Raw genomic sequence first — 281,550 nt, forward strand, 5'->3', positions numbered from 1 at the left:
ACTACCGGACCATGCTAAACCATACTTACATACAAACCGTAACAAGGAAGTGTCCCTAAACTGAAACTGTTATGTTTAACTTTGATCTCTCCTTGTCTTGTTTTTTCTATTTCTAGTCAAGACAAAACATGTGTCTGAGGCAGCTTTAGAGTTTTTGAGAGGCAAATTGTTTTACTTTTGATGACGCTAGGCTAGCAGTTTCCCCCTGCTTCCAGTCTTAACCATACTAAACATGTCTGGCACCTAAGAACTCACAGAAATATAAATAATATTTATATTTCTATATTTCCCACCCCTCTTGAGTGTGCCCCCTATCCCTGACATCTCTCTCTGTCTATTCACATGATAATAAAAAGGAGGTGGAGCCTTCCCGCACTGAGGAGCAAAGTGCGGGAAGGTGTCAAACACCTCAACTCACGCTGTTGACTCAGCACAGAGCAACGTCCTACAATTCACAAATCCATGACAACCGTTACTGCTGGACATATTTACAGAATGTATGAGAGGCACAATGTGAGTCAAGGTCACTGTTGGAGTCATAATAACAACATAACGCAGGAAAGTTGTAAAAATCATATAACAGACAGCGCTGAGATCCCATTGTTGTCTCTTGATTCAAATCTTTCTTGTTGTTGTTGAATCTTGTTTTCATCATCCACAGCCAGTTCCTTCTGGGAAGTCCAACATGCAGATTAAAGCAGCTTTACTGCTTCCCAGCTCTCTTGTCAGCTGCTGCCAGCTGGGTGATCCAGGTCTTTAGTTGTCGAGTTGCTTGGTGCCAGTCACCAAGTTTCTAAAGAATGCGGCACTGTCGTCGGCAAGCCTGGCTGACTACATTACACTTTGAGCTGCTTCATGTTTAATTCCAACTGATGAAAACAGTATGTGCTCTGCAGCTGACAAACAAAAAGGATCACAAAGCCACACATGAAGGATTCACCATGTTGGGGTACACATAGGCTATGTGATTTTATAGAAAAAGTGCAAAATATCAAATCTACTGTGAATATTGTGACTATAGGAGCTACTTTTTAAAATAAAAAAAATGATATTTAATTATTTATGCATATCACATGTCATTTTTCCTCATCTTTGTCCATAGCACAGTCCATATTTCCTTTGTACAGTCAATATTTCATTTCAAGTTTTATATCCCATTTCAAAACTATGATTATTCCATTCTGTAAATAGATTTTAAAATTTAAATTTTATTTTATTACTTTTATTACTTTATTACTATAACTTATTTCATTATTATTATTATTACCTTACTTTTTTTCTGTTTTTATTCTTCTGTGTTGTGTTTTTTGGGAGCAAACACCAAGACACATTCTTTGTATGCTTGCATTGGCTAATAAAACAGATTCTGATTGAATGGGCTATGTCATGTGATAAAATCACAAAGCCAAGAATCATAAAGATACAAATAGTCTCCAGGGTTGTGTAAATAGTTGCCCATGCATGAATGAGAACAGGTTGGTCTTTTCAGCCCTAACCCAAACCCGAAACCAAACACTTCAAGCATTCCTCCATGCCTGTAGTAATGCCCAAGATTGTCAGCAGTATTGTAATCTCTGAAGGTGACTCATTTTGGTCACTATTTCCACTAAAAAAGAAAAAACCAACAAAGAATCAAACGAAAAGCTCCATTTTATATATTGGGCATTCAAAGTGCTCTCTGAAACTAGGCCTGGGCTGACTTGTGTCCATGAAATGAGAAAATTAAAACTTTGTCGTAGAGCTAAGCTATCATGTGAGCTGAGGTCAAGAGCCACTCAACAACTGGGGGTGCTGTCAAATATAGGTAAAATATGGTTAAAATTCATTTTCAACCATTTAACAATTAGATTTTTAAAATTTGATTAAACGGTAAATGGACTGTACTTGTATAGCGCCTTTCTAGTCTTCCGACCACTGAAAGCGCTTTTTACACTACGAATCACATTCACCCATTCACACGCTGAATGGGTACAGGGGCTACCATGCAAGGTCCCAACCTGCCCATCAAAGGAAGCTAACCATTCACACACATTCATACACTGATGGCACAGCCATCAGGAGCAATTAGGGGTTAAGTGTCTTGCCCAAGGACACATCGGCATGTGGACTGGAGGAGCCGGGAATCCGCCGATCTTCCGATTAGTGGACGACTCACTCTACCTCCTGAGCCACAGCCACCCCATCCCCATCCCAACTCCTCAGTGTACTCTCAATTCAATATTTATAACTTCTAATTCTAGGAAGAACACTCATATTTTTTAAAAACCACAACCAACACAGTCAGTAGTTACACTGAAACGGGTGTTTTGGGTTAACCAGTCACCGTGGTAACTGGAAACTTTCAGCTGAATGTGCTGTGGTTACTCGTAGTGACAGCAGCTGGCTCCTAAAAGCCTTATCTCAGGATAGAAATGTTTCATCATAGGATAAAGGTGATGACTCAAAACAACTTTGTATTGATTTGCAGTGATCCTTCCCTCTAAGGGGACACGTGGACCCAAACCATGCCAGCAAAATGCCCCCCAAAGCATACCAGAGCCACCAGACCCCCTCACTGTAGGGGTCCAGCACTCAGACCTGGACCAGTTTTTCCTTTAATTTGTCATCTGTCTGTATATGATGTTTTTGAAGGAAGGACACTTACACTGTTTTGTCATGTGGTCCTATTTAAGTGCACATTTGCGCATGTGTTGTTTAAATGGCTCCTCCAAATGTAGGACGCTCTGTAAAAGATCGTGCCTTGAGAAAAATACACCATGGAAAATGGCCTCTATAAGAGCTTGAGGAGATGAATGTAATGTGTCTTCCCTGGGGAACTGACTTTGATTTGACATCCTCTTTTGTTATTTTACTTCATGTTAGCTCAGGAGAGGAGGGGCTGGGCTGGGAGGAATTACACCAAAAAGAGAAAACCGAGAAAAAGTCAAGTCTGGAAACCAACAAGAATGAGACAGTTCTGAAACTATCTCAATATGAGACATGAGATTCCAGGACCATGCTGACCACTTCCAGAGAAGCATGATGTAGGTATCTGGACTATTTCTCCATCTGGTTTCTCACCACACTAGTCAAATGACCCCTTCACAGCCAAAAAAAAAGGATCACATTTCTCAACTTCTCCTCCATGTGAACTCTGTTGTCTCAGCTCGGTAAGAATCAAACATCTGGAACAACAGACCCTGCTTTGATAACTATGCCCGATTACAGGAAATGCTAAATGGAGCTCTCTCAGGGAATGGGGCTGCTGTGAAGTTCATAGTATCCTGTTGATATGCTGTTGAGACTGTCTGCAAATATTTTAAGATTGTTTAGTGATTCTAGCAGTCTAGCAGTCCGTGTATAAGAGGCAGTGAGTGCTAATAAACATCAAGAATTTAAGAGTTCTCTTGTGCAATATAAGTGTTGTAGTCAGATCCTTTGAGTACATGGATGAAATGTTCCTACAGACGGGGGTTGAAAATGATCAAAACATACTTCTCAATTCAAAGTGCTATTAGCTAAAAACAGAAAGAAAAGTAGCTAAAACATGAAAATAAATGTTTGGAAAAATACGACATTGTAGCTTACACTGTCATTTATTTAGGTCATTTAAATGATGTACATGGGTAAAATAAAAGCTGATTACTGTCCTGTCTTTAGTTGATTAAGTTGGGAACCTCTGTAGCTGAATGTTAAAGCACTTCCTCAGCTCCAAGAAAACTTTTTCTATAGCTCTTCATCAGCAGATAGAGTTTGCTCAGGTGTCTTGGAGATGGATCTGATGACTGTACTGTATGAGGATTTCATTCATAGCATGTTTAGGAATTTTAGTCTATGTTGGCTTAAAAGTTTAACATCAAAGTTTATTCTACACCTTAGAAAAAGTAGTCTCCAGAGCTTTTATGGTTACATCTTGCAAATATTATATTATAGATATACTCATCTCTAGTCTTTATTCTGTTTTTATTTATTTTCATATTTAAGTTAGTCTATGTAGTTATCGCATATAATTTATTATTTAATTGTAATTTGTTTCTTTTACCTACCTAATTGTTTTTGTATTTTGATTTATGTGAAGTGGCTGCTGTGACACTTTCATTTCTATCTCTTTATCTATTTATCAATCTGTCTATTTTATTATTTTTTTTAATTAATTTTAATATGTGCACTCGAGATAATATTAGTCAAACTGCAGTTGGGTTGTTTTGATTAAGTAAAAATTACTCAACAAAATACAGATAACTTACAATATTAAACTTTATTGAAAAATCTTGTTTGTTTGTTTTTTCAAATTTAAAGTTTGTTTTTTGGCAAAAGTAGATAACTCCACATTTTATGTTTCAGAGTTAAACAAAGTCATGGAATGGATATAAATTTCTTTTAAGTGCAATATTCCAAGTGCAACATTCCTCAACATTAAACAAGTAGGTAGTGCTGAAAATTGCAACAAAAACAGCCCAATACTTAAGGCAATATTACACATTTACAAGATCATACCTTAGACAATCCCAGCCAGATTACAAAACCCCTGAGCATGAAAGTGAGTGAGAGTGTCATTACAGACCACAGCTGTCCTGTTTTTAAAGAACAACCACAGCAGAACTGACTCACTGAGCCTAAAGTCTGGAACAGTTTTTTGATTACAATAAGTTCCTTGGAAACTGCACTAACCTGGAAAAACTATTTCACGTTATACTGGTCTAGGTGAATACTCTTTTCTGATTGGCCAGCAGGTATACGTCAAACCCATTTGATGCACATGTAGTTTGGCTCAAGTTTAATCATTATTCGAAATTCATCCGTTACCCAACTTGTAACCATAGCAACATTAAAGACACAGCTGTCAGAGCTTACTCAATATGAAGTTCTGAAGAATGGGACACAGCAGAGGAAAAATAAACAGAATAAAAGAAACAAGCCAAGCAAAAAACAGCACAAGGGGAATATAAATAGAGGAAAAGAAGGATGAGATTAATACAAAAAAGGCAACAAAATGGGCAGTTAATATACTGAGAGACTTTCTCTACCAAAAACAAAGGAACACTGATTTGGAGCGAACTCTGCAGTTATGCTTAATAACACCTTACATGAATTTTATGTGTTGGTTCAAGCTGGCAGTGAGTACAGTGTGGCAAGTTGTCATGACAGCGGTAAGCTCTTGCTTCATAACCTTTCAATTTTGAGTGAAAAATTTTCATTAAAATTTTTAAATGCTTTTATTTTATATTGTTGGCAAATGACCATGGTATAAGCGAGATAATCAACTTGTAGGTGTGTGTTAAGTAAGGGATAATGTACAGCCAGCGGGTCTTTATTGTGAAATGAACCCCGACAGGATGATGCAGGACCCCGACACGAAGCGGAGAGAATCCTTGAATCCTCGAATCCCTGTGTCAAATCACAACCAAGCAGCAACCTCTGGGGCTGAAAGATGAAGCCAATGCCTAAGTACCAAAAACTGCAGGTCCTCGAATGGCCACTTGAGACTGGCTCCAAAAGCAAGTCAATCCCCATAGACCCTGTTGTTAAAATGCCCAACTTTACAGCAGAAAAAAACATGTTTACAGCCTGGTACAAAAAAAGGTTTTGGTCTCTATAGCTAGTTTCCCCGTTCACTGACAACTGTACGGGGGGGTGAATTTTTAGATAACTCACCTGTTTCAATTTCATTGATGCTTAAAGTTATGTATAATTAAGGGCTTGGTTGCTCTGAGTGACAGGTGGATGCCATCGCAGGCAAGCAGCTACCATGGTGATAACATTGGTTTGGTAAGGTAACCACAGAATAACCCCACATTTACAGAGTATAGGCATAGGCGTCTCTATTTCAATGTGTTTTCAGTTCATGAAAGTTAACTGTAACATTCTGGTCACTTAAAAGCTTTTTCTGCATTTGGTTGTATTTAAAGACCCTAAGGAGTCGGATGTTCAGTTTTTTCCAATAAGTACATTTGTTTTAATGGTTTTAAGGCTGTTTTTAACTAGCAAAAATTAGCATTAGCATTAGCATTATCACACTTGACCATAGACTGTAAATGCACCATACTAACCAAGCTAGCAGCTAGCGTTAGGGTCAGCTCCACCTTTTCATCCAAATATGGTCACATCTGGCTCCAAAAATCCAAGATGGCGACAGTCAAAATGCAAACCTGAGGCTTCAAAATGGGAGTCCACAAACAAATGGGTGACATCACAATGGCATTGTCCATTATTTTTTACAGTCTATGATCACAACACTACAGTGACTACATTTACAAACACAAAATATTCAATTTTTTGCCTTTATTTCAAAAAAGACAATATTCGTACTAAGCTGTTTACATGGCTAATGAAAATATTTCTTGGCTAATATTCCTGTTCACATGCAGCCAGGCATACTTAGTTTATCATGTCAAAATATGGAATGGATTGATATAAATCAAATAACATCTCACTCACATGACACACACAGCACCTGGCTGGAGTCAAAAAGGACAAACAAAGGGAGGAAGGCAACATATATAGCCTTATGTGTGAATTGATTGATTTCAGCTGAGAGGCGGTGTTCCCTCCATGCAGGTGCGTTTGATTTCTCCTCTGCCTCGGAAGTGGTCAGGTGACTCCTTGGTGGGGACTTTTGACAGCTTCCCATTTTCATTCATTCAGCAACATTCTTAAAAAGGTCGGCGCTGTAATATTTGCGCATATCCAAAAACCTTCTTTCAAAATGTTTTAAGTCAAGATGAAATGAAAAATGCCTCTTTAATCCCTTTAGATCACACCCCTAGTCATATTGTGCATCTATTTAACAATATATACCAAAACAAAATCAATTTCTTTGTATTCTTATATCAGATTCCAATTATGTTTCCTTCCTGTAAAACAAAATATGACATGAGCTTATGTAGGCTTGAACCAACCAGTTTCAACCAATAATATCATGACATCCACCCATCAATCAATCTTCAACTTTTAGCGGCACAGAGCTAAGATTCATTATGACATGCCCACAAAGTTCAAATCAAGTTCCTCCCAATGTTATGTCCGGTCTGTCTATTCTGTTTAAATACGTCACAATGCAGAAGCTGTACTTTCGAAATGCCTTTTCATCTGAACTTTAAAAGGTGTGTTTTTCTCTCTAACCAGAAATGTGGACTTTTCTTTTGGGCATTGTTGGGACAGGTAGGAATGTTTTTGGTTATTAGTAATAATTGAATGAATTAACAAATATGGGGCACCACCCGGAAAACTGGACCAATAACCAAACAAAGTAGTCTCATAAAAGAGTTAACCTTGAATGTTAATATCTGAAAAATATCAACATTCATGGATGAACAAAGAATTTGAGCTCTGACTCCTTCAATCAGCCACTTTTCACAATATATTAAACACGAAAAATGACAAAAGAACTTCTCTTTACAGATATAACAGTGTTTATTAAACTTAGCAGAATTAACAAAGTTAACAAATGCTTCATTCAATAAACAACTATTCTGAAATCTAATTCTGCCAAACAAAACACAAACAGCTATGTACAGGGTTGAACACATGCAGGTGAATATATGTGTGTGTGTGTGTGTGACAAGATGGCGGCGTGATCTGGCATGATGACGTTGAGGGTTTGGGGCGCGGACGTGACTATGGGAGGAAGTCGCGTCACGCAAGAACCAAATGGTGGAAATATTGCATTGTCTTGATTAGACAATAGCAAGATGGGGCTGCCTGGTAATTGGTGTCTTGCAGTCACCCAATTCCATGAAAAACACACATCTTATCTGCCACGTGATGGCAGATGAGGAAGTATTAGTTGTTTTTAGTACATACATTTCTGCTGCTGCTACAGTACAACAGAACCCAAACACAATTTAGAAAATGTTGCATCTCATTCTCGCAGGCCCTACATAAAGCCTTTTTTCAGAAACTGTTCAAGCATTTGGCATGAATGTTGAAAGTTGAAAATTTAGACTTGTGGTCTCCTGATCATTTTTTTTCCGGATGATTTTATAGGTGACTTTGTTAGTGATGTTGAGGGGTGAAAAAAGAAAGTCTGACTTTTTCAGAGAAGTGATTCAGGGGCTTATTCAAAGATGAGACCATCATGTAAAATTGCCAACACATTTGAAAAGTAAAGTGCATGTCTCAGAGAGGCTTTACAGTAGTTGCAGCAATGTGACAATACTGCGTTACTTCCATCTTTACACACAAGAGAGGTCAGGAGGAGTATGATTTATCATTCATGGTAATGGCACATTCTTTCAGAGCCCTTTCTTTTTACTGCTATATGGCTATCAGCTATTTATAGAGTGGACAGTGTTTCAATGTTTGAGCCCTTACAGCGAGCAGTGAATCAGTACTCACAGCTGGGCTGAGATCTCTGCCATCCTCTGTAGTCCTAGAGGAGCTAGAGATAACAAACACAGGGCTTTATTAAGACTTGAGCAACATTCTTCTCATCCCAGATGAGTAGGCTCTGGCAGACAGATAGTGGGAGTTCTCATTTGGAGTGATTGATTTGACACTCGGAATAAATAAAGGCTAGATCTTTATAGCTTTAACTAAAACATGCTTTTTATTTTTGATCTCTTAATTTCTATTTTTTTCTTTCAACTGCATGAGACAGATTTTGAGGTGACAAAAAAGGAAAGGAATTTAATCTGTCCACCTGGTGAACCAGCTAAGTGGGGGCCGGGCAGATTTAGTTATTACTGAACAGTAATACTCTTTGTTCTTCTCAGTGGTGGACTCAGGCTAATACAAATCCTCTAACACGTAACACATAACACATAATGTCTGCATGTATACAGGTGAGATCCTGGCATTTCAGAAAAAATACCTTTTTAGCATACAGTACCAGTCACACACACACACACACACACCTCATTCACTTGAATGAGAAAGTGTGTTCAAACTTTTGACTGGTACTGTGTGTACTTGTGAGAGTGTGTGTGCCTGTGTTCACATACTTCACAACTATTGTATGCAAAGACTATATGTATGTATTACTGAAACAAAGACACTTTCTCCAAACCTCATTATCACTACCATGCAACTGTCATGGCTAAGTGCGACCTTGAACTTATGTTGTTACGGTACTATTACTGATAGCTCAAGTCTTCATCACTTGGTGGTCCCAGTAAGCTATCATTAGCTTGGGTCCAAGGTAGCAGGGCATGTTTCCAGAGCATGAAAGATGGCACCCCACGCTCCGCATTTGGAAGGTACTGGCTCCAAATGGAAAAGATGGCACCAACCATAAACTGCAGCCATAAATGGCTCCAATGAAACCAACAGGTAATGTCACACCTCACTACGTCCATCTTTATATACAGGCTATGGGATATATAGGCCTACATGACTTCCTTCAATGTTTTGATGATCTCTATAATCACTTCATAACATAAATTAATTATTTTATGTCAATGTAATAACCTGGGTGCATTTATGTTTTTAGTCATTGCTATTATTTATTTGAACATAAGACGAAAATAAAGAGAGTGATCAATCAAAAACAAAGCAAAGCAGCATTTAGGTAGAGCAATGAGTGTAAAAGACTGCACTGACATTAAAACTAAATATCCAACAACAGAGCTCCCATGTCTCAAATCACCACATTAACAAACCAAGGAGGCTGCATGCAACACATTTTCCTTCCCTGCCTGCAGCAGTAATAACCTCAGGTCAACTTTAGAAAGATGGTCAGGCATTCCCATTTAGACATATTAAAACATTTAACATTTAAGTGGAACTGTTGTTACCATATTGTCAGAGACCAAGCTGTGAGGCTCAAGAACACCAGGTGTGTAAAGCAAAGCAAAACAAAACAATTATTTACAGCTTAATTTAAACTTAACAAATTATTTCTTCAAAATACAAAAATAGGGAAACTAGAGAAAAGTAATTTCAAAACTAGGGCCCTTCAGCTCAAATTGAGGTCAGCTAAACAAACAGCAACCTAAACTGACCTGCCAAATGACGCAAAGGGAGGGTTTAATATATAAACACAATATAAAATAAACACAAAGGCAACTCTTTATGACAAATTAACCTTAATATCAACAAATTTCAATCAAGAAATGATTTACAATCAAACTAACTGTCCAACCAAGAAAAAACAAAATTTTAAGTCCCAAAATAATTAAAGCTAACTAGTTCCCAAAAGGCAGACTTCCCTCTGGCATGCCCGGTTGACCTCTTCCACTTCCTGCCTGCCACAGTATAAGAGGCCCTCTTTACTGGAGCCACGTCTTTTGGCCAGGGGAGGACTTTCTGGATCCATGAAAAAAGAAAAGGTAGAGCATAATTTAATGCAAGCAAGAAATGTTAATGACAGAATGTTAACCAAAATGTGTTGTGACGGCCCCTCTGCTTTGTGCTGGTTGCTGCTGTGCTCTTTGTTTGCAGGGGCAGGTTCCTGAGCATGCTAATTATCAGGATGGGACACAGAAGCGGCCAGTTCAGATCTCCCTTCTCTCCTCCACACATTCCTGTGTTGCTTTTGGTTCTGTTTCTCTTGTTTCATCATACAACACCCACACAGCATACATTCACTCATCCACTCCCTACACGACTGATTTTACAGACTAACCCTACCTAGTATCTTTTGTTTGTTTTGAGTACTTTGTGTTAAATAAGTTTACTTTTGTATTATTGCTACCTGTGTGACTTCCCCTTTTTGCCACAGTCTAGAACCGGGCTGTGACAGTGTACACTCAAATTAACAAACTGTCAATAATCAAGTGTGTGCTATATGAAAACAAAGGCTATGTGTGCTGTCATTACTTTAAATGTTTTCAAGTTTAGATGTGTGAAACATACTTTTATTTTTTTCGGATTTAAAAAAAAAAAGGCTTCATTACATCATCTACAATGGCCTACTGAATATAATAAAACACATTTTTATAATTTTTCTTTTTTTTAATGCCTATTAAAAAAAAGTTACATCATCATTATGGGTCAAATTTGACCTGGTAGTAATTATGGGTTGTGTATGTAGAGAAATAGATAGTAAATGTTGCTAAACCACCATGAATACCACAAATTACAACAAAAGAAAAATAGCAGTCATAAAATCCCATACAAATAGTATAATAATATTGTGTAATAATAGTAAAACTATGCCAAGAAAGCGTATTGACTTGACACACACACACATCTCCTGCCCCTCAGCTCTATAGCAGTATATGGGCTGTGGCTTTGTCGCACTTTCTTTCTGTCATCTGTCATCACCACACACACATTGACACGGTTTTTGTCCCCAATTGGACAAGATATCCCCAATTAACTGTTTTTTAGTCTGAAATAGTAGCCTATGACAGACACACTCACACACACACACACACTCACGCACACAGACACAGACACACATACACATCTCCTGTTCCCCAGCTGTATAGTCGTACCCTTATGGACAGATCTTTGGATTAAAAGTGGGTTATTAAAGACCAGTCCTCTGGGTCCAGAAAAAAACACACATCCCTCCTTCGGCTCTCATGTCAACATAAAAAAACTGAAACGTTGGAATCACAGGAGAATGGACGCAATACTACAAATGGGTCATCTTCCTCTTTAACATCATTGCATCACCCTCGCTAATTTTAGATTTTTTTTCTCAATGTAAGGATTTCAGTAGAAATACTGAATTCACAAGAAGTCAAAGAATTTATAGTCTGTCATTGTACGTCACTGTCTGGACATGTAAAGCAACCACAAGATCCCTAAGAGAGCCTCTGTTCTGTGCTACTCTGACCTCCATGAAACATTTCATGTCTGGAGCTTCAGTAGTTAGTTCAATTACTTTTACAGAGTTTTACAGTGCTGGCGGTATATAAAGAAAAGAGTGTTACTTCATCAGCTCTTAGAGGTGGCGAATAAAGAAGAAGAATAAGTAAGAAGACTAGGAAAAACTTGGATGAAACTTCAAGGAAAGCTGTACAAATGAAAAACCATTGACATGTTACCAGAAAACCCAGTTACTCTGACAAAAGGGAACCTCAGAAAATAAGACTACTTAATGTGTGTAGACCATCAAACAAGCCGGAGATTATATTAGCAGGTCATAATAGTTTTTTCACCTGTATTCTGCACCACTGCCAGTGATCCCTCTGTGTCAGTGATCCCTCTGTGTCAGTCTCTACTCACCAACCATTTTCTTAGTCACATCCGCTGTGGGTTGATAATGAGTTCACAGTGGTGCAAAGCACAAGTAGTTTTACAGCAACTCACAATGTAATGCTCAAAAAAGATAACATACAAAGAGAAGCTAAAGCAAATATGACGCACTCACCTTTTTTATGTGTCTGTATCTGCGCCCTCATTGTCAGTCAACCATCACAGTGCAGGTGTGTCTGCTTTCACTTCCAGACTTTGATTTGTACTTTGATATGGACTCATACGATATGGGGCCAGACAAAACTAACACTCAGAGTCTGGAGAAGGATTTTTCTGTCTCTATAGAGACTAAAAAGGAACATGTGCTCATCTTACACACTAAATAGTCATTTAGCCAGGTCAAAGTTCAAACATAGTAACCTCTCTATCAATAAGAATATAAGTTTAGGATCAGTGTTGATATGTGAGAACTGAGACATTTACAAGCTGTAACACAGATGGGAGGACAATAATGTCACCGATCATCAGTGATTCATGTTGTGTGGGTTTCAGCTAGTTTCCATCAGCATGTTGTGGATGATTTGGCAGAGTGATTCTGCTACTGGGATACTCCCCACCATGATGACTGTGCTGACCTGAAATGAGGAGGAGGTCTAAGCAAATGTAGACTATGGCTGCACTGGAAACCACCTACTATACTAGCAATATGTACTGATTTGGCCAAAATGTAGCATGTAGTATGCAGTATGCAAACAAACAGAGGCGGTTCTAGGCAGTCTTAACTGGGGTGGCCCAGAGGTGGCAAAGGGATGTCTAGAGGTGGCCACAGTGTGCTAATGTGCATGCTCAGCACACATAATTTTTTTATATGCATTAATATTCTACTAATAATAGGCTAAAATATAAATGTATAGGCTGCATGCATACATGTAACTGATGATGGTCAGTCTCCTATTTTGCAGAATCTCTATAGTCAAGTAGGCTAACATTGACAATGACAAATAAATAGGACCTTTTTTTGAGCTCATTTGCAAAATGTAAGGCTATTAACTGGTCAAATGTTCTAAGCAATCCACCAAACAAAAATGCATTATGCAAACTCTGGGTACTGTCTTATGTCTGGCATATACTAATATAATAAAACAATTAGCCTGGATATTTTTGGATAAAGAATAAAGAACAGATTCTGGCCATTCTGGTTTAATGTTGTTAAAGTCATGGACTTTGCTCTGCAGAACAAACTGCAAGGTGTTAGGCAATCCCTGCCATAGTACATCAACATAACACCTATTTACAGGCTGGTTTTTATCTGAGGAGACTAGCATGACTGGATAAGTAAAATGCATCGTTACAGAGTTAGTGTGAATGTGACTTTTGGACAAGGCAACAATGTGTTTTACCATCTTCAGGTTCCTTTATTATAATAAATAATGCTTTGATCTGTAACTAAACCTGTGCAAGTATTTGTGGTCATGGATCTATAACAAGCCATTCAGAGAGCTGATGAAGCCTTTTACCATAAGGTAAGCTACGTTGAAATAATAATAATAATAATAATAATACTAAGCTGACTTCATGAAAGCTGTTCATCTGCTATAAATAAATAAGCTTACAAGACAAGTTTGCTACACATTATTGTTCAGATTAAATAAGAACAGCAAAAATAATTATGATTATTATCATAAGCCAATGTATGTTATGATTTGGGGATGATATCAAGGCCTGTGACTGATGCAGTAAGAAAACAATGCCTTGTTGATGTGCAATGAGAGATTGCAGAAACTTAGATGAGAGAACAGTGCAGTGTCAACAATGGCACAAGCAGCACTTAATGTGGAAGTAATAGGCATCTGATTAACAAGTGCAAATATTGTACAGTATTTGTATTTATCTCTTATCTGGATGAAACAAGTGGCATGTTCATATCACCAGCACCTGTGATAATCATTATCCAGACTTTACAGACTGTGAGAGTAATATTAACATTTTTATTTTGACACATTTATATTAACAGCAAAAAACCAAATGTAATAAACTCCTTACTCACAATAAAAACACATAGTTTAACAACTTAAAAGTATAAAGTAAAAAAGTATACAAATATATGAAATATATTAAAAATTATATAAATAACAAATGCAAATGAATTTAAAACTAACTCTTTAAAAAGTTCTTTCTCTTTGGGAACAAACCTCATTATGAGATCAGTGCTCATCAACATCTAGCTTAAACATTTTTCACACTAAGGTGAGCAGAAAAAAACAAATGTAATAATCTTTTCTGAATTCTTAAAGTGACTGACTACTAAATAAACTCCTTAGTTACGCATGGTGTAGTTGCTGTTGTTAAAGTGCTGAAAATGGCAGGAATTGATGGACCTGATAAGAAAAAACAACAGGGAACACATTGTCATTACGATTTTTAGAGGACATGGCACATGTCATCAGTACTATTAGGATGCAGTGAACTCACATTCACACTCACATCACTTTCAGGACCTGGGGGGGGGGGGCTTGTTCTCTTTTTTTGTTGAAAGGAACTTCCCCAATGTTCCATTGGAGTGATAGGAAATAGCTACTCTATGATACTAAACAGCAATAGCATATTCACAAAGCATATTCAGGCCTTATTCATTTATATTATCCTATCATCTTTTTTATTATTTATTCATTTGATTTTCTTAACTTCAATCAGTTTCACAGGCTGGTTTCACAAACCTTACCAAAGTTTACATTAGGTTTTAATCAGTCTCATATAATCTCACGGTAAATAGCTAGTAAGCTAAATTATGTTAGCTTACTAGATAATGTCAGCATTAGTTAAGTTCTTGCATTTTTTTATCTTTATTGAATTTTGAATTTGAATTGAATTTCACAATAAAGTTTACAAATGCCAACGTTAGCTAGGCTACATGTTACATGACATCATGTGTTTTTGCCAACTTTTTGTCTTACCATTTACTATCATCAATAATCATTTATCATCATTTGACATAATCTGCTCCATTTACCTCTGTCCTGCTTTCTTTCTTCCTCTTCTTTCTTTCTCTTCCTTTTTTCACATTTTTTAACAATGGTCACAGAGACAGCAATGAGATGGGGCCCCTTGGGTGGGGTGGTGTTTCCTAGTACTGGTTGTCGCTGCACCTTTTGAGACAGTGTGAGTCAGCCTTCAGGGGATTCCTCATTCCTCTGTCAACCATACAGCCACAGTGCTTTGGTAAGACCAAATGTACTGGCCGAACACTCACCTCACAGCAGGGTGGAAGCCAATGACGTGGCAGAGATGTGGCCAATCAATCACTGGCCACCCCAGCCACCCCTTTAAAACCGTGCATGCAAACAAAAGCAAAATCTGCAGTATGCCAAAAATACCTGGATGTCATAATGATTCAGAAAACATCTCCAGTATGCATCCAACCAGTCTACCATCGCTTCAAGCCCCATTACACAGAGGAGCCCAAACACACACATCAGCTTCTTCTCTATTAATTTAAGAGGTATCAATCATCAAACAGCCCTGCATTTGTTGCATGTATAGTATTGCTGCAAATTTGTCATCCCTGAGTCATGTTTTCTACCTCTGTCACCAGTCACATTATGTGAGGATTCATCTTTACTCAGTCAGTAGGGATTGGCTGCAGCGTTCTTGCCCGACTGCATTGGATCTTTGCTGAGCTGCAATTGAAAAGGGTAAGGCTCAGGACTGCGTGTTTTTGCATAAGGTTCCCAAATCATTCATCTGCCAGCAAGTAGGTTCCACTCAATACAGCAGGAGCAGCAACACGATGTTCACTGTGAATCTATCTCAAGAATTTGAGGTTTGCACATTGACTTTCAAGGCGTACTGAAATTAAACCAGTGGCTGAATGAAACATAGTAAAACTACATTTAAAAATCCAGATGTGTACATTTAAATGCATTTACTCAAGTACAGTATTTTTACATTTCATTTACAATTATCTTTACATTTTCTGCTACTTGATACTTCAACTCCACAACACTTCAGAGGGAAATATAGTACTTGTTTATAAGAGCTATAGTTACTTTGCTGAGTAAAATATATGATCAGTTTATAAGTTATGATGTGTCGTTATGTATTAAACTACACAGCAATATATAAAATCATACCATGATTTTTACAATCAAAAAATCTGATAACAATATATCAGCTGATATTCATTTTAATATAAACACATGACACAACACATAAAAATAGATTTTACAGTGTAAAAAATACACTTATTAATTTTACAGTGTAAAAAATACACTATGTCATAGAGTCACAGTTTGTAAGTGATCTAAATGTGTGCAACATGATGAAAAAAGATCCAAGTTGTTATAAACTGGAATTTTTCTTTCAACATGTTTTTTCACTGCAGTTGTTGAGCATCTTTACATTAACTACTTTTACTATTTTTTATTTATTGTTTCTTCTTTTTTGTGTTTTGCTGATATTAGCATTTGCTGCTTCACTGGCTAAGGGATCCTCAGTGCTTCATTTCATGTTAACACTGTATAATCTAACTAGTGTGTTTCTAACATGTACCTCGATGTTGTTCTGTGCCATTGCTACTGCTGTATCCTTTTACTGTTTGCTACTAAAACAACCTTACTGTTTATCAGCTGAGGTCATCTCAGCTCAGACTGGCATGTTCTTTATCAGATAATCCCCCAGGTTTCATGGTACAGTATGTCCTAACCTGCTTCACCACCATCCCGTAATTCTTCAACAGGAATCCGGGTCTGCAGGAGTCATGCTAACAGACAAACCTATCTCTCTATGTGATTCCATTTCTGCTTTCATGCTCGGCTTTGGAAACGAGGTGCAGATAGTCATGTTCAAACAGATGATTATCCCACCTCTGCTCCCCCAACATCCAGCATGCCAACACACCAAACAAGCACCTTTGTCTACATTCCTGGGCAAGCTGAGGCATTGTGCATCATCCCAGTCTGTGAGAGTGGAAATTCACTGCTCCCACACCTTTGGCGCTGCAGTATTTGACATTGCACTGTGTGTTTACCTGGACTTCAGCAGAGCTAGGAATACATAAGGATGGTGTACACAAGGCCATTCATCTAATCTAAACTATTGTTTTCTTATGTATATTCCAAGCATGCCAGCCTTTGACCTTAGAACAGAACATACTGTACATGCAAAATGTAGTCACCCAGTAGAAATGACTCTTCCAGCAATGTGTACATAGCATTTTATGAGTACAATTGCTGGCTAATTTAATTGGCAGCAGAACGGGACAGGATGGTTTTCAAAGTGTGTTTTGAGTACAATGTGTTATTACAGGAAGGGCCGTCTGCACAAAACTGCTGTTACTGGATTAGTGCCACCCTAATGCTACAACCACTGTACAGCACATACTGAATAGCAGTGGTAGTACTGGCAGATGTAGTGGATTATAATGAATGATCACTTTTCATTTGAGACATCTTGAGACAATATCAGTTTGTCAAATAACAGTTTCTCTGGTCAGCAATGAACTTTAATGTTCAGCTACTTAAAGTTAGAGGAAGGTCACCGTCATGATTTAAAGAAACCAATGATGTGATTGAAGTTGGTGAAGAGGTTTTCAAGCTCAGTGGGACTTATCTTGATAATCCTCCTGATGTCTTCATACTCTGTATACTGCCTCACCCTTACCACAGCCCTTTTACAAAGTTTCAGTTGGATCAGGACTAGACTTAATCCCCTGATGACTGGCTGGATTAATCTATTTGGGATACAATATATACTGTCCTTTTTGTCTCCAAGTTCCCATCAAGAGCAGTGCACAGTGTAGATTGCAGCTTTATTTTATACCAGTATTCCAATACTCCTGTACTGGAATACTAGCTGCCCCAGGTTTATTGTGTGTCAGTTAGTGTGTGCTAATTAAATTAAACATAACTTTGCTCAGAAAACAGTACCATGTGAACGCAATATAAAGATGTAAAAAAGCAAAAAAACAAAAACAGATTTTGACATATGACACAAGACCCAGTTGATAATTTAATGGTGCAAATCCCCCAGGAAAACTGGCACAAAGTGAACCAGTTGTCTGCTTTTCCTGAAAGCCTTGCTGCTCACCTTTCACATGTGCTGCAGAGACTTCACTCATGGCATCAGCAAAGACACACTGGTGAACAGACATGCAGCACCTTTATAACATTATAGCCTTGCCCCCAAACTTCCCTGTGAGAAAACAAGGTTCTCCTGCAAGAATTTGTTTTTGTCTAAAACTGAGTCTGATGTGATGTCGGGCTGATACGGCACTTGCACATGATAGGTGTTTGGTTTTGTAGTTGCTATAAACCCTGTCTTAACACTTCAATTAATGTGTAAATCATTTTATAAATGCTGGGTCGGTAATGAAGCCTGATGATGTACTTTTCTAAAATATAAAAAGGTCAGCGATTGACTTTTCCTAATGGTGATGTCAGCTAAGGTCAAAATTTAATGCTGAAAAAAACCCTTAAGACCCTTAAGCCAACAGGAGGGTTAAATTAAGAGGTTTGATTAAAAAAATGTGCCTCTATCTCTGATTAGGAATGCTCTGATGTCAGTGTTATTCCGTGTGCTGCCTCAGGTCAGAGAGAACAATTTTCTCTCTGCCTTCCTGTGATTTCAGCCTCAACTCAAACACCTAAACGCAAGGTGGGTGGAGGCTGAATTCACACAGAGGAAATGTCTGGCCTGTAAACACACAGCAGAAAGCCCAGCCAGATCAAAATCCCAGTGACTTGAAAGCCCTCAGTCTGACCCTCGGCTCTCTTTTGTTTACTTTGTACATTTGTTGTGCTCTGTGAGAGTCATTTACGTCAACCGCAGAGGGTACCAGGCCTTTACTAGAAGCAGACTTATATTAGAGAGAGGCTTTTATTCCTAATTCCCTCTGTTTGATAAGTATATTTGCTCATATTTTAGTACGAAGCCTCTGATCTGCTTCCGTTTGCTCTGTTAAATTTTTGGTACTGCATTATGCTATTAATAAAATTAAAAGCCTTCATTTCCTGACTCTTATTGTGAAACATTACACATACATTTCAATATAACTTGTGTGAAGTATGACTGGTCAAGTACCGGAGGGGAAATATGGCCAGTGTTAGTTAAAAATAAAACAAATCTGAGGTAATGTTACACTGGATATAAACATTAACAGCCAGTTAACAGCACAGTCAAATATCAAATATCAATCAGCTGTCTCTCTAGCTCCAAGCTAACTTTCTTCCTCCCACCTCCAGCTAGCCGTGTTCCCCTCTTGTCAGCTAACAGCAGCTCACGCTTGATGAGAAGTTGATTGGTGGAATTTCTTGTCTTTTTGATGTGTTAGAAATCATCAGTTGTGTTGTGCTGAGGTAATGTTGGTATACAGCAAATAGCCCTATTCCACTACTGTAGTAATCCATATTATGGCAAGAACCACTCAACTAAGTAAAGAGAAACAACAGACCGTCATTACTTGAGACATGAAGGTCAGTCAATCTGGAAAATTTCAGAAAAGTGCTGTCACAAAAGCCATCAAACTCTCAGTTTAGACTGGCTCTCATGAGGACTGCTCCAGGAAAGGAAGACCAAGAGTTCTCTCTGCTGCAGAGGAGAAGTTCATTAGAGTTACAAGCCTCAGAAATCCCTGAGGAACTCCTTCAAGACTGTTGGAAAAGCATTCCAGGTGATGACATTATGAAGCCCGTTGAGAGAATGCCAATGTTGTGCAAAGCTGTCATCAAAGCAAAAGGTGGCTACTTTGAGGAATCTAAAATATGAAACATATTTTGTTTTTTGTTTTTTTTTGTTTTTTTCAGTTTGTTTACTACATAATTCCATGTGTTAATTATAGTTTTTATGTCTTCAGTATTGTTCTACAATGTAGAAAATAGTAAAAATCTAAGAAAACCCCTTGAGTGAGAAGTGTGTCCAAACTTTTGACTGGTACTGTAGTCCTAATCCTAGACAGGGACATTGCTCCTGGAAAGAGATAGCAGTTGAAATTTTAATTAAATTTTGTTTCTCCATGCTGTGAACAACACAAACTTAATTTCATTTACATCAATTGTATCAGGGTGGAGGCAGGAATCCTAGAGACTGATATGAAAACCTGGATAAATGGACAGATACCACTACAAAGGGGACATAATATGGTTTGTAATTTGGATGAACTGACCTTTTCCCTGTGTTATCCAATAATTTGAATATACTGTAATACATAACATAAAAATAAAACATGATTTATTCCTTTGTCATGACTTCATATAAATGATGTTTTACTAAAATAGAAATTGTCTTGGAAACAATACATGAATCCTCAAAACTGGATAAATTAATTCAAGCGTGGGAGATGTCTGACTGTACATGAGGCCTCCCACACAGTTCCTATCTCTGGTGACCTCTCTGCTGCTAAACTACAGCCGGTGGCTGCTTTTCATTTAGCCATTATCTCTGTGCAGGGAATGTAACACCTCAGCACTTCCAGCCTCACTGGAACATGGCTGGCTTTTGTTTAGCATAGTCTGTAGCCACTCCCTGTGGCTTAGAAGCTGTAGAGCTGCTCACTGTTGCACCACCAGACCTCCCTGTGATCTGTGGAAGTGAATTATTAAGCTGAATTATTTACCATGATTGCCCTTCTCTATTCAAACAGATGAATAAATATTAAGTATAAGCATTGGTTCAGACTGACTGCTGGCTTTCAGCTGTCATCTTCTCTCCTTTTACCCATAAAACCTTATGTTTTGGAGTTGTTTTGTGTAGTTGGATCAAATTATATTAACATTAAATACAGTCACCATTCCCTCCCTATCACTCCTGAAACACTGTCCATTCTTGCTCTCTCCTACAGTATATCACAGAGAAAGAGCATTCAGATCACGCAGAACACTTTGTCCTCAAAGGTATGTTAGATCTCCATATTTCATACATCAAGAAATTCTTAAATTACCTATTCAAAGAGGTATTTTGATCCATTTTCAGTATAGTAGCCTTTTCAATTACCTCTGTTAAAAAATATACATACAAACATATACATATACAGTACTGTGCAAAAGTTTGAGGCACTAAAAGTACAGTGAGGATGTTTTCAAATATAATGCCATGAATAGTTTTTATTCATCAATTAACTTCATACAAAGTTGAGTAAAGAGAAGAAACTTAGATGAAATCTAACTGTGTGCATCACCTGCACACAGTTTCTCGGGTATTTGGAAGGTTGTTCCCGCGTCTTGGAGAAGTTGCCACACTTTTTCTGTGGAATAAGACGTCTCAGCTGCTTCTGTTTCTTCATGCAATGCCAGACTGACTGCGTAATATTGAAATCAGGGCTCTGGGCCAAACCATCTGTTGCAGCACTCCTTGTTCCTCTTTTTGCTTTATGACTCTGGCTGATGTTTGGGCTTGTTGTCATGCTGCAGAATAAATTTGAGACCAATCAGATGCCTCCCTAATGGCATTATGGATAAGAATCTAAACATATAAAGTGCCCAAAACTTTTGCATAGTACTGTATATATGACATGACAGATGTCCCCACCAGTCAATGTGTTGACATTCTTCCATCTGCTGTAACAGAGAATGGTGAACTCAGTGAGTGCAAGGTTTGCAGTGTAGATGTCTCTGCTAGATGTGTGTTACTAAAGATCAGGAGATCACTGAATCTTTCCCCATCTTGCTTCATGTTGTCTTCACTATCAATAATCAGAAACTTGTAGGAGAGAACACAAGCAGCCCGTGCTGACCAGTCGCAGTTCTTGTGGTCCATGTGTTGCCATCTGTAGCCACTGTAACCCCGATGGGTAGTTACATTTCTGAGAAGGTGCATGTCAGCTGTGGCATAGCTTGCTGTACAGGGACTATGTGCCTGGGCTCCATAGCTACACTTTAACCCCTTAATGCAGAACTACAATCCAGCTTTCAAGAAAAACTGTAGTTATGCCCAATAAAGGACAGTTTAGATATGGTTAATGTTAGGCTATTAAAACACTTTGATTGTCTTATTGCAGCATTTTCCTACATATGTGTTGTCAAAAAGATGGAGATTCATTTTTTGCAGTCTTGAGACACAGTGCATTGAATCTCTCAGCCGTCACACTTTATATGACAAAAACACAAATCAGATCAACCTGTAAATCCCCCAACAATAAGAACACCTCAATCACTGTACACTTGGTTTATAAGTCTGGTGGCATCCACATTTCCCAGGTGATTCATTAAAGCTGTAGAGAAAATATAGCCTCTGAAGATGACTATAATAAGTAATTGTACTGTATGAATGCCTATTTGTGTCCAAGCATCTCCCATCACAGGAATGTAAACCCAGCGTTCAGTTCTTATCAGTCATCTGAGCTTTATTATAAGCCACCTGGCTGTAGACACTCTCTGTGGCTGTTGACTGATTAGGCCTTGGATTAGACATTATTATTATTATTATTATTATTATTATTATTATTATTATTATTATTATTATTAGTCACTATATAGGCTAATAAGTCTACATTGTGTGTTTCTGAGATTTAGTGGAAATCTGAATTTGGAGGGAAAAGCCATTTAGAGAAGCACGATGTGGGATAGAAAGTATTTTTAAAGACACACTTCCCCTTGTTGGAAGTCACCAAAGGAAGAAGTGTTTATGTAATGAATTCCACATAATTTCCCACATTCCTCTGTTTCACAATACACACCAAACCTTAATGACATTCTGTTTTATGAGATCTCTGATTTATACAGCTACCTGAGTCAAACTCATTCAACTTGTTGCTTAACTCTCAAAGTGACGTACAGATTCAGCTACATTCATTGCTCAGATGTTTACACACTCTGGTAGGGGGCAGACTAAGGCTATCAGTAAATATGCTACAACAAACCAGCAAGCAAAACAGGAAGTTTTGGAGCACACCCAGCTTTGGAGGCCTTTGTCTTTAAGACATTTCCCCCCCAAGAATCAAGGAAACAATTTCCTTTTCCGTCAACCTTTAAATAAACATTAGAAGTGAAGATGGTACACTGTTAGAAAAGGCTGAGTCCCACTTTGAGCTCTGAAGAAAACACCAATTCTTGACTGTGAGACCTGACGTAATGTGTTATACGCCTTGAGTTTTTGTCAGTGAGTAATGACATATTGTTTTATGATTCAGGGAAGATGTGGATCTTTTAACCCTGATCATTGTTACCTTCTCACTAAGTGCTGAAGAAACACATCCAGGAGTCATTAACACGTAAATACATAAATACCTCAACAACATTCCTCCTAAAAACCAAGATGACCTCTGAATACAGAAAGGAGAAAAATAAACAACATAAAAGCGACTCCGATCCAAATATAAATCATGTTCTTGCACGCTGTAATCCCTGCCAAGTACACAAGTTCTTCTCTTTTTTCAGTGACCACCAGACTTAATGGAAACAGATGCACATGGAATACTTTTACCGAAAATCAAAGACTTTGATACATTTCTTCAGAAAATGGGTAAATGCCGGATCCCATGAATCATTTTAATCTCAGGAACAAAAGCTAGAGTCTGCTGATAATCTGGTCTGCATTAAACACCATCTGCCGGGGAGAGATGCATTTCAAATACGTCTGATGGCTAAAAGAGATTCTCCAGACTCTTTGCCAGTTATAACCTGAGTTTGAAGATTGGATATCTGGGTTCCAATCTGAGTCTATTGCCTTGTAAGAAGCTACATGTGAGCAAAAAGGAATAAATATGTAAGATGATAATTTGCGAATCAGACTTCAAGAAGATAATGAAGAATGAGCCCATGAGTTGCAGTGAGATCTGAATTACTGTAAGGACTAAAACCTGAGAGTAATTAGAATAGTGGTCCATGAACCCATTCATAAGAAATCTTGCTGTTCAGTAAAAGAAGATAAAGCTCAGATTGATTTTGATGCAACTATGACTAATGCAGAAGCGTTGTGCTGTCTGAACTAGTGCCCACATCATGCCTTTCATTGGCTGCTGATGCCTTGATTACAACAGTTAACAGTTAAGTGTTAGCAGCCAAGGCTCTCTGTACAGCTGCTCCCCTCCTTCCTTCTGGGAATGAGACTGAGAAAGTATTTAAGGCAGAAATCCGGCAGGCAGAGCTGATTATCCCTGACTAGAGCATGGTCTCATAAAATAGACAGAGAGGCCCAGTGATGTCATGCCATTGTATATTCCTATAATGCAATAGAGCACAGAGCCACGTGAAAGCAGCTCAGTGTGGTAGATCACTTTGTTGGAAGGCTATTGCTAGGAAACAACTCAAGATGATGTGAAGTATTAATGTTAGGGTGTTTGTAGATGTTTTGTGTTTAGTATATAAAGCTAATGGAGAGTCACTTGATCTCTGAGAACATGTTGGTTTAATATCATCCATCCATCAACATAGAGCACTGCACTCTGACTAGTTGCTGCATTATCCTGTCAGTAGAATTTATCATGGAAAAATGGACTCCATAAAAGGTCTGAAAACAAGGAATGTGATTTGAGTTTTTTCTCTGATCTTGAATTTAGTCTTAATTGTCACTGTTTTAAAATCAGTTTTACCACTCAGGTGAATTTACTGTCATTCCATTCTTAATGTCAAAGAGTCATATTCCAAAGCGTTGTGTTTTATTTGATATAGTTTTTCATCTAAGTCGTTGACTGTTGTCTGGACTGTACTCAGTACTCTGAACTCTGTACTGTGTGTGTGTGTGTGTGTGTGTGTGTGTGTGTGTGTGTACTGGGCTTGTATTCATATGGAAAGAATTGGGGAAATCTTGCATTTTGCATTCAGTCTTTCCCGTCAGAGGATTGCTTGGTATTCAAAGCCACGGTGGACTGTGCTACTGCCGGGCCCCTCACTGCCAGGGACGGTGGGGGATGAAGAATGAGGGCAGGGGGACAAGGTCTGGCACAATGCCAAACAGATATTCTCAACCAGCTCCAAACTAAGCAAAACAAAAGCCACATTAAAGGACCATACCACATTGAACACCCAGTCTTTTTCAATTAGTTTAGTTTTAATTTACGGTTTCTTTTTTATTGTTATCATACTTATTAAATGATATTTCTTTTTTAAACTGTTTTGCTGATGGAAGAGTCTGTTTTGATGTGTCTGTTTTTTCAATTCCTGTAAGCCAGATTTCCCATGAGGGAAAATAAGAATGGAGCTGAACTGAGCCTCCTACTTTCCAGACAGCCGCTGGTTTCAGTTCATCAGAAAATCATCTTGCAGAGACTTTTATTGTTGTTACATTGTTGTACAGGTTATGATATATAGCATAGTAATGCAGTTGTGAGTGCAGACTGAGGTCAGTAACTTTGAAAAAGGTTTCAGATTTCAGATGAAGCTTTCTAAAACACTTCACAACAACTGAGTCTATAAAAAGACCTCCAGTTCACCCACTCAAGCTGTCTGATGAGTGCACGTCCTGACTCATGCACTGCGTTGCAGTTTCTGTCAGATCCATAATGATGCTGTCACAGTTGAAAAATCCAACCAAGCTTCTGTGGGGTAGACAGTATTTCTCTCCACTGTTACGTAATGCAGTAGTAAATGTGGCTGTTTGGTCAGCATACCACTGAAAAGCATGTCATCCATTCTATGACTACACTGATTACTATACAGGTCTGACTGAAGAATGAGAGAAACGAGTCATGAGCCATAGAAAGTTATCTCAGGGCACTTTTCACATAGAGTAGGTCTAGACTGTACTCTTTAATTTATAGAGACCGATTTACAAGACCAATAGGACAGAAGATAAATATAATTATGGTAAAAAAAAAAAACAAACAAAAAAAAACAACACTGCTTGAAGTTATCTTTCATATGTTCTCATTCTCTGGTCATTTCTGTCTCTGGGTGTCTGATCATAACGGTATGTTTCATCATTCTGAATAGTTTCCACTGTTCTTTTTAAGTCCTTTACCATCTTAAAGATTTGCTCTAAACTGCACTGCACTATATGTGAGGGAATTTCTCACTAACTGAAAGAGATGTTGCACCATTCCAAGCTGTTCATGTAGAAATAAAGTGGTCAGGTGTTGGTACACTGCAGCTGGGAAATGTTTTAGTGAGGCCCAGAAGCATGTGCCACAAAGCAGATTTAACTCTAGGTGTATTGGGGTACATCGCCATGGTAACTTGTGATGATTTTACAATCTGATTCCATCACTGCAGCTCAGAATAACATGAGACAACTGTGTGATTATAACTGGAAATAAAAACCAAAGATTGTCTTTTATTAGAAAAATAATCTGCACTGTTAATTGGCTCCTGTGATTATAAAGCAACATTTGGGTCAGTTAGACCTCATCACTCATTAACTACTATTCCGCTCTTTGCTTCAGTAGCAGAAACAGTCTGACGTTACTATTTTATGTGACATGTTCAGATGGTTTCTTCATCATCCAACTAAATAACAAAAAACACTTGCTCTATACCTAAGTCATATATAATAATACCTACATGTATTTTAAGCCTTATTAGTCTACTGTTAATATGTGGAAATTATTTCTAGTGTTTCTTGATCTTCTTTTTCTGTTGTATGATTACAGGCTCATTTATATTTCATTTCGTTAAATATGACTTTTTGTTGTCCCTAAAACAGAAGTTTTCCGCAGGTACTTGGTATCACTGTTTCCTCTCATATCATATGAAGTTCATTCATGGTTCTGATGATGTCGCTCATAATTACCAACCCTTGCCTCTCTAACATGAACGTGTTTATAGTTGGATTGAAAAACCCAGAGGTGACTGAACTAGTTGATAGCAGCTTCATAGTACTGGTTATCTGGCTCAGTGAAACCAGATAATGAACAGATATCCTGGGTATGTTGAACTTGCTTCATAGTACAGGGCCCAGTGAGCTGTTGTTCAAGGGAACCTTTATCTCAGGCCTAGTGTGTACAGGTAAGTCTTTTGTTAGAAGTATACATTGTAATATCAGTCACTTTGTTGCAGAAAAAAGACTTCAGACATGAGTGTCACTCAGTGTATCAATGGCATTACAGAAAAACATGACCTAATGAGAGCTACTCCCACCTTTGCTAAGTTCTATAGAGCAACAGAGGGGTTTATATTGAGCAGCAGTTACAGCAGCAACAGTCCTATTCATGTTTCCCATATACAGTGTAAGCTGATTGGCCACTGGGACATTGTGGAGCACAAGGATAGACATGGATAGACTCCCAGGTGAGTCATTACTACAAACAGTGAGACACTGATTGGAAAACTTTAGGAGAGAAGTCATATATTAACTCCAAGGAGTAGTACACTTCAAATCCTGCTGCAGCAGCAGGGTGAATGAGAATCAGGTAGCAAATTCATCTGTAGCTATTCATTTACGACTGGATTTTAGATCAGTTTTGTTCAATGGAGTTCTCTTGTTCATGATTAATTAATAGAGTATTCTGGATATGTAGAGCTGATTTCATGGCTCATGGGGATTGTAGTGTTTTGAGTCATTCGACATAAGAAACGGGGGAAAAACACGATGTGTAAGAACGGAAAGTGAACATTTTCCGACTCATAATGTTCCATTCTTCAACTTTTTGATTGCATAATCAAAAAGTTGACTGAATTAACAGATTACAATTGAATTCATCAATACATTAAGCAAGATACTGATCAAAAGAAATGTATTATTATCCTTGTTATTATTAAAGTACATTTAGAAAGCGCATTTTCTCTCTCCAGACATGAGGCGTAATTCACTACTGAGTTTACAGCAGAATGTTAGATGGTGCTTTGCAGTTAAAAGTCACATGGTTGAGTTTTGAGAGTGGCGGTAACCCAGCAGAATACCTTACAGCTCTAACCGCCCATGAGCTCAGCTGCATAGGCACGTACAATAGCTGTCACAAGCTGGTGACGCCGCAGCCGGACGCTCCTTATATGGTGAAGCCTCGCGCAGTTAAATTGCTATACCCAGACGTTAGAGGCGTCAGACCAACACGGAGGGAAAGATTCACAGAAGACACACGATCAACCGCCACGTTACTTCTACGAAGGACTGAAGAGAGAGACAGCAGAATCCTCTTCACTGGACTACATTACCTTTAATTTAAGCTGACATGGAGACAATAAGACTACCCGCAGCCTCTCTGGCTCTCTTTATTCTCTTCTTTCTCTTCACAAACTCAGCTTCAGGTGAGTCCCACCAGCCATATTCATACCACCTTAGCAGGGACTGTAACAGTATTTGAAAGCTATTTTCATTAAAAGTATATGTTGATTAGTCTACAATATAAGATATTAGAAATGCAGCGCGCCTGAAATATGAAAACAAAAAAGTAGAATTGAGTAGGCCTATGAAAAAGAAGAAAACATAGTGAAATGTAGATAGTGGTTTATATATTATTTAGAAAAAGAAAAAAAACGCTTGAATTTATAGAAAATGTAAAGATTATTTTTATATATTTATTTGCATGGCAAAAGAAAGCAGCAGAAACACAGCAACAAGAGAGAAGAAGCAAATTGTGCAGGTGAGATTTAGAAAAGGAATCTCACCTCATTACGCATTACAAGCAAAAACAAATGTCCACAAAAATAATCAAACAAGTAGCCATAAGATCAAAAAGCAACATAAAGTATGCAGCATCAACCAAGTAAAGACATAAAATAAATACATAAAATGAATAAAATAATTTAATGATAATGTGTGTTTTGGCGTATATGTGAGCGTGCAGGCGCACTGAAGTCAACTCCTTACGAGAGAGAGAGAGAGAGAGAAAAGACAATTATAGTCAGATATGACACGTTTGAGGTATGGATTAATGAGGTAATAATAAAGAGTTAATAAACACCAAACTTTTTCATTTTCAAATGATGCCAATAGATTTGGACGTTTTATTGTAAACAAAACGAATATGACTTCCAGTTTAGAGTTTCATCAATCAGGACTCCAAGGTCACTTGTAGTTGCATTAAATACAACTAGTGCATCTACAGAGGTCCTTCATCAGGTCACACTCTGCCTTCACTTTTTTTCCTCCCATTTATATTCATATTTTACACACATATATAATTATTTTGCGTTGCCTTTGCTGAAAGTCTACTTTGGGGTACTTACAACAATTGTTTTCATGTTAAGCGTTTTTTCCTTCACCACAATTTTGTTTAATTTATTTTAAATGGTTAATCAACAGGTCACTTCACACTCTGCAAACTGGATTTTTGAGCACAAATGAACATGCTTATAAATATCTATATATCTTTAAGAAGAGGCTGCCCATACTGTACAAAATATATCATTTATTTAAAATGCAATACATTATTAGTATGTAAATTGCTTACTGTGTGCTTTGTGTGTAACCTCACCATTTTAAATTAAGATTACTTGCAAAACTTTAGTGTTCAGGCTGCTGCTACACCTAAACTAACATGCACATTACTGATTCTTACAGCTAGGAAAGTTTCTTTCTGCTCTTTGTGGAACCACCCAGGCCCCTCAATCTGTCATCCATTCGTCTTCATTTTCAATCATCCTACTTTTTAATGCAAAGTTACTAAATTGTCACAAGTGAGGACCTCCCAAAGTGATTACATAACTGGCATCAGTGTGTGTGTTTGTTTGCCCACTCTGTCCAGAGGAAGCACTGGCAACATCTTATCTTTATCATTATTGCAGAGAAAGTATTTTGTTATCAAAGCAGTTTTTTTTGTCTTCTACATTCTTCTGTAGTTGGAAAAATAAACCACAAGTGTCTGTGGCAGAGAGCAGACAGTCAGTACATGAAGTTGATGACCGGAGATCTTTTATAACACTGATAAGAGCAAGGGGTATCACTCAGCACTTTGATGAGATCACTTCATGAACCTGATGAAATGTTGCGTGTGAACGCTTGATCTTATGTTCATCTTGTAGATACCATGATGTTGTTCTGCAGCGGTGCGTCCAAATATTTATCAAGGTTTATGTAATAACACAGTAATAAGTTAGTGTGATCCAAAATAAGATTAATATAAAATAAATGATTACAGTTTTAATACATAAAAAGTGCAGCATTTACCGTTTAAAAAGAATCTTTGGGGCAATCTCCTCTTGTGTTTGAGTTAGGCACCGTGTGTGACTGTGTCTCCTCTACAGCTCAGCTTTTGGAATGCCACATAGACTACATGTATAAGGAAATGTATCTACAGATATAAGATACCTATATAGGGGTTTTACAACGTTTTCAAATAGTATTTTACACAGCTTTATTTTCATTTTTCAGGTTCCTATCCCAGAGCACAGAATGTCACTTGGAAATCCACTAACTTTAAAACCATACTGACCTGGGGTCCAGAACCATCAGTGGATTACTCCTACTCTGTGCAGTTCTCTGCGTAAGTAGTTGCATCCAAACCCTAACCAGAAATTACATTTAATTGCAGTCTTCATTCCTGGCAAAAGTACATTCAGGTTGTTAGTGTGTAGACTGAAGTACATTCCTCTCTAACATCCTGGCTGAGTAGTCTTGAAGGAAAGTTAAATGGCAGCAGTGCATGATAAGAAGCCATTATTGATCCACTAAAAGCTTTTACAGGGAATCTTGATTTTATGCCAGTCATCTTTAAACAACAAAGATTATGAAAAGAAACATGGACTTTCATGAAAGACGAATGGATATTAAATAAAAAACAAACAAAACAAAAACTGTGGGTGTATTATGAAATATTAGTGACAGATTACAAGTGTAACTGAGGCAAAGGCAACTTTTTCTTGCAATTTCATTCATTCATTTCATTAAATTATCGAATTGTCAAACATTTTTTGTTTGTGGGGGTTGTGACTGTAATTATTGCATTCTTGCAGTGTACTTGCAGGAATACAGTAATTACTGGAATCCTGGAATCTTTTATCTTGTGCCTGACGTTGCTGTTATTTGAATTCTCTTCTAATATGTTAGATTTATATCAGCCAGTCATGTCTGTGTATAATAAGGAGATTGTCTTGTCAAACTGTTGCAGGGTTGGTCAGGACAAAAAGAACGACCCTAACTGCTTCCGGAGATCGGCAACAGTGTGTGATCTGTCCAGCTCTCTGAAAGATCCGAAGGCCTGCTACACAGCTGACGTCCAGTCTGAACCACCGCGGGGGGAGACCTCTGATGTCATTGAGCCCCCCTACACCAGCTCACCACGATTCTGCCCCTACAAAGACAGTATGTTCTTTTTATCAACATAATGTGTTGGAAAAAATGTCATTTTGAAGCACGCAGTCAAGTGAGAATAATATACAGACTGTTTAGAAGCATGACACACGAACACACCATACAGCCAAACAGCTTACACACATAGTGACTTTATGGTTTTCTCCTCAACAAACATGTTTTAAAGGATAATTCCAGTTTATGACAATGTGTATTTTATTTTCATAGCTTTTGTCATCATTCTCCTCAGTAATAATAAGTCAAAACAAGAGGAGTCAGATGATTTAAGAGGAGATGAGCAGTAGAATTATTACCATCCTTCAACTTTAACCTACTGTACTCAAGGTGGATTAATAGGTCTGAGTTAAGGGGTTAGAACTGTGATTGGTCAGTTCAATTCATTAAAGTTAAAGGTTATCATGTTGTCATGATCAGACTGGTCATTATACACACAGTTAGATGCAGAGATAGACCTGTGAACTCTCTGTCTGCCTGTAAAACACATCTGATCCTCTGTCCCTCCACCACAGCTGATATAGGCAGACTTGACTTCAAGCTGGAGGTGAGCGCAAACAAAAAGACCACGCTGTATGTGACTGACCCACTCACTGCCGTGTTTAAAGATGGTCGCCAGCTGAACATCAGGGATATCTTCGCAGATGACCTGGCATATAAAGTCACCTATCGTAGAAATAAGAGCACTGGCAAGGTGAGCTGCAGCACACACCACAACATCAGCCTCAAACACACCAATGACAAAGAAGACATGCAGTAAGCCTGATGTTATCCCTCTGTATTGTCAGAAAGTGCACGTCTCCAAGACCAATGTGATAGAGCTGCCTGATCTGGACCGAGGTGAGAGCTACTGTTTCAACGTCCAGGCCTACATCTCCAGCCGCAGCCCCGATAAAAAGCTGGGAGAGCTGAGCCAGACCAAGTGCTCCGAAGACAAAGACCTGTCCATCTTTGAAGGTGAGGAGGAAAGGATTTTAAAGAGGATTTTAAAAGAGACAGACAAGAGGTGGCAAGCAGAAAAAATGTGTACAGGTGTTCTTCTGAGTGAACGTCCAGATCTCACTCTAGTTATTTCCTGCAGAAGCAGAACATAGATGCATGTTAATGGTCAGCGTGTTCATGGTCAATGTTCAGTTTTTTCAAGTGCAACTTTTGACTGAAGACCTCTTACAACAAAGACTCTTACATAAGCAAAGTAATGAGTTGATGATGGAGAGCGCTGACAGATTGTCCCTTTGCTATCACAGCTAACACTCATGCTGATTTAGCAGCCATCTGACAAAGAGACGCACATGGCTCTGTCCTCTGTTATAAACTACAGTGTAAAGTAAACATAGAGAGATAATCAGTATATCAACAAAAGCACTGCTTAAACAAAACAAGTTATGCTCAAGTTATTGCACAGAGATCCTCTACCACTGAAGGAGCTGTCTGTGTGAAAAAAAATAATGTTATCCAATCCCAGCTAAGGACCTATATCACAGTGTTTCCAGGTACAAGTGCTGTACAACAGAGACACACAGCAGCCTTCAGCCCCTTTAGTATCCTTTTAGTTACTTGTTTGGCTTCTAGACATGAAGCCTGATCTGATGCTAACTATCCAGCCTTGAACTGCAACTAGTTCTCATTTTCTCAATTTTAGGATAACAGGTTTAGGATATAAGACAAGGCTCTGCTGGACATAAATGGATCGTTGGTGCCAATCCTCTCATCACATATCAGTTGCAGTAGTCAATATGTATGAAAGTACACTTTGCAGGTGTCAGACTGACATGGAATGTACAAACCAGGCTGATTGGAATTTAGGTTTCAAACTTTGATTCAGACAGAAGCATCAATGAGGAATTCTTCTTCTTTGCCCTCTGCACCCATACAGATGATAAAGCAACTAAAAATGTCTTTTCCCACAAACCTCAATCTTTATGTGTGGTGGTTGTTTAGTTGGAGGTCAACACATCTCTCAGAAGATGATGGGATGTTGGGAGGAAGGATTACTCATGTCTCTTTGTTTGAACTGTAACAAAATGCAGTTCAGCTACACTCCCTATGGGCTGTGTCTTTACATGTGACCAACTCCTACATGTATTTACTGTAAATGCTAGAGAAGCTTCTCCGTGCGAAATGTTTGTGTTATTAGCTATGATGAAGCCCTTTGGGGGAATAGGGAGTATTTTCACATCTAGGGTCATATTTGTGTGCAAGATTGTGGGAAAAGTGCAGCTCTGTCCCTATACTCACACAAGCCTCGCTAAAATCACGCAAACTTCTTTTTTCATGTTTTGCTCGTCTGTTTCATTTATTTTCATTCTACGCTGACAGAAAAACAACAACAACAACAACAACAACAACAAAAAAACATGTTAATTCGATTAATACCAGCAAGACAGATTAAGATTGAGTGAATCTTTCTAAAATCTTCCACACCAAAAGTGCTGCTTCAGTGCACTGGGCACAGCCCACCCAGTTAATGAAGTATAACCCCTAGTGGTGTGTATTTTTTATTTTATTTTAGACTCTACTTTGTGTCTGTTTTTTTTAAAAAATCTTTATTCATACCACATCCAATTACTGCAAAAATTATCTTTTTTTCACATCAATCACTAACGTCTCATTTTTAAAGTAATGGTGTCTTGTTTTGTCTTCCACAGAGTACTCAGTGGGTGTGATCGCTGGTGCCATCTTAGTCATCTTGCTGCTGATCGCTATCATCATCGCTGTCACAGTGATCTGCTGCAACCGCAGGAAGAACGCTGAAGGACGAAGAAGTGGAAAAGAAGGAGTTCCACTCCAGAATGTATAGAATGTGTATTCCATCACATCACTGTGGGACCATGCGGTACAGCTGGCCTGGATGGATCAGGATCTAGTATAACATTCCACTGTCAAACACCGGAATCAATCCTTCCTTAGTTTCTGTGAAACTGCCTCTGATCCTGTCAGGCATATTTTATTCTTTCTATATCATTTCATGCTGCAGATGAAGAGACTTTTGGAAAACACTGTTTGAACACTGCTGTACACGAATCATATTGCTGAAGCTGTAATATTTTATTCATTGTCTTTTGGTGAGCGGTACTTCTGATGACTTTAGATAAACACTACCAACTGTTCCTATTTATTTCACTTTACTGTGAACTTTCTAACTTTAAATGCTTTTTGGGGAGAAATCTACACTTCATGGGATCAAGACCTAGTATATTTTATTTTTGTATCAAATGCTTAATTTATTGTGTTCAATGGGAATTAACATATTTGTAAATATTGATATTTTTAGCTGTTTTATACTTCTGATTGTTATAGATCATTTTATGTCATTTAATGTTGAAAAAGTAATAAACATTTTACAGAACAAGAATCAACCACTGTCATTTGGTTAAATTTTGAAAAAAACAGTGTAGTCGTGGCATTCAGATGAAGAGACGTCCGTAAATCAGGTAGATTCAAGCCTCAGACACAAACACAGCTGGGATGGACCAGAAAATGTGATGCATCATCACACGTACTAACCAGTGCTCATATACCAGTGTGACACGATCGTCTGATACAAACACTTTCATAATGCTGTATGAACCGAATGTTTGTGAGCTGTAGAAGTCAGGCTACCAGTGAAGTCTGCCTCCAAAATGTCCTCTCAGTTCAGTGTCGATGTTTTGGAACTTAACTGACCTCTGTTGACCTTCAAAACACTGACTGTGTTGTGAGAGACAGACAGGCATTTAGGGAGTTTGCAGGCACTATTAGTAATTCTGAGTCTGATCAGGTGCTGGCACTTACATAAACAGTATTGATTAAACTTCAGTGGGATTTATTGAAAGGAAACAAGGAAAGAAATTATGTGCCACATTTTGTGATATAAATACATTCATGATACAGTGATGGGACTAAAACATTAAACCCAGTTTAACACTCTGGTAACATTAAAATTCCTAAATTTGATGTGTAGTCTGTCTGGACAAACTCATTTTGAACTAAGGATTAATAAAGACAGGTTAAAGAACGATGTCAAACTGGTATTAAAGGCAGCATGCAGGCAGGCAGACAGGCTTTTACTGTGCAAGTACTGTGCAAAAGTTGTAAGTACTAAAAGTAAAGTGAGGATGCTTTAAAAAAAAAAAAAAAGGAATGCCGTGAATAGTTTTTAATCAAATAAATCAATATCTGCTGTGAGCAGCGTTGCCTTTAAAGCAGCAGCAGTTCTCCTCGGTACACCTGCACACAGTTTTTCAGGTGATTGGCAGGTGAGTTGTTCCTGCATCTTGAAGAAGTTGCCATACTTCTTCTGTGGATTTAGGCGTCTCAGCTTCTTCTGTCTCTTCGTGGAATCCCAGACTGACTCCATGATGTTGAGATCAGGGCTCTGCGGTGGCCAAACCATCTGTTGCAGGACTCCTTGTTCTTCTTGTTGCTTAAGATAGTTCTTTATGACTCTGGCTGATGTTTGGACTCGTTGTTATGCTGCAGAATACGTTAGAGACACCCAGATGCCTCCCTGTTGGTATTGCATTATGGCTAAAAATCTAAACATGTAAAGTGCCTAATACTTTTGCACAGTACTGTATAGATCAACTGCCCCTCTGAAATGTATGTTTACCAAATATAGTGCCATCTGATCAGAGTTTTGAGTCACTGAGTTATGTAGTTTTGATGTAAAATATAGTCTGTTTAACATAACTTTGTACAGTTTTTAGCAGCTGTCTTTCTGCAGCTCACTGCTGCCCTCTATTGAAAAAAACTGGCTCCAGTTCATGAAATCATGGGCCAAGAAGCTTTAAAGAGGACCTTAAATGTCTAACGCTGCATTCAAAGAACAGGACAGAAAATATGCAAATATTTTGAAAATTATAAACACAATGAAACAGGCACAGTGTGCCATTTAGTTTTTGAATTTTCAAGCTAGCCTGAAATAATATATGGTAATAAGTAAGTGTAAAGTAACTGTGATGAAGTGTAAAGTGTAAAGAGAGACAGGAGAAGTGAAACATTCAATACAGTTCTATTCACCTGTTTTTATTCACATTTCAATGCTTAAAAAGGTAGACATGGAGAAGTTGGCATAGCAAAAAAGAGACAATGTGAAATCTTCTTTTTTGCCTCCACACTGGTCCTCAGGCTTTTTGACATTTCTCAAATTTAGGTGGCCACCATTCCTTACAATCAGTGAATATTGCATAGTGAGAATACCTTGTATTGTAACTACTAATAGTTCAAAATACTCAAAATATTTGCAACGATTCCGCAAAAGGGGTTTGGGTAGCAATTGTCTTAAAGGACAAGTTCACAATTTCTCAAGTGTGTCTAAAAACAACAGGTGTCCATATGAACAGTGAAAGAGGTTTTCCTCACTGTAATCATTCCTCCTGTTCATACTGGCTATTAAAAGATCCTTCAAATGTGCTTTCAATGTAAGTGATGGAGGCCAAAATCTACAGTGTGTCCACACAGTCGTTTAAAAGTTGCTTATATTCATATATTATTGAAGCTTATATTCAGCTTCAGCAGTCTGAGTTAGTCATATCAAGTGAATATCTGACACATTTACAGTCTTTTTAGCATCAAATTCCCTCTTTGTGTTTCCTCGGACAGTGTTTCCCTGTTGAGCTGCGGTGGAAGTATAGTAACAAAAAGAGGGACTTTGACACTAAAAAGACTGTAACATTGAAAGATATCTACTTGATTTGATTCATTTGGATGCTGAAGCTTCATATTAGCTTCAGATAAACTTTTAAATACATTTTGGCCCAGAGGGAGGACATTATGAAGGGATCTTCTAATGGTCAGTTTGAACAGGAGGAATGATTACAGCAAGAAAAAAACATGTTTCAATGTTCATTTTGGCTCCTGACTGTTGTTTTAAGAAAGACTTGAAAATTTGTGAACTTGTCGTTTAATACCAGTGCTGATGCAATAAATGAATTTTGGTACTGACACTAAATCAATACTTTTTTGATACCTTTGAGGAAATTCATCTTTGAGGAAAATGAACCTGTTTATCTACAAAGCTCAATTTTATGTCACAAAAGGAGGAGTTCTCAAATTTTAAATTGTCTAAACACAAGCAGCTGTACAAGAATTTTGCACAACATTTTGATTTACATCGGGAACTATCTGATCAAACACTGACACTGATGTCAACATTCAGTCATTGACCGTTTTTGATCATCAAGACTAAATGCCAAAACTACATTATTGTACATAGCCAGACTTTCAATACATACATAACATAAAATATAGTATAGTAAATACAGTATAAATTATTTCATCATGTAATTAGATGTTAATTGACTCAAAAACAGAATACATCACCCAAAACCGTCAGCATCACCTTCAGCATTACACCAATGTTACTGGCCTTTCCAAAGCCAGTGAGCCACGTTAATGGTAACAGTATTAAAATAGGACAACAGCATTAAAATGATGTACTGCCAGTGAAGTAGCAGTATATACATGGGATTATGAAAGAGAATAAACAATGTCTAAACAATACATGTATGGCACCTGTTCTAACTGTGACTGCAGCAAAACATGTCTGATGGAGACTGATGAAACGCCTCAAACTCTGCGTGTCGGCAGCTCTGCCTGGTAAACACACTTCCCATCTGTCTGCATGAAACCGACTGTCATGTGATGCTCAGTGACCTGGAAGTAAACCACACCACCTGCTGTGTGATTGACAGGACTGGAGTAGAGCTGCCAGGACAGAGGAATGCTTTCCCTGTGACTGGTGGCGGGGTCACTGACAGCCCCACTCCCACTGACCACATACGAGCTCCCATCATCCTCTCTGATAAACTGTTTGAAGTGTAGAAACAAACAAACAGACAGTGTAAAAGGCATCTAAATTGTCAGTCTCAGCTGTACTGTATTTACAACAACTTCACTAGATTAAAAAAATATATATATCAGACCCTCTTGTTGTCATATATAGATGGTGTTGCATTTCTAAAACTGATATGTTCATGAAGCGATGTAACTAAACATACATTCTATGTAACTCCACTGGCACCTAATTATGTGTTGAAAATGAAAAATGAAAATACAACAGAATACCATAAATATTACTGTGACAACTTGGCCTGTCTCTAATGTCTTCATTTGGGAACATTTTGGACTTGGAATGTTGTTTTGGTCTTGAAACTCAAAATGTGACTACAGGCCTATAAAGGCTTAGCAGACCTGCTCAAGAATGATGCAAACCAGCTGTGGACCAAGATGCAACAAGTAAACATTCACTGTAGCACCTGCCAGCATGTGTCTTTGACCAATATGTGCCTGAAAGGTGCAATGAAATGCACCTTTCTCCTCACAAGATCATGTAAATAATGGACAGAAGGACAGACGCCTGGACTGATCAATTGGTGGACAAACACATACATTTATTTGACTGAATCTGTGGACACATGGTAATATTTATGTGACTGAGCATTAGGATGATGTGATGTGATGATGGCAATATTCCAATTTGTTGATGTCAACAAAAAGCATGGGTGAAAGTGAAAGTAGCATTGCAATCAGCTCCACAGTGGAGGAGTTAAAAAGGGGAGCAACTTCAGTAGTTAAGAGGTGGTTTGGTTACAAAAGATCTGATGCACAACAAACCAGGATAGTATGTAAGAAGTGCAAGAAGACTGTAAAAACAAAAGGCAGCAATACAACAAACGCATTACACCACGTCAAGCAGAAGCATCTGGTTGAATACAAGGAGAGCCAAAATTCCCGCCAGGAGTATTTTGTCATATCATCAAGAATATCATTACCCCAGAAATAACCTTAAATATTGTGATATTATTTTAGGGCCATACTGCCCACCCCTACTGAGCATACAGTACATACCTGCAGGTTGTGATCATGGCCACACAGGTACACAGAGACTCTGTACTTCTTCAGCAGTGGCCTCAGTCTGTTGACCAAACAGGATGTTGGTCCATGATGGCCCATGGACCACACAGGATAATGACCAGCCACCACAACATAGTCTGACCTGGGGCGAGTCATACAACCAGTCTCATCAGTGGGCTGGCAACACGAGCACAGTCAACTGCTTCACATTCAAGCTCATATTCATTTGTCCTCTAAATCTGGAAGACTTTGTAACTTAAAGTCCAGTGCGTTGGAGCACGCAGCAACAGAAATGTCACTCTCTAAATCCTATTAAACACACTGGCTCACCTGCTACTGGCCAGTTTAGACTTGATCCACTCCCATTGATGGTCTGCTGCTCTGCGATTATCAGGTCCTGAAGGCTGGGTTTGGTCATAGGTGTTTCCACATAACACCACTGTGTCAATCATCAGGATGCTCACTGACACATTTGTGTGTGGAACAGTGAATAGAAGGTCATAGTAGAGGCTGGGGTAGTTCCTAAAGAGACAAAACAGACCTGTTGATATACTGATACAGTCATAGGCAGCAGGGAGATGTAAAAAGATCATGAAATCAGAAGTCTGACGTCACTGCATGTAAAACTGATAACAAAATAGTTAGACTAAAATGTTGTAGGAGAGTTTGGTGTGTGCTGCATCTGTGCCTGCAAATGTTTCTTCTGACTGTGTGTATGTGTTGTTTGATGTTTACCAGCGATGTGACATGTCAGAGTAAGCTATCTGAGCTGTGATGTTGCCCCTGTGGTCATGGTTTCCAGCGATGAGGTACCATGGGATATCCAGCACTGAGGGCTGGGAGAAGACCCTTTCAAATGTGTACTGTGGACAGGAAACAGATAATTATTGCGTCATATTTGTTCTGCTTAGCACATTTAACATGGTATTTAATTTTTAAAATGGAATTGCTCTGCTGTTAAGGATATGCTGCTTTTAACCAATAAATAAATATAACTGAACACATCTGAAGTCAACCACAAACCTAAAATCCAGCCAGTAGTTTCATCCTTTCATGTTATTTTAACCTCTTAAATCTTTAATTCTCACTTAAAAATGACCTTCAATGTTTTGTTTTTTTTATTTAGTAAAAAACCCGGAATAATATAACTGTATGTACTGAACGTTCATGTTCCAACCAAAGCTACATAATGAAAAAAATCAAACCCAAGGAACCATGTTCTATCATATTACACATATTTAGCCAAATTCCTGATTTTATTTTATAATCTTGGAATCTCACAAACTGTGTGATGATGATGACTCCCCATATCTCTGATAGAGAGTCTGCTTGGATCCACTTATGTTTAAGATGTATTGACACACAGACCTGAGACTTGCAGCAATATAACAAGACCCTTCCAGACCTTATTAGATTGAATATCATTTGGACTCTGGGTGCTGGGTTCATTCTTGGTTATTAGAAAGGAGAGGGCCTCTAGACCAAACCCTGATGTTTGAGGTGGTCACCCCGGCACTACATCATCTTGATCTCCATTAGCAGGAGTCTCTCTCATATACACTAAGTGCATTGCCAGGGTTGGTCTTGCTCAAACCTGCAACAATTCTGGAGAGTTCTGTTCGACCATCTACCTCGATTTACACAACATTCAACTGAACCTGCACGGTTTGGTGTACCACCTGTAGCTTTACATCTGTGAGCAGAACCAAACGTCCTCCCACTCTGGCATGTTAGACTACTTTGTTAAAGTGGAGGGAAGCAGCCCTACCTCCACGTATTCTAATTGGTTGAATGACTTCATGTCATGTCTTAGTCTACTGAAGATTTGTTGTTCCATCTGGGTATCATTTCATTTGTTTTATAAAATTTGTGATAGCCTCTTTGAATATATCACTATAGCTAGTGGGTCAGTGTCTATAATGAAATTTAGATTATTTTATTCAACTACTAATCCTTAGGTTAACAATTAATGTTCACACTCACATTATACTATGTTTGTATGTGTGTGTATATATATACTATGTGTATTTATAATGCACTACTGTAATGTTCCTTTGTATTAGTGAATACATACAGTACCAGTCAAAAAATTGGACACACCTTCCCATTCCCTTGAATGAGAAAGTGTCTCCAAAAAGAGAGGTCTGCTGTGTTTGATCTGGAGCTATATGATGTGGCATATGTGGAATGAGTAACGTTTTGTCCTTTTTGTGTTACAAAACATTCTGGCTATTATTCACTTATTTTTTTGATAATGATAATGGTAACAGTATAGTGATTATTTATGAATGAATGTTTATCCCATGCATTCCGCATCTGTCTGAGCAGCCAGGTGGAGGCATGTGTTGATAAGGAGACATTGGGTGGGGACAGATGTGGGGATAAGAGGGATATGTCATGTATATAATTTCTATTTGGGACTTATTATTTTAACATTAACTTTAAGGAAAAAGATCTTAAAGGAAGAAAGCATTTTTGACATTTTATGACATTTATCCATAAAAACAAACGTGGTTACTTTGTATGAGACCATTACAAAACAAACATTTACCAGATATGAACTTCATAAATCCATGGTGTGTCCCACCCTCTCAGAGTGTTTGCTTTGTGTGCTGACCTTGAAGCGGGGGTCATCCACACTTTTGATTCCATTGAAGTAGAAGTGGTCTCCCAGGCTGAGGACAAAGTCCAACCCCTCAGTGCGGGCCAACCTGTCCACCTCTGCAGCAACAGCCTCCTCATGAGGAGTGTAGTACGGAGGCACTGGAACACCGCCCCAGTCAGCCAACACAATGAAACGCAGAGCAGCTGTGGAAAATCACAACACTCCTCTGTCACTTCCTCTCTCTCACAGGTTTCATTTTCTGGGCAGTTAGTGAGGTTTCAACAGATTGTGACAGACTTCCTTGCTGAAAAATAACATCTTACTTCACACTTCCTGAAACACTATTGACATGTTGTTTAAGATTACAAAAAAGAAAATGAAACGTATAAGTAGGGAAACATCAAATCAATCTCATTCCTAACTATTAGCCTTTGTGTCTTGCCACTCTTATGAGAACAATATTTTATAGTGAATTTAGTTTATATGAAAAAATCGTCACAATGTGTGGACTGACTCATAGCATATCCACAAACACTTGACCAGAATTAAATACTACTATAAAGCTGGACTATTGAAATGCTGCTTAGACTAGATTTCTCAGCACATGGCTACTTTGTCACATTGAGTCATACCAAATACTGTAAATGATCACATGGCACATAAGGTGGTTGCTGGTCTAGATACACAGGGTGACACACAGTTCCGGTTAACCCTGTCTGCTGCGTTGTGTGCACACTGCAGTACAGTACCTTGTTCCAGAGTTTGAAGCAGCTGCCAGCAGGTCTGGAAGGAGAGTATCAACAGCACAAACTTCGTTCTGTCCATGACTCTTTACCAGTCAGTTTGTCTGTTTCTGCTTTGTTTAAATGTGAAAGTAACTTCTCTGCTGTTGCAGTATGACTTCCTGTGTCAGACTAGGCTAGAAAAACAGAATATCAGCTGATCAGCAGGTCAATGCGAGTTACTCATTTATTGCACTTGTCTTTACTCGTCACGTGTTTCATCACATTTGGCTGTTTTATCACAGTGAGAGCTGGGAGAATGTAAAGGTGTGAGCTGCACAAATCATTGGATGTTCTTTCACACAGCTTGCATGTCCAGTGTCTTAATACATTCACAACCTGTGAAACTGTGAAGCACTAAACAAAGGTTTGGACATCAAGATACATTTGTGTCTTTTATTATATTTTATCATATCACTAGAGGTTTGGCTTGATTAAATTTTAGCCTGTAAGAAGGACATTTAATTCACAAGTGATTTTTTTCTTTCTCAACTTGATTTTTTGATCAAAAAATAAAATCAAGTTGAAATACTGAATATTTTGATTCAGTACACTAACTAAAGCCAAAGCTGTGCATTCATTAAACTTTATAATGTACAACATTTTGAAACTATCCTTTTTCCTCTGCATGAGTAGTCAGCAGAATTATGTTTAAGAACATATTCTAAAATTGGAGACAAAAAGTAATGTTTGTTTTTTCATATTTCAATAGAACACCAAACACTGAAGTTGTCGGACAGTTTTTATAGAACTGTACAGAAAAACAGAGATCTAAAGATGCCATACTGAATATAAATAACAAAATTTATTACAGAATGAAACAATGTCCCAAAGTGTGTTAACTAATGTCTGCCTGACCAAACATTTTACTATAGTTGTAATGGTGACAGCAGCTGCAGTGGGGACCTGTAGTACTAGTATTACTAACAGTAGTAGCAGTAATAGAAATAGTGACAGTACCTTTTTCAGTTAAAGGACAGGTTCACAATTTTTTAAGTCTTTCTAAAAACAACAGTCAGGAGCCCAAGTGAACATTGAAACCTGTTTTTCTTGCTGTAATCATTCCTCCTGTTCATACTGACCATTAGAAGATTCCTTCATAATGCACTTACAATGGAAGTGATGGGGGACAAAATCCACAGTCCTCCTTCTGTGCAAAAATGTATTTAAAAGTTGATCTGAAGCTAATATGAAGCTTCAGCGTCCAAATGAGTCAAATCAAGTAGATATCTTTCAACACCAAAGTCCCTCTTTTTGTTACTATACTTCTACCGCAGCTCAACAGGGAAACACTGTCCGAGGAAACACAAAGAGGGATTTGATGCTAAAATGCTAAATGTGTCAGATATCCACTTGATATGACTAACTCAGACTGCTGAAGCTGAATATAAGCTCCAGATCAACTTTTAAATGACTGTGTGGACACACTGTAGATTTTGGCCTCTATCACTTACATTGAAAGCACATTTGAAGGATCTTTTAATATCCAGTATGAACAGGAGGAATGATTACAGTGAGGAAAAACTCTTTCACTGTTCATATGGACACCTGAATGTTTTTGAGACACACTGGAAAATTGTGAACCTGTCCTTTAAATCTTTGCAACAGAGGGAGTAGTTTCTGTTCAATTTGATGTGTTTCATATTGATTATTACCAGGGTCAGAGTATCTTAATTTGTTTCTTTTAACAGACTGATGTCATTAGTTAGCAGAAATGCATCAGTGCAACATATGAATCCTTATTCCTCACACCTCTGGTCACCATGGTTTGTTTGTTTTAGCTCAGCTACAATAACAGATATCATATCATTTATATCATAAGAAGCACTGCTATATTTCCATGCAATCAGCAGCAGATTCTAATGGTCACCAGAGGTTTAAAGACCATGCACATCCACACATGTGTTTTCAGATATTTTAGCTGATTAAACCTATCCTCAGGTTGAAAGTAGGCAGAGCTGAACTGGGAATTACGTGATGTGACCGGTGTCCATGTAAAAATAACTATGTTAACACCATGTCAGGTGCAACAAAGCTAACAGAAGAGCGAGTTAGATGTCAACCAAAAAAAGTCATTCATTGAAACTTGCAGAGCACATTAGTTCACTTTCTCTCTCTCACACACATACACAACCCACTGACATTTGTCAAAGACAAAAGACGACCTCTTTCTGAAAATTAATTACTCCTATAGTTTATTTTTGAATGCAGAGTGAGATCATAACAGTATTATTATCAATATAAAACCATGAGTAGAGGTGAGGCTTCTTTACATTTTCCAAAAAAAGTGACAATACATCAGATTGACAGAAGAGAAAGGTGTTGAACAGACAGGCTGGGGAAATCTGCATGTTCATGTACCTGTGATCAACTGAGAGAAGCCATCACTGCACTTTAGATCCAGTCCCCAGCTTCATAGATCAAGATAATTATCCAAAATTTAGGAAGAACTCTTCATACCACCACCCAGGAAACATAACATTTTTAACAGAATTTAATTAACGGAAAAAGTCCATAATGAGTTTATAATAAGAAGAAAACATGTTTAATAATAATTATTATTTACTGTTCAATCAATATGAATCCCATGTTCCAGGTAACATGATAAACAAGCCAGAGGAGAAGTAGTCAAATGCAGCTGAGCAACTAGGGAATATCAGATTTCATTGTGTTCTGTTTCCTTACTGACAGCCTTATGTTTCATGAATTACAGCTCAACCTGGCAAGAACAGAATGGAGTTGACACTAACCACTACAATCTGACAACTTTCATTTAAAACACAACAGGGGAGAAGAAAGCATCTTAAAAATGTATGTTTGAAGAACGAATTAATTGTTGGAACTAAAAATAAACTCAGAAGGGGGCCCTCTTTATTAGAGCCTTCTACCTGGCTGTGTTTATTCAGTTACATCACTAATTAAAATGTTTAATCATCAGCCAGTCCCTCACTTTGTAGCTGTGGCACTGTGACAATAGAAAAGGTGGTGCTGGGAGCTTGGTGAGATCGTGTCTACTTGTGAGGGTCGCTAGCTCAATTGCTAGCCATGTGAAAAATGAACAGAGTTCATTTAAGAGAGCTTATTGAATCAACTGCTGTCTTTTGACAGCAGATAATGCTGTATCACAACTGTGGAGCAGGGCTTCATGAACTGGATGAAGCAACATGATTTCTTTCTTTCTGGTATGGCACTGCTATGATTGTTAGCAGTTGGTCAACTTTGCCAATTCACATGTTCATTAAAGTTGAACTCTTTGTTAGTGAATCACACTGATTCCATTGATGTGAACAGATTTTGGTCCAAAAATTGCTGTTTCAATGCTGTGAACAGCACACTGGCAGCTACACCTGATGCAGCATCATCATACTACATATCAGGGTCCTGGATGGCCATCACACACGTTAACGTTTTACGTATTCAGGCATTCATAAAATGCATTACAGGAAGATCACTGGAGTGGAGCACTTCCACAAGTGGCAGAGGTCTGCCTTGCAACAGTCAATGCTTCTACGCCAGTATTGTTGTAAAATATCTTCAACACCAGTGGCAGCACTGAGGGCAATGCTGATAGGCAGCAATCCAGTTTTTAAGTGAGGAGGAAATCTCGCACCATCTTTGATTTAATGTGAGCTGTTCTGACATCATTGGAAATATGCACATGTGCATCAGGCTAAGTCATTTTTTGGTCAAGATTTTTTTCCCCTTCTCTCTGGTGAGTTCATATTTTCAACAATGTTCTGAATGACTGAAGTGTTCCTGTTCTGTCTAGCTATACAAGACAGTGATGGTTATGGAGTGGGGTTACCTTGCAGCACACTCAGAGAAAAGAGGGCGACTCATTCACCAGATTGCTCATACTAGAGGCTTGCTGCCATGTTACACTGTAAACATTTCAAAAACCTTCATGTCGGCCAGCTCAGTCTGGAGTTGGCTTTGAACAAGTTCACTGAGTTCCAGTGATCAGTTTATCCAGTAGTTACAGTGCAGCTATTTTTAGGCCCTATGTCATGTGATCACAGCTCAGTTTCAGTTTAAAGCCTCTTTTCCTAAGATATTGATTCCAAGGATTTCTGGAGATATTATACTTGTTTTCTGGTGACAATGATGTCCATGTCTCATTATGTTAGGATAAGTTTTCCTTACTTCATGGATAATCCAATGGCTTTTCTCATTATCTGGCCTTGAGAAAAAAAAGGCATGAATGAATGGATTGATAATTTAAGTTTTCTTCCTTTCGCAAAGAAAAAAAAAAAAAGTTAATTTGGTATTTTAAGAAATTGATGTGAACAGACCTGAAAATGATTAGCACCCTCAGCTGCTCAGCATGTGTCTGCTGTGGAAAGTTAATGAGAACTTACAAGGCCGCCAGGAGCATCACTTGTGTGAGTGCTTATCTAAGAAGCATCATGTTGTGTGTGCATCATTATTTTTCTGTGCAGGACACAGTTTAGTATGGGACAATATGCCTCAACAACCACTGTTATATCTAGCTTAATTCTACGGGCTAACCTCTGTTACTATAACCACATGTGCAGAGATGGTTAAAATAGTACACTACACTTCCACCTTCTCTTACAGATCTCTTGCATGTGTAAAACACAACCTAGAAGTTGGCAATATAAATTACAAGTTTTTTTACAATCACACTCAACAAATGCATGATTAGACAGGACTAAAGTGATGCTTTAAATAACAGAAAACATACAGGAAACAAAGCTGAGAGTTACAAATGATTAAAAACATTTCTAGTTTTAGATATACCTTCTGTCTTGAGTGCAAAGAATTAATGGACTGGTTTTATTAGAGCAGTGCATTTGCAACTAGAACCAGGAGTCAGTTACGAGCCAAACTCCACAGTCTCCTCTGTGATGGGCTTGAACTCGTAGTTTCCTCTCCCGTCCATGTGGAGGTAATACTGAAATGACAGATGAAATGACAGATGAAATATAATGTCAGTAAGAAAGTAAGGAGCAGCAGCCGGGAGGAGGCTATGAGTAATGACACTCTGGATTGATGCCTTTTGTTTGGCTAACAAAGACACAAGACAGGGTTTGTACAACCGTGTTCTGTGTATAATGAGGTAGCAGAAAAAAGTGAGGTTGGAACTGGAGTTTTCTCAACTAATGCTTTTAAAAATAGACATTTAGAGGCAGCCCTGTTGTAATCTAACGTAGAGTATTGTCTAAACTGATAACAAATAAAAGCTGTGAAACTGTTAAACACCTGGGTGGAAATAGAAGAGAGGGAGATTAGTGGAAAAATATGAATCAGAATTGCATTGGCTTATTTTGCATGATTTTCTTTAAAAATTGGAGGTTGTGTTTATAATGGGAAGAAGCTTAGATGAAAATAACTTTGGTTTGATGTGTCAATGAAAAAAAAATTACAAAACAGTACGCACTTCACAAAAATCCAAGAGGCCTCCTCGGCTTATTTGCATCAACCTTTAAGATGGTCTCTGACTTCATCTCCTCAGTTTTTCATCTACTGTACAGTCACACACGGTGCCAGGCTTCACTATTGAATCATCATGAGGTAAGAATAACTCATGTGGAACATCAGTTAAGCTTTCTCTAGCACTGAACCACTAAAGGTGAAAACTGACGGGGAGATATTCAGAATGAAACTTGCTGAGTATTGAACTTAAAACTATCTACACCTCTGATCAATAGCCTGTTGGTTTATATTCTGTCATATCTGCATCATGAACAGTCCTGCTGCTTTGAACGCTGGTGGTTCCTGTTCGCACTGTACACACAACAATGACTTGGACTACTTCTGATAATCAAGAAGTTGTCTGAATCTGATGATTATAAGCCAAGATCTGTGAGGTGTGTGTGTGTGTGTATTTCTGCTGAGCTATGAGTCTGAGAAGTGGTGGTGTGGTAAATTGTGTTAATCAGTGTTAGCTCGGGGGAGGGGCGAATATTACTGCAAAAATCTTGATGTTTGTCGGATCTGTTCAGAATGCATCATCTGTCCAAAAAAAATGTTTTCATAGTTGTTTACACGCAAAAACTACACTTTAAACTAAAAGAAAAATCTGCTCAAAGCAGGAAACTTTTGTGGCAACAACAATAACAGCCTGTAGAGAGAGAGCAGGAAATGTGGCTGTGTGAATGTGAGGACTTTCTTTGAAGTCATGGATGACATTCAGTCCTTACCTCGTGGTGCTTCCACAGAGACTTTCTGTGGGACACGGTGAACAAGGTGATACCCACCTGTGGATCAAAGACAACACAATTACTACTGAGCTCTATACCAACAAGACAGAAACCTTTCAAAAACTATTCATATCTAATGGATGTAGACACAGAGTCAATTTAATGATCATAAACAGAGACTCTTATAAACTGTGGCAGCCTCAACTGGGCTCTACATGACTTTGTGTGCTGGGTTCTACTGTGCGTGTGTTAGGTTTGTTTCATTGTGTTGACTGCAGCTGCCAGAAGCATCTTGCTTTTGTTTGTCTGTTGGTTTCACTGAACAACAACAGACAGAGAGCCAGTCCTCATGCAAAAGCAGAGAAGAAGTAAAAACAACAATGGGTGATAGTTAACCTGCCGAGTGGAAATAAAAACGTTGGTGTGATCTGTACACCAGTCACTGATCCTGTCAAAGAGTGACTGCAGATGTGAGGCTGAGACTAACTAAGATGGTGTTTCTCAGAGATGTACAGTATGAGCCTGTATGATGTGTGGTTGGGTCATACCGTCCTGCAGTGGCTGTAGATATAATCCTCCACATCCACACTCACGGCACTGGTGCACTCATCCAGAATGGCAAACTGGGGCTTGTGGTAGAACAGTCTGGCCATCTATATAGAAACAGACACATCTTCATCATTTGCTGACACCAGAAACATTACAAAGCGAAATGGGCTAAGGACTTAAGAATAAAGTATGGTCCACAGTGTTCTTTAACATGTTCAAACCTGCCTAGTTTGACTATAAAAATAACCAATAGCAGACTGTTATTGTGACATGATTAACAGAAAAAGAACAGGCCACAGTTTACCAGAACAATGGATCAATGATCTCATTATGATTCATCAACCCACTGCTCCATTAAAAAAAATGTAATTAAACAACAATAATAAAAAAAAGATTTTTAGAATCACTGCTCTAAGAGGCTTTTTGTTTTGGATTTGAGGCTTGTTTCCAATATACAAACACACTGTAAATAGTACAATAAATAGTGTTGGGACTCAGTTAGGAGCAGGTTTGGTTATTAGCAATAAGTAATAATTATCAAAAATAATTAGTAATTATTAAAAATCAATCCAATTATTACTATGAATTAATAGTTACGGGGCAGCACCCTGAGGTCAGGGACCAATAACCACAAAGGGGGTTTTCACTTTAAAAATGTCAATCAATCAATTTACAATCAATAGCACTTCAGTCAACAAACATCTATCATCCAACACAAGCAGGTATAAACAACAAGCAAGCATATGGCACATGTAGATATGTATGTGTGTGCAAGAGAGGAGGGGGAGGAGCAATATGGCAGATGTGACCCATGTGGAGGGAATACATCATGCAAGAGTTGGGGTCAGAGGAGGTGACCGTGAGATTTGAACGGAGACAAAGGCTGATGGCGTCTGCCAGCTTAACACGTGTCTCTAACAATAAAATCACTAAGGCCTGCTACTCACACCCTGGCAAGAAGTGCTCCCAGCAGTTTAGTGTGATAAACACAAGCAAACAAGCAGCAAACAACAATAATACTTTCACAGTATTCTCAGCAACAACAACAACCGGACTCACCGGTCCGTTAACTTCACAACAACAACAACAGCAACAAAGCTAAAAATAACACACACTTTAGTATCCTATCTCTGCCCAGACATAAGCCTCTTACTTTGATCTCTTACGGAAGCGAGTAAGGTGTGTTTCAGTCCATCTTTCGGGGTGGGCTCGGTGATGACAGGGCCGTCCTCTCGCTCTGTCTGTGGTTTTCATGGCAGCTGATCCTTTGCGGAGTTGTGAATGGAACAGCGGAGTCGACTCACTTAAAGGGGGAGTGGGACACAGAGTTTATCCTTTGCCTTCTTCTGCAGGAGAAGTGGGAGAGTGCTGGGTTGCACAGCGGTCTTCTTTGGATCTGGTAACATGCTTGGTTGAACACAGAGAAAATCTCTACTTGTCCAGCGAAGTTGAGATTGTGCAGCCTAGTTCCAGCTACGTGCGTACGGGTGTTACTTCCTTACGTTAGCCGGGCAAACAGCTGGAAGCACAGTTTGGGGGCTACCTCTGGTGTTTCTACTCTCAGTGACATCAAGGCCGTGGAGGGGAAATCCCCGTGGTTTCCGGCGGGTCTTATCCAGCGGGAGCCGAGTTTGACTCTAGTGGATTAGAAGTGTGAATTGAGCAAAGCATGATGGGAGTTGAAGCCTGTTTGGACTCCTTTTGTCTGACTTGGCGCTTGTCTTTGTTATCAGGCTTTGTGACTGCGTGCAGGCCTGCTTTTGTCTCATGCATGTGGTATGAGGCCCAACAATAGTATTATCTGTTACAGGTCACTATTGTGGAGGGCACAACAGGGACTGGGGTTAGCACTGACACCTCACAGAGAGAAGGTCTTGGTTTTAAATCTACCCTGTCTTTCTGCATGGAGACAGGATTGAATCACTCTGGATAATGATCAAAGTAAATATAATTTCATACTCTGTCTCAATGATTGAGAGGTAAATAGTAATGACACTATTCTTGTTACAAAGCATTAAACATATGAAGGCTTTGCTTGATGACACTGAGTTACAGCAAATGCTGAGCTACTGAAAACTTTTATAATGAATGCCCCTGAGATTGAATTTTTATTTATTTTTGTGCAGGAGCTGAATGAATGAGAGGGCTGCATTTTATGAAGCAGAGCTAATGTCGGTCTGAACACAGCCTGAGTTGAAATTTATGTGTGCCCTGTGACAGTTATCAATGCACATTATGAAATGTGCAGGAAGTTGGGTGAACATTCCTTTCAAAGGCCAATATTCTTGTTAAATGATGTTTTGACCTGTCTTTAGGCCCTGCAGTGGGTATCAGGCTGTGCCTTCATTAATCTAACCCTGACCTAACGCACTGTGAGCTGCCTTTGAATTCTATTTTCACCCAAAGCAAAGAGCAGACATTCAGTGGTCTTATATCTACATTGTACCTGCTCATGCTAAACTACAGTGGCTGGTTCCACTGGCTTGATAGACAGTTTCATCTGAATGCCATGACTTGATCAGTGGTTCAGCCACCGTCACTGTTTGTATGATCAACTGATGACCTGTCCAAGGTATAGCCTGACCCTCGTCAATGTGTGCTGGGACAATGCCTTGCCACCTTGCACAGGACAATCAGTTTAGAAAATGGATAGATGGGGCGTGCCCCAGTATCCTATTGGTTAACACGCATGCCACATAATCGCAACATCCGCTGTTCGAATCCAGCAGGTGACCTTTGTTTTATCTTGCCCCCTCCCCATCTCTCTTCCCCTTGATCTCTCCACTGTCACTAGGCAGAAAATGCCCAAGAAAATGGATGGATGTTTGTTTTTTGTCGGGATGGATTAAACAAAAAAAAGAAACAGAAAAAAAAGTAATTGCTATTCTTATTTGAATGATCCAATATCAATTCTTGAAATCCAGAGATCAAACTTTGCATTTGTGCCTTTACCCAGCAAAACTGTGCATCCTGTAAACGATGGTGTCAATAGTTACAGTCTGTGGACCCACAACAGTTTACGGAACTGTGACAGTCCGTAAATTCCCTAATGGGGAGCTAACGCTAGCTAGCAGATGTTTGAAGATATCAGACTGACGTCTTGTCAACACAAATGCAAAAACAAACAGTGCTGATGAATCAGTGAGCAGACTTTCAGTTTCTGCTGTCTGTACTCATACTGATCATGAAGTTGAAACAGCAGGTACGGTGTGGCTGTATGGGATAGCTTTTTTTTTTTTTAAATATGCATAATGATGAAACCCTTGCAAGAGGTGCAGGTATTTTAGCATTCTCGTTCAACTGTAACAAATATAATCATAGACTAAACCACATATCATGTTTTAGTCTTTTTGCATTTGCTCAAGAAAAAAATCCTTGGTCCATAGTTTTATAACCAGGAAATGTGTTTACAGTTCAGCCTGTAATGTTAAGTCATTTAAGTTCCCATGAATAATTGATAAGTGCTTTATGAAATGTTAGTATTTATCTGAAGTAACTGGGATGAGAATCGAATTAAATCAATTCTGGACTATGTGAATTGAAATTGAATCAAATTGGGAGATCAGTGGCGAAATCAAGCCCTTGATTGTGTGATGTAAATGACTTTGTAGCAAATACTGGGTCAACTGTGTCATGTTTCCAGTAAAGCCTAGTGACAGGGAATGAGTGAGTCCTTACAGCCATCCTCTGCTTCTCCCCTCCACTGAGCACATCCATCCAGTCCTGGACCGCGTCCCAGCTGCCCTCCCTGTCCAGGATGTGACCCAGCTGAACATTGTCCAGGTACTCCTTCAACACCTGGGTACACACACACACACACACACAAAGAGGATAAGGCACGTAATCAGAGACACACACAGAGAATGCAAGTGAAAGAGAGGTTGGATTTGTGTGTGTGAGAGTGTGTTGTGTCCTACCTGATCAGAGATACCTTTCCTCCTCTGTTCTTCAAGAGTGTCAGGGTAAATGACTTGGTCCCTCAGAGAACCCAAAGTCATGTAGGGTCTCTGGACAAACACACAGTCCAATCAAACTCAAACTGCATATCTCAGAATATGGACACTTTAATTATTTAAATTCTTACATTGTAGCTATGTTCAATTTTTTTTTAATTTTCTTTGAGTTGTTGAATTGAGCATGTTTGAACAGAACTGTGACAGACATTACTCCTAAACATCCAGCACAAGTATGCTACCATAAACCTTGTGGTTTTATTCTTGCCAGCAGTGTCTGATTGTTGCAATATTTAATTTGTATGTTAGTGGACTTCCACCTATATTCATTCAGTGAGTATATATTGTGTTTTTTCTAAAATAATCAACATAAATGTTGGATAATATGCAAAAAGAAATTGTAGTACATTAATCTGTAAGTGGCTGTAATTCTATTCTTTATTTTTCATAATGAAATGATATATTGTGTTTGTGTTTTTATGTGTAATATAATAATATTGTATCATTTATAAAAACGGTAATAGTGGTATAACCTCCAGTGAGGTTCACTGTTACTATGATCTTGAGTTATAATCAGTAAATGTCCTGTCTCAGTACATATTATATCTGTCACAATTATCAACCAGTATATTGTTATCAAAGTGAAATATTTATTGTCGTTACAAATCCAGGATCAATCATTCACCAGGAAACTGGATAACAATTTGCTTTGTCAAGTTCAATTTTCCTGATTGCAGCCAGTTGCTGCTAAAAGCTGGAACATAGCTGGTACTGGGGAGGTTTTCAGTCATTAGTGGTGGAACAGAAAACAAGGCCTACAGAGGAGAGCGTTGAGATGCTTTTTTTTTTACCTGTGGAACATAGAAGAGCTTCCCTCTCTCTGGTTTTGTCAGCTGTCCTCCAAACAGCGGCCACAGCTTAAAAAAAAACATGCATCATTTTTTACCAGTACCAAAGAAAAAAACGTTATCAATGTATGTACATCACTTAACAGAGTTTCTCACCTCTCCGAGCACTCTGAACAGTGAGCTCTTGCCACATCCGTTTGGTCCACACACTAGAACATTGGTGCCAGAACTCACCTTCATAGAACAAGGACACAATGACATGTTGGAGTCCACTACTACAGAGATACACTTGTCTCACTCAATTTATCTCATCAAATCATGCAAAATAATGCATGTATGATAAAAACAAGTTCAAACAAATTGCTCGTTTATTTGTTCATTCAAATCATTCATTTATTCAGTTAGCCTAATACTGTATGGCAATGAAAGGTCAAAGCTTTACCTCAAATGTGAGGTCTCTGATCAGGATGTCTCCATTCGGTGTTGCTAGTGGGGTACTGTCAAATCTACAAATTAAAAAAATGTTCATTAAAAGCTGAGCACATGAAAATAACTGAGGTAAAAAAAAACAAGACAATGTATATTCCATTCAAGAATGAGAGACCTACTTGATGATGTTATCTCTGTTGATAATTTGACCACTTCCTGGTACCAGAGCAAGTTTCTCTGCAGTATCAGATTCTAAAAGGTAAAAGAAATGAACCAAAACTCAATGAATGTAAGTCATTGCTCAGCTCTGAGATGAGAACTCATTTCTATGACATATTTCTTTGCAGTCATGCATACCCTTCTCCTGGTGAGAGACCATGGTGCGCTCATATTTGCCAGAGTTCAGCTCCTTCAGGACTTTCATCAGTTCAGTGATACGAGCTGTGAATCTGTGGGGGGACATACGCAAGAATCAAAAGATCTGATCAGACACTTTTGAAATAATCAGAGGAGATCCTAGCTCTGTCTCATCTGGAAGGTGAGATCATTTTCTTTGTTCCCTTGCTACCTTGCTGCATCTGCTGCTGTTTTGGGCTGGACCGGCCAGGGACCAGCCCTATAACCATGGCTGTCCTTGAGTGAGTGCCTGAGTGAGTGATGGAGTTACATCACCGGTCAGCCAGCAAAGTGTTGGAATTCCTCCGTTAGCTGCTGCTCTTTCAAAATGAATCTGTGTGAGATGATGGAAGTGGAGGACAGCAGCACGAACTTTGATGCTCTCAGCTCCAGTGTTAAATGTAGCAAAGTCGGCTGAACTCCTGTTTATAAAGACATGTGCCAGCGTCTCTACCGTCCAGTATGATCGACTCTCCAGCTGACAGCGCTGACAGCAGCCGGCAGGGATTTTATAACTGAACTAATACTAGGACGCAAGGCTTTTATTTCCCTGACGTTCTCACATCACAAACGATGAACAACAGCATTAAAACAGCATTAATACTTGGTTTTGACCTTGTTTTTTTTTTTTTGTTTTTTCCAAAGCCCTTTTCAGACTGACACCACTTTACATTAATGTGGAAATGTAGCATTTTGGGCTCATGTCTGCGTAAGCACCGTCGTCACTTTTACATAGAAGTCAGGACAGCAATCTTACTAGGTCAGACCTAGTAACATTACAGCATCCCTTTCATCACAGCACAAGACTTCAGCTGCAAAATAAGTCCTAAATCGAAAAACGAAAATGACTACAAATCAATCAATCAATCTGAGGCCTGATGTAGAAGCAGCAGGTCAGTCTGATTCTATCAGACAGTTTGTCTCTGCCTGTCAATGCCTTTCATTTACCCCAGTCAAATGTTTAGTTTCTCATTATCTGAGTTATTAAACTGTTGATGTTTAAGAATGAATTTTGGGAAGAACTGTTTCCAGACAGAGTTCAATTTTGGGAAGTGTGAGGAACTGCAGCTCTCAGGTTTTGACAGTATTCTGGGTTGGATCTGCGGTTGTGTATCAATGTAGCAGATTTTTCTTTTCATTTATTTCTAATCTACTGTGAAGGGAATGACCTGCAAAAGTATTACAAAAACTTCTGAGGAGAAATAAAATAAAAGATTTTTTTATCCCATTGAACTGGCTACTCCTGAATATCATCAGCACGTTCCAACTCTGGACTAACGCATCTATGGAGCTAAGACTAATATCACCTATATGATTTCATGATTTTTTTATGTATTTTTATGTTAACCTTTTTGTACTATTCTATAACACTCACCCTGAGAGTCGGGTCATCTCTCGGCCAGCCAGTACAATCCTGCCCAGGGCCTGGGACATCCGCAGGAGCATTCTCCCACTCTGGTAGTAGTCCTAACAGGTCCAATCACATCAATACAACCTCACAGTCTCAAAACATTACTGCAAAACTGCCTTACTGCTGTGTACTATGAAAATCAACCTGTAGATACTTAAGGGATACACTGCACTGCTTTCCACAAAAGATCTATTTTTAAGTTTCACGTTTTAATCGCCACCAATAACCACAGAAATATTAGAATTAGAATTTTGACAAAGCAGGTATTTTTAAATGATGTTACTTCAGGGTTCTGCATGTGTTTGTGTGTGCTTTCTCTGACCTCTAGCAGCTCAGAGTGTGTGCTTTGCAGGTGTCGGGGGTGGGACAGGTTTAGGAACGGCCGGCTAACCACCAGATAGCCCACCACAGTAGCCAGGTCTGCAGAGGAACAGTATGTGGACACATAAGAGCAAGAGAATGAACACACAGAACAACTCATGTTTTTGACTGGAGATTTGAGGCTATGAGAAAATGAATATAGAGACAAGGATGTTGTCTCTCACCAGTTTTATTTGCAATCAATATGGAACCCCTTGCTATCGTAACACGTAAAATGCTGTTTTATACCAGTTATGGTACTGGCTTCTTTATTCCATATAAAAAACATTCTGTAATTTAAGGAAAACCTGAGGTTGTGTAGAAAAAAACACTATTATACTACTATCTTTGTGTATTGTCTTTTTTTTCATTTATTAAAGTGTTTTGTGTGTCTTCATTGGTATATTTATTTTTATGCTTTTGTTTGCTCATTTTTTTTTGTCCCAACATTATTGTAAAAGTGGAGTGATTTGGTTTTTCTTTCTGCTTACATTTGGTACAAGACAAATTAATAAATGTCTGGGAGATGACCTAAATATTGTCACTCAAAATAAAAAAATAAAAATCTACTTACACTTGGCAATTATGCTGTCCACAAATCCCATGGAGAACCGAAAGAAGATGAAGTTATGCAAGTGGTCCACCTGGAAGAAGAAATAAAAATGTTTACATTCTGGAGGTTCACGTGTGTAGAATGAATTTGAGCAACCCTGCCAAAGATATCTGACACTTTTAAAAAATATCTGTTCCTTTCAAAAGAGTAAAATGTACCTGATGTGTCTTTTCTCATGTAGCTGGTGTACACAGAGCTGTTGTTGTACATTTATATCTCTATCAGGCAACATTTCAAACTGCTTTCAAAGTCCATAAAAGCATCAAATGTAGCCGTAACTGTAGCTGGTCATTCTACTGAAAATACTGATGTAGTGCCTTTGTGGACTCAATCAACACACATTATGTCAAACTGTTACACACCAGTTTCTTGAATGTGGTGTGAATGGTCTGTTTTTCCCTCATGTTCCCATTGTAGAATGCAATCTCCTCACTAAAGAGAAAGAAAAAAATATCAATGTAGTGTTGTACTAAACAGCTGTGCAATGAAAGAATTACATCAGAGCAGTTGTTGGGTGTGTTTACCTGTTGGTGATGAGACGAGAGTTGATGTAGCGGTACTCTCCCTCGTAGCGCTGCTCCATGACTGTCATCTTGCCTATGGGCCTCCTCAGTCTGGTCAGGAAGAGACCCGAGATCAGCAGGTAGGACATCATGATTGCTGGCCCCTAGGTAGGGAAAGGGACGTAGACAAAATGAGAGCTCTGTTTAGCATGGGCCCTGTTTACACCTGGTATTGACATGCGTCTCGGGTGAGTCAATCACAAGTGGACAGCTTTAAATACAGGTGTAAACGCACCCAAGACGCATTGAGGAAGGATTGAGATGCCATCACTCAGAGCACATTCGGAGGTGGTCTGGGCCGCATGTGGCCACATTCATTTAGTAGAGTAAACGCAATGAGTCCTGGACCACATTGAAGGACCACTTACTCAACTGACGTCCTCTATTTTCTATAACTACAGGTTTTAGTTTTCGCTGCGCTGCTCAACATAATGAGCTCAGGATTTATCAGGAGGATGGCTGCTTTACTCCAGACCGTATATATATATATATATATATATATATATATACACACACACATATATATTTATATACTTTAGTAAAACTTTACTTTTAACGTTATCAAACAGAGAAATGTCCTCCCCTCCTCCTAGTAACGTCTTTGTACTCCCTCATGGTAGAGTTTACAGCTCTGATCAGTCTGATCTAAAAAGTACACATGCAGAAGGTAACCTGCTTACCTGAGCACCGATGGCACTTGTCAGCTTGAAGATGTACAGACCAATATCCAACAGAGGCTGCAGGACAGAAAGAGGACAGACAGATTTCCAAATACTCTTAGATTTTCTGAAAAATAATTGAGGACGGAACTGTACAAACTCACAGTTTAGTATATATTGCTTATAATATCAATTATGTGACAATAATGAGGAGCACTTTGAAATCTAGATCTACAGGAAGGGGAAAAACATCAGGTACCACTGTTCCTGGGCCAGCAAAATCTGCTGGGCTAGGTAGCCTACCAGTTTTTTGCTTTACCCTCCACTCTTACTGCTTGGCAGCACTGCTTATTTCCAAGGCAGCAGGAGACATGAGTGGTCATATCCTCATGATGTTGGGGCTGTATAGTCTATTGTTCCTGGGCATCAAAATCTGGGTTGCAGATTTTGGGCTGCTGGGCAGATCTGGTACAATGCACCAGCAGCTGGAAGGTGTAGGCAAAGACCCCATGTAACCTCTCAATCTTATATGTCGAAATAGAACACACCTCATCTACACAGTGAGAGTGAAATTTGTCGTTAATCTGCCTGGCAGAGAGCTTGAGTGGTGATACCACTGAAGCTTGTTTCTTTCTATGACAAACCTGCAAAGCACTTCAATCTATTAATCCAACAAAGCCAACGAAGTTTGGTACCTTGCTGAGGTTGGAGTAGAGTTCCACCATGCTGTTGCAGAATTTCTCCACGTCCTGTGTCAGAAGCTGGTCTGCATTGGCTATCCGGTTGTCCAAGTTACCCATTTTGTAGTAGGTGAAACCTCTGAAGAACCAGAACACAGAGTGAAGACTCAAAGAAGCTACGTTAGCCACCAACAGCACCCCTGTCTCCGACTGAACTGTTGGCAAGTTGCATTGTGGGTAATGTTTTGACAAGGAAGGTGCATCGTTGGCTTCTCTTGGAGGACTGCTTGCTTCTTTTCTCTCAATTTGCACCAGTTGAAGAGTTGATTATTTTTAATCGTTTGATCAAAATTGTTTAAAATGTCCATCAAAACTGAGGAAAGCAGCAAATCATCACATTTGAAAAGCTGGAACCAGAGAATGTTAGGTTTTGTTTGTTTAAAAGATTAAATGGTTAACAGAGGATCTCCTATGATGTGAAAGCAGCTTTAATACTGCTGAAGTACTTACTGCAGGTACTGGTCATACAGGTGCTTTGTGAGCCTCTCACGGAACCGCAGCTTCAGCTCATTCAGGCCCAACTTCAAGAAGTTGTTCACCAAGGCTATCTGGAATGTCACACATCACATACTTGTATCCATCTCTCACTATGGGCTCTTTGCTTCAGTATAGCTGTACAAGTGACAGGGTTTTAGAATTCAGAGCATTCATGCTGATTTTTTCCCACAATTACAAGCATAGGATATAGAATGAAGAAAACATGCAAAAGCAGAGTAGTATGATTTTACAAGTGCAGTGCAAATTCACAATTTAAAGAATTAGGCTGGTGATAATCTGTGTTTTTCTTAATGTAAAAAACAAACAAATATGAATTGATCCCAATATCAAGTATTGTGTGTGTATCTTATTCTTCCGTGTCATATCACACGTCAGTGAGCCACACTGCTGCACCGTCCTGCTGCCACAAATACTCACTTGAGCACCAAATGTGGATTAATCTGCCACTGAAAATAGTCCAACAAATGTAATCATTCCTACATTTTTAAAGATTTACATTTTCAGTAGGAACCAGTGGTCTTTAAGGTGAGAAGCACAGACTGGAGAAGCCAGAAAGTATTGTACTGAGAGGCAGAAAAACTTTTTTGTCTTTTTTGTCTTTGTTTTGGTCTTTTCATGGGATTTGTTGATATATATACATATAGAATATCACAGGCCTTACCCTTTAACATTGAGGCATACAACAGTACATATGCAGAACAGTGACAGACTGCTCATGTTAGCAAAAGAATATTCATGCTAAATGATAGTGGGGGTTTTTATAAGTGCATGAAATGATACGATGAGTACAATCAGCTATCACCAGGAAATTAGCAATTACACAGTAGAAGACAGAAATGTTAGTGTTTTGATATCAGGTCTCCTCTGTTTACTTTTAAGAAAATGAACTGACACTGAACTACTCATGTGTTAAAGAATAATATATGTATAGTACATCTGGAGATGTAAGATCACACTTGAGTGTGACAAAAATAAAAATTAACAAAAAACACACTTACAAGTGGCATGAATTTGATAAAGCTGAACAAGAAGGTCTTGAAATCTTTTGTTGAGCGACCGATAATTGCACTGCAAACCACAACATGCACAGAGATGAGCAAACATTGCCAAGAGGGTCAGTGGGACAAATACTGAGGCCTGATAAACTGAATTTCCTTGTCTTGTGGAGCCAATGCAGCTTTGCTTGAACTTGTAATAGAGTGTGAATTGTTTTACTGATACGTAACAGACAGTACAGTGGAGTCCTGACAGAGATGAACACATGAATAACATTCAATTTATGCGTTTCCATGTTATTATAAGGGTCCATACTTTTGTTATCTATGCTGATTATATACAAACATACTCTTCTGTGACACTCACTGAAACAAGCCTGCCATTTTTCAGAAAACTGATCACAGACATAAGATCCTTAATCCTTCAGTTATTAGATACCAATTGTACCCATTAGTACTACTCCAAAGGACTGAGTGAAGGGTCTTTGTATTCATGCTCATGCATATACATTTCAGTTTTCTATGCGTCATAATCTCATTTATAAATTGATAAATATAATTAATACATTTAAATGTACTTCAGCAGAACCAGTTCATAGTTATTAAAGCCAATATAGCATCTGTTTTAGTGGTCTAACACTGCCTTTACTCACTACTTACATGTATTCAGTGCTTCTGACTACTGATATACAGCAGTCTTACATCTGCACATTAAGGTCATTGAGACTGGTTCAAACTAGACTCTCATATCTGTGAGGCCGCTGTTTGTGATCAGGACCTGTAACCTTTGGAATAACATGGTTGAGAAATTTTCAGTTAACAGCAAACTTTAGGCTGTCTTATGCATATTCTATTAAATACACTGTTATACAACTGTATTGAATGTTTAAGCTTTCAAACTGATAAGTTATGTCACTTTGTTTTTTTTCTGCTATATAGGCCAATGTAAGGGACATAAGGTTGTATCCAAATTTAGTTTCATGATTTAATTGGACAGAGGACCTATCTCATTCCTGAGATAGGTTGTTCACTAATGTAGCAGACACATAAATTGAATGGAATTCCATGTGGAAAATGTCCAGTAAATGTATGCCGTAATATTAATTTTACCACCTGATAAAACCCACAGGTCAGTGTTATGGCTTGGAGGGAAATGTGGACCTCAGACAGTAGGTGATGAAAAAGCACAACACAACACTATTACAAAGCAAGATGTTAAAACCACAGTGTTAGTGGTTTGAAGCTGGGTTTCACTTCTATGAGAACCGTGTGATGGACAGTTACCCCTGGTATGACTGATATGTAGGAATAAAAGTGCTTCTTGAATAGACTGATGTCTCTGCTTATAATACCGCTGTGGAGAGTCAAAACAAAGTCATCAGTTCCTGCAAATGAATCAAACAGCAATGCATGGTGGGACCCCACCCATTTTCATTACAATCTTACATCAGAAAAAAAGCAAAAACATAACATGTCTGTTTCAGCTGCATTGGCTTCAACATCTAACATTTCAAACATTTTGACTGACTAAAAACCTGTATGATCAGGTTATTGAAAGCCAATTACAGATGCTACTTACAAAGAGAAAAAATTATATGGGTGAACAATGAGCTGAACAATGAATCTGCTAGCTTTCTGAAACCAATATCATAAATTATGGCCAATATGTTGCAAAAACAGTAATAAAATTTGGTTTGATCACCCTGGGACATGAACCCAGGACCTTTGTAATCTGAGGTGGGGAGACTTTCACTGTGAGCCACTGAGGACATGGTTTGTCATGTGCCTTCTCACATTTTGAGGGGACAGAATGACACAGGCCAAACATGAGCATTTTTGTCAGTTTAAACTTAAAAAAAAAACACTACAATTGACTGTTGGGGATACAATTCTGAAAAAAAAAAAAAAAAAAAAAAATCACACACACCAACCTGCTTTTCTGAGGTGTATCAAAAATTGGAGGAAACAGAAAATGTGCTTACAGTACAAATTACAATAAGACAATATCAATGCAGACTCTGACACATCTGAACACCAATTTGAAACATGTGGTGTCTAGTATCTAAAGAATGTCTGTCTCGATTTTGGTAGCATTTGAATGAAGACTTGTGGAGATATAGATTAGCTTATATAGGTTAACTGATGTTGCATATTTTGAAAAAATTCTGAATTGACCATAGGTTGCAGTGAGGAAAACTTCTGTCAGACATCTATGGATGTGCTGAAAAAATTTCGCCAATCATGAGCAAACTTATACAACATGACCATAGAACGTGGAAAAAATTTAACTCAAATCTGGGTGGATAATTATAAACTTTTGACATTTGTGGCACCTCCTAGTGGTTTATTGGTATGAAACTTGGGGACCATCCATAGAATGTCATAAAGACCTAACATGTTAAGTTTGGTGAAAATTACGCAATACGTTGGCGAAATACAAGGCATCTACTGTACTTACCTATTTTGATAAAAACTGATTGGCTTGTATAATAGAAATGGACTGACCTATCAAAATTTCCTCAACAACTGAAGATCAGTGAATTCTGTGGATGATCCTGACAAAGTTTCGGGACAATTGGCCCAGTGGTTTCTGACAATATGTCGAAAATAGGATTTTGAGAAAAAGTCACAAAATTTTTAGAGCAGAAGACCACTGGAGCAAAGATGCAGATGAATTAAGAGATTAAAATGAGTGAAGAATTTTGACTCTAGGCCAAGCCATTTTTGAGATAATTGAAAAGGTAAACGTGTGCATGAGCAGTGAATGGAATTTGCCACTCACCAGCCAATTTTTTTTTGTTCCTAGGTCTTTAAGCAGAGAGACAAAAATAATAATAATAATAATAATAATAACAATAATAATAATAATAAAAAGAAGAATGAGAAAAAAAAAACAATGGGTTTCCACCAGTTTCGCTGCTTTGACTCTTAAATGCAAATTGGGATCAATGTTTATGATGGCCAATAAGTAACAAGAAATTTAAAAAAAAGCCAAATATGTGGGTTTGAGCTATTTTATCACCTCAACAGCACAGCAGTTGAGTGGTGTAAAGCCTGTTGAAAAATTTGGTTTTATGTTTAATTATGAAACAGTCCGACAGTTCTAGCGAGTAAATGAACAGCGTCCCTATTGTTCCCTCTCTTATCAGTATAAGGCTGGAAGACACTATAGAACATATGCTTACAGTTTATCTGTTTATAATTAGTTCCCAGGTTAGCCACGATGCCAGCTAATGAAATGGTAGTAGATTGAAGACAGCTTATGAGTTGTTAACGTGTAGCGTTATACTCATTCTGCCAACAGTACAGTTACAGTCGGTGCAGTGGAAACACACATCTAATTTTCACCATATAAATTATACCAGTAGTTTATCTCAAAAGTTTTAAACTCAGACACAGCGCCTTTTCAGAGTTACTAATCTCCTCAGCTAATGTCTGATTATCACATAACAAAACATCTGGCCAGAACTGGTATTAACAAAGGGATTATTAGGCTGAAAAACACTAGAAATAAAAGTCTGCACACTGAGAGAAGTAAATGACAGCGAGAAATGATTCAGACAACATCCGCGCCCCCCTCCTTCCCTCAGTCACTGTATCAGTTTAATGCATTGTTAAAGATGGGGTTTAAACTGTATTTTGAATCTGTTGACATGAGCAGTGGTTGGAAAATGCTCTTGTGTAGCTTGCACTGTATAGATAGAAATACAATTAAGTACTGGTAAATGGATAAACAGGATAAATGAATACATGAAAAGGAAATAGTCCTTGGGCATCAAAAATCTATTTAGCCCAATACCCATTGTCTTATTTGTTTCTATCTATAAGAACGTACTTGCCTACTAGCAAATTATAATTTATAATTAATTGGTTAGAACTCAATAACTAAATGTAAGGGATCCTCATCATAAATGTTTACTTCTGTTAAAAAAATTAATATATTGTTACTGGATTGTTTAAATCCGCAAATATCAAAACCTTTATCTTTGTTAAAAATCCTGTGTTGGTAGGACTCTTAATACCTCTAGTAAAGTCCTAATAAGAAAGAACACATCTGATCATATTTCTTAGGTCTTTGCTTTGGATTCTGTTACTTCTTTTCCTCTCTGACCTTCTTAGCCAATATGAACCTGTCAGAGCTCTAAGCTCATCGGGCTCCAGCCTTTTGGATGTTGAAAAGGGTTACATTTAAGCCCCTTTACAAAAAAACCCACCAACACCCACTAACATCTGACTCTTGTCTAAAGTGGGAAAGGGTCAAATCGGCATTCATACCCGTTTCAAATGACTCTGCAGTAGTCTTGGATATTTATCATCTCCAGCTCTGATCGGCAGTGATGTAAACATCCTGGCTAGACAGGAAAATTTTCACCCCTTTTCCGGCTGCTCTTTCATCTGTTTCTATCTGCGCATGTCTGTAAACATATGGTTTCATCCATATGTTTATGCAAGTAATACATGCTTTGTTATTACAGAGAAACCATACGTAAACATAAGGTCTTATTCATATGTTTATGTAGTATTAGCATGCTAGGCTAACAGTTGGTCAGCTGTGACACCTTTCAGGGCACACAAACACCATAAACACACCTGTCACCTGTCTGTCACCTCATTTTAATACAGTCTATGGGCTCCACACATCACAGCATGGATATGCTAATGATGCTAGCCATCATCACTAACTGCTAGCTGTGATGCTGAATATGACACATCAGAAAAAAAACAACAGAGAGACAAACTCGTCTACTGGCGATATGAAAAGAGTCGATATCCTATTTTTAGCAGGTTGACCTGCGTTTAAAAAATCTGCATATACGCACTAATATTGGTGTAAAAAGGGTATTAGAGTTAGTGAAGTGGCTTTTATTGTTTAGGGTCCTGGAATACCTTGACAGATGGCAACAGATGTGCTCCAACATTAAAACTGCAAGCGTGGACAAAAAGGACTGAGAGGGGTGTCATGACTGCTACATGGTGACAATATAAAACCCACAACATACTCCTAAGGTCATGAATTTGAAAATATGTCTCTTAAACTTTAAATATAAATCCAAGCATAAAAGGCAGGGTCTGACCTTTCGATCATGGTGCCATTCTGGATCATCCATACATCACAGTAGGTCCTTGCCACCAACATGACAGCAATAAGGATGAGACAGCCAGTCTGTGGTCAAGAGAATAGTTAATAGAACATGTAAAAACACTGCAGATCATCAAGTCCATCATCGTCCTGTCCTTGATTCTGCTCATATCTCCTGGACTGATCAGATAAGGCTGAATTGAACCAGAGGAGCCATGTGACTGTGACCTTGGCTTTTGGAACTGATATATCTGTGTCAAAGGGCTCTGCTGTCTTTACAGCTAGTTTATGACATTTTGAATAATATTTTCCCAAATTTCTAACTCACGGTTACCAAATTCATTTTTTTTAACCAACACAATATAAAATATTTTATGATCCATCTTCTAAAGTAGACTTTTAAAGCAGACCTTCTGACCGCCACTGCTAAACCAGATGGAATTATAACATTATTCACAATGCAAGAAAACCTTCAGCTGAAAAGTAAATATCCGAAGATCTATCTTGTCATAATCTAGGCTTGCTCACACACTCTACTTAATTCAATGTTCAATTTTAAAAATATTTTAGGATTAATCTTTACATAGTTGGGTATTATTTATATTCTAGCTGTATTTGTTGTTGCTTACTTATTTTTTATACTAATTTCAGAAGTTTAAGAAGTTTTTGACATCTTTCTTTAATAACCAAATATAAAGGATCTTTAGTTTAACTACCTTGTTCAAAATTCTTAAAAACAAAATGTACTCCTTACTCTGGATTTTTAAATTATTGTTCATTGAAAAATCCAGAATTTATGAACATGTAAACATTGTTCATTTTAAAAGTTTGATGTCTCCTAATTCACTGAAGACTCTGTTCTCAGTCTACCTTTCCTGCACTGATAAGCTTTAACATCTGGACTACCACAGACATAAAACACACAGTAAAGACCAACAGTCCAACAGCAGTTTGATGTCATACCTCCATGCAGAAAAAGCGAGGTACCATGATTCGCACAATCCGGAGGATTCGGAGGAAGAAAACCTTGTCCACTGCTGCACGGTCTTTTCTGCCATCTTTCTATATGAAGAGACATAACAAAGACGAGTTGTAATACAACTACAGCTAACTATTCATGACATATTTTATGGAAACTTTATACACTTTGGACACTCTAACATGAATATAAGACATACCTCAGTGTTCAGTACAAGATCTGGGCCTCCTTTTCTACTGCAAAGAAGGAACAATATTTAAATCAGACGGGTTATACCGCTGAATTAAAGACATTAGACTTCTATCATGGAAGTGTGAGCGACACATAAATAATCAAAAATGTCAGCACTAGCATATCCATTTGTAAATGGATAGCTAGGAGTCACTTTTGCATTTCTATAGCCATGGTGTAAGTTGGGCTGGGTGGTATCATACTGCCATCAAATGATTTAAACGTGTTTATTATGCTACATAGGCTTGGGCAACGTGACTTAAACCTTCATCTTCAGGATAGAGGATCTGATCCATATTGTCCACACCTAATGTTATACAATAAAATTATGCTAAAATGCTTTCCCACCCTAAAACAATATGAGGTATGTGCATGTCACATCAACACATCAGAAACACAGCGCTCATGTTATAAAGTAATCCACCAGGAATGTGGGCCTGCATGTATGTGATTGGCCAGTGCAGTGCCTTTCCCCGTTTTTTCACACAAAGCTAATGTCGGTCCGAACACCACCTAAGCATCACCAGCCAGACAACAACTATGATAATTACAGTTGTATAATTTTTTATCAAAATAGTTTCCATTATGAAATTCTACCATTTTGAAAATCAGTGTACAACATGTCATTGCTGGTGCTCGCGCCTATGGTTCTGTTTCAACTTCTCCCTGTGTGCTGATTCAACCTTTTCTCCCTACACTGTTTCTTCACATTCAACTATCGTCTAGCAACATATCAGACTAAATATTCATGTTAAACATTTCTGAAAATGTTCACAGCCGACCTATTTGCAGATACATTCACACTGAATATATGATCAACATCTAACAGATACTCTGTGGAGTGTTGAGCGCTTCGGGGCAATGTTAATACTTGTGTGTCCCGTTTTGCTTGTTCTCTTGCATGTTGACAAGAGTAAGTGGAATAACAGTAATGAAGTTGAATGAAGTGAATATACTTATCAAAGGGAATTAGAAATAAAGGCCTCACTCTAATATACATATTTTATATATACATGCTTCAATAAAGCCCTGGTACCCTCTGAAGTTGAGGTAAATAAAAGCCCCTGTCACTATTAGAGGAAATAATATATCTGTATTTTTAGTGCGTGTATTTCACTGCCAGGAAATGTATTCTGGGTTCAAATATACCAAAGAGTACAAACATATTCTGTAATAACAAATGTATGAGGTTATGCAACCATTAATCTACTTGGGGATCCAGTTGGATACATGATGTCACTTACATTTAATATGATTCCGAAACAATCAGCGGGCATTAGAGAATAACGAACCTAACTAATTTGGAAATGACTGGACGGACAAATGCCAGAGAATAACCCTGTGCTCCTTCATGAAGACTAAAAACACACTGGATATGAAGTCCTCTCATCATCGTGATGGAAGTCAGTATTGACAATGAGGTTTAACAAATATGTTAAATGCAACAGGTTCAGGAACAGTGAGCAGTAAGCTTCTCTTTTCTCTCTTGAATTCCACTTTTAATGTGATCTTAAACTAAAGCTTATAGCATTTACTTAGCATTCGATATCATTATACCGGATTTAGTGCTTGATAAAAATTTGGAAAAGTGCTATTTTATCAGATTTGGCTGATAAGATCCACTTCAACTGGCCATTATCAGAGATTGGGTTTGGCTTATCAATTGCTCTTTTTTAGAGAGCAATGTGAGATATTTAAATAACTATGACAACCATCGACGTCTCAATACAAAGACATGACAACTAGTTAAGTTTGCTGAAACTACACAAATCGGCTGCTTATGTGTGCATGCAGCACATGAGTCACTCTATCAACGTGAGTTTTCGGAGCACAAAGACATTCGTTGTTTGGTCATTATAGTGGGATTAGAGCTGGTCGGTATCAGTTAGCAAGGAGGCCGAAAAGCGCAGAATATGCAGCCGCCTCCTCAAAAAGATGGGGGTGATTTCAGGAGTGTCAGCGGGTCGCTGTCACCTGTCAGAATGGGGCGCTAACTTAGCAGGTGCTAGTTAGCATCCTGACAGCTGTGTTTGTTCCGCTTCAAAGCAAACCTTAACAATCCATACTGCTGCCTCACTTACCCGTCCTGCCTGGGCGTCCGTCTTCTTCTTCTCAGCAGGTATAAAACCAGCAAAATACCGCCTGCTATGGAGGAGTTTTTCGCAGTCACATACTTACTAAAGGCCGCCATGTTTCTGACACAACGACCGGTTTGGTGTGTTCCTCGGGTCGCTACAGTTCAACCACGGCATTCTGGGAGCTCATACCATTTCTTCTTCTACTTTTTCCCCCTAAGAACAGACCACATCACCCCCTGGTGGACCAGATGTGTTCTCCAGTTTGAAATGGATATATATATATATATATATATATATATATATATATATATATATATATATATATATATGTGTGTGTGTGTGTGTGTGTGTGTGTGTGTGTGTGTGTGTGTGTGTGTGTATATATATATACACATATCTTATGCATGTCGCAACAATGTAATTGGACTGCAATTATTATTTTTACAGTATCAATTAATCTTTCACACTTCTGACTGACAGTGGATGAAAGAAGTACTCAGATCCTTTACTTGAGTATATATGTCAATACCACAATGATGACAATGATGATGATCAAAATGTTCAATTTCAAGTAAAAGTCTTGCATTCAAAATCTTAAGTAAAAGTACATACAGACAGTAACAATTTAAAGGAAAAACTGGTACAGGTCTGAATGCTTGACCCCCACAGTGAGGGGATCCAGTGGCTCTGTTATGCTGTGGGGGGCATTTTGCTGGCATGGTTTGGGTCCACTTGTCCCCTTAGAGGGAAGGATCACTGCAAATCAATACAATGTTGTTCTGAGTCATCATCTTCATCCTATGATGAAACATTTCTATCCTGATAGGAGTGGTTTCTTCCAGGATGACAATGCGCCAATTCACATGAGGGGTCACTGAATGGTTTGATGAGTATGAAAATGATGTGAATCATATGCTATGACCTTCACAGTCACCAGATCTCAACCCAATTGAACACAGGAGATTTAGGACTGACGTTTTAGACAGCACTCTCCACCACCATCATCAAAACACCAAATGAGGGAATATCTTTTTGAAGAATGGTGTTCATCCCTCCAGAAGAGTTCCAGATACAGTAGAATCAATGCCAAGGCTGAGGGACACCATTCTTCAAAAAAACAGGTCATAGCTGTTTTGGTGGCACAACGGGGACCCACACAATATTAGGCAGGTGGTTTTAATGTTATGCCTTATCGGTGTACACCTACTTATGTATCTACACATACAGATTGCATATTCTTACATTAATATACACATACCCATACAATTACATAGCCTATATTTACACATATTGAATATACATATATGTATGTAGCACACATTTTATTCTCCAGTCCTTTAGAAATAAAAAGGCCAGACCAAAAAATATATGACAAATTCTAAATATGTTGCACAGCTGTAGGACCACACTACTGTGAAAAATCTTTAATATTTGTTCATGAGAAGGAAGTGTTAGTAATAAATGAAATCAATTTACTTTTATTGTTTATCGATAGTTTTGGCAGTTTTGATCCTCCATAAGGAGCACTGTGCAGAGCAGAGCTGTCTCATGTTACCATGCTATGTCAGAGCTGTCTCTCTTTCCCTCCATGTGGAAGGCAGCCTAAATAGAGCAGGACTGCATGTTAGAGATCAGCTGATAGAGCAGGGGCCTGCTGCTCAGTGACATGGAGAAACTGGAGCGATCTCTGTTCCGTCTGGAACAAGGTAGGACTCTGAACTTTAACCACTGCATGTTAATAACACTGCACAGTCAGGACACAACTACTGCACACACTACACTGCAATAACTCCCCTACACTGTCACCTACAATTCAATGCAACTCTACTGCAGTCACCTACAGCAGAATGATGCAATGCAATAAACACCATGTCTTACATGTTTAACCTTTAAAACTTTGGTCCTAAAGCATGGTCAGGGGCTTGGTCACAGTTTTCCGTCTCGTCTGTTCAATGTACCCAGAATACCACTTGAATATGTCACAAAGTTACTTATTTAACCTTTTATTGAATCAGAAAGTTTAACTGAAACAGCCTCTCTATTTCAGAAGCAAATGTCCTGTTCACACTCACACAGTCTGCCGGTCTGCAGATCATATTAGCTCCCTTCCACTCACCAGCCCACAACATCATGAAGACTAATCTGAGTAGTAATGAGTGTCTGTTCTAACACTGATTTTATTAACCTTTATTTCTGCAGGGAGGGGCCATTGAGAGCATGCTCTCTTTCCCAAGGCCGTCCTGACTACAGAACATACAGAAAAATAAAAAGTTTACAGTGTACAAATTTGAAGTATCAAACAACAAGATTTACAGCAAGCATACAAACAGAGACAACATTCAAAGACATTCAATTAGAGACAACAACATTCATCCATTCATCAACATAATTCATAGAAAGCATGCACATTCACACTCTACCAATTCTGCCAGCAGATGTTTGAAATGAGTATAAGGGATCAGCTCTTCCATTTTAGCATGCTTTTGCCAGTTGTTCCACTTGTGTGGAGCAAAATATTTTAAAGCCACTGTTCCAATTTCAGTACTAACCTTCAAGAATCAAATAGTCATGGGATCTAGTGTGGTGAGAAAGTGATCTGTAGTTTAGATGACAAGAGATATATGTTGGAAGTTTGCTCAGTAGTGCTTTGTAAATAAATAGAATACACTGTTGTTCCCTTCTCACGGCCAATGATTGCCACCCAACTTTCTGATATAATATACAATGATGTGTTCTAAAGCTATCTCCAGTTATGAGTTATGAGTTGAATGATATACTGAATCAAGAAGTGTGCACTGTATTGCCATAGACCAAAACAGATAAAAAAGTTGACTGAACAATTTGTTTTTTGCAGTTCTGGGTAAAACATGTCTTATTTCTGTAAAAGAATGCTAGTTTTGCTTTTAGTGAGTTTGTTAGCTCATTAATGTGCTTTTTGAAGCACAGTTTATAATCACAGCATACATTTAGTTTTATCTGAATTCAATAGTAATTTAAGATGATAATGAAACTAGACTGAAAAAAAAACAGTATTTGTGTTCAAATTGTTTGTATGTACATTCACACTCACAGTATTTACTGAACACAACATCATATGACACATAATTAGTCTTAAAACCCACAAACATAAAAACCAGGCGCATGCACATGATAAGAGTGCACAGAACAGAATCCACAAGCGGAAAACTATCCTGGCATGGGAGCATTTCTGTTCCGCATGCACAAATGCAGAGCATTTGATCGGGACCTGGTCTAATGTGGTCTGGCTTGAGAAATATCTGTGAAATCACCCTTTTTTCTGTTTTCATAAGCAAAATTAAGGTCTCAAAAATCTGAGAATGGTTTTAAAAAGGCTTTTGCTATGATGTCTAACACTTTTTCATACATGTAAGTGGTAAAAAAACAAAACAAACAAACAAAAACAAAAAACAGAATCAGTCACTAAATATCATCATTCATGTTTCCCTTTGTTCTCTCAGGCAAGTGACCAATCAAAGAAGGGGACTGTCTATTCCATCCCCGCCTCCATAGTCTCAAAAGTCAACTTTATGAACAAGCAAGTGTTGAGCAGTTGTGAGGGCATAGGGAGGGTAGAGCTTGTACTTGTCACAGCCCCATGCTCATAGGACAACATTTGTGCATGTGGAGCAGAAATGCTCCCTCGTGAGGAGACTTTCCTGCTTTTCTGTGCACTCGTATCACGTGCAGGCACCTGGTTTTTATGTGTGTGGGTTTTGAGACTAATTAAATGCCATAACATCAATCATCAACTCAATTCACAGTGTGTAGTATGAACCAAGTGATCCAATTAAAAACCAGTCTCAGATCAGAGAGGCCCCTAAATATGATAAAACAAAACAGAAAGCAGGAAAAATTGGAAATAGTACAAAGTACAAATTATTGCTGCTGTCTTCAGGCTTTGAGCTGCAATTCCGTCTGGGCCCAACCCTCCAGGGTAAGGAAGTCCAGGTCTACACCAACTACCCTGCGAAAGACCACAAGTTTGATCGCCTAAAGTTTCATTCTTTGGACTGGGTCTATCCAAATGGCCAGGAGGATGACTGTGATAAGTACTGCAGACTGGATTTAATAGTGGCTGGATCTTACCAGTACTACTTCTCCTGTGGGTAGGTTGCTTTGTCACCACTGCTGCATGTGTGTCACACATGTGACTAACCTAACCTAACCTAACCTAACCTAACCTAACCTAACCTAACCTAACCTAACCTAACCTAACCTAACAGATGTGCTATGGCAGCATGGTGGCTCAGTGGTTAGCACTGTTGCCTCACAGCAAGTAGGTCCTGGGTTTGAACCCTAGCCGTCCTTTCTGTGTGGGGTTTGCATGTTCTCCCCGTGTTTGCGTGGGTTTCCGCCAGGTGCTCTGGTTTCCTCCCACAATCGACATGTATGTTAGGAGTTAATACTCCTGTCACTGCCCCTGACCAAGCCCTGGCAAAAAGAGCTGGGGTTGCCCACTGCTCCTAGGGTGTGTAGGATGGGTCAAAAGCAGAGGATAAATTTCATTTCAATGTATGTGAGTGCTGAGAAATGACAATAAAGAAACCTAATCTTAATCACAGTGGATATAGCATGATATCCACTGTATTGAATGTCTAGAGAGGGATCGATCCTTGACCAATAAGTCATAAAGATGTCGATGTTGGTCAATTAGTCCACCCATGCAACACTTCACTGCTCCAATATACCTTTCTAACTCTGGTAAAACGTGGTACATGTATGTACTGTATTTGTTGTCTCAACAGGATGATTTTTCTTTCATTTGGTTAACTCCTGACCTTTTGTCTGGTGCCACCATCACATCAAAATTTACCATTGTGAATATTAATGCTTCCCAGACAATGAATTGTATTGTTTTTGGTAACTTTATGGATTTTTCTGTAGCACCTCTCTCAGGTAGAACTTTCTACTCATACTGAAGGATTAATCCTTCTGAGAGGATGAATCCTTTCCATTTTAGACCATCCTTGGACATTTTTGCACCACACCCTGGCCTAAAGTGATACTCCACCCAAAATGTATCCATATAATAATAATAATAATAATAATAATAAGCTTATTTAGTATAGCACCTTTCACAGAAATGAAATTCACAAAGTGCCTCACAGGAACAAGAGTTGAAAATAAGACCATAAAAACATACATAGTGTAAAAACATGTGCCACAAGTTAGAATAAAATAAAATAATAATAAAATAAATAAATAAATAAATATGAATGTAGTTTTGGCCTTCACAGATGAAATTAGAATCCATTGTTACCTGCATGAATTAAAGCTGACCATAGCCACCATCCATGGTTGAGAACCAAAAAGAAGGAGAAATTAAAGCTGCAAGCATACAAAGCAAGAACAGTGACAGTTAAATTTTGGCACTGACAATAAAATGTGGCATCGAAAACAAAATGTGAACTGAAAAAGGAAACACTGGCATTGAAACACTTATATGACAAAATTTAACGGTTGCTGTTTTGTCCTCATACAAGCAGCGATGACTGGGTCCTCACCCCTTCGTGCATGTCGGGGCATGCTGCAGTCCAAGTGCTGCTATTGCAGAGCAACACACTGAAGCAATCATTTATCAGAGGGCAATTGACATGAATATACACATTTTCATGAATACTGAACATTGCATATAGGAGATAAACATCACTTCCTGTGTCCACTATGTGGCACTAGAGAATACTCACTAATTGCAAGTCATGTTTCTGTATATCATGTGTAGGCCATACCATGTAAATTTCATGTAAATCAGATGATGTTTATCACATAAGGCTGACTTCCTGTTGCTAGAAGGTAGTGCTACACAAGTGAGTCATTAATGCAGCAGTACATTTAATGGAGGTTGCCTGACATGCATATGCATTTTTATCAATATCGGGCATTGCACGAAGGAGTTAAATTTCACTTTGTGTGTCCACTAACACCCACTAATTATACATCATGTTGCTGTATGTCATGTGTAGAGCACACCATGTAAATTTCATGTAAATTGGATGATTTGTCATATAAGGCTGACTTCCTGTTGTCAGTAGGTGGCGCTATGACCATGACTCAATATTGACATGTAGACGTGTTGAGGCCTGAATTTCAATCAAACATGTGAAATTTGGGGCAGAGTGGACAAAGTCCAGTCAAGTTACAACAACTTCCTGTTTCATGGTGAAACATGCAAATTGACCAGCACACCATGTCAAGGGTGTTTCCGTGAAAACTCAAGATTTTGATGTCCCACTGTGATCCTGTGCCCACTGTGTGGTGCTAGAGAACACCCACTAATTATATGCCATGTTGCTATATATCATGTGTAGATCACACCATGTAAATTTCATGTAAATTGGATGATGTTTCCAGGCATTGACTTCAATCAAGCATGTGAAGTTTGGGGTAGATTGGACAAGGTCCTGTGGAGTTTCTGTTTCATGGCGAAATATGCAAATTGACCAGCACGCCACATCAAGGGCGTTCCATAAAAACTCAAAATTTTGATAACTTTGCATTGCAAAGGTCTTTAGATGACACCCAACAAATTTGAAGTTGCTCTGGTTAATTCTCTAGGAATTTGTTAAAGTACAGTGCCTGCAAATAGCAAAAATTCAGAATGGCTGACTTCCTGTTGGTCTTAGGGTATTGCTTGAAGAGTTTTTTTTTTTTTTTAAGTCTGAAGATGTTACATCTGCCAATCAAATTTTGTACATCCAAGTGAAACCCACTTTGAGGGCTGCTCCATTCAAATTTTTAGGGGGTACTATCGAGCCCCCTTGCCATACCCTAAGCCAAATACCCATATCAGACATCAAAATTTACCCCTTCTGACACGTGTGCCAAGTTTCTTTTCAAGCATCCCTAGCCCCTCAAAAACAGCTTCCTGTTTCATGGTGAATAATGTGTCACCTTGGCAACAGTTCTTGATGAAAACTCAAAAGCTTCACTATTTAACATCATCAAGGTCGTTAGCTACAGTTTAGCTGACCGAATTTTAGTTGGATCTGGTTAACCTGCTAGGAGTAGTTAGTAAAAGTACGGGGCCTATAACTTCCTGTTGTCAGTAGGTGACTATGACTATGATTCAATATTGGCCTGTACATGTCTTCAGACAGGGACTCTCATCAAACGTGAAATTTGGGAAAAATCTGACTAAACAAAGCACAAAAAGTAAGGAAATTTTTGTTTAGAAGATTATTTCTTTGTTGTAACAATGCTTCTTGGCAATAAATACTGTTGGAAAGCCTGTTTATTTCCCTTTTAAATGGTGCCACATTTGTAAGGAACATGCATTTGTGGAATGAGCAGCAGAGCTGAGTATGTGGCTTGCGCCCATGAAAAATTTGCCAAATCTTCTCTGCCAATGCCAAACAGCTTATTCTGCCATTGACATTTTTTGGTGTCTGGTGGATTGGATGATTGAAGTTTGAAGAAACAAAACATATTGGCAATTTAACAATTTATTCATTTAACATACAGGATCCTCAGTGGCGTGTGGAAGAACCATACACAGCCACAACAGCCTGGTACCTCCTCCTCATGCTGGTCACCAGCCTGGTCACACACTGCTGTGGGATGGCATCCCATTCTTCAACCAGCATTTGTCGCAAGTCAGCCAACGTGGTTGTGTTGGTCACTCTGGCACGAACAGCACACCCAAGCTGATCCCACAAGTGTTCAATGGGGTTGAGGTCAGGACTGCTGGCAGGCCATTCCATCCTCTCCACTCCCAAATTCTGGAGGTAGTCTCTGATAAACCCCGCTCTGTGGGGGCGAGCTTTGTCATCTTGGAGGACAGAGTTTGGTTCCAGACTGTGGAGATATGGGATTGCCACTGATTGCAGAATCTCATCTCAATATCTCTCTGCATTGAGATTGCCTCCAATGATGACAAGCCTCATTTTTCCAGTGAGGGAGATGCCGCCCTACACCATCACACTGCCTCCACCAAAAGATGTTACTCTATTGGTGCAGCAATCAGCAAAGCGTTCTCCGCGTCTTCCCCACACTTTGACCCTATGATCCAACTGCCATAGGCAGTATCTGGACTCATCGCTGAACATAATGTTCCTCCACATGTTCAGGTTCCAGTGCACGTGTTGCGGACACCAGCACAAAACGGGCCTGATGGTGAAGGTCAGTCATGGCAGGCCTCCTGGCAGCCCTATGCTGCCAATCAGGTGCCAAATGTGGCAAAAGAAATGACATTGTATTTTATTGTATTTATTGGGACAATGCACAGTTTTAAACATAAATGTTAACATTTGATGTATTGCACCAGAGTTAGCTTTAAAGCTAATTTTCATCTGCTGTCCCTTACAAATAAAACATATAACAGTACAATAACAAACAGTACAAAGCAAAAAACACACAGGACACATTATACAAAATACAAAGCTACACACAATAGCACATCACATACACCCACAATGTCAACTAGAAATTAATAATGTAAACTTGTCAAATGAAAAGCAATATTATTTGACATTATTTGAGAAGACCATGAGATGAAATTTAGATTCAGTGGTTACAGAGCTGACTAGTTTTTTGGTTTTGAACACACCGATGGCACCGTAGCTCTTCATATCATCAGGTAGGGCATTCCACTGAGTTGTGGCTATCACAAAGAAAGCTGACTGCCCAAATGCAGTGCGATGAAATGGTATGGTACAATCTTGTATAGAGGATATTCTGGAGGATCTAATAGAACTTACTGACCGAGTGTATACAAAGTCATATAGTGGAGGAGGGGCCAAACCATTTAAAATTTTATAAAGTAGGCAAAATTTGAGAATAATCTAAAATTTTCAAAGCTCAGTAAATTGTATTTCTCCAGTATCCTTCAGTGACAGACTCAAGAGGTTTTATGGCTGTTTCTCCAGCCTGCCCAAAACATGTGATGCAATAAGACATATAAGAAAAAATCATAGCATGCATAAATATCTTGGCTGCATCCAAAGAGACACAGTTTCCAATATGTTTAAAATTTGCTAAGTTGTACTTTATGGTTTGAACCATTTTTTAAAACATGTTTCTTAAAGTTCAAATTTGGATCCAAGATATCACACCAAGATATTTAAAATCAGTCACTATGTCAATCCTTTCACCTTTGATGAGAATATCAACATTAGGAGGTTATACCATGGCTTTAGAGAAGAACATACCCTTTGTCTTGTTTACATTTAGACTCAGACATGATTGATCAAGCCGATGTGTGATACTTTCCAATGCAACTGTTAGCTTAGCAACAGCTAACTCAGCTGCACGCATTTGCAGTTCTATATCATGAATCTGTTGAGGGAGATCATTAATATATAGGATAAATAATAGGGGACCTAACACTGACTCTTGTGGAACACCCATTGTACACTTCATGTTACTGGACAGTGCATCACAAACTTTGACAAATTGTATCCTTTTAGATAAATATGAAGACATCCATGCCAGTGCTCTAGATGAGAAGTTAAATTTGGACAGACAGTTTCGATATTAAAACATCATGATTGACTGTGTTGAATGCTTATATATAATATATATATAAATATAGTACCAACTACTCCTCCTTTATCAAGTCTTGATTTAATTTGCTCTATTAAGTGTAAGATAGCAGTTTTGGTGGAATCATTTGCTCAAAAGCCAAATAGCATACAATGTAGACCAAAATTGCTTGCATTAAGAAATGTTGTCAGTTGTTTAATGACAAGTTTCTCAGCAACCTCTGAGAGTACTGGCAGTATACTTATTGGTCTGTAGTTACTAGCGTCAAGGTGGTCTCCAGATTTAAAAATAGGCGTGACAATGGCACATTTCCAGTCATCAGGGTAAGAAAGCATCTCTACTTTTGGAGTTTTTTAGGGAGCTGATGATTTTGTTTACTTGTAACTCATTAGTCTGTACCAGCTCAAAAACCCTGACCTGTAGTATCTATAGGAACAATATCCAGTTTCCTTTTCGTAAATTTTTTTCCTAACTCATATACAGACTCAAGGAAAAACATATTAAAGACAGAAGCAACAGTAGGATGATATTCAATTAACTTTCTTTGTACTTTGAGTTTAAAATAAAAAAAAATTTGGGTCCCTCCTTGTGAGATTATCGATGTTTTTCCAGATCAATTTTACTGTTGCCTTTTGCCTCATTCAAAATATTGAGATAAAAACGAGATTTCAATTGCTTTCCTTAGTGCAGCATCTCTAGATTTCATTAGTTTCCACAAATGTTCATTAAACCACGGTAAATTGTTTTTATTTTTAGATTTTATCTGTATCCTCACATTATATCTTTCCCCCACAGAGTTGATTCTGTAAAAGTGTCACAGCCATAGTCCAGATCATCAGAGGACAGTACATCATCCCAGTTCAAGCTGTTAATTTCCCTGAAAAATTCCTCTTGCTTCAGCTTCAGCTACAATTAGGCATTGGGATAATTAATCTAACCCATTACATGTGCTGATGAATAATGGTAAAAGAAAGAACTCATTATATATGTCAATATTTGAAAGGCCAGTCTGCCAGAAGCCACAAAAATTTGCAATTGTACTTGTTTTTTTTGTTGTTGTTGTTTGAGCAAGTTTCATATCAAATTTGCATTGTGCCACCTGATCTGCATCAACACAAACTCAGTCAACTGTGTCTCACCTGCGGGTAAGCTTGGAGCTTGGAAATTAACAAACGAGTGCAAGCACAAAAATGTACTACTGCCTGGCAAATTGACATCAACCATTGAATTGCAGCTACAAATAAATACTATTTAATGCATGTATGTACATGTGTATCCATCTTGTTTTGTGCATTTACTGATATGTGTTTGATTGTTAGCATTATTTTTTCACTTTTACAGGGATAAAGAGAAAGTGAGTGGTGGTTACATTGTGGTCGATCCAGTGCTGAGGGTGGGAGCCAACAATGACATCCTCCCACTGGACTGCATCAGCAGTCAAACATACTTGGCCAAGTGCCTCGGCCCTCTGGACAAATGGCTTGACAGGGTCAGGGTCGCAAAGGAGACTGGTCAGTGACAAACTAATGAAGTGATGAAAGATGCAATATTTCTGTTTTACTGTGCAATATATATATATATATGTGCAATATATATATGTGCAATATATATGTGTGAAAGGGAAGAGATGAATCCATCATGTGATGAATTCATCAGTGTCTTTAAAGTCATTGTTGTCTTTGTTGTCAATGCTTACTGGCCTTATTGTATGTGTCAGTCTGGCTGCTCTCATCAGGCTTGCAGCAGCAGCAGTCTGTCATATATTAGGTCTGGTGGGTGTCTACATCCATCATTTCAGATTCAACAACAACAATAATAAATTCTCTTTATCTGAGGTTTCAAGCTACACTTTGCTCTGTTCTGTCTAGGCTACAACATGATCCACTTCACCCCACTGCAGAAGCTTGGTGTGTCCTCCTGCTACTCCTTGGCTGATCAATTGGAGCTGAACCCCAACTTCTCACTTGAGGGGAAGCATTATACGTGGAGAGACGTTGGTAATCTGGTGGAGACGGTGAGGAAAGACTGGAACATGCTTTGCATCACTGATGTAGTCTATAACCAAACAGGTACAGTCATTACTATTGATGGTACTGATTGAATTGTCCCTCTGGAAATATTTATCTTGCTAGGACACTTTGTCTGTTTGTCTGAGAGGTGCACAGTGTGCACAACTCACTAAAAAGAGTTAGTCTCACCCTACTAGCCTTGTTCATGTTAAGTAGAAGGTTAGAAGTGTTTTGCTGACATTGTTGAGGTCATGTGTTAAGGAGTAGACACTGCCCAAGAAGACAACATTTGGGCAAAATGTTCACTAAACACATACAATGTTTCTTGAGGCAGAGGTTTGTTGTGTTTGACCTAGGCTTATATAATAATGTAAGTGATACTGACGGAGATTTAAAAAAAAAAAAAAGATTTAAAAAAGCATTATACATATTAGAGTTGCAATGAATACTGTATATAAGAAAAAACAGGAAGAGGAGGAAATGAATCATCATATACTATTTTAAGTTTAAGTTTTAAATTTAAGTAGAGTAATCTTTCTCTCAAAGAGAAGGCTGATTTTGTTGCATCTGAATGGGACATGAATTTAAGTTCAATTTTCAATTCAGTTTTATTTATATAGCGCCAAATCATAACTCACAACTCAAATTGGGATCTAAAGCAACCCCAGAATACTTAAAATTATAAATGACTTTCAGTTTTTCCCCCATAACACAACTTGTTGACTAGTCAGTCCTGGAAAAATAGAGTTTTACATTGAGGAGACCGTCAACAATTCAAAGATATATGACAGAACATCAATTCATTTCTTAGCTACTTCCTGTTTCCTAGTTGTATGAACATACAGAACAGTATCATCTGCATACATTTTTGTTTGCACCAGAGGACCCCCAAAAGGTGTGTCATTTATATAGATTCTAAACAGTACAGGGTTTAATATGGAACCTTGAAGGAGCCCAATGTACTAGAGTCAGAAAAAAAAAATTTGAATGAAAAAAATTTGGTTACTGAAATAAGACTTCATCCTTGAAAGTGTGTTAAGGCTAGGCTAGTGAACCCAAGTGAAGCACACAGAGACAGGAGGCAGTAAATCAAGTTGCAAGGCAGTTTGTTGCTGGGCAGGTAGCATGGAGAACGAAGCAAGGGCTTTGGCAGGTAGCTGGAAACCTGGGGCAGAGGTTTGGGCATGAAGCTGGGGCCAAGCAGGGCAGGGGAATACTGAAGGAGCCAGGCAGAGTAGGTTCCAGAAAGTAGGGAACCGAGCTGAACCGTCGAGGGAGACAGGTGAGGCAGGAGGACTGAAGACAGGGGCTGGAGTCAGGCTGAAGTTTTCTACAGGCACAGAGAAAGAAGAATTAGGCAAATGCTGGATACTGACAGAACAGCAACAAGTTAGGCTGGAAGCATGACTGACTGTGTGAACAGAGTCTACAATTTGGCGACGAGGTACTTATGCAGGACTAATAATGTCAGCTGATTACCTGACTCCTGCACACCTTACTCCACTTCTGTAATTAGACAAACAGACACACAAGGATGGGGAGAGGGAGAGAGTGGCTGCAGGCTAGGTGGAGGAGGAGGCACAAGTGGAGGGTGTGACAAAGTGTGCGATTTGAAATATTTAAGGTAAAGCTTAGACAGTAAAAATTAATTGTTGATTGTTAATTGTTGATCCAACTTTCTCAAAAGACATTGCTAAGGATAGAAGAAATGAAACAGAATCAGATAAACAGCAAGATAGTCAGCTTCCTATCTGTCAGCAATCTCAGAGGACACATGAAGGATGCTTATGTGCCAATAATTTGCTACCTTAGTTGGGTCATGGGATTAAGCATTGCACTGCCAACGCTTGTGTGTGCAAGATTGTGATATTATGTTACTATTGTATTTGTATTTGCTGTGTGCTATTTATATGTACTGCTGCAGTGACTCAGTACCACAGAGGGATGAGTGAAAACATATCTTGTCTTATTTTTAACAAGGATAGTGGCAGGGCCGTGGTGGAAATAAACCACAGCTGTTGGCCTTTCCTTCAGGCAGCTGTGACTGTTGCATCACCTTCTCAGTTTCCTCTTTGACATTTAGTCTCTATTCATGCTGAAGGTCGTATACGTAGATAGACTGGTAATGGCAAAAGGGAGCACTTTGTCAACACATGACAGCTAGACTTCAGATAGAAAATCCCTCCCTCTCCCCTTCCCTTCCCTTGTAGCCTGAAACTACATTTCAGACTCAGAATCAGAATCAGTTTATTAGGCAACTATGCAAGCATACAAAGAATGTTTCTTTCCATATATACTGCATTTGAACATCTGTATTTATATCTTAAAACAATAATAATAATAAACTTTATTTATATAGTACTTTTCAAAACAATGTGCTTCACATACATAAAAACAGAAAATACACAGTGCAATTACAAATTAGAACAGTTTTAATGTAATCAATAAATAGAAACATAGATAAAACACAATAAAAGCTTAAAACATAAAGGAAAACCCTAATTAAAAGCCATTTTTATTAAAAAAAATAGTTTTTAAGAGTTTTAAAAGAGGACACTGAGGTTGTTTGTCTAATTCCAAATTGAAGGTTATTCCACAGTTGCAGAGCCTTTACAGCAAATGCCCCACTACCCTCTGTCTCCAGCCTTGTCCTGGGGACCGACTGCATCAGCTGGTCTGCAGATCTGAGAGTACGAGCTGGGGTGTAAGGGGTGAGAAGGTCAATAAAGTAAGATGGGGCAAGGTGCTCAGTGATTTAAAAACAAGTAGTAAAATTTTAAATTCAATCCTGAACAGCAGGGGTAACCAGTACAATGAGGCAGTTCTGCAGTCTAAGTTACCTTGTTACTGAGCGGGGAATCCTATAAGCCACAGTAATGGAACAGAACTTTAAATTAGCAAGACTAATCAAATTAAGCCAGGCTTTTCCTTTATCCACCTTGATGGAATACCCCCCCATTGATCTCGCTTTGTGTTACAGGCCCCTAGTGATCTACCCACAACATCACAGGCAGAACTGAAAAAAACATACACAAAGTAGGGCTGACCCTTTTTAACAGATCATAATCCTGTAAACAAAAGTATCACTACACATAAACAATTTATAATGCATTTCTGATATAATGTAACAGATTAATTAAGAGATTAACAGAAACATTTGACTGAAATAAATGATTCAACACACAACACGCTCAACACACTCCTCTCCTCTCAGCCGCTGACAGTGAGTGGATTGACCTCCATCCTGAGTGTGGTTACAACCTGGTCAACTCTCCTTATCTAAAACCAGCGTGGCTCCTAGACAGAGCCCTGTGGCACCTGAGCTGTGAAGTTGCTGATGGGAAATATGCTGAGCAAGGATTACCAGCACTCATCCAACACGAGCAGCATTTAAATGTGAGTCTACATATTCTTATTTGTGTATTCTTGTTTTTGTTAACTCCTTGAATATTAAATCTGCACAGTGTACTAACAGTGTAATCTGAGAGCGTTGCTTGTAGTGTTTAACCCACAAGAAACTGACACTCAACTCTGCAGCTTTAGTGTCTTTTAGCTCATCTGCTCTACTCTGCAGTTTCACACAGACTGTGAGGTGAGTCTCACAGCTCTCATCATCTCCCATATGTTACTGTGCAGCTAAGATTCAAAGTAAATAAGTGGCTAGTGATGAAACTTTTTATTTAAAGTGCAGAATCACCATGCAGCATTGTCCCAAACAGTGTTGTAGTCGAGTCACTAAGTCTCGAGTCTGAGTCAAGTCTCGAGTCCCCAGTGTTTGAGTTCGAGTCCGAGTCATCAAGGTTGAGTCTGAGTCAAGTTCCAAGATGGGCTCTAGTGCTCCACTCTGGCATGGTCAAAGAGCTGACATACAAATAACAAAGGTCTACATAAAACAAAAACGACACAGCTGTGATTTCGTATTAATATTAATGATGCACCGATTGTGATTTTCTTGGCCAATTCTGGTTTCCAATTTTTTAAGTCTGACCCACTGATTCTGATTTTTGGTGATTCTGATTTTCTTTGTAAGAATTAAATATGATTTTATTTTGGATTTTTGGACTTAAAGGTATAACAAATTGTGAGCTTTGTGTCTTCTTCACTCAAACTAAAGAACTTCTATACCAACAATGTGTGTGTGTGGTTGTAGTGTCTTTGTGCTGTGTGTGTGACTGCATGTTGTGTATGTGTGGCTGTTACTGTGGCTTTCTGTGTGTTGTGTGTGCAACGTGCATTTTGTGTGTGTGTGTGTGTGGCTTTCTGTGCACTGTATACACAACGTGCATGTTGTGTGTGTGTGGCCAAACTGTCTGTGCCGCATCTGCTGCTGTGTGCATGACGTGAACCATATTGTGGCTATGTGCAGAAAATTTGAAAAAATCAGATATAAATGACCTTTTTATCAATCAAGTTCGAGTCCTCGTGTTCAACTTCCAAGTCCGAATGCAGTCAATGTTCGAGTCCAAGTCCGAGTCCGAGTCATCAGTGCTCATGTCCGAGTTGAGTCACGAGTCCTGAAAATCAGGACTCGAGTCCGAGCCCTGGACTTGAGTGCTACAACACTGGTCCCAATACACTTTAATTTTAAATGTATCAGGTGAAGACTATGGACTGTAAACAATATGGATGTAACCACCGTGACGTCACCCACTAATTTCTGAAGAGCGGTTTTGAAGCTCAAAGTGGGTGGTTCCAGCGTTGCCATCTTGGCAGTGCCTGATTCCACCATGGATGTATTATAAGAGCTGGATACCAGACTAAAAATGGCGCCCATTCAGTCCTATAGGAATTGCTCGCCTGGCGCATACACCAAAAAAAGTATCTAGCTTCCGGGTTTGCTTCTGTGTTGTGTGGCCCACTGAATATGCGCAGTAGTGTTTCCCCCGCTGGCCCTGCCCGCGAGCTCCCGCACGGCCCATCGACTTTACATTGTGATGACATCACAGATTTTTAAATAGCTTTTCTCGGCTCAAGGAAAGTTTTACAAACATGAAACCTCCATGGATCAAAAGTTCATAATAGAAAGAGTCATAATTGACGTTGTTTGCAGTTCGAGGGGTCCTGTCAACAGTTTTACAGGCGTCTCTTTTACAATGGTGGTCTCTGGGGAAAATCCTTTTTGGGCCGCAGAGGATTTTCGGTGCAATTCCGCGAGTGGCCACTGGGAAATATTGGCTGCAGGGCAGAGTGGCGGCGCCCTATCCATCTCTTATTATACATCCATGGATTCCACCTAACTCCTGGCTAATCCAAAATGGGCAAGGAGGTTGAGCTGAGGCAGGCTGAATGAAGCCTTGTTGCTGAAACCAGCCACCTAGTGGTTAGCGACTTGTCACTCAAAGCAGCCACGTCCTTAATTATGCATAACTTTATGGCATAATAAACTTTAAATGGGTGAGTTATAAAAAAAATTAACCCCCATACAGTTGTCATGAAAGGGGACATTAGCTATCGAGACCAAAACCATTTTTTGTAACAGGCTGTAAACATATTTATTTCTGCTGTAAAGTTGGGCATTTTAACATGGGATCTATGGAGATTGACTCACTTTTGGAACCAGCCTCAAGTGGCCATTCGAGGAACTGCAGTTTTTGGCACTTCCACATTGGCTTCATCAGGGTGTGACCTATGCCATGGCTTTCAGGGGAGCTCACTTTTTTTTTTTTTTTGTGAAATTGCAAGTAAGCTTCCTTGTTTTCTTTTTGACATATCTGTATGCTGACTACAAAACAGAGAAATGCGTAATGTGATTTAGAGAAATGCGGAGTCATCTGAAGATTGAGTGGGACTAAGAAAGTTGTTTTTTTCTGATCTTTGAGTTAAAGTGAGTGAAGTTTATAATATTACGCCCCACACTTCGATGGTGATGGCAAGAATAGCGTGCATGCTGATTTCTTTATTAAAGTAAATTAGTGATGAATCACCCTCATGCATGAATCATACATCAATAATAGCCTAATTTTGCACATGATCCATGATGATGAAGATTAAAAAAATAGAAATGTATGGCAAAAATAGCATATTTTCAATATTTTAGAGACCCCCCAAAATTTCACAGGTCATGTTTTCAGGGGAGCTCATGTCCTATTAAGGGGAGCTGAGCTCCCCATGGCTTCCCTATAGTCCGCACCCTGGGCTTCATTTTTCAGCCTCAGAGGTACCACTTGGTGAAGACCCTGATATTGAACTTCACTGGTCAGGTGGCCTGAAAAACAACTTCAGTGGGATGCATTTGCTCTATTTATGAACACATTAGCCATAATAACATGATAAGATGATAGTATGTCAGGGCTGTGTCTTTGTCAGCTTGCGTTCCCTCTCAGGCTACATGGACCCAAATCAAATCAAATTCTGGTGACTAACACCATGCCATGCAAAATTAAACTTTATGTGCCTATTTATCTTTATTATTTATTAGCTTGATGTACAGTATATATGATGTATATCATTATACTTTGATCTTTATAAGTATAAACATATTTCCCATCATGTTTTCCATGTAAATAATTGTCCTTACACACATTGGGAGATCACTTTCTTGACAGTTCCCACAATCAGCAGAGGGAAGCATTGAGAGTGCATTGAGTGGTAAAATAAATATATTAACTTACGAATTTACATGATCAGCAATTTTCTGCCAGCATTCCTCTCTCACCTTATTTGCAACAACAGTGCTTTTTGCTGTGATAATGTATTTATACTCTTCATAGCTCTCTGTTATAATGACCTGTTCCTCCTGACTAGGAAGTAGTCAGCAGTAGGTGGCACACAATCTGTCCATTTTGTATGGAAGAAGAGTCAAATGACGTGCCAAACACTGCCTTTTATGGGAACATGCACAGAGCCTGAAGCAGAAAGCCTAGGTTAACAAAGAAAGTAAATAAGCACTGTTGTGATACCACTTATCTCTGACTGCGAGTTTAGGGTTTGTTGAGCCAGCTGACACACAGAAAGCCTGGGTATGTTGAACTTGCTTTGTAGTACACCCCTCAGATGTATTTAATTGTAGTTTATATTTTGAATTCATGATAAAATCACATATTTACACGAAACCCTCCGGTGTGTGTGTGTGTGTGTGTGTGTGTGTGTGTGTGTGTGTCTCAGGCCCTGCAAGGCATCCTGTGGCAGCAGGTCTTTTCCAAGCTCAGTCTGTGGGAGTTCCTGCAGGTCAGCGTGGATGAAGCTGTGGAGCAGTTCAGACAGCTACTGCAAGCTGGTGAGACAGCACTAATACAGACAGTCATACAACTCACAATCAGTTTTGATAATTAACTTGAGAAATGTTTCAACACACATATAGATGAGAAATAATTAAATAATATAAAAAAATATTATTACTTATAATTCACAGAATTATTTCAATAACAATATGTTACAATATTTGGTATAATATTCAGGTTAGTATTTAAACCTACATAGTTAAAACTCATGTTTATCATTCATTTCATATTCATTAATTTAGTTTCAAAAAATATTTAAAATCTCACACTGTGAGCACTTATTAGTAAAATGTAGACTACTATCATTCATAAAATATGTAAACTGTGGACCACATTGCCTCACTAGATAATTGTCATGTCACAATTACAATATACGGAGAAATAATGATAATATTAATTATTATCTGCCATCACTACACTCTTAGAAATAAAGGTGCTGACTAGAACCATATAGGGTTCTTCGGCTTGTCCCCATAAAAGAACCTTTTTTGGTTCCCGGTAAAACCTTTTATAAAGATCAGTCAGGTGAAAGTATTTAGGAAAACACAGTACTGGACAGCAGTAGGAATTTGACCATTGCATTTGAACTAAACTCACATTTATCACAAAATTAAAATAAAAAAGCCACTCATCCTGCAATATAGTCTAGTCTACTTACTACTATCCACACTGTTGTACAGTCTCTTCACTGACATTTGTCGGTAGGTAGTGGACTCCAAAAACAAAATAGAGTGACAGTAATGCACTCAATTTTTGTAGCTCTGTGATCACAGAAGCTGCAAGGAGGAACAAAAAGTATAAGCTACAAATACTTGATTATCATAAATGTAATAATACACATAAAATCAAATATATGTTGTGTTTCAACTTCTTAGACCCCAAGCAATTCAAAACCTCAAATTAATTGGTGTACAATTGTATTTGCAATTGTTTTTCCGAGAAACTGAAAAAAATGGTGATTCTTAAAAATGGATCCATCATGAAAGTTGTTTAGAATGCATCCTTTAGACACCCTAGTATCCCCTAAAACATGATTCCTAGATCTCTTAATATTTGTTTTCACCTCTGCTAGTTTCTCTAAAAAAAAAGGGAGCAGTCTCTATGTGGGGCGTAACAACCTGCTTCAATGTTTCTCTGAACTGAGTTTTGCTGTTGGATTGTGGTGCTGTGCTTCCGGATTAGGTGTTTTCAGAGTGATAATATTTTTGTATATTTACTGGAGCATCCATTTTGGCCACATTCAACAATAAAGTTGATTTCACTTTGATGATACAATTCAATATGTTTTATATATCTTTTTCTTTTATGTTCTGGTTTTAATAGGATAATGCAGACATTGATAATTCATTATAACAACTCACCAGAAAAGGTGTAATTACCCAAACTCTCTTGTTCAAGCCACTGGCACGTCATTTTTTGTCCAGGCTGTAAAAAAGAAAGAAATGCTAGCATTAAAATAGTCCACCTTTCACCATAAGCTAGAGTCAAGCTTGCTAAAATAAGATATTAGATTCAGCTTACCTTGATTCTCTGAAGTTTCTGATCATCTGTCACTTTAATCCAGCTTCTAGTATCAATTCATACACAGGTGTTCACACAATGTGTGAACAGTAATCACTATTGATATGTCACACCTGTTTTGTTGAGAGGAGCAGACCATGTGTTGCAATCCACAGGGATACCAGCTCTCAGCTTCCACATACTAACCCCAACATGCCAGCCAGCTCCCAGGCCCCACACACTAAACCCTAACCTTTCCCCTGGGAGACTGGGGTTCATCTCCTGGCTCCAACACCCTATTGTATGGCATGAAATGATGGTAAAGAAAGACTATGGCAGAACACAAGTAAAATTAATTGATTAAGGGGATTCCAGATACATCTACATTTAAAAATACTATTTGAAACATGGGTAAATATTTGAGGATGAGGATCTTCTAATACCCGTGCTTTCAACAATCCTTGAAGAACTCTTTCTTCCAAAAAGGGTTCTTCAAGGGTTCTTTGTAAGACTAAGGTTTCCAGTAAGAACCCTTTCGATCCAAAGAACCCTTGAAGAACCCTTTCCTCAAAAAAGGGTTTTTCAGAGGCAAATGGTTCAGGGTGGAACCTCAGCCCTTCAAGAAGAACCCTTTTGGAACCCTTACTTCTAAGGATGTACAATCAAAAATGGTGTAGTTTTGTGTTTAGATGGACAAAAAGGCAAGACACAAAAAACAAAAATGGGGAGGGAGAATGGGTGAACACCTGTATAATACATTGCAATTCATTGTTATCAACATACTACCCAACATATAGACAAAATACTAGAAACACCTTACAATTCAATTGCATTCTAATGAAGAGGTTAATGTTCAGAGTGCTGCTGAGTTATGTGTATGACCCTCTGTCCATCCAGGCAGTTTGGGTGTCACATCCAGGTCGAGTACAGACTGTAGACAACAGCTGAAGATGGTTCAGGACCCTCAGCACCGACGCTTTGGAAACACAGTGGACATGGAGTCTGCCCTAGACACCTTTGCACCTCACAGGTGACTTCTCTCTATGTGCTTCATATACTTGCCTTTAATCCCCATCGGATGTGGTTGGGTATCGGGAGGTGACTCATCAAGTTCTGTGACCTTAGCATTTCCCCGTACATGAACCCAACCTTAGCTGTAACCCCAGCCACTCATCTCTGTGACACCTAACCTCCAGAGGATCTTATCATCACAGAAATTTCTAGACAGCTTACCGGTGTGTCTGCTCCCATTTCCTGGAAAAATACCAGTGGGAACCTGTGATTTTTAGTTTGTGTGTGTGTGTGTGTGTTACCATGCTGAACACTGTTGTATGTACTGAACTTTAACTTTAGCACACACCTGTACACACACAGCTTAAGATGAACTTTTCAGCTGCAGCAATTTCTTCCAGCTTTGTTTTTATACTAAAATGGCAGCTAACAGTTCAGCTGTGTGGCAAAATATTTTCAGAATATGTTTCAGTAAAATGGAGCACAAAATGTGGAAGAACAAATGATGATGATTAATTTAATCAGCCCTGCAGGCCTCCATTCCCATATCAGAGATCACGGAAGTGTTCAGCGGGTGGAGCAGAGGATAACTCTGGATGGACAATCAGTTTCATGACAATCAGTCATGAAACTGACCTGTCCATTGACAGGTCAGAGAGATATGAGATATGGATATGTGAAGTTGCCATGAAAAAACTATATAATAAAACTTGAATTGGTCTTCAGATATGTAACAATATCATGCATATATACCTGCATCAAGTGTTGATGTCATTGTCTCTTTCTCCCTTTCTCTGGTAACAGTAGGAGCCCATCAGACATCCAGGAGTGTTGTAACTGTTTCAGGAGGAGACTGGAAGAGCTCAACTTGGAACTGTACAAGGAGATGAACTGCCATGCAGAGCAGGTGTGTGTGTGTGTGTGTGTTTGTGTGTGAATGATTTGCTCAGGATAAAAGTGATTACTATTGAACTTTCAAATTCTTTTCTGTCAGACTTTGTTTTGAAACCTCACTACTGTTTTCTCTCCTCAGGCAACTAACTGCATTGTGGGAAATGTAGTTTATGAGCGTCTTGCTGAACAGGGACCTAAGCTGGGCCCAGTCACGAGGAAGTACCCTCTCTGTCCCAGGTAGCCTGTCCAGTCCTCTGATCTGTCAAAACCACCTTGAGTAGGATTTGGAAATATATGAAGTGGGGACCCCCTCGATTAATTATCTCAATATCGTGAGATATCTATTACCAACTGGGGCTTATAATAGAAAAATTATGCGTTGACCTGATATGACTGTACAAATAAACATGACATGAAAAAGTACGCAAGGAGGATTTTATGGAAAAAAAACAACTATAGAAATGTTAGAAATATATGAGTCTGTAAATATATGTTTTGCATCTCATAATATTTGTGTGTCTCCAATCTCCAATTTATTATCTCAGAGTCTGTGACTATGACTGTGTCTTCTCCAGGTATTTTACCTTCCCATTTGAAGAGATGACCTTTGAAGAGGAAATGCACTTAATGGAGCAGAAAGACAAGGCGTGTCACTTCCTGGCCCATGATGGCTCCGTGACAGGAAATAACCCACTCAGAAACTTAACCGAATCAGGTTAGCAAAATTATCAGGGGCAACAGTCACTGATGCATTGCTCTACTTTTTGTTGCCTCATTTAGTTATTTGTAGTATATTATTGTTATAATAATAATAATAATAATAATAATAATAATAATAATAATAATAATAATAATAATAATAATATATTATTATTATTATTATTATTATTATTATTATGCTGTTGTTGTTGTTGTAAATAGCAGTGGTATTTGCATCATTATTATTAGTAGTAGTAATATTAGTGTTAGTTTTCCTGTTTGACTGATGAACTATGCAGCACATCAGTTTTTCTACAGTGTCAATTGCTGTATTTGCTATTTTCTGAGGACAATGCTAGCTTGGCAGGAAGGTGAGCTCAGGGCCTGTATTGATCAAACTTCTCAGAATCACTTCTAGGACTAAAAATACTCCTTCTCAGATACTACTTCAGAGTAGGACATGAAACTCATTTATGAAGCATTCTACTCCAACTTTGAGTTAGGAGGAGGACTCCTAAGTGAGAGTGTGATGTCTCTATTTAATGATACTCAGAACCAAAAAGTAGAAACTATGATGACGTGTTGTAGTTCTCTTACATAGACTGTAAACAAAGCTTCTGACATGGGTTAAAAAATAAATGTAGCCTGTTAAAATTGCCTGTTTAAATTAAAATACTAGGTAGACCTAATGTGACCCAGGTGTGTGATATCAGTCCCATTCAACTACATATACACATATAGCACAAACACATGTTGCACCACTGTATGGCATCTTCTCTTCCACTGTCCAATTCACCTTTAACTACAGAATAACAGCCTATCTATAGCCTAAATAAATAATAAGGTTTAAGACCTTATCAAAATATTGTACCTGTTGTAATGAAGCCAGGGGGGACATGATTGTGTTCATATGTTTTAGTCTGCTTTCACATGATGCACAATATCTATATTCATACAGGTAATCAAAGTTTGATTAATCACTGTTGCAAAGCTGCATGTTTCTTGTTACAACTTTTTTTATTTATATTTTGGGGGTGCTAAAACGATCAATATGCTTATTCTCACCAAGCTTTTACAAAACAGCTCTCACAGAATATCTCTGCCTTAACGGCGTCTCCTGGAAAGTCCTAACAGGTCAGGACATCTCTGGAGCTCTTAAATTTTGGCAATGAAAGGAGTCATTTCCTAAGTAAGATAAAATGCTTTTACTCTATGTTCTGAAAGTAGGACCAAGAGCAGAGGACAAACAGCATTTTTGTCCAGTTAGAAGTGATTTCTTACTCTGAGAAGACTGATAAATACAGCCCCAGGTTAAGAACACTCCTTGTGGAGTGATGCAACGCCCATATTGGGGAGTAGGGCCTCTTGATCAAGGCACCTAATCTCCAGCTGCTACAATGGAACTGTGATTGTACTGGGCAGCTTCCAGGTGAGAACGTATGAAATTGAGTGTGAACAGAGCCTTCCTGAAAAAAGTGAATTGCTCTCAACAAAGTTCCCCTGTCTAAATAAAGATTAAATGCAATAAAATACAAAAGAAGAAACAGTCTTTGCATACCTGTAAAGACAGATGCGTATAAGAAAAAGCAATAGTTCAAAACAAAAAACTGACCCCCACAAACTGTCGACACTAATGGCAGATTTACGGTTCGGTCAAGCGACTTTCATCAGGCATTCACACAGCAAATGACAACAAGTCTGTTTAATACATACACACATGCACTCAATAGTAAATGCAATAGTAAAATCAGCCTACCCTAAGGACCAAGCAATCAACAAATAGGAAATGCACACCTGGGGAGCGGGGAAAGAGACAATAAATTGTTGAGGCCCAATGGGCTAGTTTCCCACATATTCATCAATACTGAATAAAATCAATTGTTTGGTGAAGATAACAAAAACAGGGATTAATTCATCTCGTATCGTGCATAACTTTAGTGGATCATAACATATCAGGTATGGAATTAATCTGCAGATGCTCCGGTTCAAGATGAGACCAAACTTCTATGGATGTCAGTTTTTGAGCCACAACAAAGGCCAAAATGTGGCCCGCAACAGACTAGGTAAGCCTTGTTTTTAGCCTAGCCAATTGCCGGAAATGCCCTTTGCTATGTCATAACGCATATTGAAAAATGGCGAGGACTGCTGAAAAGACAAAAGTCTAAACTTTACAATCAATTACAGCTTAAAATTAATCTTATCAATATTTGTTTGATTTAACAACACATTCTGCTCTCAACGTACTGAAATTTGGCACTGATTGATCTAACACGGCAACAAGGCATGATTGGTTGTCCCTAGCGGAAACAAGATTCCAAACTGAAGCAGTTGTTAATCACTTATGGCCCCTACCAGCCGGTTAAGAGGAGTGAAGAGTCAGCAGTCAGTGGCGTTATAAAAATGTTTTTTTCAGAAATTGTGAATCAACACAACCATGAGCGGTTCTTGTGGCATACAGTCATAAAAAAAAAATATTATGCTGATGGGCCACGTAGTAGGTGAGATTAACTGCAGACAGATACACACACGGACACACACACACACACGGCCAAACACATGTTCCCCTCCAGGCTTACACCTGGTGGAGATAAAAAGGCTATACTCAAGGGTACAAAGCAATTAAATATTCTGCTGAACAGTATAATAATTACTGGCATGAATATATCTTAATGGGAATATGTAGGATTCTCAGGTTAGGATTCACATAATAATCCTAACAGAGTGTCTATTTGCACCTGGGTGAGAATAGTCACACAGTCAAATTTCTCAAGTCTTTCAAAGACTTGAGATGTTTGAAAAGTCTCTATGAGACTCAAACCATTTAGGCTAAAACCAGCCTACAATTACATTATTCTGACTCACATAACCAAACATAGCTGTTGGCCTGACATGGCTTGTGCACAGCTCTCTTTTGTGTATTCCAGTATGTGTGGCACAGTGTGGAGCTTTATGGAGTTCCTGGTTTAATGGACTTTGTTTATAAATGAGACATTTAGCAGCACTTTAAAACTGTCTGTCATTTTGGAAGCTCATTACTGGCAACTAAACACATATTTCAGGATCAAATTGTAATTGTTGGGGAGGGAACATCAGGTCTGTTCATCCTACTGTGTCAGAAATTGTTGACCACTGCTTTGATTTATATTGTCTGTTAATGTTGTGGCAGAAAGAGGTGGACGACAGAGGAATCAGATGGTCGACACACAGGTGTCAGATGGGGAATCTCTTTTATTTTACAACGGCTCACCAACAATGTAGACAGAGAAAATTCCAACATTACAGAACGTGACATGCCTTTTTATACTGGAGACAGGCTATGTGTGTGTATGTGTTTGTGTTGCGTGACAAGTCTCATCCTGTTTTGCCAGACTCTTTGGCACCCTCAAATTCACCAAAAAAATGGTGGGACATTTCTCAATTTCACTTAACTTTGGACTTTTACCAAATTTGAGGGGGCGTCTCTGCACTAAGTGTGTGTGTGTGGTATTCTGCCTCTTTCCTAATATCTCCAGATGTCTCCTGTTTTTGGTTTGGTGGACTGACATGTTTGGCATCGGTACAGGTCACCGCTACCTAGCACTCATTCCAGGTCACAGTTACCTGACCCTCATTCCCCTACATTAATTTCCATGTTTAAGTTTACACAAAGTTTAAATTTAAACTGCAAGAACTGGTTATTAAACATAAAAAAACAACTAGAATGTTAATATGTTAAAATGTGAATTGTGTTGATGCTAACTAATTATTCAAAGTATATTTGACATCATATTTAAAAAAGAAGAGTTGGTTAAAATGTTTGATTTAATTCATATGTTGACTTTAATGAAGTTGGTTGAACTAATTTTCCTCTTTCACTTAGGCTTGACTCAGCTTACTTGTTTACACTTTAGATTAGGGGTTGCACTTGTAAATGATTTATAAATGATTTAGTCACACATTTACACATCATTTATAACTGATGAGGATGATGAAAGCAGCTGGGGATGGCATAGAGCTAACACATGGGGCCACCAGCCCCTGTTTACCTGCATGAGGAGCTATATTGGCAGGTCACAATGTGCATAGATTCACATTATCCCACTCCCATAAACTACTAATGGTTTATTCATGAATATTTCATAATTAACTAATCATTCATAGATGACTTACAAGATATTTGTTAGATGTTAACATAGCGTTAATTGGTCATTTACAAAGGTATATTATTGTTTTTTTCATTAGTTCATCATTAACTAATGTCTTATAAATGACTTACTACTGAATGTTATTATAAATTGTTACCAAATACACATACAGTACATATATACATACAGTATTTAATGTGTGCCTGGGTGCAAATAGAATTGTTGGCTACGGACACCTGGGTGCTTGTCTCTGCCATGCTATATACACCCAGGTGTAAATAGCCACATTGGCTATTCCACCCCGGGTGTAAATAGCGTTGTTGGCTACTGACACCTGGGTACTAATAGCAATCCTAAATAAGTCAAAATCCATACACACAGCAGTAACAGATATATTATACTTGCACCCCCAGGATCTATACAAGAAACAGTTATTCTCACACTGATCATAAGTAGGTCAAGACTAGAAACACCAGACTAGAAAAAACAGAGAAATAGGAAAATAGGAAACATCTCTAAATAACTATACTGACCACAGATTCCACTTAAAGCTTACTTATTTAGGAGATTGCTAGTAATGCATGTTTCAGGTATTGACCCCACTGGAATAGAAAGAGGCTATCCAAATGGACAAAGATAATGATTTAAAGCATAACTTGTAATTCCTGAGCTTCATTAGTCCTCCAGCAGTGATGGTTTAAAGTTTCATAAAGCCTCCCTTCTTCACAACCAATTAAGGTCACCACCAGGTGGCATTGCAACCTCATTAAAATGAACTGATAGAGGGTAATCTTTAATCTTTAAAGGAATAATTCCTGTGGATTGTTTTTTTGTGTTCACTTATCTGTTGTTTCAGTAGTATTCTTACCAACTCAGGCAAACCCACAGGGACAGCCTATCAGATAGATAACATCTATGGAGATACAATAAGCACACTCTTATTGTGAAATGTTTTTCCAGTCAGAGTGATAAAATATAGAAGTTTTGATGGTATTATCACACTGTGCAGTCCAGGTGATAGCTGTTTGGTGTCCTTGAGTGGTATTTGTTGGTACAAGGTTTAAGGACAAAAAATAACCCATGAAGCTTCGACAGTGTGCAGGAATCAATTGTTTGCTTTAAATAAATTCAAATAAAACTCATTTTTACAGTAAGTGTATTCAAACAAGAGCAAGATGTTTTCAGAATGTGTGCATCCCTCTCAAACAAATTTCAAAGTGTGTTCCCAGTACCAGTGCTTAGTTTTTGGATTCGGGTTTGGGCTTCAAGGGGTGTGGGAGTGTTTCTTTGTGTTTTAGTTAATTATTAGCATGCAAACATGCTAAACTAAGATGGTGAACATGGTTACCATACCCTGCTAAATATCAACATGTCAAAAGGCATAGCTGAGGCTAAAAACAAACATTCTGAGGAATTAACCTTTCCACTTGTTTGTTCTGTAAAAAAAGGTGCACATGTTTTAATGTTTCCTCATGATAGTTGTTCTGTAGAACTCCAGTAGCATAAAGTGCCCATTTCACTGTATCTTTATGACATGAACTTCATGATATCTATTGTGGTTGTTTATCAATTTGCTGTTTTGCAGCATTATATTCCTGAAAGGTCATGCAAAAATGAAAAGATAAAGAAATCAAATCATAAATTGGCATGAGGTGCACATGGCCCAATACAGGAAGGCTCTGCAGTGGGTGATTAAAACCACCCAGAGCATCATCAGTACCTGAGCATCAGTGATATCAGTGAGGTGAAGTGCCTGCACAGAGCCCAAAGGATACTAAAAGACAATACCCATACAGAAGTATCCGCTGTCGTACCACCAGATACAGAGCAGCTTCTTTCCTCAGGCTGTGAGATTCCTCAATTCATCCTCCACACTCCAATATAAAAAAATAATTTTATTTTTATGACTTATAATTTATTAATCCATTTATACAATTTCTGATTTTGTAAGTAGCATAAAGGAACTAAAAACCCTGTGTTGTAAAATGATCATAATAAATGAATCTTTAATCTTAAAAGAAAGATATTAACACTAATGATCTTTTTCAAATTTGATGTTCCTTCCTCTGATGTTGTCTGCAGGCTCAGAGGTCTACCTGCGGAGAGAACTCGTCTGTGAGAGTGACACTATCAAGCTCCGTTATGGAGAGAGACCAGAGGACTGTCCTTACCTGTGGGCTCATATGAATAAATACACTGAGATTACAGCCAAGCTCTTCTGTGGTGTACGCCTAGTCAACTGCCACTCTACCCCTGTGCATGTGGCTGAGGTATTCTCTAACCACTCATCTTTCTTCATTTTACATGATCATCTTACTCAGTGTATACACTCTTAAAGGGCAGGTTCACAATTTCACAATTCAGTCTGTTGTAAAACAACAGTCAGGGGCCCAAATGAACATTGAAACATGTTTTTCTTGCTGTTATCATTCCTCCTGTTCATACTGACCATTAGCCAAAGTCCCTCTTTTTGTTACTATACTTCCACCACAGCTCAACAGGGAAACACTGTCCGAGGAAACACAAAGAGGGAATTTGATGCTAAAAAGACAGCAAACGTAGCAAATATCCACTTGATGTGACTAACTCAGACTGCTGAAGCCTCATATAAGCTTCATAACTTTTAAATGCATTTTTGCACTTAATGATTGTGTGGACACACTGTGAATTTTGGCCTCCATCATTTACGCTGAAAACATAATACTTTCCATTAAGAAGTGACAGGTCCCAATCAGATCGTGCCACATCACTGGAGGTTCCGCCATCCTGCTGAACTATAGTAACCCCAATGTCACCTAATCAGATTGCACCATGTCATTGAAAGTCCCGCCCCATCCTCAACCAATGAGAGAGGAGAGGGTGGTTAAAACAAAACTATCTGTAGAAAACCTGATCCAATGATGTAGAGAGCATGGAAAATGAATGATTCCAGGGTACACCTATGACAAGCTTTCAAAAATTATCATCAATGCAGCGCCCAAGAAACATATCTTGTATTTGTGCTGGATCCAGATGCCGCCAGCTGACTCACTTCAACAGGAATGGACTTTAGAAGCGGGAGACGTCTGGGGGTATGTGTTCAACTATAGTGCAAATGACCTATGTTTTTATCAGTTGGAGAAAGGGAAACTTTCGGACCCCACTCTGTAAAAGCAACACTCACCTCACCGGACTAGGTCGTGTTAATTCTGGTGGCTTTAAACGATCTCAGAGTAACCACCGTACATGTGGTAGAGAAGAACGAAGAAGCAACAAAAGAAAAACAGCAGCAAACAACCGTACAGCTGAAAGAGAGCAGCCATACCCCTGTGGGAGAGGAAAAGTGCTGCCTCCAGTGGATGGTACTACTGCTCAAGCCATCTGGTGTCCATGTGAAAGGAACCCTCAATCAAATTTGTAGTATTTCAATTCTGAATGTGGGGTATTTCATACATCATTACATATACCTGTCACAGCTGATAAAAGAGCGGCAAGGTTTAAAGCTCTCTTCCTCAACAGTCAGACATCAAGGGACGTGGTTCTGGTGAAAAAAATCTTTACCAGAAGATTTGGCAAATTTTTCATCGATGCAAGCCACATACTCAGCTCTACTGCTCATCCCACAAATGCATGTTACTCACAAATGTGGCACCATTTAAAAGGGAAATAAACAGGCTTTCCGACGATATAAGATTTATTGCCAAGAAGCATTGTTACAACAAAGAAATAATCTACGAAACACAAATTTCCTTACTTTTTGTGCTATGTTTATTTAGATTCCTACTAGCTGCAATCCCATGGCACAGCTATGGGCAGTGCTTTTGCCCAATCCTATGCCTGTCTTGTTATGGGTCTATGGGAAGAGAAATTTATTCATAACTCACTCCAAAACACATTTTTGTCCAAAATTGCTTTGTGCAAAAGATACATTGATGATACTGTGGTAATATGGAGAGGTGATAGAAAAGAGCTGTTTGATTTTCTAAAATATATAAATTCTACTACTATCTTTCTTTCACTATGGAACAGCATGATACCTTTGTCCACTTCCTAGATCTAACACTTTACAAGGGAAACAACAGTACTATTGAGACCACAATCTACCATAAACCCCTCAGCAGAAACACACTTTTAAAGGCTGAGAGTAACCATCCAAAACAACTCATTTGGAATATCCAAATATTCCTATTGGTCAGTTTTTGACCAATTGATTGCGCATAAACTGCAGTACTGTTACAGATTTCCAGTCTAAAGCTGTTGAAATGAAAGAGCGTTTCCAACAGAGGGGTTACCTTACATCATACATCTCCGCTGCCTATCAGAGGGCCTTACATACAGAGAGGGAATCCCTGTTAGAAAATTAGAGCTACCAATACTTCCCCACAGATCACTTTCTCTACTGAGTATTCTCCTCTGGCAGGCAGGGTCAAAAATATTATCCTTAAACATTGGAATGTCCTTAAAAGTGACCCATCTCTATATACTATCAGCTCTGTGCCTCTCGTTCAAATGTTGCCACAATCTGAGAGACAGACTGGTTCATTCTGATACTGAAAAACCATCTAACACTGTCTCCTGGCTGCCTAATCAACCCACAGGATTTTTTCGCTGTGGACACTGTGCACAATGTTCTAACTCATCAGACACCAAGTACTTCACACATCCACATACTAGTAAAAAATACTTCATAAATCTTTCATCAATTGCAGTAGCACACATGTTGTGTATATGCTGAAGGATCCCTGTGGCTTGGTTTATGTTGGACAAACAAAAAGAACTTTAAAAACTTGCATATCTGAACATAAGACTGTAATATGTACACAAAACATGGACTATGCTATGGCTCGTCATTACGCACAGCCCAATCATGGCTCTACAGCATCATTAAAGTTGTGGGGAATAGAAAAAATTTCACCCTCTCCTAGAGGTGGTGACATCATCAACTCACTGCTTCGTAGAGGGGCATTTTGGATTCAGACTCTGAACACAGTGGAGCCCTTTGGCATAAATGAAGAACTCAATTGGTCATGGTTCCATTGACTTGTCCTACTTCATGAATGTTTGTATCTGTATTTTAGGTACTATTATTTCTGTAATTCTTTAGTAGAGTTTTTTGTTTCTGACATGGTGTTGTTCCTTTGGCATTGATGAAGAACTAAGTATGTCATGTTTTTTCTAGTTTGTCATTTTTGATGGATATTTGTATTTGTATTTGATGTATTTTATTAACTGTGAGTGGTTTGTGCTCTTTTGTTCTGACATGTGTTGGGAGTGTGGGACGTTAATCTTTTTATTCTTCTTTTGCGGCTCAGAATACATTGGTTTAAGCGAAGTGTAGATCCATACAATGTTATCAGGTAGTACATCCATTACATATTCAGTTTTCTAAAGCATTTTTCACAAAATACGTTTTTCCCGACCCACTCGGTCCCATAATCTGACATTAAAAAGGTACTCAGAGTCTAGGATCAAAGTCAATTTTCGCATTAACACCAAGGTGTGAATTTTCAATAACCAAAAGACAAGGTTTGGCCAGTGGATAGCAACCGTCTCTTATCAAATACCACTCAAAACTTTTTCTGCAGTGACAAGTTTTTAAGAAAAAAACCCTTTTTATCACGCACAATGCTGTGCTGATGCCCTCCTTAGAGTTTGACATGTAATGGAAGACGAACTGTTTCGTACCAAGCATCAAATTCTCACTTTTTCTCCTCTGTCATTCTAAGACTGCAGCAGTGGGTAGGGGTCTATGTAGTTCAAATGATTCTCTGAGCTAAACCCATGCGGGAAATATCCCTTGATTTTATCAACAAAAATGCTTTAGGCATGGCTGCTAGAAGAAAGGAAAGGCTATGAGATTTTTAGTGCTGTAGTAGTGGTTTTGAATAGAAACAAAAACAGCATTTTACGTCTTCTCAGGGAATCAGTTTGGAATTTAGAGAGGGTTTGAACACCTTCACCTCTATAAAACACTACAATTTTACAATCCAAAGTCCATTCAGATTTGGTGGTTATTGTTAAAGGTCACCACTGTCAGTCCCACCGTATTCGGAATCTCTCTACCGCACACAGTGGCTTCTCTATCAGTGAAATTGGGATAAAGCAGATGAGCCACACTGATGGCAAAACACAGTTAGTTATCAGGGTTCTCTACAACATACAGAAACCCTTTCTTTTTCTTAATAATTTCGCTGTTTAACGTTTTTTCCAACATTCTTATACTGCCACCTTGTGGGTTACGGATCACTTGTGCAACCAATTCTAGGGTACTCTATGTCATAACAGACATGTTGGATTGTATGGCATGGTCCAAGAGAGCCTGGAAAGCAGACAGATCCATGTCAGCATCACCCCTTAAGTTGACAGACACGTTACTACGCAGACTCTCGCCTCTCAACTCCAGCTATATCATGTCTTGGCATCTTGCATATGAAAGGCCCTCTCTGAAAACTTGTGTACTTCCATCACACCCCCATAAAATGACTCCTAATCAGGAATGCCATCAGGAGGACGGAAGTTCATTAACTGCCTTATTTTGTGTCACTATCCTTGACTGGGTTGAATCATTGTTATTATTCACATTTCTCACTTGCTGTTGTATTGATTGAGCCATGCCATTCATCTGTTGTTATAGTTTTACTTTTGTTGACCTTTCACCTTTCAGTACCTTAAATCTTCCCACCCTATATTGTATGTTTTCCCAATTACCTCTTACTCACAGCATGAAATCAACCTCTTTGTATGTGTGTGTGTATGTGTGTGTGTCGCAGAGACAGACTGTGAAAAATGCAGACAGACCTAGACTAATCCAAGAATGAGACTGACTATCCTGTGTTTATATAGAGCATCTGTAGATGTGTGTGAACCAGAATTGGAAGTGAAGCCTGTGATTTCAGCTTTTTGCGCCTTTTTGGATGACTATTGTGTCAAGCAAGGCTCCTCAGTCTCAGGGCTCTAATTTGCATGGGTTTTTTTCCTTCTCTCCTCTTGAGGTTTTTGACTCAGTGATACAGATAACAGTAGTTATATGTACATACATTCATAATCAGTGTCTTCCAGTCAGTGGTATATTATACTGCATGTTTTGAGACATTTCATTCACTTTCATAGCCGGCAAGCAGACCCTCTTCTACAGCAAGTAGTTCCTTCCTGACCCAGCTCCATGGGGCACTCCCTTGATGGCTCTATTGTCAGGAAAGACTGGCCAGATCCACCACCAAATGTCTTATTGCTAACACAACTGCTACTGTTTACTAAACTTTGTTGTAGCCCAGGAACGCCTGGCTAGGCCAACACTAGCATGTCTGTTGTATCATTAAAACTGTACTCACTTGCCTGGACCAAGGCTCCAGCCTCCTCTCAGCAACTGTAGAATTTGGCCCGTAGACACCAGTGTTGGCTTAGCTCCATGACTAGTGTCAAGTGGGTATTCAATTCCTCCCCTCGACTGGTGTCTTCATGGCCTTGCAAACACCCTCCTCCCACCTGCAGCTCCTACTTCCTGGTAGCTGCATGGTTCCTCGGTGTCCTGTCCCCGACTGAGGGTTGGCTATTCCAGCTGTCAGTCCTATTGCTCAATCAGGTTAATTATCCAATCTATTGCACTTTTCGTCCAGTAGGCAGTACACTATGGCAGAAAACATAAACAACACAACAAAACTATACAATCCAAAGACACTTCAAAAGAATCCCAAAACCAATTAAACCAATTACAGTTAAAGCCAAACCATCTAAAATAATTCAAGCACAGCAACTAAAGAATCATGAATATTCTGCTGGGTGTGTGTGTGTGTGTGTGTAGTATGTGTATGCTTTATCCCTAAAAATGGTGTGCATTTGTAAGCTTTATTATAAATTAGAATGTCTTTAAAATGTTAAAATAATTTAAACATGAAGAGGAACTGTCTCTGGACCTTCCCACAGATCACCTCCATGGCTATCCTGCTTTCTGTTAATTCTGGTTAACCTTTCACCTTTCACTACCTTTGTCTATTGTTTTGTCTATTGTGTATTGTTTTTTTCCCCAATGCTATAATTGGACCTTTTCCCCAACTAATTCTACTAACATTTCAGTAGATTAAGTCTATTGATTTAGGTTTTCCCACATTTACTCTGCATTCATTGTCAAAGATTCAATGGACTACTTTGCATTACATCATGAATGTTCACTGTTGGACATCCTTCTCCCCCAAACATCATTTAAATGGTTCAAGTTAACACCTCCAGACTGTCTGATTGGTTAGGTAAAATGAATGGTAAATGGACTGCACTTCTATAGCGCCTTTCTTGTCTTCTGACCACTCAAAGCGCTTTTACACTACAAGCTACATTCACCCTTTCACTCACACACACTCACAAACCGATGGCGGCTACCACACAGGGTGCTGACGCAGCCATCGGGAGCAATATGGGGTTCAGTATCTTGCCCAAGGGCACTTCCATATATTGACTGAAGGAGCTGGGAATTGAAATGCCGATCCTCCAATTAGTAGACGACTTGCTCTACCTCCTGAGCCACAGCTACCCAAGGTTAACACCAGCAACGTCATCTTATTGGTCAGGAGTGGGGGTACGACTTCTGATGTGGTGCGATCTGATTGGGAACTGTCACTTTTGATGGAAAGTATTGTATATCTCTCTCTCTCATATTTGAAGGGGATCTTTTAATAGCCAATATGAACAGGAGGAATGATTACAGGGAGGGAAACCTCTTTCAGTGTTCATATGACCTGACCAATGTTTTCAGACTGGGAAATTGTGAACCTGTCCTTTAAAGGTTCTACATGGAGCATGTCTTGTTTTATTAAATTATATTAATTATAATACGCTTCTTTTATCCTTGAGCCAAGAATGACTGCTAATCCTGCCACATCATGAGCAGCCAGTTCAGTTCAGTGTGAGCATAGGAGACGTATGCTTTGGCTGTGCAGCCAGGTTGGTTGAAATGTTTAGTGTTAGTTAACAGCAGCACAAGATTAATAAAAATGATGAGTGCCTGATCCGCCTTAGAGGATAATTTACTACTGATGCTAAACAGTCAATAAGTCCATATTCTCCAACTGAGGTGTACACAAAAACATACAAAGGGTTTAGTTTCATGGCAGTAAAATGGCAGAGACTGATGATCATGTTGTGGCGGTGTGTGCTCATATGGTCCTGACGGGTGTTGATGTGGAGATCCTGATATGAATGTGTTATGAATATTTTACCTAGTCTTCTTAGTTGTCTGGGAGCCTCTGGACAGGACACACAGACACATACACAGTCTCTATAATATTATAATGAATTAAAACTACATGAAGAAAAGTGAGGTGAAATATAAAAGAATAAATCTCATAACTCTAACTCAGTAAAATATTATATAGTGTCGCTAGATATTACATAAAAAAATGTAAGGTTCTGTATGTCCCCTACCAGATTTTTTTCAAAAAATCTCATCTCAATGTCCATTTGATAGCTGTTGTAGCGAAAATTTCATGGGGCTCGAAAGGGTAAACTAAGTGAACTAGTGCCACAGAGTTTAGTTAATGATTCAGCACATGTTGATAGTACATTCTGCTTACATTTTAATGCTTGTCTGCTGAATCACCTTGTGCCTTTAAAATGCTCCACACAGGTATTGCCTGGATCAGGCAGGATGGAAGGAGAGAATCAAATATTATACAAATTGTCGCTGAAAGTGATTCATCATGGCTAACCACAGTGGCACAGTGTGTCTGGAATTTAGCACCTTGGAGATGCAGATGTACAGTTTTGGAGCACAGTTGAAAAATGTTTATCTGGGCCTAAAGAGAGACAACATGGGCCCTTCTTATCATCAATTAATGAGCTGAAGCAGCAAAGATTACTGCAGCAAATGAAAATAGTGTTAAGTCCTATGTAATCATGGGCTTGTATCATGGGTTTGGGTTAAACACTTTATTGACACGTTTAGCTCTGGTGGACTTAATCCAGGTTAACTGTTGTGTATTTTATGTGTTGGTCCCTGTAGGCGATGCTGGCAGCAGCCAGAGCCATCAGGCCTGACCTCTATGTGATAGCTGATCTCTGTACCGGCAGTCAGCTTACTGACAATGTCTTTGTAAACCGTCTGGGAATCACCAGTTTGGTGCGAGGTACTGAGACCGACCTGCTGGCTCGCTCCACTCTGCTCAATGCTCTGCTTGAAAATGCACAATGTAGACAAAACACTGCAAAGTCTACTGGTATGTGAAGAACTGATCGATCTCTAAGGACTGGGAATGACACTAAATCGCATCTTCTTCTTCTCCTCTTCTTTTTTGTGCTTCCTTCTGCTTTTTAACATAATTGCATCTAACATGAACATGCATGTTTCATATTGTCGCACTTTTTTTTTTTGTCATTTCAAATATGTGTTTTTAATACAAATCTGTTTCAACTATATAATTATATGTCCATGTTTGTGCTATTATGTCCACTTGATTCCCTAATCCTATCAACCTGATCCATGTTACATCATCATGCTGCATGTTTAATACTTTATCTCCCTCTATGTTTGCACATCTGTCCTGTCCATCTACACATCTTCATCATCCTCCCATCCTTCCTCTCCCTCGTGTTGTTTCTTTTCCTTCTTCAGTTCGTCTGTTTCTGGTCACATGTCCACTTTTGCATGGTGTTGGGGTGATCCTGTTGGTTATGTTTGGTGTGGTGTGGTTTGGCCTGGCTCGGCTCTGCAGTACATGCTTGACCAGGCTCGTTCTCTGAGGTCAGACCTATATGTGTTGGCTGAGCTATTCATTAGCAGTGAGGAGCTGCAAAATGTCTGTGTGACTAGGCTGGGCATTACCTCACTCAGCAGAGGTAAGCAATCACACCAGCATTGTGTGTGTAGTTTGGAAGAAGGGATGCACCGATCTGACTTTTTCAGTCCCAATACTGATACCGATACTTGGGGTTTGGGTATCGGCCAATACTGAGTATCGATCTGATTCCAGTGTTTAATTAATAAGCTGTATGCCTCACTGTGTGGAAGAGACTGGGATCATTCTTTTATGTGTAAGGCAACATCAGACTTGACTTAAACATTGATTTCCTAACTTTGTAAAACAAAATATAACAAATAAATACATAAATATAAACTTACTGCATTGTTATTTATTAAAATGATGGTATCTGATACCAGATCAGCCCATTGTCACTGATACCCGATCCAGCTATTTGAGTCAGTATTGGACTGATATCCAATATCAGTATCGGTAGCGGTGCATCTCTACAATTGGAACACTGCATTTTGACATGACGTATATGCCCCTCTGACTGTTATTGTTATTCTCTGACTGTTATGCATCTATGTGAATAATAATGAAACACTAAAAACTGCTGTGTCCAAATAACGAGAACAACTTTTACAAATCGCTAATTTCAGTCCTACAGCCAGTCACAAAAGTTTACTATGCATCAAAGTTAACAGTTGAATTATCTCCTTTTCTTTCCTCATATCTAAATGTATAACAACTAGATAGAGCAACTAAATGTGCAACAAATGTGGGAACTTAATGAACAGGAATCAAAAACTACTGGACCTCACAAAGCCTGAATGATAGAAAAGAATAATTTATGTGGAAATCCATCTCTCTCTCTCTCTCTCTCATTCTCAGTCAAGTTGCCTTCCTGGTAATTATAAGAGCGTCACAATAAAAAAGGTGGGAGTTAGTTAGTGGTAAAATTATATCATTATGTCATATGTTACTTACACTGAATTAAATCACAGATTGATAATTGATGTCAGAAAAATCAAATACTATAATGCACTGACTATTAGCCAATCAGAGCAGAGTACAAATCTGTGAGAGTCCTATTTGATTGCTGGCATATATACACTTAAATTGACAAATGTTCGCCTACACAGCAAATTAAGGTCACATGAAAAGGTATTATTATTTCCTTGATGTAGTATGTACCCATTGACACAGGTGTATGAGAGGTTAATCCAATGTATAAAGTAATGGGATATTAGTTACATATAGAAGGATAGTTTAATAGGATGAGTAGAAAGGTAGGATTGCTGAAAACTGCATGATGACTTCTTTGTTTGGACTTCTCAGTCACACAATCTTTTCAGTGGCACCATTAAGTGACCACTGTTTTCCTTGAAGTAGCGGTCTTTCAAATTCAGGTTCAAGTTTCAGGTAACACAGCTGTTAACTGACAGTAATGGAATAAGGTTATTCAGCTGGAAACAGTTCTAGTTGGGTGGAATGAGGTAAGTCAAGCCTCCACAGAAGTGTTGTGGAATTAATGGCGACAGTCAGATCAGCAGGTCACAGCCTGGGATCCATTTGCCATACCTTTCCATTACAATAAATAAAATAAAAATTGACTCTAAAAACATTTGAAAAAAAACTTTATTGTTTAAAAATTGAATTAGTTTCAATATACATTTAAAGCCAGCGAGGACTTCCTTTATGGAGATGATTACCCACTAGCAACCACATCCACACTGGAATTAAATAGGGTCATTCATTTAACAGCATTTTAATGAGTTGGAATCTTGCAGCCATACTTTGTGATTTTAACTTGCATGTCTTCAAATCAATGTTGTCATCATTATTGACCTGACTGATGTGATGTGCAGCAGCTCTTCTCCTCTGTCAGATGCTAGGAGTGCTACAGGCAGTCAGGAGGAGGGAGGATGGCTGTCTTGGTTTGGCAAGGAGCCTGTAGGTGCCTTCTTCCAGCCCAGCCTTCGGCCTCTGATACCAGCTGTCACTCACACCATGTTCATGGACGGGACCCTCAACGATCACAGTCCTATCCAGGTACGCTTGAATCTAGAGTGCCCACTTCTGCTGCTGCTACCACTAAATCTACTGCTAATGATACTATTATTATTGCTAGCATGTCTCTATGTCTCCTTCTAGTGCTATGAGTAGCTTTTTAGATTATGTAACTCTCTGCCTCCTGAACCTTGTGATTATCTATTACAACCCTTCCAGAAACTCTAGAACATTTTTAGGAACTCAAGAAACCACTGTATTTTCTGTTAACTTTTCATGGTACATGTAAAGTCACAGCATGACTTTGCAATTGCTTGGCCTATATTGTTGCAGTACATCAAGATGTGAATGACTGCTTCAAAGTGGTTAGTGTTGAAACACTGGTGCTGTGCCAGGTGTGAGCAACCACAATCAGGTTTTGTGATGCGTATGTGTAGCTTTTCACCCAACAGAAGTGCCAGTGAAAGGTTTTCTTTACCATGATGACGTGTTGTAAAAATTACAGCCTGACATCAAGATGGCACTAGTGTGTATGGCAAGCAGTCTGTCAAGTCTGCTCGGCTTATTGCTTGCTGCTGCTTTGTTTTTCTGTGTATGTTGTTGAGATGTTTCTGCTTTACTTGTTTGATCGCCAAGCACTTCTTAACATCCAAGCTTCTCAAGAGATGTTGTCAAAGCATGATTTGGACAACCAGACTACAAGCCTTCCTCTCTTCTTATCAGATATACATTTTAGAAGACTGGGAATGGCACAAGGTAGAGAAGGGACCGTTGGTCCCTGGCACTGAAAGTGCAAGGAACCTATTGAGTCATAGTTATGGCACCACCTACTGACAACAGGAAGTCATCCTCATGTGACAAACATCATCCGATTTACATTAAATTTACATGCTGTGGTCTACACATGATATACAGCAATATGACATATAATTAGTGGGTGTTCTCTGGTGCAACATTGTGGACACAGGAAGTAATATTTTTCTGTTATATGCAATGTCCAATATTCATGAAAATGTGTATCAATGTCAGTTGCCCCCTGGAAAATGTATTGCTGTATTAATAATTCACTATATAGTATTGCCTATGTGACAGGTACTGTCTGTTGTGGATATTTTGAGTGATGGTCAGCACCTCAGTGGAGAAAAGCGGACAGGAGCCTTTGATGTTTTAAAGCTGAAAATGTTTATTGAAGCACTTGATCAAGGAGAACTGAAATAGCGAACATCGAAGTCATCTACAACTCGGATGCTGTCTCTTTCCGTTCTGCCCTCTGAAATTCTGACCCTTAGTCTTTAACCTAAGCAGGTCACCCTACAATATGAAAAATTAGTCTAATTGGTTCACTAGTTTCTAAACACGGAACTGCATTTTACCTGTGTTGGTTCAGGTCATGTTGCATGGAACTTCAGGTCACTGTCGGCACATTCTGGTTTGAATGTCTGATTGTGTCAATAGAATCTACTCTTTCATCTATCCGCGTTGTCTAGGAAAGCCTCCTCCGACCTTGGTAACCATAGCAATGCTGATTTACCCTTTATCAGAGAGGTTTCTGATTTCCCCAAAACAGACACAGAGGGTTCTGAAGTCTCAAGGAGAGGAGAGAATGTCTCCTTCCTGCTTAAGAATTAGTGTGACCTCAAGGCCCAGGCTTGACCCAATGTAACCCAACTTGTAACCCCTAAAGATGGAAAATTCCACTCTGATACAAAAATCAGCAACACAGTCACCATCAACAGTGTGTCATGCAACTGCAAGCAGATCTCAAGCTTGGAAGTATTTTTCTTTTTTGATTTTTACAAAAAAATATATAAAAAACACATCTTCACATTACAGTGCTATTATAGTCTTTTTTCCCCTACACATTCTGATGTAAAACAAACATGTGGTTGTACAGTGGTAATGTATGATTACCTATAGAGCACCTAAACGAGAGAGTAAGAACAATTTTCTTTTACATCCACAATAAAAATTCTAAAACACTCTAAATAAACATTGTATCCATAGACAATAAATGAAACATCATTTTGTGTCCTATATAATGCAACTTGTCATTGGTGTTGTACAAAAACCTCACATCAACATTGTGGGAACACAGAAAAATAAGTTTACTTTTATACTGTTGACCACATACTTCTAAAATCAACAAATCAACAATGGGCTATAAATGGGATATGGAATACTATTAGCCCATGAAAAACTACAAAAGCCTTCATTTCACACAAAACATGATAAATCACAAAGCTGGACTTACAAGGTTTTCATGTAACAACTATATATGAAACCCACATTTAACAAAAGCCTACCTGGTAAAAAAAAAAAAATCACCAACACACAGTCACCAGTGTGTCATGTAACTACAAGTATTTAGATCTGTGTAACAAAAAGTGAAAAATTACTATCTAAAATAATTACGAGAAAACATTACAGCCGGGAGCAGGCCAGCAAGTGCATGGCTAGCTAACTAGCATTAGCTCAACATGCTAATAAGAGGGCCACTCATAGATAAAGTTACTATTCCTGCACATAAATGTCTATAACATTCTGACTACATGCTACTAGTGCCTACAGTCAAAATGCGTGCTACTGACTGTTGCAAAAACTAATTTTAAAGCATTAAACATAGAAACATTGGTTGCAGCATTGTTCACGTATACCAACCTCCAGCTTGGAAGTATTTTTCTTTGATGAGGCATGTACGGTGCAAGGAGAGGAACCCTATCTATGCAGTTGCACTATTAATCCACCGGGTGGCTCTAAAATTATGTATATGTAAGTCAAGCATATCTATTTTGTAGAAATTCATAATAGAGGTCATTTCTAACTCTGTTACACTCACAGGCAACAGGAAGTGAAGCCTAATTGACACATAGTTTATCAAATGTATAGACAAATTCCAATATGTCATCTCCAGCGCCACACACAGTGTCTGATAATCCTGAAAATTCAGAGATGTGTCAACCAACATCCAGTGGCGATACCATGCGCGCAAGGTGCGAGGGTCCATTCATCGCTGCTTGCAGCTTTAATTATGTTTACTGTTTTATTTTATTCTTATTTGTTACTTACTTTTATATTCATTTATTTTGACATTTTAAGCCTGTTCAGCACTTTGGTCAACTCTGGTTGTTTTAAATGTGCTATACAAATAAATTTTGACTTGACTAGATTTGACTTGATGTCTGCAGCTTTTCACACAACCTGCTCATTATGATAGCAATTGACATTAACCTCTGTGACAAATACAATGCATTTTCCTGTGAATTGCCAGTGGAAAGGTGTATTGTGAAACAACAGCAAAAGGAAGTGATCACTCTGAATTAGCATTTACAGCACATACAAGACCAATAAATTATGAGAAAGCATTCAATTCTGAACAGTGAAAATGAATAAATAACCTTTCCTCAATCTATTTTCAAACACAAGCTGGGGTCCGGGTTGCAGTGGCAGTAGGCTAAGCAAGGCAGCCCATGCATCCTTCTCCCCAGCCATGTACTCCAGCTCCTGCTGGGAGAACCTGAGGGATTCCCAGAATGGTGATATCTGGCCTAGGAACACCTTAATAACAAGAAAATAATTGTAAAACTGTAAGCTCTATATCAGTATAGGCTGTTGAAGAGCTGGGTGATGATTGAATATTAGCTTAGCATTATTTGCTCAGTGGTTTACCTTGTTGCCTCACAACAACACGTAACAAGGCTTGTGTTTAAATCCATTAGCTGTGGCATTATTAAATTGTTGATTTTAACCATTAAGCTCAGTCTTGTTGTTTTGTTTCAGCGTTCAGTGTATGACTTCCTGCCCAGCTCTGCTCTGGTTTCTATGGCCTGCTGTGCTACAGGCAGCACCAGAGGATATGACGAGCTGCTTCCTAATCAGGTAAGAACAAATACACATAAAGTACCACAGTGTGGCCCTCTCTGCTGACGGTATATCAGATTGAAGCTCAGATGTTATTCACAGATTAAGTAAACAAACAAAGTGCAAAACAATAGAAAAAATTCCTTGTACAGTATCTGCCACCTGTCCAACTGAGGTGTTACGCCTGGGACACACTGGATGCGTGAACCTCAGCAGTGCGTGTGCGTCGCTGAACTGCTGCGTCTCGCACGCTTGCAGCATCCACACAGGAGGCGTGTCTCCTGTGGCGCTTCTGTCACTAGCAGCCCTATCTTTCTATCGTGTTCCCTGTCTATTTCTGCTGAGAACCGCACGCATCATGCAGAGAAAATAGGTGAGACCTTGAATCTCTAGATGACGCAACGCAGCAGCCTCGCATGAGTCACGCGTCTCATGCGGGCTGTGTGGTAACTCTAACATAGCGCCGAAATGAAAAGCAATGTGACGCACACGCGCTGCTCACGCATCCAGTGTGTCCCAGGTGTTAGTGGGTGAGAACACAACTATCTTTGCCACTGGTCATCATCTGGGAACGCAGGGGGCACTAGAGAGATTATTTCCCACGTAGGAGGGGACGTTCTGGGGACCTTGTGTAACGTTCCCTAAAAGTTCTCTAAAGGTCACGAATGTCCCAAACCTTTACAGAACATTGGAGACGTTCCTAAAACGTCCTCTTTTGGTCATGAAAGTACTGCAATTCAAAGTTCCCTATACGACTTTAGGGAACGTTAAACTCACATGGTCACATAGCAGCATTATAAAGAGAACATCTGGGTTGTCAACAGAACTTTCCCATGTAGTCTCCTGTTGCTCATATGAGAACATTTTGTTGAGAACTTAATCAGAACGTTCGCATGAGGGTCCAAGTTGGCCATATAATGATGTTCCCTATATGACTTTAGGGTGATGTTCCATTTTATGGTCACATTGCAACATTACAAAGAAGGCATTTCAGACTTTAAGAGAACGTTCCCATATGGTTCCCTATTAGTCACATGGGGACGTTTCATTCTGGACTGCATCTAAGTTGGTATACGGTACATTCTCTACATGACTTTAGATGTTTGCTCTGTTTTTGTTCTTTTATGGTAACACAGCATCACAAAGGGGACTTCTGGAATGTAAAGAAAACATTCCCATATGGTTCTCTGTAGGTCATTTGAGAACTTTCCCTTAAGGACTTTTTAAGAGGAAAAAGTTTCCTTGATAACCATTGGGGAACGTCCGCAAACAGAACTTCCATCACTTAAAAGGGATATTCCCATTTCGTGCCCAGCTGGTCACATTACAACATTCTGTTTGGTTCCCAGCTGGTCACATTACAACATTCTGTTAGAATATAGAATACATTATGTCTGCCTAGTTCCCATTTCATAACATTACAGCAACATAACAGTAACATTACAGGCACATAACAGTGTCAGGTATAGCAGAGCAGGTGGACCCAAATTTAGAGAACAGAGAAGGAGGGCTGAAGAAAACCTTCTTTATTGCTGAGACTTACAGGCAAAAACAAAAGCAGGCTGGGCTGTGTAGAACTGAATACAGGAAACGACTGAGCAGGCAACAAACACAACAGAACAGACTTACTGGGCATGACAAAACAGAGGATCCAACAAAGAGTGACTGCAAACCAAGACTTATATACTATCTGAACTAATAGACAACAGGGAACAGGTGGAAAGACACAAGGGCAGGCTGGGAGTGATTGGCTGGGGAAGACACTAGGAGCAGGGCAGGACTGATGAGGCTGATACAGGACAGGTGCGGGAAAAATACAGTGCAGGGCAGGGCTAACAAGAGTAATGTGGGGCAGGTGAGCGGAGGAGCACATGAACACAGGAGTGAAGAACACACAAGGGAAACAGAGCAAACCAAAACCCAGAAAACACCACTCAACAACCCAGCATAAACCAAAACGTCTCTGAATGAATGAACCTAGGAACACAGAACTACAAGCTAACCAATAGTCTAATAGTCTTTCCAAGAAAAAACTCAAATATTAAAGAGCATGATCAAATGACCAAAAGTACTGAACAGAAGTGCAACACAGAAAACCAAAAGAACAAACACAAAGAGTCCCAAAACCATGAGTCCATGACAAACAGAAACATTATAGTAACATTACAGTAAAATTACAGGGACATTAGAGTAGCATTACAGTGGAACTTGCAAAACAACATTAGAGAAAATGAACAGGACTCAACACAGAGCAATTAGATAAGCTACAGGGGCTACGGAGACCCCCAGGTGCATCACTGGTGGAAGCAGAGAAGGTCCTGCTCAATTTAAGATATGTCAAGTTGTCAGTTTATTGGATCAGATTACAAGGGAGTGTGGGTAGCCATCCAACAAAGTCAGCTACATAAGTGTTGGGACTACTCCATGAACACAAAAGGATTTGAGTGGAACATAGATCAGCAGATCAGTTCAGGCTTACTTCCTTACTTCCAGCCCCCAAAGTAAACATAGTGATACTAGAAAAAGAAACAGTTCAATGATCAATAAAGTTTTGTGAGTTACAGCAAAATGTTTATCAAAATGTTACAGAATCAGTAGGCTAATTATCTATCAGTCTATTCAGTAGAGATGCCTGGGATTATAATGGCTTCAAGATGGATGGAAGAAATCAGAGCCCTAGCAACAGTCATATGCATTGATTCCATGGCAGTACTCTAGAGTTTTATACAGTATATGGTCAGTTGGTTGGAGACAATTTAATTCTAGAGATGAGGACTATTCTTTTGAATATTGAGAGGTTAGGTATTTCAGTTCAGATGATGAAATAGCCAAAGTCAAAGTGCCCTGGCATTTTCATGCATAACTGTTTCTAAAGCATGAGAATATTGTGAAAACCAAAAAATCGTCCAGTAAGCAGCAGTTCTGTGGGGCAGAAGCATGAGAGGTATAGAGGAGAGTGGCCAGGCTGGTTCAAGCTGACAGGAAGGTGACAACAATTCAAATAGTCACACAGTGATATGCACAAAAGCATCCCGGAACACAAAACACATCAAATGTTGAGGATGATCGACTACAGCAGCAAAATGTCTTTATGCCACTGGAATAGTTATAGACCTTTTAAATTATAGACTTTTACAGTAATAATTGTATTTCCTTACTCCTTAAAAGATTTAATACAGAAGAAATAATATAAATAAATTAAATAAAAAGTTTTATTAATAAGAATAAGAAAATCTATTTTTAAAAATAAAAATAAACATTTTACCTTTATTAAAATAAGTATTATTAATATTTTTTATTTTTCAAGGAATAAAAAGGAAACAGATCTTTACTTTAAATTTAATCATCTTTTTTAAAACATACTTTGAGAAGATCGAATTTTCCCTTTTCCCCTGTCGATTTTATTATTATCTATATTATTATTATTACTACTATTATTATTATTTCTTTATTTTAGTTTGTGGGGATTTTTCCCCTCAACTGACTGATTTCATGATGTCCTATGGACCTGTTTTACTTTTATTTTTAATTTTTATTTTTTATATTTAAAGAATGAATCACATTAAAATTTTAATGAATCAATTCATATTAGCAATTAATTAATGTAATGAAACAATGGAACTGTGGAACTGTGTTTTTGTTTGACAAATGTTTAATGTTATTAAACAATACATAATTCCAGGTTCGAACGTAGAACCTGGGCAAAATAAGGGATGAGCTTGGTTTCACTGATAAGACTCGTTTGAATCTTGTCAAAAAAAGACATTACCTTGCCTGGCAATGTGTGTTCATTTGTTTCATCAAAGTATAATTAAAAGAGAATGCGTCAAATTACAGTTTGTGTCTGGTACTCACATTGTTTGATTAACATAGTTCTGATTGACTCTTTTTCAATTAGTTCTGATAAAAAATACAGTACAACAAGCTTGGGTTTGGACAGAAACTACTGTACATTCAGTGCTATGCAAGAAGGGTGTTTTACTACCAAGGCTAAGACTCAATTTTGTATGAAAATAAGGGTGCACTTTGTAAGGTGCATCATGGAGGGTGACATCTTTTTTGTTACCGGTTCCTTTAAAGGTTTCTGTCATGTCACTAGAGGTTCTGAAAACATTACGAGAATGTAGTGTAGAGACTTAGTGGGAACATCCTATAGTAATGGTCCCCTAAATGTTCCCAGAACGTCCTGAATGTTTCCTGACAGTCCACCAAATAACGTCCCCCTACCCTTTAAAGAACTCAACATCGTGACCATCCAGGAATGTTCTGGGAACGTTACAAGGCAATGACCTGTACACCAGTGAAGTTCTCAGTTCTCAGAACGTTATGGGAATGTACAATTTCTAGCTGTGTTCTGGCTGGTGCAAGTTATAGTTAATTACTGGTGGGGCTATGGAGTTTGTAGTAAATACAGTATATGAATAAACAAGGCTAGGCGCAGATGTGAAGCATTTAAAAGTCAATTTCAAGTATCAGTATCTCTCTGCTTGCACTTTGTCAGTTTCATTAGTTTCTAATTTTACAAGGTCATTCTTTTTATTTGATTATGAAATGCAGTATGCAGTAGGTTATGTAGAAGTGGAGATCTTAGCCTGTAGGTGGCAGTAAAGAAAGGGTCAGAGGGTAACCACTAACAGTAGAATTTACCATCAGGGCAGCTTGAACATCCACAACAAACATCACTACCGTGTAGTCATCAGAACATTTGGATGGGCTGACCTTCCACCAAACACAATGATACTTTGGTCCTGTCCATCTACCACATCTGTTTTAGCAGCTGTTCAGTGATTAACATTCAGTGTGTTGTTCAGATCTCGTTGGTGAAGGAGGATCATCTGTACAGCTGCTGGAACCCTGAGGTCCAAAAATGTGACCAGGTCAACCTTAAGACTGGGATCATGGCAGGGAAGATGGCATTAAACAAGTTGCACCAGGAACTGGCTGCTGAAGGCTTTACTCAGGTCAGTCCTCTACCTTCACTCAGTGATGCAACAGACTTTTCTGTTGTCTAATACTGATTATTTGTGTTATATTATATTCCTGGAGCTTTACTTTTTGCAGTCAGCTGGATCTTTGGATTTTATGTTCTTCTATCAATTGATTGGTATGACATCTCTACAGTTTTAATTTCTTTAGTAACAAAGACAAGTCTTTTGATATCTATTACTCTGACAAAATTAAAACAGCTATCAGTAAACCCCATCGGTTAGTTATCACATACAGAAGTCAAACAGTCAGTGAGTATTCAAAAGGTAGAACCAGAGGAAATCAGGCAATACCTTCAGTAATTGTAAAAAGACTTCATGTCTTAAGAGAGTGTAATGAAAGCACTTGGCCTGTGTTTCTGGAATTCTTGGAAGTACAGTATTACTCAGAGCTGTTGTTAGGATTTTAGAAATAAAGGCCATAAGTCAAAATTCTCCCAGCTTAACCACACCCCATCTAAGAATCTGTTCTTCACATGCATTTTTTTTCTTCTTACAAATTTCTATAAATGTTATAACTACATGATTGTCTAATTACTATTTACGGCAAAAGCCCTCATCACTTTGCCAGGAATATAATTCTAATGGAGGGATACTAAACCTGTTTATTTTAATTTCCAGAAACAGCCAAAGTTAAAGATATTGTTTTCTGTTTTCTGGTGCTTATTGCACGCCACGGTGGGCTGGGTGTGATCCTGATGTAGATGTGTTATTCCCTGTTATCTGGAGAGACTGTGGATAGGACACATAGATGCACAGTCCTTATATATAGAGTATGTAGGCATATACCTTGCTGGCCACATTGATCTTATATACCATCAACACTGATTATTTATTAGTCATCTAAACCTTACATTTTCATGGTACTATCTATTATTTTAGTTTACCTTTTTTATGCATTTGCTTTTCCTTTTCTTCTTCTCCCCCAACACTTGTTCTTGCCATGAAAAAGTGTGCCGTAACTTTGTACTGTTGCTTTTTTATGAAATACAATGAACATTTGTTAAGAAAAAATATTGTATTTATAGTTAAATTAAGTTATAGTTAGTTATTTGCATCTTTACATTGCATCCTATATAAAAAGGTGTGATGGTGACCCATTATATGTTATTTATCTATAAGGCTCTAATGCAAATACTGCGTAATTACCTCTGCTCTCTGGTCACTAAATATAGTACTTACACTGTCAGGTCACAGGACACATTAGCTGTACCTCATGTTCACACTGAGACCGGAAAAACTGGTTTCAAAGTACTAACCTCTGTACAGATGAACTATTTGCATTTCCAATTGTAATTGCTTTTCTTACTTAAAATATTGTCAAAATGTGTGTGTGTGAAATTTCTGTGTCTGTCTATGCTTAAACTGAATTCTTTTGGCCAAGAGTTTATAAATGTTAATGACCTTGTTATGGTCAATTGGAATGTACTTCTCAATGGACTACAGCAGAAGATCTGGTGGCTTCTCTTCTCCACATCTATTTCTAAGCTGGGTCTTGATCAGCTTCAGTTTGTAGAATGATTGTGCAACTGATGCAGTTGTCACTGGCAATGTATCATATATTTTGAGGAGTTTTGTCAGCTTTGGGAAGAGTGTTTCCATATTGTTTTCTTGAAGGCACATAAGCCTAGCTTGGATATTGGCAGTAGGAAGAGCACAGGAAGAGTGGAACACCTTAAATTCAGTGACAATACTGTTTTCCTTCATGTCATAGAAGTGGCAGACATCTTTGACAGATCGGGCAGCTTTGTCATTTGCCATGCCTCTCTAGTTACTTGGGGTGGTAAGGCACTGACATAGAGCACTAGAACTGCACTAGCCCTCTTTCCTTTGTCATGTATGTTTTTACCACTACCAAGGAACTTGTTTTTTTCTCCTCTCTGTTTATTAAGAGTTTAAGAGTTTCATGACAGAATAGGATACATTTTTAAACGTTTTAACATACCTAGGCACAGGTTTAAGATCTGCTAGGCATCCCTGTCATTGCTAACGGCTAATGCGAACATATCTTTATCTCTCTCTTCTCCTCCCTTGCTGCCTCTAGCTGCATTTTGTAGACGCCTTTGAATTGTCTTCAATTTTCTGTTTCTTCTTGGGATTCTGTAATCACAGGGTAACCCAATGCTAATCTCCCTCTATACAAGTGCAAGTTAATCCAAGCTAAAGGGTTGTCAACACATTTTGAATAAAGAATACTCAATTATTGAAGATTTTACTACATCACAAGGTTGATTTCCAATCTATACCAAATATTTAGTATTAAGATGGCTAAGTATGTTCAGTTCAATACAAAATCCTATATAAGCTTGATATTTATATGCACACAAAATTGAAATTGGTTATATAAGTCACTTAATGAGATAAGATACTAAGACAGTGCACTGGACACATTTCCTTATTCTTAGCTGATGGTCCTCAGATTTCTGTCAGCAGCTAGAGATAAATATTAGTTTGTCTGGAAGCTGATAGATCTAAGTGATGAACTGAAATTTTGTGTAGAATGTAATCTCCTCCTTAAGCCAGCAAAACCCCCACACACAATAGTGAAGAAAAAATGGGAGCTAGATATTATAGAACATTCTGGTTTTTTATCCTGTTGTAAATGTAGTCTTTCTGCTATAATTTACTGCTTGGGTTCACAGGTCTATGTGGAGCAGCTGGATGAGGATGTAGTTACAGTGACCAGACACTGTCCCAGCAGCCATCAGTCTGTCCTAGCTGTGCTGCGAAGGGCAGTCAAGAACCCAGAAGGACACCATCATAAAGATAATGTTCCACCTTTATTCATACCAGGTGATAATCCTACAACCAGAACCTGATTTTAAACTAATTTCACCCCTAACCCAACCCTAACCCTTAATCCTAATCATCAGTGGTATGCTGCCTCCACTTCCAGCGATTCCAGCTAACATGGACTCTTTGTTTGTCCTCACAGGTCAGATAGAAGAGGTGGTGTTGGAGGCTAGGACCATTGTGAGGGACATAAACTCTGACAGAAGAAGTGACATCAACATCAACAGCCTGCCAGAGTACACTGCAGAGATCCAAGAACACATCCAGGTATCTTCAGTGGTGTGGGATTCTGGATACATCGAAATATTTTCCAGTGTTGAAATCAGATTGAATGCTTGAATGCTTGAACCTGAATGCTCGACCCCTACAGTGAGGGGTGTTTATCCCTCTAGACGAGTTCCAGAGACTTTTAGAATCAATGCCAAGGCTGAGGAACACCATTCTTCCAAAAGATATTCCCTCATTTGGTGTTTTGATGATGGTGGTGGAGAGCACTGTCTAACACGTCAGTCCAAAATCTCCCATAGGTGTTCAGTTGGGTTGAGATGTGGTGACTATGAAGGTCATAGCACATGATTCACATCTTTTCATACTCATCAAACCATTCAGTGACTCCTCGTGCCCTGTGAATTGGGCATTGTAATCCTGGAGGAGACCACTCCCATCAGGATTGAAATGTTTCATCATAGGATAAAGGTGATCACTCAGAACAACTTTGTATTGATTTGCAGTGATCCTTCCCTCTAAGGGGACAAGTGAACCCAAACCATACCAGCAAAATGCCCCCCACGGCATAAAAGATCCACCAGATCCCCTCACTGTAGGGGTCAAGCATTCAGACCTGTACCAGTTTTTCCTTTAATTTGATACCTGTCTGTATGTCCAAAACACTCCTCTGTAGTGTTGTGACTATTATTACCCCTGCCAAAGAGTAGTAGTCTATGATCTAAAACAGACAAACTCTGCTATGGTACATACAGTCCACTTGAACTAACTTTATGCTTTGACATTTAAAGTCTTTTAAAATGTCTTCCAGCTGAAGGACAGTAAGGTGGTGAAAAAGGCAGCTATGGTTTCAAAACACAGTGGTGTTGGCCAGGAGATTTTGTTTAAGAAGTTCAAACCCGGCTGCATTATCATTTTCAGGTGGGTCAACCTTTGTTTGACAGTATATGTATTGGTTTTGTGACTTAGGACAGTTTTACAGTTTTTCAAGTGTGTCTTAATACAACAGTTAGGTGTCCATACGAACAGTGAAGGAGGTTTTCCTCACTGTAATCATTCCTCCTATTCATACTGACTATTAAAAGATCCCCTTTAAATGTGCTTTCATTGTAAGTGATGGGGGCCAAAATCTTCACAGGTCAGATAGAGGAGGGGGTATTGGAGGCTAGAACCATTGTGTGTCCACACAGTCATTTTGTGCTAAAATGCATTTAAAAGTTGATCTGAAGCTTATATGAGGCTTTAGCAGTCTGAGTTAGTCATATCAAGTGGACATCTGTGACATTTACAGTCTTTTTAGCATCAAATTCCTTCCTTGTGTTTCCTCGGACAGTGTTTCCCTGTTGAGCTTCGGTGAAATTATAGTAACAAAAAAAAGAGGTACTTTGGCATTAAAGATTGAAATATCTTTCAGCGTTACAGATATTTGACTTGACTCATTTGGATGCTGAAGCTTCATATTAGCTTCAGATAAACTGGAGGACTGTGGATTTTGTCCCTCATCACTTACATTGTAAGTGCATTATGTAGGGATTATTTCATGGTCAGTATAAACAGAAGGAATGATCACAACAAGAAAAAACAATTTCAATTTCAATTTGGGCACCTGACTGTTATTTTAAGATAGACTTGAAAAATTCTGACCCTGTCCTTTAAACCACAGTTTGAAGAAATCCCAGTACACAATAGGAACAATAGAATTTGGAGGCAATCACAAGATCAATAGAGATATAGTCTAAGCTAAATTCAGCACAAAGGACCAAAGTTTGTTTCACACATTGTTTTGTCTCTCTTTCATTTTTTGCAGTACTTACACACACATACACACACACATGCATGTTTGTCTTTATATCCTTGTGAGGACACCCATTGACATAATGCATACCCTAGCCCCGTACCCTAACCCTAACCATCACAACTAAATGCCTAAACCTAACCCTTACCCTAAACTGAACCGAAACCCAAATCTAACTTTAACCTTAAAACCAAGTCTTAACCCTCAAATTGCCCTTTGAAGTTGTGAGGACTGGCCAAAATGTCCTCACAACACAGAAATGTCCTCACAATTCTGGTTTTCAAATGAAATTGGTTCTCTGAAACACACACACACACACACACACACACACACACACACACACACACACACACACACACACACACACACACACACACAGTTACTGGCTTACAGTACACAAAGTGCTGAGTGTGTGTTTGACCTTGTTTGTGTCTACTTGCAACCACTTGAAGCAGTTGTCTAAGTTGTTGTATGTTCCTCTCCAGGGTAACTCTGGAGTCCAGGTCCCGGGAGCAGCTAGGGGCTCTAAGACGCCACCTGATCCAGTTTAGTCCTCAGTACCAGACTGGCAGCCTGGCTGAACATAGCACTCCTGCTGTTCTCACCAAGCCACTGATGACGTGAGTATGCCAATTAAAGTGATAATGATATTAATAGTAATCATGACTGTAAAATTATTAGTATTGGTGCAAAAATCTGAAATTTATCATGTTGATTTGTTGATTTTGTTGTGAGTTAGGAGCTGAGAGAATGAATATGATAAAGTTTGGAATACATTTTGTGAATGACTGCAGGACTCTGAAAAAGAGAACACATGCAGTCTTAACAGATATCAGAATGACTTTGCAACCTAAGGCTTCTTGGTAACAGGGAAAATGCAGCTGTACAATAGTGCTGATTCTGTGACAACCAACAGTCCTAAATCAAACTTTGATCGCTATTAACAGTTCTCATTAAGAAGGTCATTGAAAAACAAGATGCATTTATATAAACCTTAGTTCATTTTTTAATTTAAAATTTACAATAATGGCACTATTTGACAGATACAATATGTTTATACTGTTTTTATTTATTTATTGATTGATTGGGACCATGTACAATGACATAAATGTTACTATTTGATGTACTGTACTAGAGTTAGCTTATAGCTAATTTTCATCTGCATTCCCTTCAGCAGGTCATAGTTAAAAAATAGAACAGCACAATGACGAACAGTACAAAGCAAAAAACACACAAGACACATAATACAAAATACAAAGGTACACACAATAGCACATCACATACACCCACAATGTCAACTAGAAATGAGTAATGTAAGCTTGTCAAATTTAAAGCAAGATTATTTGCGTTCATGAGAAGACCATGAGATAAAATGTAGAGTCAGTGCTTACAGAGCTGAGTAGCTTTTAGCAGACTTTAATTTGGTTTTAAACGTACTGATAGAACTACAGTTCTTCATATCATCAGGTAGGACATTCCACTGAGTTGTGGCTTTCACAGAGAAAGTTGACTGCCCAAATGCAGTGCAAGAAAATGGTATGGTACATTCTTGTATAGAGGATAATCTAATCTGGAGGATCTAATAGGATTTACTGAGTGAGTGTACACGAAGTCACATAGTGGAGGAGGGGCCAAACCATTTAAAATTTTATAAACCAGGCACAAATTTGTTGCTGTGTTTAACAATATATGCAAGATGCAGCACTATTGTAGATAAGGTAAAATGATTTGGTTGCATAGGGCTGAGTCAAATCCCTGCTCATATATAAATCAGTGTATACTTATAGCCTTTGCAAATTGCTATATAGAGATCAATATCATTATGAGATATGAGGTATTTATCAATTTAGTCATCATATTTTGGCATATATAACCAGGGTAACTTACAAGTTGTGTGTATACACATAAAGCCTACTCATGAAAAAGGTATTTTCTGCATTCAATACTTTTTATATTATCTAATACTTCAAACTGCAACACTCATAAAACTACAACTTGTATTTATCATATATAGTTTGTGGCAATGAATGTAGTAAAACAGCAACATCTCACTCTCTCCCAGGATTTGTCCTCTTGCTGAAACACTGCATTTCAATAATCATCAATAATCATTGGCCATTCCCTCCTTCACTTCCCCATGGCATGATATATTGTAGCAACATATTTCCTGCAAGTGGCCACGGGGCAGGCAGGGTCCGAGGGGAGTGAAAGATTAAAAATGGAACACACTCACACACATCTTCAGTCTTCACAAGTATTAGTCAATGATGAATCATCAAACAGCCTTTTGCCAACTGTCTGTGTATTGCAGCTACTTCATCTCATGAACCAGTTAATGTAAATGAAGAGACAGCAGTTTCAGTGAATGACTACAATATGTGATCATTATATAGTTTTCAGAGTACTGAAATGTCACTTTAAATGGCAATAGGACTCTGTTGAGGTGAAGTGAGCAAAGTGAAGAAGGACGTGTTAAACACTGCTATTGAAACGCACCCATCATCAGTGTGGGAAGCTTCACAATTCTCAGTCCTCCTCTGTGGCTGGAGTGTGCAGTAGGTTAACTTTCAGCAAGATCCCTGTCAGGGATTTTGGGATGCTTGATAAATATTGTCCCTGATGAATATGTATGTTGTATACAGAGAGAATTTGAAGTTTTCTGACAGTCTCAGCATTTCATGAGACTTTATCAGTACATACATGTATTTGTGTTATTCATCCCACCAGTGAAATGCTCTTCCTCCACAGCATCATGTCCAGACTGACGCTGGCTGACATGAACATGCTGCTGTATCGCTGTGATGCTGAGGAGAGGGAGGATGGGGGAGGATGCTATGACATTCCTTCATGGTTATCTCTCCACTATGGAGGCTTGCAAGGTACTAAAAGCACACTGAATAAATGCAACACAAACAGGTGATCATGTACCTGTATAAACATCACCATCATGATCATCATTATCACTTATTCCGGAGTTTATGCAGTACCAGTATTTAGACTGTGGTTCAACACCTCCTTAGGGCTGATGTCAGTGTTGGCAGAGATTCGTCCTAAAAATGAGCTTGGTCATTCACTTTGTGACAACCTGAGGGGAGGAGACTGGATGATGGACTTCATCTCCAACAGACTGCTGGCAAAGGGTGGTGCTGTGGGAGAGGTATGCCACAAACAGGTTTGTTATCAGGGCTGTATTGTATTTTGCCACATGTCATTTACATCTAATGAGGAAAACTACAGCTGGATCCTGCTCTTTACACGTACCAGGTGTAACGGTAAAGTCAACATCAGGTCAGCCATTCAGCAGGTAACACATGGAGCTTCATCCTTGACCTTGGAAACAATAGTGTGGCAAAGTACTCTATATATCATAACATAAATAATTGCAACAATACACAGTTCAGTTGTTTACCATATGGCACTGAACTATTGGGATTCATTTATCTTTCTGTTTTGTCATTTCGGTGTGGACAGCAGGCTTTTAGAAAATCTGAACAGTTGTCTGCATCAGTATAGACGTGGAGCAGTAGTATAGATGTGGAGCAGAGAATCTTTTTGGTGTCATGACCAACAAGTCCTCCAAATTAAATGAGCCATGAAGCATTCCACAACCATGGATGCGTGACACACACATACACACACACATGCACATACATATATATATGCATTTGGAAACAGGAAAAGAACCACGGTCTCTTGTGGCAAAGTCCACTGTCTCACACAGGCTGTGCGGCTGCCCTAACCTCTTAACATGGGTGCCGAAATGAAAAGCAAGAGGTTCCGCGACGCACACACGCTGCTCACGCAGGCTGTGTGTCCCAGGCGTAACCACTACATTTTTCTCGGGAAGACAGTCTTGTTGTGACTGATGTTGACCTTTGACCTACAGGTAGGCCACTGGTTCCAGGCAATGTTCAGCTACCTGAAGCACATGCCCCGCTACCTGGTACCTTGTTACTTTGATGCCATCATCCAGGGAGCCTATACTACTGCTCTGGAGGCTGTTTTCAAACAGATGTCAAGGTTTAGTCTTTTTTTTCTTCATTTCCACTTTCTAATGTTTTCAGATAGAGGAATTACTAATATGGGTTCTTAAGACAAATGCATACTAATATTTCTTGGTGATGATTTGAACTTGTATTAGTCTTTACAGAGTATCTGTTTTGTATGCCTAATAGTTAGATTCTATTATGGGTCAACTAGACTGATTTCACTTTCCACTTTCAAGTTCCTTCCTTCATTCATTCGATTACTCATCTATTCATTTACTTGACTTTAAATGTGAAATTCTCTGCTCAACTCTCACTGTTTGAATAGTGACATCTATGTGTCCCTTTCCATTGTGTCTCGGCTTCCTTAGCTTCATTCAGAATGGTTCCAGTCTGGTTAAACAGCTGGCCCTGGGTTCGGTGCAGATGTACGGTGTGGGTCACTGTTTGATGCTGCCCACCATCTCTCCTCACCTTAAAGATGTCCCGCACTGCCTCAGTGAAATCACCTGCCAGGATAATCAATGCTGTGTGTCTCTGGCAGCAGGTCAGCATTTTTATTGTCTCTTTCTCAAGTCATCATGATGTATTTTTGTCAGATAAGAGAATGTTATTCATCCCAAAGGACATTTTTGTACCCAGGATGCTTGATAGGGAAATACATTTATACATAGTATTCTAAATATGCTGAATATACATTTAATAGTAAAATAACACAAAAGTAGAAGTATGCAATGAATAAACTGCATACAGGTGAGTCGACGTTACAATATTATGTTAAAAAACAGAAACAATCAAACAGTAACTTGGAAGTGTTTAATTTTATCTAGCATTCTTTCTCATTGTATTTTTACCTGGTCACTACTAGCTAAAATTTCTACCACAGCTCTTCTGAGTTACTGTAATTCAAAAGCATTCTAAACTGTCCAGTTTGGTGATTTTTTTTTCCTTATTGTGACATATCACATGAAGAGACCAAAACCAACAATGAGCTGATTGTTGTATTTAACTCCCCCCTTCTAATAAGGACATAAAATGCACCAAAAATTATTAAAATAACAAACAAATGCTGTTTGAGTCACCTGTGCTAAAAACAACAGTGTCTGACTGATTTACTAAGTTACCAAGCTTTTAAAAAACTGAAAATATATATTTGTAAGCTGCTTTTAAAGATTTCCATCTTCAGTAGGAACCCATGGGCCAAGGGCTGAGTACAACAGGCAGACTAGGGAAGTTAGGAATTATTGAGAGACAAACATATTGTTGATTTTGGTCTTTCCATTGGATTTGTCAACAGTAAGAAAAATATAGAATAACTTCAATAGTGTTAGGCCAAAAACTAATCACAGCAGCACAGCATCTAGTTCTATTCAATGATTGGTCTGTAATTAAATTAAATAGGCAACATATACCGAGACCCACTAGTGCTCTGAGCTTATAGATGTTTGTCTATACTTCAGGTCTTCCTCACTTCTGTGTGGGGGTTTTCCGTTCATGGGGTCGTGACACCTTCATTGCTCTGAGAGGCTTAATGTTGCTGACTGGCAGACATCTGGAGGCTCGGTGAGTCCAACAGACCACAAAACACTCGAGAGTATTTTAGGCTTCAAGACAACAAGGCTTCAAGATAATATGCTCTTTATTTTAACGCCAATACAGATCAAAATGATTCAAATAAATAAAATTAAATTGAATTGTAATGGCTGTATTGAATTGTTTTTGACTGACTTCTGTTTGTATTTTGTCTAGATATCTAAACTGTTTTAAAAACTTTTGTAGATCATTTTTTAGAATGTTTTAAGTGTAAAGAAATGAACTTGTGATAATAAAAGTACAGTATATTTTGTATGATGTTAATATATTTAAACTCAAGAACACGTTATAAAATACTAACTTTAAGTTGTGCTTTTAGAACAACATATTTGTATTGTATTGTTTATACACTATAAGTAAACTATAAATGTACCAACAGTGTATGCTGATTTTAGTCTCAGTCTGTTTGCATTATGTTGCGAATACATTAAAAGTAAACTACTGAATTGAATTGAATTGAATTGAATTGAATTGAATTGAAGTGAATTGAAATGAATTCACTTCAATTCAATTTTATTTATATAGTGCCAAATCATAGTCTGATCAAATAGGATTTTGTGGAAAAACTATTAAATGTTCAATTTCAATGCCATAAATCAGAACAAGGTCAAGGATGTGGTTAAGATAGTGAGTGGGTTTGCATACACACTGAGAGAAGCCAGTTGAGTCTAATAATGAGTGATGCTTACGGAACTTGGTGCAAGCAACTCGTTCCTAACTGCATCACAGTCATGCTAACAATGATGGTAAAGCATACCCTCGAGTGTAATATTGCTTAATTTGCCCATTCATTTGTAGCTATGTGTTATTTTATGTACATGCACTTTATTTTGTATCTTTACAGATACTCCCCATTCAATATAATGTATTACTAGTTTGAGTAAAGGCACGAGAGCAACTGCGGGTATAAAAGCTGTGGGCTTGTGCTGCGTTCTTCAGTTGGCAGTTACACCTAGAGTAAAGCTACTGAAAACCAGCAAAATTGCTTTGTTTTCATTTATATTTTCAGGTGGGTAAATGTCACCCAAGCACCTCCATATTATATTGGTCGTCTACCCTTAATAGCTTACTTGTTTAGTTTATATTGTGCTTCGTTACATTGTTTGAGGTAACTATAACATTGGTAACTGCATACTGGTGGACACAACCATCACTGATGCTAACGTAGCGCTTCAGAGATTGAAGCTGTTATTTTTCTAATTTTGACAATCTAACCCGTGACAATACATTAGCTAAGGTTTTAAGGACTATGACTGTTGGTAGTTGTTGATTTTGTTTAAATATGCTGAATTGCAATTTTATGGGTTATTGTTTTTTGGATGATTAAGCTAAGCTAGTTAATATATGCTACGTCAGCTGTCACCATAATCAAGCTTCATTGTAAATACTGATGGCATACATAGTATTTAGCACAGAATGGATGATTTTAGTAGTTAGTAAACTTGTACAAAAGAGTTTAATTTGTAATACAATTGAATTTATTGTAATCTTTGGGTTCATTTATTGTTTTCTATAAAATATACTAGTCGTGGGCTTAATCATGCGTACATGCACACGCACTTCACGCACTACATCACGTGTACATACAGTGTTTGGACCATGGATGTATTATAAGAGCTCGCTACCGGACTAAAAATGGCGCCCATTCAGTCCTATAGGAATTGCTTGCCTGGTGCATACGCCAAAAAAAGTTTCTGGCTTCCGGGTTTGCTTCCACGTTGTGCGGCCCACTGAACATGCGCAGTAGTGTTTCCCCTGCTGGCCCCACCCGCGAGTTCCCACTCGGCCCATAGACTTTACATTGTGATGAGGTCGCTTTTCTCGACTCGAGGAAAGTTTTACAAATATAAAACCTCCAGGGATCAAAAGTTCATAATAGAAAGAGTCATAATTGATGTTGTTTGCAGTTCGAGGTGTCGTGTCAACAGTTTTACAGACGTCTGTTTTACAATAGTGGTCTATGGGGAAAATCCTTTTTGGGCCGCAGGGGGATTTTTCGCTGCAATACCGCAAGAGGCCACTGGGAAAAATTGGCTGCAAGGCTGAGCTGCGGCGCCCTATCCAGCTCTTATTATACATCTATGGTTTGGACTCAAATGACCCTCAGGGTTTAAACAGTATGCAGTTTACACATGTGGTGGGAGCAGGAGCTTAGGTCTAAGATTTAAGGATATAGCCTGACTACACCACAATAGTGGACAAACACTGACCCAATAAAGGGCACACAGGTTTGTTCACTAATGAAAGTTAAAGATTTGTTGTTTCCAATATCAAAACTATTTATTTGAATGTTCACAAGTTAAAAGGCAATAACAAGGGTTTACACACACACACACACACACACTCTACATATATGTATATATATATATATATGTTTAACAAATATAGAGTTTCGGTAGTTGTTATCATGCTAATTTTGTCCAAGTGCTCATTTTTCTGATAAGTTTGTTTTTAATTAGTTATGCAATGATATAAAATGGGGGTCTGAGGTCGTGATTGTGGTTGTGCTGTGACAACCGCTCTAAAACGACATGTCCCATGGGCTGTCATCCCACCACCCGACTCTACTGTGCAGACTCTGGCTCCAAATGATGTCACACAAGCAAGATGGCAGCTCCTGGAAAGGAGATATTTTGGCTTCACTTTTGGATAGGAAGTGGAGACACGTCATCCATATTTATATACAGTGAATGGGTGGAACTCAGACCACGTGCTGGCTGAGGCCACATGTGCGAGTGTGTGTGGTTATGTTTAGAAAGAGTGTGGTGAGATAAAAGATGCCAGGTTAAAAGAGAGGTTAGTTAGTGCATGCAAAGCCTAGTAGCCAAATCTAAAAATGTACTGTGTGTTCTGAGAAATGGCTGGCAAAATAGTTAATGGGCTAAAACTGTAACATAAGTAAACCCTATTTAAGTTCCTACTAAACATTGTGTGTGTGTTTGTGTGTGTGTAATTTTCCCAACTACCACAGGAACATCATCCTGGCGTTTGCGGGCACACTGCGTTATGGCCTGATTCCCAACCTGCTGGGCCCGGACAGCTATTTACGCTACAACTGCCGGGATGCTGTGTGGTGGTGGATGCAGTGTATCCAGGAGTTCTGCACACTGGTACCAGACGGTGTCTCTATCCTCAAGTGTCCTGTATCCAGGATGTTCCCCACCAATGTGTCTGATCCACAGCCTGCTGGAGCTTGGGTAGGACAGTGTGCAGTGTTCTCACATAGGTCTCAGCATAAGCAAGAGCCAATGTTCATCTGTGACTATTAAAAAGGAATGTCATTCATATATCCATTTACTAAATTAACACTAATTCAAATCTATTGCAGCTTATGGTCCTTTTCCGACACATTAGCATTGAACAAACAAGGCTATTGTTTACCTTATTTTATGGAAGAGAAGAAAAAAGTAAAAGAGAAAAGTAATATGAGCCAGTGAGTCTTTCACAGTAAGCAAAACAAAAGAATAAGCCTTTCAACTACGATGTTAGTGCTACAGATGATATTTTATTACCTAGATATTCACCCATATTTTGATTTGATTTTGAAATATTTTCTTATTTTTTCTTGTTTTAAATAAAAACTAAATATAAAAAAGTTATTTTATGTGTGATTAAACAGTAGTATGTATGTTTTCGGATGCACTGAGCTGAGAGCCTCCTTGCCGGTTAGAGATGTGTAACAATGGTAACCCGTGCCAACTATAAAGTCTGAACTAATTTAAAAAATATATTACGCCTGGCAAAGTGAAACCTTACTTGAATTGAAAAGCGTTACTAACATTACACCAGAGCTGCCTTGGTCACTGTCCACCATTGTCTGTTATGTTATTATTGTTGTCCACACTACTCCATTGCATTGTGGGATATTTATGCCGGCGTAGCATCCAGTGCTTACATACTGTAATATTTCCCCAGAAATAGTACGCACTTCACATATTATTGGTTTCACACTAAAGTTTCAGACATACTAAAAAATCTCACATACTGTTTTAGCAGGTTAGTATGGAGTTGCCAACGCAGCCCAACTGTCAAGCTTAATTTAGCTGTGTGTCAAAGAATGTCTAACAGGCAGAAACAGAATCCCAAAAGATGGTTCCTTCAGTGTCTTTTCGCGCTTGCATCACTTTTGTCATGTCCATGTTCAGAATCAAGAGATGGTGTGAGAGTGTGAGAGACCTTTACAAAAATACCTATTTCAGTTCATTCCCATTTTATTCATGGTCATTTTTGTTTTGGAGTGAAGCCTTTTATTTAAAAGCTTAGCATTTATAGTTTAAGAAATAAAAGTGTGCCGACGTTGTTTATAAGTTATTTATTTATTTATTTAATCATTCACTCACTCATTTTGTTCAAGCTGTGAAGACAAAAAGAAAATTAAATAAAGTCCAAACCATGACCTTCTGATGTGTTTAAATTTATGCAGTGGAAACTGCTTATACTGATCGCAGTTATAGTGATCAACGGTTTATATGGATCAAAAAGCTTGGGACAAATCATTCCTATACCAAATGTATGCAGTTTAAATAATTTGCCTATAGTAATCAAGTAGTCCGCCTACAGTGTTCATTTTAGGTCATTTCATACATGGCAACATATGGAGAAAAAAAAAGTAAAACTATGGTAATTCAATTTAATTTAAGCTGTCAGCAATTTTTCTTCCAATCCATCTCCTTCACCTTCTTAATTGCGGCAGTATTGCCCTTTTTGGTGTTTGATATTAAAAACATATTCATTCTAGAATAAGATCTATGGCAGTGTGAGGAGAAAGTATATTCCCTTTTACTGGGATGTATCAGTCGCCATATATCCACCAAACCCATATCCTCACTGATCATATGTATTGTAGCTCTATCCTTAGGCATTACTGGTCCACTAAATTTGCTCCTGTCTAGAAAAGCGTCTGAGACTTGATTGAAGTCTCCTGCCAAAATGATCTAACCCTCCATTTCTCCCAAGGTCTTATTCACTTCATGAAAAAAATTGGGATCTCCTTAGTTTGGTGTGTAAATGTTGCACATATCATCTTGAGTCCACTTATCAATGCCTGTATGCATACCATTCTGCCATTATCATCTTTAAAATAAAACCTAATTTTTGTTTACCAGTATGATTACCCCATTCCGTTACCTAGAAAAGGAGTTATGAAAAAGATGTTTTAACCCAACCCTGTTTCAATTTCACTGCTTCTCCTTCGTTAAAATGAGTTTCTTGTATGAAAGCAATGTCAACCTTACTATGCTTCAGATAGGTCAGTAATCTCACATTATTTCTCTTGCTGTGATTTTCAAGCACTTGAATGCGATCCCATAAGACTTCCATCTTTTTCTCCTCTTGCTCTCTGTTGTTCACAAGCCTCTCTGCTGTATCTTCCAGGTGGGAGATCTGTCCCTCCGTTTCTTCCAGTCTTTCTTGTATACTGTTCACCATATTCCTTAATTCACTGGTTGTTTCCTTGATAGTTAATATGTCTGTAGCCACCCCTTGCATTGTAGTTCTCATTGTGGTGATTTTGGCAAACATATTCTCCAGCCTTGTTGTTTTTTGGTTGGTCTGCTTTTTCAGTGGTGAGCTTGAGGTTGCCTTCTCCTCAGTTGGGGGAGGTGTTTTCCTGGTGACCATGCAGTTTGTTGACTTTTCTTTAAAATACTTCAATGTGGTAGCCATTGTGGTTTAGAAGACCTCTCGAGACTGTTCAGATATATCTTGTAAATGCAGAGGAAGCAGATTTTACCAGAAGGTGTGGATTATCATCCAGTAAATCAACATAAATATCGATAGGTGAGAGGAGCTCATCTACTGTGCCACCATCTTGCTTGACGTACCCACATGACTCCTTGGAAAGTCGGCCTCTTCATTAGTACATATGCAGAAGTATTTTTCAGAATGTAATACAGTCACGTAAAATCATTTGTTCCAAAAAAATAAGTTGTTCACAGTAAAAGTCACAGTCCAGCTTGGTGATTCATTGGTATTTAAGAAAAAATTATATCTACGTGTGTTTTTCCTCCAGGATCAGCCACTGTACGATGTGATCCAGGAAGTCATGCAGAGACACATGCAGGGTATCCATTTCAGAGAGAACAATGCTGGGCCACAGTTAGACCACAATATGACTGATGAAGGTATTTTCATGCACTCATTAACAATACTACTCACCAGATTAGTCCAGATATATAGTAGTTTGTATATTTCATTTGTGAGTGAACAGTTTCACCAAGGTAAATGTTACCTGATATGCAGCTGACTGTGTGACCCCTCTCCCTCCCACCAGGGTTCAATGTAGAGGCTGGAGTGGACCAGAGCACCGGCTTTGTCTACGGAGGAAGTCGCTTCAACTGTGGGACTTGGATGGACAAGATGGGTGAGAGTGAGAGGGCCCACAACAAGGGAATCCCTGCAACACCCAGGTACATTTCAAGCTTCAACTGCCATCATTACTTTTATCCTGTGCAGTGTGGGGGGTGGGGGTGGGGTTCTTTGTCAGTTCAAACTTGTTTGCCCAACATTCCGGGCTATCAAGTTGCATACCTGTAAAACTAGAAACCAGTATTCAGTATCAGACTTGGCTCTCTGTCATCCAGCATAAAATCTCACAGCAGAAATCTTTTTCATGACAAGCTGAGTTTTGATCATTATATACAATCAGCTTGTGTAACAGCTTTATTCATTAAACACTATTATAACATAGATAGTGTTATTACAACTCTCTTCAATGTACATTTAGATTTTAGAAATGTTGTGAAGCAGCAGTTCTGTTTTATGTTTCATAACTTGTTGATACTGCTTTCATTTTCATTCAGTCTTGCTGGATAATTGACCACATCTGGCGGCCTACAGCTTCTTCATCTGCAAAGTTATCCATGCTTTTAGTAAAAACCTGTTTAGATCAAAGCAACTCTTTTTATATATATATATATATGTGTGTGTGTGTGTGTGTGTGTGTGTGTGTGTGTGTGTGTGATCCAGGGATGGCTCTGCAGTGGAGTTAGTGGGCCTGTGTAAGTCTACTGTGCGCTGGCTTGTGAAGCTCCACAACATTGGCCACTTCCCCCATGCGGCAGTGACCATACGCAGAGGAGGTACAGTCAACCATTTACACACGAGGTTCTTAAAACTCCTAATTTGGTGAACATTTTACATTGCCTGTTTCATACATGCTTTCAGAATGGCATTATTCCATCTGTGTGGAATAAATCTATCATCAAACCTATCCCTAAATCTGCAAAAGTTGACCCCAGAGGTCATTAAACGACAGAGGTATTAGCTTGATCAGTACAGTGTATAAATTATATTCAGGTATCCTCAATAACAGACTTAATAATTACTTAGAGACTTATGGATTATTGGTGGATGAGCAGAATGGCTTTAGGAAAAACAGGGCATGTATTGACCATATTTATGTTATATCCTCAGTGATGAGAGCAAGACTACAAGAAGGGAAAAATATATTTGCTGGTTTTGTCGATTTCAAGAAAGCCTTTGACTGGATCAATATAGACCTCTTATTATATAAATTAATATGTTCTCCTATCAATGGTAAATTTTATAATGCCACCAAAGCCTAATATAAAGCCCCATTTTCATGTCTGCAGTTAAATAATTTTAGGACTGGCTGGTTTCCAACCCCATTTGGAGTGAAACAATGAGATGTCCTTTCCCCTCCAGTATTTGCCCTTTATGTAAATTACTCAGCTGAAGAAATTAAGCAGGCCAAGCTGGGTATAGTGATTCACAATATGAATTTAAGTGTTTCATTATATTCTGATGATATTGTGTTTGTTGCAGAGACAGAGATTAATTTACAAAAAATGTTAAATATTCTTAGTTCATGGTGTAGTAAATGAAAACTGTTCATTTATAGCGACAAAATATAGGTTATACATTTTAGGAAGCAATGTGAACGGCAGAGCAACCATATATTTAAATTTGGATCAATGCCTCTAAAGTACACTACTTCTTATACATATCTTGGCTTAGTATAAGCAGGAAGAGCGCTAGGGTCTATAATGAATAAAATAAAGTTGTGCCCTGACCTTAGTTTTTCAACTTTCACTAAACTTTATGACTCAATGGTTGGCTCGGTTTCATTTTACTCTGCAAGTGTGTGGGGTTTTAAGGATGCCCCTGACAGTAATGCCATCCAGATTCAAACCATGAGGTGTCTTCTTGGGGAGCATAAATTTCCTGCAATGTCTTTTACTGTATTTATGTGTTTTTTGTGATCTTGGTGATGTTGAGGATGAATTGAATTTTGTATTTCATTGCCCTTTGTACAGTGACCTGAGGAATTGTTTGTTTCAAAAGATCTAATTGAAAAATCCTTATTTATTATGGCTGTTTGAAGCTGATATGTTGAGTTGGCTTTTTAATATGGAGATTTTTGTTCTAGCAAGATTTATAGGAGAGGCTTGGCTGCTGAGATAGAGAGCACTCTATCAATTATAACAGGACATCTCTTCAATGTAAACTAAATGTTATGAAATGTTCTCTTTTTGAATTTGTGGAACTGTACATCATGATCTGTCATGTGGCCATCCTGGTTATTATTGTCTAGTGTCTTGTAAGCCCATATGGGCTGGGCTCCAGAAAGGTGCAGGACACTTAAATAAACAAATCAATCAATCAATCAAATACACCATAGCAGGTGTTTTATATTGAGACAAACTGGCCAAAAACATACGCTCTTTTCCATGTGATTGGGGTTGATAAGACACAGAGAAGCAGAATAACAACAATAATAATAATAGATATATGATTAGCAATAACAAATAGCAGCAATAGCCGAGAAGGACATTCCCGCGGCAAGGGCTCGCAGCCCAGAGCCGGGGGTTTCCTGCGGATGAGAAGCACAAAGAATTCTGAGGAAGAAGCCAAGTTAGTAATATGCAGTAATGGTACATGAATACATACAGATAGAGAGGAGGAGACAGGAGCTCAGTGCATCATGGGAAGTCCCCTGGCAGTCTGGACCTATAGCAGCATAACTAGGGGCTGGTCCAAGGCAAGCCTGGTGAGCCCTAACTGTAAGCTTTGTCAAAAAGGAAAGTTTTAAGCCTATTCTTAAACATAGAGAGGGTGTCTGCCCTCCGGACCAAATCTGAAAGATGGTTCCACAGGAAAGGAGCCTGATAGCTGAAGGCTTTGCCTCCCATTCTACTTTTGGAGACTGTAGGAACCACAAGTAATCCTGCATTCTGGGAGCACAGTGTTCTAGTGGGGTAATAGGGTACTATGAGCTCTTTAAGATATGATAGTGCCTGACCATTATGAGCTTTGTAGGTGAGGAGAGGGATTTTAAATTCAATTCTGGATTTTGCAAGAAGCCAATGCAGCAAAGCTAAAATGGGAGAAATATGATCTCTTTTTCCAGTTTCTGTCAGTACACGTACAGCTGCATTCTGGACCAGCTGGAGAGATTTTAGAGACTTGTTAGGGTCTGATAATAAGGAATTGCAATAATCCAGGCTAGTAGTAACAAATGTGTGGACTATTTTTCTGCATTTTTTTGAAAAAGGATGTGCCTGATTTTTTGCAATATTACATAAGTGAAAAAAATAATGTTGTGGGTCCAGCATTAATGTATGCTGGGTTGAATTTAGAGGATTGTGTGTTCTGGTGTTTCATTTTCTGTTTGCTCTGTGTTTCCCTTCTGTGTTCCTCCCCAGCCTGTTTTTCCCTCCACACCCTGGATCAAGCTTGTTAGCCCTGCCCTCCTCAGTGTTTTCTACACACCTGTCCCTTATCAGCCTCGTCAGCCCTTCCCTGCTCTCAGTGTTTCCCTCAGTCAGTCAGCTCCTTGCCTGTTCCCTTATCCAGTCACCTGTTTCCCATGTCCTCATTGGTTCAGTTTGTATTTTAGCCCTGGTTTCCAGTTCAGTCTTTGGATCCTTTATTCTGTTTAGTTCAGTTTCTTCAGTTTTGCCCTGTGTTCAGTTTTGCTCAGCTCAGCCAGCTTTTTGGTTTTGCCTGGAGTCTCTGCATTTGGGTCCACCTGCTCTGCTACTCATAACAGATATGGCCAAAAATGTTATCATGATTTTTTTTTCTATATCGATATAAATCAAGTTAATAATTTTGAACTTCAAGGTTCCCTTCAAACTTAAAATTCCATTAGGATTTTCTTTAAGTGAATAAAGAATGTGGAAAAATAACCAAGAATTGTATGTGCTGCAAACAGAAAATTTGATTCTGATTCCTCACTCAGCTGGCTGGGCAATGAGCAAGAAGCCACAGCCTCCACCAGTGCAGGATAGGGACATGCTGGAATATTTTGAGAAAATATTTTGGCAGGGCACGCAGCTGGCTGCAGCAGAACAATCTGGGAGAGTTGGGCGTTGCTGGGGCTAATACACTGCTAGACATCAGCACTGTCTCCTGCTGTTTTTCGCTGCTCTGCATGGGACCAGCATACACAGTTCACTACTTGAAAAAGTGACACTGAGTCTGCTCTGCTCCCCTCTGGTTATTTCGGTGGGAAATAACCAAATATGTGAAAAGTGCCCTGAGATGACTTTTGTTGTGATTTGGCGCTATATAAATAAAAATTGATTGATTGATTGATTGATTGAAATATAGAGGGTGATGGGCATGTTGAGGCTCGGCCCTTGAGATACCGGCCCCCATGGACCAATTGTCAGAGGTTTCAGACCCATTTGGCATTTCCGCATTCTGAACCAATGCACCGCCCAAAAGATGTTTCGGATGCTAACCATCAGGAGATTGCTGGAACTGGTTCAACCAGGCAACTGGTTCACCACCATTGACCTGAAAGATGCTTAAGGTGAGAACAGACAACCACACCATGGCTGCCTACATCAACATTCAGGGTGGAGTCCGATCCACAGCCCTGTTGAAGATGGAGGAGAACCTGTTGGTGTGGGCCTCAGAACACCTCCTGTCTCTGAGAGCCCTCCACATTCTGGGTCTGGAGAACAGGGGTACCAACCTCATGTCAAGGGGCAGCCCCCTGGCAGATGAGTGGGTGCTGCACCCCAAGGTAGTGCAGCAGATTTGGAACCAGTTCGGGAGAGTGGAAGTGGATCTGTTCGACAGTTGAAACAACACCCACTGCCTGCTCTGGTTCTCCCTGATGCCGCAGGATGATTCACCCTTGAGGGTGGAAGTGTTTGCACACGTGCCATATCCAAGGAGGTTGCTTTACGCCTGTCCTTCTCTTCATCTCATTCCCCCCTCTGTTGGAGAGCGTGAGACAAGAGAGACTGTTGGTCATCCTGATAACCCTGGATTGCTCCTCGGCGCTGTGATACGCAGAGATGTCCCAGTTGTTGGTGATCCATTCCAGCCCTGGTCCATTCTCCAAGTGTGGATGGCTCTGTCTCAGGAGGTGGGCTCACACTTCCCACGCTGGGCCAACCTCTCTAATCTTGGCTTCTGAGAGGGACAGGCTGATGCTGGCTTGACTGTCTGCACAGGTGGTGCAGACCATCCAAGCAGCAAGAGCAGGATCCACTATTACTTGCTACAAAGCAAAGTGGTTGGGATTCCAACACTGGTGTGAAGAAAGGAGACTGAACACCCTGACATGCAGTGGAAGAGGTTCTCTCCTTTCTACTATATCTAGTGGAAAAGGGATGCCTCATGCCACTGTTAAAGTGTATGGAGCAGCTGTTTCCTCCAGTCATGAGGGCTTTGGTGACACACCTGTGTTCGCCCACCCCCTCGTGAAACATTACTTACAGGGAATTAGGAGACAATGGCCGGTGATGCGTGTCTCCACCCCCCAGTGGGAACTGCTGTTGATGCTAAAGGCCATAGTGAGTGATCCCTGTGAGCCTCTGGAGCATTCCTCTCTGAAGGCTTATCATTCAAGACAATTTTGTTGCTTGCACTGACCTCAGATAAGAGAGTGAGTGAATTGTGCGCCCTGTTGGTTCACCCCAGCTGTTTGCTGCTTTGTGGTGACCAAAGTGGTGGTATTCTCAGACCAAACCCCTCCTTTGTTCCTAAGAACATAAGGAGTTCATTCAGGTCAAGAACTATTCAGCTAGAGGCATTTTGTCCTCCACTCCATGGGGACACCAGCAAGGCAAAACTGCACCTTTTGTGCCCAGTACGTGCATTGGCATGTTATGTTGAATGCACGTCCCCCTTTCAGCACACTGAACAGCTGTTCATGTGCTATGGACAAGGAGTGGCCAGCAAAGCCCCTATCTAAGAAGCACCTAGCTAGTTGGCTTTGTGAGTGTATCTCCCAAGCTTGCAGGCAGGTAAGGACCCCCCCCCCACCCCATCCCACCCCCACTGTGGTGTGAGTGCATTCTACACATAATGTAGCAGCATTTACGGCCTTATTCAGTGGGGTGAGTATCGAGGACATATGCACGGTAATTATACGCCTGCATTCTCCCATGATCCAAGATGGTGTCTGTTCTGTTGCAGGGTGTCTGTTGTATGATTGTGACCCCTGCAAGGTTAGGCCATGGTTAAACCCACTTCATGTTCATGTCATGCCACTCCCATGAAACCTTACCTACTGTATGAGACACACATAATCTGTAGATGCGTCCTGATTGGCTTGCTACTTACATGCAAATTTCAATGGGCGATTGCATGCATTTAATTGGAGAGTATTACCCATAGAGTCCAGTAGAGAGCTCCACCTGTGCTTTTTCTGTAAGGAGCTCCTTGCTAATTCCAGGGGATGTGTTTGGTGGTGGTTGTGACTGTAAATGCCTGCTCTCTGCCCGCTCTACTGGCTCCTTTGTTAAAGGTTGTTGTGTCCTCTGAGGTGTGGCTTTTTTTGTCGACACTTGAAGTTTCCTCTGAGGGAGTGCTCATCTCTTTCATGACTCTTGTATAATCGAAACAGTAGCATGTGGTATGTTCAGCTAAGTCAACCAACCATGCTGGAAGTGTGGACTGCCATATGATTGGTTACAAACAGCTTTGTTCCTGTGATTTGATAGGCTTTTGTGAATTGTCAGACGGTGTTTCCTATCGACAGTTATATTGAAGTTTCTAATTTTCATATTGTTCAAATTTTATATTGCGACGTGTATATATTGTTTATATCACCCAGCTCTATGATGGTATATGCTGTGGTATTCATAATAGTGCTTCTAGATGGGCTTTCATGGCTGAAATCAGCTTGAAATCAAATGTTTCCTTCGTGCTGCAACTATTGATAATGAAATGAAATCACATCACAGTAAGGAAGAAATTGCAGCAGCTGATTTGCTTTAACAGTTTTTGTTCCTACTAGTGTTTGTGGTCATTTAACTTTACAGGTGGATTTTACAGTCTCATTAACCATCTGTGAACCATGTTCTTTTTCATCTTAAATGTTTGATTTCAGGACAGACATATTCTGTGTCATATGTGGAGTGGGATCATAAGATCCAGGAGAACTTTGAGAAGAACTTCTACATTTCTCATGATCCCCACGACCCTGAGGAGAAACACCCACAGCTGGTCCACAAAAGAGGAATCTACAAGGACAGTTTTGGGGCTTCGAGCCCCTGGTGTGACTACCAGCTCCGGCCTAACTTCCCCATTGCCATGGTGGTGGTAGGTAGCTACAGCTGCTGTGCCTGTACATTTTAGTTGTATGTTTGACCTTCACTGTGCAGAAAGATCTGCAAAGTTTAGCAATAGAAGGCTGTTTTCACATTCATCTGCTGAGGGAGGGACGTTTCTCTGTGCCTTAAAGGGTATGGCTGTTTTTTATATTTTTCTTATTGTCAACAATTTTCATGTGCAGAGCCAAACCAACAATGGATTGATGTACTAATAAGTATTGTGTGTGTATCCAAAGCCTGATATATCTTATTCCTCTGTGCCATGGACATCGCCAAAAGGCCAGCTGTTATTTGCTGTTGGCTGGTAGTGTAATTAGATGGGCAGATTTGAAACTGGATTCAGATTTGATAAAATCATATCAAACCCCAACAAGTCCTGCCAAAGATTTGGTGAACCTGTTGCACTTATAGTGTTGTATTAAATTATAGGGGCAAAATAAATTCAATTTGTGTAATTTGTCACCATGAACAGTGAGCAAAGTGTGTGTGTGTGTGTGTGTGTGTGTGTGTGTGTGTGTGTGTGTGTGTGTGTGCGTGCATGTGCATGTGTGGCAGGCCCCTGAGCTGTTCACAGTGGAGAAAGCCTGGGAGTCTCTGGATGTAGCTGAGAGGAAGCTGCTTGGGCCCCTGGGAATGAAGACCTTGGACCCTGAGTGAGTTGCCTGCATGAGTATTGAGGGCTGTCAGGTGACATTAACAGAATTATCAGCAGTGACCTGTGGTTTAGAGGTATGAGTGTTATAACAAAATCATGAAGCTTTAAAGTGGCCACAATAAAATGTATCACTTTGGTCATGATCAACATGAATGTAAATAACTAATAATTGATGGTTGGTCAGTTGTGTGCCTCCCTAACACAAACACAAAATCATATATTTTGAAACATATGCATGCACAGTACATACACATGCTACTTTATCTGCATCAACCACAACTATTTTAAAACTACCACTGTAAGTACTAAGTGTAAGCACTGCAGCAGTATGACAACTAGTTCAAACACTGCTACTACCATTTTAATATCTTTAAGGTTAAATCAATTTTATTACAGCTTTGTTCTAATTTTGGTAGTTTTGTCCATAATTTCTAACAGTAACATTTTACTCACCAAGTTCTGAGATCTGGGCTGAGCTGAGATCTGGGAACACGGTGACATCACTAAAAAGACATCCAATGGGTCAAGTAACAAGAGCAGTCAGACGATCAGACAGGTTGGAAAAAAAGCAACAAGTTAGAAAAGCTTGAAGGAGAAAACAAAGGTGAACGGCAGGGCAGAGTGGGATTACAAATTGGCTGGGATCTCTTGACTCAGACCAGCCCACCTAAACCCATCTGGAGATACACCATCCATACAGGCCATGTCCCTCTGTACCAGAAGTAATAAAGATTTGATGTCTTAAAGGACCAGTGTGTATGATTTAGAGGCATCTAGTGGTGAGGTTGCAGATTGCAACCAAACGAATACCCCTCACCTCACCCTCCCCTTCGTGTAGAAGAACCTACGGTGACCGCGAAACTCGTGAAAAACGTGAAAGGCCCTCTCTAGAGGCAATGTTTGGTTTGTCCGTTCTGGGCTACTGTAAACTGAAACATGGTGGCCTTTACGGAAGAGGGCCCGCTCCCTATGTAGATATATAGGGCTCATTATAAGGTAATGAAAATACAACAATTCTAATTTTCATGGGCTTATACACTAATTAAAACATACTTATGAATATTATATTCCCTTTCTGCCAAAGTCGGTTCCACTAGATGCCACTTAATTCTACACACTGAATCTTTAAATAAACTATGATCATTTGTAAACCTCTGTAAAATGTTATATACTGATAATATTTATAATTATAAAATTGTGAAATTTTATAATAAATATAATATATAAATTATTATGTATGTAGTTTATTATTATCTGGTGATTTTATAACTGTCTTTGTGAAAATATCAGGAACACCTTTTCATATAACATTTGCTTCTCTGTGTCCCCCCCCCCCCTTCTCTCTCTCTCAACCCAACCGGTCAAAGCAGATGGCCGCCCAACTAAAGCCGGGTTCTGCTTGAGGTTTCTTCCCGTTAAAGGGGAGTTTTTCATTACCGCTGTCGCCAAATGCTTGCTCATGGGGGAATTGTTGGGGCTCTTTCTCTGTAAATTAAAGAGTATGGTCTAGAGCTTCTCTATGTGATAAGTGCCCTGAGATGACTTTTAATGTGATTTGGCACTATATGAATAAAAATTGAATTGAATATAACAGTCCACTACAACACAATGACAACAAAACTACTATATTTACAGACAAACAACTGAAGTAGCAGTATCAACAAAAACACACTAGTTGGACATTAATAAGTAACTAGTATAGGTCCATTTGCATTGTATAACATAGCACAGGTATTTGCATTTTTTATGTTCCACTCTCTCAATAGCCTAACTACAAGTGTTATTGTAAGATTACAGTTCAAATCAAGGGGTTGTACTTCAATAAGCCACCAGTACTCTGCTCACTCTTTTGCTGCTGCACTTGCTGCCACATCACTCACCTGAAAGCTCTATTGTTCATAAACTGCATGTCCACCCAAGCATCTGCCCATAGGCTCTGAGTCCACCTTACACCTAAGGGAGAAATTGCCACTCATTGCTGTGCTGATGTAGGTGCTTCCTTGTAGGGAAAAATGAGGTCAGAGTCTAGATGCCAAATATCAACTCCTACATATTCCACATATATATATTCACATAATCTATTCCAGAAGTTGGCTGGCTGAACTGTTAAAGGAAGATGGCAAAACTCCAATAATAAGACCCAAGTTGTAAAAAAAATGGTACATTGTTTGTAATCTATTGTTATCAGTCACTGAATGAGTTCTGACACGCTCACACAGATTCTGTCAAAAATGGACCTCTGTAATTCTGTGCTATATGTTTGCTTCCACCACAATTAGCTTTTAAGAGCAAGATCGTTGTCTAGGAACAAGCTCTGTGTGCACCTTTAAATACAAGTTGTCAGATAGATGACATTCTCCCTCTACCTTGTTTTGCAGTGACATGGTGTACTGTGGAGTCTATGACAACAACCTTGATAATGACAAGTTCAACCAAGCTAAAGGCTTCAACTATCATCAAGGCCCAGTAAGCAAACATACATTATTCTCCTCCTAACAGCAGTTATTCTGGCAGCCATTTAGTAGCTTCTGACACATTTTTCCTTCTTTTTCAGGAATGGTTGTGGCCCATGGGCTACTTCCTGCGTGCCAAGCTCTACTTTGCCAAGAAAATGGGAAAGGAAACATATGACAAAACTGTTAACCTGGTGAAAAACATACTGTCTCATCATGCTGTCCACTTGGAGAGGTAGGGAAGTCACAATCAGCATGTTATTGCTGTTACTGCCATTAATGAATCAATTTCAACAAGGTTTGTGATGAAGCCCCACTCTTCTCTCCCATGTCTTCTTCTATAGGTCACCTTGGAAGGGTCTCCCTGGGTTGACCAATGAGAATGGCCAGCACTGCCCCTTTAGCTGTAAGAGCCAAGCCTCATCCCTTGCTGCCATCCTGGAGGTCCTGTATGACATTTGACCCCTGCACCCAGCACAACACCATGAATCATCATCATCATCTGAACATCATCTGTAAATCTTCCTTGAGAACATTATATTTTGCACAAAGTAACCATCAAGGAGGTTACAAAACTTTCAGCAATTATTGCTAACATATTGCCCCTAAAATGGGCTTGATTGCATCTTCCTTAAATAATACACTAAGAATCAGAACAATGACAACTGGAATCAATAAGTAGAATCAGAATCAATAAAAGATAAAATAGCGTTGCTAAAAGAAATATTTTGTTCCTACATAGTCATTATGTGTTATCCATGGCATTACCAGAAATAATTTCAATGTTAATATGATGATCTGTACCGTTGTCGAACATGTCACTCCAAAATCTCCCATATATGTTCAATTGGGTTGAGATCTGGTGACTGTGAATACCATATCATATGATTCACATCATTTTATACTCAATAAATCATTAATGAGCCCTCATGTTCTGTATTGAAGCATCTGCATTTGTTACATTTTTCCACTCATTTATTTATTTAGGGTTTTTGTTTAATTTGTCACCCGTCTGTAACTCATGCTTGCAACATTAGATTAAGGCTTAAGAACACTGCTACAAGCTCCGCAGTAAATCTAACCAGTGTATTAACAGACTGGTTACAGTAGTTAGAGCCCAACAGTTTTGTTGGCTAGTTCTCAAACATGCACCATTGAGCTTCATTTGTGTGCATCTTTTACTGAGATGGGACTCAAACTCACATCATCTGATGTAGTGAGGGGTTGAAATAAACATTTTCAGATGAGTGGCTCTTCATGGCTGGTTAAGGAACCTTTGTTGCCTGAATGTTGAGCCTCTGAGGGAGAGAGGGAGCATTTGAAGCAGTAATCACCTTTCATACAAAGTTGGGTCAAATATTATTAGAAATACCCCTCAATTTTTCAGAGATACAGTAGATATGTAAGAATGAGAATATATCAAAATATTACAGCCATCATCCAAGGTTTGTGTATGAAGCCAAAGATACATTTGCACCAGTAGGCAGATCAAAACTAAATCATGCAGGACATGAAAACTACAAGAAGCTTTTTACGTTATATTATTAACATGTTGAACAGTTTTGATCATTGTTAGCACTAAACTATTACTACTCGCAGAGGGGAACCCTTTGGGCCTTGAGGGTATTCAGTGAAGGCCTAAGAAAAAATACTGAAAGTTATTTGCATTCCTAATAAATATTTTTTCCAATTATTTTTACTCACTGAAGTAATAGTAATAATTTGTAGATTGTCAATATAAACTTGGACTAATATGGGAAACAGTCTGTCTTGGCAAACAGTGGGTTAATATAACGGAGAGGAAAATGGACTAATCACAATTTTTCTTCGGATGGTACCTGTGAATCAGTGACTCCCCCCGCCAGGACCTTCAGTAGCTTTAAGGAATGCCTGTGTAATTGAAGTCAATGTGGGCATGAATTTGATTGATTGATTTTGACAGTTGCGGGGTGTTATGGGTGTTGCGACACCCACACTTTCACAGAAACATGATTCCATCACCCCCGCTTTTTCCTGAGATGGTCATTGATGAAATGAAACTGAGTTCCCCATACATGAAAACCTATTGGTCAAGTTAGATTGATTGAATGGCCATCCAGTCAATCACAGCCATTTGACCAACCCATCAGACCAGGGAAGAGTAAACACTTGAGGTATGGTAAAGTTACATATGTATATTCAGAAATGGTGCTTCTGTTACTCACCGCTGGCTGTAATAACAGATTAGGGAATAACAGATCAGAGGTATGAAATGGCTATTTTACTAATTAGTAATGTAGAATTTTCTTATGTAACTTTGTCTTGTTATGTGATGTGTCAGCTCAGGTAACATTAGTCATCAAAAATAAATGAAATAGGCTATCCTAAATGCAAGCCAGGTGGCAAATTTGGTTTGTAATGTCACTTCTATTGTGGTTTTTAAATAGTCATAGACAAAGGTGAGCATGCATATTTAAGATGTGTAACATCTGTCTGTCTTATAGTAATGTGTTACCTGCCATATGGTAAAGTTTTAACAACCAATTTAATGTTTATTAGCATGCTAATCACTAATTGTGAATTAAGCTAATCACTAATTAGCCACCATGTGACTTCTTTGACAAGAAGTTTGCACATATACCTGTGTCCAGAATGTAAATTCATATATACTTTTTTTTATACTTTTTGAAGCTAAATGCCAAAGAAATATGTTGCTTTAGATGTCACAGTTTTACTTCTTATTTTAGGGAGTAATGTGTGTTTTGCATTTAATATAAGTTACAGTGAGTTATAGTTTGTATTGTGTATTAAACCTAGAGCACAGTACAGTTTATTTTTGAGCTTAAAAAGGGCTCAGATGGTTGCAGCTGTGGCAATTATGTGAGAGTCAGTTGCTCACTCTCACTCTCTCTCTCAAAATCTCCTGGACAACTTTCAGTATTTAATTTCCCAATTAAAGACAGTTTAAGAACCCCTTTGGATTCCTACTAAAAGGGACACTTTTTTTTCCCTCAACTTAAGACCATTTTGGTTCTACCAGTCAATGGACTCAGAGAGGACTCATGGGGCCCTATTTTAACGATTTAAAGTGCATGGTCTGAAGCGCATGGCGCAAGTGCATTTAGGGTGTGTCCAAATCCACTTCTGCTATTTAATGACAGAAAAATGGTTGATGCATTACATGCATGGTTCAAAGCGGTTGTCCATAGTCTCCCAATTTATCATGGGTGTGTTTTTGGCGTAACATGCAATAAACTAATCGGAGTGTCATCTCCCACTCCCTTTAAGAGCCAGGTGCACTTGCACCTTGGCGAGTTGTTATTATGATGGCGCATTTGCCAAGTAGTAAGAAGGAGCACTAAACTGCAGAGGAAATGGATCTGCTTGTGCGCAAAGTGAAAGTGCATGATCCATAATGAGCACACTGGCCCCTGCTGCTCCTGGACCCTCCCGTGGCCCCAGACCACCAATTTAAGATCCTGTTCATTAATTTGTTGAAAATTTATTTTCGTTTGGTTTTTGAAAAGGTTTATTTTTTAATTACATCTTTGGTTTCTTTAAAATCATTTTGTTCAGTCATGGAGTAACAGGTCAAATCAGCAGGGTTTTAATTGCTGAAAGTATGGAAACCTGATCACTGTACTCTCAAAAATGTTAAAGAATATTTGTTAAATATTGTTCAAAAATTAAATCATTAATTTTAATCATGTAAAGAATCATTAACACAGTTATCGGGACTCGATCAGCTCTGCAAGTTTCTGATCCTGCTGCTGACAGCAGCTAGAAGCTGTCCAGATTTATTTCCTTCTTTAGTTTAACCATTGTTTTCACCTCATTTATTTCCTCATGTGTTCCTCATGTCATCATGTACTGATGCAGCAGGAAAGTCGATCTGTGTCTGATCTGTTGTTGTCCGTCTATTTACATACCTACGTGTACTGCCACGATTTGGTCAAATAATTAGACTATTTATTTATAAAATTTTATTAGGTTATTCTGATAAATATTATGACTAAGCATTATGACATGTTTTTTTAAATATGTTAATTTACACAATAATAATCTTTCACATTGTAATCCTTTTATTTGTAATCTGTTGCATGTTTGTGTGCTGCTGCGCTCCTGTGTGTGTAACAGGCAGAGTGTATGTTGTGCACCCACCTGTGTGGGTGCATATTACTATAATGATAATGCGCCCTTAAAATAACAGTGAAACACTGCACCATTGACTTTAAATCAGGTTGGCGCAGAGCAATCTTGAGGCAGCAGAGAGCGATTGCGCTATTGACCGTCGCGCTTGGTGCCACTTTGCGCCAGGTGTAAGATAGGTCCTTAAAGTTTTAAGGGCAACATAATATATTTCCAGGTTGAACTTGTACTTGTTGATGTTATTAAGCCAATTATTTGAAGATACTGATTTGTTACCAGGGTTCAATTTGTTTTACATCTATAACTTTCGTTTAATGGAAGTGTAAGTTTCCTTTAATTTCATGTCTATAAGGTGCGTAAGGTAGTAGGATAAGGATACTCTGTGATTATCTCAAGTATAATAAGGATAGCTATGCTCCAGTCCAGCAGTTCATACAAATAACTGGATATAGGTAGTAAACCGCTACCAGACCCTAAAGAAATTCTCCTGAGTTGTTACGGTCATATTGTCTTAGTAATTACTTTATGATAAGCTGAAGCAATGGTCACAACTATAGTGGTAGAAAAAATTGTATAAATGCATGGCATTCATTTTGATTTGGCATGTTGTGGAGACTTGAATGGGGGTTGAAGGCAGGGGGTTGTGATGCTCATGTCCCACCCCTAGAATCCCCAGACTTTAAGAATCACAGCTCCACCCCTGGTCTTAACCAATCATATTTTGTTGAGTTGTGGGCAGGACAATATCCCGACATCTTCTGGGATTCACCACACTTGCAGACTTTTGGACTTTGCGGGTACACTCTTGGGAACTCTGCAAGTGCTGAGGCCTGTCTAAATCAGCAATTCTGCAGCAATAGGCTATAAAGTGATGATGTAAAAGAAAGTAATACTAATTATTATTATTAATAAAAAAACAATAATTATCATAATAATATTAATAATAACAGACTATGTAAAATATTCACTTTTGATGACATTTGCATTTTTTCACTTTTGTTGTATAAATTAATTGATGTAGTGATGTATAATATACACACAGAATAATAGGCCTATAGGCTTAATAATGATTTTTTAAATCTTCTAAACTAGACGAGCCAAGGTTGGTTTTTGTCCAACTACGATGTGAAGGTCCTCGGTTTAGAATTTCATGTGAATATAATATTAACAGTGTTTAGCAGTTCATGTAAAGGGAAAATCTCCCAGATCATTCTGACCAGATTTTTTGAGAGTAAAGCAGCAGAGCTGCACATATCAAAACTGTTCAGGAATTTCAATTTATCTCCATGGAAACACTGGAGGTCTTAAGTCCTACATCAGAACACATTTTTATCCTTTCATGGCCCAGTGCCCTCTCAGGCTTGACATGATGACAGTGAGCACGTCACAGTATTTACTGTAGTGGACTCTAAGGGACATTATTCACCATAATCGCTGGTTCAAAACAAAAAGTTATGTTATGTGCTCTTTCTGTGTTGTTTTCCCCACACTGACACACTGACAGTCGGACACTGACATGTCCAACTGCCCGAGCGGTGAGTAACTACGGTAATGGAGGCTTTTGAGTTTGTGACTTTTTTGATGGTTTGCGTTCAGCAGTTTTTTTGGTTAGCAGTGTTAGCTGTGTGAAAAATAAACAACACACACCTTTGTGTAGTCCAAAGAGAAGCTATTTGTCTCTCCTTTCCTGCAACTTCCACACTGATGACCCTGACGTTTGTCTGCTGGACATCTCCAGAGACATCTCTTCACGAACAATGCTGTCTCACTCAAGGTGCCCGAGTTCTGAGAATCACCTGCCTTTGCCTGGTTCGCCCAGATGGAAGCACAATTTGTGCTTTGGGAGATCATCACGGATGACACAAAATACTATTACATGGTGTCAGTCCTCGGGATGTTAACAGCAACCAGAGTGGCGAGCTTCCTCAAACACCCTCGGCAGAGGACAAATATGAAGCACTCAAGGCTCACCTGTTGAAATCCTTTAAACTGATGCTGAGTGGGCCAGCCAGCTCTTCACTCTACAAGGGCTCAGTGACAGCAAGCCGTCTGAACTTATGAACAGGATTCTGGACCTCATTGGAGAGCATAAACCGCACTTCCTCTTCCTCCAACTGTTTCTGTGACAGCTGCCATCTCATGTATGTGCTGCTCTGGCTAACACCGCCATCACTGACTGCTGGGCTCTGGCCGAGGAAGCTGATAAAATCTTCCTAGCAGGATAATAACACAGCACGGCCATGTTGCCCAGGCTTTTTTGTCACTGGCTGGAGATGGTGCTGCTGCAGCAGCAGCTCCCCCACGGCAGCAAAGCATCATTGGCCTGTGTTTTTAACATGCAAAGTTTGGTCCCACAGCCAAGTGGCGCTGTGCTCCTTGCAACTTTGTCACGATGGGAAATGCCGGGGTCATGGCCATGAGCATCGGCCGAGCAGGCAGGCTACTGTTCATCCAAGACTCCATCTCTGGATGGCGGCTCCTGTGTGACACAGGTGCACAGAGGAACACCCTACTGGCATCAACAGTTGATGTCCTGACCGACGGACATGACCGCCCCATGGAAGCCACCAACGGCAGCAGTTTGTCATAGAGAGAGTAGCCGTCCCCCTCCTTAGCACAGATTGTGCCTATGGACTCCTGGTGGATGTCAAAAAACGCTGCTTGATCTATGCTACCACCTTATGTTCGTATGCATGTACACTCAGCAGTGCAGACTCCATCAGGCTGTCTTTAAAGCAGAACACATTTCCCACCTCTTGACTCTTCGAGCGGCTCAGCCAGCACGGGCTGATCGCCCATCCAGTCAAGTGCCAGTTCGGGCCACCATTGACTTCCTCGGACACCATGTCACCAAAGACAGGTCAGTCCGCCTCCCTTCAAAGGTGGAAGCCATCATGAACTTCCTGCACCCACTCACAGTCAAGGACCTGCAGGAGTTCCTCGCCATGGTGAACTTTTACCACCGCTTTATCCCCAGGGCTGCTCACCTCATGTGCCCCTCTATCATATGAACACGTTAGCCAAAATTAACAATGAAAATGACAACTTTAAGAGGTCATGAGACCGCCTCCTTGCTCACAGAGTTGCTGGGACATGGTGATGATCTGATTACATTGCTGTAATTGCCAAATGTTCGCTCCAAATATGCGTGTTTGTCAAAGGCCTTTGAATATGTTGTAACTGAAACTGATAATATTGTCTTTTTAAGTATGTGCAAGTAAAAACTTTAATTACAAAAAACCCCATAGTGATATAGCAAATAATTCCCATCATCCTATGGAAAACAAATTATTATATAACTACACTATGGATAAAATATCTGCTCTTTAAATGTGACTTTGTTTTGTCATTGTCTCACTTGGAATAAACTTCACTACTCTTGGAAGCAGGAGAGGCTGTTGTCTAGCGACAGCAACAACTCAAACCAGTCTTGCTGCTCTGAGGGCACACACACACACACACATACACACACACACAAAGATGTTCCACCTTCCAACCAGTCCCCGCCTCTCCTATTTGTGTAACAGAAAGGTATGCTGTCTACCTGTGGCCTCCTCCCAGTGCTCCATACATCCCTCCTCCCTTCCTCCCTGCTCCCAGGCATTCTTTCCACACACACACACACACACACACACACACACACACACACACACACACACACACACAACACACATATCTGAGCTCCTCTCAGTTGAAAGGCAGCATTGTGTCACTCTTTGTTTCTGTTTTTCACCAGCTGTACTTGTGAGTAGAGTGGAAACTAACTTTACTGCAATGGACCATGTTGTGTTGCTGCTGCTGTGTTTTGCTCCGGTGGTTCATTGCTACAGCTCAGGTCTAGTTACAGAGAGCTGTGCCGACCTGCGACCCTACCACAATGGGCTGAGCCCGCAGACAGGCCCAGCACCCTTCACCATCATGACGGACCGCAACAGCTACAGGCTTGGAGAGGAGATCACAGGTAAGGAACAGCATCATGAAAGCACAAAGGGGCAAATGTCCCTTTACAAACAAATGGCTTCTCTTCAAGGGTATAGGTTCAAAATTACTCAATAACATGTTTTCTCTAAACCCTCTAGTGATATCTCTCTCCCCACTCCACCCCAAAACAAGGAAAACAAAGAAATTTAGTTTGTGGTGCTCACAGCACTAAAAAAATACTTAAAAACACAACAGCAATATCTCTTCCCAGTCACAATACCCACTTTGCTTTTACTAGATAAAATTGTTGAGCATATTCTTTTATGTTATAGACAGCCAGTGGTTTGTATTCATTTTTTACTATCCTTATGGTAGACACAAACTTGCAAAGATTTGTTCACTATGTCAGATTACAGTTGCTGTATTACTCTGATTGATTCTGAAAATCATTAGGTGGAGCCATAATTAAAAGTTTTATCTTAACTTTGGAGTTTCTGTGTGTGGATTTTAACAGTACTCTGAAATGAATAAGCATGTGGTTTATGATAACTGTTATGCTAATGTGGGTACCCAGTAATGTCTGAATTCCTTGTCAGTAGGGCTTTCTGGGCTGTGAACATTAATCTAGAATGTTTGTTTTCTTCCTCCCAGTTCAGCTTCAGGCTCCAAGCTCCAAACCATTCTTTGGTTTCCTGTTACAGGCAAGACAGGTGGGGCAGCAGTCTCCTGTGGGCTACTTCACCCAGACAGCAGCGGCTGCTCAGCTCCTCACCTGCAGTCAGAGACCTGTGAGTTTACTCCCATACAGCAGACTTTAATGTGGACAATATTGCAGGCCTATAGCAGGCAACACGATAAACCATACCATATCAAACCGTAGCATGCATTATATTACAGTATGTGTGTGTAGAATGTGTACATTCAGTATATGGAAAAAGTAATAATGGCTATTTTTCTGCTTTCCAAAAATTCTCCTTACCCCAGCTGTTAGACATGTCAATTTGTCATGTGAATCTGTGCATGGTATATTCAGAGTGAGAAAGGGTGGGTCTCTGGAAGCAAAAAATTATCCCATTTTGAAATTAAATACAAAATATTTGAAGCATAAATTCTATACATATCCTGGATCCCTAACCTCTGAAAAAGTAAACTTAGTTGTTCAAGCCAGAAATATTCTTTTATTGTATTGAAATAATGTACAACATAAAGAACAACACACACATAACACAGCAACAGGAAAGTGGTAAAAAATAATCATGTGTAAAACACCTTTAACTCCTTCCTTTGTTCCTTTGTTTGATGTCTTTGTTTGATGTTTCATGTTTGGTGTGTGTGTGTGTGTCCAGAACTCAGCTGTATCCCACAATTCAGTTTCTGCTAAGACCTCCATTCAGGTGGCATGGAGATCAGAAGCATTAAGAGACACAAAACCCATTAAATTCCAGTAAGGTTTAATTCAACTATTCTATTCCATTCCATTCTATTCTATTAGCAATGCCATGCTCGACTGGGGCAGCAATTTGAGCCATTACTTTGCATGGTCCACATGCCTTTCGCCCTTAATTCATGTTTTTGGTGTCGCCACAGTGCATCCTTCGTGCAGAATTTCAGGACATTCTGGGTTGATGTTACAAGTCCAGCCCTGACCTTCACTAATGTCAGCACTGGTGGATCTGCCAGTCTCACTACCGAACCACAAATAAAGGCAACCACAATAAATCAACCTGCACCACCTGCTGTAAGTATTGTAATGTTTCACTTATAAGTCAGAGACAAGAGTAAAGTTTTCAAATTAACTGGTTTATCAAACCACTCAAGCAATGTCTCACAGCAACAACACTCAAACTCAACAGCTCCAGTAACACATAGACAGAGCTTAAGTACCCAGCGGGCCATCCCCCCACCCGCCCCTCTGCTCCATCAACCACACCAACTGACCTACCATGCATTCTCGTGATTGGCAGAGAGGTGGAAGATGATAGACTGGCCCTGACAAGCAATGGGGCCTTGCTCAGGGTGTGCTGAAGGGTGCTAGACACCCACTGACATTGCTCAGTCGAGCAATGTCAGTGGGTCTCAAAGCAGCTGAAACAGGGGTGCAGCAGTGCAGGAGAGAGCCTGCACAAACCTCCTGTAGTATGAGGCCAGGCATAAGTAGCTCTTCAGCTGCTTCTCATTGGTGGGGGTGGGCCAGTCTGCGACAGCCCACACCTTCTCCTCTATGGTGCCGATGCCCTCACCCCCCACCTTGTGCCCCAAAAAGGATGCCTCTCTCTGCATAAAGTGGCACTTCTCAGGGTGCAGCCAGCTGCTTTGATCCTTTCCAGCTCCAGCTGTAGGGATCCAAGGGCAGCCTCGAAGGGACAGCCATGCACCAGGATGTCATTGAGGTAAACCTGGCACTGCTGACTTGGAACACCAGCCAGCACCTTGTCTATCAGCTTTGTAAAGGTGGCAGGGGCATTACAATGTCCACATCTGAGGACCTTGAACTGCCACAGCCCCCGCAGAAGGCTGTCTTGGGTCTGGTCTCTGTAGTGAGAGGAACATGGTAACACCCACTGTGGAGTTCCAAGGAGGAGAACCAGAAGGATCCTGAGGGGGGGGGTCTGTGAACCCCCTCTGCAGTCACGGTCAACATGCATTTGCCTTTAAAAGGTGCCAACTCTCCTGTGACCATGCACAGTCCTACCACAACAAAAAGCCCCATGCATGTGTTGTCATCTTCTTCTGGGAGAAGTGGAGCCTGGCTCCCCTGGCTGTGCTGTTGGGCTCCTCCTGTCAATATTGAGGCTTGAGAAGACAGGGTTGGAGTTGGAGTTGGGATTGGGGTTGGAGCATTCCCTGACCAAATGCCCCGGCTGACCAGATTCCCAGCAGACCTTGGGGCTTGGGCGTGGCCTGTGTGCTGTCTGTAGCGACACAGCCCTTATCAGTTCAGTCACTTCAGCCACCCATGCCGACCTCTCTTCTTCCGAGGAGCTCCCTACTGCAGCCCTCACAGCAGGTGGGCTCTCCCTTTGACAGTTCCCAGCAGTCACACTCCGCACATTCTTCCTCTCCACAGCCATTTCTAAGGCCAACTGCAAAGACTGTGGATGCAGCTACCGCTGTACATGCAGTTCAGTGGGGAAGAGAGCTCTGATGAACTGGTCCCATGCCGACTTGCTCTGTACCCCAGGGGGCATGTGTGCAAATGCCTGCCGCGTCTGGCTCTCTATGTTGTTGGCCAACACCTGCAGTGGCTCCCCAGGTTTGTTGCGCTGATTACTCAGTTCATTACGCAGGAGCTCAGCCTTCAAACACCATCCAATTTGCTTCTGTAGAGCCCCCACTAAAGCTCCATAACTACGTCTGCCCTCCAGGCTAAGCAGCAGAAGACAGGACAGAGCATTGTCCGTAAGGCACAAAGTTACAGGGTCACTACAGTATTAATTATGATTAGAAATTAAGTATATCTGCCAAACCAAATGGTAGGCTGAGTGACCCAAAAACCAAATACAGCATTAAAAATTATTCACCACAATCTTCACAGGGTAGAAAGAAGGCAGAAGAGGTTAAGGTGAAAAAAACAATTTGATTGGATGTAGTGAAAGTTGAGAAGAAGATATATATACATACACACACACACACATATATATATATAAAAATCTCCCTCTCAGCCCCCTCCCATGGGGGCGTGGTGGTGTGTCTTCCTCAAGCTCAGGTCCTCTACCAGAGGCCTGGGAGTTTGAGGGTTCTGTGCAGTATCTTAGGTGTTCCTAGGACTGCGCTCTTCTGGACAGAGACCTCAGATGTTGTACCCGGAATCTGCTGGAGCCACTCTCCCAGTTTGTGGGTCACAGCCCCCAGTGCTCCAATTACCACTGGCACCACTGTTGCCATTACTCCCATCTTTTCTAGCTCCTCTTTCAGCCCTTGGTATTTTTTATCTTCTCGTGTTCGTTCTTCTTGATGTTGCTGTCGCTTGGGATTGCTACGTCTATCACCACTGCCTTCTTCTGTTGTTTGTGGATAAACACGATGTCCTGTTGGTTAGCCATCACCAGCTTGTCAGTCTGGATCTGGAGGTCCCACAGAATCTTGGCTTGGTCATTCTCAACCACCTTAGGAGGTGTCTTCCATTGTGACCTTGGGACCTCCAACCCATACTCAGTGCAAATGTTCCTATACACTATGCCAGCTACTTGGTTATGGCGTTCCATGTACGCTGTTCCTGCCTGCATCTTACACCCTGCTATTATGTGCCTAAATGTCTCAGGAGCATCTTTGCACAGCCTGCACCTGGAGTCCTGTCTGGTGTGGTAGATCCCCGCCTAAGTGTACTAAGTGTCTGTTCTTGTGCTGCCATGATTAGTGCTTCTGTGCTGTCTTTCAGTCCAGCCTTTTCCAGCCACTGTTAGGATTTCTTGATATTAGTGATATCAGTGTAAACCATTTTCTTTTTCCTGTATAGAATATCTCCAATGCGAGCTGTGGTGTCACCAAGGTGTGCCTCAGTCAGCCTTCAAACTGTGACCCTGCAATCAGTGCTGACTGTTATTTCATGTCAGCCAGCATGTCTCCAAGTGATGCAGCTGTCCGCTATGAGATAACAGGTCCTTCTGATGGATACATCTCTTTTGGATTCTCAGATGATCAGAAGATGGTAATGTGAAGACAAATGCTTTATTTAATGTATGTTTGTGTGTACCTGGAGGATTTACTGTAAATTGGTCAGTGTTTCAGTTTTCAGTTCACATCCAGACCACATTATCTCAAAAATGAAAGAGCTGATTTCAATTAAGTTTCTGTGGATTTTCATATCAATATTATTTTGACTAATTGTATTTTCTTGTAGTATCAATATGAGGCAAAAATGATTTAGAATGATTTTGAGCAATATCACAATCTAAAGCAGAAATTACCATGACATGACTTTTTATATTATTACATCTGTCTATCCTCAGGGAAATGATGACATTTACATTTGTGGAATAGGCAGTAATGGTCTGGTGTGGTTGAAGCATGCCTTTTCAACTGGAGAAAAGGCTCCACAAGTTCTTCCTCTGGTACTGAAATTTCTCTTATGCCACTGACTTATATCTAAGCTATTGGCACTGTATCTTATAATAGTATTTTGTGAGCCAGAGCATGAACTACTTATGCTCTGTCACTGCTTTTACAATGAGTGAACTGCTGAGTGATGTAACTGTGGATTCTGCTTCATGTTGAAATTATTTCTAACTGTCCATTAGGGGAATGTTTCTGATGTAACCGCATCAGTGCAGGGAATGGTGATCAGCTGTTCCTTCACATCAATGAATCCTATTTCTACTCAGAGGACCACTGGCTTTAACAGGACCTACTATCTCATGTTTGCCCATGGACCCAGCAGCAACGGTAAATACATTGTGTAATGGTGGAGAGGGAAGCTATTAATCTGTGATCAGGGATAAAGATGTTACTAACTACTAGAATGAGCAGAATACAGATACAGTATTTTCACTTTTAAGTTTAAAATTGTCCATATTAGCCTGAATTTGAATGGAGATTAATAAATAAGAGCTGTGTAGAGATTGTCTTTCAGGATTAGTACCTAAAATCATTAAACCAAACTGAAATCAGAATATTGCCTGATGAAGACCATTGTGTTAATAAAGTGAGCTCAAGAGACAGTAAGTGTGCAGGGTTCTTTGGTTTTATTCTCAAGTCAAGAGTTTTGATCCTATGCACCTGTTACTAGGCCTTTATGATGTGCAAGAACTTTTTTGAAATTACATCCTTGAGTTTGACCTCCAAAAGAGTGGTTTAGATAATCTGGTCAAACTATTGGTTTGTTTACATCCAGCCTGATTGTCTGCTCATGTTCCTTGACCCTTCCAACTGGTTCTCATTCCCAGGGCGTCAAAGACCAACGCTTTGTCACACCCCTCGCCATCTGATACCAACACACAAGGCACCTTTTAGCGTCTGTATGAGATACGCTAGGCTTTTGACTAACTCCAATGTAAACTCATAGGGGTTTATTTAAGGATATTTAATATGAAATCATTTTCTTAAAACACAGAGTCTTCCTCAATTAATATCAAGCCACGTCATCCTGTAAAGCACTCCGTTGTGTGGTGTGTGTCTGTGTGTGTGTGTGTATGCATGCATCGAATCTTGTACCATGGCCATATAAACGGAATGAAGACAAGGTTATTAAACTGGACTTTACATTTTACATCCCTCATTTAATCCCTGCACTTGTCACTTTGAAATTTTCCATCAAACTGGATTTTGGGTTGTCCGTTGCATTCAGCCTCCACTGTTACATAATTTAATTATTTATTCAGTTGTTACATCTAATTAATGCTCTTGTCACCTTCATATATTTCATTTACTTCATTTCTTTGTCCATCGCGCAGTCGATAGTTCCTTTGTAAAGTTAATATTTCATTTCAAGCTTTATATCCCATTTCAAAACTGTTATTATTCCATTCTGTAAATAGATTTTAAAAATTCAATTTAATTTGAACATAATCTAACCTTAACCCAAGCATTTCAGGCCTTCCTCCAAGCCTGTAGTAATCAAGCGGATAGTTCCAGGTCTGAAAAGGGAAGCCAATACGGAAGTGCCTTAAACCTGCATTCTTTCCAATGGCCAGCAGTAAGCGACTCCACTGGTTGCAAAAAGAAATCTGATTGTATGGAAGTCTATGAGAAAATGACCCTACTTCTCATTTGATTTATTACCTCAGTAAACAGTTTTCTAATGAGTTTATGGTCGCGATCGCTACTTTCAAGTCTTCTTCAATACAGCACGATGTTCATTTTGTAAATTATGATACCATTTGGAGTAAAATAGATGATAAAAGGGGTATGCTTTAGGGCGTGGCTACCTTGTGATTGACAAGTCACTTCCACCGCGACAACGTTGACAATGTAATGTAACCATGGCATAATCCTAGATTCATTGAATATAGGTGTAGCTGCCACTTGAAAGCCCAGTATTTGTGTTGGTATCTATATTTTTTGAGGCAGCAAAATTATTTATATTTGTATTTGTATTCAAATAAAAGTTTAAATAGGTGTCAAAATACAGTTTTTGTTTTTATTATGCTTTTAATTTTAGGATATTAAAGTGTTAAAATAAGTGTTTATGAAAAAACTATCAAACTACAAAGGAGGTCCCCACACCAGTTCTCAAACTCCAGTCTCCCAGATCATACATGACTTCGCTGACTACTGAACTAAAACCAAGTGCATCACAAATATGCAGACAGACCTCTACTTATTTATACACCCATAAGACAGAGACAGCACAGCATGTAACGTGTAAAGACGAACTTCAAAGGCGATTCTTGCTTTGCACTTTCCATTTATTGCCTATTTTTTACAACCTAATTTTGTTGAAAGGAGAAAGCGAACAGCAGGTTATGGAGAGTCCCTTGAGAGCACTTTCATGGTGTCAGTAGCTCAGTTTTATCTCTGGGGAACACCCCCAATGCCGGGAGTGATGTCCAAATTAGGAAATGTGCATCATGTAGCAGGTGGATGTGACTCCCATCGTTGAAACCTGTTGATAGATGTAACAGCGGAGCAGAAGAGAATGACTGAGATAGTGATGTAACCAACGTGTGCACTGGTATTTAAGATGTTTTTTCTTTCTCCGCCAAAACAAATAATTTTAAAAATATTTGTACAAAATGCTTATAAAAAACCCACTATTTGTGCCGAATAATGTATTTGTATTTGGGCACACCCCTAGCTGCCACTATTTCACAGCGTGTTTTCAGTTCATGAAAGTTAATTGTAACATTTGTCAACTAAAAAAAGTCTGTTCAGCATTTGGTTGTACTAAAAGAACCTCTAAGGAATTGGCTGTTCTATTTTTCTGATAAGTACATTTAATTTTAATGGTTTTAGGCCTGTTTTTTGCTAGCGAAAATTAGCATTAGCATTAACATTATCACAGTTAACCATGGACTGTAGATGCACTGTGCTAACCAAGTTAGCGCAAGGGTCAGCTCCACCCTCGTCAAAATATGGTCACTTCTGGCTCCAAACATCAACGATAGCGACGATCAAATCCAAGATGGTGAAAGTCAAATTGCTAAACTCAAGGCTGCAAAACTATGGAGGACCACAAGGGTCCTTTCACAAAAAACTTAAAATAGTCGATAAGTACATCATTTAAAAATACATTAATAAATTCCTAAATAAAAAATGGAATTTCAAAATCTATTTGAAAATAGTTTTAAAAAGAGAAATAAAGAACTGAATTCGAAAACAGAATTAAGAATACAGCTTTTAATCAGACATTTAAAAGGGCAATTCCTTTCCCATTTGTATTTCCATTTTCCCACTGCTTTTCCTTTTCCTATTAGCTATTGGATTTGCTGAGTCATTTAGCATCTCCATTTAGACTTTCTGTGACACTTTTGGCCCTTGCGGTGTTGAAATGATGCAAATCAGTCTCCCCTGGAAGCCCCCCTCCCATGAGTGGCTCCTGGCTTTCATAATAAAAGCTCAGTTGAGTCTTGTCAGTACAGGCTGTCACATTATGTTGGTGGTTTGATTGATTGTAGTGATACTGCATGCCATGGTCAGAGCTGTACAACCCTGCCATGAGAGAGAGGAGGGGATGACATCTCTCCTCATCTAGTAACATTAAAAGTTAGGGTTTGTTGTGGGTTTCCTGACTCATTTTAAAATAGACAACAGAAAAAGTGAGAGAGAGGGTGAGTGAACTGAGAGCATGAGCAAACGACAGAGAGCCAGCGCTGGAAAGCTTTCTCTGAGAGAGAGAAAGCCCATGAATGACAGAACAATAACATTATTTTCTGATTGTTTCATGGCACTTACATTCTAAAGCACTAATAAACAACCATCAAACACTGAACAGGTGATTTACTTTGGAGACAGATGCTCCATTGGTGCAATTTGGACATGCAACACATTTAATATTAATAAACTTTGGATAAACAAGCAAACAGCAAGCCTCTCAGCTCCATGTCTGAGTGTAGCGAGGGCTGTTTGATATAAACACTGTCACATTACAGACTGGCAGGGCTTCTGGGCTCTGACTTGCCGAGTGAAACAAAGGCACATGCCCTGCTCAGTTAAACTGCCTGAGAGTGAAGAACGAATATACAAAGGAGAAAAAACAGAGACACAGGCAGTAAAAATAGCCTGGAGGAGTGCAGACACGTTTGATTGGCAGCAGAATCAACCAATGGAAGGCTTTTAGCTGCTTCTACAGTTCAACCTCAGTTTAGTCTCACTGGTGAAGTTTCTATCTGGATTTAAACCATTTAATATATTAATTCCTTGTCATTTTAATTGATACAATTGTCAATTGATACATATATATGTGGTTGCTTCTATGGTTCAACCTCAGTTTAGTCTCTGGATTTACATCATTTAATTTATTAAATCCTTATTGTTTTAATTGATGGATGCAGTTCTTGAAAAATAATAAGTAATCCGTCTGTTCTAAACATGCACATTTTGAACAGGTACTGCACTAGTTAAAAGAAAATCTTAAAATGGGAATTGCCAGTAAGAAAAATACTTCTGGGCGGGTCCTATGGTCAGCCAATCATAAAGCTTCAAATTCTGGATTTCAGTGCATAGAAGATCAGTGGAATAACAGTGCTTTCAGATGGGCTCCATTGAACGGGCTTGTTTTGCAACCTCTACAACCTGGGTTAGAGGATTGCACATTAAATCCATAACAATGTACACTTTTTATGCAATTTCTTTCCATTGAATGGAGGATTCATGGTAGACTCATCGCATCCAATATTGACACAAGTGGAGCATGGATGTAACAATGCATTTATAATACACCCAAGAAGAAATTAGGAAACCTAACAAAGCCTTCAGCACTTTAAATCAGTTCACTTTCAGATACTGAATCATTTAGTAATAAATTATGTGATTACAGTGTAGGGTTTTGTAACGTGAAACACTCTGAGGTTCTCTGGATCCATTCGTGTCCTAGAGTATCATCATCTCCATAGCAACAGTGGCTGAGGATTATGGCTAGTGTAGAGCCTCCCGCTATCCAATACTGACAAAAAAAAAAAACCTTATTTCACAGAATTGAAGGAGAAATAATTAAAACTGATGGCTATAACATTAACCTGTTGTATTGTTGAGTTATCAAGGACACTTTTGTGTTTTTGTGTTGAGAAATATTGATGATGTCTTTAAGAGAAAACATTAACATGGTGACAGTGACTACAAATACTTCCAGGCAGCATGTCTTCTGGTCCACCCACTGACTGATGCTCACAGCATCTTACAGACCCACAAGAAGGTTAATATTGGAGTTAATGGATGGCTGGAGCAGTTGCTCTGAGCGTCTAATAATGATGCGGATGGGTTTACGTTGGGGTTAGTTGAAAGCCCAGTGGGTCTCATACAGATGCTAAAGGGTGCATGATGTCACCATGTTCCCAGATTCCACCTATAACCTTTAAGTGCAATGTTATCATAACTGATACATAAACTATTACACTTAACTAACTGGAGTATTTTCCAAGTTCTGCAATGACTGACCGAAACTTCACCATCTTTGATGTAGTGTTAATATAATTTCAATTACCATGTAGAAAGTCATGTTTCAGCTTTAACAAGATGAGCAGCAGTTGTTTCTAAATGAAAAGTAAGTTGAGGTGCTAGCATCAATCTGAAGTCTATAATGAACAGGAAGTAGAGCATTCAGCTGTCTGTTTTATGCGTTTATCCTACAGGACAAATCCAGTTCCATGCAGATACTTTCATCAGCTCTGACAAGGTAGATATTTCCAGACCTCAGCTTGTAAGAATAGGTGGATGGCCTAATATCATCAAAGCACATGGTAAGATCCGACCCAGAATGATTAGTACACTAGCACAATCTGGAAACACACAATTGTTATTGTCCTGTTACTGCAGCATCAGAACGTAAGAATAATAATGTCATTTGGTTTATCCAACACCAGTCCGGAGCAGGATATAATCCACAATACTAATCAGTGATTTTGGTGACCCCTTAACTTTCCTTAAACACTTCAATCTATGGGGACATTGTGATGAAATTACTGAGCACAGTATGCTTCCCTGAGGATGAACTGTTTTCTTTTTTCTTTTTTTAAATGAACTTTTATGTTGACTAAAACTAGTGTATCCATTCTGTCTGACCTGAGTCAAGTGACAAAAAATGGAATTGAAACACATCTGGTGTAGTCGGGGTGTGAGTCAATAACCACCTTTATTAGACCACTTAATTTGGGTGGCTGTGTATGCACAGGCTTGTGGATGGATGTAGATGGGTGAAATATTGTCCTTTGTCTTAAGGGATAATGTATTATGGAGACGTATTGTCCTCTCAACTTTCCAAAGCCATATAGTTTTACCAAGCAAGGGCATTCATGCTATATAATGCTGAACTCTGAACTATTGTGAACACAATGTGTTATCAGCTTTCAAAGCAGTGGTCTGTAATGTAACCCACCAGCATTTAATGGACGTGCTGGTCTTGAGGTGTGGTCAGATGTATTGTTTGAGCATTGCTATCTTGAGACAGCGGAAAGTGATTGCACGATTGACCGACAAAAACCTGGTCTGAAGTCAATGGCTCAGTGTTTCACTGTATGTTAAAAGTGCATTATGAAGATATTAATATGCGACTACATAGGCTGGTACACAACATGCATACACACTGCTTGTTACACACACACGGATGCGCAGCAGCACACAAACATGCAAAAGATTACAAATAAAATGATTACAATGTGAGAGATTATTATTGTGTACATTACATTAGTCATAGTATTTATCAGAATTAGCTAATCGCAGTAATGACGAATGAAATTGTCTAATTATTTGACCAAATCATGGCAATACATAGGTGTCTGTCAAGACCCAGCAAACAGATATTGACAACAGATTAGACACAGATCTACTTTCCTGTAACATCAATACATGAAGACATGAGGAACACTTGGGGAAATAAATGAGGGGAAAACAATGATTGAACTAAAGATGGAAAGAACTATGGACAGCTCCTAGCTGCTGCAGCAGGATCAGCACCTTGGAGGGCTGATCAAGTCCTGACAGCTGTGTATGATGATTTTTTACATGATTAAAATTAATGATTTAATTTTTGAACAATATTTAACAAATATTTTGTGATTAAAGTGATCAGGTTTCTATATTTTAAGCAATTAAAATCCCGCTGATTTTATCTGTTACTCCATGACTGAAAACAATTTTTAAGAGAACCAATCTGTAATTAAAAAATAAACCTTTTCAAAAAACAAATGAAGAGAAATTTGAAACAAATTAATGAACAGGATCTTAAACTAGTTGTCTGGGGCCATGGGAAGGTCCAGGAGCAGCAGGGGCCAGTGTGCTTGTAAAGGATCATGCACTTTCACTTCGTGCATGAGCAGATCCGTTTCCTCTGCAGAGAATCGCTCCTTCTTACTACTTGGCAAATGCGCCATCATAATAACAACTCGCCAAGGTGCAAGTGCACTTGGCTTTGAAAGGGAATGGGAGATGACACTCTGATTGGTTTATTGCATGTTACGCCCAAAACACACCCATGATTAATTAGGAGACTAAAGACAACCCTTTAGAACCATGCGCCTGGTGCTCCAACCATTCTTTCCGTGATGAAATTAGCAAAAGTGGATTTGGACACACCATGTGCCATTCACTGTAGACCATGCGCTTATATCGTTAAGATGGGGCCTAACGGCTGTCTTCAATCATTTAGTACTCCTTATACGCAGAAATACATTTAAATTTTGGACTCATATGAATCATTATCACTATTTCATGTCATCACTGTAACAGACACACTAACACATTGCATTGACTATTTTTTTGTTCCAGAGGGGAAATTTGTGAGGGCACTAACTCTATTGAGCACAAAGTTCATATTTAGAATTAAAACAAAATGGCAGAGGGTAAATATAGTGCACTATGTAGTACATAACTAGTCATTTCAGGCACAGCTTTAGTCTCATTTTTGGTTCATGTTTGTCTGAAAGGCCAAAATAATAGAAAAGCCAGTAACCATAACCATTAGCTCACTGTCATATAATCTGTCCATGGGTAACATGCATATTGAGTCATAAAACCATACAGTCTGATCTGAGAACAAGGAGGCATTCAAACATTTGATTGTATTTCAGGATCACTGATGCTGATAGCCTGGATGACCACAGGATCACTGGGAATGATGGTAGCCAGATATCTGAAAGAAATGGCCAAGGGACAGAACCTGTGGGGCAAAGATGTATGGTTTCTGGTGAGACTTCACAGATACAACAATATTTTACAGAGGAATTACTTTTTTATACAGTATATCCCACATTTGATCAGATTTCAAAGAGATGTACGAACAAAAAACATTTGGAAACCATGAAAATACAAAAGTTAAAATCAGCAACATATGAGGATACTATATATTCAGAAAGAAACCCCACACTTGGAAACGTGTGTTATATATTTCTGCAATTGTGGGGAACAAGATAATCTATTATCTGTATATTGTGAATTATGGTAGAGACCAACAAATTAAACCATCCAATAATGTCTCATACATTATTGGACAGTTTAAAGGATAATTGAGATTTTTATTGATAAAAACTACATTATGTCATGATTTTTTATCAATAAAAAGCTGAGGGGATGTCTTTGAAGTGATTACTGAGAATATTAATAACTGAAACATTTTAGATACATTGTAGGTGTGTCTAAATTAGTATCTCCGTAGGAAGTAGTGCCTTCAACCTGATTTTCACCATGGCTGGACACAACCAAAACAGGAAATAAATAAAAAAACAAATCACAATTATAGAAAAATACACTCATTTCCGATTAAAGCCAAGTCAAATGAGAAGATCTATATCAGAAAGGTCTAGGGTGTGTTTTTTCTAGAGAACATATATCTGAGAATGCTGTCTTGTTTGTGCTTCTCTAGGTCCATGTTGCAGTGATGAGTTTGACGGTAGCAGCCACAGCCATTGCCTTCATCCTCTCCTTCATATATGCAAAGGACTGGTCTGGGGTCAGTACATTAGCATTTTATGAACATTTTCCATCTATCATCATATGGACTGAAGCCTCCTGGATGTGTTGTTGAGGCTTTTTCTTTTGAAGCAGTCTGCTTCTCTGTGTCATTTTGCACTGTATTATAAGTACTGTGTATGCCATTTGATAACAATGATAGAGTTGAGATGCTTTGTTACAACAGACTTATGTTGATATTTCATAAAAAATATGTCTGTTAATGGCCAGTTCTCGCTCTGGGCTACAAACTGATTTGAATGATGTTATGGAAATTTTTGCATCGTTGCTCAAAAAACACACAGAGTCATAAAGAAAGCATTAAACATTGCTAATTGTTGAAGCAGTTGTAGACACTGTAAAATACATTACATAATCAATAACAATTATACAAATGTAATGTATGTATATTTGTTGACAGCTCCATAGCACACATTCAAGCCAAATACAGAAATACAATTATCTTGTATTTTTAGAGAGAAAGCATGTTGTTCAGCTGGCCCTTTCTCCAAAGTCAGCCCTTTTTCTAAAGATTGAACACAAACCAGACAGCTTTATACCTCTCCAGAAGCAAGGTTAAAAACAGTCAGGTCCCTAAAAGGACAAATCCACAAACTGTTATGTCTTCTTACGAACAAGTATGGTCATACGATGATCTTACAGAGAACTCATGGTTGGTCAATAATGTCCTTCCAATGTAGCTCCTCCAGGTTCCTCATGATCCACACAGTTTCTAAGGCAATAGGCTTAAGTTGAAGATATCTGTAGCTAATCCCAGAGGTCAGTAAACAACCCTAAGATAGAAACAAGTTCAAGGGTTCAACTAGATTTCTTCACAAAATGCCACAATGACACAGTAGCATAACTATCACACTGAATTGAAACCAAACAACACTGTCCCATAAGGTTTGTCAGATCACCAAATTAAAGAGACAGAAATCTACATAGCTATGATTTGTCTTCCCACAGGCTCAGACAAAAGTGCAACAACATAAATTAACTGTTAGACAGAGGCTGAATAACTTGCATACAGTCAACTTAAAGATAGACACAGCAGCTTGATATGTAGAGCAGGCATTGAATGACAGACTATCATTGACCCCTTAGTTTGAAAACATTTGTAAAATATATAATATATACAAGAAATACATCAAATGATATCCACTATTTAAATCGCCATTACAATGAAAATTATGTAAAAATTTGACTGCAAATGAGATTCAAAGTATACAGCCTTATTTCATACTAACATGATGGTAATTTATGGGATTACTTCCTTCATATTTTTCAATGGACTAATGGGATTATACTGTAATGTAAAATGCACATCATGTTTTGGCTAGGTAATTACATTATTGCATTATTTATAATGTAAAGCAGTCCATTACAACACCACCAAGAGCAATGTTAAGGAATAGTTCAATATGTTGGGAAGTACATTTATTCGCCTTGATCCTGATAGTGAGATGAGAGGATGGACATCAATCACATGTTTGTGTATTAAATACAGAGCTGGAGTCAGGACGTGGTTAGCCTAGCTTAGCATAAAGACTGAAAGCAGTGGGAAACAGCTAGCCTGGCTCTGTCCAAAGTTCAAAAAACTACCAACAAAATAATGACAAATAAATTAAAACACTGAATACATTTTACTAAATTAGTAAAATGTTCCACTTGGCAACATTCTCAGAGCAGCTTTTATATTGACATATTGATTGTCGAATAATACACTTTAATCAAAGTATCACCCTTACTTTGCCTAAAATATACCTGAAATGCTGTCCTCAAATAAGTTTTTATCTGGTTAAAGGGAAAATGGAAAAATTAAGTATGAACAATGTAAACACTTCCCCAGTGTGACAGGTGTATGTCAGTGAATGTCTTTGTTGCTGTGTGCTTTTTTCAGGGTGCCCATCCTGTTTTAGGCTGCCTGGTTATGATCCTGTCTTTCCTCCAGCCCATATTGGCTCTGCTGCGCTGTGGCCCACAACATACATTGTAAGTACCCTGCTGTGTGTGTGATTTAACAAGTCCCCAAAACTAATGACAAAATAGTTGATTCATCAGTGAAATCCAAAACAACACTTCTGCTGACTTGGCGTCTCTATCAGTTGGACATACCAGCCTACTTGGTTAAAACAAAGATTGTGGCCATGGTTGAAGAAAGATCAGCTTCGAGGTTAAAGAAGCCAAAACTATCTGTTTGGTGGGCGACAAGGGACTAAGCACTGAGAGAATCACAATCAAAAGAGGCTGCTTGTCAGGAAATCTTAACCGAAAGGTCACTTACCATCCTTTTCTGGAGGTTTTAACTGCATTTCACAGTCTTGAGCCGATGGATATCATTACCCAGATAGCATATGGAAGTGGGCCACTTAAGGCAATGATGCGGCACTTCTGGCCTTCTTCTGGCCCAGACAAAATGGATGTGAGCCTGAAATGGCCCAGATGTAAAATAGCAAATATGGCCCATATATCCCAAATCAAATGTGAGCCTTTTTTGGTAAAGATGCAGTGGTCTTGGTGGATGTGGGCTGGTTCTGGTTTATCTGGTTTGTTCTTGGTTGACATATGGCATTGCTATGGCTTACTTGTGGCCCATATCTGGGAAACAGGTGCGGACCACCCAAGTGCCATCATTCCATGCAGTATGTGGGATGAAAGTGTTGGGTGTGGGCCGGATCTGGGCATCAGCAATTTTGCTATCTGGATAGCCAATGGAGTTTGCTCAGTTGTCATGGAGATGGCTCATTTTCATCTGGGGTTTCTTCTCTGTTTTGTCAGGTACAAGAAGTGGGTAATGATAACAGTTAAAACCATGACAGCTGATAATTTAATATTTTCCCTCTTTTCTTTGACAGGAGGTTTCTGTTCAACTGGATTCATGCTTTGAATGCAGTGGCAATAAAGATTTTAGCTGGTAAGGGCCTAAATGTATCTTTCTCCAGAGCACTCTTAATAAAAGATGTTTAGTAATTCCACAAGAGACTGTGCTTGTCTTGAAAAGGCTCTTGTGTGCTGTTACATAGTGGCGGCCATATGCACAGGACTGACGTTGATTGATAGCACTCTGGGCCAATGGCTGATAAAAGTGATGGGTGGTTTTGTTGGCTGGGAAGCTGTCTTCTATATCCTGTTGGAGGTCCACTTAAAATGGAAGATTAAGAGAACAGGTAAATACACTTTTTAATTCTGATAAAATCACTGTGAAGTGAATCTTAATGCGTGCTTGTTTGCAGCTGAGAGGAAGGCAGAATAATACAACCTGAATGGAAGTGGTGGTGTGCATTCAATATATTGTAACCTCTGTGAGCCTCATTAGGAGTGTTGGATTGACTTCTTTCTTTCAACTCATCATTTTATGAATGTTGAATGTAATGAATGAATGTTAAGAAAACTGTTAGTGGTGTGTCATTTGCTAGTGTCATGTGAAACAACAATGACAATGTACATGTGAATTACTGTCAGGATCTTGGTTAAGTTGTACTAGGCCTGTACTGAAAGAGCATTCATGCTCAGTGAACCTATCCTGTAAATCTTGAGGCAGACCCAACCCCAGAAAACCTAAAGAATGTGACCTAAACTGAATTAAGGTCAAGTCATCAGCTGTAGTTTGTTTGCTGTGGTCCAAATCAGTGGATGAGTTATTAACTACTAGTACGATTTCTGTATTCACATCTGCCCAAATAAATTGTACCAAGGGGGAAAACAAACCAGAGTCTGATTCAAGTTGAGATTCAGATCTGTGTCATGCTTGAAAAATGCCCTGATACAGTTCTGGGTTGATTTCAATGCATTACAGGTCTCAGGAGCCAACAGGACATGAGAGCAACCAGAACAGTTTAATGTGCACTCCATGCTGCATCTTTGTAGAACCTGTACTGTACCTGTTCCTTAAAGAGGACTGCGTTTTAGAGACAGTCACTACTTCCTACTACAGAGGAAACCGCTTGTAGTGATCATGTCTGTCCAGTCACATTGATCACTATAAGTGGATAATTATTATAACCATTTTTGTTTTTTTTCGTAATTTCTCATGCAGATTACCATCTAATTGACACTTGTATATTTATTACATGAATATAAAGTAATGAAATGGGCAGCTCTGCTATTTACTGAATTTTATTGACTGTTTGAAAGTACAGAAGAGCTGTTTCAAACACTTGTTTCACAGCTGCATCTCGTTGGCTCATTTTTGGCAGATTGTCATAAGTTTCAAGGAGACTATGTTTTTCATTGAGAGAAAATGACTTCTTTTTCCCATCATGATTTCATTGTGCACGCAGCACCAGCTTCAGGTAACCAGCCTGAAGCAGATGGTTTGTGCATTGTGCTGGGCGCCAGCAGTGAGAAAGTTGAACTAGAATCACCTCTTGGAGAAACGCAACCTGTAACCCTGCCATGAGGGAAGACTAAAACATTACTAGGACGTTTGATAATGTTAAAAGTAAAGTAGATTTTGCTGAAGGCTTCCTGACTCATTTTAAAAAAGGAGAGAGAGAGAAAGAGAGAGAGAAGCAGTGGTTCAGCAAGCTAGAGAGTGGATGAGGAGAGCGAGCAGTGGTAACGAGAAAGCTGGTGAATGAGAGGAATAAAACATTATTTTCTGATTGTTTCATGGCGGTTTAAAATAAACACACCCACACCCCACAACGCCTGATAATGGTACTGCAGCTGCTAAATGCACATCATATGTGCTCAATATCCTTAAGTTGGTCTTAAATGCAGACAAAACCAAATTTATGTTTTTCTCCAGAGCCAAAAATATTAATATGGATAACCTCATCATCATCACTAAAAGAGGCACCAATATTAAAAGAGTCATGGTATACAAATACCTTGACATTTGGATTGATGAGAAGATATCCTTCAATAAATCATGTATCAAATTTAGTGAGTAAATTAATGTAAAAGATAGGCTTTTTCTTTAGGAATAAATCCTGCTTCTCGTTACATTGTAGAAAACTCTTGTTGAGGCAATTTTTTTTATCAGTTTAAGACTATGGTGACATCTTGTACAGGCATGCTTTGGCTGCGACTTTAAGCCATTTGATGCTGTCTACCCTTCTGCACTCAGGTTCATTACTGGTGATGCTTATATAACATATATCATTGCATCCTGTACAAAAGTCTGGGTGGTCCTTTCTCTCTGAGAGGTGGGATTTGCATATGTATTTGTTTATTTGCAAGGCCCTTATTAGAAAGCTGCCTTCTTATATTACTTCCATGCTAGTTTGGTCCACTGGACAACATTACACTAGGACTAAAGTCTGGCTCATGTTCCATGCCCCACATGTCAATACAGAGTTTGGAAGAGCTGCTTTTGGCTTCTTTGCACCATCCAATACACACACTACAAAAGCACTACAAAGCACTATAAAAATTAATTCATTGATTCATTCACTCTTGGTCATTTTAATTCCACAATCTCAAACGTTTTAACTTCTTTTAACCTGTTTTAATTGATTTTGTTGTTACTTTATTTATTAATTATATTTATATGTTTGTTTTAATTGACTGTCTTTTCTCTTGCTTGACGTCATTGTAAATGAAGGCTTCGCCCTCAATGATTTTCGAGTTTAAATAAAAATGAATAAAAACAAAAACTGTTCTACAGGCAGAAACATCAAACTGCTGTAAAGTGAAGGTTTTCAGTGACATCTAGTCCAGAACTGGATTGACTAATAGAAGCAAGAGCTCCACAAGTGAAACCAACTGGAGCAAATCTAGTCAGGTCCCACTTTGTTAGAGTCAGTTTGTTTTTTGGGTCCAATTGCTGTTGGATCTGTTAGCGTTCAACAGAACTAAATGTAAAAACTTTTATGTGGAAAACAATGTTTTATTGTTTAAGTATCCTGCAGGGACTTAATCTTTTCTCTTTTCTTTGGATTACAGATACTTTGGAATCTACTATGGTAAGACAAAACATGCTTAAAAGTAAATAAATAAACAATAACATCTGACTTCTAATGTAAACTGTGTTGTTTTGTCACCATAGAAATCAGTTGATGTCCTGCTGATGACTATATTCTTCATGGGAAATCTGGCCTTTTTGGTGGCATTGTTGGTTGGAATTGGAATGTCATAAGAAGAGCCATGATGTTGCAGGAAGTTTGCCAAAAATAACACTACTGAGAGGTGGGAGGAGCCTATGTCTATGTTGAAGCTGGAGACTGATTTTGATACTGATAGGCCGACAGTGGTAAATGAGAGACCAGTGGTGGTGCCCCATGTTTGGCGTAAGATATGTTTGGGCAGCGAGAGAAAGCTTAAAAGCGGGTAAATAGGTCACACTCATGCAGGGCCGTGCACAGACAACCTGAAATAGATCTAAATCTATACTTCTACACACAGGAAGTAAAAGTTCATCAGGTTGACCTTTGAGTACTGTTCACCAATAAACTCAGACTCTTTGTCAGAGTGGAAACCCCTCAGAGAATAAGGAGGAGAAGAGAGGAGAGGAGGACAGGAGGAAACAAGAGATAAGGAGTAAGGATGTCAGGCCCTCTACCTCTGCCTAGCTGTGTGTGTGCGTGTGTGTGCGTGCATGCTTGATTGCAAGAGTGGAGTCAGATGTGTGGAGTTAGGCCACCAGCTACCAGTCACCATGATCATCCTGCTGTGCTTCAAATACCCAGTTCCTACCTCAACACTCCACCAGATCATAGACTCAGTTACACTCATTCCCTGGCCTGACTCCTGCCTCCATCCCTCTCCCATTCTGCCTAGAACCCGCTCACCTCCGTTCTCACAAGCTCTGTGGACTCACTCTGCCATGCTTCACTCTGCCAATTCCCCTGCCTTGCCTTGCTCAGCTTCCTGCTCCTGTCTTAGCCTCAGATTGCAGCTGCAAGCCTCAACTTCTCCCTGGTTCCTCCTCGCCCAGCCTCTGCTTCCCCCTGGACACAAAGACTCTGCTGCTCCATTTTTACTGTTTTACGTCAGACTAGCTTGTTATTAAGTTTAATGGTGGGCTATTGCCTAAGTTAGGCTGGCTGCTGTATTTTGATGTTTACGATATTGATGTTTAGATATTGAGATGTGGATCACACTGCTCCGCAGGGCGCTCGATATGTGTGCATTAAAGGTCCAGTGTGTAGTATTTGGTGGCGTCTAACAGAACAGACTTAGTAAAAATTTGATATAATATTCATTAGTATGTCTTAATTAGTGTCTTATCAACTGAAAATAATAATTGTTGTGTTTTCGTTTCGTTTCATACTTATTATTTAGGAAAATCACAGGAGCGTAAATCGTCGTCGTCAAAGAAACAAAAAACGAAGAAGCTAAACAAAATCAGGACAAGCAGCGGCATAAAATGAGGATAAACATTGGTGTTGCCTTTCCCAGATGGAAATCCCTGTTGAGAGAGAAATGTTTGCAGACTGACGCCGAAGTTGCCTGATTTCTGCTGAACAGGTAAGAGTAACGTTAAAGATTACAACCGAATTAAATATATATTTCTCCCCGCTGGTAATGGTTCAAAACCTAGATGATGTACAATGTTTATTAGCAGTACATTAGTTTCCCCGAAAAGAAATGTCGCCACGTATAACGTTAAATATTAGCACACTGTAGCTTCATCTCAGTTTGTGCCTCTCACAGAGCTGGTGGTCTGATAAGAGACAACAGAGAGGCAATATTGTGCTCATAACCCAAATATTTATTAATTTTCTGTGGCAGTAAGACAACACATGGGCCAATAACTAACTAAGATATTTAGGGCTAGTGATGTGCTAAAGACAAAACATAAAGTCAGAGTAATGAGTTAGTGTGAAAGATAAACTGAGAAGTCTGCTCAATACCGAGTTAATACGTTCTGTGAATATTTTTCACAGTGCTCCATAATTTCATTGTATGCTCCTAATTTGTCATTAGGAGCACATGTAAATATTGGGGGGAATAGTTACCTTATAGTCGAACACAAGTAACCTTTTCCCCATTTCAATGTTGAAAAATATGTAATTGCTACCAGGATTTTAATTTTACATTCATCAGTCAGAAGTAGAATTTTTCTGTTATTTATTTTGATGTGTTTATCCAGGCCAGCCAAGGTTCCCAGCATCTTAGGACGTAACATAATGTATTGTCGTGGAAAAATCTTCATATGGGCCAATAAATCTTCAGGTCTCCCAAAACTTATAAGAGAAAGACTCAAAAATACACTGGAAGCTGGTAGAGTTCAATGTGAATAGGTTTACTGTGCATATGAAAAAAATACAGAGCAAACTGATGCCTTTGTCCCGGGACAAAGAAAAACCAGATGCAAAATCATAAAACCTCATATTATATACTTTTCATAACTCCTACTATTGTGGAGCTTATTTTCTAGACTCCACCTCATTTTTAAATTATGTTCAACCATCTGGTCATTATTTCTGAGTTCATGAGTGACCTTTATGCTTTGGTGATAATACAAGTGTGACTTATCTTAGAAATTACTGCCTCAGCATCTTCCATCTTTTTCTCACACTAAAAATGGACCTGGCGGCCTTTAATCATTTCACACAGAAAACCAAATTGCTATATCACAGATTAGCCTTCTTGCTCCCGGGAACTGTCTATTATTGGCATAATGCTATCTTTGCACTCTCACTAGCACATTCGTCATGGGAGGGCAGTTTCCACCACAGTATTACAAGGGTATGTGACTGTGCTAGCACTTATTTTCTTGATGTTGCTGCTGTGTCTCCAGCTATGAGAGAGGTCCCACAGCATTGATGCATGGTATTGCCTATATCTTCATTCTAAAGTGACTATGTATTACGTCAGGGGCATTTCACCATGTGCCATTGATGGCCGGGAGTACATAGGTTTTCACTACAATCAAAGACAACAAAAGTTGTTGTCTTTGAGTTAACATGTATATCATTGCAATGATTACAGCGCGTACATCTGATGAATATCTTAAACTTGCAAATTTAAAGTGAACAAATGTGAATATATATAAAAAAAATGTAATAATTATCCAGAAAATATGTAAATATAGAAAATGTATAGAACAAGTATAAAAATAAATAAAATATCAAAAATGTAACAAATAAATATGAGTTGATTTGATGCTTTGATGATGAACAGACAGGTGTGTGAGTACTTGAGATACTGTGTGAACATTCCAGAGGGCCTGGAGGGAAACTCAGAGGCCAGGTGTGAAACCAGTGTATTGTCCTTGGGGATCAGGGAACTTTTCCCTGATCCTCCAAACACAGCAATTGGGGATGACAAGTCAGTTTCGCCGGCCTAAAGAGCCATGCTGTCAATAGATGAAATGTCTATAGGCAGCATAACGGTATTCCCAGTTGTCATCTCAAAACTCCCTGGTTTGGCCTAATACCGTAATGTCCTCCCGGTACTGCCTGTGAATGCGTAAAAAGCCTTCTTCAAGGCAGTACTGGGAGAAGTGCGTATTAGGCTCAGCATTTCCTCTCCCAGTCTGTAGGCATGTCCTTATAGTTACCACAAGTACACCATCGTACCCCTGGCACTCCAGCAAAAGGTGGGACATCATGGCTGCGCTGATGCATCATCAAGGCATCAAAAATTAACCCTGGCTGCCTCTGAAGCAGTTCTCATGTGAGCTGCCTGTGCTCCTCCAAGGTCATCTCTTCAAGAAATCTCTGAAAAAATAAAACACAGGAAAAACACAGATAAGGCTTCTCTTTGTTTGATAACGTTAAAAGTTGAGTTAGACTTTTCTGTTGGCTTCACAACTCATTTCAAAAAAGATGAGAGAAAAAGAGAGAGAGAGAGCAGCTGTGGTCGAGAGAGCTAGAGGGTGAATGAAGAGAGAGAGTGCTGATAGTGAGGAAGCCGGTGAATCAGATCAATAAATGTTCTTTGCTGATTGTTTTACAGTGGTTAGGTTCTGAAGCACAAACACGCCCACATCCCCACACACCACCCCAACCCTGCAACTGTATGCCACACCGCCTGATTTGGTCCCTTTGGAGGGTTTCCAGCCTCTCCTCTTCTTCCCTTGCTTCTGCGGTGCCAGTTTTTGCTCTCCTCCCTCGCCTGGCCCTGTCTACAGCAGCACCTCTGCCTCGCCCTCTTCCTTGCCCTCTTCCTCTACCTCTAACCTCCGGTGCTTGACTCTGCAAACGGATAATAAAATATGTAATGTTATCCTGCCAACGCTATCTTGCTATCAATAACGCCTAACGTTAGAATAAAATAACCATTAGTTTTGTTTAGCATTATGTTGCTAATGTTAGCTTGTATTACCAAAACAATAAAACACTCATAATTGCCATCTTATTCGTGAGCTATAACCTATAGTATTATAGACTAAATGACTAAATACATCTACACCTCATCACTTAACTTGTTAAAAGTGCTTGAAGCTGTCGTGGACGATGCCATCTTCAGCCAATAGCTTCTTGTCCTTGAAGGCCACCGTAGCTTCTGGAACTTTTCCAAAGTCTTAGGAAAAGGAGGGGTGAGCGACAAGTGAGTCAATCTACAACCGTTAGATTAACCATTAGAGGCCACTAAATACCACACATACTACACACTGAACCTTTAACTGTGGTGGCTGTGACAAGTTGAAGAGGGAGGGGCAGGGGCTTGTGTGGTCTTGTAGAATTAGAAGTCGATTGCAGTTGTCGGGCATTACAGTATGCTTTTAATTGAGAATTGATGCCATGGGCCAAATCTAAAAACTAAAATATAAAAATTACATAAAGAAATAGAAAAAAAAGCCTTCAAAAAGGGCACTTATCTAGTCAGAGGCCAAAAGGGCAGTTGCTTGGGGTCTATCTGTGCACATACCTGCACTCATGAGTAGCCTAGAAATGCTAGGGAATGGGGAGGGAAATAAGTTACATATCCACTGGGTCACTGAGGTAGGAATATGAGTTACCCTCCGAGGAATGCCAGTTATGAGTTTAATAAGTTATCAACCCAGTAGGTGGGCAGGTAGACTATCTGGCTTGGCAAATTAATAGCCCAGCTCGGATTGGGAAGCTCGCCTTGGAGAGTGATAAGGAGGAAATCCTGCTGGCCTATCAGTAGTTAAATCTCTCATCGGCTTCAACGTGAATATAAGCTCCTCTGGCCTCTTAGTAGTCTTATTTTTAGCACACTCCCTGCACCATAATGATAAAGCAAAAACAACCTACAACCAACATTATTAGGTAACACTTCACAATTTGAGTTGTTACCAGGAACAAATGAGGAAGGAATAAGGAACTAACTACTAGAAAACGATTAGTAAATGGGCAGTTCTTGAGTAACTCCAAATCTAAGTATAGAGTAGCTAATGATTAGTTAATTGAGAAATGACTGTTAGATATTATGTTAATGTGTAATAATAATGTATAATATGTAATTCATTGTTTATGGGTATCTGTGAAGCCATATAATGATTCTTTACTTAACGCGTAGTTCTTGATTACTTCTGAATAATGGGCTAAAAACAAATCATTACTCAATTATTACCCACCTATTAGTTTCTATTTTTGTGTAATATGCTAAGTGTACCATACAGTGTTGTTATTAGACACTGAAACATTACTTGTTCATTACTTTAGTTACCAAATTTGTGGTTCACACTGAGTACTGAATAACTACTTCATGATTACCTGTCCATTAGTTACCAATTTCTTACACCTTCAAGTAAAGTGATGCATCACACTGAGTGGTTACTGAGTACTGAATCATTACTTCATGAATAACTGCCCATTAGTCATCCATTTTGTGCCCCCATCAAGTCAAGTGGTGCATGATACTGAGTTGTTACGGAGTACTGAATCATTAATTCACAATTACCTGTCCATTAGCTACCAATTTTGTGCATCCTCAAGTTAAGTGATGCATCATACTGAGTTGTTACTGAGTCATTACTTCATGATTACCTGTCCATTGGTTACCAATTTCGTGGTCCACACTGAGTTGTTACAGTATGCTGAATAATGACCTCATGATTACTTGTACATTAATTACCCATTTTGTGCTCCTGAATCATTACTTCATGATTACCTGTCCATTTGTTATCCATTTTGTGCACCCTCAAATAAAGTGATGTATCATACTGAGTGGTTATTGTGTACTGAATCATTACTTCATGATTATCTGTCCATTAGTTACCCATTTTGTGTCCCCATCAAGCAAAGAGGTGCATCATACAGAGTTGTTACGGAGTACTGAATCATTACTTCATGATTACCTGTCCATTAGTTACCAATTTCGTGGTCCACACTGACTTGTTACAAAGTACTGAATAATGACTTCATGATTACTTGTCCATTACTTATGTATTTTGTGCTCCCTCAAGTGGTGCATCATGCTGAGTAGTTACTGAGCACTTAATCATTACATGATTGAAGTTCAAGACAAGTTTGTGTCTGCCCGTAAGAAGTGCATCACCTTCACTGACAAATAACTATTATAATTCATCATTAATTCATGATTGATCCCTCCAGTAGTTAACATTTCACCCTTATGGACACTGTTATTACTGGTAATCCATCATTACCTTGTGATTAGCTTGCCAAAACGTCTAATTTGAGTCCACAAAATAAAAGGGAATCCACCTGTCCTCACCATTAATAATACAATTCTGTTACATGTTAGCTGGCTATATTTGGGACTACAGAGGAAACCACTTATAGTGATCACTCACATCCAGGTCACATTGATCACTATAAGTGGATGATTATCATAACCCATTTTTTTTTAATTTCTTAAATTTTTTTCTCTTAATTTCTCATGCAGATCACCATCTAATTGACATTTGTATGTTTATAACATTAGTATAAAAGTAATGAAACAGCCAGCTTTGCTATTTACTGAATTTTATTGACTGTTTCAAAATACAGAACAGCTGTTTCAAACGCTTGTTTCGCTGCTGCATCTCGGCTTGTTTTTGGCAGTCTGTCATAAGTCTCAAGGAGACTATGTTTTTCATTGAGAGAAAATTACTTTTTCCTTTCTTTTTCCCATCATGATTTCAGTGTGCACATGTCACCAGCCTCGGGTCACCAGCTGGCAGCATTGTGCGTTATGCGTTTAGGCTGCGGGGGTGAGGGCTGCAAGAGTGCCACAGTAAGAAAGTTGAACCAGAATCAACTTTTGGAGAAAAGCAATCTGTGACACTGTACAACTCTGCCATGAGGGAAGACAAAGACATTACTAGGAAGAGGAGAGGACATTTGATAACGTTAAAAGTAAAGTCAGGCTTTGCTGATGGCTTCCACACTCATTTTAAAAAAGGAGAGAGAGAGAGAGAGAGAGAAGCCAGTGAATGAGAGGAAGAATTTTCTTCCTCTTGTTTGAATAAACAAGACATATTGGCAATTTAACAATTTATTCATTTAACAAACAGGAGCCTCAGTAGCGTGTGGGAGAACCATACAAAGCCACAACAGCCTAGAACCTCCTCCTCATGCTGACCTCAGCCCCATTGAACACTTGTGGGATCAGCTTGGGTGTGCTGTTCGTGCCAGAGTGACCAACACAACCACGTTGGCTGACTTGCGATGAATGCGGGCCCTCACAACTCCACCAAGCATGGTTCATGACACCACTATATCCCAAAGCTCCAATTGCTATTAGCCCCAAAGAATCATCTAGACCGCCAGATCATCCATTTTCTTGTACGTGGTTGTCCCACAGTTTCCACCACCACCACCATGCTCTGTTAACATTCACGCCAATTCATCTAACACCTAAACAATGCTCCAACGGACCATCCCGATCGCCTGTTTGTCCACTTTCTCATTCTTGGTTCCACTTGCCACCCTTTCCTCGACACTCCTTCATCCCTCCACACCCCACCTTCTTCCAGCCCTTCATGGCACCATATCCAGCATCACTCCACACTTTGGCATGTTATCCAAAGGTCAGTAAGGCTTAACCCAGTCTTAAAGCCAAAACGTTTGCCCCCGACTTCAGTCGTCCTGGCCTGCTACACCGGAATTCTCCACACAGGCTACCTGCCTCGCTACACTGACAAAGTCTTAGAATCTATGTTTTTACAGATATTCTATGGCCTGACAAAGTCTTAGAATCTATGTTTTTACAGATATTCTATGGCCAGTGAACTTTGGCCTCTATGGCTGCCTTGTTGCATCTCAACATGCAACAACGTTTGATATTTCCATTCATTCTTCGGAGACACAAAGATGCCGCTCCCAGACACTCTCATTTTTAACCTTAAGCAAAGCAAACTGACCAGTTTGGCTTCTCTCGCCCCACATTTCTCCTCACTTAAACTTGTATCTGAGCTTTTAGAACCATTCAAAACTACATTAACCAGAGACTAGTCCACCATGCATCTCCACAAGACCCGCTCTTCACTGCCGAATCAGGCAGAGTTGCTACGCGTTCCTGGTTGCAAACCTCTGCAAAGTTTCAGAACCATGCTCCGGCCACTCATTCCGCAGCGGAGCCGCTTCAACCGCTTCCAGACAAGGAATCTCAGATCACCAGTAAAAAAAAAAATCCATATCGTTCTTGGCGTAGTCTTGGTTAGTGAATTGTACTTAAGATGAAAACTAAATTTAAAGGGAACATATCACATTTTTTTTGTGATTCTCTGCTATTTATATACTGTAATGATGTTAGATGTTAAACATGGTCAAAGTTCCAAAACTTGAGGTTAACATATGTAGAACTGTTCCCTTCAAGTCAAAAGCCAGGGCTTCAACCTGCTTTGAATGCTTCATTTGCAAAGTTACCGCTCCTTCCTCCTCATGATACCAGAAAAAGAAAAACAAAGGCTACAGAATGTAGCCGTTGTTTTTAAGGTTGTTGCTAAGATTATTCCCTGTGTAGTTCAAACATGTACAGACATATTTGAGAAGCTTCCATTTCAAGAAAGAACAGGAAAAATATGTGAAATCTTATTACTATACTTTGTTTACCTAGACTCTGGACCGGTGGGAGAGGCCAGAGGGGTAACTTCTGGAAGCTGGCCAGTCAAAACAGAGTGGGCTCATCAGATGGGGGGACTTAAAGAGACATTAGCTAAAACAGCCTGTTTAAGACAGAGGCTGAGGGCCTGCATAAAGGGCTAGATAAATCTCAGATAAATGTCAGATAAATAAGGAGTTTTCAACTGTAAATCATGCAAATATATTCAACTAGAGCCCCAGAATAAAAATATAGACCTGGAAATATGTATGATATGTCCCCTTTAAAAAAGAAAGTGCAGATTTCCATCTTTTTTAATCCAACGATGACATCTTAAAGATGACTTGACTCCCAGTGACTGCCTCTGCACCACCATCTCCACTCCTGCCCTCATCTTAACTTTCCTCTCTCTTTTCCTCTTAAAAAAGAATGAACCAAAGTGTTTTTTAAATAGCATGGCAAGTGACTAATGACCGAAACATGCTAAAAGCCACTGCAGGAGAGATTTTCTCAGGAAGACAAATGAATTTCCAGCAGAATAATTAACTTAATTAACAAATTTGCATGCATATTCATCAAGACGTTGAAGTCCCTCCAGCACCAGCTTGATGAACACTGCTGTAATAAGGATCTCATTTACATCTTGCCATCCACCACCATTTGTCGATGAAGATGGGATGAACTTGGAAAAAAGAGAAAAAGGAAGGCAAGAAAGTAATTGGTTAGCCAGTGTCTATACCACCATGGATTGCCTTGAAATTACAGAAATATTTTGTGAGAAGAGGATGTGGGTGATGCTGCCTGCCCAACCCCCAATGCCAGCTCTGTCTCAGGGCTATATATACTGGAACCCCTGGCTCCTTCTCTCTCTCTCTCACACACACACACACAGGGTGATTTTTAAAAGCAGCAAGGTGAAACGGCACCGACTGACAGAGCCCGAGGATACAGCTACATTCCTGCAATCACCCATCTTTCTGCCTGTGCCCCCTCACTGCACTGTGCATGAGTGTGTGCGTGCGTGTGTGCATGCGTGCGTGAGTGCATGTGTGTGTTTGTTAAGGTTAGACAATAAAAAGAGGCCATATTGTTAGAAATGAGATATCTGCCAGGAAAAGCTCCACCTCTGATTGTTTAGTGTGGATATCCTGTATGACATTTATATTCATTTGCAGGAATGTCAAAACTGATCTCAGAGGCGTACAAGTTTGGGAATTGTAAATGCCATAAAAACAAATGTATCATGAACCACATATACTGTATATGAAACAGAGTTTTGCATGGGATATTATTTTCTAATGTGATGTTTTACAATTCCCATGGGGGATATATGAAAACCACATATGCCTATATCATTGTCGGTGCTGGGAGGAGCGTGTTTGGTCATTAGCAATAATTAATAATTATCAAATATAAATATTGATTATTAAAATCAATACAATTATTTATGCAAATTAATAATAACGGGGCACCAGTCAGAAACCAGGACCAATAACCAAACAGTAAGGTAGTCTCATTAAAGGAGTTCACTAAGGAATGCTAATATCTGAGGGATGCCAGATTCCACGGGTGAACAAAGGTTTGAGCTCTGACTCTCTCAACCAAAGTCACAAAAGACTTCTCTTTAAATGTATAACAGAATTTATTAACCTCAGCAAGAATTCATAAAATTAACAGATGCATTAGTTATCAACTCACTGTACTACAACAACTACTACAACTACTACCTAAGCAAAACAAACAGAAAACAACAGCTGTACACAGTTAAACACATATGCAGATGAAAGCATGTGTGTTTGGGTGACCAGATGGCAAACATGATCTGGGATGATGACATTGTGCAAGAGTCAACATGACGGGTGTGACTAAGGGAGGAAGTCACATCATGCCGCGCCACACCACACCACACCACACGGGAATCAAATAGTGGAAGTGACCGCGGTGTTTTGGTTAGAGTGCCCACCAAATGTGCTAAGGGGTGCAAGTGTTTATGTGCGTGTGTATGTGTAAACAGAGATAGTAGTAAGAGAGAGGAAACAAAGAAAGAAACGCTGGCTAACAGTAGAGTCCCGCGACCGTGGAAAGAAAGCAGTAGTTGCTTTGTCACAGAGAGAGCGCACATACAGATGGTGGTCTGTAATGTACGTTGTCTGGACTGTTCACCAACAAAGCAACCTGCTTTCTTGCTCCCTGTGGTGTTAGAGCGTCTCTACCCATGAGAAACAAGAGTTTGGGGCTCTCCCAGATCTTGCACCAAGGTGAAAACTGCAGGGCAGGCTGGGAGTTGTAGTCTGTGGGAGCAGCCTTGTGGCGCTCTTCCTTTGTTTCAGGGAATAAAGGACAAAGGCGGCCTCGTGGTCAGGCTTCAGAGTTTACAAGAAGGCCTTTGTCTGACCACATGGTTGAGGCCCAACATCATGAAACTAGAAATCTCATAACGGATGCTTTGACTGGTAAAGGTACACTTAACATACAGACAGCGGGAGATTTGTGTGGTGTGAACAGCTGCATTAGAGTACCACAGAGTACCAGAGGGGGAAAAAAATCGTCTCTGAGCATAAAGACACGAGATGTCATGCATGCTGAGGTGTCTCATGGGCCGTTGCCCCACTGTCCGACTCTACTGTTCAGACTCTGGCTCCAAATGATAATAATAATAATAAGCTTTATTTATAGAGCACCTTTCATTACATAAAATGCAGCTCAAAGTGCTTTACAAAAGAAATGTAAAACATAGATACAAATATATACATATGCACAAGCACATAGGTACACACACACACGTACATATATATATATACATATACATATGCATGTGTATTTATATGCATACATACATCAACATATACATACATATACACACACACATACATATTAAACAGGATAAATATCAGTTAAGACATAGTAAAGGAGTAAAAGACTTCTAGAGAAGGGATAAAATCATAGGGGTAATACAAAATCAATTAAAGGCAAGGTCATAGAAGTAGGTTTTGAGTTGCTTCTTAAAACCGAGGTGGCCTGTCTGATATGAGGAGGTAGCATGTTCCAAATCCTCGGAACTGAAGGCAGTGTCACCATACCTCTTGCTGTTCGTCAGTGGCACCTTTAGCAGACCAGCACCATGCGATCTGAGGGAGCGATTTGGAACACACTCTGACAGGCAATCTGACAGGTAAGAGGGTGCTAGCCCATTCAGAGCTTTAAAAACAAGTAAAAGAATTTTATAATCTATCCTCAATGCTACTGGGAGCCAGTGCAAAGATGCTAACACAGGAGTAATGTGAACTCTTTTACTGTTGCAATAATCTAACCGTGAGAGTACAAAGGCATGAGTCAGTTTTTTTGCATCCTCGAGGGAGACGTATGTTCTGACTCTTGCAATGTTTCTCAGGTGATAAAAGGCTGTTTTAGTAACATTGCTGATATGATCGTCAAAATTGAGGTCAGGATCAAGAATGACACCCAGATTTTTCACTATTGGTTTTACCTGTAGGGCCAGATTTCCAAGTCTATTTATTATTTAATCTCTTTGAGCGTCCGTGCCAATGATAAGGACTTCAGTTTTGTCTTCATTTAATTTGAGAAAGTTGCCATTCATCCACTGCACAATACTGGAGAAGCAGTTTAGTAGAGGGTGTAGGGCATCCTTACTGTCAGGTGCTACAGATAAATACAGCTGGGTGTCATCAGCATAGCAGTGAAAATGAATCCCGTGGTTACAAATAATTTCACCAAGTGGAATCATGTAAAGAGAAAATAACAACGGACCAAGGATCGAGCCCTGAGGAACACCATAGTGCTTCTTGGAAACATAGTCACCAAGACTAACAAAGTAGTTTCTGTCTGTGAGGTAGGTATTAAACCAGCTCAGTGTGGTTCCTGAGAGACCAATCCAGCTTTCGAGTCTGTTCAGAAGTATCTCATGATCAATGGTGTTGAATGCAGCAGTCAAATCGAGGAGAACAAGGACAGAAACGTTCTTTCAGTCTCGGTGCTATGTTTACCTCTGAAACCAGACTGAAATTTTTCATAAATATCATTGTTATGTAAGAAAGCCTCTAGCTGTATCAACACTGTCCCTTCCAGGATTTTACCTAGAAAGGGCAGGTTGGATATGGGCATGTAATTACTCAGAACAGAGGAATCTAGAGTGTGTTTTTTGAGCAGAGGCCTAACTAGAGCAGTCTTTAGTGGGTCCGGGAAGATACCTGACTCTAAGGAACAGTTTACAATATCTAGAACATCAAGAATAAAACCATCTACAACCTCTTTAAAAAAGGAAGTGGGGATGGCATCAAGTGAGCAGGTGGAGGATTTCAGTTGAGAGATGATATTCCGGAGTTCCCCTTCACTAATTTTCCTAAAAAAGTTAAGATTTCCTTGAGCAGCGCCAGCCTATTTTTGATTGGTAGTGTTTATAATACTAGTCCTGATGCTGACAATCTTATTTTCAAAGAACGAGGCAAACTCCTCGCATACTCGTTAAAGTGGGTGGGTTTTAGGAGACGATCAATGGTTTCAAATAAAATTCTGGGATTATTCTCATTGGTGTTAATAATTTTAGAAAAATATGCCTGCCTTTCACAGCGCAAGGCATAGCAGAAAAGATTTTATGAGAATCTCGCGGTGGACTGTTAGCTTGTTTTTCCTCCATGCACGCTCTGCTCAACAGCATTCCCTCTTAAGGAGGCATGTTTGCTCATTTTTCCAGGGGGTGGCCTTAGTTTGTGATTTCTTTTTTATTCTCTCTGGTGCCACTATGTCTAGTGATGACCTTAATTTATGATTGAAGTTTTCATGGATTGATGTAGCTTCATCAGAGAAAGCCTGACTGTGCAAATGGTGTGAGAATGTTTGGATTTTTTTCAGCTATTGTCATTCTGTATGTGTGTCTCTATATAGTAGAGACAAAAGTAGAGTTCTGTAAACTAATACACTGTTTGTTGTTGTTCTGTTGTATTTCTGACAGAATAGCTGCTCAAAGCATTGCTGCTGCCCCAGAGGTCAGGACACATAATGAAACACATATAACAGATCTCTGTGACCTGTAACTGTTACTCATGAGAAAGGCATACCAAGATGCATGCCATTCTTGTGTGATACACTATAGAGCCCATTAGATAAAAAGAAGTATGTTCTTTTCCTGTAATGTCTTCTTTATTGAGGCAGTTTTTACACACCCTGCACTCCCACAGTAAGAAGCAGATCTGGGATGTAAGTTGGCTGCCAGCACACCATTTGGTCTTTGTGTGGGCTGTGAGTGCTGCTAGTGTGTGCCCATTTGGAAATGTGTGGTATCAAAAGACAAACACACACACACTTCCACCCCTTACAAATGCCAATGTGCATATTTACAACTGCACATATACTCTCCGAAAGATTAAACCTCCATCCCAATTAAATGTCATATTACCATATTTTGTATCATTTTTACATTCAAAAAGACAACACATTTTATTACAAAGTGAAGATTATCAGCTCTGTAAACATGCTTTTGGCCTGATAAGTGATGTCTGACAAATGGATGGATGGTCAAGGTTAAATGCCCAGCTCTGTGCTGAATAGGTGGACCTTATTGGTTAAGGTTTGGAAGGATCACAGTCATGTCAACCAACACTGACAAATGGAAGGAAATATGAAATGAACAGCGTTCTACTGTGTCATAATCTCATGCATTATTGACCTATCTTCCTTACAAGGGTTTTTGGCTACATAATAAATTTACTGTCACCAGAGGTCCTTGTCAGATAAACATGGATCACAAGACTGCATTTACACAGCGCTTTACAATCATCTTTTCACACACTCTGACAGCAACAAGTTAACACACAAGGCACTGGCCTAACATTAGGACAATTTATAATGTGGATATGAGGAGCCAGGGATTGAATGGCAAACCCTGCAAAGAATAGATGACCCACTCTAACTGCTGAGCAACAACCTACTCACCAAAGAGATGAACAAATGAACAATGGACAAATGTGCTTGTTACAGTAGCATTGTAAAGATGATATACCGCTCTGGCTTGCAAGTATAACATCAGATATTACATTTTACAAAAATGTTGATGTAAAGTTCTAAATCTTGTGGGAGGCTGAAGTGACTGTGAAAGACCCAGATAGATTAAGCAGACTCATCAGGCAAGAATGCAATGCAGAGCATGTTATTTTCTTTAAATTTTGAATTTAATCAAATAATTAATACATGTCAGTCACATGACACATACATCACATGGCTGGCGTCAACAGGGAGAAAAAAGGTAGGGAGGAGTAGCGGAGCAGGTGGACCCAAATGCAGGAGACACCAGCCAGTATGAACTGAAGAATATCTCTTTAATGAAAACCGAGTGCAGGCAGAGCTAAACTGAACTTAACAGGGCAACTGAACAACACAGAAGAAAGCAGAGCAGATGAGTCAACAACACTAAAATGAAAACCAGGACTTAAATACAAACTAAACCGACAGAGGGATGAGGTGTTGGTGGAACAAGAGAACAGGAAAGGAGCTGATAGGCTGGGGAAGACACAGGGAGCAGGGCAGGGCTAACTAGACTGATGCAGGGCAGGTGTGGAGGGAAAACCCAGGGAAAACAGAAAAGTTAAATCAAGTCTGAGCTGCTTCAGACTCATCAGAAAGTATCTGCCTTTCAGCACAGCCCAGCTCTACATGCACGCCATGATATTCTCACACCTATCATACTGCATCACTACCTGGTCACAAGTTTCACAATTAACTATAAAACCCATCATATCACCATATAAGGCAATAAAAATCATGGATAAAAAAAACAATGCTACCATTGTCACATCTTGGAGAAACACAATATGTTAATTTCCAAAAGCTTCATAAGCTACTCCAACCTTAAGCTTATTTTTAAATGCCTACATGGTCATGCTCCTTCCTTGCTTAATGAATTTATTACAAGACACCAGCACTCCAATAGAGTCAACTCACAGACCTTATCAAAGGGTAGCTGTTGGATTGCAATGTGCAAAACCTTATTTGGACAATCAGTCTTCTCTGTTAAAGGAGCAAAACTATAGAACTGTCTACCCATTGAGTTGAAAATGCAACACAATTTTGATGTTTTCAACAGAGGTGTTAAATCATGGCTTAAAGAGAAACAACATTGTTCCCACACCAAATACACCCATATAGATACACTTGTATTTTTATCTTCGTATTTGTGCATGTATTCTTATTTTTCCTCTATCTTTCTTTTCTTCTGTATATTTTAACTTTTATATTCTAACTGTTAAAAAAAGCATCCTGCAGACAGGCATTGTAATTTAGCATTTCATTACAAACACCACACACAGTGCATCTGGTGCCTGTTTATAATTGTATGTTGCAGTTCCAATGCTATTGTGATGTCCAGGTCAAATAAAATAAACTTAAACTTATAGCCTTTGCGGTAAAGTGGCTGTAGCTGAGAGGGGTGGTCCTTTCAGGTAGGAGTGTGTGGCTGAATCCAAATATCCAGACTTAACCACACTTGCAGACTCGCTGAAGTTGGGATGTGAGTGCTAAAGACTGTCCAAATCCACAGTTCATCAAGTCCACAAGGGACCTCAAGCAGACTTTCTGAAGACTTCCAGAGAGTCTGCTTGGGGTGCAAACTTCACCAGACTTTGCTCGGAAAATTACCCATATTCCACAGCAATATTAATACTAATTATTATTATCATTTATTAAATAAACAATAATTATTATCATTATCATAATAATATGTAAAATATTTAGGATACTTCTGATGAAATTTGCTTTTTTCATCTTTTTTTCAAATCTTTTCATCTTTTTTAATTGATGTAGTGGGGTATAATGTAGGCTACACACATAATATTCATAGGCCTATTAATAATGTGGAATTGTTTATTATAGTCTGCTAAATGAGCAAAGATTGCTTTTTTTCTGTCTATAATGTGAAGGTCCTCAGTTGAGGATTTAATATGAATATAATGTTAGCAGTGTTTAGCAGTTCAAGTAAAGAGAAAATTTTACTGAGCATTCTGACCAGATGTGTTGTAGCTGCTGTGAAAAGCAAGAGACCTGCACATATCAAAACCATTAAGAACCGTTCAGAAAAACACTTTGAAATGAGTTACAGAGTCAGGAATTTCAATTAATCTCCATGGAGACACGTGAGGTCTTAAGTCCCATCTTGTAGTGCATTTTATACCTTAGCTGTTCTGTGCCTTGGCAGACTTGACATGATGACGGTAAACATGTCACGGTACATAAGACTGAAGTCCGTGAGGATTCAGCCCACAAGTCTGGAGGGTGGACATTTGGATTCACTCTTTGATTTGTCCTCCTTTGCCTGGGAAGTGACCAGGTGACTCTTTGTTGACACATCCTAAATTAATTCATGCCTCTTAACTTTTTTTAAGTGTGTAAAGTTTTTTTCATTTGCAGTTGCTAATATGTAATGTTCTCTACACCTGAGTCTTCTGTATATTCCAAGTAATGTAGAAGTACAGATATTCAAATATCATAATGACTTCAAACTTAAATACCTATTTTTATTTTAAATGAAGAAACTAATGGTATTTTTAGGGACTTTGATGGGGTCATTAGCAGTTAGTGGATGTCAGTATTAGCTGGTAATATAAATGGCCTCATTGCATGACATGTCATTCAAAATAGCCCTTAATGTGGCTCTGATTAGCCTGAGTCAAGAACAGACAAACTTCACGTAATTTGTCCAGATAGGATCAGTTCATACATATTTAATATTCAGTTCTCTCTTCATAGCTAATGGTCTGGCAGATAGATGAGCTCAAATTGTTCTCATTCCACAAGGCACATGTGAACTTGTAGGAGTGCAGGTCTTTAGATGGACACTGAAACATGTGATAGGACATTTTACTGTCCTTTGTTGAGGTAAAAAGTTAACAAGAGTTTCTCAGTGTGAGACTCAGTAGTGTGCAGTGGGTATATCAGAGCTTTTTCACTCAAAACAGCCACCTGCTGCTAGAAACGAGGTTGATTTCAGGGCTTAGTGTGACCCAAACAGTAAAGTTGCAGGCTGTAAAACAGAGTTGTAAGAGTCTAAATTGGACATAATTCCATTTGATGCACTGTTAATATAAAAATAGTGATTAGTGCCGCTTTAAAGCCACACTGTGTAGAATTGTTGAGTATTCAAATTCAAATTATTCTAATGGCATCGGTTTTTGTCTGCAGTCTGGTGCAGTTTATGTGTTTCTTTGAGGGGTGCATCAATGTGCACTGCTCTCTGCTACAGTATCTTTTTGATACTAGCAGTGGAGTTTGCCAAAGTATAGATAGGCTGATTAAATGTCAAGTGAACAAATGAATGGATGGAGAGTTGAATGTGTGTCTGTGATTAACTTGAACTTAATCTGAATCCATGAGATATTTAACTTCTTATAAAGGATTGAAAATAGGGAATACTATTACATTGATTTTATTTTTCTAACATCACTGCAGACACACACACACACGCATACACACACTGATTATTTCCCAGTGGTTCTAGCTAAACATCTACAAGCCCAAGCCAAACTGTGTGGGATGTTGCCAATCATAGCAAAAGGGGGAGTTCTTCAGGGGCCAGGGGAGAGAAGGATGAATGCCAAAGTGACTCCATTCTACATATAAATGACTTGTTGGCTGCTACCAAGGTGTGACTTCAGTTTTTGAGCATCACCTGCACCCACCTCTCTTGAGGGCCACTGTTCTGAGGGACTTAGCATCTTAAATCCTCTAATTAAAACTGGAATCCCTCCACCAGGCTCCACAGCACCCTCCTCATCCAAAAGCAGATTATTAGGAATTTAATGGGGGAAATTTTGTGTCCCGCACCATCTGTGACCCAGTATTTGTGGCAGGATTTTGAAAATGGTGACATTTTCACCAGAGAATATACAGAGAGTGTGTTTTATTTACATACATGTGTCTCTCTGTGCACTCAACAGAAAGGGGTCTTTGTGTGTGGTTATATCAAAAACAGTTTTGTGCATTCTTACATAATTCAGTAGAAATGTTAAAAGTAAAAACACTGGAGAATTCTACAAATGGATTAAAGCATTAATAAAAGTTATGTGGATTATTTTTTTATGTTTCTCTTTCTCAGACAGTTCGAAATTGCCAGTTCCCTCTGCACTGCTGTCATTGTTGCAGCTAACTCCCATTGCTGACTGGGGGGAGTTATAGACAAATATACTTCTTCTCATCACTTGCATTTTTTCACCTGCCACTGAGGAGCAGGGAGTCTACATCAGGGAGTTAATGAGTGATTAGACTGAAAATAGCACTGTCTTAAAAAAAATATAAGGGGCTATGTTGGCAAACCTGAAATATTATAATAGTATAGAGACTGTACTACTAAATTGCAACAGCAAATACTGTACATTAGGCAGGAAATGTAATGCTGGCTGTATTACATTTTCTATCTACAAAATGACAAAATGTTCCTATTAAATGCCATTAACATATTCGACAAGCTGCAAAAATGTTGATACTGAACATATGAGAAAATGTTCAGTGATAATGTATTGAATTTTTCTTCTGTTAATATATCCTGTATCACAGAACAATGTCATTATAATTACTAACCTTTTGTATGGTTGTGCTTAGACAATGGCAGCACTTGATTAGGGTTAGGAAAAGATTATGGTCTCTATTTAACTTGGAAAAAAGTCTGCAGTGACTTGAAACTCAGCATTAACATTTAAGCCACAACACCATCTTTCAGTAACCTGAACGAAAGTGCCTAAACCTAAACACATGCAGGACTCAGGATGCAAACCTAGGTCTGTGGTTTCAGAGTTCTGCATCTTTCTACATTAGAGTCCTACAGGTCATCTGACTTCCTCCCTGCAACTTCAGAGCAATATATAAATGTAACACTTCATTCATTCAATTGGCAATTGGCAAAATAATTTAGTTGTATATGAATGTAATTTCTAGGAGACAGAGTTGACATAGGACACAATGTACACATATAGTGGCATAAATATAGACAATGCAGCCAGTGCAACTGCAATCCAAAAAAGCTGGTGCGGGCCCCTTGCATTAAATATAAATATATATAAATTTATCTCATATTTATCAGATCATGACAGGCTGTCTGTGAAATCATGAGCTGATTGGTTGAGCTAAAGAAATGCATCATGTGATCTCAAATTTGAATAGCATCACCATAAACATATATATGTAGATGCTGCATTGACTGTGTCGGCCCGTTGCTGCGATACATCAACGTGTCTGCCATATTGGTCTGGGCAAGACTGGCATGTAAACAAACAAAAGTAAACAGGGAGATAAAAAAACAATATAATGTTTACATTTCTCAACTGATTTTCATTGAGAAAATTGGAACAAAATCTGCAAAAACAAAGCAAATAGTAAGACACTGGCAGTCAGTCTGCTTTCTTTATTTTTATAGCAGTGAAAGGATACAGATATACTCCAAGACAGACAATTACAGATGAAGACAATTATAAGATAAAATAAGATATGCCTTTATTGATCCCCAGAGGGAATATTTGGGTGGTACAGCAGTATAACATATTTACAATTGGCAAAAAATAGTAAAAATATAGTAAGGTATAAGCAGTATGGAATTTAAGCATAATATAGTATAAGGTGAGATGTAGTAGTAGCACAACAATATACAGTCGACCTATTCAATTGGTGGCCTGCGGGCCCAGTGAGCTTGAGTTAAATAGGCTAGTAAAATCCAGAATGGAATTTAAAATTCTTCTTCTCACCTACAAAGCCCTTAATGGTCTATCTTAAAGAGCTTTTAGTACCCTATTACCCCACTAGAACACTGCACTCCCAGAATGCAGGCTTACTTGTGGTTCCTACAGTCTCCAAAAGTAGAGTGGGAGGCAGAGCCTTCAGCTATCAGGCTCCTCTCCTGTGGAACTATCTTCCAGATTCAGTCCGGGGGGCAGACACCTTCTTTACATTTAAGAGTAGGCTTAAAACTTTCCTTTTTGATAAAGCTTATAGTTAGGGGCGGCCAGGCTTGCCTTGGATCAGCCCTTAGTTGTGCTGCTATAGGCCAAGACTGCTGGGGGAGTTCCTGTAATGCACTGAGCTCCTCTCTTCTCCTCCTCCTCTCCATCTGTATGCATTCATATACCATTAATGCATGTTAACTAATTTGGCTTCTTCCCCAGAGTTTTTGTGCTTTCTTGTCTCACAGGAAACTCCAGAGCCTGAGTGATAACTGCATGGTCCTGCCTTGACACCTTCTGCGGCTACTATTGCTACTAGTTATCTCTATTATTATTATCATTGTTATTGTTAATATTATTGTTATTATGCTTTCCTGTGTCTCTCTCCCCCCCTCTTTCTCTCTCAACCAGTCAAGGTAGATGGCCACCCACGTTGAGCCCGGTTCTGCTTGAGGTTTCTTCCCGATAAAGGGCTACTGTCACCAAGTGCTTGCTCATGGGATCCTGTTTTGTCTCTCTAAATGAAAGAGTACGGTCTAGGCCAGCTCTATTGAAAACCATTACCTGATGAATCTTCATTGTGCCACAAATTGTTGGCAGCTGAGATGGCACATTAACATCCATTGCCTCAATGTCATCTGGCCCAACATAGAAAAGCTCTATGGTGGACTTTTGCTGCTGAAGCTCTTCAAAGAGCACTCGAGCATTAGGCATGTCCTTTCCTCTAGCTATCAGGTCATCAGCTCTTCTTACTTCTTACTCTTCTTACCACTACTCCTATCCCATCAGCAGGGCCTTTTCCATGGCCAGCCTCCAGAAAGTTCCAAGTCACTTTCTTCCAGCCCATTTGATATAGCATGTTGGTTAAGAGGTAGAATCTTTTTTTGGATCAGCACTGTGTTGTTGACCCATCACTGAAAACATGCAATGCTGAGGCAGTGGGATGTTGATCCTTCAGGTAAGTGAGAACTTTTGATAGATGAGCCCAAACAGCTGAGGGGTCATGGCGAAAATGGAAGAAAGTGGCTATTATATGGTGGCCTAAAGGTTAGGGACGCAAGCTTGTGACCGGAGGACCACCAGTTCAATCCCCTGGACCAGCAGGATAAATCTGGGTGGGGAGAGTGAAGAAGCAGCACTTGTCCCTCCCTAGGTGCCCTAGAACAAGGCCATTAACCCCAACTGCTCCAGTGGAGCTGCTCAGTTGCCAGCAGATCAGACTGTGGTTGTACTGGGCAGCTTCAAGGTAAGAATGTGTAACTGTGTGAATGTGATCAGGTCGCTCCTGAAAAAGACAGCACTGAGAAACTCCCCTGAATAAATAAAGGTTAAATAATTGCTATTAAGATGTCTTTGTCAGCATAGGTAATTAAAAGCTTACCTCTATATTTGAAAGTCTTAGAGACGTGTTTTGATCATAGCTCAGCTATTACACAGACAGTAATTAGTGTTTCCCTACCATTTCCTTGGAGGGGCCCCAGCTTGTGTCACTCAGACAAAGCTAGTGCAGGCCCCTACCATTTGCAAGTAAGGCCAAAATATGTGCCTGGTAGACTACTTTGTGTGGAAATCTCAGTACAGACCCATAGCAGATATACCTTCAAAAAAGGTAGTTCATGTTCATCCAAGGAGGGTTGAATTGAGGGCAACATGTTTCGTGTATCGCTTCTCATCCAAGGGGCTTCTTCAGTTCACCAGTAGAAGAACTGAACTTAGAATTAAGAAACCCTTTGGATGAGAGGCAAAACGTCTTCAAATATCTTCAACCAAGTCAGTTGCCCTTGATCCAGTCCTCCTTGGACAACCATGATCTGGATAACTGAGAATCTTCACAGATGGCTCATCTCTCCAGGTTTACTACAAAACAGCAGCCACATTTTCTAATGTCTGGAGGGCTGCCCCCTAATAGTCAACCAACCATTAGTCAATGAGAAGAGTCTTATTCCACCAAGTTTTCATTGGTTGGTTGGTCACATGAAGAAAAAAAACCTTGCGCTTTGGCAAAATTAGGTCAAAAACTGGTATGTGGCTGTATGAAACACTAGAGGGCTTTTAATTTTAAATGACGGACACAGGAAGTGGCAACACATGGTGAAACCCTGCCGAGGCAACCAATGAAGTTATGCCATCAGCCGACCAATCGTGTAACTTCATCACTCAGTCCGTGACCTGGTCCGCTATGATAAGAGAAGCACTGATTCCTCTGAAAATATCTCTCAGCTTCAACACTTTCTTGCCGGGAAACCGCCTATCGGGGACGCTGCTGTTAAACCATGTTTCACTAAAAATCATGAAGTTGCAGTCTATAATCCTTTTATGAGTGTTGATCTGCAGTCGCAGTTTATCCATTTTGTTCACCAGAAACTGTACACTGGTGAGGAAAATGCTGGGTAGAGATTGCCTTAATTTAGCTGTTAGCGCTCCTCTCTTTCCCTATTTGTTTTAAGCTCTCACCGGGCCTGCAGAGCAGGGGTGATAGACGCCGGTGTCATAGTATTAGCTGTTACTGGTTAATGGGGCCATTATCAGTCAATGGTAGTGCTCAAGGAGTTATTTCAAACCCAGCTGAAGCGTCTGTTGACAGGTAAAGTCAGTGTTAAAGCTTCAGTCCATCAAGAAGATATATTCATGTCTCCCTGCTGCAGCGCTGCTGTGGGAGCAGCGCCTGTGTAGCGGCCCTCTCTGCCTCTCTGTCCAGTCTCACCCTCTCTGTCTCAAGTTGTGTTACAGATACTCCCGTGCCTTCCCTGCCACTACAGACGCACTCCTGCAGTTGCTGTTCCAGCCAACCAGACAACTTTTAATACATTTAGTTCAACCTGAGTGTTTGCAATTTAACACAAATTAAATGCACTTATTTTCAGTGCATGAAAGCATACTAAAATGCTTTTAGAAAATACACCTTAGTATACTTTTCCCATATGTCCAGCATGATTTAATTGTATTTTGAATGCAGTAAAAATGGTATTAAAATTCACTGACAGTATATTTTAAGTAAATTTATTTTGTTTTATATTGGTAATAAACTATAAATTCAATGTCAGTATACCTTTTTTTCATTTGCAAAATTGTACTTCTGATGCTTTAAGTATATTTTAACACTAGTTAACTATTTTGGTAGGTGACAGTACCCAAAAATGCAGGACAAATATGTTGTTAGTGTATTTAAGCATGCTTTAAGTGCAGCTTTCAGTATATTAAATACAACTTAAGTGGTTTCAATTTGACACAACTTCAAGTATAGTAATTTCAACATTTAAAAAAGTACACCAAAGCATATGAAATATACTTTTAGAAAATATACTTTTTTTTTATACGTTTTATTTTCTTTGCTTGGGTAGACCATTCCAAAACCAGTATCACCACTCCAAATAGCAGTAAGGATGCCTCTTTCAAAGACACTGTATTCTTTGTAATGTCCTGGGAGCAGAGAGTTTAAGCATATGGAAGCATGTGGAAGACCTTGGGAAGCTGCTCTCCACCACTTCAACATCCAAGTGTCTGGGAAGCAGATTCCAGCCCACCCAGAACTGCACAAGTTCAAGCAGCTGAAGCTGCTCAAGCAGGTTTGGAGAGTCTACCACCGGAGAGAAGAAAGTACATTTTTCTGTTATTGCCAAAAAAGATTTTGTAACAACAAGGGGTGTGCCTGAATACAAATATATTATTTGGCAAAGCACAAATAGTGTATTTTTTTACAAATGTGTTTCATACAGATATTATAAAATTTAAAAAAAACGTCAAATAACAGCATGCAGGCCAGTTATATTCATGAACACTTATTGTAACACTTTAAATTTCTAAAATTAAAAGTGTAATAAAAACAAAACCACTTCCACTTTTATTCAAATACAAATACAAATAAATTTCCTGCCTCAACAAATAAAGATACAAATACAATTCAATCAGGAGAGACTCAATTTCTTTATGAAGTAAATCATATTTATTGAACAAGCATGATAGGTGAAGGTGGAAAAGTCTTTGGCGATTAGACCCCATAGTGATGTCACCGGATATGAAAGGGGGAGGTGAATGCGAGAGTAGTATAGGATAACCCCCAATGGAGTCTAGACACTGGTGGTGGTGATGAAGAGGCGTAGATCTTGGTGGTGTGGTAACAGCTTCTGGTGAACTCGGGCCTGGGGCTGAAGTAACAGAGTGGGGAAGGCAAGATAGTGAGCTGGGATGAAGAGGAGAGGAGCAAGCTTCCAGGATGCAGCCATGGAGTTGGATGGGGTGGAGGAGGGTCTTGATGATTGCTCTGGAATGACAGCTGACAGCGGCAGAGAGGGAAACAGATTTTAACGTTTGACAGCTGAACCGTGATTGGTGGTTAGAGATTGTGGAGGAATCTGATTTGATAACTAGGAGTGACACCCCTAAACAGCTGATGAGAAAGCGGGAGGAGCAGGGGAGAGAGAGAGAGGAGTGGGAAATGAATGAATGGTTAAAGATAGTCTTCCTGCCTGAATTTACGCTAAGCTCTATATACTGGGCCCTCTGCACATCCCTAGTAACAATATCAATCATTAATGCAAAAACAAAAGATTCACCACAATAATTGTACTTAATTTGTGCTTAGAGTTGTTACTGTAGCTGAGAAACCACAATTAAAGAGAAAATTAGAGGAAGCACAGAGTACAGAAGCACAGTAATTTCTCTGTCCTCATTACAGAGCTTCAGTTAAATAACCTACAAGGGACTATTACATTAAGTACACATTTACCATTCTCAATAAATGTGCGAAGGAATCCTGTGATCCTACATGTATCTTCCAAAGAGACATCACTGTCTTCCTCTTCATCCTCTCTGGACCAGTTTATCTTGTCCAAGACCATCTGACAAAATATTTTTGGTAATCAGTTAACACCTGCTTTTCCAAACAGCCAAGAGAAAATTTAGTACAATAAACTGCTATACAGATAAATATAAGAAATAGTCCACATACTGATAAAAGTTGTAGTGTGATTAGGGCATGGTCATGTCGTAAGGAGTTTCAAGAACTATACTGGTGGTTTTGCGTGTGTAAAATAACCAGAGTACTGCCATTTCAAGATTTTAGATTGATTTCCCTCCCTTTCAGGCAACCATTGGTGCCATTCATTTCTATCAAAATCAGCTTGTAGATACTTAAAGACGACCATGTAGGGCTGCAACTAACAATAAGTTTCATTAAAGAATAATCTAACAAATATTTTCTAAATTCTAATTTCTTTTTGTCTCTAAAATGACAGAAATTATTGAAAAATTACAGTTATAAGTCGAAAGTGACATCTTCAAATATCTTGTTTGGTCCAACCAACAATCCAGATATTGAGTTTACTATCGTGTTCTACAAAAAAAAGAATCCTCACATTTTTAGAAGCTAAGATATTTGGCATTTTCGCATTCAAAAAATACTAAAATGATTAACTGATTAGCAAAATAGTTACTAATGATTTTCAGTCAAGCAACTAATCATTGCAGCTCTAGGCCTACTCTCAAGTGAACTGTTGTAATGTCCTGAAACCAGTGGCTGCCTGAAAGCAGAAAATAAGACCAACCTGCATAGGCTAGGTGTGTGTGTGAGGAGTGTTTTTGACTTTGTGCATTTATCTGTGGTGTACACTGTATATCAGATATTATTGGAAAGAGAGAGAGAATTGTATCTTTCCTCTCTGTTAGCAAAGGCCAGATCAGTGTCTCCTTTAAACCCCATCGTAACTGTTTGACTTGTCTGAAGGTTCTTCCAAGGACATGCAAAATGTTTGAATTACAACAGAAAAGCCAAGCAGCCTTACTAATCTTCAATTTATAGCTCTTATAACAAACCCATTAACATCCATTCCAAAATGTGAAAGCCAAAATCTAGTTCATCAAAATTCCAACTCTGATCAGTCAGTGGAATTTATATGACCTGTTAAGTACAGAATACTCACAGCATGGAGGAGCAGTCTGTCAAGCAGCAATGTCCTGTTCTCAGATGTGACTCGAGGAAAAAAACATTGACTGGTCTCAAATCACTTGTACAACTCTTTTATTTTCATTGAAAGTCCGTGTAAATCAATAATAAATATGTGTTCTGAGTTCATCACACCACAGAAAAATGTGTAATTAACCACTCAGCCAAATTTGAATGATTAAAAAAATCACCAAGTATATAAAATTAGATTTCAAAATCATGGAAAAGCAAGCATTATTTTCTACTCTGATGCTGGGGGCATGTCTGCTGAAGGCTCTGAAAGCACGGCCCAACTGAACAGCATCTGAGTTAACAATGCTCATACCAACTCCTGTATAAAAATATACAATTTAAAATAGGCCTTGTTTATGGGTGTAAAGCAAGCAACATGGATAATATTTAAAAAAATAACAAGTTAGTAACATTACCACTTTTAATTGAGCACATTGTAAGTAAATGTGGACTTGTTTCAGTAAAAATGTAACTTAAATGACTAGTTAACAATTGATCTATTACCAATCATAATGTTAAAGTGACATTTTTTTTCAGTGGAGTGCAGAGAACTTAACATTACTCACTTCTCCGCTGAAAAGCAGATTGCATTGATGTCATCAAATTCCTAAAGTAGCTCTCAACAACTAAAAACTGGCCTATAACTATGAATATAAGACCTATGTTGTAATTAAGTGGAATCATCCTTCAGAATAGTGTGGCTGAGATTTTGGTATATTCTTGTTGTATTAGCCTATAACCCATTCAAACATTGATCTGGAAATTGCCATTGAGTTTTACAAAATTCACTCTTTGAATGCAGGGAGCATAGCAGTGATGCAGACATCCAACACTGTAGAGAATCTGGGGGTGATTTCCCTTTAACCTGATATGAACAAAAAGATCAAACACAGACAGCACAGAGTAAGCTTTATTTCACAGAATGTGTTAATTCCATTTGACTGTTTAGAAGCGGACACCTTGCAGTTAATGTTGGTGTAAGTGAGATATTTAAGGCGTGAGGAGTGGAGTGCTAGCTGTCACTCTGTCACACCGAAGTACATACGGATGAGAATAGTGTGAACAAGCACTATGCAGGCTTGTCACATTTCTTCCCACCACATAATCAGCTATTGTCAGATTCAGTCACATACTTCACAGATATGGTTTTAATACGCTGGTCTTCTAAAACCCCTGACCTTAGTGCTCAATTTACCTACACCATAATATATCTTAATATTATTAATATGATTGTATTTATTTTAGAATTTAGATATAATTTAACTTCACTGCTAGAACCAAAATGAGTTGGTTCCAATGCAGTTTAAAGTAGACAGAAAAATCAGTTTATCCTTTAGTCGATCTAACAATAAAAAAAATCCCAGAATTTAGAAACACATGGTTTTCACTGGACTGTATGACTCTGTGTGATTTTGGCTTAGGCTGGATATTTATAAAAGTGAAAGTCACAGGTAGAGTTTTGTTTAACAGCATTTACAGCAGCATCATATTACAAATGTCTGCCAGTTACAGCAGATTTACAAAGTGACAAGATTATTTCAAATGTCATTTTCATTTCTTACCCTGTGTGTCCCTGCTGGACCTGCATATTTCAAAGTAGAAGTTTCCAAAACATGTTAAGCTGAATTTTGGAGAAATTATTATATAATGATAGAAATCATCAAAGATGTTTCCATGTGAAAAAGGCATAAAAACGTGCATCCTGGGTTTTAATATTTCACTTAACGTGAAAATAAATAGCAAATATTTATTCTGCTATTTATTTATGATTTTCTATTTAACACAAATTTATAGCAAATCATAATAACGTTGATAACCATAAAAATCTCAAACCTAAATCACAGTGGAGTCATTTTCTAACAACTGACTGGTGCTTCCAAATTATCCTAAAAGTATATAAACCTGCCCTCCTAATTGCAGGAACACAGTTTGGCTTTACTTGTTTTAACTTGGATTTTATTTGTTGTATAAAACAAATTTGTGACAAAGCTGAATAAAGCAGAAGCATAGTGCACAAGAACAGACCATCTCCAAAACCCACCTTGTCGCTGAGAGAATTACAAATAAAACACCACCGTTACACATAGTTTATATATAATTTAACTGCAGATTAAGATTAAAAACAAATCTAAATAAATGAATTTGTTTTTGTTGCTTCAGTAGGGAATAGCTTAACATCTTTGCTTTAAATGTAATGACACTCCCAAACATTTCAAGGCCTGTGTGTACTACCACATTACAATCAATAGTAATCAAAATCAATCAAAATCAGTGTGGGCCTAAAGGCTGTACAGTTCCATGAAACACATACATACAGTCGGGAATAATTCCAGCTTTCCTTTATATACAAACATACTGTATAATTTGGAAAGTTATTTACATATTTTCTGGGAAAATAATTTCACCCAATAAATTACACAAAAGCAATGAGACACTGCAGAGCAACAGAAAAATATGGGGTATTAATTTTCCTCCATGTTCAAATGATGTATTATTATTAATAATAATAATAATAATAATAATAATAATAATAATAATAATAATAATAATAATAATAATAACACACATTGCTTAATAATAAGCAATGTGTGTTTTAGCATCTTCTCAAGGTGTGACACTGTCTGCTCAGTATTGCATAGTTTCCTTTGCCTCTTTGTTCTCTTTTATTGCAGCGTGGGCTGTAGTAGTAAAAAAAAAAAAAAAAAAAGCTATAATAAATAACCAACCAAATCAAAACAAAAAATCCTATGTTTGTGCATGTGTGTGCCACACCATGTGTTGTATGTGTTGTCCTTCAGGACCACAGTATTCCTCAACTTAACACGCATGGTTCCCAAGTGATTACCATTCAATTAATATGAATTAATAATTGTTCATTAGATGATTTGCAGCCAAGCACCCCGCCAAAATGTACATCCTAAATATTTTTTTTTTCAACTGGGTGATAGGATTTCTTTTTAATCTGGTTCATTAATTACGGAAAGGCTTGTTTAATTCCTCCTGCACGTGATAAAACTGGCCCCGGAGATGGATGTCATACGGGCCGATGTCTGTGGAGGAGCTCTGGCTGATAGAGCAGCAGCGGAGACCATAGTGACAGCTCCGATAGTCCACCGGTTCCTCGTGTTTCAGGGAAAAAATGCCATTGAAGTTGATGGGAGGGCTGAGGGTCCCTGCATCCAGAGGGCTGGAGCAGTCTGGAGAAGGGCTGTCGTACAGAGTGTCGTAGGGGCTGCAGAAGGAGCTGAAAGGACACAGGGGCCTGCTGCTGTCCACCGAGCTGGAGCCCACTCCCTCAGCTCTGTGGTGGTGATAGGCTGGGTAGAGGGACAATGCCTCCCCACCAGACTCTGAGATGAAGCTGTGGGTGTTGAGCTGCAAACAACCGGCCACCAGATTAGTGGTGGGCTGGGAAAGACCCTTGCACAGAGTCTGAGCGAAAGTGAGCAGGTCCGGCCTTTTCCCAGTGCTCAGGATCTCACCAAGGGCCCAGATGTAATTCTTGGCCAAACGGAGCGTCTCTATTTTAGACAGCTTCTGCGTCTTTGAGTAGCATGGAACCACTTTCCTCAGGCTGTCCAGTGCGTTGTTCAGACCGTGCATCCGGTTCCTTTCCCGCGCATTGGCCTCAATGCGCCGCAGCCGAACCCGGTCCTGCCGGGCCTGGCTCAGCTTCTTTTTACGAGAACCCCTTCTTCTCAGATCGCCTTCCTCCTCCTCCTGTTCCTCCTCCTCTGCACCATGCCTCTCTTCATCCTCTCTCCCGGACTTAAGCGTGTCCTGCAAGGCTCTGCCAGGATCTGGCTTCACTGATTTTATTATTTGGTTGGTGGCCCAGCTGGTCCTGAAAGGACTGCTGGTCTGGTTAGAGGACGGCTCGTCAAATGGCAAAGTCAACATGTCATCCTGCAGCATGTGTGTGTGTGTGGTGGGGGGGGGGGGGGGGGGGGGGGGGGGGGTGAAAAGAATATTAAATATATAAAATGCTGTAGAAGAGGACAGGCATGAGATTAGACAAAACTTTATTGATCCTGCAGAGGAAAAACTGACCTATAATGTTTTGAATAAGTAAAAAAATAAGATGAAATAAGCAAATAATCATCTCAAGAGCTTATCTACTATCAAATACCTATCTTTAACAAAATGGTCAATTTTCACTATAGAAGGCTGTTAGTTGAAGTCAAAGTAGTCTGTATACATAACACTACATAGCATTACATGAGATAAAACAACATTCACTCTGGGGAAAATCTGGGATATCACATAAATCCATATAACAGGAAAACATAGTTAAGGTAAAATAAGTAATAAGTAAGTAGAATAAATAATAATAATAACTATCATACAGCTGGACTGACCATTAGCAGCCCCCGTCAGACTGTTCAACAATAGCCTATTATTATTATTCAATTAAACACTTCAACCTCATGCAAAATCACAGAAATCATCATCTATTTTAATGTAAATGTCCTCTGTCAGTGGATTGTATGATGAGCTTCTCACCCAGTTTTGGTGTTAAATTCCAGAGAGCATCTTCCTGACACTCAGACAGGCTTCCAGTAGCAAATATCAGTCCTCCTCCTCCTCCCTCCTTCCCTCTCCTCTCCTCTGTTTCTCTTCTTCTTCCAGCAGTAAAGACATTGATGCCATCTGCTGCTGACGTCACCGAGCAGGGGGCCAGGGATGCTCTCTCTCAGTGGATCTATGTCTCTCATCCTATCTCTCCCCAGCTATTCATCTCTCTTTCTCTCCCTCTCTCTCTTTCTATCGGTATCTCTCTCCCCATGCCTCTTTTCCAGTCCTCCCAGTCTAGCTACTGTGGATGCAGTGCCAGTCTCTTCCCTGGTGACTGATTTGAGTTTCTAGATGAAAGTCTGAGCAGTGCAGCTCATATAGTCACATGATCTTGTAAAGATGATACTGGTTTGTTCACACCAAATTACTCTCATTTCCTCAGCTCACTGTGCTGTTAACATGCATGAGAATGTACAGGAATCAAGGTTTCTTCTATACCACACAGAAGTCAGGCCCAGTATATACTGTGTATATAATAATACTTTGTGCTACATTGCATAAAATCCATAACTCTTACTGTACATGCAGAGTTAGCAAAATAAAAGCAACTCCTATGGAGTTCTTGCAATTAAAAAGACAATACATCATACACCTCCTCACATCACCACTAAGGGGTCTGTTGACTTAGGTAGATACATAAAAAATGTGTTTATACAGATACTGTGTGCAAATATATTTTGTAGGTTGAAGATAGCTAGCTAATTATGTAGCTATGACACCCCCTTTCATGAAGGCCACTATGACAACCATGTTTACACTGTGACCAAGGGCCTTGTTTCCCAAGAGTTTCACCTCCCAGGTAGACCTTCCTCTCAGGTTATGTACAAACCCCACATTCTTGACTAGTCTTGGCAGTGCTAAACCCCATCCACAGGGTCCTAATATTGAAACATATGCTTCAAACGAAGTTGCATCCTCTAACCGCTTCTTAAACTACCTGACCATCATCAGAATTGACACCAGAAAGAGAATTCATGGAGAGAGAGTGAGGAGGCAGCATGATGCAGCCAAGAAGAAGCTTTGACAGCAGGCTTTCGAGTTGCACTGTGACATTTGTGGGGTTTCAATCAGTCAGTCAGTTTACTTATTGCTGGTGCTGGCAGGAAATGGCAGTGTGGAAAAGCGGTGAGGAGACTGTCCATTCTTGTCTGATAACTTATCAGACAAAGATGTTATCAGACATAAAGTTTAAAATCAGTGATAACACTTTTATGGACCAGTAGACTGGTGCCAGTTTGCAGACCATTGCAGCAGCCCACAGTCATGTCTAGATTAATCATGTTAAATGCATTAAGATAGATGAGATAATGGTTGATAATTTAACATTTTTTTGAGAGTCCACAAACTCAACATTTTGGGTTTTTTTTCAGAGGATGTCAGGTCTCTTTTAGAGCAGCTAAGCCCCTGCTGGCGCCCCCTTAATTTGAACACTGCTCTTACCCCACCTTTGAACACGGCATTTCAGAGCAGGTAGAAACAATTTTTCCTTAAGATATGGTTGAACGACACTGTGCCATTGCGTGAAGCCTACTCAGGCCTTACTATACAACCTAAAACATGTCAGTGGATGGTGTGTCATCAGAGACCACAGTTCAAGTCCTGCAAGTTTAGGCTAAAACATGGTTAAGCAAAGATGATGGTTTTGTTTGTTGGTGGATGGAGGTTGCTCAGCTGTCATGGAGATGGATCTGTTCACATTCAAGAAGCCGGTATAAGTTCAGGGGAAGCATTAGGATTTGACTTCTGTGTCCTTAAGATTTCTTAAGCAGACCTTGAGTTGGATTATTTTGTTGTTGTTGTTGTTGTTGTTTATTTGTTAACTAATATTTTCAAAGTTAAGAATAAACTTTGATGCTTACCAGTGTGTTGTTTGTTCTGTTAGTTTTGTATTTTAGGGTGTGATGAACATTACAGCCTTTATGAGGTGCTGATAGGGCCTTTCACTTTTAGTCTAAGGCTAAATGTTTTTTTTATATCCAGCTGAATAGTGGCACGTGCTAAAACACACAAAAAACGGAATATTTACTATCTCAGCTGGCACTGCTCCAGATTGTCTTTCATCCATTTTCCTCTCTTAGAGCTCTCTACTTTTTTAAAATTTCAAACTGAAATAATACATTTTACAATTGAAATTAGTGCTTCAGAAAAGCCTTCTCTTACTCTTTTTTGATTGCCACATCTGTCTTATTTTAAGGCATATTCAAAACAGCTTTCCAGCCAGATACTATAGTTCTACTGATAGAACGGCTGTTCTTAAAGTTGTCTTAAATTGAAATCACTTAAGTTGTACTTAATATATTGAACGTTGCACTTGAGGCATGCTTAAATACACTGAATGTCTACCTCCTTTATTTTTGTGTACTTATGCCTGACAAAATATTACATTAGTATTAAATCTTCAGAAGTATTGTTTTGCAACTGTTCCAAGTATACTGACATTTAACTTCTAGTATATTACCAGTATATTCTGAAACAGTAAACATCTGCTTGGAATATACTGTCTTAAACTGTATATGAAGGTATATTTCCTGAGAGCATTTTAGCATACTTCCATGACCTGAAAATAACTGCTCTTACTTTCTGTTAATTTGGAATCACTCACTTGCTGCACATGAATTTGCATCCTGTGTAGAATTGTATGAATTGTGGTGAAAACATTTCCACACATCATATAACTTAAAATAATTAATAAAATAAAATGTTAGTACAAATTGTATTGTATTGGGATTGTTACACCAAGTCCTATGAGCTCAACTGATCTGCCAGATAAAACCAGTGACTGCTGTGAAAGTGCAGCTGACAACTCGGAAAAGACCATGTGACAGCTTGGAAAGACGGCAGAAAGGAGGGAAATACCCCAACAAGGCTGTCATGGGCTAGCTACCATGATGGCGGGCACCATCACCTGCTAGTGAATAGAAGTCAGCCCCTTAACAGCTATGAAAAGTCCAAGAAGGAAAATATCCTCTGAGCCATCAAAAGTGGGGGCAGAAGATGGCTCATTGGCTGACGCAACAGTAACAGACACAGGAACAGAAATGACAATGAATTATGTAATTGGCACAGAAACAACAGCTGCTGGACATGAGCTCTGACATGAAGCTATCACTGGTCCAAGGTAACATCACTCCATGGCCTAAGAATAGACCAAAGCAGAATATAATGCCTGAAGCAGGTGAGACTGGGACCTCGCATCGACCAATATCTCCTGAGAGAAGGGCTAATTCAGTCAAGAGAAGCTCAGCAGCAGGACACATCCCACAGTCCGCTGAGTGTCAATATCCCAGTTGTAGACGAAGGTGAATCATCCACAACATCTGAGAACCTGGAACCAAGACAGACACAACATGTGATAGAAAAGAAGATCCAAGGATACAGGCCACATGTGAAGTGGCCAAAGTCCTGCAGCAAAAAAGACTGGGAAGTGTTTACCCCACCCCCATTCGAGGAATGATAGCAAATTATAATATGGGATTGTAAAACCAAGTCCTAAGAGCTCATCTATAATGCAAAACAATGAAGTATGGACATTTTAAAACTACAGAACAGCAAAGTTATTCTACATTCTATAAAAATAAATATTGCTCTTTTTTACCTGTCACATAATTGTAAACACAGGACTTCTGTCCTTGTCAGGATCTTGTGGGAATGATGACTTGATTGTTCCAGGGATCTCATTGGTCAGTGGTCAGGCTGTTGGCAAGTTTTGATCCAATCCTCTAAAGATACCAGAAAACCTGAGTTAAGCTCAGAGATAGCTGGCTAATGTTGGGTACCACTGGGCTGGTGGGATCACAAGCATTGACTGCAGAGGCCGCGATCAGCTCCAGCAGTCGCGTCAGAGCTGGAATGCAACGTAAATGCACCCAGTGGGATCAAGCTGTAACCCACTGATCTTGCTTAATGGCACAGGCCCCAGGAGATCGTTTGTTTTGAAGGTGAAGGGTGCTGCATAAAATGAATATCGAATTACAACCGCCCAGTCTGATGTGTGTAGAGGTGTGTGTGGTTATTTTTTAGCAGCTTGGTATCATTTTCATGTGATTTAATCAAATAGCAGATTCCTGTGCGCAATGGCACTATGCTCTGGAACTGCCTTCAGATGGCTGCAGGGATCTAAGTCCTCCAAATTAAATGACTAAATAGGCTGTTTGACCACGTGATCAGAACCAGAATGACACATTGGAGCGCTTTCTTATCTGGCACCTCTATTGGCCGTAATCGGCAAGACAACAAGACAACAATGCTGTGGCTAAGGTCTGGTTAGGTTTAGGCACAAAAACCACTTGGTTAGGGTTAGGGAAAGATCATGGTTTGGGTTAAAATGATCACTTTGTTAAGATTGGAGAAACATGAGCTGTGGGTATAAGTTACTACTTTCTTATATAGTTAAGGTTAGGAGATGATCAATTGGAAAAACAGGAAATGAACAGCAGTCTACTGTGGCAAAGTCCACAGCTGGGTTAATGCCTCCATCCACCCCTCATGCTCTGAGTGAAGAAAATTGTTAAAGAGGCCATATTATACCCCTTTTCCACAAGTTCCCTGAGGTCTTAATAAAATGTATCTGACATGCTTTGGTCAAAATACCACAAGGATCCAGCACCACAGCAGCCTTCTAGTCTAAACAGCTCTGTTCAGAATGGCTGGTTTGACTGTAAATAAACATAGATTTAAAGGATGCCAAAATAACTACATCATGACGTTGATTTGTAAAAAGCCTGAATACATCCTTTGTCAGGTCTGTCTGCAGGACAAAAAGCAACAACTTTTGAAATGCTTGTTTTTTGAATGAAGTTCAGATCGATCAGAGCTATGCTAACATTGTAGCTGCTCCATCCACACTCAAAATAATGTAATCTAAAGGCATAAATACAGCAGCTACGTTATTATTTATACACATAGATATCTACATACTGTATAACTAAAATTATATAAACTCACTGGCATTTAAGATGTTTATTATTGATGACAGCAGCTGAGGTGGTGTGTGACTCCACTGTTAATTTAGTTCTGATAGATAGATTTAGAAGATAAATCCACTTAATCCCAAAAGTTTAAAAAACAAAGTCCTCCTGCTGGTAAAATGCTCTGGATCAGAGCAGAATTGGGTGTTTATTCCTCCAGAAGACAAGACAGCAGCAGCAGCAGCAGTGACAAAGTACTCTTATGCCTGGGCCACACAGCCTACCTCTACCTGAGCAGTGTGTGTGCATCGATGAACTGTTGCGTCTCACAGGTCTACGGTGTCCACACAGACAGCATTGCTGCTGCGGCACTGCTACTGCCAGCTCTATCTTTCTTCATAGAGTTTGACTTTGATAATGACCATCAATAATAGCATGTTTCCTATCATTTCATTATAAATTTCATTGATATTTAGTCTAGATAGTAAAAGGTTAAGTGGCGTGTGCTCAATTGTTAAAAATAAATAAATAATATGTGAGGTGAACTTGAACGGCATGGTGGGGTCTGGTTGGGGCTATTTCTGATTCAGCCACATATACACCTCACACAGGACAGGTTTTTTTTATTGATTATACAAATTTTTCTGCCAGTTATACCCCCACTGTCACTGCTGCAAGTGAAGACGACCAAGTTCCCAAATGAGGCAAACACACTGTGACAAACAAACCTCCAAACTGTCAGGAGGGAATGTGACAATAAATAAGGAAAATAACAACACCAAATCTCCGTCTGGAAGCAGGTGAAACAACAGGCAGGAGCCCCGGTTTGAACTAATATCACAGAAAGTGACAGGACTTGAGAAAAGAAGCTCCATGTGTCACCGACTCTCTGTGCTGGAGTTCCCCACCAGGGAGGCTCCCTGTCCCAGTGTTCACCATGCAGGCTGACCCGCAGTGATGACACTTCATGTCTGTGACATATTCTACAGATATAGACATTGAAACTACGTGGCTCGCGTGGGCTGTGTGGCTGCTCTTATCTGTTAACATGGCCACCGAAATGAAGAGCAAGAGGTTCCGTGAAGCACACACACTGCTCACATAGGCTGTGTCCCAGGTGTTAGGCTCTGCTCTCTGAGCAGCTTTCTCCTGCAGAGCTGCCTGGGGCTCAGCAGCCGTCTGTTGGTAAGCAGTGGCTCTGTACGCCGGTCAAGCCTGGTGATACTCGTGAATTTTTCACCCTTAGCTTAGCTTAATTTAGCTTCACCCCATGTGATGTAAGAAGGGGCATTAAATCTGAATGGCTTGCTGAATCACAAGAGTACAGAGCAAGTCAGCCCACACCAAACTGACTGGATGGTCTTATTTCACAGTTTGTGCATTAGTAGGCAAATCAGAGACCCAAATACATACACACAAGTACTGAAAAAGTGAATTTTTCATAGTATGGCCCCTTTAACTTGTATACACATCATCTGAACTGCACCACTGCTCCAGGTCATAATTTCTGTGGCCGCTTGATGGCATCTGTCACTCAAACTTAACTATAACTTAGTTAATGTCAGTTGCCCCAAAAAATAGTTACATTTTGGGCAACTGTCATTATGACCTGTTATGTATTCTTGGGAGGACAGTCTCAGCTGTCTATTAAAGGAAGGAATCTCTGTCTGTCTGTCTGTCTGTATGTCCTTCACATATCTCAAGAACCATTCATCTGATTGACTTCACACTTGGTGGGTGCATTGCTGGGGACCTAAGGAAGTGCAATGTCGAATTTGCTGCAATTTGGACACGCAACACAATCAATATTAATAAACTTTCAATAAATAGCGATCAGCAAGCCACTCTGCTCTGCAGCAGCGAGGTCAGACTTCTGTGCTCTGCAACTGCATGTCATGAGCACAGATGATGGGAGGACATCTCCATTTGATAACATCAAAAGTTAGGCTTTGTTGTTGGCTTCATGACTTATTTTTAAAAAGACAAGAGATAATCAAAAATCTCTCTGCACACTTGTGTAGTTTTTGTGACAGGTGTGTTGGTGGATTAGCCATGTACAAAGAAGAGGAAGGGACACCTGCACACTGTCTTCACTTGCTAAAAAAAAGACAAGAGACAGAAGTTAGAGACAAAAGACAAGAGAAAAAGAGTGAGAGAGAGGGTGCAGCAAGACAGCACTGGTGAGGAGAGTCAGCGGTGGAAAGCTTTCTCTGAGAGACAGAAAGCCTGTGAATTGCAGAAGTACAATGTTATTTTCTGATTGTTTTATGTTGGTTATGTTATTTATGTAAAGCATAAATAAACAACCATCAAACACTCAACAAGTGATTTACTGTGGAGACAGACACTCTTAGTTTCTGTTCCACTTTCCTCCTCTGCATTTCTCCTTTTCATTCATTCATTACATCCAACAAATGCAGCAGTAAATACAAAGAACAACAGGACAAATCGGTGTTTTTTTCTTCTCATGTGTGAATGCTGTGTTTCAAGCACAGCAGCTGAGGACATGCACATGGGAGAGAAAGAGAAACACTACTAGACTACTTCTTCCTCCTACAATGTAAAACATTCAATGAAATAAGGAACATTTACAAGTTCAACTCTGTAATTTCAGATTTCAAAGAGCTTAATGACCTCTCAAAATTAAAAATAGGCCTACTCATGGGAGAAGGAGACAGGGCATATCTTGCTGCCCAATATTTATCAAAGCTTTCTCTGCAACAGAATGCCCATGAATGAGATAAATGACTGACCAGTCAGTGGTCTGCAGTGTTTTCACATCAACCTTTTAGTATCAGCTCAGCTCGAGGAAAGTTTTTTCACATAGCATGCTCTAAAAAGTAGACAGCAGAAACAGAGCTTTTAATGAAGAATGGACAGAATCTTTGGCTACTTCCCATGAAGCCTGAAGGAGAGGCCTTTTATACAATCAACTGTGGACAACAGACATTACAATAACAACATTAATTTATGGATAAATGCAACTCACTTCACACTGCCTCACATCAATGAACCTCACACCTGTTTGTGGCTATCCTCCCCCTGTCTATCGTGCACACTGCACTCAGAACCAAAATACCACACAGACGTGCAAACCAAGTTTCAAGGTCAGGAAAATACCAAACTGGCGTAGTGCTGATCACAGTGTTTGTTGTGCCAAACAGAGCCCATTAGGTTTCAACTAAAGCAAGCACCAAGTTTTGTCCTGAAAATGTTGATTTGTCACACTGGTGCAGGCATAATCTCCCCCATTTCATGCTAGGCTTTTAATGAAAAACTTCTGCAGGAATGTTAAATTTTGTTAACAGTATTTTTAAAGTTTGCAAAGCAGAAGTGATTGAAATTGAGTGAGACAGTTATCTCAGTTGAACAGAGCAACCGAGTGATAAGTATGCCATGACTCTATCTATTAGCAATGTATACAAGCATACAAACAATTTGTCTTGGGGTTTGCTCCCACAAACACAACATAAAAGAATAAAAATATGAAAAGAGTAAGGTAATAATAATAAATGAATGAAATGAAATAAATAATGAAATGATAAACAAAGTAGTACTAAAATTAAAAAAACAACAACAAATAAATAAAATGAACAATTTAAAACCAATTTAAAGAATGGAATAATAGTATATTTGAAATGGGATATAAAACTTGAAGTGAAATATTGATTGTACACGGGAAATATGGACTGCGCTATGGACCAAAAAATGGTGATAAGTGCAAAAATTAAATGTAACATTTGCAATGAATAATTAAATTATATAACAGTGGAGGTTGAATACAATGTTTAATTAATGCTGTAGAAATGTTCATTATGTTGAACTTATCATGTGAGCCATTATAGTACAGATGATGGCCCTCCCTTCTTTCTGCTTATTGCCCAGCCTTTATCTGTTTGTGCTGGACAATTTATTTGAGATGTGAATGTCCAGTATCCAAAGAACATCTCTGGATGTATGCCATTAAATTGGAGACACAGCCATGACCAATAAACACACACATACTATCTAACTATGCATAGACTCCAACCTGTAAAAATACACATGTCAACACATCCACATACCACTTCACATCCATACGCACAGACCTGTAGTGCATGGAAGGACTTCAATCTACCATGTCCATCTACCATCTACCAAGAATCCACCTCCCTAGATGCCTCAGCTGGCATTGGTCTTTCTTTGTCTAGTGCACCACCATCTGATGAGTCAAACTCCTCATTTCAAACTAATCACTTCACTGTACTAATTGCAAATGCAAATATGCAAATTCATAGTAATTAATGACTCTGTTAATTAGTTATGGCTTTAAATCATTGTGTAGCAGATAGAAGACAACAAAGAGGAGGCGCCTTCCTGTTTTGACAAAAAAAAAAAAAATTAACACACACATATACATGTGGGCATACCCCAAAATAGCACAGGTACTCACATGCTTACATTGTGGGTGAAAAAAGCCCTAAACACTGCTGTGAAAGGAAAAGACATGGTAAGTGAAAGCTGGTGGGGGAGAAAGCAGCTCCCAGCCTGTTTTTAGCAGTCTTACACAGACTGACTTCATTATCACATTTCCTGTTCTTAAGACAAAGAGATGGGAGGCCATTCTGTAAATGAAGCCAATGGTTTTCACACCACATGGCTGGTCTCACACGCTCTGGTACTGGTGGCAGCAGAGGCAACTCAGTGTACCACAAGGCAATGGTAATTGATGAATCTGGAACTCTTTGTAGCTTATGAGCTAACAAGCAACTGTAATTCACCAAAGACCTGATGAATAAATGTAAATAATTAGGATGTGTCTGGCAATATATGCGGTTACCATTAGTGGTAACATTATGACAAAACGAAAAAAGAAAACCAAAGAATCCCACACACTATCCATCACTTGATCTCACTTCAATAACACGATGTTTCGGTCCTCAGACCTTCATCAGGCAAAGGTCATATAGACAAACAGCACCATGCAAACAGCATCATCCATATTAAGGCTATTGGCTATCGTGTGATTGTTGAATCAAGGGTTAATCTTGTCTGACTTCACCATTTATCATTTTCTCTATTGTCTTTCTGATCTTCTGCCAATTTTACTCTTTTTTTTCTTATTGGTAACACTCAGCACTGGGCAATTAACTTCTTATTCTTTTTGTGTTTTATGGTGACTGGCGAACAATTAAGTGACACACTACTGCCACCCACTGCTACGGACTGTTTGTCTTTGCTTTCCCCTCAGAGTCCTTGTTTACTCCTGGTTGTTTGCGATGGTACTTTCAGCCAGCACAGCTAGATGTGGTCATACCCGATGACTTCAGAAAAACAGGCTGCAGTGGCAAAAGTTTGAAGCTAGAATGAGTGTGGCATTTTTATTCCTTAGAAGACTTTTGTTTATTATGACAATGTACCTTTTGCATATTTAAAAGTCACATAGTTTTGCCTTAAATTCCAAGATTATTGTCAACAACCATCTAAACCGTCCTCTAGATGTTCACTGAAGAAATATTAACTTCTCTCTAGCGAGACCCGGACAGTGAACAGTATTTCAGAGAACAGGTGAATCTAGCTTCTGAATGATCAGTGGAGAACACAGGTAGCTGTGGTAATGCTAGGTGAGCAGGAACATGTGTGGTAGTGGGTATTTGACAGACTGAATATTGACTAGAAGGGAGGGGCTTCAGAGCCATTGATTGGAGTCAGATTAGGATATGGCTGACGTGGACCCCAGCTGCTGGGCTGAGGAACACATTCAGTCATGTACTATCAAACTCCTGCTCAGAGGCCAGTCTCATTGTCTAAATTAGAATACCTCCCACCTAACCCAGCCATCATATAAATGGGAGGCACAGTGGGAAATATTACTTTGGGACGATTCTTGCTATATTGATTCAGATGTAAAAACTGCTCAATCAGCACCAACCCCCACCATGTTGAAAACAATTAGTTTGCAAAGAGCAGAAATGCAATCACGCACTCACCCACGCACACACACACACACACACACACACACACACACACACACACTACATGCTTTGCTATTCTTGTTTTTATGTCTTTGCATAAAGCACTTTGTAAACTTGGATTTTGAGTGCTATATAAATAAAGCATTATTATCAAATACACACATAATGACATAATGACATGTTTTATCTTCATCTTGCAGGAGATTGTTTATTCTTTGGTCTTATTAAAAGTCTTGTTTTCTAATAGAGTGGCTTAATGATCCATGTCACACTGAGGAGCTTGTGGGTAGGGCAGATCTCAACATGGCAGTTTCATGGCTTGCTGCTGTTTTTAATGGCAGGTGAGAAGCCTGCTTGCACACACAGAGTGTAGAGGACTGCTGATGCTGCAAAGATCTGCCTGCTATGACAGGCCAGCTGGAGAAGATGTGTACAGTAGATGATGACAGTCTTTCAGTAAACATGTTGACACTGTGTATATCAGTGTCTATATATCAGTTGTTGTCTTTACTGTCATTTGCTCGGAGAAACTGTGACATTTCTGGTCTTCAACAGCCTGCATAGAGGTTATGTAATTTTCTAGTTCTCTGACTCATCTCATTTAAGATCGTTGTTGTGATATTGGCTAGATTGCACAACAAGGCTAGGGTTGGGATAGGGTGGTAACAGGTATAACTGAAAAAATGAGCTGCCACATTAACTGTATTATCTTACATTGAGTACTTTTTAGGTCAACTTTGCACAGACTTTGCATGACCAAATTTGCCTGTATGGTACATCTGATGCACTTGTATTAAATAATTCCTCACACTATGTCTGTTATAGGCTACCAGTTGGATGTCACTGAAAACGCCCTGTCTTGTGAAATAATGTTTCTATACTAGAAAATGGTTTTGCTTAACACATTTTGAAGCAAACATAATTGCAACTGGGATTATGTTTTTGTACATTCCAGGGAGTGCTATGTTCATATAGCACATGAAAGACATTGGGAGATAGTAGTAGTAGGTAAAACACCACCCTGAACTTTAACCAAGGGTTTTGAGTCACCTAAACATTACTATAAAATATTATTCATGGTTTAGTTCCCCTCAGCAGATATTGTAGGAAAATAAATAAATATGATAAATATGATACAGGGTGCAAATTCAAGGTTCTTACCCTATTATGGTGGTGAAAACATATTCTGGGTGGCATTACATTTGCTGTTTGTAGTATTTTTGTAGTCCAGTGGAAACAGCTGTTGGGCCTTGGCTACAAGTTTGGCTATCAGCAATAATTTATGATTATCAAGATAATTATTAATTATTAAAATCAATAAAATTATTAATAAGAATTAATAATAATGGGGCACCACCCTGGAGTCAGGGAAAAAGCCAATTCAGTCTCAAACTGTACTAATCTATCAATTTGGAACTTTGCTCAACAATTAACTTAATAACTATAAACAAAATTACCATATCAATAACGAGTTATGGTTGAAGGTTGATGGTTGTTTCGTGGCTCCTGTATTTGTTAAATCAGCCAGCAGACTTGTGTGGTAGCTGCTGGCACTAGAAAACGTAGTTCCTGAGTCTTAAGCAGGCTCTCGCATCCTCTGCCGTAAAGAAAAGCTCTGCCGTGTGAGCAGGCCACACAAGAGAGCAGAGAGCTGCTCCAGCAGCAGCCGTGAGGAGAAAAAGCAAGGAGCTGCTCCTGCCGCAGCTGGAGGAGAAAAGAGAGAGAGGAGGAGGAGGTTCTCTGGTTTTGTTAACCTGGATCCATGGGTGGAGCTTCACGCCTTAAGTGTGAACAACCAAGGGCTCAGGTTTCTTAGTCTTGAAACATGTGGTCCACTAGTGAGTCCCAATACTGCTTACAGTGATCATGGTTACAGTGATCAACTGATGGATCAAAAAGCTTGGGACAGAATCATTCGTATACAAATGCTGTTTAAATAATTCGCTTGCAGTAATCAAGTAGTCCACTTACAGTGTTCATTTTGGGTCTTTTCATACATGAAAACATATGGAAAAAAGCATTTTAAACTACAGTAATTCTATTTTCTTTTACCTTACTCCCATAGTACACGTATGATGTGTATTTAGTGGCTTTCTAAAACTATTTACACATCTTAAACTATCTACACTGAAATAAAGTTTAATACTATAGTGAAAGGAAATAAAGTTAAACAACACTTACGTGATTAGATTACTTTCAGAAACATATTTAAATATAAGTTCAATGTGACTATTGTTTAACAATAAAAGAAAACTTGAAACTGAAATCCTTCAAACATTATATCTTACATTCCTATTACTTCAGAAACTTAATTCTTTTAATACAACTACTTGTCTCATTTAACTATTAAAATATGATTGTCTATGAGGTTAATAGATCACAAGTTAAACACTTGGGTGATTTTAAAATACAAATACATGGTTTTCAAACATTCATCAACTCTTAACATAAGGGAATTTAACTCTTGTCAAAAGAGGGCAGTATTATCACCTGTAGTATAAAGTTAATAAAATCAAAGTCCCATATCTCTTTAGTATACAGTCACAATGTATACACTATACACTATGAAAGTTACACCATTCTTCTTGTATTTACACGACAAATACCATGATATAAGTTGCATAATGATTAGACATTTAATTTACATGAATTTCAGGTTTGGCTCAGATTTGCAGGGAGGATTCACAAAGTCCTCAGGAATGTGGGTTAGAGTTTATGGCTTTGGTGAGATAAAAGAGTCTGTGTTCCATCTAAGGTGGGAGTTGTTTTTCTCTGAAATGTGGGGGATCCTTAAATGCATCATAACAGAGAGACTCCAAACAGTTCCTAGTGCAAGTGCTTTTTCATGTGACAACAATGTGACTCTGAGTGAGTGATTCTTTTAATCTTTCAGTCAAGTGTGTGTTATTTTCATAGTGAAGTCAATAGAAAGCAATGACATGCTGGCAGGAAGGAAATTCTGAAATCTAAAAACAAAATGGTAAGTTCTAGAAAATGGCTGGCAGTGCAGATGCAGTTAAAGAGCTTTACTACGCGAAACCATTGGTATTGTCCTAATTTCTAACCTAATCCTAAAAGTAACCTAACCCTAAACCCAAGTCTAAACCATAAAATAGCCTCTTGAAGAAATGAGAACTAGCTAAAATATGTTCTCTGTGCAAAAACATCCACAGGAAGGTCTAAAACTAAAGCTGGTTTCCATGCAGATTGAAATACACTGACACTCACACAGCCTTTTACATTCATACCGGCTAACAGATGAAGTCCCACCAGGCTAACTTGTGTTACACTATCATTTCTCATAGACTTTGGTTGTATTGGCCTGTGTGGAAAGTGGAATTATTGCTGTGGAAAGCTGAATTATTGCTGTACTTTGAATTTAAAATGATATTTTAACACTTATTTTAGCAATAATTGCTAATTATTGTATTTATTCAACAAACATCAACATCTTTTTTTCAATCAAAAACCAACAAAAATGTCCAGTTTTGTATTTGTTGTTCTTTTCTCTGATTGGTTAGCCATTGGCTATCTTCCTGTTCCACAGATGATCCAAAAGGCCCATCTGGCAGCCTGCTCAGGGTGCTGATTAGTCATGGACTTGGCCCCCTGCACCCTGCCCACTCTCCTACAGACTCCCATGGGTGCCTGTACATGCCACCCACATACAAGCTGTGCACACGGCAGCCTCCTCAGAGAAGCCTTTGGCCCCAATCTGGAACAACGTGCCGCAGGGATAAAGTTCAGCATCTGAATTCATTCAAAGACTTTCAGTCCTTCACCAAGTCAGAGTATCAGCTGGTAGAGTCTGAGTGCTAGCATGCATGCACAACTATGCCGACATGGAACACCATTTTCTGTCTGTTCATTTACATGTTCTATAAGCAGGGCTCCTATAGGACGTAAAGGAGGTATAGAAAAATTATTTGGTAATTTCAAGGTCATGAAAAGTTTAGAAATACCACAATAGTTCACCACCCACGCAGTGCTGGGCACTACAATATCACACAGATGGGCAAAGCAAGTTTCAAGGTCAGGAAAATACCAAACTGCTTGTGCTGGCCATTGCACTATCACGAAAAACAGGGCCCAATGTTGTAGTTGGTGGTCAAATTATTTAAACTAGTCTGAACTGGCATCCATAACACTCATGGTCCTCTGTGTTCTGATTATGATTGGATTTAAAGGTCCATCATCTTAGAATAGGCTACATTTTTGCTATGAATGTAATACATGGCTTAGATGCTACCACTTTATTAGCTTAACACCTGAAAGTGGGGTGGACAAAAGTCTTGTTGTCCCCCCTATTCCTGCACCAGTGCTCATGATGTGTCCCTGTAAATAAATCCGCCTGTGGCTTCAGTAACAGTTCTGCCTCCAAGTAACATTGGCTGATAACTGTCAAACTGTAATGTATTGTATTATAATTTTTGGTCACTGTCATGTCCACAAGCTTTCAAAAGCTTTTTTTTAAATCCATAATTCATAATACCCACTTTGGCCCCTATAACAGAAGGTACAGCCCTGCACCAAACATGCACAGCCATATTCAGTCACAGTGAGTCAAAGTTTTACTCAAGTCAGTAATGAAAGTAACTCCTGAATGTTGAACTGTCTTCAGAGGTTTTGCAGCATTATAACAACATCATGCTACTTATGCCTTTAGGATTGAGAGACAACTGAATAATGCAATATTATTTCTATAAACACAATTCCAAACATTATTTCCTTTAGCTAATCAAATCAATACAGTCTTCAAACTTTTGCCACAATCTCTTTGGACTTAATTCACATCTTCTAGTAATCACAAAGCTCACTGACTTTTAAGAGCAAGATCACCATGGTAACCTATGCTGCATAGCTAAGCTGCTGTGGAGCAGCTGAACTTCAGAGGATCAGATCAAATCAGGTCAACAGCCCCCCTACTGATCAATCAGATCACTGGAAAAAATTGAGTCATCATTCCTAAAGGGACCTGACATGGACAGAAACATTGCATTTAAAATAAAGTGACAAGTAATAAAAAGCAATATGTATTATATGTATTTAGATGAATAGAGTCACTTTGCTGTTCCAGGCTTTCCATATGTTTTAAAACAGGACAGATAGTTTACCATGCTAATAAAAACAATTATAACTGGATTTAAATTGTGATAGTGATCTTTTATTTCAACCCAGTCTCACATCAAAATGTGTAATAGCTAGGTTGGCAGTGCGAAACATATTATTTTCACAATAATTGTGAGATGCCCACATTTTTTTTTGGTCTATTCTTTCCTGTTAGTCTGCATCCATGGCATGTGACTCTCAAGTTTCTGTCTGCGAAAACAAACAAAATGGCTATAAATAAGTATTTTAGTATTAGTATTTAGTATTTTCCTCACTGTCACCGTGCTCAGGTTTTCTTTTAATTATATCTTTAACATTTCTCAACACAAAAAACACTAAAGTGTCCTTGATAACTCAAAAATAAAATAAGTTAAAGTTAATGGGGTTATCAAACTGGACTACATTTCACATTCCCCATTTAATCCCTACACTTGTCACTTTCATATATTTCATCAAACTGTACTTTGGATTGTGCATTGCATTCGACCTCACATTTAATTTTTGCTTGTCACCTTCATATATTTCATACACTTAATTTTTTGTCCATAACACAATCTTTATTTCCTTTGTACAGTCAATGTTTAATTTAAAGTTATATATCCCATTTCCAAACTATTACTATTCCATTCTGTAAATAGATTTTAAAATTTCAATTTAATTTTAATATTACTAATATTACAATTTAATTTTATATTACTTTTATACATTTCATTATCATTATTACTTTCCTTTTGTCTATTTTTATTCTTCTTTGTTGCATCTTTTGGGAGAAAACACCAAGACACATTCTGTGTATGCTTTCATTGGCTAATAAAACAGATTCCAATTGAATAGGCTATGTCATGCTGACATAAAATCCAAAAAACAAGAATTAAAAAGATAAAAAAAATCTCCAGAGTTGTATAAATAGTAGCCTATGCATTTGACAATCTGGGAATGAAAACAGGTTGTTCCTTTCAGCCATAACCCTAACCCTGACCCCTAACTCCTAACCTTCCAATATGAAAATGCCCCAACAGATATGCATAGTAAAATTCATGAAATGTAAAAGCTTTTTAAGCTACCATGTGAGACTAAAATTACTGTTCACATGGAATTTCTTACCAGATGGTTGCTCTTTAAATAGATCATGGCTACACTAATAGGTTTTTTTCATTGGCATTTTTGTCCTGCACTGATTTGCATTTCCATCACCAGTTTGAATGTGCCAAGTTGTCCTAACTCGCCACTGAGATGGACCATCTCTGGAGTCAGGCCAAAGAGTGCCGGACCTGCCTCCAAGCAGGTTGCGGTGATGTCTCACTGACTGTGGCCAACCCATGACAACCCCCTTTCTCCTCCTCAAACAAATGTGTCTTGCAAGACTCAACTCATGTCTGCTGAAGATCAGAGAGAATCTGTGGTTTGAAGCTTATAGGTTAAAGACATAGGTTTATGATAAATGGACTGTACTTGTATAGCACCTTTCTAGTCTTCCGACCACTCAAAGTGCTTTTTACACTACGAATCACATTCACACACATTCATACGCTGAATGGGTACAGGGGCTACCATGCAAGGTCCCAACCTGCCCATCAGAGGAAGCTAAGCATTCACACACATTCATACACTGATGGAACAGCCATCAGGAGCAATTTGGGGTTAAGTGTCTTGCCCAAGGACACATCGGCATGTGGACTGGAGGAGCCGGGAACCGAACCGCCGCTCTTCCGAATAGAGGACGACCCGCTCTACCTCCTGAGCCACAGCCGCCCTTTAATAGGTTAAAGACACACCTTCAAGTGGGTAGCCCTGTTGTAATGGAGATGCAAATCCCTGCCATGCTGGGCTGACACACCGAGTCAAACCAAGTCAAGCAAAGCCAGTATATGTGTATGGAAAAGGCCTATGAAATCATTACATCTCTACACCAAAATCATTACATATTATTACCTCCACACAAATAAAGACAATAGCATTTACACACATACTGTAGGAGCCATTTTCACTTGTAAATCTTTGTGTCATTTATGTTTACACCTCTGAACACCGGGGGCCTATACTATCAGGCAAGTTCAACATACCGGGGATATCTTTTCGTTAGGTGCCTTCTCCAAGCCTAACATTGGTGGTCAAGATAACCAATACTACAAAGCTGCTATCAGCTAGCTCAGTTACTTCAGGGTTTTCCTATACAGCTTCATGTGAAAGAGGCAGGGTTGTTAATTAAATGAGCAACATCTTCAGAACCATGAATGAAGTGCTTCATATGATATGAGATGAAACAGTGATACCAAGTACCTGTGAAATACTTCTGGTTTAGGGACAACAAACAGTCATATTTAACGAAATGAAATATAAATGAGCCTGTAATCATATCATAGAATAAGAAGATGAAGAAACACTAGAAATAATTTCCAAATATTAAAAAAGGCTTAAAATACATGTAGGTATAGTTATATATAACTTAAGTATAAAGTGAGTATTTTTTGCTATTTAGTTGGATGATGAATGAACAATTCTGAATGTCACATAAAAAAAACTTAAAAGTAATGTAACTGTTTCTGCTATGAAGCAAAGAGTGGAAAAGTAGTTAACAAGTGATGAGGTCTAACTGACTCCAGAGCAGGTTAACTGTTCAGCATAAGTTACCATGGAGATGTACCCTGGTAAGAAGTGAACCACCGTTGTAACCCTGAAAATCCAGGGTTAAACCTGAAGTGATCTCGCTAACCCCAATCCTGCTTTGCCACACACATCCTTGCTATGGGATAACTGAGAGTTGGAGGTTAAATGCTAATTTGTGAGAGAGACTAATTCCTACCACTAGAAGACTTTGAAAAGACTTTTAAAAGACATAAGTCTGACACCCTCTCACATCTAAAGATGATGTGTCACAAGTCACAGACAATAAGATTTTTCAAAGACTGAGGATCTTGCAGGGTCACTATTTGCAAGACTACAACTAGATTCCTTTTGATATTACTTCCCATCCTGATCCTGGTGGAAATTCAGAGGAAGAAAAACTGCTGAACAATGGAGCAGAAACAGATGCAGCTTTTGGCCACAGCTGCCCTTGTGTGTGCAGTCATAGCATAAGTTACTGTATGTATCTGCAGCAAGTATGATAGCTAAACATTATTGTGTGGACAAGAATAATCAGAGGATCCTGGATATGGAATAAGGAGGAGCAATTACACTGATGACAACATTCAAAGAGGGCTTGGGAGAATTTGTTTGCATAGAAAAGGGTACCATGTTTTGAAAAATAGAAAAAAAAAAATTAAGCATAACAAACATTGATTATAGCCATACAAAACCAGTTTCAGTTTTGAACCCAACTACTTTAAGGATTTCTCTTTTTAAAGGTTAGGTGCACCTCAATATTGAACTAGGTAATTTAGATCCATATAAGGTAAATATTAAGACAGATTATATATCAATATAAACTTCATTTATACTCATTCCTCACAATAACCAATAAATGGTGAAACAACAACCAAACAACCATTAATAAACAACCAAATAAAACACAGAGGAATCAATTTAGATGTAAGTGACCCCTTCACTACACCACATAATTCACAGTTATTAGTGGTTCTTAGTTCGTTAGGCTTAGTTTGGAAGGCAGTCCAAGGAGTTTGTCCATTTAGTCAGGTAGGGGTTAAGTCAAAGTTAAAAGGGAATGGGAATGTGCTGGGCAAAGTGTGTGTCAGTGAATTGGGGATATGGATGAATGGTCAGAGTCTCTGGCTGCAGTGTACCCTACTACCTTGGCAGGAAAATGATGATTGTTGAAATGATGAAACCTGGCTAATTCGGGCATTCAGAGTTTTCATTCAACAGGTTTTCATGGATAACGTTGGCTGACATCTGCCGCAGATCTTCTCCCTGTGGTAGCACCATTCATCTCACTAATGCATAGCACCGGCTGCCGATATGTAACACAGAGGCCACTTGAGAGACTATCACTTGCACCATGAGATTGCACCACGAGTTACAAGTCTCTGCCCTCTTACAGTGTTTACATTTTACTTATTAGTGTCCTGGGTTAAACAGTGGTTTGTTCTGACAAACAAGCCAAAAAGAAAAAGAGGAGACAGAATGTGGACATGACCTTGGTTGAGAGAATGGGGACAGCAAGGTCTGTCCATCCTACAAAAGTTTCACTCTTGGTTACTCCACAACTCCACTAGCTTCTCCTCTTTTCCTCAGTCCGAGAGATCCAAGACTTGCTCATGTTCTTGTGCCTCCCCAAAGTCCCTGCCATGTTTAATATCTACCCGGTTTGCTGCTTCTTGTTTGGTGCTGGAGAGAGCGCACCTATTGGTTGTTGACAATGTTCACGTCATTGAACTTCACTATTTGCATTAGCCAAGAAGACTAAAAACTTCTGATAATATTAAACATGTTTGATTTCATTGGAATGTCAAGACAAGAAAAAGACTGACTTAAGACATCCTGGACTGAGTTTTATGACCACCTTACACCAAACAATCGAGATGACGGGAGTGCGCCGCCACAACTCTAGCAAAACTCTCATGATTTTATTTCGACATTGGAAATTTCTCTGCAACAGTGAAATCACTTGAAGTCGTTTGTTGTAAGGCCAGCATAAGGCTACCTTTACATTACATTCTGCAGTGTCCCAGATCCTTTTTTTTGCCTCCAAGTGACTCAGAGGTGAGTTTTTTGGAAGTGGAATGGAAGTGTGACAAAACCAAACCAGATTTTTTCATATCAGGTCTGGGCCACTTGCATATGTGGTCCTAGATCTGATTCATATCCAATCTGTGGCTATGCTATATGGTCATAAATTGTGGCTGGGCAAACAACCATTAACAAATGTCAAAATATGGAAGTTAACAAGTGAATTTTTCAAATAGTATGTATAAAGATGAACGATTACTTACATTTAGGTCAGTCATGCACACAATGAGGCAGAACAGCAGGAATAAGCTCTGCACACACAATTCAGCTGAAGCAACTGAGCAATGTGTGCACTATATGTAGCAGTCACTGATTGGCTCTGTATATTATCTGTATATTATGCAGGATTTGTCAGTTGGTGTTTGTAAACACAGCACTTAAAGTTGGCCCCTCCTCCCTGGCTCGTCCATAGCGAGCTGAGACAGAGAAAGAGAGAGAGAGAGGGACAGAGAGAGAGAGAGAGAGAGAGAGAGAGAGAGAGAGAAATAAATGAATCAGGTAAATATTTTCTGATTGTTTCATGGCAGCTAGCTATAAAGCACATATAAACACACCCACACCTCTGCACAACCCTGCAGGAAGGTGCCGCATTGCCGGATTTTGTGTGGATGCAGAGCTTCACCCTGTCTGTTGTTGCCTCTCCGACACAGAGACAGAGAGCAGAGCAGAGCAGAGCAGAGCAGAGGAGAGCAACAGACAGTGATCTAACCTGGTCACTATGCTACGAGTCCCGACCTCACACACTGCGCAGCTGGGGGATACACACCCACTGCCAAAGGTTGATGCCCAGAAATGTCCCAAAGACAGCAAAATAATAAGAAAATAAGAAAATACAGGCAGAGGGCAGTGTCTCTGCAGATAAATACACCACCACACACTTCTAGTCTTTTTTAACGTCTCACTTCTCTGCGCATATTGCCTGTCGTCATCATTCAGTGTTGGCACGTCACAGCCTAGTAACAATAAACATGGAGGACAGCAGAAACTGTGATGGGGGTCAATGGAGAGACAAGAAAGTTTCAAATCTGTTGGACATTTATGGAGAAGCTTCTTTTCAAGCCAAACTGGAGGGAACTTATTGTAACTGAATGCTAGCACAGCCATGTCATCCATGTTTCTGATTTGACTTTCATACAAATTACATTGTTGTTGTACTGTAGGCACGCAGGTCACATTCCAGTTAAATCTGCGCATGCATGGCAGCTTAAGACCTCAACAGTGTTCACACCAGAGCCAGATACATGTCACTTAAACATGAATGTGAACCATCAACACAAAACATCAGATCTGACTAAAACATTTGAGCTGAGCATTAAGGCTTGTAATGTGAATGTAGCCTTTGATTGTGCTCAATTATATTGTGATTGAATATTTGCACCATAGTATGGGCAACTCGTCACTACAGAATTTCAAAGTAGCCCTTAAGTGGCATTTTAAGAATAGGAAATAATCACTACACATATTGAATCTGAGTTTGGAGGCATAGTTCATAAGTGTGAGCAAACTTCACTGAGTTATGTTTAACAGTCTTCCTTTATGAAGAACTTTTGAGCGGCACTAACCTTGGACTGTACAGTGTATTCTAAATAGATCATGGGTTGTTTGTTGATTGTCCTCCTCTGCCACCGTGTAAGTATGTTGTGCTTTTGGAAGCAGGTCTTTCTCATTCTGATTTCTGATGTCAGTCTCATTTTGTGTCACTGAATGATTTGATGAGTATGAAAATGATGTGTATCATATGCTATGATCTTCACAGTCACCAGAGCTCAACCCAAGTGAACAGCTTTGGAGCGACATGTGAGACAGCGCTCCCCACTACCATTATCAAAATACCAAATAAGGAAATATCTTCCTGTATGAAAGCAAATGCTTTCATAGAAAAGGTTTTTGTGACAAATCCAACCAGTGATGTCATAACAGGTACAGTGGCCTAAGTGTGATTGAACAGTGGACAAGAGACTTGTCTGTGTACTTTCCTTCAACATCTGAAAACAAATGCTGCCTTTGACTGAAGAAGATCATACTACTGTACTGTGACACTGAACTACTGCACTACACAGAAGCTCACATTCTCCAGTATGACTGTTTCTCACTGTGCATTCACACACTCCCTCTGGTCCTAGTTTTTAAATCAAACACTACATGACCAAAAGGTGTGTCTTTTTACATGTGATACTGATTATGAGGTCAAAGATTTTCTACCTCTGTATATTTTCACACAATGAGTGAGCTAACAGATTTCTCTTCATTTTTTTTATATATATTCTTTATTTTATTGGGAAAAAGGTGGTGACTTTAATTGATTTCTCGTTCTCTTCACAGTTCGCAAAACATGCAAACATTTGCATTGGCAGTGTTATAAAACAGCGGGCAGCAGCTGCACCTGAGCACTAGAGAACTATAACTGGCAATACCTCCAAATTTAGTCTCTGAGAGACATCTAGTGGTAAAAATCTTATACTACATCTGGTGGAGCGTATGACTAACTGTTCAGATACTGGCTTTATTTTAAATATTCCTTTTCTCTTTGGCAGCTTCATGTTCTTTCAAAATAATGATTTCAAAGATGATTAATTTAACAGAGACAACATAGCAATTGTACAATATGTCTAGTTTATTGGCAAACCAGCATTTTGTCTACAGATCAGGATGACACTATACTCTCATTCTGTGAGTAAATATGGCTCTAAATGTGAAAATCTGCACCATGGCCTGTACAAAGTCTTTCATCTTTTATATGTTGGTCTTAGTCTGCTGCTGCAAAGTTTGTTTTTTTAACTGACTGCTGTCTTTCTGTGACATGCACTGTATGTTTTCTTTGTGTTGACAGTGTATTTAGATGAGATTGTTTGTGTTGGAGCAGAGTGTTTGGAGCAGCTGGATTTGCAGGACACCTCAGCTCTTGGCAGATTAACGCTTTATAATTATGTCTGGGGGTCACTTGATTTCAGATGAATGTAAAATTGAAGTGCCCTATGTTCTGTTTTTTTAACATGGTATGATATGGTCCTGGATCTGCTTTAATTTTGATGTCGTCCTTCCTGTATATGCAAGATAAAGGAGGATGTTTTCTATGTTTCTAACATAGACAGCATTCATGCTCTTGCGATAGTCATTTATCCCATTTCCCCCCTCAAATCCTTCTCCCTCACCAACTTTGTTGGGTATGGACCTAAACCTACTTAATCAGGATGTGAGCCAGCAGCAATCACAATAAGATCGGCCCAGTGACTTGGCTCAGAACCCTGTGTTTTTATAATATACATTTATTTGATATATTCTTAGTGCAGCAGCAATGATCACTTGAGAAAAGGAAACTTTGCAATACAGAGGGTTCCTTTACTGACAGATGACCTAATCTTCTTGGGTATTATTGATGGTTGACAAACCATCTTAGAGATGAAATACAACCACCTACTGGATGGTAGTGTAGCAGAAATTAAACTCAATTAAATTATTAAAACAAATTAAATTAAATGATTAAATGCTAAAATTAAATAAAATTAAATGATTTTGATCAAATTTAATGATTAAAGCAGATAATGCAAAATACACTGCATTATTAAACTACATTAAATTTAATTAGCAACTTAAATTAGTAAGTCAAATCAAATTATTAAATTAAATGATCAAAGTAATTAAATTAAATCAAGTTGAATTAAAATTGAAGTCAATTAATGTAATGATCAAAGCTAGATTTATTGAATTTGATTAAGTTAAATCAAATTAATTTATATTCAATTCAATTCAATTTTTAGTTTAAATTAAATTTAAACTGTTGATTCACCACTTTCATCACTGTCAGTGAGTTGCCATGCAATGTCCCTTAACCCCTACTCTGTGCAGCTGCTTCTATATACACTACAATGATTACTTCTTTAATCAATTAGTCGTTTTACAGAAAATCAATTAACTGTTAAAGTCATTTTCAAGCAAAAATACAAAACATTATTGTTTTGCCTTCTGTGGAGGTCAAATGTATATTTGACTGAATTATAAAACTGCAAGATAGGTGACCAAAACTTCTCACGTGCCAGAAATCCAACCAATCATCCGAGAACTCAAGTGTTGATCATTTAGTAAGTAATCATGTGTCGTGACCCCAAACTGCAAGTCAAATGACATATATCTGGCAGTAATTTGGTCTAGTTATAAACTAGTTACTAGTCAGGGGTGACCAATTCAGGGTTAAAATTGGGTTTAATACATTCAGTTTTTGCCCAGCTTTCTGCACATTCTCTCTATTCCCTTTCAAAATTGAAGTTTGATTATTTGTGTTTTTGCCATTACAAACCTTAAGGGGTTGTTTATTAAGTTTATCAAGAGGTTTATGGCCTAGAAACCCACTTCTGCTCCAGGCCTCTGATTATGTGCCCCACTCTGGTAATCAGCAATGTTCAGTGCCTCTTCAAATACATAGAAAGTACAGTTTCTGTCAGGAAAAGATATATAAAAATAATAATAATGGCAGCAAAGTGGTGGATAGGCTGGGTAAGCTGAGGGCTGGTAGAGTAAATGTGTGTCAAACCGGGTTTAACATCATAAAACCACAAAATTTGCATGAAGATATACATATGCACACAGAGCAAATGCTCCTGCTGCAGTGGACAGAAAGGCTGTTTTTGCGACAGGAGACTAGACAGACACTGTGTTATGAAAATAATCAATATTTCAGTACAAAACACTGACAAGAGCAACAGTCATTCCTTTTAAAAATACAGTTAAGCTTAGTTCACCCTCTATTTATAACATACAGTCTTTTGAAATAAAGCTTTAGAAGCTATCAGATGGCATGAGGAAGTACTAACAGTATCTTAAGTAGAGAGACTGTTAGATAATCACTTTCTTGATCATTCTCTCTTGCTTATAAATGACAGTTTAAGACTGAATAATATATTTAAAAGCACAGTGCCAGGAACGTGACGACATTTCCTGAAAAGTGTATCCTTCTCTAACCACAGTCGGGCAGAAACTGATAAAAGAGGAGCAGGAAGCAGTGGAAGGCATTAACAACACAGCCAGGAAGCAATATTTCCTTGTAGGGCTGAGAAGTCTGACCGAGTCATTTGTATGTCCCTCCTTTGCTCTGACATGTTTACCAAGCGGGACGGTAGCTGAATGATAACTGCTGTCTGTGTTGCTCCGCCTGTGAGCTCCTGCTCTGGAGGAATTTCAGCTCACACAATGTTTTATCTTCACACCAACTGCTGCTGCTGCTGAACAGCCAAGCAGCACAATGTAAAAGCAGGAATTATCTGGGTCAGTCCAATCACTACAAAGGTAAGTGCAGTGTGCATTGCCGTGTATGCTTTTCAGTTTTTTGTGCATCTGTGGCTTATAAATCAATGACCTGTTGTTCCTCTGTGTGGTTTCACACTGCAGTTTCCTGTCATGACATCTGAAGGAGCTGCTCCCAAGAGGGCCAATCTGGTGGCATCCAGGGTCCACTGGAGCCACATGGACCTACCTGAGCCTATCACAGCTCAGAATCAACAGGCTCACGGTATGGAAACTATGAAAATGTACTGTATGTTAAAGTGATTTATCAAATTTAATCCCATTTACTTAAAATTGCGTATTACTGACAGAGTTAAAGTTAATAGCAATCACTGTCCAAAGTGTGATATAGTATTTTTATTTTTTCCATTTACTAACATATACTATGACAATCAACATCAGTGATCATCAGGTCTGCTGTTACTGGTGCACAGTAATGCAGTTTTGATGCCAGACATGATGTTTAGCATGAGGATTAGAGGATATAGATAAAATCTTCCATCATGGTAACAGTCATTTTACATTGCAATACCTGTGTATCTTTCTGTAAAATCAAGTGAGATATTGTTTATGGAAAAGAAAAAAATCTTGTTGGATAATCCAGTGGATTTAATACGTGATAAATAAAGGTGCACAAATGCAAATTATTATTATTTAAAAAAATATAATTTTACTACAAAGCAGTCCTGCTCATTGATTTGCAGAGATATTTGAGATGTTAAAGTAATCGCTATCATGGTAACAGCAAATGTATACTGTCTCATGGTATATATCATCATATTGCCCAACACTATTCACCATGATAGTTGATTCTTTGTAGTATAAAAATTGGAATTGCACAGCTGCTTAGAGGGTAGAAAAACATGATATGGTATGCTTTGGAAAAATAGTTGATTTGCAGTAAAGGGGCTTAAACATCAAAAGCCATTGATATCGTATGATATTGGCGAGGGAGAGATCATAACATCTTCTTTAGTATTCTGCTTCACAAGTAAAGGTCTTAAAAATGGAAATACATGACATAACGTAACCAGCATTTGTCGCAAGTCAGTCAACGTGGTTGTGTTGGTCACTCTGGCACGAACAGCACGCCCAAGCTGATCCCACAAGTGTTCAATGGGGTTGAGGTCAGGACTACTGGCAGGCCATTCCATCCTTTCCACTCCCAAATTCTGGAGGTAGTCTCTGATAAACCCCACAAATCGACAAATGCTGGTTGAAGAATGGGATGCCATCCCGCAACAGTGTGTGACCAGGCTGGTGACCAGCATGAGGAGGAGGTGCCAGGCTGTTGTGGCTGTGTATGCTTCTTCCACACGTTACTGAGGCTCCTGTTTGTTAAATGAGTAAATTGTTAAATTGCCAATATGTCTTGTTTCTTCAAACTTCAATCATCCAATCCACCAGACACCAAACAAGAGTCAATGGCAGAATAAGCTGTTTGGCATTGGCAGAGAAGATTTGGCATATTTTTCATGGGTGCAAGTCACATACTCAAGTCTGCTGCTCATCCCACAAATGCATGTTCCTTACAAATGTGGCACCATTTAAAAGGGAAATAAACAGGCTTTCCAACGGTATAAGATTTATTGCCAAGACGCATTGTTACAACAAAGAAATAAACTACCAAATACAAATTTCCTTACTTTTTGTGCTATGTTTATTTGGCATCCATGGTTGCTTTTCACAGGCATCATTATAATCTGTTGCATCATGTCAACTACAGGAAGCACGAGCCAGGACAGTGTCAGGGAATGGCTCACCACCACCATCACTGAGTGAGTATCAAGATGGGAATGCAGACTCTTATAAATGCTAACAGACAAACAGACTTTTATTTCTTAAACATTTGATATTACATATTATGATATAGAATTTGAATCTACCCACCTTCCAGTTCAGTTATGATAGGCAATAAAGCTTATCTCCTGGCAACTGGTTAGATTAGCAGAGACATATTTTGTTTGAAGGACTTTATTATGCAGAAATTCTGCATTTATCTGGACATAGCTCTGGCTGGTGTGTGATGCTTTATAGAAGTCCAAAGTCTCACCCTGCTTCTGAGCTAGCGCCTGTTCCACTAATCTCTGTTTTGCATAAAGTACTTTTGCCTACTCGGCTCCATTCTGTGGTCTTTCTGAGAGGCTGAAACGTGACACATCTTTTTTGTGTTTTTTAATTTAAGTATTAAGGCATGTTTAAAAAATGCATTCATTTGTAATTTAGCAATCCATTCATGAAAGGCACTGAGATGGCTTGTATGGGAAATATGGGAAAGCCTCAAGGCTGCACAAGAGGAAAGCTGCTGACTGTCCAGAATGAAATCATCATCTGGGGAGCATAATGCTCTGGTCTCTGTATCTAATGGCAATAGAAGATCATTACATATAAATTTTCATTTGTACATGGAATTTTTGCCTGATGGTGAAGAAGGGCAATGAGCTCACCACAAAACATTGGCAGTCATCCGCTGTAGACCATGAGTATTGGTGAAAAATGTAATAGAATGTGGCCATCAGCTTTCATTATAAGTAGTCAAAACGGCACTTTGGTCAAAACTCATCAAAATGATCTGATGTTGCATTAAATGCAAGGTCAGGAGTCACTAATCTGTGAGGATCATGAATATCCCTATCTGACTTTATGGCAATCAGACCAGTGGTCACAGAGATATTTTTTCTCAGAAACAAAGGTGGATACATGTACACCAACATTATCATCTGTTGGGATCACAGACTCACAGAAATGTAATTTCCAGAAGACATGGTTGAAGTAGCCCAACTGATCCTCAAAATAATATATGATATGCTTAGCTAAGACGTGTATTAACCGCATCATAGGCTTATAAAAACTGAGTTTAGTGTAAAAAGAATTAATATTTTTAATTTATTATATATTATATTTATTTATTTTACTTATAATATTGCACAATATGATACTATTATAATCTGTAGCCCACATCACCTGTGTGTGTGTGTGTGCATGTGTGTGTGTTTGTATGTGTGTTTGTGCGTGTGCGTGTGCATACGTGTGTTTCTTGTGTTCTGTCCCTCCTTCTAATGAAATGTGACCTGTCCCTGTTTGCAGGGGGGATGCAAAGCATGAACCACTGACAGAAGCTGTAGGTAAGCCCAATGGAAATCCTTCTCTTTCTGTTTAAACTGTTGAGGGGTGTCTGTCGTATTTGTTCTGTGTCAACTTTATATTGTCTTCTCTCTTGTGTGATTCAGTCACACATAACCGTGAGTACGCTGTCTGTTTGGCTCAGAGCATTTCATTATAGTCTAGTGAGCATTTTAGGGAGTAGAGTAGAATAAGAGGAAGAGTTCTAGTCAAGTTGTGACCAGTCAAGAGCTCGACCTGCTTAAAATGTGGAGTGGAAAATGGATGTTTAGGCTGCATGTACTATGTCACAGAAGTCATTACTGAGTGAGAGAAAATGCAGATGTGATTCATAGCTACATTCAGTCTTGTTAATAGTCTTGTAGTTTAGTGTAGGAAATCATAGATATTTAAAAAATCAAGACTGTTTTTAATGCACTTTTCCAAAACATACTGACATACTGAGTTTTTTTTCTTCATATCAATTGCTACACGTATTATTATTGGTTTAAGAGTGTTTTTACACTCACATTTCCTCCATAAGACTTTAGAATATAAAATGTTTATAATGAGACACATCTACACATCTACCCGAGGCCAACTCTGAGGCTAGCCCATTCAAACAGCATGCAAATGCTGGCTGAGAAAACTATGGGAACATCAACCCCCCAAGTCAACCTTCACATAGACCTGCCCTGCTGTTTGTCACTCAGGACAAGACTACCTTTATCTGCTGTGCCAAGTTTGTTTGGGGCCTAAATGGAACTTTAGACTTTCCCAAAAATAATTCTGTTTTACTATAAAAAGTCATCCAGACTACAGTGAAGGTAGGTAGCACAGATTAACAAACACAAATAACTTGTCTGTAAAGCCACAGCATACAAATTTAAAAGCAACACATCCTGACAGTTTTACGGGTTTGACAATAGGCAGACTTAAAGGATGGGTTCAAAGTTTTTCAAGTCTGTCATAAAACAACCGTCAGGTGTCCAAATGAACACTGAAATTATTATTTCTTGCCATAATCATTCCTCTTGTTCATACTGACCATTAAGAGATCCCTTCAAAATGCACTTACAATGTAAGTCATGGGGGACAAAATTCATAGTCCTCCTTCTGTGCAAAAATATACTTAAAAGTTTTATCTGAAGCTAATGCTAAGCTTCTGCCATCCAAATGAGTCAAATCAAGTAGATATTTTTCAACTTTAGTCTTTTTAGTGCCAAAGTTCCTCTTTTTGTTACTATACTTCCAGCTCAACAGGGAAACACTGTATGAGGAAACACAAAGAGGGAATTTGATGCTAAAAAGACTGTAAATGTGGCAGATTGATATGATATATCCACTTGATATGACTAACTCAGACTGCTGAAGCCTCATATAAGCTTCAGATCAACTTTAAATGCATTTTTGCACAAAATGACTGTGTGGACACACTGTGGATTTTGGCCTCCATCACTTACATTGAAAGCACATTTGAAGGGGATCTTTTAATAGCCAGTATAAACAGGGGGAATGATTACAGTGAGGAAAACCTCTTTCAGTATTTATATAAGCAGGGGTGCATGGGCAGCTACCATCCAGCTGCACAACGATAAACCCAGAGCACGATGACCCTTTAGCAGAAATGTCTAGCAATTCTGTTTGTTCTCCCATTATTACTATTAACCTGTGCCTGAATTATTTGATAATCAAAATATTGTGCACATAATCTTTTGTTTTACCATTAACTCAATCCAATTAATACAACAAAAAAACCTATTAGCTTAGAAGACTCTAGAGATATGCTAGTGGCTCTAGCGCTAGGTCCTGGGACTATGAATGTTTGTGGAGAACTTTATGGCAATATATCCAGTAATTGTTGAGATATTTCAGACTGGACCAGTGGCTAGTGACTAATGGCGGACTGACTGACATTGCTATCCCTAGAGCCATGCCAATAGCATGGTTAAAATGTAGACCTAATGAGAGATACTTAAAATCAGTATAGCTTCTTAACATATGAATAGGTCAACACACACTCAATCAATCCCTGTATTTTTTAGAGAAACTTACTGATTTTGTGTAATCCTTCAGTATTTCCATTGTCAAATTGTAATACTAAAAAATAATCACACCTCAATTTTACTCACAAATTAGTCTGAACTATTACAGCCCCAGATTTTAAAAATCAAAGGCGGGGCAGAGTGGTGCACATGGCTTTCATGGTCAGTGTAGCAGCTTCAGTTGCTGCAGCCAGGCTGCTTCAGACGTGTTGTGCCACGTCCGTCCCTGGGTTATTTTGGCAGTAAGGTAACATTAGCAGAGAAAAGCTGTTCTAAACTCATGGACCATGCAAAGGTGGAAGTATTATTCTCCTCATAGCCCCTGGTGTCACCTCTGATATTCCTCTGATATGTTTTATAAACCCATCCTGCTGAAATGTTGTGCTGCTATGGCTTATAATATTTTCTGGTTGGTCATGTTGCTGTGTCCTGTGTCCCCTGCAGAGCCTCTGAGGAGGAACCCCAGCAGTGATGATGACCTGGCTCTGGGTGTAGAAGGTAAACAGCCTCTTATCCTGGACTTGTAAGGTGCCATACTCAGCAGGGATTCTTTACAGGCAGACCCTGCCAAACTTGCTGTTTAGGAAAACAAGCTAATGATTTATCCGTAAGTGTGCATCTTCCAACACCAGCACACACACAAAGAAAGAAAGAGAGAGTTGCCAGAATCTCCAGTGTATTTATACTGAGGAGGGTGTAGAGTCTCCTCACTCCTCACCAGTGACAGATTTAGGAAGTTTTGAGGTGGTGAGTTTTGGTGGAGTGGCATGGGGGAGCAGGGGGTTCCCACATGAAAATTCATACTTCTACTCCAGGTATGTAAATGTATGTTACTGTATTTAAATTTATATGAACAGAGAGTAGAGCAAATATCAAGGTCAGGCTGGAACTTTAGCAGCATTGGATCATCTGTCTCCCAGTCTTTATTTCTCTCCATCAGTTTCTGTCCATCAGTCCTCTGGATTTTTCCTATTTCTTCCTATTTCAGTGCTTTGGACAGCTCAGGGACATAATGGGTACTGAAATTTGTATTATTTTGCAGTTATGGTTTTAGGAGGTGGAAATCTTGAAGGTCAGCTAGGAGCCAGGCCCCAGAGTAGGGGGAATCCTCACTGACATTTATATCACTTCCAGACAGTGGACATGTGTGTGACTGGGGTCTATAGAGGAGCACTCAACCTGGGACTGGTGGGCACTGATCAAACACACTACATCGCCATTTGCATGAGACAGACAGCATCTATGCTGACAGCATGTCAGCATAGATCACACTTCACATCTAAGATTGTTTGTACTCTGAGGAATGAGCATTGCTGGCAGACAATGATGTGCTGTTCCAGCCAATAGTCTATTTGTTAGGAATTGTGTTGTTGATGCGACCACTGTATGAAAAATGGTTGTGTGGATCCAGGGCAGGTCAGTTCAGGACACCTGGGTCAGGGCAGAAATTTGGCAGAATTTTCTTTGTAAGTTTGTTTGTTTGCTTGTTTTATCCCTTTTTTAGGTTCTTAATTTTTAGCTCTTTTCCCTTTCTCCTCTTCCTTGTTCTCTTTGCTCTCACCTGCTTTAGGCCGCCACCAGGCTGGTCTGTTGGAGGTCAGATCTCCTTTAGAACAGCCCCACCCCTAGAGGAGGGATCTGTTCAACTGGGTCTGAGGAGCATCTTTCTATTTGGAGAAGGGCTTAGCTGGGATCAGGTCCTCTGACTCCAAGCTGTCCCAGATCCAGCCCCTCAAGCACCTCAACCTCCCCCAGTCCCCAGGGGCCCAGTCTGAGGTGGTCTCATCATTCAGTTATCGGGATGAGAGATGAATAAAACATAACAGAGTAAAATATGATAAAAGATAGATACATGATTACACAAACAAGTTCATAAAAATAAATTAGTAAATAATAAAAAAATAATAATGCGAGTAGAGAGAGAAGAGAACATGAAGTTGAATAAATTGGGTTTTTTAGTGAGGAGGTTAAGTGTAATTGTTTTACTTTTTTTTTCTTCCCCTCTTCTCTTCCTCCCTCTCCCTTTGTAAAATTTTGTTTTGTTTACAACAACAAAGACACAGGAATGGCATAGATAAGAGGGTAGGGGTGGATACAAGTTGATAGCATGTAGAATATTGAAACAGAAAGATTAACTGTAGATATGCATGGACATGATGTGTGATTGTTGCAGGGAAGCAGCTGTGTGGAGTGAGTTTGGGCATAAAAATATTTGAATCGATGATATTTGTGTTAGCAGTAATAGTAAAAACAAACAAAGGGATGGTAGGTAGTAAAAAAAGAGTGGATGAATGAGTAAATAAATAAATAAATAGAAAAGAATGAGGGGAGAAAGACATTTCAATAAATCATTATGTGACAATGATGATGAAAAGAAAAAAAGGGCAGTTTGTGATCAAAAGTTATCAAAATCATGAGTTATAACTGAACGACCTTGCCATGGCAATGCAGCAAATTTTAATGTTTTGCCATAAAACAGGAAGTCCTGATAATTCCAATGTACATTGTTCAATCTGCCGTAAATTTCTCATGCTTCATGAGGGTCCCATCCTGAATACATCTATGTGTCAATATTGAGACATACCCATAGCGCCACCTACTGGCGACAGGAAGTTATATGTTCTGTACTTTTATGAGCTGTACCAAGCAGGATGAACAGATCCATCTGAAATTTGGTCAGAAAAGCCTTAAGTCTTTGATGATTACATATTTTTAAAAATGGTGAGTTTTCACTGGACGCCTTTGCTGGTGGCACGGCGAATTGCGATGTTTTGCCATGAACAAGCAAAGTGTTATAACTTCACTCTGCATGATCAGATCTTTTCCAAATTTGCTTTTCCCATGCTTGATTGGTCTGAAGGCAAGTACAGGCTCATATTGAGTCATAGTCATAGCGCCACCTACTGGCAACAGGAAGTTATATGTTCTGTACTTTTATGAGCTGTACCAAGCAGGATGAACAGATCACAAAGCACTACTCTTTTGTGAAGTACTCCTTGCAGGTTAGCCAGAAACACATATAATTTGGTCAGCCAAGGTGTAAGACCTTGATGATGATGACCTTTGAAGCTTTTGAGTTTTCATGAAAAGGTGTTGCCATGGCAACATACTGTTCACCACAAAATACGAAGCTGTTTTTAAGGGGCTACACATGTTTGAAAACTCACAAAACTTTGCACACACATGACAGCTCTTCAAGTCTGTAATACTGTATAGGTGGCAGGCATGGGTGTGGCAGAATGGCTCGACACCGCCCCTCACAATATTTCAACGAAGCAGCCCCTGCGCTACGTTAAAGCAGGAAGTTGCTGTAGCTTGAATGTACATTGTCCAACCTGCACCACATTTCTCATGCTTGATAAGAACCCTGTCCTGAACACATCTACATGTCAATATTGAGTCATAATCATAACGCCACCTACTGACAACAGGAAGTCAGCCTTATATGACAAACATCATCTGATTCACCTGAAATTTTCAAGGTGTGGTATACGGTTGATATACAGCAACATGATGTTTACTTAATGGGTGTTCTCTAGCATCACATAGTGGACACAGGAAATGATATTTAACTCCTTTGTGCAATGTTCGATAAGAGCCCGGTCCTGAACACATCTGCATGTGCGCAATAAAAGCCCTTTGACTGCACTGCGCCCCGACGTGTGCAAGGGCCCAATCATCGCTGCTTGCCGCTTGAATTGTGACTTGTAATCCAGCTTTTTGTATATATTTTATCTTGCACCAAATAAATTCTGTAAACTGTAAAAAATCATTCATTTTGTTAAGCCTCTTAAAGACCCTATGTCTGATTAACTTTTAAGTAATTTGTCCATGCCATTACTCTAATTGAAGGTCAGGGTCTAGTAAAAATAGTAAATAGACCAGTGGTGTAACAAATGTATACACCACAAATGTAATGTATTTGTTCAGATACAATTCATTGTAGTCAGTTTATTGTAAAACAATAGTACATGAAATATTACATAGCAAATGATGTTTACCTAACTAGCCTATTTACAGTATAAAGCACCTCAAACTATTTACAATTGAAAAATTGAAATGGAAGCTACATCCCTATACAGATAAAACTGTGCTTTCTGTGACACTCTGGATATCAGACTCTCCAAAAACAGCAATTTGGGATGACAAGTGTGTGACCTGAGACCAAGTGTTCCACACTACCATGCAAATACTGTCTGTTATCCTCCGCTGTGTCTGGCAGGTCAGCTATTACCTGGGTGTCAGTCCTGATCCTCTGTGCAACACTCCCTCCTGGAATATATGTGCCTCCATATGCAGCAGCGTTGGAATTGTCTCTAGTCGTTGGTTGTAGCATTTCCTCTACACAGCTGTCAGTATTTCCCTCCATTTCTGACCAACACACTGAGGATCCTTAGTGACAGGATCACTGACACCTCTGCACCATTTTCCACAGCACCTGCTGTGCTCTTGTCCACTGGTCGCAGAAAATATAATCAATTTAATGCTGATGTACTGGCTTACTTTTACCATCAACCTTACCTGAGATAAAAGCTAATGCTAACTTTATCTTAGTAAGCAAGTCAATATGAACCTGATGCTATCTTCAAATTTACAATAGAGCTTCTGTAATCTCACAGGAGCTAGACTATCCTAAATCCACAAAATTATAAATACAATGGAGTGGACCAGTGTTCATGTCTAACAATGTGCAATTATGGTACATGTTTCCATTCTTGGTTTGCCTTCAGCTTGTAAAGTTCCTTGCCTGCATTGATGCTGCTACTTTTGTAACGCTAGCAGACATTTGCTAACATCTTAAAGCTACATTACTGTTCTATTCTGGGTGCATAAAGCAGCCTTCCTGAACTTGAAAATACACATTTGGACAACTGCATTACCTTACCATAACAGTGAACTAACTGCAAGCTAAATAAACAATACATTTAATGTTTACCATTGTTATCTATGGCACCCTAAAGCACGATTAAACCCACCTGAGTCATGGGAGAACCTACACTGTTGTCCATCTTAAAATTCAGGATGTGCAGGGGGACGAACGCAACTGAACCATCTGCCCTCTGATTGGATAGATTGACCCTGCATTTGACCAATCAGATTCAGCTGTAAAAATGGTCAAAATTTGTACTCGTAACTTGGAATTTGTAGCTTGTAACTTCAGTGTCACACACACAGGTAGGAAATGTGTGTTTCCTTCTCTCATGTAACTTCATTGTCACACACAAAAGTAGGAAATTTGTGTGTTTATGTCTCAGACTTCCTCACTGTGGGAAATATTCCTGCACAAATTTTAATTACATATACACAAAATATTTCTACAGCTACAAAACATTTTTACACATGTGCAAATTATATCTGTATGCACAAATTTTTTTTCACAAGCTCAAAATATTAATGACCCTTATTTGCTTCCATACAACTAGGCTACTTGTGTCACTTTTCATGTGTGCAACCAATTAAAACAGGGAGGAGGATATGACCTTTTTGCCCTGTTTCAAGTGTGGACATTCAGAACAGGTATAAACACTTGTGTTTAGAAGTGGTCAGACGATATTGTGAAAAGTACTTAATTTTAAGCATGCTGAAACCTCAAGATAATGAACATTTAATTGCACCATTGGTTTGAATTCGTCCAGAAACCTTTGTTGCATGTCATCCCCTTAGTCCATCCTTTAATTTCCTTTGTCATGTCTATTAACTGGTATTAATTAAGAACTTTGATTGAAAAACTTTTTCAATCAAAACCACCATCTCCCCCTAACCTTCATCATGTGTTTTAGTAGCCTAAACCTAACAGGATGTATAGTCTGTTGTCAAAGTTCAGATAAGAGAAAAACAAAATATTCCTAAATAATGTATTTGGTAAAGCAAATAAGTAGAGTATAAACATATTTTGTAGGAGACAGGGTTTTTGAGCATATAGGAGTAAGGCTTGGCAAACAGAAACCAGCAGTGTCAGTGTGATGTTTGTAGACCTGTGAATTAAGCAAGTCAATGAAGTAAGTCAGCAAGAATGAAGTAGGAGCCTTTGCTGATTACATCGACTGGGTACATTCAACAGGAAAGATAATAAGTGTTTCTCAGTTTCTTCAAAGGCATTTGCACAGCCAACATTTCCTCTGTAAATTCAACAGATCAAATTCAACCTGTTAGGGATCAGTTTACACAAAGGTCTGTATTATCTTCACAGTTCAATGAGAGCCTCTCCCTGCCACCCTACCTTTGCATTTGTGTCCTCTCTTATGTAAGAGCAAATGACATGGCACTTAAAGGAGATCAGAGCCCTGTGGACGAGCACACAGCTGGCAACTGCAATTATCTAAGGAGCTGTTTTTTGTTTGTTCTTTTCCTTTTAAACTAATAAATCTCTCTCAGAGGGTTTGACAAAAATGGTCTGTACCTTAAAAAATACAAGGTATGGTAGTACAGAGGGAGAAATAGCACTTTGTACTTGACACCATGCCAGCCTCAAATGGAGTCCCAGCCTGGAAGAGGGAGGTAGAGGCGACTGCCAAAACCCAAACAGAAAAAAGACAGAGAGGGAGGGAGGGTGAGAGACAGAGAAACACTTGCCTAATATAGCTTTAGGAGCCTTGACACCAGACCTGGACAGGATGTACTGACTTTCAACCAGCAGAAAATCAAGGAAATGTTTCCCTGTGCTCTTGCTTCCTTTTTTCCTTCAGTGTTCTTTTCTCCCTCTAATGTTTTCCCTCTCAGTTTGTATCATTTATGGCTCCATAGCTGTCCTGTTTGCCTCCACATCCAGATAACATGACTTTTCTCCCCTGCAGCGTCTTTATATGGTAAACAAGGAGTGAGGACAGTCCAGGAGTTTCTGCGGTAAGGACAGCTCTATTCCTCTTTTTCCTGTCTCCTCGGAATTACATAGCCTAACACTAACAGCCAGCAGTGCAGAGTGAGACAACTCTATCACACAGTACAGTGCTGGAATTCTTTCACAACTGTTAGTTATCTATTGTAGGAAATGCAGTTATGTATGGATATTCTGATACCAGTGATTGAAAGGGAAAATTATTTGACTCTAGTAATCTAAAGCTTGATTTAAAGGTTGGAATTAATTTGATTTGGGCTCTATTAAAATTTAATCAGGTTGCATCACAATTGTAATTGTATTAGAATCCACAATTTCAGGTTTATTTCAAACTGTCATTTGAAGAGGTTTATTTTGCAAAGATGGAAGTGTTTCAGAGGACTGTGAATTATTTAGAGTTTTACTCAAGTTTATGTTATCACATAACTTTCAAGCCAACGAGTATTTTTCCTGTGAAAAGAACAAATGTCTTATGTCAACCCTGTGATGGGAACTTTTCTGTCTCTGCTGCTGTGTTTACTTCATCCTATGCAGACCTAAGGTGAGAGACTTACTTTTGAGGCTTTTGTATGTGAACACAGCTGTGACTCTAAGATGGCTCTCAAAGGCTTGTTGTTCTGTGGTGTTGTCTCAGATCTATAACATATTCAGCATATCCCCATAACACACAATTTATTATGTACTATCCACACATTGCAAAATCTCAAATAAGTCTTGATAATGGTGCCCTGTTCCTCACCCTGTTTTGCATTAAAGGTTTGAAAGTGTTCTCTGTAACCATAAAGGATGGAAGGCGTTGGTGTTTATGACAGCTCACTGTCTGATATGTGTTTATATGCAATCTGTACTGAACAGACTTCATCAAACCATTAGCAAACATTATTTAGGTGATTCAAATATTTCTACAAATGTTTCTACTTGAAAACAGTCAGGGTGTAAGCTCATTTGATTAGATTTCATCTGTCAACAAACAGATCACAATATCAAATGTAACTTGGGCCCTGTTCTTTGTATGTGGATTATCGGGTTATCCAGATTAGAACATTGACAATTTGACCTGAGTGTGGATTTTTGGGTTCTTCAAAGCTGCTTAAAATTCATCTGGAATTGTTGTCATGGCAACAAGCCCTTAAAACCAAACCAGAGACAGTGCAGGCTTATTGACAGTTAGCTGGATGTTTTAGGATGAACCCTAAAAACATGAACTCAATTTTCATATACAAATGTCTTGCTTTCTCATTCATGAAACAATGTTGATGTAATTATGATTTTAGATAAGAACATGGGGGTTACTGACAAATCATTATGATCTATTGGTATAATTATTATAATTAAATTTTCATAATGAAAATGTATTCATACATTTATTCATACATGATAAAATATACAACAAAATAAAAAAGAACCAATCCAAATGTACTAAAACTAACTAAAAGATTCTGACTGTTAAAGGACCAGTGGAGGCAAGACATACAGCATTTAATATGACATTTGAAACACTAAAATTTATTAAGTGATTAACCACTGAAGTCACTTTGCTGAAACACATTTATGCAATTAAAGCTGCTTTATGAGATGTTTTATTAAGGTTTGATTTTCATAGCAACATCACCGGCAATCTTACCACAGTTACTGGTAATATCTAATTGTTTAACAGTGATGACAGTGTGGAAATAGTGGGAACACTGTGGAGCACAATGTAGAACAAAATAACAACAGTAACACTGTTGGAGTGAGTGCTTATCATGGTTTCAACTCTGTACTCGATTGCCTTTGTTATTCAAGATAACTTCATCCAGAATTAACAAATAAATCCTCAATCCGCCTTCAGAGAACCAAATTAGCTGGATGAGAATTAACAAGATTTTTTAGCCTGATAATAGCATCGTAACCTGAATTAGTCAAGCCACATTTGAAGAACAGAACAGAAGGGATTTATCCTATTAGTGCCACTCACTGTATGATTGAGGCTAATGTGTGAACTGGCTGAATGTTCCTCACTGTCAGGCATCATATGAATTAGTCCTGTTCCTTACAAGCAAAACAAGCTTGGCTGGCTAGCTGTAATCCCTCCTTGCATGTTATTATGGTATGTTATGGTAAAAAAATATTACTGTAGTAAATAGTTGTCTATGTTATTTATTGGTTATTGCAAACTTGTCAATAATTGAAATAACCATTGGTTTTCATAAGACACTGTGCGAAGAAAATAAATTGAACACAATGCAAAAGCATTTTTTTCCAGCTAGAGATTGAAAGGGTTGATAAGTGGAATTTGTTTGTGTACATTACATAACATTCACTTGAAGCAAGCAGTGAGCTGTCATAAAGGCGTTAACGATAATCTGGCTACAGAGAGCACCATTATGTTGAGGAAACCTGATAACCTTTCATGCAAAGTGGACAGAATGATTATAAGAAATTTCAATATCTCTCCCTGTAATGTGTTATGTTTGTACATATATGAGCTCTGTAGAAAGTGTTACAAGGACATGGTACTCACTTTTTCATATCGTCTTTTTTTTATTTGTATTTAGAAAGAATCCATATTCTGTGATCAATAATTAAACAATATTAAAAGGTAATATACTGCTGTGATCAGTCTTTGACTGACAGTTGTTGGTTCAGGCTGTGATAACAGCTTCAGGACCTGAACATATAGTTAGACACGTAACTACAAGTTATATTTACCAGGCAAATAAGCTTCATCTCCCCCCTCTGCACAGCACACAGCACAGTTTGCATATAAAGGGAAAAGATTGGCGGAAAGTTATGACAATGCTAGACAGCTGTACAGAAAATATGAATCACTAAGGGCAGAGGGGGTAAGTACAAAAGAACAAGGAGAACAGGTTAGAGACGGTTCTGATCAACAAAGACCAGGAGCAAAATGTGAGTACACAATAGCTGTTATTCAAAATATGTCTTGAAGATCTATCTTCCACTTTTGAAATTTGACCTGTTGCATCTTGTGCACCGTGGATAGGGGGCTGCAGTTTCTCTGACGGGGCATGGCTGCGCAGTTGGTTTTGAACAATGCAGCAGTAGAATGTGTTGGAGTTTGAAATAAGGTTGCATCAGTTAAGATTGGTTATAATCAGCCAATTGATTGCCAAAAGATGGAAAAGATGTCAGTAACTATGTTACTGACATGTAACATAGTTACTGTAACACAAAAAGTTATTAATCTTACAGTTTGGTCGTTAAAATCACTGCACTGTCAAACAGCTCTAGGTAGGTCTAACCCACAATAATTAATAAAAATTAAGATTAACCTTTAACTATAAGGCTGAGGTTCTGTCTTTTTTTATTGTCAACAAATCCCATGAAAAAACAAAACCAAGAATTTGTTGGTCTTTTTCTCATTACTTTACAAGTTCCCTACCTTTCCCTACCCTAGGTTCAGTAATATCCTAAAATAGCTTGTCAGTGTAGTCTTCAGCAAACGTTACACAAACACAAGAAAATATTACATTTGTTGGGGACTACTTTCAGCAGTGGATTAATCCATATTTTGTGCTCTTGTGAGTATTTGTGGCAGCATGATGGTGTGTGTTTGACTGAGTCAAAATAAACTGCAGTGTATGTGTTCATGGTAATGAAGGAACATGTCACCCAGTGCAATAGTGTGGCTCATTGATGTGTTTTTAATAGTTTTTGATCAACAATGGAGGTCAATGGCACAGAGGAGTATGGTACTGTATATCAGGCTTTGATACACACACAATACTTGTTAGTAGGAGAAATTCATTGTTGATCTTGGTGTTTTCAGAAAAGTCATATATGATTTACGTAAACTGCATTTTTACAAAAGGCAGATTACAATTTGAACTTAATCATTAGACTGTCAAAACTGTTTGGACTGAGACAAATTACTCCATGATGAAACCAACTTGAACATCATTAACTTATTTTGGGATGATATACCTTTTTCAATACAAATGTGATATTAGGAATTCAATGGGTTACAATATCAGCAATCCATAAATAAATACATGGGGGAAAAAAGTGCGTGTGAATGGAACTGTGAAGCCTTTGCTGTGTATTGTACTTGTTTAGGTGGAGGAGGTCAAGTCCAGCTCTCAGCAGGTGGAACAGCCTCAGCTCAGCAACTTCAGGTCACTCAGGACCACTCAGGTTAGACGCTGCTTCTCTGTCTCTGTCTCTGTCTCTCTCTCTCTCTCTCTCACACACACACACACACTTCATATGAAACTTTATTAGTGTACAGTACATAGTGAGATGTACTCTGGTATGAGTAATGCTGCATTGGCCCTTCTCCTGTTGGCAGTGTGATGGACATACTCAACCTGTGGAATGATGACCCAGAGGAGGTTTTGCTGGATCTGGGCTTCGGTTGTGATGAACCTGACCTCTCTGGTCGCATCCCGGCTCGATTCATCAACCATCAGTCTCAGGCAAGAGGAATAAACCTGCAGGTATTTCTGGAGGCCCAGAAGAACCGGTTGGACCTGGAGAACCCAGATGTCAGCAGTAAGTCATAGTTTTAGCATTATGACCAGTGTTACACATGTGTGGAAAGCATGTCAAGTGATAAATGCATGACAATATTTACCATGCCATCCCAATACTGGCATCATGCACTTTGTTTATCCTTCATGTCTCATTCTACAAGATGTTGGAACCTGGTTGCAGGGATTTGCTCAGATCAGGTCCAGCCTGTAGAATTCAGTGGCATCTAGCAGAGGGACTTAGCAGAAAACAGAATATAATATTCATAAGTATGTTTTAATTAGTGTTTAATCCCATGAAAATAAAAATTGAAAGCAGGTCCTCTTCCACAGGGCCGCCGTGTTGCAAAGTCATGTTTTTACAGTAGCCCAGAATGGACAAACCAAACAGGACAGGGGAGGAGTATTCAGTCGGTTGAAATCTGCAACCTCACCGCTAGGTGCCACTAAATCCTAGATTCTGGTCCTTTAGACATAATATCATCAGTGAGGTCCAATACTGATGTTGGGTTATGAGGCCTGGTTAACAGTCAGTGTTCCAGTTCATCCTCAAGGTGTTAGATGGGGTTGACTTCTGAGCTCTGTGTAGGCAAGTCAAGTTCCTCCACATCAAACTGGGAACATCATTTCATTATGGAGCTGGCTTTGTGCACATTGTCTTTTTCATTCATGTTGAAACAGGGAAGGGCCAAACACAAACTGTTGACACAAAGTTATAAGAACACTATTGTCCAAAATGTCACTGTATGCTGGAGCGTCAAGATTTCCCTTCATTGGAACCAAAGAGCCTGGACCAAACCAGGAAAAACAAAGACAGACATACTAAAGTAGGTGGACCCCGGTGTAAATAAGGATTACAGCACACACAAGGGATGCCCACATCAACTGAATGTAGTATGCATGTGTCAAACACAGCATACAAATTTGTGAGAGCACAAGCACATGTTGCTTCCTTAGTTTCACTCATCACATGATCAGCAACAGGTTCACATTTTCAAAGATGGTTGCAGGAACTGTTATAGTTAATTAGAGATCATGTGGCAGAAATATCCACATGTACATACAGTACATTGAAATCTAATATTCAAATGCACATCATGTACAGGCAAATTGTTTTACTAAATTTTTTTTTTTCAGTTAATTTTTTCTTTTAATGATTTTAATTGTAGCGTTTTTTTAGTCTGCACATTTGTACCTCACACAGTTTTAAAAGTGTTATATGGATGTGTAATAACTTATACTAGTAACAACAACAAATAATTTACAATTTGCTCTTAATTGACAGTTTCAGACATAATGTCTGTTGAGGGGTGGGGTGGGGTGCTTGTGTTTTTGATTTAATGTTTGGATTAGGTTGGTTATGGTGTATACTTACATTCTGTCAGTGATATTAGTTGTTGGTAAAATATCATGGTTTTAGAAAAGTCAGATCTGGTATAGTAAGTAGATAATGCTGTAGACACTGTTTTCAGTGAGTTACTTGTTCCATGACCTGTCTTTTCTCTTCTCCTCTGTCGCCTTCAGATCGTTTTAGACAGCTGGAAGTTCTCCAGCAGGTAACTACAGCCTTTTCCTCCTTGGTGGGATCTTCCTCCTCTTCCTCCCTTTTCAGAGCACCGCCGGGGAAAGACCTGGCCCCTGAGGCTCGGGAGAGGAGGAAGCGCATGGGCATGCTGCTCCGACGAGCATCGAAGAAGTCACAAAGCCAAATATGCCACAGCCCTAACACCCAGGATCCAACCACACCTCCTGCCACCACTCCTCCCAGTGCTTCAACAGGGTCACTGCAGCTTCCACCCAGCCTTGGAGATGAGAAAATCCTCTTAAAGAGAGTCAAACCTGGACTTCAGGAGACTGTGTGTCTCAGTCCTCTGGTAGAGGAGCAAGGAGCTAGTCCAGACCCCCAGCTTCACATGGCTTCTTTCAATGTCCGAGAGGGAGCACTCAGACATAGGCCCCTGAGGGAAGGTTACCCCCTAACAGCCAACACTTTTTTACAGAGGAAGAAGAGTCCAGGGCAGGCCAAGGAATCATTTGAAATGGAAGAGGCAAGTCGAACTGCAAGTTCATCAAAAGCAAAACACTAACTGTCCCATTAACACAATAATATAAAATAATACAACTTGAATACCAAACACTTACTCCCCATAGACTTGGAAACATACTTCCTCGTGGAGAGCAGAGGCTGTGGTCAGAGTGATTAACAGATTCCATTGGTTACCAAAATGTCCAAAGTACTCTAATTCACCATGCAAGATTTCTGTCTTTACTTTGAAATATTATATTTGTTCACCATATGATTATACAGAAAAAGTGCTTTCTTCCTATGAATTTAATTTTGATCAAACCCAGGACCTTCTTGCTGTGAGGCTACAGTGCTAAACACTGAGCCACTGTCAGTTTGCATGTTCTCCCACTGAGAGGAGAGAGAGGAGGAGAATGGGGTTTGAGGGGGAGGGTCATGAGAACTGAGACAAACAGGAGAGAAAAGGGTCAAACACACCTATGCACAGTTATACACAGGTGATTGGCTTAGTAAGGCACAGGAATTAGTGAGAGGGAGCGGGACATGGTCTTGTTCCTGAACTTGAGTCACAATAACTCCATTCTAACAAAACATATCCTATTTTCTGACCAATCCCATTTATATACATGATGTGCAAATGTGCCTACAATGATTTGCATTCATATATCATTGACATATACAGTATATAGATGTATGTTGGCCACAATTATGTTTTTTTATTTTTATTTTTTGCCATTCCAAGTATATCACCATTGCGGTTTTATATAATACCATCAAAAATGCTGCAGACAATATAAAGTGATGACTAAATACTAACTGAAAAGAGTAACAACATTAAAGTTCATTCTGCATGGAATATCTTGGAATATCTATGGAAAATCTTAACATATACAGTATATCACCAGATCTTCAAAAGACAGCCCATGAGTATGTTTTTAATGGTACATTTTGATTGAACCTAAGTGCAGTGTGTTCATATTTGACATACTGTATTTGTATTAATCAATGTTTTTCCATGGTTTTACCTCCAATATCTTCTCCTAATGTATTAGTTATATATTTATGCTTATGTTTAGGCAATTTAAAACAATCTATAAAAGGATGGTGGTCTTGGTTAAATATTGAAAAAATCAATACTTGAACCATGAGCAACAGGTCCTCAAAATTCTATGACAAATTATGTTGTTGGCCATTGCCCTCCAGAATGACACATATGTGTTTTCTGATCTGATGTACTTATCAGCAGGGTGTCATCACTGTTTTCTGAATGCTTTGGTTAAGGTGAGCTTAGGTTTAGGCACAAAAACAAAGTGGTTAGGTTAGGAAAAGTGATTGTTATTGTTATTATTGTTGTTATTTTGCCCCCCCCTTCTTTCTTTCTCAACCGAACTGGTCAAGGTGGCTGCCCACCTAGAGCTGGGTTCTGCTGCTGAGGTTTCTTGTCGTTAAAGGGGAGTTTTTTCTTACCGCTGTCGCCAAGTACTTGTTTATGGGGGAATTGTTGTGTCTCTGTAAATTAAAGAGGACGGTCTAGACCTGCTCTATGTGAAAAGTGCCCTGAGATGACTTTCGTTGTGATTTGGCGCATATAAATATAAACATAAATAAAATTGTATTGAATTAAATTGAACTGAATTGAATTGAATTGAATGACCTGGCTCAAACGGCCACAACAAAAGGGAGACACATCAGTGTTAAATTTTAACAAAAAGATATTTTATTACACCAAAATCAAGCCAAATTGAACCAAATAAAGAATTAACTAGGTATGTAAAGTATGGGGTGTGGAAATCAGTAAAGTCAGAAGTGTGCAATGTGCATGAGTGGAGGATATGTGTGTGAGTGTTGTGAAGGTGCATAAAAACAAAGTAAATAACTAAAGTAACATAACCAAACCAAACAGTGAAGGGAGAAACAGAGAGAGCTGCAGCAGAGGTAGAGCTGCAGCAGCACAGCAGCTAAGTGTCAGAGAGAACTGCCTGCTGCAGCCAGACTTAAATAACCTGGAAACACCATGGGCCCTCAGGTGTTCAAGGTTACACTAATGATCACCTGCAGAAGGAGAAATACAGGTTAATCCAAGATCAAACCCCAAGATGAACCAGGGAACATCACATCATAGTTTGGGTCAAAATTACTAGTTAGGAGACCTTCGTCTTCATGGTTTATAATAATAATAACTTTCTTACATTTAGGGAAGTTAAAAGAAACCAGCTTTGACTGTCAGTAGGAAAGGGGTAACAAACTGTGATCACCAATGTTAAAGGCTGAAATTTTGTTTAACCACCCATCCACCCTGACCTCCTCCCTCTGTCACCTTAGAATAATGTCACATTGTTTCCTCCGTTGCTCCCTCTGACCAGAGTCACAATTCCTACAGCTGCTACAGGGCTTTGTCACTTAACCTCATGTTGTTTTTGGCCTCTTGCTGAAACAAGTAATGCTATCGCTGTTCTTGTGAGGACAGTCTCAGCAGACATCAGACATTATGCAAAACTCATCAGTAGTGTCAAAGTTGATGGCTTTGTGCTTTGTTGACCTCCTCACTATTACATTGTAATAGTGAAAGATACATTACATAGTGACAGTTAGGAGGTCAACAAAGCACATATGTATGCGACTGCATATAGGAGAAAGAGTTGAAATAAGTGGGGCAGAATATGAGAAACAAATCTACTATCATGCTACTACCACTTCCCATGCAAAGTTTACTAATGTTATCTTATTTCATATCTCATTCCAGATCCACAGTTTTGATGAAAGTAGTGTCACAGGGAGCTACGCTGGAGGAGCAGACAACTTAGGTGGGTCACAGCCCCGTAGCCAGAACAAAAAAACAAGAGAGCATTCAGTTTTCCCAGGGGGATCAGGCCGATCTTTAAACATGGTAGGAAACATATACTTTTACAGGATAAAAATTCCAATATCACTATGTGTCAAGAGAACCCCTCATATTAAGATAATGATTAACCCATACTTTAACACAAAAATGCATTACAAATTTGTTAACTACACACTTAAAAGAAAAAGGGTTCACTCGATGTCTGCGTCAGAGTGCATCACAGTGTAGCACAGGCATTTTCAAATACAAAGTTAATGAACAAAAACAAGAATGTTGCTGAAGCAAAAGCTGCTTAATTTAACCAAAATGCTACAACATAAAATGGGTTTTTAATCTGTCCTGAGCAGTATGAGCATTTTTTGCCCCAGTAGTAGTAGTAGTAGTTGTAGCCCTCTGACTCCCCTTCCCTTGTCAGGAAAAAAGCAAACTACCAGCCCAGCTTACACTGTGTCCTCTCTATAGTGCTGCAAAAGTTACCTATGACAATTCAACAAAGAAAACAAAAATTAAGTCGCTAGTCCAGCCTTAGCAATGCAATGAGCAAACAGCACAGAGAGAATGAGAGTTATCACCAAAACAAAACACAGCTAAATTCTTAAGCAAAATGCAAATCCTCCTTAGAAATAATCAAATCATCACACAAACTGTGTATGTAGTGGAATATGACAACAAAATACATGATAGCCATCCCCTCCTACCACACAAATCCAACAAAATTTCATGTAAGCCTACACATCATGACAGCGCACAAAGCCAAACAACCATTAGTGACATCCCAGTGAGCATTTTCCTGTTGAAAAGATGTGTAAAAAAAGGGCTGTGGTCAACAGTGAAAGGACATTCGAAACAACTATTTGAAAACGTTGATTAAACTTCCAGATTTGTCACTGGGATATGCAACACTGTCTTTCAACTGAGAAATTCAGATGTGGTTTCTTAATTATACTTCAAAATGATGACAGGTTATTATTTGCACATTGTAGAGGATAAAAATTTTCAACATTGCAAATCCCAGTGAACTATGTTCTAAGAAAGGAAGGTTCCCACACCAGCTCTCGAACCCCTGTCTCCCCAACCACAGATTACTTCACTGACTACTCAGCCAAAGCTCAGCTCTACCAGACACACAGACCTGCAGCTTTTTATATAGCTGATACACAGAGACAGACAGCAAAACAGAGTAGAGGAGAAGGACAGAGACAGCAATGTAACCTCACTACACTACGAGTCCCGACCTGTGTGCTATTAATAGGACCGTAACACGAAAGTGCCAGGGCACAGTGGTCCTTGACACTGAAAGTGGAAGGAACATATTGTTTTTGTAAAGATTATTATTAGCAAAAACTCACGAAACTTTGCACCCATGTTCGGACTAGTATGTATTTCAATTTGATATTGCAATTGGGCATGGGTCTGGAATGTCGGCTCTATAGCACCCCCTAATTACTTTTAGCATTTTTGATGTGCAAAACAACAGGAAGTTGTTGTAACTCTACTATATGTCATCCAATCTGCCCCAAATTTCTCATACTTGGTAACAGTCCAAGCCTGAACACATCTACATGTCAATATTGAGTCATAGTCATAGCCTACTGACAACAGGAAGTTGACCTTACGTGACAAATGTCACCTGATTTACATAAAAAATACATGGTGTGGTCATAACATACAGTTTCAGTGCCAGGGGCCCAACAGTCCCTGGCACCGAAAGTGTGAGGAACCTATTGTATTTGAAAGTATTATTATTATCATTATTATCATTATTATTATTATTATTATTAGTACCCCACGTCATTGCTTTTTTAGGGGGCTTAGGATGCTCGAAAACTTGGCACACACTTCAGAACGAAAATTGCAAAGTTCTGTAGTGATTGGGCTTGGGCGTGGCTAGCGGGTTCTATAGCAACCCCAAACACAAGGCCATTTTGGAACAAAGTTTCTTTGATGTGCATGAAATTCAGTGGGTTCACTGTTCTCATTATTCTTGACATAATGTTTATTTTTTTCAAAATTTTTCACCCAACAGGAAGTCAGCCATTTTGGATTTCATGCATGAATTTTCATTCTACAAACACATTTTAGGCCTTTAGGATGCGCAAAAACTCAAAACTTTTTACCTATGTTTGAATTAGAAAGTAATGCGATTAGTATTACAGTTGGGCTTGTGCATTGCACATTGGCTCTAAAGCACCCCCTAATTACTTTTAGCATTTTTGATGTGCTAGGGGTCTTCGAAAACTCACAAAACTTTGCCCATGCATCTAAAGCAGCATACCTTGATATCTGATATGGGTGTGGCAAAATGGCTCGAGGGCAACCTCTAGAATATTTCAAAGTCAAAGCCCCTACCTTTAAATTTGATCCTTTTTTTTCGCAAAGTGAAGCCATTGACAGGCATTGCATTTTAATAAACTCCTCCTAGAGATTCAACTTGAGCAACTTCAATTGGTCAATTGATCAATTACATCTAAAGACCTTCATGATGGTAAATTGTGAAGCTTTTTAGTTTTCATGGAACGACCAAAACATGTTTAGGGCATAAAACAGGAAGTTGTTGTAACTCGGCTTTATATTGTCCAATCTGCCCCAAATTTCTCATTCTTGATAAGAGTCCAGGCCTGAGCACATATACATGTCAATATTGAGTCATAGTCATAGCGCCACCTACTGATAATAGGAAGTCGACTTTACATGACAAACGTCATCTGATTTACATTAAATTTACATGGTGTGGTCTACACATTATATACAGCACAATGATGTGTAATCTCCAGCACCACATAGTGGACACAGGAAGTGATAGTTATCTCCTACATGCAATGTCCAATATTCATGAAAATGTATATCTATGTCAGTTGCCCTCTGATAAATGTATTGCTGCAATAATATTTCACTTCGTCGTCTCCAACACCACGTACTGCAATAATAATTTACACATTCACACAAGGTCCAATAACCCTGAAAATCCAGAGCCATGTTAATAGACCTCCAGTAGCAATTCCATGGCTGCCGCTCCCTCCTATGCATGCGAGGTGCAAGGGCCCTTTCATCGCTGCTTGCAGCTTTAATTTCAAAGGGATTATTATTATTATTATTATTATCATTATTATTATTATAGTACATCATTGTATTTTTGAGGGGCTTAGGATGCTAAAAACTCACAAAAATTGGCACACATTCAAGAGAAAAGAGGCCCCTTGGAGTCATACCCTAATTCCGACAGGAAGTCAGCCATTTTGAATCTACTTCACATTTTTTTCCTAAAGTGAAGCCATTCACAAGTGATGTACTTTAACAAACTCCTCTTAGAGATTTCAAATATGGTATGTATTATCTAAACACCTTTGCAATGCCAAATAGTGAAGCTTTTTAGTTTTCATGGAATGCCCTTGACATAAACTTTTTTGGGGCATTAAACAGGGAGTTGTAGTATTGATACCACAGCTGCCACTCCCTCCGAAGCACATGAGGTGCCACCAGGGCCCATTCATCCCTGCTTGCAGCTTTAATTATTATTAGTCCCCTATGCCATTGCATTTTTGAGGGGCTTGGAATGCTTGAAAATTTACAAATATTGGTACACACATCAGAACTGGTGAAAATTGCAAAGTTCTGTAGTGATTGGGCTTGGGCATGGCCAGCGGACTCCACAGCATCCCCAAATGCAGGGCCATGTTGGGATAAAGTTGCTTTGATGTTTATGAAATTCATCATTCTGGACATAATACATTTTTTTGAAATTTTGTTGCCTGACAGGAAGTCAGCCATTTTGGATTTTGTGTGTCAGTTTTCATTTTATGAAAACATTTTCATTTTCACCTCAAAGGCAAGCAAACCTTTTCGTCACATGTATATTTGAGATTTTACAGGCAGATCCTTTGGCTTTGCAGAGTGTGTTTTAACATACGCAGTTCAAGTGCACATGAATATGCAATGCATTTGCATACAGTTTCAACATCATGGGACAATCTGTCTTGATGCAGAAATGCGTTAAGACAGGAATGCAATGTCATTAGATGCGTTAGTAAGTCCATTTTCATATTGAGATCATTAAACAGCATGCCACAGGGTTCATGACAGAGCAAGCTGTTTTACCAGTTGTACTTTTCTCTTACATACTTAAGGTCTAAAATTTTAATGATACACTACAAATGTGTGTTAGAATAAGCTCTTATTGGTTTACCTGCCTTATGCTCTCTCTCTCTCTCTTCTGCAGTGGGGGGGTTGTGGATAGTAAAAAAAATAAGTAAACAAGTCTCAATTTTCTTTAAAATGCATAGAATAGTGGACAGATACACAAACACACACACACACACACACACACACGGACACACACACACACATGCAACCAAACACATAATCTCCTCCAGGTTTACACCTGCCAGATATTATAAGTGTGTCTATGTATGCATTTGCTTCAGAGTTTATGTGTGTGTCGTTGTTGTATGCTTGTAAGTATGTATGTATAAAGGAGTATGAGTATGCATGTGTGGCTTTCTTACTCCTCCAGGTTACATGCACTAAAAAGACTTAATTATATGTGGCCAACTTGGCAGCTGCTGACCAGCCTGCACAGTAAGCAGCTGCACACACGCCCCTTGAATCAGGTTGTGGGGTTGCCAGGTTGCAAAGACAGATGGGTTGAAATTGTATGTAGTATTTGGGTTATGTGTGTAGATTGTGTTCCACTGACGATCTGACAACTTGGGTAACGTCAGATAAACATACAAAACTTACACATCTAAGTATGACGATTGTTCATAAACAAGTTTAAGGGGCCATGCAAATTATGGGAGTTTCCCGGGAGAAACAACAAAAGGGAGGGTGCTGAGACAGGGTCTTGAAATACAGGAGAACCTTGGGAAAAACAGGAGTGTTAGCAAGTCTGGATGAGGCTAACATTTATTATCTATATTTGTGCTAACCTCTCTGTACCTGCCACACAGGCATAACACTGATATACTCTTATGTGCCCAGTAGTGGAAAGTATCTAAGTACATTCACTCAAGTACTGTATTTAAGTACAATTTTGAGGTACTTGTACTTAACTTGAGTATTTCCACTCCACTACAGTTCAGAGGAAAATATTGTATGTTCTACTGCACTACATTTATTTGACAGCTTTAGTTACTGGTTACTTTTCAGATTAAGATCTGACACAATAGATAATACATTAAGCTTTTAAAATACAACACATTGTTAAAGATTAAACCAGTGGTACCCACCCTTTTTGGCTTTTGACATCTTACAAAAAGCAGTGTGTAGTTGGGGTCACATTTCAGATGTCTATGAGTTGTTAACAGCTCCACCAAATAGTGATTTTCCCTCTTAACTTCTCAAATGGTTTCATTTTAATAAATGTTCAAATTATCTGGTATTTTACCAAAAATCAAAGATTAGAGAAAAAGTCCAAAAACTGAAAACAGATTTGTGTATCAGAACTTTTGACGTTTGTTCTTTTTTCCTCTACCATGAATTAGCTCATGACCCCTCAGATTTATCTGGTGACCCTTTGGAGGCTCTGACCCCTAGGTTGGGAACTACTAGGCTGAATTAGCTGACTGTATATAAGGTAGTTCAAACTAACTCCACTTCCAGCAGCTATAACAGTAACATGCTGCTTAAACACTGATGCTTCAGTATTAATAATCTAATGAAGTCATGTATACTAATATATCAGTCAGAGGGACCAAACCACTACTTTTTCTGCAATAGTTTAACTACATCAAGCTGATAATACTTAAGACAGATTTTTCATGCAGGACTTTTGCTGTATTGGTACTTTTACATATGTGAAGGATCTGAATACTTCTTCCACCACTAATTCTCAGACAGCCAAGTCCGATCCAAAGCATTTTGCTGCTAATACTTATGTACTTTTACTTAAGTAGGATTTTTCATGCAGGACTTTACTTTTACATCACTGTAAAGTAAGTATCTGAGTACTTCTTTCACCATTGAGTGTGCCTCTTTGTCAGAAAGAATACAACCACATTCCCAAAATGTTGCTGTTGCTTTAAAACCTTCACAAACTGTAGTTTTGGCCTGGATACACTGGATGTTGTTAAGTTATGATTATAATGGACTGTTCTTCCTTCCCTTTGTTTTTCCTTTCCTTCCTCATGTGTGTGTGAGCAGTACGGGGTATGATACGAACCAACAGCGGCCAGTCAGACAGCAGTGGTTTTCTAGAAGAGCCTTTCATTCCCTCCCTCCCTCAGCTGCAGTCACCTGGACCTGATCTCTTTAAGGTCTCTTCACTTACTTGTCTCACAAGCCCCAACTTTATGAGGCTTAAGTTCAATTCTATATAGTATATACGTTATGTATAGAACAGTTAATGTGTCCTGCTGTTTGACTGTCTGTGTTGTGTGTTTGGTTGCAGGCTCTGTCAGGCCAGTCAGGAGGGAGTACTGACAGCCAGAGCAGTGAGAGGCCAAGCTCTCCTTCTCCTCCTTCTCCTCTTCCCCCTACCTCATCTTTCATCTCTTCTGCTGTTGATAAATCTCTTGTTTCCTCACCCTGTACTTCACCAGAACCTCCATTAGTCCCCCCTTACCAATCTCTTGTCTCGACGAGTCTCCCAACATCTAACCTGCAAAGTTCAGAGATGGAGACAGCACCAGATCAGAATCAGTCTCCACCTAACCCCCCTGCTTCTTTGCCTGCATTGGTGTGTGAGTATCCTCTTCCCCACTCTTCCTCACCTAAGTTGCTGAACCTAACTCACTCCCAATCTTCAGCTCTCCCTTTCCCTGCCTCCTTTACCTTCCTCCCCTCTACATCTCCCCCCTTTCAGGATGCCTCAGTGATTGGAGGGTCAGAGGAGTTTAAAACTGCCCTCTCTCCCCCTTCTTCCCTAAATCTGGATTCTTCTGTCTCAATTGCTACATCTTCAACACAGTCTGACCCCCCCTCTGGGGGTCGAGGAGACACTCGGTCAGAACAAATGGAGGTTTTCCCTTCCCCTTCTTTACCTGATTTTCATAATCCACCCTCTTTAGCCTTTCCCCCAATAATTGAGTCCCCCTTAAAGTGTCCAGAGGACAACGAAAAAGATTCCCTTTTCCCAGTTTCAGATGGAATAGACCTCTCTGAACCACCTACCGATACACAAAAAGAAGAGGAAGAAACACCTTCTTCTCTCTCCTTTCCCTTAGACAAGGAGGATCCCTCAGCTCCATCCTCTCTTGTTCTGGGCTCCTCTAAGTCTGATGAGGATTGTCCCACACTGCCTCACCTTTCTCCTAACCAAACCATTCCAGTTTGTCAGCCTGCTCTGTCGTCACCCTCGCATGATCCAGATGGTCTGATAGATTCAGCTGTTGGAAGAATTTCAAACCTGACAGAGCCAGAGCAGTCCATCTCTCAACAGGACAGACCATGTCCTCATGATGATAACACAGACCCTGCTCCAGCCTCTCCTGTCCAAGATGTTATTCATATTAAGATGGATCACCTCTCTATGGACTTAGAGGATACCCTTCAGAGAAATGAAAAAGGAGAGGGAGAGGATGAGAGACATTCTTACACTGTGCAGACTCAAGAGTCTGTTTACATCTCAGATACAGAGAGTTCTGCAAGTCTGTCAGAAGGTTCTAGATTAGTCTCTGAGGAAGTATGTTACGAAACAGAAATAGGTCCACAGGTCCCCTCCTGTAGTTTGCATGAGCTTTCAGCTGAAACCAAACAAGAAGAGTTTAGCAAAGTCTCTCAAGTGGAAATTGATAACACAGAAAGTAAGTCACCCAGAAGTTATTTAGTTTTACATGATGAAGCTCAAGAGGCACACAGCAGAACTGAAGTGGAGGCGTCTGATCTGATCGAGATAGAGAGCTTAGATCTGGTGTTCGAAACCTCAGTGGATGGCTCGGAAGGCGAATATGGAGACGTGGATGCATTTTTTCAGCAGATTGATACTGAAGGGCGAGTCTACTGGGCAGAACCCATCCAGGTTTCCAGTACGACCCCTGTACTTGGAGAGTCAGGCAGCATTGAGAGTTCAGATGCATATCCTGAGAATACTCTGTTCCCCAGAGGCTCAGCAGTTCTAGATTCATTCTCATCCACAGGTAAAGCTACACCTTTATCATCGTCATCCTCAACAACAATGGACACTGGGCAGGCTTCATTAACAAATGTGGTTTCACTCACAAAGCAAACTGTCTCCTCAGATACCTCCTTGGCTCTAGCTCCATTTTCATCCTTCTCCACACCCCCCAGTCTTAAGCCATCAAGCCGCTCTGTTTCTGTCCAGATGTCTTCATCTCCATCTTCTCACATTGTCCACAGGAAGGATGTTCCCTACGTGACTGACTCAAAACACACCCTTCTCCCTAGTGTTCTCCCTTTGGATACCTCCACCCCTTTCCGTGCTGTCCAGTCATGGACAGATCTGCACATTCAACGAAACACTCTTACCAAGAAGTTGTCACATGGAGACTTCTCTTCGTCTCCATCTTTCCCTCTGCTGTCTACAGACTGTCAGTCACATGACTGCCTCCCTGGGTTGGCTAGAAATTACCAGACTGTGTCAGTATCTATGGATACAGGGCTGTCGCCTGATGAAGATGAAGAGCTGGACAGGAATGGAAACGAAGATGAGGAGAAGCTAGGGGAGGCCCATCAGGCAGCCACCATGGTGTGCTGCTGCTCCTGTGATCACCAGTGTACCTCCTGTACTCACAACAGTTATACCACACAGCACACACTGGGAAACATTCCTGTGAGTAATACATACACTACTCTGTGTTCATGCATTTAGATAAACACGTTTCACACTGATAGCTTACAACCATAGCTGTCTATCACTGACCTCTGGTGCTACTGAAAATGACCACATGACATTCAGTACATCTATAAGTAGATGTATAAGTAAGTCTTGAGTCTTTCTGTGTAAGCCATGTAAAAAATTAAAAATATTTTTTCCAGTCTGTCTATAGACAAGCAGAATATCCTTTAAAAGTTGCCTGCATATTTTAATCTCATCATTCAGTCTTCAATGTAAGGACACAACTGGGTTGAAGTCAAGTCAAGTAAAATTTATTTATATAGCACAAGCGTAAACTCAATGTGCTTAATGTGGGTTGAAGGCAGAAATAAACCAGCTGCCATTAATTCAGTGACAACTATGTATTAACAACATAATACATATGTAATATTTCAAAAATAAATAACCAGGTGATCCTATTAAACTGTTACATTAGTCATGACATGAAATTACCATTGAAATAAAGGTTTTAATCTAAAACATAAAGTTTTCACTGAAATTTCATCAAATTTTAAACTGACAGCTAGCTAGATGTCCTCAGTTGCGAATTGCCAACACCAGTCTGTGCCGTTAGCTGCTCCAAAAACAATGTTAATCTCTGCTCCATGAAATTAATTTCACTTTAATTCATCTCCATTAAATCCTCAAGCTTGCATTTTAAGTGGAATGACAAAAACCAACAGATCAGGGAATGTATGGGCTTAAATTAGAGTTATATGTATTGTAGCTGTTTATCAACATATCTGAATGTGTGAAAAGAAACAAAACAAATGTAGAGAGGGTGTCTGCCCCCCGGACCAAATCTGGAAGATGGTTCCACAGGAGAGGGGCCTAATAGCTGAAGGCTCTGCCTCCCATTCTATTTTTGAAGACTGTAGGAACCACAAGTAAGCCTGCACTATGGTAGTGCAGTGTTCTAGTGGGGTGATGGGGTACTATGAGCTCATTAAGATATGATGGTGCCTGACCATTGAGGGCTTTGTAGGTGAGGAGAAGGATTTTAAATTCTATTCTGGATTTTACAGGAAGCCAATGCAGCAAAGAAATATAATCTCTTTTTCTAGTTTTTATCATTACATGTGCAGCTACATTCTGGACCAGCTGGAGAGTCTTCAGAGACTTGTTAGGGCAGCCTGATACTAGGGAATTGCAGTAATCCAGCCAAGAAGTAACAAATGTGTGGACTAGATTTTCTGCATGTTTTTGAGATAGGATGTGCCTGATTTTTGTATTACGTGAGTGAAAAAAGGCAGTCCTTGAAATTTGTTATATGTGGGAGTTAAAGGATATATCCTGATCAAAGATAACTCCCAGATTCCTTACACTGCTGCTGGAGGCTAGAGAAGCTATATCATTAAGTAATGTATTTCTAAGGTGTTTTGGGCCAAGCACAATAATTTCAATTTTGTCTGAGTTTAGTGGCAGAAAATTGCAGGTCATCCAGGTCTTTATGTCCTTAAGGCATGCTTGGAGTTTCATTAACTGATTGGTTTCATCTGGCTTCATTGATAAATATAACTGGGTATCATCTGCATAACAATGAAAATTTATGGAGTGTTTCCAAATAATATTACCTAAAGGAAGCATATATAAAGTGAATAGTCTTGATCCAAGCACAGAACCTTGTGGAACGTGTACAAACTGAAATCGATCTGATAGATAGGATTCAAACCAGCTTAATGCAGTTCCTCTAATGCCAATTAAATATTCTAGTCTCTGTAATAGGATGTGATGGTCAATGGTGTCAAATGTGGCACTAAGATCTAACAAGACAAGTCCAGAGAGAAGTCCTTTGTCTGATGCAATTAGGAGATCATTTGTAACTTTCACTAGTGCTGTCTCTGTGCTATGATGCGCTCTAAATCCTAACTGAAAATCCTCAAATAAACTGTTATGTAGAAAGTCACACAACTGATTCCTGACTGCTTTCTCAAGGATCTTAGAAAGAAAGGGAAGATTAGATATAAGTCTATAGTTGGCTAAAATGACCCACACCGGGTCTCGAACTGGAGTCTCCAAGATCATAGATGACTGCGCTCACTACTGAGAAGTGCGCTCACTAAAAAGACAATTCCATCTGATTGACAAGAGCCGTGACACTGTTTACATAAAAGTTGGTAAACTCTTCAAGTAAAGGCGTGGACTGCCCGTCCACCTCAAGGTGTAATTATCAGTCTTTACAGCTTGAGCACCTGGTGTGGAAGTTAGTATGCACACAGACTATCTCAGTGGGCTTTTCAGTGCGGACTGACCTCTACTTATTTGTACACCCAGAACAGAGAGACAGCACACCATGTAACGTGTAGAGAACAACCTCAAAGGCAATTATTGCTTTGCACTTTTCATTCATTGCCTATTTTTTACAACCTAACTTTGTGGAAAGGAAAAGGGGAACAAGAGGGTATGGATTCCCTTGGGAGCACTTTGCATGTGTCAGTAGCTCAGCTTTATCTCTGGGGAACATCCCCAACGCCGGGAGTGATGTCCAGTTTAGGAAATGTGTGTCATGTAGCAGGTGGATGTGACTCCCCTTGTTGAGACCTGCTGATAGACGTGGACAGAGACTGAGAGCAATGTAACTGACCTGCACGCCGGTATTTGACATGTTTTTTTTCTTCCCAAAAACAAATAATTTTTTTAATATTTGTATGAAACAAATATTCATAAAGAAAACCCCTATTTGTGCTTTGCTGAATAACGTATTTGTATTCGGGCACACCCCTACTAAGGATAAGACTTCCTTAAGCAGTGTAGTTGGGATGGGGGCTAAGAGACAGGTTGATGGTTTAGATGAAGAAATCGTTGAAGTTAGTTTGGGAAGGTCAATTGGAGAAAAACAGTCTAAATATGTATCAGGTTTTACAGCTGTTTCTAAGGTTCCTGTGTTTAGGGATAAATTGGTGCCTGTTAAGGGCAGGAGGTGATGAATTTTGTCTCTAATAGTTAGAATTTTATATATGTGCAAATCTTTTTCATTCATTCACTAAATATCATACAATTGTTTAGATGGTTACAAATCTCCCTGCAGATTAAAAAATTAAATGTATTTATTTGGATATTTTTTACACAGTCAAAATCAAAACATTTGTACACATTCACACATTTGAATGTACTCATACAAAATGTTTTCACACAGTCAGATATGGTGATACACAGCTACAATACATATGACTCTAATTTAAGCCCGTAGGAATGCCAGTGTGCCACACTCTTGTTAGCTATGTAAGAACTTTTTTTCCAAAGCCTGTGTTATAACCAATTTAACACTAGTGTTTTGACACTGAAAAACTTCCACATTACTATAGGCTAACTCTCTGTCAAAAAGGGCGATTGCCAACCCAAACATACTGTATCTGCTTTCATTGTCACTGAAAACATGTTCTGTTCAACCCATAGCCTGTATATAAATATGGGCCAATGTGCAGCCCAGATTTGCAGCTTATGGTCAGTGCCAGTTTTTCCATTTTGAGCCTGGACCTTTCATATAAAGAGTGTGAGTGTTGCCTTTCATGATCTGGACACATGCCCTGCTACCTTGGAAACACTGAGCAATGCACACTTGAGCTAACATTAGCTACTTTAGCTAAATTATGCTAACACGGCAGGTAAATGGTAAATGGACTGTTCTTGTATAGCGCCTTTCTAGTCTTCCAACCACTCAAAGGGCTTTTACACTACGAATCACATTCATCAATTCACACACTGAATGGGTACAGGGGCTACCATGCAAGGTCCCAACCTGCCCATCAGAGGAAGCTAACCATTCACACACTGATGGAACAGCCATCAGGCGCGATTTTGGGGTTATGTGTCTTGCCCAAGGATACATCGGTATGTGGACTGGAGGAGCCAGGAATTGAACTGGCAATCTTCCGATTAGTGGACGTCCCGCTCTACCTCCTGAGCCACAGCCGCCAGTTACCATTGTTAAGTCAAATCAAACTTAGTGAAATATTGCAACAATAGTCCAACTTAGGGTGAGTCCTGGAGCCGGGGAGAGCAGCAAGTGAGCCAATTGTCAATCACAGCTGTCAATCAATGCCCATGCGGCAGACATCAAAGCTACTATAGGTCTTCAAGTCTTATTAACGGAGCAATAATTTCTAAAATGACCACTAACACACTTAATGAATTTATAGATTGAGACCATAATGAGTCGTTGATTGAAATTGCTGACTTATTTCTAGTATTTCTAGAGAGAAGTTGCTGCTTTTTGAATGGGAGTCTATTGGAGCCAGCATTTAGCAGCAGTTAGTGGTATTGCACTTTAAGGGACTTCCACATTGGCTTCAGCCCCAAGTTGTGGTAGCTGCCACTTTGTTCAACTGCAGTCATGGCAGCATCCCAAGAGAGTGCAATATATTAATCAGCTGGTAAATTAGTCTACAGACTAAGGCTGATGTTAATGCTCCTTTCAAACACAGTCCCAGTGTATGATGTGGTACATTGACCAGGCAGTCACCGTGCATTTGACCCAATCATATGACAGACAAACCAGACCACAAGTTGACCCACCTAAGGAGGTGGTAAAGTGGATTTGTATTCAAAACTCTTTTCATGGATTTTATGCATATTGATAAGCAACTGTGCTTCAGGTTGAATATGTGTAAATGCCACACTGTATGTGATGAATTCTATATCTGGACGAATATAGTTAAATTACAAGAACTCCTGCAAAGGCATAAAGCTATTTAGAAAATAAACCACAATGACAAAGCTCATCATCATCATTCTCGACAGTGAAACTATGATTCTTGATTTTCTCTTTTCAAAAACAAGAGCAAGCGGTGAACTATGACGTGTCCATCTTCAAATGAGTCACGATGTTTGCACTTTGATATAAACAGTGTGTTTGTTGTCATGTTACCATAGTTCTTGAGATGAAGGCCTTTCAGATCCAGGACCTTATTTACATATGAATATCTTATTTCCATGTGTGGAGCTCTCTCTTCATTCTGTCCTCTACTCTCCATACTTGTCCTTTCTCTCTTTAATTCAATTTATTCAGCAACATACATAAGTGACACTCAAATTAACAGTGTGGTGAATTTATATTGAAATATAGAAGAGAAAAATGCTTATGGGGTGGCTGTGGCTCAGGAAGTAGAGCAGGTCATCCACTAATCGGAAGATCAGTGGTTCGATTCCCGGCTCCTCCAGTCTACATGCTGATGTGTCCTTGGGCAAGATACTTAACCCCAAATTATGGGGTGGCTGTGCCATCAGTGTATGAATGTGTGTGAATGGTTAGTTTCCTCTTATGGGCAGGTTGGGACCTTGCATGGTAGCCCCTGTTCCCATTCAGCATATGAATGTGTGTAATTGGGTGAATATGATTTGTAGTGTAAAAGCGCTTTGAGTGGTCTGTTTACCATTTATTTCTTATATCTGCCTTGTATTGAAATGTTTCAATAGAGTCACCTCAGTAACAATACTAATTCTAAACTTAATTCAACATTTACTCCTTGTTATAGTCTCTTGTTTGTATGGAAAATATTCATATAAGAAAGTCATCAGGATCACTTGTAATGTGCATGAAAGTAATGATGCTGTAGGAAAACGACTTCATGTAATGTGAACTATGAATATGTTCAGCATATGAATTCAGACATATACTGTGCAGGACTTTTGTCTCCCCCTTCTGGCAATGGGAGTAATTACAAAAACACTGTCAACAGGTGCTTATGTCTCAGGCTCCACCGTAGCCTACTCCGCTGCTACTGTTGCAGCTGTAAAACGGTGGATAAATTGTTTTGACTTGTTTCACTATCAGAATTTTATCCATTTGGTCCAATAACATTTGGAAAGTCTAGAAGAGCTGCATGATTAAATTATTTTATCCCCATCCAAGTAAGAGGAGGGTTAACTGGAAGTTAGCCGTTTGACTGGCACATGTGCAGGATGCATTCATCCGGCCTTTGCTGAATATCAAACCAGAAACCAGATTAAAACCTCTGGTATACTGTGAAATACAGAGAGATTTACCTGACATTTCAACAACAAGGCAATTCCATTGCTTTACATGCAAAATGCTTTACATAAGACATAAAAAGTCATTAAGACAGCACATAAAATGAACACAAAGTAATATAAAAATATATACTGTATACATATGATTTTAAATGAATGAAATAAAATAGGAAATAAAAAAGCTACAAAGGATCAATAAACAGAAGAATAAAACAATGCAGTTACAGGGCACTGAGAGAAAAAAGCACCAAGTCTTATATCCGTATAATGTAGATCCTTTATTTGGACACACATCATATAATGTAAATATGCTTAAAAATTCTGTATTGTTCTAGAATTTTCATATTTTCCATTATCTGGGAATGTGGTGCTGAAAGGTAACGCTTGCACTTCTTCTCCACAGTACTCTCTGAGTGAGTTGGAGGAGATGATGCTGTGTCTGCAGCAGTTTCGCTCTGTGCTCAGCAACATGGAGGAGCAGCTTTCCGAGGACCAGGCTGCAGTTTACAGTGCTCTCTCTGAGCAGGATAGGTACACACTGTAGTTTATAAAGCTTTGGACTCTGATGTGTTGACTTCAGCTTCCACTAGTGTCAGCATTAAGGCTACAACATTCTGACACCTGTATTTTATGAGGCTATATTTGATCATTACAAGTGCAGGCTTTAGTTTCTGAAGTTCTCTGACCCTGACATATACACTACATGAAGCGTGTGGCATGGAAATGGAAGAGGGGCTACAAAATAGCAATATATAAATCTCCTTGTTAAACAACCTCTCCACACAAACTGCTAGTTACCCTCCAGTTCTACATCAGCTCCTAATAGCACAACCAAGTCCAAATGATCTCCAAGCTCACTGTTGATATTTTAAAACTCAGCTGTGAATAGTGTTTTTTTTTTTAAATAAAATCAACTGAAATGATATCTGAGACATTTAAGGGTTGGTTGTTATCAGGAACAGGTAATGTACTGTAGGTTTTATAAGAGTAAATAAATAATATATAGTGTATGTGATACATTTTTAGCAGTTGTGTTGTGTAACCTCATCAGCTTCCATGTTCATGTTTTAAAAGATGTCCAATAACTCACTATTTATACATTACTTTTATGAGGAATAATTTGTTGAGATTTTACTTAATGTACACGTGACTGTCTTCAAAATAGAAGAGAGACATGACAATACAAATTGCATAGGTGAAATACGTATGTTAAAATTCTAAAATCAAATTTTTATCTAATTCATTCTTTTAAGTTAGTGAACCCACTCAGTGTGTTCTCCCTTTTACAGAACCAAATAATGAACTGCTGTTGTTGTAACAATATATTATTCTCTTTAAATGTACTTGCAATGAGGAAGATTTTTTACTTCAAAGTGCATAAAAAAGACACATAATCAAGGCAAGAAAACAAAAAAAAAATAGATTCAGATATAAGTCAAACAGACCAAAGAATCACAAAAAACACCAAGGGTTTGTGTGTTTGTGTGTGTGTGTGTGGGTTTGTTTGTGCTCATGCAGAGAGAACGTTCGAGACATAGAAGAACTGAGGCGAGCAGTGAAGCAGGAGGCTGGAGAGCTGGAAATGCAGTTGAATGAACTGGCCCATCACTATGGTGACAGTTTGAAAATGGTAATGCACTCACTAACACACTCATACGTGTCTGTCCATTCTTACACTACAGTAATGGCAGTGTTGGAAATGTTACTTCTGAAATGTAATAGGTTGTAGATTAGGAGTTACCCTGTGAAAAAATTTAATAAGTAATGTAACTATTTTAATTACATCATCAAAGTAATGTAACTTATAACATTTGATTACTTTTTGATTGCTTTTCTAACAAATATTTGAAACTGGGAAATAAAGCTAATTTGAGCGCATACTGCTAAATGAAAGGAGCCTGTCTAGACATAGAGACAGCTGCTTGTTAGCCAGTATCGTGGGCAGAAATCACAGTGTGGGTGGGCACAGAGAAAATCAGATGGGCCTAGCCCATCCAAGACCAATCATACTTTTTACGTTCTGAAACGCACATGTTAACCAAAATGGGCCATTACAACTATACTTGCCTGAATGCACCACAGTTTAATCATAGTCTATACATCATCAGAGGTAGCATTATAGGCACCAAGACAAACATTAACAGCATCGCATAGGCTGGCACGGCGGCCACATATTCACACACACACACACACACACACACACACACACAGCTAACAGAATCATTAATTAAGTGTATGGATAGAGGTACACCAGCACCACAATGACACTTGAACATCAGCCACAAGCCACACACATGCATGCACACGCACACACACACACACACACACACACACACACACACAGATAGAAGATGCAGAAACATCAGCATAAAATCCAATTGTACACCCAACAAAAACTATACCCAATAAACAATAATATTGAATAGAGAATAAGCTACTACAGTCCAAAATTATAAGTTAGCTTAATTTGATGATTACAGCAGGAGACAACGGGGCTTGGTTTTCAACACTGATATTATTTCATTATAGTCCAATGCTTCAGTCAGTTATTGGTTGTTGTCATTGAGGAATCAAGTGCTAAATTGGGGAAATGACTGAATTAGCACCCACGTACATGCCGTTACTGGTGCAGGAGTAGGTGTCTGGGTTGAGGATGATGGTGGAACTTGAGGTGAATTCTCTTTTTCCTGCTGCTCACAACGTCTTTTTGTGACAAACTTAAGCAAACTGCTTTGTTTTGCCATTGTTTTTTTTTGTTTTTTTTTTTATCTTAATCTAAATTAAAAGCAGCTAGTTTTTGAGGTAGGCTTCTGTTCCTCTGTGCAATGCTTCTGTAATCTGTCACTCAAAAAATCTGACCTATCATCATCAAATGCTGCACTCAAATTTGTCCCAAAGGCTTTGCTGAGTGTGGACCTGTGTTGTCTGGAAATATGTCAAAAGAAAGAAAGAAAGATGATATACATCCTATATGGTGAAAAGATGCAAAGCAACAGAATGAATATAAGCTTTTTACTGAAAAGAATATATTCGGATGTGACCCCTTTGTAATCACCAACTGTAATCATTACAAAATATGTAATTAAATGAAAATTACATTTATTTTGTAATTTAATTATGTAACGCCATTACAATTAACTAGTTACTCCCCAACACTGAGGAGGCTGCAATGTTCATCACACCCTATAGTGCAGATGTGTGGAACAGAACATACTGACGATTTTGCTACTCTAGACTCCTTCCAGTAGTAGCATTAGAAATGTAAAAAATGTAAAAACAGGCCATTTTAAGTCCTGTCTCTTTAAGGCCCCCCTCTGGATGAGCCCACTCTGGCTGGCTCCAGAGACTACGTAAACAAACAGTAGTGATAGTAGGATTTCTTTTTATTGTTCTTTACTCAATATGGAAACTTCTCAAATATATCCATACATGTTGGAGACCACAGATCAGGAATGTGAGAGTGGACAACGTCAACAGCATTAGAAACAAAGATAACATTCAAGGCAGGCTGAATCCTGTGCTTTGTCTTACAGGGAGCATTTTTACATATGCTAACCTCAAGTTTTTGAGGTGTGTAAAGGATAAGGCTGGTGATTTTATATATTTCTCTTATTGTCAACAAATCTGATGTGCAGAGTCAAACCAACAATGAACTCATCCTACTTACAAGTATTGTGTGTCCAAAGTCTGATATACAGTGCATTCAGAAAGTATTTGCATCCCTTCACTTTTTTCACATTTTGTTATGTTATGTTGTATTTATTTATTTATGCAGATAAGATATGCTTGGCTGTCTGCCGTATATATATATGTATATATATATATATATATATATATATATATATATATGATTGGCACTAATGGAAGGCCATATATATATATATATATATATATATATATACGGCAGACAGCCAAGCATATCTTATCTGCATACCTGGCTGGGAAAGTCACGGTTACATATATGTGTCTTAAAAGTTGTAGTGGGCTGTCCTGGTAGTTGAGTGGTTAACACGCACATATTTTCCAATGAACTGTTCTGTTTGTTGACACAGTGTCTTTGTATTTTAAAATGAGGTTTGATCTATTTTCATTTTTTTCTGCTTTGTTGTTAATTACAGTAGGTTTTTTCTGATTTATTGTGCTGTATATTTTCTAATAATTTTTCTCTCATTTTGAATAGAAGATACACAGACTGTTGGATGAGCAGTCTCTGCTCTGCTCTCAACTCAGAGTCTTCCCACCAGGAGCCATCCCCACATCATCGAGCCCCGCCCCCAACAGGTCAGTAGCCACTCAGTGCTGTCTGCTACCCTGGATCCCATTGGCTGACATGCAGAGTGGCCATGTCTTCTCCTATGAACTCCCCTAGACAGTCACCTCTTGGGTCAGAGAGCATCTGTTAGGGCCTAGGCTGTTCTCCCTCTAAGGAAGACAAGCTGGACATAGTGGGCTTCCTCCAGAGAGTAAGAACACCACATAAGATTTGTAGGGAAACAATTAGAGAATCACCTGGAGTCATCTGCCTGCTACCATGAGACTTGTGGTGTTGCATGTTTAAGCCAAATAATTAATATCTGTCTACACCTTCCATTAGTGCCAATCATTTCCCAAAACATGCAGCCATAGTTTAGCTTTTGCAGAATTCCCTAAATGTTCTAAATGAAATATTAAGGGGATACGAACACCTTAAAATTCAGTGTTTCACCCATCAAAATATGATTTCGCTTGCAAAACTATCTCATCCTGGGACTGATTTCCATGGTGGAGCTCCTTGATGATCATATTCCACCTGATATTTTCTTGTGGAAGTGCCACTAGTTGCAGTGTTGTTTGTTTTTTTTTGTTTGTTTGTTTTTTTTGTTTTTTTGCTAAATACTGTTTATTTTCTAACTAGTATGCAGGCTTTACAGCCCTGATCATCCAATGAGAGTGCACAATGAGTTCAGCATAGAGGAATGGTGAATTTATGTGCCATTGTAAAGCTAAAACTGTCTTCCAATCTGAGGTCAGCAAAAACAAAAATCAAACAAAAATCATTGCAACTATGTCAAAATTAAGTTTTTCTGATTATATAATTATTAATATTCCCTGTTGAGTTTCCAACCAACATTTTGATTGTGTATGAAGATGAACTGAAACCAGCTGGTCCCTAGGATGTAGGAAAACTAATTATTAATTAAAACTAAAATTACAGCAAGACTTGCATTAATTGGGAAATAGCTGCCAGAAATGTCAGTTGTAAGCACATAGGATTTACTGGACTGAGTGCGCATAACCTCTGGAATGGTCCTTGAATCATTTTTTCTGAGCCAGCATAGTTTAAAAGAAGGTTATCTGGGTTGTGTAGCTCAGATGCACCTTAGTAGGGCAGATGGTATATTTTTTTGATACAGTACTCTTCAGGGAACATTTGGGTTAATGGGAGAGACAACAAGAGACAGCAAGTGACTGCTGCACAAAATAATAACTGACATGACAAAACATAAATATTTCTGTATCAGGGAGGTTGTATGTTTAATAATGCACATAAACACAGCAGTGAATATACACAGTAACCACATTTTATATAATAATATAAATTAAATGAATAGCTGTCTTCTAGGAAGAGCTTTGCCACATTCAGTAGTAAAGAATACAACCCTTCAACTATTTCTTTAAAAAAATGTTCCCATTCTTTATGTACTTCAGTCTGAATGAAGCACAGGAATTATTTAGAAATGCATGACTTCTTCTTTTGTTTGATTACATTTGCAAAAGTCATGTTCCACTGTAACCAAAACAGTGGTGCATATGAATATGGTGCATAACTAGATTATCAAGGTCAGAAATAGCAGAAGTAGTTCACACTCTTTTATTGCATTGCCTCCTCTGGACTGACTGTAAAGCTATTTACAGCAGAGCTCTTTTGTCTGCTGTCATTGGTAGAAACTAATACAATAAAAACACCAAATTTTTATTAAGTGAATGGTGAGTCACTGCTAGTGTTATAGGTTATAGAAAGAGAGATTGTTCTCTGTCAGACAGCTTTTCCCACTGTGCCTTAAAGGGGCCATATTATACCCACAGCTAACATGGTTATAACACAGTTCCCTGGGATCTTAAAAAAATGTATCTGACATGCTTTGGTCAAAATATCACAAGGATCCAGCACCACAGCAGCCTTCTCATCCTGTCTAAACAGCCCTGTTCAGAATGGCCAGTTTGAGTGTAAATAAACTCAGATTTTGCTGTGATTTAATTGCAATAAACAGATCAAAAGGATGCTGAATTAACTACACCATGATGTTGATTTGTAAAAAGCCTGAATTTATCCTTTGCCAAGTCTGTCTGTAAGACGATAAGCAAACAACTTTTAAAATGCCTGTTTTCCGAATGGAGTTCAGATTGATCCGGACTATGCTAACTTTGTGTCTGCTCCATTCACAGTCAAAATAACTTCATCTAAAAGCATAAATACAGCAGCGACGTTATTGTTTATACACATAGATATCTACATACTATCACCGGTATTTAAGATGTTTATTACAAATGATAGCAGCTGAGGTGGTGTGTGACTCCAGTGTTAGCTCTGGCCAAAAATAAATAAATAAATAAATAAATAAAGCCACTTAATCCCAGAAGTTTAAAAAACATGGTGCTCCGGGTGGTAAACTGCTCCGGATCAGAGCAGAATCGGGCGTTTTTTCATCCAGAAGATGAGAAAGCAGCAGCAGCAATGCAGGACTCTTTGGCTCTGCTCCCCGGCCATCTTCTCCTGCAGAGCTTGCCGTGGCTCAGCAGCTGTATGTCAGCAAGCAGTGTCTCTGTCCCCTGGTCCAGCCACACAATACACGCAAATTTTTTGCCCTTAGCTTAGCTTAGCTTAGCTTAGTTTAGCTTCGCCCCATGTGACATAAGAAGGAGCATCAAATCTAAATAGCTTGTTGAATTACAAGAGTACAGAGCAAGGCAGGCCACATCAAAGTGACCAGGTGGTCTTATTTCACAGTTTTCATTTTAGTCGGCACACCGGAAACCCAAATACATACACACAAGCACTGAAAAAGTGAGTTTTTTTCCACCTGCCTTCCAAATATGCAAATGTCTCACTGCATGTGACACAATGCAATACACAATAACAACAACAAAATCACTTTTCATGCAGTTGGCTGAGAGTCATCTCTGAGTTTAGCTGCTGGTTCCAGCTATGCTACATACTTTTGCCTATAACCTATAACCTAATGAGGTTATATACACATAGACAAGGGTACAGTATACATTGTTGGTCATATACACAAATAGAAGACACAATGCTCATGTAAATACAGCACTGTCTTTGTAATTGTAAGGAATGCCCATCAAAATACACAGGTCAGCTGCAGTGAAACAGTGAAAGCATGCTTCAGTGGTGAGTGCACTGTATGTAGAATGTCATGCTAGATGGCAACTACAGTACCTGTAACACCTGGAGACAGACTTGAACCCACAATCATGACAACAAACACAGTCAAGTTCAGGTAAAGGTAGTTTATTTAGAGCTCAGACAAAAAAGACAGGTAAGGGGTCAAATCAGGTAATTAGTCAGTAAAGCAAACAAATCAGATAAGGGTCAGGTGAAGGGAATCAAAAAACCAGAAGGCAGTCAAATGTCAGGAACAGGCAGGCAGGAATACAGGAACAGAATGCTGGAAAGCTAGGTGGAAAACACTAGACAATCTGGTGGAGAGGGAAAGCAAATGAACCGGTATACATACACAGAGAGACTAATGAGGGTACAGGCTGGGGAGAGTGACTGGATCTGAAATGACAGTAGAATTAGAGACAGGATCAATGACAAACAAAGCATGGCAGACTAAGTTGTGACAGTACCATGTGTATGATTGGAGTATCATTGTAGATAAGTGATATCATTCAACACATCCTTTTAGATCAGATTAAATTTGAAATCATACTTCTTTCTAAATGCTAACTCTTATATGTCCTGTTTTCCAGTTGAAGGACTCTTTGTACCATTCTATGAACACAGACGTTGGAATAAAAGGTGAGTCAGCAATAAATGCTCTTATCAACACATTGACTCTAGGGGCCCTATTTTAACGATCTGAAGCACATGGCGCAAGTGCATTTAGTCCAAATCCACTTCTGCTATTTAAACAGCGGGAAAAATTCTAAACGTGCCAGGGGCATGGTTAAAAGGGATTGTCCTTTTGATCAATCATGGATGTGTTTTCGGCGTAACATGCAATAAACCAATCAGAGTGTCATCTCCCATTCCCTTTAAAAGCCAGGTGTGCTTGCACCTTGGCGGATTGCTATCATGATGGCGCATTTGCCAAGTAGTAAGAAGGGGAACTGCTCGTGAAGCTCGCAAAGTGAAAGCGCATGATCCATAACGAGCACACTGGCCCCTGCTGCTCCTGAACCCTCCCATGGTCAGCCCCAGACTACCAGTTTAAGATGCTGTTCATTAATTTGTGGCAAATATATTTTCATTTGGTTTTTGACTACCAGTTTAAGATGCTGTTCATTAATTTGTGGTAAATATATTTTCATTTGGTTTTTGAAAAGGTTTATTAATCATGTGAAAAGGTTTTAATTACAGCTTTGGTTTCTTTAAAATCGTTTTGTTCAGTCATGGAGTAGCAGGTAAAATCAGCAGGGTTTTAACTGCTGAAAGTAAAGTACTCTCAAAAATGTTAGAGAGTATTTGTTTAATATTGTTAAAAAATTAAGTCATTAATTTTAATCATGTAAAGAATAATCAACACAGTTATCAGGACCTGATCAGCTCTCCAAGGTGCTCATCCTCCTGCTGGCAGCAGCTAGAAGCTGTCCAGATTTATTTTCTTTAAATACCTCCATGTATTGCCACGATTTGGTCAAATACTAACACAATTTTATCTGTAATTACTGCAATTGGTTGATTCTGATAAATATTATGACTAAGAATGTATTTTTAAAAATATGATGATGTACACAATAATAATTGTTCACACTATAATGCTTTTATTTGTAATCTTTTGCATGTTTGTGCGCTGCTGCGCGTCCTGTGTGTGTAACAAGCAGAGTTACACATGTTGTGCACCCGCCTATGTAAGCACATATTACTGTCTTGATGCGCCCTTAAAATAATAGTGAAACACTGCACCATTGACTTCAGACCAGGTTTTTGTTGGTCAATAGCACAATCACTCTCTGCTGTCTCAAGATAGCAATGCGCCAACAGCGCACCTGACCCCACCTCATTTTAAGACCAACACACCCATGGGTGCTCTGATGAACATTGCATTTGCTATTAAAACAACATAGGCGCTGGGCAGGAAAATGACAACTGCGTCGATCTTAAACTACCAAAGACACTCGCGTTGCACTTGGTGCCGCTTTGTGCCGGGTGTAAGATAGGGCCCTAGGTTTTTTATATTAATGATTACTGACCATGTCTGCTCTTGAGTTAAACATCATCTATTTTCTTCATTAAAAAAGCTCATTGTCAAGCACTGAAACTAAGGTGGCAAAAGGCTTTATATTTTTACCTCACTTCATTTCAGTTAAAGGTTTACTTCATAGTACACACATGTATGCAACATCAGGGAGGACTAAATTATTTTATATACTCTGTATAGGATGTTCACAACTATGCACAAAGTCAGAAAGATGAATATACAAATATATATTTCTTAGCATTAGAATTATGAAGTCTTTCATACACAAGGTTCTGTGTTATAAATTTCTATCTTTGTGAAACTGGGTGCACATGCACAAGCCTCATTTCCACTTCCACAGTTAGCCAGAAATAGATGTAAACCCATCCTTAATCACCAGTTTACGCCACATCTTTCTATGAAAAGAACAGCAAAGAAGAAGTACCATTTCACCTACTGTTTACAGCAGTAAGGTTCTCCAACAACACCAGAGCAGCTACCTTTACATCATTACACACATCTGTAAACCATCACATGGCAGGGATATCTCAAATAACAACCATTGTGTTTGTAGCACTCAAAGAGCTTCACAATAAAGCATAAGTGTCAGTAAATGATAATATAAAGAATGATAGTATAGTACAAAAGCACAAAACAATGTATAGCACAAAGCAATAACACAAAACAATAAATGTTTTATTATTTAGATTCTGTCTCTGACTTTATTTTTCATATAACCCTCAGGTCACTTTATGTATGTGTGAGGTACACACATTCTTGCCTCATATTCTCTTTTTATGACATACCCTGAAGTCTCTAGTATTTTAAAGCATATACTTCAGATGAGACAAGAGATGAATCAGATGAAATGAAGGCTATCCGGAACAGAGATAAATCCAGGATGTGTTAACCTAACCTACTTGATTTTGATTGGCCAGATAATGTGCATTATTTTCTTTTAGCTCTGACAGCGTACATCACTGTTCTAAATGAATCCTCATACTTGGAAGGAAAATGGTTTCAGCTGTTACTAGGCAATAGCTTCTCCTTCTTACTGGAACAATTCTATCTATGTCGAAAAACAGTCTTGACAAAGCTAGTGCTAATTAAGATGAATTCTGTAGTCGCTAAAATGAAACAAGGTTGTTGTCTGGGTAATGTGCTCCTTGACCAAAGATCACGACAGAAAAATGACACAAAACCAACGTAGTAGGGAATCTGCTCTAGATAAACAATCAACTGATTGTGTCATGTCAGTGTCCAAGTCTGCCAGTTAAACTTTCATGCATATCACATCGATTTAAGCTTAATTAAGATTAGATAAGGGATCTAAAAGGATTTGGATTTGATAAATACTGTTGAGCCCCAAACCTAGTTCACACCATCGAACAACTTCAGATAACAATTTCCAATGTGAGTGCAATTTACACTCAGTGAATGAACTTACAGTCAATGTATAATTTCTAGTTATTTGCTTATTTCTCAACTATTACATCATTCTCTGTTTCAGATGTCAGTGGCACTGCATGAGACTGCATCTAACTGATGAGAACCTGAAGTTTCCTCAAGTCACATTTGATTCTGTAACAGTTAAACTGAGTGATGCTGAGACTAGAACTACTACAAGCTACATGAGATGAAAACTTCTAAGCAACTGTCTTGTTTGTAAAATGAAAAAAAGGGGAAAACTAAAGCCATTAAAATATAACAGGATAGGCTGTTTTAAAATAGTTAAAATCTTTATTTGCAAGGTAAACTATGTTAATAGAAGTGTATGTTATTTAACAAAGATGTTAATACACACAAGGTCTCTGCTCAGTGAATGCACAATGCTTCATATGAATAAAACCACATAAATAAAACTTAGAACAGTGAAATATGTGTCTTGTTTGTATGTTCATGTTCTGTATGAGTGTTTGTTTTATTGTCTAGAAACATATCAAGGCTGTAGAGGAGGTTTGGAACAATAGTAGTGGACACACTTCAGAATAATGCAGGATGTACCAATTACCAGAGTACAATCCCTCATCAAGACTTCAAAAGGCTTTGGTTTGATTGGAACATCAGAAGTGCTTTATTTGTAGGAAACAGAGCTTATATAATTCACCTGCTATAGAAAGAACATGAATTGGTTACCTCCATGGTTCAATACTGAGTCCACATCTTCAAAACTCTTCACACAGTCAACTTTACCCACACACTGCTGGGCACAGCAGTTAAAAAGCAAATCCCTCCAGCAGACATGAACACAGGAACTCATGTCATTTGGGGGCCTGTGCTATGGAGCAAAATTAGTAGGTCAGCCAAATATTTTTGGGCTTAACTCGGGTTTTCTGGTATCACAAAGCTGGCTCACTTTTAACTGAGATAAATCACCATGGCAACTTATGCTGAAGAGATAACCTGCTCTGGAGCAGGTTAACTGCAGAGGATCAGACCACAACCTGTCAACACCCCAACCACTGACCAATCAGATCACTGGAAAAAAAAGAGTCATCATCCCAACAGGATCATGACATGGACAAAAGTCTTGAGTTTACACTAAAGTCACAAGTAAAAAGAGCAATATATATTTGTATAAATCAGTTGAAACATTTTATCGTTTTAGGCTTTCTATTTCCACTCTGGTTTTAAAACAGAGCTTCTAACAAACAGAGAGATCATTTACAACACTAAACACATGATGATGATTTTAGCTGCATTTTAATTGTGCAGAAACTCATGTCATTTAGGGGCCTGTGCTACGGAACAAAATTAGTAGGTTAGCCAACCATCTTTGGGTTTAACTCAGGTTAAAGTGTGTCCAAGTTTATTTTCTCCCCAGAGTGACAACTGACAGTGTGGATGATTTTACACTCTGATTGTATCACTGCAGCTCAGAATAACATGAGACAACTGTGTGATGATGATTGAAAATAAAAATGAAAAACTGTCTTTTATTAGAAAAATAATCCACATACTGTTAATTGGCTCCTGTGATTATAAAGCAACATTTGGGTCAGTTAGACCTCATCACTCGTTAACTACTTTTCCACTCTTTGCTTCAGTAGCAGAAACAGTCTGACATTACTTTTAAATTTTATGTGACATATACAGATGGTTTCTTCATCATCCAACTAAATAGCAAAAAATACTCACTCTATAGTTAAGTCATATATAATAATACCTACATGTATTTTAAGCCTTAGCCTATTTTTAATGTTTGGAAATTATTTCTAGTGTTTCTACATCTTCTCATTCTGTTGTATGATTACAGGCTATTATTTATATTTCACTTTGTTGAATATGACTTTGTGCTGTTTCTCAAACAGAAGTTTTCTGCAGATATTTGGTATCACTGTTTCATCTCATATCATATGAAGTACTTCATTCATGGTTCTGATGATGTGGCTCGTAATTAACAACCCTGCCTCTTTCACATGAACACGTTCATAGCTGGATAGGAAAACCCAAAGTTGACAGAGCCAGCTTTGTGATACTTGTTATCCAGGCCGGCCAATGTCAGGCTCAGTGAAGCTAGCTCACTCCAAGAGAGCCAGACTAAGTTGAACTTGAGTTGTAGTACAGAGGGGTGTAGTACTAGATTGATGAGGGAAAAAATTAATTTAAACAATTTTAGTATAAGGGTGCAACATAACAAAATGTGAAAAAAGCCAAGGGGTCTGAACACTATCTGAATGTACTGAATGCAGAGTATGAATGGCAGCAGAAAATAATTCACATCACAATTTTCCAGATCTGTCTTAAAACAACAGTCAGGTGCCCAAATGACCATTGAAACATGTTTTTCTTGCTACAATCATTCCTCCTGTTTATACTGGCCATTAGAAGATCCCTTCATAATGCACTTACATTGTAAGTGATGGGGGCTAAAGTCGACAGTCCTCCTTCTGTGAAAAAAATGTGTTCAAAAGTTTATCTGAAGCTGATATGAAGCTTTGTCTATCCAAATCAGTCAAATCAAGTGGATATCTTTAAAAGTTCAGCGTTTTGGTTCCAAATTCCCTCTTTTTGTTACTACACTTCCACTGTAGCTCAATAGGAAAACGCTGTCCATCGAGGCACAAAGAAGGAAATTTATACTAAAAAGGCTTCAATATACTATATGTGAGAATAACCCTGGCCCATCCTGTCTTGTAAAACTACTTTGTACCTTAAGAGGCAATCATTAGTCACTGTAGCATCCAGTCTGCCCTCAGTCTAACATGAGAGGATGAAGAAGTCTACTGTTTACAGTGAATCTGTGCTATGGTGTCATCAAGATATCAAAATGCTGTGGAGACATGCTGTGGTAAATTACCAAAGAGCTGCACAGATCCATTCATCAGGTCATATTCTCATGATGACATGATGACAGACGTTGAATAGCCAATCATTTCAAGAATCGGGCTGCTAGCAGCTGAGATGACCGTCTGGTCTCACCCGACCAGCAGCTCCGAAACATCTAAGAATGTTGGAGCAAATTTCCAATCACGTTATTTGGATAAGCTGAACACATACTGGGAATCTAAATGGTTACTTTCTTGCCTGAAAACATATTAAAACTTAATAAAGTCACATAATAATGGTCCTGGATTGAAAATTACAAGAGCAACAGCCTGACTTAAAATCTCAGCCATTGCGGCCAGTTGCTCAGGGCAGTGCTACTCTTTCATGCTCTCATGTTAGGGCAGACTGGATGCTACAGTGACTCACTATTGCCTCTTGAGGCGCAAAGTTTTATTATGAGACAGGATAGACTGGGGCTATTCTTACATATAGCACCTTTAAGGAAGCAGCGTGTGGTGTGTTAAAGGATCATTTTGGATACAATTACTAATATTAAGTGTCACAGAATGATCAAATTATTGTATATAATGGAACTTTTGGCATTATTGATTGTACATTGTACAGAGGGCAAAATTATCACACAAATACGATAATTATCATACATCTGTCAATGCTGTAGCTGCCAGTAGAAGCCATCATGGCTAAGTGCATCAAGGCAACTTGCCTGCTAACCTAACCACCCAGCATATACATCTGTGCTTGCTGGTTAGTTTACATGTAGGAGGCTGACTTTAACTGCAGTTAGACTGTGTTCTAAGGAAACTCAAAAAGCTAAATGTGATGATGGATTATCCCGTGGACTGCTATGAGGAGGATCACAAGTCAATTCACTTTGTTGGCCAACCATAATTATTCCGGCCAGAGTGCACAGTGAAGAGCTAAATCAAATGGAGGAAGAAAGACAAAAAATGGAGGCAGAGGCTGAAAGACAACAGCACTGTCCTGAAAGACAACGTACAGTGCCTCAGAGAAATGGTGGTGTTCCTTTCATCTCTGCTCTCCTAACAAGTGAAATGCAGAGTGGGACCTGTTGATGCCAGACTTGCAAAAACCACATGTCGATGGATGAGAGTGATCCCAGCTGTGTAAATACTACAAATTAATTTGCGGCACATATATTTTTCATCACAGAGACTGTTTCACCTTCCAAAAATCAACTGGAAGTGACACCAGCTGGATCGAATGCTCAGTTCTCCATACAGTAAGAAAAATTGTGTATACAACATGAAAATGCTATATGAGGATTACAGTATGTAAGTCTCTATCGTCCAGCAGTAGTTCATGGAAACTGCATATTGTGTGAGTGGGAAACTTGTAGTCACAAACAATTTTATCTCATCTATTTCTCCAACATGAACTCATGCTCAATGAAAACCTAGCCACAGCCTCACACACATAAACAAACTGATGTGCAAGTTGCCCCAGATGTAGATCTTTATGCAGTTAGCCTTAATGTCTGGTCCAGGCAGCTAGTTTCTATGTTTATTTTCAGTCTGAGTCAGAGACAAACCTTTTGAAATGATTTATTTAAAATGCATGTTTATTTGTAAAGCTATAGGAGGCTTGAACAGTTTCCACATTATATTGCATTTTGAGTGAGTTCTCTACAATGGAGCTGGCAAGAGCAAAGTTAGCATGTCACATTAAGCCACAATGGCCACATTTATGGGAAATATGCCAGGTTTAAATAAAATGGAATTATCCTTTAAATCAGTGCCTCTTCCTCTCGGTCAAAATTTTATTTATATGAGTGAAGTACATATTAAGTACAATTTGAAGGTACATTCAGATGTTCAGTCTGTTGAGAGGCTCTAATTAGACATCCATTGATATTCAGCAGCTCTTCTAGTAGCTCTTCAAGCCTGTGGTGTGGGGGATGGTGTGGGGGGGCGTCTCCAGTGCAGATGCAAAGGAGAAGATGCTCCTCC

At 39.1% G+C, this 281,550-nt stretch overlaps 7 protein-coding genes across 16 annotated transcripts; 4 read left to right on the top strand and 3 right to left on the bottom strand.

Moving 5' to 3' along the window:
* Positions 1-27,954: 27,954 nt before the first annotated feature.
* f3a (coagulation factor IIIa) lies at positions 27,955-34,528 on the top strand. The gene is made up of 6 exons (XM_067578088.1): positions 27,955-28,175; positions 30,241-30,352; positions 30,977-31,170; positions 31,689-31,867; positions 31,962-32,130; positions 33,822-34,528. The coding sequence occupies exons 1-6, from the start codon at positions 28,100-28,102 to the stop codon at positions 33,971-33,973; spliced, it is 882 nt and encodes a 293-aa protein (XP_067434189.1). The 5' UTR covers positions 27,955-28,099; the 3' UTR covers positions 33,974-34,528.
* A 1,622-nt stretch (positions 34,529-36,150) lies between these two features.
* On the bottom strand, positions 36,151-42,626 carry acp5b (acid phosphatase 5b, tartrate resistant). Its single transcript, XM_067578343.1, has 6 exons — positions 42,364-42,626; positions 41,627-41,817; positions 39,745-39,872; positions 39,340-39,531; positions 39,004-39,151; positions 36,151-37,962 (listed from the first exon to the last, which is right to left on the bottom strand). The coding sequence occupies exons 1-6, from the start codon at positions 42,437-42,439 to the stop codon at positions 37,723-37,725; spliced, it is 975 nt and encodes a 324-aa protein (XP_067434444.1). The 5' UTR covers positions 42,440-42,626; the 3' UTR covers positions 36,151-37,722.
* Positions 42,627-44,574: 1,948 nt separating this feature from the next.
* abcd3a (ATP-binding cassette, sub-family D (ALD), member 3a) lies at positions 44,575-69,112 on the bottom strand. Of its 4 annotated transcripts, none has more exons than XM_067578845.1 (23): positions 68,946-69,112; positions 66,833-66,866; positions 66,618-66,716; positions 65,650-65,738; positions 60,578-60,647; positions 59,532-59,629; positions 59,037-59,160; positions 58,363-58,419; positions 57,644-57,786; positions 57,482-57,551; positions 57,081-57,150; positions 56,469-56,566; positions 56,111-56,202; positions 54,697-54,788; positions 54,519-54,591; positions 54,353-54,416; positions 54,067-54,144; positions 53,914-53,979; positions 53,027-53,116; positions 52,788-52,907; positions 49,109-49,213; positions 48,561-48,617; positions 44,575-47,311 (listed from the first exon to the last, which is right to left on the bottom strand). In XM_067578845.1, the coding sequence occupies exons 1-23, from the start codon at positions 69,053-69,055 to the stop codon at positions 47,234-47,236; spliced, it is 1,977 nt and encodes a 658-aa protein (XP_067434946.1). In that variant the 5' UTR covers positions 69,056-69,112; the 3' UTR covers positions 44,575-47,233. The 4 variants fall into 4 exon arrangements, with proteins under 4 accessions (XP_067434946.1, XP_067434944.1, XP_067434945.1 ...); XM_067578843.1 differs by having other exon boundaries at positions 66,833-66,869; XM_067578844.1 differs by lacking the exon at positions 60,578-60,647 and adding an exon at positions 61,859-61,928 and having other exon boundaries at positions 66,833-66,869.
* A 1,408-nt stretch (positions 69,113-70,520) lies between these two features.
* On the top strand, positions 70,521-145,430 carry LOC137172859 (glycogen debranching enzyme-like). 4 transcript variants are annotated; one of them, XM_067577434.1, is made up of 33 exons: positions 70,521-70,648; positions 72,859-73,069; positions 79,785-79,954; positions 80,312-80,512; positions 83,667-83,848; positions 87,557-87,668; positions 90,070-90,202; positions 90,988-91,090; positions 91,217-91,314; positions 91,653-91,792; positions 97,983-98,170; positions 105,871-106,084; positions 108,498-108,661; positions 112,397-112,495; positions 117,289-117,438; positions 120,105-120,255; positions 120,398-120,522; positions 121,292-121,401; positions 122,761-122,895; positions 125,024-125,154; positions 125,296-125,432; positions 126,162-126,295; positions 126,633-126,808; positions 127,722-127,824; positions 130,826-131,051; positions 133,865-133,976; positions 134,126-134,261; positions 134,821-134,933; positions 141,170-141,381; positions 141,948-142,045; positions 144,426-144,513; positions 144,602-144,735; positions 144,845-145,430. In XM_067577434.1, exons 1-33 carry the CDS (start codon positions 70,609-70,611, stop codon positions 144,960-144,962), a joined length of 4,644 nt encoding a protein of 1,547 aa, XP_067433535.1. In that variant the 5' UTR covers positions 70,521-70,608; the 3' UTR covers positions 144,963-145,430. The 4 variants fall into 4 exon arrangements, with proteins under 4 accessions (XP_067433535.1, XP_067433537.1, XP_067433536.1 ...); XM_067577436.1 differs by having other exon boundaries at positions 105,871-105,994; XM_067577435.1 differs by having other exon boundaries at positions 90,991-91,090.
* A 6,909-nt stretch (positions 145,431-152,339) lies between these two features.
* Positions 152,340-178,578, top strand: zgc:163022 (putative ferric-chelate reductase 1). The gene is made up of 16 exons (XM_067578908.1): positions 152,340-152,659; positions 153,201-153,337; positions 155,617-155,802; positions 156,251-156,470; positions 156,811-156,871; positions 157,006-157,197; positions 157,499-157,600; positions 157,787-157,931; positions 163,274-163,381; positions 165,707-165,822; positions 166,498-166,584; positions 168,487-168,578; positions 169,442-169,500; positions 169,610-169,753; positions 172,476-172,495; positions 172,579-178,578. The coding sequence occupies exons 1-16, from the start codon at positions 152,403-152,405 to the stop codon at positions 172,666-172,668; spliced, it is 2,016 nt and encodes a 671-aa protein (XP_067435009.1). The 5' UTR covers positions 152,340-152,402; the 3' UTR covers positions 172,669-178,578.
* A 23,673-nt stretch (positions 178,579-202,251) lies between these two features.
* neurod6a (neuronal differentiation 6a) lies at positions 202,252-203,219 on the bottom strand. Its single transcript, XM_067578859.1, has one exon. The coding sequence runs from the start codon at positions 203,217-203,219 to the stop codon at positions 202,290-202,292; it is 930 nt and encodes a 309-aa protein (XP_067434960.1). The 3' UTR covers positions 202,252-202,289.
* A 26,446-nt stretch (positions 203,220-229,665) lies between these two features.
* On the top strand, positions 229,666-277,180 carry itprid1 (ITPR interacting domain containing 1). Of its 4 annotated transcripts, XM_067577976.1 has the most exons (18): positions 229,667-229,833; positions 229,936-230,056; positions 231,557-231,608; positions 232,918-232,955; positions 235,422-235,475; positions 241,772-241,820; positions 245,872-245,949; positions 246,104-246,306; positions 247,809-248,332; positions 251,054-251,114; positions 257,291-257,403; positions 257,538-259,224; positions 259,327-259,877; positions 266,296-266,423; positions 267,411-267,522; positions 270,073-270,173; positions 273,864-273,912; positions 276,804-277,180. In XM_067577976.1, exons 2-17 carry the CDS (start codon positions 229,945-229,947, stop codon positions 273,865-273,867), a joined length of 3,867 nt encoding a protein of 1,288 aa, XP_067434077.1. In that variant the 5' UTR covers positions 229,667-229,833; positions 229,936-229,944; the 3' UTR covers positions 273,868-273,912; positions 276,804-277,180. The 4 variants fall into 4 exon arrangements, with proteins under 4 accessions (XP_067434076.1, XP_067434077.1, XP_067434075.1 ...); XM_067577975.1 differs by having other exon boundaries at positions 229,666-229,833; positions 257,538-259,877; positions 270,076-270,173; XM_067577974.1 differs by having other exon boundaries at positions 229,668-229,833; positions 257,538-259,877.
* The last annotated feature ends 4,370 nt before the right edge of the window (positions 277,181-281,550 follow it).

Source organism: Thunnus thynnus, chromosome 21, assembly GCF_963924715.1.
Source record: "Thunnus thynnus chromosome 21, fThuThy2.1, whole genome shotgun sequence".
NCBI lineage: Eukaryota > Metazoa > Chordata > Actinopteri > Scombriformes > Scombridae > Thunnus > Thunnus thynnus.

Excerpts from the sequence above, each read along its gene's own strand:
- neurod6a (XM_067578859.1), bottom strand. The coding sequence starts at position 203,219 with ATGTTGACTTTGCCATTTGACGAGCCGTCCTCTAACCAGACCAGCAGT.
- zgc:163022 (XM_067578908.1), top strand. The coding sequence starts at position 152,403 with ATGGACCATGTTGTGTTGCTGCTGCTGTGTTTTGCTCCGGTGGTTCAT. Across the intron at positions 157,601-157,786 it reads CTCCACAAGTTCTTCCTCTG|GGGAATGTTTCTGATGTAAC; the intron begins GTACTGAAATTT and ends ACTGTCCATTAG. Across the intron at positions 169,501-169,609 it reads GGCAATAAAGATTTTAGCTG|TGGCGGCCATATGCACAGGA; the intron begins GTAAGGGCCTAA and ends GCTGTTACATAG.
- LOC137172859 (XM_067577434.1), top strand. The coding sequence starts at position 70,609 with ATGGAGAAACTGGAGCGATCTCTGTTCCGTCTGGAACAAG. Across the intron at positions 108,662-112,396 it reads ACGATCACAGTCCTATCCAG|CGTTCAGTGTATGACTTCCT; the intron begins GTACGCTTGAAT and ends GTTTTGTTTCAG. Across the intron at positions 127,825-130,825 it reads GGCAGACATCTGGAGGCTCG|GAACATCATCCTGGCGTTTG; the intron begins GTGAGTCCAACA and ends CAACTACCACAG.
- itprid1 (XM_067577974.1), top strand. The coding sequence starts at position 229,945 with ATGACATCTGAAGGAGCTGCTCCCAAGAGGGCCAATCTGGTGGCATCC. Across the intron at positions 251,115-257,290 it reads TGGAGGAGCAGACAACTTAG|TACGGGGTATGATACGAACC; the intron begins GTGGGTCACAGC and ends GTGTGTGAGCAG. Across the intron at positions 266,424-267,410 it reads GCTCTCTCTGAGCAGGATAG|AGAGAACGTTCGAGACATAG; the intron begins GTACACACTGTA and ends GTGCTCATGCAG.
- abcd3a (XM_067578843.1), bottom strand. The coding sequence starts at position 69,055 with ATGGCGGCCTTTAGTAAGTATGTGACTGCGAAAAACTCCTCCATAGCA. Across the intron at positions 57,151-57,481 it reads ACACCACATTCAAGAAACTG|GTGGACCACTTGCATAACTT; the intron begins GTGTGTAACAGT and ends TTCTTCTTCCAG. Across the intron at positions 47,312-48,560 it reads CTCTGTGGAAGCACCACGAG|TATTACCTCCACATGGACGG; the intron begins GTAAGGACTGAA and ends CTGTCATTTCAG.
- acp5b (XM_067578343.1), bottom strand. The coding sequence starts at position 42,439 with ATGGACAGAACGAAGTTTGTGCTGTTGATACTCTCCTTCCAGACCTGC. Across the intron at positions 39,873-41,626 it reads TGGATGACCCCCGCTTCAAG|TACACATTTGAAAGGGTCTT; the intron begins GTCAGCACACAA and ends TCCTGTCCACAG. Across the intron at positions 39,152-39,339 it reads TCTAAACTGGCCAGTAGCAG|GTCAGACTATGTTGTGGTGG; the intron begins GTGAGCCAGTGT and ends GACTCGCCCCAG.
- f3a (XM_067578088.1), top strand. The coding sequence starts at position 28,100 with ATGGAGACAATAAGACTACCCGCAGCCTCTCTGGCTCTCTTTATTCTC. Across the intron at positions 28,176-30,240 it reads CTTCACAAACTCAGCTTCAG|GTTCCTATCCCAGAGCACAG; the intron begins GTGAGTCCCACC and ends TTCATTTTTCAG. Across the intron at positions 32,131-33,821 it reads AGACCTGTCCATCTTTGAAG|AGTACTCAGTGGGTGTGATC; the intron begins GTGAGGAGGAAA and ends TGTCTTCCACAG.